Raw genomic sequence first — 288,358 nt, forward strand, 5'->3', positions numbered from 1 at the left:
ACCTGACTTTTATAATTCGTCTGTGTTCTTTTTTGAACTGTTTATGTCAATCTATTTATTTATTTATTTATTTATTTATTATTTATTTATTTTTTTGTTCTTTTTTTTGGAGCTGGGGACCGAACCCAGAGCCTTGTGCTTCCTAGGCAAGCGCTCTACCACTGAGCTAAATCCCCAACCCCTATTTATTTATTTATTTATTTATTTATTTATTGTATTTTGAGACAAGGTTTCTCTGTGTAGCCCTGGCTGTCCTGGAACTCCCTCTGTAGACCAGGCTAGCCTAGAACTCGGAGATCTGCCTGCCTCTGCCTTTTTAGTGTGGGGATTAAAGGCATGTGCCACCACCACCTGGCAGAAATACATATTTTTTAAACCAGTTTAAAATAATGTCTTTCAGACTTTAAAATACTTTAAACCTGTATTTTTATCTTATTTTGTTTATTATGTAATTGATTTTATCATACAACCTTTTTTTAAAATTTGAGACAGTAGTAATGACAACAAAAACTAAGCCTAAGCAAAATAATTTCATCAGAAGAAAGGGGTTTTTTGGGGGGGTGGGATGGGGATTCCTCTGTAAGCTGTTTTCTAAATGCCAAGATAACTAAAATTTTAGACTTGCTAAATTTTTCTTTTAAAATGTTAATCATTGCTCTAAAATGCAACGTAAAATCTTTACTGGAAAATAGAACTCCTGTCATAATTTGGAGCATGTTATTTTGGGCAACTTTATATCAGTGTCTTTACCTGGTGTTCCACTGACCCAGACTTTATGGCTTTGGTTGATTGACAGTTCTGTGCAATGACTGAGAGAGACTACACACGGTTGGTTTACAATCGCCCAGGAGGACTAGGCTATCAAGAGTTGTTACTGAAAATTGTATAGCAAAATTCTTCCTTTGGTGTGGCTGCTTTTGGGTCTGGATGTTTGAGACTCTAAAGTTCTGAGGAATTGCGAGAAATGTGTTCTGTTATTTACTTATCTAGTAATGTAGCTTTCCACCATCCTCAAGCAAAACTGCCGTGACCCAGTTTCTGAGCCATGGGCTTTTTTCTTTTAATCCAGGGCTAGCCATTCTCTTTTGCAGAGTATACCTGATACAGTGTTTTATGCCTCTTGGGCTTTCTGTGGTACAAACCTTCTGTGTCTCTCTGTGAACTCATGTTTCAACATTCCTGGGCACTTCATTGTTTAAATATATGAACACTGTGTCTCTCAAGCTTCTGCACCATGTACTTATCTCTTTGAAATATATTGAACTTAAATATTAAATATGGCCAGGGAGGCAGCTGATGGGCAGAGCGCATGCCTAGCCTTAGTGAAGACACACCTGGGCTTGATCCTCAGCATATAAAAGGAAAGCCACGAAGCCAATGAGGCACTCTACTGAAGGAGGGACAGAGGTTTGTTCAGAAAGAGAATTAGTGCGCTTACCTAGGAAGCGCAAGGCCCTGGGTTCGGTCCCCAGCTCCGAAAAAAAGAACCAAAAAAAAAAAAAAAAAAAAAAAAAAAAGAAAGAAAGAGAATTAGTGGAGAAGATGTAGTTTATTTGTCAAATTTAGTTTCTTAGTAAGTATAAAAACCTTATAATATGACAGTATCATTTGACCAAAATTTTGGAATGGCATGAACTGTGATTGAAGTTTCTTGTTGGAGCTCCAAACAGCATGGATCCTTTAAAGATATTATTGATGATACATGCATGTGAATTACTCCTTGATAAAGTATGTCTACGAATATAAATGTGCGGAGGATGTTCTCTTGTGTACTTGCTGACTTTTCAGATTACCTCGATAGCAGGCTGACCTCATTGAGAAACCTTCATTGGGGTGGAGCCAGGGAGAGGGTGGAGTCAGAGAGAGGGTGGAGCCAGGGAGAGGGCAGAGTCAGTGAAAGGGTGGAGTCACGGAGAGGGTGGAGCCAGGGAGAGGGTGAAGTCAGGGAGAGGACATGGCCAGGAGTGGAGCCAGGGAGAGGGTGGAGCCAGGGAGAGGGTGGAGCCAGGGAGAGGGTGGAGTCAGGGAGAGGGCGGAGCCAGGGAGAGGCATCTTCATTGGATGTGTTTTCCTTTTGTCTCTTTACACAGTTTTCTTTCACTCTTTACCAGGTTTGAATCACCCCCTACTCTCTTGTTTTCTTTGGATGGATTCAGAGCTGAATATTTGCACACTTGGGGTGGACTTCTTCCTGTCATTAGCAAGCTGAGTGAGTAACTTCAGAGTTGAGTACTGAAGGGTCACGACTTCGGAGATGGATGAGGGAGGGGGAATGTTTTTGGAAAAGTACTGCTAAGCCTCTGACTGTTTTACCAAGCTTCTCCATTGCAAAGCAGTGGATTTGTGAGACCACTAGTGTTGATACTGTAGATCTTGGAAACTGCCCCCAAAATACTTCTAGTTCAACCGGTTGTCCTTGTATCCGAACTCTGGACTGTGACCACTAATATTTATTCTTCTTGACAATTTTGGAAAAATATTTACTTACTTCCTGAGTTTTCATGTTAAAATGGAATTGCAAAGGTCGACCATTTTGGAAACTAATATACAACTCTTGTAGACTATTAGCTTCTGTCATCATTTGGGTCAAACTGAATAGCCATTCAATTTTGTGTTTTATTTCTTGAGACAATATCTTATGTAACCTCGGCTAGCCTTAGACTTGCTGTGTAGGTAAAGATAGCCTTGAATTCCTGATCTTCCTGGCAGAACTTCCCAAGCACCAAGGTTATAGGCGTGTCCAGCCATGCTCACCTTCAACTTTATCTTAATTAAAGCTCTCATTGAATGGCTATTCTCCAAAAATGAGATAGGATACTCTCTTCTTCATATCACAGCTGAAGCTTTAAGTCTTAATTTTAGTAAGTCAGTTTAAGTTTAGTAATTACCGGAAGTGGGAAGAGCATGAATGGACTTCGTTAGTTGTTAGTGCTTGGCAGTCGCTGTCCTGTTCTATGTTCCTGAAATAGAAGTAGATACGCAGTCATGTTAGCATTCTTCTGGAATTCTAAAATATCTCCTAGACAAATACACTATGTTGTTTAAAACCTTAAAATTACTCCCAGTAAGTGCATATATGTATCATTACGCTGTGGTGGTTTAAAATTTTCCACTTTTAATGTCTGCTTGGAAGGTAACGTTTTCACTAGTCACTTGGCATCAATCAGGCCTGTGGACTTGGAGAGGTATTAGTCAGCCCTCTGTCCCTTCCTGAGGCATGGTCCCTGAACTCAAAGTTAAGGCGCTGTCCGCACCCATGTGTAACATGTAAACCCAATCAAGGCTTAGCCAAACTACAGAATTGGGTGACTGGGAGTGTGAGAGCTTTGTGTCTGATGACTCAGAGCCCTTAGAAAACTCATCTATAGGCAGACACGTACCAATCTGGGAACCATTTTTAGATAACGCATTTCAAGTGCTGGGGTCATCAAGTGTATGTTCCTCCCCCAAGAGTAGACAGTGGGGAGGAGTGAGACACAGGGCTAGACCAGAAGGAGGTCAACAGCATCTGACTCCTCTGTTCCCCTCCACATATCTTTTGTTTTTAAAGTAACTAAGAAGTTCATCTGTGGGTGGTTTGTTTGTGCTTTATAGCCAGGGACAATGCCACTTTAACTACTGTGTCTTCTTCGTCTTCATTTTCGGATTTAGCTGGGAGCGTAGCCACTTTTCCTTATGGTTACTGGTCTTTAGTTATTTGAACACTAAGTACCAAGCATCGTGTTACCACATCTGTCCATCTATTCAGGCTGCTGGTGATTGGAGGAAAACTGCTTACGTGGATTAGTCACTTAACTTATTGTTTTTCTAACAAAGAATCTAAGGTCTGTAGTTGAGGCTCAGTGGTAAAGTGCTTGCCCGGCATGCATGAAGCCCCAGGTTCAGTCCCCAGGACTGTATAAACCTGGCATAATGGTGGATGACTGTAATCATAGCACTGGGGAGGTGGAGGCAGGAGGCTCCAAGGTTAGCTTCTTTGCTGTGTACCAAACTCGATGCCAGATTGGGTTGCACAGAAGCGAGGGAAGGAAAGAGAAACAAATAACACTTTATTTCCTTGTTAATACTAAATTCCTAGCAGTCGTGTTACTTTTGACTCATGCTGAATTTCAATCTGGTTGTTTGCTCTGTGTTCTGGGATAATTACTTAATGGGATACGCCTAATAACAATTTCTGCTGTTTTGTTCTCTGTCTAGAAAACTGTGGAACGTACACTAAAAACATGAGGCCTGTGTACCCTACCAAGACGTTTCCCAATCATTACAGCATCGTCACAGTGAGTAGGCATTCCGAGCATTCTGTGATTGTACCGGGAAGACGTAGCTGGAGCACTGTGCAAGGGAGTAATTCGACTTCAGAAGAGGATGAGATGATTTGTTTTGGAGTGTAAGCTATAACCTGCACTTGATCTTTCCTTAGGGACTTTATCCAGAATCACATGGCATAATTGACAACAAGATGTATGATCCTAAAATGAACGCTTCTTTCTCACTTAAAAGTAAAGAGAAATTCAACCCTCTGTGGTACAAAGGACAGCCGGTAAGCTGTTTATTATGGCTACTAAAATAGTTTTTATTCATACTTATTTTAATCAGAGAAAAGTGAAATGATTCTGTAGGAATCTGGCTAGCTGTATTATCTTCCTTGTGGAGTGCAGGTAGCTGTTGACAGTCTCATATGTATGTATGTATGTATGTATGTTTGTATGTATGTATGTATGTATGTATGTATGTGCGATTGCACAGTTTACTTTAGAGATAGACTTGGGTTGTACCAAAGTTCTCTTTCTCCCAACCTGAGCCTTCTCTCCTGAAGTTCTAGTTGTTCGGCATGAGAGTTTTTATTACTTATTATTTACCTTACATGTTTATAGTGCACAGTGTAATAATTTGATGTGGGTACATACTACAGAGCGATCAAATTAGTGTTCTTCATATTTTCAGCTTCCTAAACAATTAATTTTTAACAATAATGTCAAGTATGCTAAGGGGATATAAATGTTAACTACCATGGTTTGATAGCATACCTCATATACATGATTAAGGTAGCTTAACTGCTGGACTTTGAAAACACTGTCACTGAAGAAGAACGTGTTCATATCGTTCCGTCTCCTTAGAGCTTAATATCTTTACCATCTAACGTCCTTCCATTCTCTTTGCCAGATCTGGGTGACCGCTAATCATCAGGAGGTCAGGTCTGGCACATACTTCTGGCCAGGATCAGACGTGGAAATTGATGGGATTCTGCCAGATATCTACAAAGTGTATAATGGGTACGTGTAGGTGAACTTCCCCTAGATTTTGAAACATAGTACAACTTCTAGTTTTCTTTACCCTTCCTTTCACTCAGTCCCGAGTTCCAACACTCGAAAGACACTCTAAACTAAAGATCTTCTGAATAAGAACTTCTTTAGAGAGTTTTAGATGGTGCTGAGTAGAAAGTAAAATCAGCCAGCTTATAGATCACAGAAAGTGTTCTGATCTCTGAGTAGTGGTTTTGTTTCTAATAAGGTAATCTTGGGCGTGTTGGTGTAGACTGTAATTTATGGAGCAAGGCACTGAGGCAGGACGGACGGTCGTGAGTTTTGGGCAAGCTTAGACGGCAGAGTGGGATCAAGGCCAGTTAATGTGAATGCAAGGCCATCCGGAGTTTCATAATCAGACTCTGTATCCAATAAGGCAAATGAAAAATAGTACCGAAGGAAGGAAGGAGAGAGGGAAAGAGCAAGAAAGGGGGGGAGAGAGAAAGACAGAAAGAGAGACACAGAGAGGTCACAGTGGGGACAGTTCTGAGCACAGGGGAGCTGTGTATTTTAACTCTAGAAAGTAAGAGAACAAGAGAAGAAAAAGAGGGGTGCACTCAAGAATCCATCAGCAGGAGCATGGGGGACACAACATGAAGAGTGCATAGCTAGGAGCTACGTCATGGTGGAGTCTGGAACATTGTTTAAAAGAAGATTGCTGTGTTCCGTATTTCCATTTCTAAGTTCCTTCAATATATTTACTCTCTAACATAAGGGCCTATGAAGATGGCCTCTCTGGTTGATTTTCAAAGTCATATGGACATTTTAGGGAGGATTTTCTTTCGTTGACTTTAGCAAAACTACCAAAGTAGTTTCTGTGATACTTTTGAAATTTATGATCGAAGGGCTATATGATATATAGAATGTCAAAAATGGTCACAAATGCCAGACGAGTTAAGGACAGTCCTTTCTTGGTCAATTCATGGTACTGTGTGTTCTGTGGGGCTCACGGGAGGAGAGCATGTGGTCTGTTCCTGTCTCAGCTGCTCACCATGGTTTTATTTCATGGATGGAGTGCTCTGTGAGATCCAAGGTGCATCCCTCTAGCCTAGGGGAGCCCACAGATCCGTGAGGGGCAGCCTAGATGTAGTAAAGGGCACAGCTGATATATATGGGGTGAGCAGGCTTTGGAAGGACTATGTTAACAAAACCCAGTGGCCAGAGGAGGCAGAATTAATTTCATCAAAGGAAAGTTGCCTGGAGGACTATAGAGTGTTGTCACTGTGTCTGTTTTCCAGTCACCAGTGACCAAGTCCCTCTGAAACACCAGTTCTTCATGTGACAGTGGCTGTTCTTAACTGAATGTATAATATCTCAAAAGAAGACAAGAAACAATTTTTAAGCCCAATCACCTTTATTTGTATAAAGTTAAGCCTTGGTCTTCATTAGAAAAGCAAATTTAAGTTTGAAAATAACACCTTCTTTGTGTGTGTCATAGGGTGGGGAGTCTAGGGCAGGACCTTTCTTTATAGACCTCAAAGTACAGTTCTGCATCAGTTTCCTGATATTGGAATTATAGAATGGCAAATAAATCTCAAAAATTTCAAATGCAGCAGGTGCCTCTGCTTGCTCAAAGATCCCTACTATTTCCAATAAGAAAAATATTTATATTTGACATAGAGTTATTGCAGATTTGGCTTAATTTGCTTCTCCTCAATTTTAGGTCAGTACCATTTGAAGAAAGGATTTTAGCTGTTCTCGAGTGGCTACAGCTTCCTAGCTATGAAAGGTATGTGGACGGTTTCCGGCACAAAGGCTGCTTTGTTTTATAGACACCACGTGCTTCTATACAGACCATAACAAAACTCTTGTTCGCCCCAATGACTTACATCCAAAGAAACTGGTGAACAGTCACAGCTGCGTTCTGAAGAGCCCCAAGCTTGTAAACAGCTCCTTGGAGTTTTAGGGACGCCACCCCAGGGCTGTAGCATTTTAGGGACATCATCACCCCAGTGCTGTAGGATTTTAAAACAGGATCAACTGTTGAATTATTCTTTCCACTCTGTTTTTCAATGTGTTCGTAAAATATTACATTTTGATACTGTTTGATTTAGACCACACTTTTACACTCTGTATTTAGAAGAACCAGATTCTTCAGGGCATTCACACGGACCAGTAAGCAGTGAGGTAAGTTCACTCTTAATAATAATCACTTCGTTAAACTTAGTGTTCTTGCAGTGGACTTCAAGAACATTCTGTAAGGTACTGTGACTTCTGGAAAGTAAGATGTTATGGTTTTTGGAAAGGACGTCACATAAAATTCTATGTCACCAGAGAGAACAGTTTAAACAAAACAAGAGCTGAGAGAACTGGTTTTTGCTTACATTTCTTACAGTGCTCTATTAAACTGTTGTATTAAATCGTGTCTTCAACTCTGAGTCTTACATCCTCTTTCTCTAACCTTCATATCCTCTCTTTGCCTTCAAACCTGAGAGCTCTGTGAGAAGTCTTTCAGTACCCAAGACTCCAAGTTTCTGTGGAACCATCCTCTTCTTATTCTTGTTAGGAGACACTCTCCTGCCTCTGAACCATGATTCTGACAGGGCTGAGACTTGAAAGCATGAAAGACGCTATCAAAAGTGAAAAACCAGGCAGTCAATAATTATTTGTGTTAGTTACGGTGACACTAGAGATGGGAACCAGTCACCTACGGAGTCAAGATCATAATGTGTCTTGTTCAACCTGCCATCTTTTAGAATCATAGCCAGTTCCTGGCCACAGTCACCATAGCTTAAAGCGACACTTCCCACTTTCCGAGTTCACATCACCATGCCATGGTGTATAGAGCATCAGATCCCAAGGCGACTTGAACTTCTTCCTCCTTGTATCCCTGTTCTATTTTCTTCTGATACGTGAATTCTTCCCAATGGCCTGAGATGTGACTAGAAATAGAAACTAAGGGATTGGGAATCCCGTTGGACATAAGGTGAAGAAGTGTTGTCAGGTCTATTATCTCTCTCCTCCTATGAGTCCAGGACAGAGTACAAACCCATTGCCTTCCTTAGTTAAATCTTTACCCCACATCCCTACTAATTCCCTGCCCAGGTGATGGAGGCTGGATAGTTTATGAGTCTTTAGGATTCTTTACCACTTGTCCAGATGGAAGCTTGGTTTGCTATGTCTACTGTGAGCTCTGTTTTGGGTAGCCATGTCTGTGCTCCTTGGTGTAAATGCAAGATGATTGCTAAATGTAACTAAAGGGACTAGGCACCCCCTCCCAACACGCACACACACATACACACACTTGAATTAAACATCTGAGGAGACCATCTTTTCTTGTTTTTCTGCCCTGTGCCTGGCATGGACTTGAACCCTTTGAAAGAGCAGATACTATTCTGTGTTGCTTTCCTGTCAGACAAAAGAGGGACACGTTAGTCCTCAGCCAGGTCTGTTTCTGTCCCTTGTAGTTTTTCCATCCAGATGTGTCCAGTAGCTCCATGGCAGATCGCAGCTCCCCTGTACACAACTCTGACTCTGTCATCAACAAAGCAGACATGCTCCTTGCTAGAGGCAGGGTTTTGATGAAGCGTGACCAGACTGGCTATCTCACAGTAGGACTAGAGAAACTCTTCTCATGATTATTGCTATGGTTTAAACAATCCACTGGGCAGCTGGTGCGATTTTCATTATTTTACTTATTAATTTGTGTTAGTTCACTGGTGTGTAAGACCCATGCCGAGGTCATATAATTAAGATCCAGGCAACCCCGTCTGATTTGCTCATTTTCCTGCTTCTTTTCTAATGTGTTCTTGTTCTGGATGAAGCCCACGACTTTCCAAGTCGTATTCATCACCTAAATTCAACTCTTTTAGTATTACTGGCACCTGAAACCCACTTTAATACTTAAAACTTAGATCCATGTCTCTTGGCTGTCTTCCTGTGAGCAGAGGGTCGTATTGAAGGATCCTACCTTGTATTAATGTGAGGTAACGTGAAGCTGTAAGTGATGATATAGTACAGAGAATATAGACAAGACTTTCTTTGTATGGCTTTATAATGTACGAGGAAAAGAAAATGCCAGAAAGCGGCTTACCCAAACTCTTAACCCTTCCATAGCCTTGGACTATCAATGTATAAGACAGATGGATTTCATGAGGAAATAAGGGGTTCCACTCCTGAGAGTTGTAAGGTTTTCTTTAAGTAAAGAGAACTACACAAAGCATTTGTGGATTAATTCTAACCCCTGTGAAGATCAGGAAACATTGTGCTCACACAGCGACCATCTAAATGATTAAGTGGAAGTTGACAGTGAGAAATGAAATGCTAATTAGGAAGGCATTGTCATCTGCCCAGGCACTGCAGACTTGAGTGAGTGTTATTTTGGTTTAACCGAGTCTAGTCTGAGTTTGATACTCGAATCTCAGGGAGGGACTAGGTAATGGTACCCCCAGAGTGTAGAGTTGAGTGTAGAGTAGATACAATCTGGATCATTTGACTCCTAATTATTGGTAGATGTTTTATGATCCTGACCTGTATTAGTCTAATGTGTACGTATCATAATTTATCAATGCCTCAATAGCCCCTTCCCTCCCCCTCGCCCCTCCCTCCCTCCTCCCCCTCCCTCCCCCTCCCTCCTCCCTCCTTTCCCCTCCCTAACTCCCTCCTCCCTCCTTCTCCCTCCCTCCCCCTCCCTCCCTTTCAGTAGACCATGGTTATGTAGAAATAACTTTATCATAGAGTGCATCATACACAGTTGCTTGCTTGCCATTCCTAGGTCATCAAGGCCCTGCAGAAGGTTGACCACATAGTTGGCATGCTGATGGATGGCCTGAAGGACCTGGGCTTGGATAAATGCCTGAACCTCATTCTCATTTCAGATCACGGTAATCTGAGTTCATGCGTTCATTCTGTGATTAAACAGTGTGTCTTTTTTTTTAAATGGCTTGATTAAATCCCATTTCAATATTTTTACTGAATGTTGTAGATAAAACTTTTTGCTTTTAAATGTGGTTTTTTTATGGGTAGTTTTTAGGAAAAATACATTAAATACAAAATGCAAGTATAGCATAAAATTAAAGAAACATGTGACCGTCACCAACCATAACCTATCTGACCTTTTCTCTGATTTGAGAAAATCCTACACCAGAATTGAAAGTGCTGAAAATAATCTCCAGCATTAAATTTGGGTACCTACAGTTTAGCTTTCACTGGGACACGTTCTTAAATATCTCTTCAATTCATTTTAGCATGATAAATCTGACTTCGAAGGTGGTACACACTGCTTTTATTTTAGTTTCTCACAATACAGTTCACTCTCTAAGAGCTTTACGATATTTCTTGTGCACACACTTGTGCACAGCGCCATCCATACACGAAAGTAGTAATTGGCGCTTTCTTGCTCCGTTTGTTAATATTGCTTGTTTTTGCTTCAGAAACAGTTGTGGGATGCTGACTTAGGAGACAGTCCTAACACTGTATGCTCAGGGGTCTCCTACGTCAGGTGTATACTCCAGTTTAACATGAGGCATTTTGAGATAAATCTCCCTCTTCACTTGTGGAAAGACAAGTGGTGTCCAGCTATGCCCACGTGGTGATTGCGTAAGGCCCCAGGGAGAAGGAACTTTTAGTTAATGCCAAATTTGGGGATGAAGAAATAGGAAAAGTGTGGAAAGGCTGGAGAATTGGCCCAATGATTGAAGCGCTAACTTCTCTTACAGAGGACCTGGTTCAGTTTACAGCACCCACATCGGGAGGCTCATAACACATGTAACTCCAGTTCCAGGGATCTGTATCCTCTGGTTGTCTGTGGGTACCTGCACACATGTCATATGTATATATGACACACACACACACATTCATACACACACATATATGTGTGTGCATATATGTATGTAGAAATGCACACTCATGTAGGCACATGCACATTTGCATACATAAAATAATAAACATTTTAAAAAGAAATATAGAGAAAATGTACACCTAGCTGAAAGTTTGTGTCTTATCAGAAGATCAACTAATATGAGTACCAAATTCTGTGTGTCTAGATAATTGGTTAAATCCTGGAGGCGTCAGGTGGCCGAGGTGGGCAGATCTCTGTGAGCTCAAGGGCAGCCTGGTGTATGTGATGGGTTTCTCAATAAGAAAAAAGAGACAACAACTGATACTGGAAGTGAAAGAAATTATGCTTTACGTGTTATTTTCTTCAGTCACATTACAACATGGCTTGTGATTTAATTCTTCCAGGCATGGAACAAGGCAGTTGTAAGAAGTACGTGTACCTGAATAAGTACCTGGGGGATGTGAACAATGTCAAGGTTGTGTATGGACCTGCTGCTCGATTGAGACCCACCGAGGTTCCGGAGACATACTATTCGTGTGAGTGAAGCTATGTGCTAACTCGAGATATCACTAGAGAGAATGTATCCATATATCCATACACGTCAGCCATAGGAAAGCATGATGAAGTCTCCACACATGTTCTGTATGGACCATCATTGGAGTGAAGATAGGGTAACCATTCACCAACTATATATTTTCGGACCAGACACTATTTGATGATCTTAATATAATTTCATATTATAGTATATAGTGTGCTTATTAAATTTTATACACTGTTCATGAGAACATTTCAACTATATTTTTAAACATTAAATAATGGCATTCCATTACAATAACCACCATTTTAGAATATTATTGTTACGAAGAGGGATGCAGCAGAAATTATTCACGCCGTAGGCAAACAATTTCTTTACTAAGAAACAATTTCCCAAAGCAATAGCACCTTTTACACAGAGAGGGAGACTAGCAATTTCATCTTCTTTTTCAACCACATTGGAGCACAAACCACCAACACATTTTTAAGTTGATTTCTTTGCACACCAAGCTCACATCATGATTGTCTCTGATCTCCATGGCCCTTTTCTGATTTCCATCTTTGCTTATCTTTTTGTTACAATCAGTTTTGATATCGTTGTGCGATGGGAATATAAATGTGTCTGAATTTTCAAAACTGGGTTAAGTTTGGGTTCTGCAATGAAATTAATTTCTATAAAGATGGTTGAATATTTTGCCGCCGTTATCCTCTAAATAATAGAGTTCTATAGTCATCTGCAGCTCACTTCCTTTTCGTTGGGCATTATAGTAATTCAGGGATGAGTTAAAACACACAGGAGATCATGTGAGTTACATACAAAGACTGCGTGACTTTGTAGGGATGTGGCCATCTGAGAATGGCAGTATCCAAGGAAGGTCCTGGAAACATTTTTCACAGATTCTGAGGCACACGGTGCCTGGCTAATAACCTGTTGGAGTGTGTCGAGTGACATTCCTGGGTGACATTTCGCACAGGGTGGTCGAGGTTGACTACAGACTGAGTGGTGTTTGGCATGTGGTTCGGCCTTAGCCACATTGTTCCAGTCAGGACTCCAGATCTCCCAAATTAAAGCAAAAGCTGTGTCTCAATCTATCTGTATACAGACATGTGGATTTTTTGGTATAGGTAATTTTCTCAAATGTATGTAACTAAACACAGAACAAAAGGGACTTTTAGAAAGCTAGAGAGCTGCGGCTATGTAGCACAAACCACACCAGACAGTCTAATGAACTTCCCGCTAGATCCAGCGTCTACACTAATCTATCTGCCTTCCCCTTTGTGTCTGTTTCATTTGAAAATCCCATCTCCTTCTCTACACCACAGCTCATTTCTTCTCTTCAGAGACAGCTTGCTAAGTTTGGAACACGTCTTCCTAAGTACTTTCTGTAATGTATCAGAAACACATATTTTTATTATTATGCAGAGAAGTTATGCTAGATCTGCATGGCTGGACCAGCCGCTGAAAAGTCAGGCGGATGAGCGGGCAAGCATACGGTTACACAGATGGATGGATGGTTGATAGACAATATTAGTTTCCCTTTTATACAGCAGTGTTACACTGTGTCTTGGCCATGGGACAGAGCGGTACCTAAGGACTTGTCTGCTCTTTTTAGTGGCCATGCACTGACGTAACAGTTAGGAATCAGCTTTGGGGCTGCGGGTGTAGCTCCTTCCACAGAGAACTTGCTTAGCTTGCAGGAAACCCTGCGTTTGACCCCCAGTACCACAGAAATTGGGTGTAATGGCACATGCCTGCAGTCCCAGAGTTGCGGGTAGGAGGATTAGAAGTTCCAAGACATCCTCACTACACAACGAGTTTGAGGCCAGTCTTTGAGAGCCTGTTTCAAAAAAAATGAGAGAAAACTGCACTGTGATATTGCATTGGTAAGTTTGATTGTAACAGTACAATGCTGGGCATCTTGTGTTGTCTGTACTTTTAATATAGCGTGTCATTAGCTTTAATTCTTTTGTTTGTCCCTTCAGTTAACTATGAAGCCCTTGCAAAAAATCTTTCTGTGAGTATCTTAACTTTTCATTATTTAGTTATTGCTATTCTTAGTCATATATATATATATATAATTATATATGTATAATGTAGGTCATGGTATCCTACTGTGCTGCATCTTGGTTTTGATTTGGTTTATACTAAATATCTATTTTAAAATATCTACTTTAAAAATATATCTTTGTCCTAGTTTGCCTATATATGCAAGGAAATGCATGTTTATATGGATTTGCGACATATTGTATATGACATATTTTGAGTACGGACAGGCAGACATAATGTCATAATCTTGCGGGCATTTTGTAGCGGGCATATTTTATATATATATAAATATATATGTTTAATATTTTATACCATTTAAGTATTGAAGAATTTTGCATAGCTGCATTTAACAGGCATGTGAAATAAGGACGTTAGTTGTAACCCCACTGTAACCCAGTGATACTCTAAGAATCCTAGGTCTTTTGCTCAGTAGTCATTATAATTCCCAGTAAAGGTTCCAGTGACCACTCAAATTCCACAACAATAAGAACTATTAGTTTCCTAGCTGTACCTGTGTCTTCCAGTCAGGCTGGTAAAATATTTGTGCGTCAAGTCTACCTGAAGTTAAGGGGTTTTCGAGACATTTATGCCCCAGATGATGTAAGAATAATGGTTCCATTTTGTTTGCCTTTTGCTCTGTCAGTGCCGGGAAACAAACCAGCACTTCCGGCCTTATCTGAAACACTTCTTACCCAAGCGCTTACACTTTGCTAAAAATGACAGGATTGAGCCACTGACCTTCTATCTGGACCCTCAATGGCAACTTGCCTTGTAAGTTATGACGACATTCTGGGCGTATGCATCCTTATGTAGTAGCCACTGCGGGGAGGACTTACCCCTTCCTAACTGTACATGTAGGGTGTTCTTCACTCCAACTCTAAACTCTGAACGTGTCGAATTGGGTAATTCTTGTCACCGTGAGCTGCTCAGTTCATTGTAGGACCCTGCACGTGGTTTTAGCATTCGGTCTCGGTTTACGCAAGTCTGGAAGGTTTACAGGTGTTACCTAACATCTCCTGGGGGTGCACAATCAACTCTGACTGAGGTCCTTGCTCTGGCTGCTCACGGTGGCTTCTAACGATGACATTAATGCATTGGTCACACCACCACCACTCTTCCATACAGTAGTTATTTCTCACAGTTGAGAGAGCACTCTTTAACAAGCTCGCATCTTGGTTACACATATTCATATCTCAGAACTTGACCATTACATTATTTTGGTAATCACCCACAAAACCATTAATTGTGGCAGCTGTCGCTGCCGAATAATGCTCGAAGCAGCAAAACAATTCAGTCAACAGTTACCCTCTTCCCCCTATCGTAGAGTGAGGTATTTAGTCCAGAAGATGCATAATGGGCCAGTCGTTCCTCTCAGGAGGTTTAGCATATGCTGACTAAATGCTATATATGAGGGGCTGAGCATACAACTCAGTGATAAAGTGCTTGTCTAGCACTTATAAGGCTCCGGGTTCAATCCCCAGTGCCTCCAACAAAGACAAAATACTACATCTGAGTATTAATATAAACCCATCATTATTGAGGTTTTACAAATGACCTAGACGAGAAGTTGAAGCCAAGTGGAGTGAAGATTAATGCCTTCTTAAAAATCATAGTCAGCGTTCCAAGACCCTTCTATCTCTGTGCTAAGGCTTGGTCACCTCGGTCTGTTGTTTTATGAATGGATCGGCTCCATGCAGAACAGTGTAAAGAATTGTACCCAGGAGTTTCGAAGCAAGGTGACTTTAGTTTATGCTGATTTAACAATAGCCACTTGTTCTTTATGAATGAAGATAGCAGTGCAGCTGAAGTTTTGTCCAATGATTGGAATCATATTACTAATTTATATATTTCGAAATTCAGGAATCCGTCAGAAAGGAAATATTGTGGAAGTGGATTTCATGGCTCTGACAACCTGTTTTCAAACATGCAAGTGAGTAAACCTTTTATACTCCACCGATGGCTTTTCTGAAGAAAGCCAGATTAAAAAAATCCAAGTCTTACAAGAAGAAACCGAATGTGTAGGGGAAGAGTTACTGAGCTTTGGTCATTTGTGAGGAATTAGAGTCTGCTGGGACTTTGTATTCATGCTTCTCTGGGTGTATAATTTATTGGCCACCTTCCTAAGTGTCTAATGATAATTTTGAATATATCTGTGCTCTATGAACTATTTTGACTCATGGTAAACATCAGTGATTTCAGGTGATCACATTCATGATCTGAAAAGAGGAGGTACCGCCTGGCATTTGCCTAGCATTTTAAACTTTCTTCTGAATATAGTTGTAATCATAATCAAAAGGTTTCCCCATAGCACTCTGTGAGGTAAGCAGTGTGAGTTTAAACTCCAGCTGTGGGGGATGGGATGCCCTCTCTGGCCTCTGTGAATGTCCCGACACACATGTGTCATATAGTCACATAGACGCATACACAGAAGCACAAATAAAAAATAAACAACGAATCTCCTTTTATGAAAAGAAAAGAACATCCAAAATGCAGAATTCCATCATAAATATGGATTCAGAAGCCGTGGATGATAAAATGACTTCATCATTCACTCTGTTCTGATTATCAAGCCAACGATTATAGTAAAAGTAAAAGAAATATTCTAGGTATCTTTATACACAATGAAAATTAAACAATGCCCAAGGAAGCCCACTAGGCATGGTGGTTCCCTTCTTATCTTACATAGGTAACTATATGTGTGTGTGTGTATGTGTGTGTGTGTGTGTGTGTGTGTGTGTGCAATGCAGACCATATAAAAATTTGACCAGCTGCATGCATAACTGAATTAAGCTGATAATCTTTTTTTTATATCTGGTGAATTCAGGCTCTCTTCATTGGCTATGGACCTGCCTTCAAGCACGGTGCTGAGGTTGACTCCTTTGAAAATATCGAGGTCTATAACTTAATGTGTGGTAAGTGTGAATAGCCATTCTGATGGGAGTGAGATGGATGTTCTTACGGAAGACCTGAGCTTGGTTGCCAGCATCAATGTTAGGTGACTTAGAACCAGCTATAACACTAGCTCTTGTGGGACAAGTGGACATTGGCCTCTGTTGTCACCAGCACTCACATGGACATACTTACATAGACCCACATATACATATGATTAAAAATAAATATGATCTTTTTGTGCTTTTTTAGCCCTGGTTGTCCTAGAACTCACTGTATAGATCAAGCTAGTCTTGAATTCAGAGATCTGCCTGTCTCTGCCTCCACGTGCTGGGATTAACGGCATGGGGCATGCCAACCATCTGGTTAAAACCAATGTTGAATAAATGAAAGGTTCAGGAATTTTGGTGGCATAGCACTTGTGCGGGTATCAGAACACTGTGGGTGGAGAGATGGCTCTCTAGTTCTTCCAGAGACTCAGGTTCCATTCCTAGTACCACCATAAAGATGGCTGACAGAGAAACAGCCTCTAACATGAGCTGCAGGGGATCCAACACACTCTTCTGGCCTCCACAGACACCTACACTCAAATGCATGCACGTGCATGCACACACATGTATAGTTTTTATAGAATAATTACAATAAAATAAATATATATGGGTGAAGAATCACAGGTTCCTATAGTTTGAAGCCAAGCACAGCCTATCTTCATTCTAGTTAAAAATAAAGAGAATTAAATACATTTAAAACAATAAAATGAAACTCGCTGTACACATCAATTTATTTGGTCTTGAAATGTCTGGTTAACTCTTTACCTTTCTTGGGACTATGCAGATTTATTGGGTTTGATCCCAGCTCCTAATAATGGAAGTCACGGCAGTCTCAACCATCTTCTAAAGAAACCCATTTATACCCCAAGTCATCCCAAAGAAGAGAGCTTCCTGTCCCAGTGTCCAATCAAATCAGTGTCCAGTGACCTCGGCTGCACATGTGACCCCTCGGTGAGTATAGCTGCGAAGCTTAATGTACATGTGTGTGTGCGTGTTCATGTGTGTGTGTGTGTGAGAGAGAGAGAGAGTGTGCATCTCTCTCCTCCCCCTCCCCTTTCCCTCTCCCTCTTTTTCCTCATCTTCCTCCTCCTCCTCTTCCTTTTCCTCCTTCTTCCTCTCTCTCTCTCTCTCTCTCTCTCTCTCTCTCTCTCTCTCTGTAGAATGTATTATAGAAAAAGCTAAGATGAAATTAAAATGTAGAAGTTGGATAGAAGTTAATGTAACACATTTATTAAGCATGTGTACGCTTACTTTTACATCTAAGGAACACATGTAGACCATTTCTTAGACATCACCTCCCCCCCATTTACCTTCCGAATTTTTAATCTCTGGTTATTATGACTCCTTGAGTACAGGTGGGCTGAACTGTAGAGGATCCTTTGAGCAGAGTAAACCTATGTAACTGAATGTTCCTTCTCTAAAATAAGGCCCAACCCCCAACCTAGTGCAACTTTAGGAGAAACACGTGTGTGTGTGTGTGTATATGTGTGTGTGTGTGTGTGTGTGTGTGTGTGTGTGGTTTTTTGTTGTCCTTGTTGTTCAAATGAATATAACGCACGGTTCCATTTTCATTAGGGGTAACTGTCCTACTCTTAGTGATAATACCTTGGCCGTCATAAGAATGTAAAAGTACCCAGTGATCTATGAGCCCAGTGACAGGACCCATGCAGTTAGTAGTTAGAGCTTATTTTGTGCGTCCTCTTCTGTTTCCCTTTGGTTCAGACTTGGAATAGAGATCAGATAGTAAAGCACCCGGATTTACAGTTTCAGTTGCCACGGGTAATTTTATCTCACGGCCACTGTTGCTTCTCCTCTTTCACCCCCCTGTCAAAGGAGGAAAGCGTCTCACACGATATTTTGTACATTTCTTTCTGTTTCCTCGTGGATGAGTTAAGCTACAGAAATGATGCAGTACAGAACCAAACCATGTGCTAGCTCGCACTCCTTAAAAATCTTTTCATACACCTCTTTTAGATTGTGCCGATCATGGACTTCGAGAAGCAGTTCAATCTGACCACGGATGCTGGTAAGGCATGTTACACTCAGACCTGAACCGTGGAGGCAGGTCCTTCTCTGTGCAAGCTTCAGAGAGTTGTTGGGTGGGTGTGGGGCGTTCTTTACAAAGACTCAAAAAACACGGAGCCGTCTGATGAATTAAAGTTTTCTCTGCCAAATAGTCCAGCATTTTATCCATAAGGCAAGAAATGTTGTCTTACACTGAGGAGGTTGAACACGCTGTTCTGTGAAAGCCATGTCTTTTCTGCACATGCTGAAAGTGTTTTGAAATTTTAAAGATTTTCATAGGTTTATGAGAAAGCTTAGATTTCCATTTAAAATACCTGGGAAATTCCTGTCCCCTTGTTTTAAAATTAATTCTAACAAATTACAGATTGATTTATCTATCTAAAGTTACTTCCTCATACATTTTTTTAAAATCAACTTATTTTTTATTTATCCTTTTCTCATAGCTTTCCAATGAAAGCTATGACTTTGTAGACAGCAGATGCAGTATTTTCTAATTGTGACTTGGATGCTCAGAGATGCTTTGGTCCAATCTCTGGTCTTTAGATGATTTGACTGATGCTTTCTCCTTGCTAGAACAGAGAGATGAATTCTACATTAAGCTGCCTCGAGCTGGTCTTGTAACTGTTGGGATTGGGGTAGTCTTTTATCCGCAAGGTGGCACAGTATATGATAAAGACTGATGCCTTAAGACCATGGCAGGACTGAGTTTGCGGGCTCAGGAGCAACGTGGTGGGGGAACTGTTTATTCCTCTCAAGCCTCTGTCACCTCCTCTGTGAAATACTTCTTAAGGAGATGTAGGAAATAAGTTGGAAACCGTTCTGCAAAGCACCTGACCCTTAGAGAAAGGGCATTAAGCCATTGTCTACAGTGACGTCATTATCTGCCAGTTGTCCCTAGCCTTTGCCTTCTAACCAGCCCCGGTGCCTTCTTCCCTCACCAGTCACTCAGTGAAGGGTGATTAAAATGGTATTAAGGAATTTCAGGGACTCGTGATGCAGTTAAATGAGTCGACCATGAACGCATAAAGTCCTGGGTTCAGTCCTCCAGTGCCACAGAGAATTAGGCATGCTGCCACACACCTGTAATGCCAGCCCTCAGGAGGCAGAAGCAGAAGCCCTGGCTACACCCTCACTTCGGTACCAACCTGGGCGAACCTGAGACTTTGTCTCAAAACATAATATTTATTTGTTTGTTTTTATTTATTTATTTAAGTCCTGGTTAACAAGACTATATGGTAATTCAAGGTAGTATTCTCTTGTGATACTTTTTCTCTTAAAACATAACATCGATATCTCAGTAGAAAAGGCGAAGTTTCATGGGCTCGCACTTATGTGTGGTTCTGTACCCTGAAGCATTGGCGATGGGTTTATGGTTAAAAGAGGATTTCTCTGTGTGCCTCAACAGAGGAGAGTGTTACAACATAAAGTGTGGTCTCATTTTCCCTTTATGATCCAAGTAGAGGATGTTTACTCTATGACTGTGCCCAACGGGAGGCCCCGGAATCTGCAGAAGCAGCACCGCGTCTGTCTGCTCCATCAGCAACAGTTTTTGACTGGGTACAGCCTGGACCTCCTCATGCCCCTGTGGACGTCTTACACCTTTCTCAGTAATGCAAGTATCTGTCCTGTCTTGCGCTGCGTTGAAAGCGGTTTACCGCTGTTAATCTGCTACCCATTCCTGATGGAGGAGAGGAAGTCAGAAGTTAGGGCGCAGTTTTAGTTCGGCCACCATCTGTCTGTGTGGCTGTGAGGCTCCGACTAAACTTCTCAGTAGCTGATTTCCTTTACCCCCCTCCTCGTTATTTGATTTTTCAAGACAGGACTTCTCTGGCTGTCCCGCAACTCACTGTGTAGACCAGGCTGGTCTCGAGCTTAGAGATCTGCCTACCTCTGCCTCCTGGGTGCTGGGATTAAAGGCTTGTGCCACCCCACACGGCTACCCTCCCCCCCCATTTTTAATATTGTGTGACTCTGATTTATAATCCTAGGAATCAGATTGGCATTAAGTCACAATTGCTCTTTTTGAAAGGAAGGGATGGCTATCTGAGCACATGGGTGGTCTCCAAGTGACCAAGTTTACGGAGAGCCCTGAGAGCTCAATCCAGTCACTGCCCCTCACCTGAGGACCTCAGCACAGAAGGACCAGCAGGCATTTCCCACCCTGCTTCTGCTCCTGCCAACAACAGAGAAGTGGGATCTTGAAAGATCATGGACAGCTATACCAGAATAAGTCAGCCTCCTCCCTCACTCCATCCCCATGGTGCTTAAATGGAAGGAGAATGGTAAAGGAAGCATGGGCGGTTGGCGAGCCATAGAGATGCCCTTAGGGATTGCAAGGGGATTGATGAGAGCTCCACCGAAGGAAGCAGTTAGACTTAATAAATAAACTTAATGCTGGTCCTCTCTGCGAGTCCCAGAGAAAAAGATAGGGGTGGGCACGTATATATATAGTTCCTATTAAAATGCTCATTTTTATGACATTCACATTTGTGCAAAATTTCTTGAGTGTTTTAAAAAAAATGTTTAAAGATTCCCTTCAGTCAGTTTCTTCCCTCTGCAGTATGTGGTGTTCCCCATGTTTCCTGTGCACAGGCATTTATTTATTGATGGCTATTGATTGTGTTTGATTCTGGTTTTCTTATCCAAGCAAAGCTATGTGAAGTTACTTTCACTACAACCCCTGAGAGCTTTGCCTTGGGGTTGAGCTCCCCCTCTTCCCTTCCCTTCCCCCTCTCTCCCCCCCTCTTTCTCTTTCTCAGATATTTTTGGCTGTATTTTTAGATTTGGAAGATGGAGAAGGTTTCCTAGAAATTGACTTTTCTTTATCTCATGCAGTGTTTAAAACTGTTGAAACAAACCATAACCGTCCCTGCAGAAGACACTTGCATAGAGGGATAAGTTGTCTTCCCATTATAGAATGTGTCTGTGCTTTAGATAGAAAAGACCCACAGACCGATGGGAAATGGGAGAGTGTTGTGACTCTGGCCCCGGGCAATGCAGCTTGCTTCTAATTCATTAGCTTCAGTCTCCGCTCCATGCCCGATACCAGCTGACTCTTCACCATTTGTTCCTCAGGACCAGTTCTCCACAGATGACTTTTCCAACTGTTTGTACCAGGACCTTCGGATTCCCCTTAGTCCCATGCATAAATGTTCCTATTATAAAAGCACTTCTAAGCTCAGTTATGGGTTCCTTACACCGCCAAGTAAGTACCTCAGCCCCACGTCTTTTCCCTCACCCCAGCTTTTCTCTTTGCCTCCTTATGACTCTCTCGTGGGACTGCGGGTGTGGCTTACTGCTAGAGAACTCTCCTGCATGTAGGAGTCCCTGGGCCAAGTGTCAGCACCAAATTAATGATAGCAATAATGAAAGTAATAAAGTATATTAGCGAGAAACATCTTCCGTGTAGTTGGTGGCCTCGTGTAGAGCCGTTTTTGTATCGATTAGTGAAAATGATACATTAGGAACATAACTAGGGAAACATTACATTTTTCTGAGGCCTGAATGTCTGATTTATTGTATGCTGTGTGTTTGGGGAGTTATTGGCTTTATTATGCAAATGCTTCAGGTAGAAGACTGTCTTTTCCCTGCATTTGCATGAAAACTAGGAAGTAAAAGACTGTATCCAGGTCTTAGGAAGGAGGTAACTCAACCCCCTCCTCTCCTTCCGGTCCCACCTTCACAAAACCCTCCCCCTGACTCCCTCCTCTTCTCCTCAGAGAAGGGAAGTCCCCCCTTGGGTACCAGCCTGCCCTGCGTCATCAGTTCACAGCAGGACTGAGCACATCCTCTCCCACTGAGGCCCACCCAGATCCTTAACAAGAAGGCTTTTTAAGGCCAGCCTTAAAGGCAAAAATCAAAAGGCCCCAGGTGCCCAAGCCCTCAGCTTCTAGTCCAGCCCAAAATAAGTGCCTACAGACAACACTTGGGCATTGGACTGCAAGAGAGCAAGTCCTAGCTCAGTTTACACAAAGAAGCCTTGTGAGGCATGCTGGGACAGACTCCTGGCTTGTTTTCTCTAGGTGGTAGGTGTTGTGCTGAAGCCAGAACTTCTGAACTTTATTCCTTTGGCTGTAAAAAAAAGGTTTGAAGAGTTTGTAAACACAATACTCTGTCAGCTAAAATAAAAGAAATAAGGTAAAAGTCTGAAAGGGTATGGTTCTCATTAACATTTCTGTTTCTTTGACAAATGATCAACACAAAGAAATGAGGTTATATTTTTATTTTTCTAAGGAACTTGGGCAAGTGTATTGCATTTACTGTCTGCTAGGACCTGGGCAGGTTTTACAGGCTTCGGCTGACTCTCAGCTAACTCTCCACCCCAAGAAATTGCAAAAACATTCTTCATGCCGCATGAAAAGAGTCATTTTCTTTTTTTCCTTACAGGACTAAACAGAGTCTCACGTCAAATATATTCTGAAGCCTTGCTTACTTCTAACATAGTGCCAATGTACCAGAGTTTTCAAGGTAAAAACTTTTAACGATGGCTTGAGTATATGCAGATTTAGTCAATATAATATAGTTTATAGTTTTGATTAAATGTGTAATTATCAAATGTACTCTTCAGGTACTTGAACACACACACACAAATCTATAAATACTAAGAGATCTATTCTAGTATATGTTTTGCTTTGTATTTATATGTTAGAAGCATTTTTGGCAAAAAGTATATGGTATATTCTCTATAGCTACATAGTGAATCCAGTAATCTAAGATATCAGCTTTCGGTAGGGTTCTTTATTTAAATAAGTTTGGGTAATTGTTTTCATTTTAAAAATTAATAGATTTCATAGCCCTCTTGGCCATTTCAGTATCTGATTCCTAAAAAGGTAAACAGGCACTCCTATGTAAACTTAAGATACAGAATATAAAATATGCCACTTATAAGGACACTTTATTTGAATTTTTGTCTATGACACATGTATATTTTCAGAGGACAAATTCAATTATGAGGAGTGAGTCTGATTCATTGTGCCTCTTCAGTGCTTAATGTTGACACGCCGCCATTATCCCTACAGCTTACGGTGCATATTTCCCAATACAGAGATGGTGTTGAATCCATGCTTACCTTTTAGTCTTTCTGAAAGCCCAAGTGAATCATACATCCTGGGCTTGGCACCAAACTGAAGCCAATCTCGACCTAGTCTTCAGCTGTCACAAAGACTAGCACTGCTCTGCCCTGCTTGGCAGTTCCGCACAGCAGAGGGGTGTGTCGATCTTTTGAAATTGCAGCATCTTCTCTCGTCTTTCAGTTATATGGCAATACCTTCATGACACCGTACTGCGAAGGTATGCCCAAGAAAGGAATGGCGTCAATGTTGTCAGCGGCCCCGTGTTCGACTTTGATTATGATGGACGGTATGATTCCTCAGAGATCCTGAAACAGTAAGAACATATTTTATCCTCTTCAACGTAGCTGTAGAGGGAGATTTCCATCTAGTCAGCAGACCCTTTTCTATACAGAGCAACTCCTTGGTACATAGGAGACACATCACCCAGAGGCTGAGATCTCTATAATAGATATGATGCTCAGTTTCAATTGGATGTTTTTATCAATGAGAGAAGTCACGTATCCCCGTTCATGGGTCCTGTGTACATGCTGACCCCAATCTCTGATCTCTGTGTGGCTCAGTGCTGGGATGCTTAGTTATTAGTTGGTCACTTAGAGCAGACACTGAGAGCAGTGCTGGTACGGTGACAGACATGCTGAGTGGAGGGGTAAGTAGGGGTTGGGGATTTAGCTCAGTGGTAGAGCACTTGCCTAGCAAGCGCAAGGCCCTGGGTTCGGTCCCCAGCTCCTAAAAAAAGAAAAGAAAAAAAAAAAAAGAAGAAGGGACATGTAAATGCAGAGCCATAAGTCTGATGGCCTTGAGTTAACGTCACAGTACCAAATCAGAAATGAAGAAACTGTCGATGGAACTGGTAAATGAAACAGGGGGCTATTCTGAAACTGGTTGATGCTTTTGACTCTTTTGTGGGAAAGAGGCACGGGGCAGGATTCAAACTCAGGATCTCCCACAGGAAGACAGGCACCCACCACTGAGCTATGTGCCTTAATCTGGTTGATCTCTATTAAAGCAGTAACTTAGCAGCATTTTCTAAAGAAAAACTGCTCCTGCCCACAAGACAGACACCGAACACTCTACAGAGATTTTTTTGACCCTCACAGAGAACTCTCTCATTGCTTTACATCTTAGGAGCATGTCAGTTTGTAAAACATGTACTTTTAAACCGCGTCTACTATTTTAGGTTTTTGTGTGTTCACTTGTTAGCAGCGGGGCTTCTCTATGTAGTCCTAGCTATCTTGGAACTTGACATGTAGACCAGTCTGGCCTTGAAGTCACAGAGATCCACCCGAGTGCTAGGATTAAAGGTGGTTGGCAACACACCCAGACGGCTTAGCTGTGTCAATTGAAGCAGACTTTTTTTTTTTTAAACATAGCTGGCCTGTAAGACACGTTGTGGAGGTTGTGAGAGAAACATTATGTTCTCCCCCCCTCACGGCCTTAGCCAGAGCTCTTGTTTTCAATGGATGTTACAAGTTATGACTCTACACGGGGTCACATTTGGAAAATAGTGATGCCTTACATTTTCCCCAGCAAATGAGCACAGGTGGAAAGGCAGAGGTCCCAGCCTTAACAAGGAGTGGTGCTTAGTCTGTGATTCTTTTTCTCAGTTACAATTGGGAATAAAAATAGAAATTCAGTCAAAGGGATGGAGAATTCACGACATGTCCTCTCTGAAGGGAAGGAGGGGCCTTGGTCGATTCTCTATTATTGTGTGGCTGAGAGAAGACCATTGATGTTGATCTAGAGTTAGAATATTGGTTGTACGTTTGTAAGTGTTCAAAGATTTCATATAATATATGTATATATATGTGTATATATATAATCTGAATATTCTTTAGATAGAAATGGAGAAAGTCGAATTTTAATAGAAAAGTTACTTGAACATTCTACTTATTAGCATCAATGATTGAAGTATCGAGGCATCACAATTATTTAACTCTTTATAACATGCTTATTTAATTAGATGTAAACTTTAGCTGTGTCTTAGTAAAAGCAGGCTGTACTGAAGTATTATTAAAAGAAAGATAAATGTTTCTTAATGAAAGTAAATATCGCATATTTTACAGAAACACCAGAGTCATCCGCAGTCAAGAAAATCTGATTCCCACTCACTTCTTCATTGTGCTTACCAGCTGCAAGCAGCTGTCTGAGAGCCCCTTAAAGTGTACAGCCTTAGAGTCTTCAGCCTTCCTCTTGCCTCACAGGCCTGATAACATCGAGAGCTGTACAGTAAGTAACCTTCCCTGCCTCCCTCCCTCGCACACTGACCTGTGTGAGCCTTGCGTTGCTCAGTCTGGAACAAACAGAACTCCTCAGTGTACGTGGGCTTTACCTGAAGGTGTTACATGTGGGCCTTGTTTTTCATTATATTGTTTACTTAGAGAGAGCATGGGGCGTGTGTGTGTGTGTGTGTGTGTGTGTGTGTGTGTGTGTATCTGTGTGTCTGTCTGTGTATGTGTGTGTCTGTGTGTGTATGTGTGTGAGTCTGTGTGTGTGTGTCTGTGTGTGTGAGTGGTGTGTGAGTGTGTATGTAAGTGTGTGTCTGTGTGAGTGTGTGTGTGTCTGTGTGTATGTGTGTATGTGTGTGTGTCTGTGTGTGTATCTGTGTGTGTGAGTGTGTCTGTGTCTGTGTGTAAGAGTGTGTGTGTGTGCGCGTATGTGTGTGTCTGTGTGTGTTAGTGTGTCTGTGTCTCTGTGTGTAAGAGTGTGTGTGTGCACGTATGTGTGTGTGTCTGTGTATGTAAGTGTGTCTGTCTCTGTGTGTAAGAGAGTGTGTGTGTGTGTGCGCGTATGCGTGTGTGTGTCTGTGTGTGTAAAAGTGTGTAAGAGTGTGTGTGTCTGTGTGTGAGTGTGTGCGTGTGCGCGTATGCGTGTGTGTGTCTGTGTGTGTAAGTGTGTCTGTCTGTGTGTGTAAGAGTGTGTGTGTGTGTGTGTGTGTGTGTGTGTGTCTGTGTGTCTGTGGACATGCTTGCCTTTGTGCATTAGGCATGTTGGAGGCCCATGGATGTGTGTGAGGAGTAGATTCTCTTCTTCCAACATGTGGGATTTAGGGATTGAACTCAGGTTGTCAGGCTTGGTGACAAGCGCCTTTACCGACTCAGAGCCCTTCTCAATGGCCCTTACATTGATCTTTGAAAGTGACACATTTTTGTAGGAGACCACCTTGTCCTTGGGCCGGAAACTTCCAATGTGGATTAGTTGCTAAGGTCTAGATTAATTCGTGATAGGAATTTTCTTGGATCCCAAAGCTGGACTTGTAATCTCACTATTATAAATTAGTGTTAAATCTATAGCCAGAAAGCATTTAAATATGGTTCTTTTATGTCTAACTTTATTATGATCTTTCTTATAGTATTTGCCATTCCATCAGGGTTTTTTTTTTTGAACCATTGTTGATTTTTTCATCAATTCTTTTCCTTGAGATATTAAATTGCTAATAAATATACATCAGTTGTCCAGAATGATGCAATAAGTATTAAACAGGAAATCTGTTCTGGAGCAATAGCTGAAACATCAGTACAGAGAAGCGAGGAAGGAGCCGGCTATGACAGGGTCAGCTGCGTAATGCCTTGGCATGGTACTGTGATCAGTGGAGCTGTGAGGGACCCAGGCCGTTCGCCTCTTCTGTTCCACTCTGCTTAGTCCATGGCTTTGTCCCACATGAGCTAAAAATGACTCCTGCTTTTCAGATTTCACATCTGAATTCTGCACCAACATGCCAGTGGGGTGAGGCAGCCCCACATTTATCCTTTCATCAAAATGTTGTTAGGGGCTTGAGTCAGACATCCCAAAGCTGTTCTACTCTGCCATTCCAAATAGGAGTGCCCTCCAGTTGTTAATGGGAACGTTGTATTCAGTTCTTTAATGGCAGCATAAAAGACACTAAATCTTGCATGGGAGCCAGAAAGAGGGTTATTTTAAAGCTTGTTACACAGTTACGGATCCTTCTGCTTCCCCTCTGAAGGAATGACTAAGTCTTAGTTGCGCTAGCCTGAAGAAACACCCTGGTTGTATGTCCTCTTCCCCGATTCCTAAGAATGTTGAAACAAGTGGACACTGTCTGCTGATAAGGAGTTCAGGAGTCATGTGTCTGCTGCTCCTCCCAAAGCCAGAATAAGGGTTGTGGTGGGGAGGGAACTGGGCAGCAGGAAATTTAAGCTTGATAGCAAATGGGAGGTTGCTGGTCTGCTTTTATGGGAAAACTCTGTTTATTATTTTCTGGTCCCAAGAGTGCATGGAGATTTTAAAACAATTACATTTATTAATAAAGTGTGTGTGTGTGTGTGTGTGTGTGTGTGTGTGTGTGTGTGTGTATGTATGTGTGTGTGCGCGCACATGTGTGTGGGCAAATGCCATGGGGATCTCAGAGAACATCTTTCAAGAGTTGGCTCCCTCCTTCCCTGTCCTTTGCCCTGAGAATTAAATTCATGCAGCCAAGTTTGGCAGCAAGGGCCATTCGCTGCCAAGCCATCCTTCTGGCCCCTGAGGCCTTTTTGATACATGTCTTTGCCCTTTTCCCATGGCCGTTTTCAGAAATGCTTATAGCAGATGGCTGTATCATTTCTATACACGTTATCTGATTTAACTATGATCTCTACTTCCATTGACTAGAAAGTCTACCTTTTGTTCTTTTCTGATCACACATTATCTAGGTCTTTACCCTCTTCAGAAATGAAAATTGATTTTATGTGTTTTCAACTCCATTTTCATGGACCATAAAGATGACAGATGCCTAGGGTAGCCAGAATTGGTGTGATATAGTTACTCACATCTTTGTACTTGATCTTTAAAACCACCCTGGCACAAGGCCAGGAGAGATGACTCAGCGGCCCTCGGTTGGAGTCTTAGCACCTACATGGTAGCTAGCAGCCATCTATAACTCTAGTTTCAGGAGATCTGATCACCTGTTTTTCATTATGGACAGATAATGCATTCAGGAAAAAAATAACCCACCATATATATAAAAATTAAAAGTAAATAAATCTCAATAATAAAATTAATAACTAAATAGATAAATATACCCTCCTGGAAGATGTGATAAAGGAGTACACATTTACTTGTTAAGTTAAATTTCTAATAGGACATTCACATGACCAGAACTTGAATCTATTTTCCCCACGTTTTTTTCTCTACCGTGTTATATAGTTCCCATTTCTGGTATTTTTTTTAATACCAGAAACCTCTAGGAATGAGTATTCTTTTAGCCATGCAGTGTGTACCCATCTGTTCTCAGTTTGCTTCCTTTCCTGTAATTCTGGTCTATCTAATTCAACAGTCATGTCTATTGTATACACTTGAAAATATGCTACTCAAAAGAGTGGATTATGCCTAAAATGGGTCCTGTGTCTTCTGTCATTTCCCAGCCTAAAATGTCCTAAGTAAATAAACTGAGAAGAGGGGACCTTATTGGGAATGCGGACTGAGTGTTCTCTGCTGACCGTTCTTCCTCCTCTGTCCTTCCAGCATGGAAAGCAGGAGTCTGCATGGGTTGAAGAGTTGCTGGCATTGCACAGAGCTCGGGTCACAGACGTTGAGCTCATCACGGGTCTCAGCTTCTACCAGGACCGACAGGAGTCAGTTTCAGAACTGCTGAGGTTGAAAACACACTTACCAATCTTCAGCCAAGAAGACTGATTGTTTTTTATTAAAAAAAAAAAAACAAAACACCATAGATCTTTTTGAAAGAGTCTTATATTTTATACAGTCCTCTACACTTTTGCAATGTTTGGAAGCTGTAAAGTGGAGTTAAAACTGGGAGTCCCATGTGGTGCTGGTGTCTCCAGGCTGTGCGACAACCCCACACGTCTGTAGAGTGTTCCTGTCCTGTGCCGTGCAGATTTCCTGTCTAAGAATTAGATGTGTTCCTAATGCGCTAGGAGTAAAGACACTTCACCTCACACCCAGAAGTGCTCTTGGGTCTCCCTTATGGGACAAGGGGCAGTGAACATGGTCTGGGGACCTGATGTTGGAATCGTGCTATTGTTAATAAAACTAGGTAAAGGACTGGGGTAGCTCATGACCCATTAAGAAAAAGGGAAAACTGTCTTGGATTAATTTTTATCTAGAGACTGAGTTTTAATTCAGTGAGGTCCTATTTCTATCTTTTCTTTCTCCTCCGCCAATAACCAAATAGTTGGCCTTGTGCTTTTAAAACAAATTGTGATCGGATCTCTTCAGGTGTAGTGACTTTCAAAAATTGGACTTTGATGGAAAATTTGTGAGTTGAGTGTATCTAGCTTTTATAAAAAATCAGACTCTACATTTGTATACACCTGAACAAGTGCACATGTACATGCTCTTGCACATGCACACACACACACACACACACACACTCACACTCACACACGTGTACATGTGCACGCTCTCCCAATACGCGTCCCAGTTCTCTTCACTAGAAATAAATGAAGACCAAAAAAGAGCCCTGAGCATGGCTTTCTCAGGCCATTAAAATTAGGCTTCGTTTGGGTGAAACCCCAGAGAACTATTGGCATTTACAAAGTGACATTTTTTCATCGAGAAGAGTGTTTCCTCGCACAAGAGACCGGCCAGTGGAAGAAGGACTTTACCTGGCCTAGCTCTTCAATTTGAAGCTGTGTCGATAAGAAGAGAATGTGTCACCCCTCACTTAACATCTTCACTATGCACACAACGAATGACACGCTGATGTAATTTCCCCTCTGCATTGATTCTGCCCTTGTTCCAACCGGTGATCCTCCAGAGGCTGTGTTACATTTTAGGTTTCCTGGGTCCATTTTGATATAATATTACCCTACCAAAGATTTTCATATGTCCTTCCTAGGATAATCATTCCTTTTGTCATCTGTAAAGATGTTTAGGTAATAAAACTTGCAATCAACATTGCCATGATAACTCAGAAGGTGGTGTTTTGTTTTACCCATAGGCTCTGGTGCGTGTATCTCTCAGTTTGTTCTTTCCACGTTTGGTTTCTGCCAGTCTGTCTAGGGTTTTGTTTGGCTTTATGTTACCTTTCATTGTATCCATTCTGCTGCTGTTCTCTGTGGGTTTATACTTAAGCTATTGTTTTATTTGTAAAATGTTACTTGTGTCCTGCCTCTTTATGTCTTCTATCTGCTGAGAAGTGTTATTCCATTGACTATCAAATTCTTCGCTCGCTTCATGTGTGCTTGCGGTTGCCGGTTGGAGCATTTTTATGATGAAGTTGGACAGTTCTCCTTGGTTCGTCCACATTTCCTGTATCAGTCTTTGTTTCTATCAATAGTGGGTTTTTCTTGTCCTCAACTTATTTTTCTGCTTCCGATGACTGTTTTAAATTAAAACCTGGATATTTTAGGCATTCTGTCTTAACACCCTGCATCCTGGGTAAGTCTCCTCTGACGTTATTCCTGCAGGAATACTGGGGGCTCGGCTCCCTTCCTACAGTCTGGGAGCTGAAGTATTCCACCTCCTCCATTGATACTGGGATGAGAGAAGGTACGCAAGGTGGGGATTCAACTCTCTGCTCGTTCATTGCTGATGCCTCCCAGGCTGAGATGTGAACCGGACCACTTACTGCTTCTGGCTGGTCTCCGGTGGTGCTGACATCCTGGAGAAAACTTCATCCCCACTGAATGGGATGACACTCTCAGACTGCTCAGACCTCACTGGCCCCGCCCTGGCAGTGGAGCTGTAAAGCTGAGCCCCGATTCATAGCTTGCCGAAGGTAGAAGTGTAGGTGCCACACCCTTCCCTGGTGTGTGTGTGTGTGTGTGTGTGTGTGTGTGTGTGTGTGTGTGTGTGTGTGTGTAGGTCTTCTGTGTGTTTCATTGGTGCAGAGTAGATTTTGCTGAGTCCTGCTTTGTCCTTTGGATGGTGAGAGCGGGCCATGTTTTCCACTCCCTGCCCTCCCCATCCCTTTCTGGCATTTTCATGTTGCTTCTTCATGAAGCCTGAGGTATATGAGCTAAAAGGAAACCTTGGAACATAGTACGTTATTCTTGAGTCCCCAGGTACTCAGTCTGCCTATGTATTACTCAGTCTTCCTGGGTTTGTTTTATGTGTAATAGAACAGCTTTGTCACCAGTTAGCAGGATATTTGCTTCACTTTTGCAGAAATTTCTCACAGACTATGTCTATGTCTATGTCTATGTCTGTATATAATAACACTATTAGTTACATGTCCCACTCGGCTTGAAGCATCCTAGTGGGGCTTCATTAAATGGATAGGTTCCCATTCTCTGAGCTAGACACCAAAGTTGTAAAGAGGAACTGACTACAGTTCCTATAATCTTGAGGAAACAGGCCACAGCGGCAGATGTGTGAGTGGGTTCCTAAGGAGTAGAAACTGTTGGTGAAATATGAAAGATATTAATTAATTAATTTGGAGTCTAAAGCTCTTAGAGGCTACAGCTCTTAGAGGCTACCTGTAGGTGACGGTGGCTTTATCCTACTTTTTCTGACAAGGACTATTATGCAGAATGATACGCATCCCCTTTAAATCCTAAATTTGACTTCTATACCTTGGGAGTCCATATTTCTTTTTTTAAATTGATATATTTCTATATTTACATTTCAAATGTTATTCTCTCTCCCAGTTTCCTGTCCATAAGCCCCCATCCCCTTCCCCTCCTCCATACAGATGTTCTCCCTCTATCCATCCTTACTCCCCACCCCCCCATATTCCCCTGCTCTGGGGGGGTCCAACCTTGACAGGACCAAGGGCTTCCCCTTCCACTGGTGCCCCAATAAGGCTATTCTCTGCTACCTATGCAGTTGGAGCCCTGGGTCAGTCCATGTATAATCTTTGGGTAGTAGTTTAGTCCCTGGAAGCTCTAGATGGTTGGCATTGTTTGTTCTTATGGGGTTGCAAGCTCCTTCAACTCTTTCAATCCTTCCTCTAATTCCCCAAAGGGGGTCCTGTTCTCAGTTCAGTGGTCTGCCGCTAGTGGGCACCCATACTTCTTAAGGATCGTAAGTAAATTCCAAAGAAAATGGCCTGTGTAGTCAGTACCTTCATTGCTGAGAAAGAACCAGGCAGAAATTTTTTAAAAGTGTTTTCAAGAACCAGAGCTGCAGACAGGATGACAGTGGGAAGAAGGTAAAGGCTCAGAGTCTGTGGGGAAAGTGCATCTGAAGTGTTCTGGGACTGTTAAAACGGAGGCTGCGGAGAGACATGAGCTCAGGAGATGAGGGGAGATGTGTTCAGGAGATGAGGGGAGACGGCGTGTTCAGGAGATGTGATGCGATGAGGCAGATGACTCCCCTGAGAAGTTTGGTCCTCCATGACTTTTTCTGTGTTATTAGCCAGGGTAACTTCTGTCCTGTGGGTACATGCTTATCTGCCAGATGAACTAGCACTTGAACTTTGAAACAATTAAGCTGATTACCCTTCGTGTAGAAGCTTGTAACAGGAAGAGGGTGATGGTAAATGCATTCCTAAGCTATAATTCTAGCATGACTACAGAGCAGGGACGTTTGCGGGCTGCTTTTGGTCATTCTAAATATTGTAAAAGACAAGAAGTTCTTCTACAGGATGTGGGTGTGTCTATACTGAGAAATGTCAGTGTCTTAATAAAACTTTAATATACTGAGTCTTGGCAGCTTTCCTATGTAGCTATATGTGAGGGGTGGGGTGGGGGAGGGGTGGAGCTCCCCACAGGGAAAAGAAAACGATCTGGAGTCCAAGCATTGTTGACATTAAACCACAGCTGCATTGTTGTGGGGAGAAAAGGAAGTAAAGTTCACCTCAGGTTCACAGAGCAAAGGCTGCCAGCCTGCAACCTCTGTTCTCTTTGGGGGCAAAGGCATGTGACTGTCATTCTAGTGTCTAGAATAGTCTGTAACTAGAGGAAAGGTGCTAACTTGTGACAACTATAGACATCTTCAGTATGAAATGTTTGCAAGTATCCCTTCCACTAAACGTAAGGATTCAAGAAAAAAGGTAGTTTACTAGAAATTGTATCTATTATTGGAGATTATAAACACATGAAATATGTTTGGTACCAATGGAAGAATCTGTCTGGATGCCACAGAAATTGACATAAAGCTAAGGCTCAGTTTTTTTCTCTGGTAGCTTTGTATATTCTCAGCTTCTTCCTGTTTTGTGGGAAGATTTCTTATCAGTCTCCAATGCAACCGACCTGCGCTTTACTGTTTTCCCAATGCTGTTCCAATTGAACTCTATGCTGAAGTGTAAACTATCAGGTCAGGGGACAGTTTCAAGGTTTTGATAAGAATAACTAATGCTTTCACTTTAAATTCTAATCTTGTTACCTATCAAAAATTCAGAATTCAGTGTCTGGGGAGATGGCTCGGCAGTTAAGAGCATTAACTGCTCATCCGGAGGTCCTGGGTTCACTTCCCAACAACCACATCGAGGCACACAGATGTCTGACTCCGATTGCTGGGCAATCCCGAAATCTCTTCTGGCCTCTGCAGGCACTACGTGGACGTGACGCACGCAAGCAAGAACCCTCAAACCTATAAAGTAAGAAGAGTAAGAATTCACAAGTAGAATCCGTTTCAGTCTTCACTCACACAGTAAAAGTACAGAACACGCTTATATAGGAATGGAAGACTGTCGATGATATCTCAAGAATTTTATCTTAGAATGACCAGATGTTTTTCACTATCGAAAATATTTATGGCACTAGGCACGGAGGCACACTCCTATGTTCTCAGCACTGGGAGACTGAGGCGGAAGGATCACGTGTTCAAGACTGGCTTGGGCTATACAAAAAAAGTGCTGTCTGAAGTTTTTTTTTTTTTTTTTAAAGCAGAACTGTTTACAGCTCTACAAGTACCAGTGTAGTAACTGGGTGCTGCCCATGGCAAAAAGCCTCAGAACTGGACATGCAATATGGAGAACTTGAAAGTGTTTTAAATGAGGTAAAATTTCTTAGTCTAATGAGTGTGTCGTATTGCTCAAATTTGCAGTTTTTAAATACTCTGCGCGACCCCTCTAACTCTGGCTTCTTATCTTTCGCTCTGTACCTGGACAAGGTTGCTACTTTGCTCATGCCTCTTGAGTTACAAACGGATACAAGTTTGCCAATCCTGAGAGCTCCCGGCACTTGTATCTGACATGGCCACTTTGTTTCCAATGGCTCATTTTAATCCAGGAATCTGATAACATTCAACCAGAGCAGGACTAGCAGTGGCTTCCCAAGTTGTGCTGATTATTCCGTGTCAGGGTGTGAGGCATTCAGGGTAAGTTGGAGCTGAGGGAAGGGCAAATGGAATTCCTGTCCCTCCGTGCTCACTTGTGAACATTAACCTTGAACACGGGTTCTCAAACCACCTTTTGGGGGTCAGATTTCAGATATCCTACATATCAGATATTTACATTATAATTCCTAACAGTAGCAAAATTATAGTTATGAAGTAGTAAAGAAAATAATTTTGTGGTCACATACCATGAGGAACTGTATTAAAGGGTTACAACATTAGGAAGGTTGAGAACCACTGCTGTAGTACAAGGTCTGTCAGACCCTTCTAGATATAAAATAGCAGACAATCCATGCCCCAAGGCTCCTGGTACTTCTTGTGTGACTGTAACATAGGTGGGTGGATGGATGATCATATCAAGAAGTTGTATCAGACCCTAGCCACAACAGCAAATACATGCTTGCTAATGGAAGAATCTACAGTCACCACAGGGAAAACAGTAGTTTCAAGAGTGTTCAGTTGCAACCAGTTATCACAGGGACAACTTCTTCATCTTGCCGGCGGGAGCAAACTGAGTTCATGGTCCCAGGTCCACAACCAACTCCTTGTTCTCTTATCAGCTTGAGTTACGTGTCAAATATCCAGGATGAGGTCTGACCACCAAGGCTCTGAGTCAAAGGCCTTGAAACCAGGTGGCCAGGGAATGTTTACTTGTTTCCTGTCACTTGCTGGCCCTGAGTCAGGGGAAAAAAACCACAATGAAGACTCCCTTGTCCAATCCCTTGTGACAAAATATGATTGGACAATGCTACAGCCCAGGCCGTTTCTCCTCGATTTGTGGCTTCATCCTTAAATATGTTGTGTAACTTCTCCTCACGGATGCAGTTCAGCTCTAGAGTCTGCTCTCTGGCCCCGATGGGTCAATAACGGCATGATAATAACAAGTCTTTGTCATCTGAATTGACCTGGTGTTTGATTTTGTTGGATTTAAGTGGACACCATAACACATTCCAGTAATAAAATGCCTAATTAAGGCAACTGAAGGAAGAATGCATTGATCCTGGCTTTCGGTTACAAGGGAATCCAGGTCATTACCACAAGGAAAGCTTGGGGCGGGGGTAGGGGTTGGGGGCAGATGGCTATCGCTGCCAGTAAGGAAACAGAGAGAAAACAGGAAGTGGGGATCAGGCTACAAAACCTCAAGCCTGCCCCCATGTTTCCTCCTGTTAAAGTGCCATCTCCAGCAGGTTCCATGGTAGTGTTTCCCAAACACTACCAGGTGGAGGCGCATTCAAGTACAAACCTGTGGGGAAGGCTTCACACTCAAACCATGGGCTGTCTGGTTATAAGCGTACAGAATCCTTAGCGTCTACAGAGGTCCCAGGGACCTGCCATGATCTCTTCTTAAAGAAAAAGCTATCACCACAAATGTCATGAGACAACAGATGCTGACTAAGAAATTATGCCACAGAGACTATCTCTGCCCAGGCTCCCTGCTGGGCCTGTTGTGATTGTAGCCTTTGAACTGGTTCCCAGAGCTGTAGCTGATAAGGTCTGTTTCACAGGGACTATAATTCGGTAACACAACATACACTTCCCCAGTGGTTATAAGCATGTCTTCATATTCATCTATGATTTTTTTCAGATATTTATTATCATGTTGTTAAAGTCACACATTAGTAAAAGCAGAAATAAACATTATTTCCATTTCTAGTACACACATATATCTGGGGGCCTTAAAAAAACATGCTCGGGTGAGCAAAAAGTGTTGGGTCATTCCTACCAAAACGTCTACTTGAGTGCAAACACATTGCAGGAGGGCTGGGGGACAATTGCACAGAAAATATGGTTGGTATTTTTCAATTTGTATATTCATTAAACTCTGACTATTTTTTTTGAGTCAAGGTCTCATGTAGCCAGGCTGCCCCCATTTCCTCGTTCTTCCTCCTAAGTGCTGGGATTACAAGAGGGCTTCACTGTGCCAGCTTTAATGGAATACTTTAAAAGAAGTTTATTTAGAGATACCAGTGCACAAGTCAGATTCTTTTTTTTTTAAGTCAATAAAAGTAAAATTGCCTTTCAAGGGCCTCAGGGACCCCACCCTGGGGAAAGTCTGCTGCTCTCTGAAGGGAGGAGGAAAGAAAGCCTTTTCTGGCTTTTGCCTTCCACATAAAGCACCCCAAGGAGCTGCAGCACACAGACGGCAGACACACTCGCTTGGCAAAAGTGGCCATGTGTGCCCCACAGACTCACATCAGAACTTCTGGAAAGAGACAAAGAGCTGGGAGCAACCAGACAGCAGATCACCCAGACAGCAGCTGAGACGAGCCAGCTTTCTGACGTCTTCTCAGGGAGGAGAAACCTTTCCCCACTACTTCCTGTCGGTGAAATCCAGGGTAATGGGATGAACCTAGGCTCAGGTTCCGAGAACTAACAGGGCCACTTGTCTCCACAATCGTCCTATCCTTCGGTGTCCGTGGAAGGCTGACAGAACCAAAGGCTTCTCCGAGACATATCACGTGATACTGCCGCTGACGTTTCTGTCACACCTGCTGCCACTGCTTCTTTTGTTCAAACTTTTGGGCTGAATGAATTCCATGCTCTCCCAGTAAGTCTGTAACACAGTAACACTCTAATCCTACCCTGGTGAGGAACTTCAGCCTGTAAACAAGATGTCATAGTGTCTGTTTAAAACTGCACTTATCATGTTCATGGTCACTCATCGAAGTTTCTGTCCAAACCAGAATAATGACTTTTAAGTAAATTTATTTTTGATTTTATTTTAGTGTATGTGCACGTGTGTGTGTGTGTGTGTGTATGTGTGTGTGTGTGATATGTATGTATATACAGTGTGGCTGGAAGCATACATGGAGGCTAGAGAAGGAGGGTGTTGCACTCAGTTCTTTAAGAAAGAGTCTCTTACTTTATTTAGAGCTAGGGTAACAGCCAGTGATCCCCAGTAACCTCCGATCCCTGTCTATCAATGGGGGATTAAATAACGTACCTGGAGTTTTACATAGGGGTTAAGGGTTTGAACTAAGCCCCTTTGTTTGCACAGCAAGTGCGTTTACCCACTGAGCCATCTCCTCAGATCCCCCAGAATAGATCTTGGAATGAATGTGCTCTTGGAGCACCAGGCACAGGAAATCACTACTAAAGAGAAGGCAGAACGAATCAAGAAAGGCTTCACTTCTTGACTGAGGAGTGATCATGTGGGTTATGGCATTCGTAGGAAACAGATACAAAATTCAACAAACATAGGAAAACATTTTCACTCATTTATAAGTCGAAACTATTTTTCTGTGCTGGGCCCTCAAGAATAGATGCGGTGTTTCAGCCATCACAGGGAAGGTGGGGCCCCCAGAGAGTCGTATCTTGGAGATACGACTCCAAGCACACAAACTGTTGTATGCCATCTGAGGGGGAGCTGGCGATTTGCTTCAAAAAACAAATAAGAGTTCATAAACTATAACATGAATTTCGGAACTTTGTTTTGAGGAAAGCATGGTGCAATTTTAGGATAGTGCAGTGATGTCAAATCTGAACATTGGCTCATTAGAGAAATTATAGAGAACTCATACAACAGGCCAGGTTCCTGCAACCTGGCACTTGCCTTCCTTATCAGAGCGGAAAGCTGTACAGTATATAAATTGGAAATGGTAGCTTTCTCAGTAGCAGCGGAGACTGGGAAAAGAGAACACCCCACCCCCTTCTTTTTGCCTCTGGGCTCTTCTGTTCCCCTCCTTTCTTCTCCCTCCTCAATTTCTCTTCCCACTCTTCCAGTGGCTCTCAACTTTCTTAAGGCTAGACCCTTTAATACAGTTCCTCATGCCCTGGTGAACCCCCTATCATAAAATTATTTTGTTGCTACTTCACAACTGTGATTTCGATACTGTTATAAATCATATTCACAAAGTATCTGATATGCAGGGTATCTGGGAGGCCACCCCAGGGTCCTTTGGCCTTCAGGTTGAAAACCATGGTGCTAGAAGCCATGCCGTGGAAGTAGGGCACGGTGCTGCAAGCAGGTCCCTAGGACTTAACTGTGCTGCGTAACTAATGTGTGTAAGGAACCTTTCGAGATCCTCCATCTTCACCGCAGTCGCTCAAAGGAAGCACAGTCTAGGTTTCAGGTAAAGAGAGATGGTGTGAAGACAGAGAGCCACCTGGCAGGGCACAGATCGTCCTTGGGATTCTGAAATGTGGACGTTGTCATGTGAACCCAAGGCATCGATATTCGTTGTGGAGCCTAAGTGAAATCAGACAATTTGTGTCACAAACCTGTCCGAAGAGGGGATGGGTGACAACCCACAGCCTGTTTCCTTTTCTTTTTACCTTACATCTTGTTTTTTGAAATTAAAATATGATTATATTGTTTTCTCCCTTTTCATTCCTCCCTCCTACTTTTCCTCCCTCCTGCCTTTCCCATGTAGGGCACCCACCAGCCCTCATGCTCTCTGAATACTTTTCTTCTTCTGTAAGAAGATTGGTAAGGTAAGTTGGGCTTCCGAGGGACGTGGACAGGAGCTGTGTCTGTATTTCAGCTTTTGATGTGGTTTCTCCAGATCGTTGGTGGTGGTGGTTTATATCACTCTCGTGTCCCCCTTTTCTTTGTAAGACAATCTGCCTCTTTGGACGTATTCTGCCCACTATCCTTTGAATTGTGTGAATGAAACTAATTATGGTCTCCTATAGTCAGGGGTGGCTGCCACAGTTTTACGACATCGTGACCTTAAAACCCAGTAACCAGCATTGGTAGGTGCTGCCCATCGGGGCCAGAGTCTGTGCAATTCCTCGGCTAGTTAGCATATGGAGAAGCACTTGACCCAGATAAAAAAAAGAATAGGTCTGGTTCTGCTTCTTTATGTGTAGATGTTTGTTCCTTAAAAGGGCACACACCATTTCCAAGTGTGTGCTGGTTTCATATTCCTCTGTAGACAGCAGCAGGACTCGCCACAGCCAAAGGGAGCAAAGAACGTGGGTGTTCACCGTCAGTGAACAAAAGGTGGTGTACGGATGCACACAGTGAGATGCTGTTGCAGTATAATTTAAAAAGTGGCTTGACTGGTCCCCAAGCATCACCACTCCTCGATGGGCCCCTGGTACTCTCGGACCAGGGCAGTTCCTTCCTGGTGTTAGTTCTGGCACCGTAGGGCCAAAAGAACTAACATTAATGTATCTCAGTGGCAGCTGGCTTCAATGAGACATCATACCACGTTAGCCCAGCTATCTTCTGGTCCCAGCGGCCTCTCCACTCCCATTGCTAGTTACCCTGGCTAGCCCTGGCCAGCCCGGAACTCTGGTCCCAGCTACCTAGTAAAACCAAGACTCAACAAACTGTAACCCAACATTGAGTATTTATATGTTAAATACTCAATGTGCAATACATCCACACAATAAACTTACAACCAATTGGTAAGGATATAAACTGCCCACCTAGATAAATTTGCCTACAGAAATCCATCCCAGCTACCTTGGTAATTCACGACCCCCTACCAGCCCCTGGATCTGGGTCACCCTTCCCTGTTTCCATCTTGATCCATCCCCCTTCTCCTTCTCTCCCTCCCTACAAAAACCTTTGTCCCCATCTTATTCTTTTTACTGTCCATTCATGGCCTTGATCTAACTTGTGCCAGCCCCCATCTGCATATAGACATCAACCTATAAGATGCTATTCTATTACATGCTCCAGCTTGGATAGGCTCGGAGACCCAAATGCCCAGATGAGAATATCTAAATAAATCATATATATATATATATATATGTATATATATATATATATATATATATATATATATATATATTAGCGTGGAGATTATCGGGAGTTAGGGGACAGCAGGGGATAAACAGTCGGTCAGTGCTGTATAGGATGAAAGCTTTGTTTTGTTTTTGAGACAGGGTTTCTGTGTAGGCCTGGATGTCCCAGAACTCACTCTGTAGACAACGCTGTCCTCAAACTCTTGGCCCTTGAGTGCTTCGATCAAAGCTATGCGCCACCATGCCCAGCCTAGGATGAAAGGTTTTTGATATCTTTTCCCAAACAATGATAATGTATTTAATGCTACTGAAATGTACTTTCCTTCAAATTAGTTAAAAGTAGAATTTTATGTTTTGATTTACAAACTATCACTTAAAAAAAAATAAGTGAACGTTGAAGGTTGCATTGACATGATAGATGCTAAGTCCTGGGTACAGATGGAAAACACGCTTGATTCTTACTAATATGAAACAAACAAACAAGCAAATCAAAGAACAATAAAAACCACCCCCATGTTATATCACAGGGCCGCATGAATGTGAGGAGCAGAAAAAAAAAAAAAAAACGAACAGGGTCTCTCTGCGCTAAGGAATTGTTCGCCCCCTGCTGGCCAGTCTTGGAATTGTTCTGCTTGAAGAAAAAGCATGGTAGGAATAAGAAAACATTCAGTTAAGTTGTTCCTGTTACTAAAAGGTAAATATTTTCACCCACCAAAAATGTTCCGTGTATAAATATCAGATTCCTCACCCGTCCCTGAAATCACTCACTCATTCATTCCTTTGTTTATTAAAATGGACCCACCAGTCTTTACTTAACTCTATGTATTATGACACTGCTGATGGACTTACTGCCTCAGAGGAGTGCAGACACACACGTCATGAAATCAATGTTGCGGAATTATGAGTGTGATAGAAGACAACTCGATTCCAGAGCATAGGAATTGGGAAGATGGAATATTCCATATTTCAAGGACATCCATTAAGCTCAGAAAGTAAAAACTGAAAGGCTTCAGGAAGTCCCCGAAACTGAGCAGATACATCAGTCCCCTTCTTCCTTAAACATACATAAGCAATAAGGGCTGCTGAGAGACACGGAGACAGACCAGCTGAGCCTCCTGGAAGACCAGAGGCCAGCCAAGCTGCCAATACAAGACAGAGACAGTAACCTGTTGTGAATGAAGGAGTGACAAGTCCCATAGGTCTGTAATTAGCAAATCTATCCCTACCCTTAGAATTTAAAATTCTTTAAAAGCATGTGTGTTTCTATGTAATTTTATCCTATGCATAGATCTGATAAATACCAATACAGCCAGGGTGGAGAATTATCCTATTCCCACAAGTTTTCAGGCTCCCCCTATTCAAACCCACCTCCTTCTTCCACCAGTCCTAAATCCTGGAAACCAGCAGTATTGTCTGGTGCGTTCTTGGGGAGACACTACCTAATGTCTACTCACTCCAGATAGGGAACCAATAGCAGACTAAGTACAGGAACCCCTGAAGTTCAATTAGACGAACCAATGAGTTTTACAATGAGTTTTATAGTTGCAGAAATGACTCAAAGACCACCATATCACCAAAGCCCACCTCAGTATTGATGACAACTCACAAAAGCTGGGAACCTGGAGCAGACGCACAGCAGCTGATCTGTCTCGGTCTCTCAGCAGTCCTTACTGGTTACGTCTGTTTAAGAAAGAAGGGGCCTGGTGAATCTGGTCAGTTTCAGGAACTTCCTGAAGACTGAGTTTTTGCCACCTGAGCTTAATGAACATCCTTGAACGACGGACTATTTCATTCTCTCTTACCACATCTTATTGCCTCAGCTTTCTACCATGCTGCATGTAAACTGTTAGACAACAGTTAGTCATCCAGACAACAGTTAGACATCTCTGGATGACCTGTGATGCAGAAACATGTAAAAACCAGCCTTCGTGCCAGTGCAGGAAATTCAGTTATCATTTGCTTGCAGCCTCTGTCAGGATTAGTTGGATGTGTTTCTGTGGGCTCACGTTAGACTATCTATTCTGTCCCCTCAGTCTATCCTACCTTGGATACTGTCCCTTTGTGTTTAGTCTTAAGATCAGGGAGAGTAAATTCTCCCTGTTTCTTTATTTTTATGTTTGTTTTGGGTGCCTTAGTTTTGTTGATCTCTTCAAATTCCAAGACACTCATGACTTTCTCAAGGCACACATCCTGCTGAGTTTTGACAGTAAAGGGGACAGAGAAGGGCCACTCTAAGCTCTATACTGTAAGAGCACGCTTGTACTTCATACGTTGAAAAGGATAGGGGCCCTTGATTCTCTGAGTCATGAGAGCCTATTTGTATTTTCTACCGTGTGAAGGAACCTGGACGTGCATACTGTAAGCTGCCCAGCAAGTCCATGTTGTTAACTGACTGGAGTTAATCTTTAACCTAAAGGTAACTCGGATGATTGGGAAGAATCATTGCTCAGAGGCTAGCCTGGGTGTGTAACACTCCCTGCAGAAGGAAGGATGATAGTGTGAGGGGAACATGCAAGAGGAAATAAGGAGAAACACACCAGCACAACATTTCTTAAAGACAAGGTGGACCGAGTGACCAGAGAGGCAGGACTAAATGTTGTTCTGGTTTCTTATAAAACATGCTACAGGAGGAAGTCATGCTTCTCTGCCAGGTTGAAGTCCTCCGAGGGAAGCACTGATCTTGTCCACTCATTGCCGTCGGACTGATGAACAGCAGGGGTTTCTGCTCTGGTTATAACCGGAACAAGGCAAGATGTCTATGTCCTGTCAACTCTCTGCCGCTTCAAACAGAGTGCTATATGTCCCAGCCGGTGGAATAAAGGAAAAAGGAAGTAAAATAATACAGGTTCAGGAAGGAGAAATGAGACTTTAAGTTTATAGATGTCACAACTGCTTATATACACAAACGCCAGTGAACCTACAAACAAAGTCACTAGAGAAGTGGTTCTCTGCTTGTGGGCCACAGTCCCTGGGGGGAGGGGTCACATATCAAATATTTGCATTAAACTTATAACAGTAGCAAATTGTTACGGGTTGTTATGGTTGGAGGTCACCACTGCCTGGGATGTATATGTCCTATATGGGATATCATTATTAGAAGCGAAGGAGTCGATAGTGTCTCTGTATTAAGTGACTGCAGCATTAGGAAGGTTGAGGACCACTGCTTCAGTGCTACAGAAAGCTTTCAGCAAGGCTTCGGGCTGTGACATTGCACTGATGAAGTGACCTCTCGTGTCCGTTTAGGGAGACGAAGTTGTTACTCAGTTGGTCAGTCTGTGATTACATCTGATCCAGTCTTTCTTTTGTGAGTGTCTGTAGTTTTCAAGGCCCATTTCTCTTTATTATATACCTAAGTTCTCAATTTCTTTTAGCAGTTGTAAGAAGCACTGTGTTTGAAATATTGGTTTCAAAGTGGCCATTACTGGCATACAGAATTAATATTATGTTCTGTAAAATTGTCTGATATCCCACAACTTTGCTAAACTCATATTGGCTCTAGTCTTAGGGTGATTTTTAAATCCCTCTGGTGTTTTCACATAGACATCTCCTGTGCCATTTGCAAGAAAGAGAACGTTCTTCCTCGTTCTCTGATGTCTGTGGCCTTGTTTCTTGACTTGATGCACTGAACTGACCATGACACATGGTGCTATGCAGCTGAGATTGTACACCAACCCCTGATTTTGCTCCCAGCAAGGACACATGACATTTCATCAGAAACTGTGTTTTCTTAAGTGGTAAGGACGACAATATTCTCTCAATTGCTGGATTGACCATATAGCTCCATGGTAGAGCCTTCTCCTTGATATATAGACCTAGGATCACACACACACACAGACACACACAGACACACAGACACACAGACACACAGACACACACACACAGACACACACACAGACACACACAGAAAGACACACACAGACACACACAGACACACACACAGACACACACATACAGACACACACACAGACATACACATACACACACACAGACACACACACGCACACACCCCCACACACCCCTAAGTGCATTTAACATCACCTAGAAAAATAATACTAAGAAAAATTTGTACTCTGGGGAAATTTTAATATAACTACATTATTTGTAATTAAATTTTACATTGTAATTATATGAAAGTCAGTGATAATTTAATAATTGCTTCTGTGATGACCGCTGTGTCTTCTTTGGGGTTTGATTTATTTATTATTTATTTATTTTGCCTCTATACTCTGAAGTTCTCATCCTAAGGAAGGTAGTAAATTCTATTTGACCCTTACAATTATATTTGACGTAGAATTGAAAACCTGCAATCATTTTGCCAAAAATTCATCTCTCACATGACTGTTAAAATACAATGGATATGATGGGACCTCTGGAATATCCTAATATCTGTGAAGCGTCAGCCTTCAATATGGTTGGCTTAGGCGATCTTAGGGTCACTTGAAGCTAGCGTGTTCGTGAACACAGGCACCCCATAAGTTGCTTGGGAAACAAGTATTGGTTATTCCAAAACCCTAGAGCTTCATATCTGAGCGTCTTCTGAGGGATCTCAGCAACGAGGAGGACTCACAGGGAGGCCTGGCTTTCTGGAGGCTCAGTGACGTCTGGGCTTATCGATGGACTTCTCAACATGAACGTGAAGTGTTTGGAAGGACCGTCAGTGGATTCAGCGGCCACCAGGGACATTCGTCAACAGGTCAGACCTTGTGTTCCTAGTGAAACAGAAGGCGGAGGACAAAGAACTGAAAGCCATAGGATGGATTCTGTTGCTTTTCCAGATACTTTGTCCTTCTGAATTACAACGTTCACCCAGCAGGTGGCGGTATTGGACTATGAGAACTACAGCAACAGGCATGGATGTTAAAAGAGTGGGGTTTCCTGAAGCTCGCTCCGGGAACATGTTGAATATTCTGCGCATCTGGTTAGAATTTTTTGATCTGGATATCTAGCTATCTGTTTGCTTAGTTGGCACTCACATACTATTTGAGCATAAACACACTTATTCTAGAGATGAATCTGGGCTTGCTGGAGTCCACCTCTCTCGGCACCATCACATTGGAGCATGTTGAATACAATCTCTGTTTTGGGTTATCGTCTTATTGGAAGAACGAGTTTACAGCTGTGGCTGTCTACCTCCGCTTAGACGCTCAGATTCTTCACGCTCACTTCAGGTTAACACATCCAACCCAAATCGAGTCGCGGTCGTCAGTCCGTTCTGGTAAACTGGGCCAACTGATAAAGCATCCGGTAGGTGTGGCAAGCTTTGATTGACTTCAGGTGGCCAGTCTGAAACTGGCTGCGGTGAGAACCCTGGCACCAGATAACATTTTACTGCTACAGCCATTATTTCCCCCTTCTTTAACCAGCTATGAAATACTTACCAATACTCGGCTGATTCAGACATGCTTCCGCTCTCCCTTAGCCACGCCCCTTCCCTGAGGAAGCATGCTACAAATGTGCAAACCTCCCATTAACTCCCCGCACAAAGTCCAGTCCAAACCCATTTGCCCCTCAAATACACTGAATATAACCGGTCTGTCAGTCACTTCTCCCCTTACCTCTGGGTCCCATAATCCTTTCCTTACGTCACAAGGTCAAATATTCGTTTCGTGTGTGTCTTTCTCAAAGGCTTAGTGACTATACACAGTGCTTTGCCTTCCTGGCGGGCTTTGAGTCCTATGGCTGGGACAGTGCAGGGACCTTAGTGGCTCTGGTAGGTCTTGGCACGTATGAGATGCTCACTAAGTGCCTGTGGCTTTGGTTTACTGCTGCAGAATAATTTCCCAGTTCGGTATATCCTACTATTTGATTCCAGCCAAGTTATTAACATTATTTTTCATTTTCAACCATCTTGCTATATTTGGTGCACTTCACTGCACTCTGTGACCCTTATAGTGCCCTTTGTCTTCTTCAGGACTCCTCCTCTGTCCCCTCACCCCCTGAAGGGATTACCTTCCCGGTAGCCTTCAAAGCGTTTCCATCTGAGAAATCTGATCTTGCCTTTAACTTTGTCAGTCTGCTTCCTGAGTTCCACTAAAAGGGGAAACTGAAATAGGCCACTGTGGTTGACAAGACCGCAAAGTGGAATGCTAGGGTTCATGAGGAATATTCTGAGTCTTTCGAAAGGTCCTTCCTTGTTCAGACCAGACAGGATCGAGATTGATGGATGAAGATTTCGGATGTGGGACTTGCTGAAGTCGGGCAGGCCAGTCTGCGGAGGCCCTGTTCTGCCTGTTTAAAGTGGTCGCCTCTTTGCCAGCACTCCCTAGAGGCTAGTGGGCTGTTTGAGCTCTGGTGCCCATCAAAGGTGCCCTTGACATCCTGTAGCCCAGGTCTGTGAGCTTCCCTCATAAACTCATGTTTGGAAAGATATCTCTTGGTGGGGGGGGGGTGGGGGTGGCGAGAGGATTTGGTTTGAAACTGGAAGAAAGGAAGCTTGAAACTTAGTAGGAAGTGAGGTGTGTCAAGGCAGGGGGAAAGTGAATCTGGAGGGGACAGTATTCTGTGAATAAAAATAGCGGGTCTTGAGGTGGCATCTGAGGTACTTGGCTGTTAACCCTCCCGTTAGCCGCCTTCCTCCTCCTCCTGACTTGGCCCTCCGAGGGTGGGGTGGGGTCTCTGATGCTTCTCTCCAGCTGCTGTTACTCTTCCGCTAACGATTCCAGAACAAGTGAGGGCATTTGTTTGGGAAAGCTGAACAAACCATCACTTATTAAGAATCTGTTGCACCCATCTTTGTAGACCGGGAACAGTGGCAGATTCACAGCAGAGAAGGGTAGATGTAGACACAAATACACACACCATGTCTCGATGTTGTTGTTGTTGTACATGGTGCGTCTTGTTACTTTGGACTACGTGGATAATTTTCATTTGCGGGGGTAGTCAGACAGACTTAAGGTGGATGAGCAGGAAAGAAACACTAGAGCCCTCGGCAAGCTTTGCCATTGAACCATTGCGAGCCCCTGAATCTCCGTTTGCTTCAGAACGCCCCCAGCAAAATGCTAAGGGGAGGCGTAACCAATTGCTTGGCATTTCTGTGGAACACTGACATATTTCTCACCTACTCTCATCTCTCACTGATGTCCTACACTTCCTTTTGTTAACTTGCTATCACCAAGAATTATTTAATATGTATTTTTAAAAAGATATATTGTTTTTATTTTACATGTGAATGTGATGTATGCGCATGTAGTATCCAAAGAGCCCAGAAGAGGGCGCTGGATTCCACAGAACTGGAGGAACAGAAGATTGTGAGCTACCGTGTGGGTACAGGGAAAATCTCGCTGGGTTCCTCTGAAAAAGCAGCGAATGCTTTTAAGTGCTAAGTCACCTCTCCAAAGTCGAAATACATCTTTTGTAATCTCAAGTTGTGAACTCATCCTGGGCCTTATGCACAGAAATTCTCGGCAGCCTGACTTTGCAAATATACTTCTCCGAAAGCCCCGCCACACTGCTTTAAGCCAAGAGGCATGGAGAGTATAGCATTTTGGGAACCAGTCCCATATCAATCCCTCGGCTTGGGTGTCTCACTACATAGGTAGTGCTGTTTCCAACCTCAAGCTGCTTTGTGGGAAGACCCATGGTTATAGCCTCCCCCCATCGCACCCAGACTGAATACACTTCCTTCTTGGACATGTGGAATAGATATCGTAGCTCCTTTCCATGACGATGTGGTAAAGGAGGAGTCCTGGCTTTCCCGGAAGGATGACCGTGGTGTTGGGGTCAGAGTCTCAGCTTCGTCTCGTATGCTTACAGTTTCCTATTCCCAACTCACAAGAGCGCTAAGACCCCAGGCCCCTGTACTGACAGCAGAAGCCTCCCCTCCAGGGAAGCCCTTGGTGCTCACGCCTGAAAGCGTTCATTTTTCATTATTTCAGGTTGCCGCAGACATCCCCATCATTCCTGAGGCCTCAACAGTAGACTTCTAAAGAATATTTATGGGGGTTGGGGATTTAGCTCAGTGGTAGACCGCTTGCCTAGCAAGCGCAAGGCCCTGGGTTCGGTCCCCAGCTCCGAAAAAAAGAAAAAGAAAAAAAAAAAAAAAAGAAGAAGATTTCTACTTCGTCTAGCATATCTAGGTTTCAAAGTATGAACCTGTTCAACACATCTAAATCTCTGAGGATAGAGTCCACCCAGAAGACTTAGAATGCTAATGCTAGGGCTGGGGATTTAGCTCAGTGGTAGAGCGCTTACCTAGGAAGCGCAAGGCCCTGGGTTCGGTCCCCAGCTCCGAAAAAAAAAAGAACCAAAAAAAAAAAAAAAAAGAATGCTAATGCTAATGCTAATGCTAATGCTAATGCTAATGCTAATGCTAATGCTAATGCTAATGCTAATGTTAATGAATGCTAATGCTTAAATCTATCCACCCAACAATGGAGTGCTGACCTCTGCTCTTTTCTACTTGTTGGATCTTTCTGCATTTCAGACACGCGGTGTAGCTATTTGCCAGAGTTTCCTTGTGGCGGAAGCAAATAATCTATTTTCGGCCTGACCCATTTTACTGTTCGAGAATGGTCACTTTCCTTGATTTCTCGGTATAGTTACTCTAGTCTGTTTGCATACGTTAAGCGATTCAGCAACTCCTTTGGGAGGCCTTGACCTCGCCTGCAAATCATTCAAAAATTTGGCCAAATTGTTCCTTATAGAGGGAGTCAATCCCTTTCTCAGCTCCCCAGAAAAAGCCTGAAATTCCTTCAGGGTAGCTATGCTTGTTTCTGCCACTTGGTGGCAGTGTTGAACACGGGTCCTCCTGGTTTCAGGGTACAGAACTTGGCCTTCGCCTCATTCTGACAGCAAGGTTCTACTTAGTTCAGTCAGATTTCCAGCCATTGTATTCCAAGGCGACATCACCATACCTGGTTCCAAAGGCCTTTTGGCTCCAGCCAACCAAGAGTTTAGATTTCAAATATTTTGGTGAACATGAAACTTCCCCCATCCCTCTTGTTTCTTTGGTAATAATGTCTAATTAAAAACATTCATGGATGCAGTGCCTTACCATTTTACAACCGCTCCATACACAGGCATCAAAGGAACCCAGGAGGAAAATTACTTTTTTCAAGGAATTCTACAAGTTGATAAAAGATAATACTACCATCGTGCCTTTGAACCCCAGGTCTTGGCACACGGTAGGTAGTCAGGTGTAAAAATCCAAATCTCTTCTACGTATCTGTCCACATGTTGTACATTCAAGTGTGGCTCCTCCAGAGGTGTTCTGTAGGTGTCCACAGTATCAAACACACCCCTGGTGTGCTCCCCAGAACCCCAAAAGTATTACCATATCAGCAGGGAATACCAAGTCTCAGACCCTACCCCAGACCTGAGGACCTCTGTGGTGAGGTGGTGAACACTCACCCTTTTATAAGCCATGCAAGGGTCCAGGCAATCACTTAAATCTGCAAACCCTTCCAATCCGAACAGCCTCTTCTCTAAGATGCTCTCTGGATACAGTACCCACGGACATGAGCTTTTTTTCAAAGTCTGCAGAGTTTTCTGAAAGTTGAGAGAGATGGCTAATTCTTTAAGAAATGAAAATAGTAAGTTAGATTTCTTTCCATGGGGAGTACAAAAACAGTATGTTAATTGTTCAATTCATCCGAGTCCTTGAAATCATCTCTAGCATGTGGGACAAGGCTTTGCAGGTGGGTACCCTCTCGTTACTGAGTTCTTCACGCCCCTTCTCTGAAGGTAACTCTGCAGATGCAGGTCTGAAAGGTGGGGACAGCATCACAGGTGTTCCAGAGCCCTCTTCAGATGACTTTAACTTGCTGTCCAGGTCTAAGGGGAAGAGAAAAGGACATTTAGTGAGACACCTTTAAAACTAAGACATTACAGAGAGAGAGAGAGAGAGAGAGAGAGAGAGAGAGAGAGAGAGAGAGAGAGAGAACCATCTCCCAAGTGAAATGTGATTCTTTGATTCTGTCTTTTGTGACAGTGTTTTATTTGTTTCTTTTCTTTATTATTTTTTACCTGTATTCATGTTTTGCCTGCATGTATGTCTGTGTACCACATGCAGACCTGGCGTCTACAGAAGTTGGAGGAGGGTGTCAGATCTGGAACTGGGGTAACAGATAGTTGTGAGCCACCATGCGGGTATGGGGAATCGAACCTGAGTCCTCTTCAAGAGAAACCAAATACTCGCAGCCGTCTCTCCGGCCCCCAGTTCTATTTTCTCCCATACATGTTCACTAATCCGGCCGGTTTAACTATTTCAGTCACATACGGCGGAAAGAAGCAACAGCACTGAGAACGCATGGACTGTGGCAGCTCCTGTGCTTGTGCCCCATGCGCAACCAAATGCTTAAAGTAACCCATTACACGTAATGCGGAATCTACTACGCTGATTCTTAAGACACTTAATGTTGTTTTCTTCTCTAGACGGGAAAGCTGGAATTTAGGAAGCATCGTTCCTGTTCTCTCATACTGGCTACCGAGGGTCCAAAGTTTAAACATGCCATTGCCAAAGTAGAACTGTCGACAGGACCCTGGCGCTCCACTGCCTCTCTGAGGTGACTATTGCCTCTGCACAGCTTTTACAGCGTATTGGTGCCCTTGGCTCTACAGTTTTGGAAAGGTGTGAAACGAGTTAACCCTCTTGCCAGTCTGTGCAGGCACACACTTAATATTATTCCTGAGGTATGAGGAGTCCAGATTTGCTATGCTTCAGCTGATCTTCCTAAGCTAACGTTTATAGGGAAAGTTTCATATAAGAAAGTCTGTTTGGGGAATTTATTAATCCCTGTTCTCTTGTAAGACTTACAGTGCTGTGAACCTCATCAATGTGTTTGGCCTCTCTCCCTCGGAAGCAATCTATGGATAGTTGAAGACTTGTCAATGACAGAGCCACCTCCTGAAAATAGGATTTATTGCTTGATCCTATTGCTTGATTGATTCAGGTGACAGACTAACCCACAGATACCATTGACATTCAACCCCCATTACCTCAATTTTAGAGTGAGCACAGCAGGAACCGGGAGCTTGTTCCTAAGCATTTCTTCCATCTGATCTTTAATCGACACCCTTTGTGCACCTCCTATTCAGGATCTGAGCGTGAAAGCGAGTGAAAATGATCCAAAGCACACTCTTTGATGAGGAATCAGGTTTTTCTAACAAATAGAGACTCTGATTTTTCAGTATTGATGAGGACATTGATAGATATCTTCAGCCGCAGCAAGGTGTCCTTGAGGTAGTGAGAAGGGAAAAATAGTTATCAAGTACTTTACATATCATCTAGCCATTAAAGACAACATGTGCTGAACACAGATATAGGACATGAAACAGAGTAGTATTACTCAACTGAAATAAGAGATGTGTGCAATGTAAAGCTTTTAGGAGTGTTATTTAAAATGAGAGGGGAAATAGGAAGAAATTAATAACAGTGACTTATGATACAGTATATAGAAAACTACATATATTTATAGTTTTTTCATATTTAGATGTAGTCTACCACTAATAATGTTTTATTTTAATGTTAATGCTATACACCACGTTAGTGATAAATTTTATTGAATTCAATCCGGTATTATTTCAACATATAAACAGCATGAACTTCTTGATATTTTTAGTATTTCAAAATAATTAATACTGGAGATTTGGTCAGATGTCTGAGGGAGGAAGCCTTGGGGCCACTCAGTGAATGGAGACTTGAGTGAGGAGCTGAGACGGGAGCTAGAGACCCTTTGGAGAATCTGAGAGAGGGGGGGAGAGAAAGAGAGAGAGAGAGAGGAGAGAGAGAGAGAGAGAGAGAGAGAGAGAGAGAGAGAGAGAGAGAGAGAGAGAGAGTTGAGATGGCAGAGAATGAGTTGGCTCCCACAGCTCCTCTTACGGTCTTTTACCACACCCATCTCATTAACTTAGCCTCTCACACAGGATTCTTGTTACTCCTCAGCTAACTCTTGGGTTCTGTCTTAGTTCAGGTTTGTACTGCAACAAAACACCATGACTGAGAAGCAAATTGGGGAGGAAAGGGTTTATTTAGCTTATTAATTCCACACTGCTCTTCATCACTGAAAGAAGTCAGGACAGAACTCAAACAGGGCAGGAACCTGGAGGCAGGAGCTGATGGGGAGAACGCGGAGGGGTGCTTCTTACTGGCTTGCTCCGCATGGCATTGTTCAGCCTGCTTTCTTTTAGAACCCAGGACTACCAGCCCCGGGATGGCCCCGCCCACAATGAGGTAATACTGGTTTCCATGAGGAAAACTCTCCTTGCTGAGAACATTCTCATAGTTTCTTCTTGATGTAATGTGAAGAAGTTTCCTATGGGGTGGCAGTAGAGACAACCACATGACGCTTCTCTTCTCAGAATAATGTTCTGTGCACTGTACACTATAAAGCTTGACTTTGAAATTCTTTAAAAAGGTAGTTCTTGTGTGTCACTGTGCTATGGGTCCAACGTCAGGAGGCTGTGAGTGAGATCATGACCAACATATTTGAGAGGCCAATAAATATTGGTCGCTAATGACACCTTCTGGAGTTTACTGATGTGGGCATTTTTCATTTTCAATTACAAATGTGACATTTTCCTTTTTGCCAGTTTTGCTAGAATTAAGGGTTCTTTGCAAGGTACTATCTGCACTTCATAGAAAAATTGGTGTTAAGTAAATCAGCTCATTTCCCAATGGCCCAATTTAGCATAGCATTTACTCCTACATGGTGCTATCCCGTTCTTTCTTCTCTGAGCTCTCAATAAAGTAAGTACCTTGGCTCAGAAATATATAATCATTCGGAACATTTATGTATTATTATCTCATCTTTATTCTTCACTGCACTCAGCAAAAATGCTTTGCTTGTCTATTACATGTCAAGTACCGTTTTATACCCCTCACACACAAGGAGAACAAGAGAAATCACATCCTGTTCTCCTGAACTTAAAACCTCACACATTCTCAGGAAAATATGTGTCTGGGTGGAGGGGCAAGGAAGCCCTAAGGCCAGGAGGCAGGGCTGAGCTCAGAACACAGTAGAGTCCAAAGCAGAGTGTTGGGACCTGAGACTCAGGAGCTGGAGTCCAGGCCAGAGTGCCTATGAGTCACACCATCTTAGCCAGTGTGTTTCTGTGAAGAGACACCATGACCAAAGCAACTCTTACAAACAAAAGCATTTGGCTGGGAGCCGGCTTACAGTTTCAGAGGTTCAGTCCATTATCATCATGGCAGGAAGCATGGCATTGGAACAGTACCTGTGAGCTACATCCTGATCCACAAGCAGAAAGAGAGGGAGGGAGGGAGGGAGGGAGGGAGGGAAGGAGAGAGAGAGAGAGAGGGAGAGAGAGAGAGAGGGAGAGAGAGAGAGAGAGAGAGAGAGAGAGAGAGAGAGAGAGAGAGAGAGAGAGAATAGGCCTGACAAGGGCTTTTGAAACCTAAAAGTCCACTCCCAGTGACAAACTTCCTCCAACAAGGCCACGCCTTCTCCCATAAGGCCACACCTCCTAATCTTTTCCTAAGTTCCACTCCCCAGTAACTAAGCTTTCAAATTTATAAGCCTATGCGGTTATTCTTTTTTGTTTGTTGGTTAGTTGTTGCTTATTTGCTTTTTAACTTTCTATTGATTCTCTGTGAGTTTCACATCATTTAGCTTAGTTTTGCTCATCTCCCTATCCCTTAGCTCTTGCAACAGCCCTCCTGTACCCCCCCCACCCAAATAACTAACACACACACACACACACACACACACACACACACACACACACACACGCACACAGTGCAAAATAGCTCATTGTGGAAGTTGCAGTATGTCACAGTGTGTCCCACAGTATATCCTGCTGTTTGCACATCTTCACTTGCAAATGTTCTTTGCAATGAGTCATTGGTGTGGTCTGAGGTCTCTGGCTTCTGTGACACCATCCATATTGAATTCTCCCTGGGACTCCTGTTGGTTGTCCTGTTGTTGCCCTGGGTCATGCAGATCCTGCAGCTTTGGATCAGCAGCACTGCCCCTCCCACTTGTCCGTTCTAAGATGATGTAGATGGTGGGGTGGACCAATTCAGAGCCTGGAGTCTGGGCCTGGGTGGTAGCTGGGCTGGTCAGTGCACTGGCCTTCCCTTATCCACCAGCACTGCTCTGGCTGGGTTACCCAATGCACGGAGCAATTCTTATCCAACCATTACTCACACAAAGAATTTAGATTTTACTCAGAACATAATATGAAACTTAGAAAGGGTTTACGATATAGGAAGGTAATTCCAGTTGCTGGATAAGAGAGAGGAGAGGAGCAAGGGGGAGAAGGGAGCTTTGGGGTGGAGGGTACTGGAAAGGCCCAGGATGACTTGGGCTGCCATGCGGGAAGGAGAAATAGTCACATCCAGGGTGCATCTAGGACGTAGAACTTGCTGACAGGTTTGTTGTTGGGTGTGAGCCCCAAGAAGTGTGTCACCTCAGCATTTGGCTTGAATGGCTGGAAAAACTGTGGCATGCTATTGGCTGGCCTGGTGAAGAAGTAGATTATTTGGCGCTTGAAGAGGGAGATTACTTGCCTTAGCATGTGGAAGTGTTTGAGAGGCAAATATTTGTAACTGGGGCTGCCACTGGACCTGGGCTCGATACAGTGAAAGCTGTATATTATGATTCCTCTCGAGTTATATACATCTGCCAGAGCCACCTGAACTGTGCAGGTCACTTAAACTTGACCCAAATAAGTTTAAGAAAGAAGACTTCTGAGTTTAACTTCCTTGATGCAAATGTTCTTCCCATGTGCTATCCTATCCTGGGGTCACGAGTTGCATGCTGTGACAAATTAAATATTGATAGTGTGACAGAGAAACTCAATTTTCTACTAAATTTCTTTGAAATACATTGACCTTTTACTATACATATTTGTTTATTAGCCAGTGTAGTGGTTAGAATAGGTTTTGCCCCCATAGACTTACGTGTTTCAATGCTTGGCCCAAAGGGAATGACATTACTAGGAGGCATGTCCTTGTTGGAATAGGTGTGGCTTTGTTGGAGGAAGGGTGTCCTTGTGAGAGTGGGCTTTAAGGACTCCTAGTGCTCAAGTTCTGCTTATGACAGAAGAGAGCTCCTCCTCTGTAGGATAGACTTCTCCTGGCTGTCTTTGGAACAAAATGTAGAATCTCAGTTCCTCTAGCACCATGCCTGCCTGGATACTGCCATGCTTCCTGCCATGACGATCATGGACTGAACCTCTGAACCTGTAACCCAGACCCCACTTAATGTTGTCTTTGGTCATGGTGTTTCTTCACGGCACGGAAAACCTAACTAAGACAGCTGGTATGGCTCCAAAACCAGGAGCATGTGAGTAAAGCTGGGCAGCTAGAAGGAGAGAAGAAGAGAAAGTTTGTCAGAGCATTCTGAAAGGAAGCGAGCTGCTGGTGTGTGATGGAGGGCTCAGGAGAGACATTTCTAGGAAAAGTGCAAAAGATGGATTAGGATGGTATGTATGTGCCTACACACACACAAACACATACACACCCATGCACACATGCACACACTCACATACACATTCGTACATATATATGCATATACTTGTGCATACAGTCATGCATGCCCACACACATAAACATGAATTCACAGGCTCATATGCACACATGCAGGCATTTTTACAAACATATACGTACAACATATTCATACATACAACATATACATATACATACATGTGCATATACATATACATGCAACATAACCATATACATACAACATATACATACATACAACACATTCACACACCACCCTAAAGTTGTATATAGTGGAAGCAACAGAGAGAGAATGTTCCCAGACCGAGGTCTACACTAAGTAAAAGCAAAATATGGAATCTTTGCAGGGAATATGATTAAGTTTAGTCTGATCTGAGCACAAAACCCAGGGGGGTATCACACAGTGTAGAGCCTTTGAGGCCATCTTGTCTACCCTACTGAGAAGGAGGGTACAGCTAACAGCCAGGGAACCTTAGCACTTCGTGGAGTGGAATAGGAAAATTAATTAGTAGACTTCTACAGATATTGCAGTAAAACACGATGAATTGGAGAAGAGTTATGGGAACACAAAGCTGCTTGAGAAAAGATTTTGATTTAAAGTGAGTGAGTGAACATGGGTTGGGACTCGCTTCTTCTCTGGAAATCTCTGCTGATGGGTTAGTTTGCTACAGCATCTTCCACTACTAGAACGTGAAACGACTCGGGTACCTTAGAGTAATATGAGGGAACCCCCAAACTCAAGCTCAGCCTTCTGAAGCCCTCTAAGTAAGTGGAAGGAGGACCACTGTGCTTTTAGGGCTCTGTAAGACAAGTGATAAGGTGTAGGTGCACAGATAGAGAGATCCAACTGCCTAGAGTTCTGGGACATCACTCTTGAGACGTGACGATGGCAGATGGGGGGAAAAGGCACGCTGTGACACTATAGTGTGTCTTGACGATAGAAGAGGATGGAGTAATGCCAAACTCCAACCAGTGACACCAAGGCCACCTTAGCAATAGCCACCAGTAGCAGCCTGTTAGCCAGAGAGAGAGCAAAATGATCGCCCTTCCCCCTGACATAATGTGTAATGTGACTGCTTCTGCTGTCTCCCCAGAGTTTCCTTCAGCCCCAGTGACTAACTGTAGAAGGAGGGACTGTGCTCACTTGACTGAGCTGAGGGGTTAAGAACATAGACATCCAGAGAGTTTGCTTTTTCTCTTTCACCTGCTTTATTGACACCACAGCTGGGGACCATGCTTTTGAGTTGAGTAAATTGTTTTAGACTATGTATTAAACTATGTATTCGTGCAGATGTGTGTTTATATGCGACTGAAATAGAGACAAGGCAACAGACGTACATGAGGAAAGACTTGCCCTGTAGACCTGGGTTAGTTATAAACATGCCTTCTGAAGACTAGAGCAAGCCCTAAAATCAGCTTAAGGATATAATTGGTTATTGCAGTAAAACTCGAAAAGGATCATTTGCTATCAGTTCCCGTGAGCCATAGCTGCTTGTCTGGCTGCTACTCTAACACGTGGTCCACAAGTCGCCCTCTCTAGACTGTTTCCCTTTTAGCCACCCTATCAGTATGGTCCCCTAGGCACCCCTAGTTGCCATGCCTGGCGCACACACACACACACACACACACACACACACACACACACACACACACACACACACACACACATCTTGTTCTGTGGCCCTGTGCATTCTCACTCTGCGCAGACAACAGAACTAGATCTGCACACTCCAACTACCTTTCAGCCATCTCTTTCACACACTGTCCTCTTTAGCCCAGTAAAATCAAAGTTCCAGAAACTTACATTTGAGCAATTAGATTTACATGTTAAATTCTCAATCCACAATCCATCCACACAATAAATTTATTGCCAATCGATAAAGATATAAACCGCCCATGTAGACAAGATAAAATCGACCTAGTTGACCTAAATCTGAACCATCTTTCTCCATAGACTCCATTTTGATCCCCTTTCCTTTCTCCTCTCTCCAGCCTTACAAAAACTTTGTCCCTTCCCCTCACTCTCTACTGTACAATCACGTATCACCTTGACATCAACCTACAATTGGTGTTCTAAGAAAAGAGAGAAAACTGAACCATATACAGTACTTAATGGATACCATGGCAGACAAGATATGTAGAAGAAAGGGGAAAGAATGCCGGTGAAAACCTAGCTCAGTAACAAACATTATGGATAGTAGTTCAGTTGTGCCAAAAATCCCTTTAAAAATCAATTATCTCAACACACTACTGAGAAGAGTGCCAGAAGTAGATTAAACAACAAGACATAATCATCTATTGTCTACAAGAAGCCCTCTTTAAATGGGTTAGGTTCTGACAGAGCCAATAGCAGTTGTTGCTCTGGTACATACAGATGCTTCTCCTGGTCACAGCTTTGTTATGAGAAATACAACAGTGCGTTCTATTTATTTCAGTGTGTCCACTTTCCCCTGCTCCCTCTCTGGTCCTAGGGTTCATTTTTTTTTCTCCAGTGTTCACTGTGAAGACACCATAGAGCTCCTGGGGCTGAAACTGTCTGAAGTGTTTTGGTAAGGTCAGGTGATTCCTGGCTCTAGGGCCACTGTTTATATAGGATGACTTTCCAAAGCAGAGTTAAAAATATCCGCATGTGGGTGAGGAGAGAAGAAGCAGCAAGAATAATGGAGAGTTTCCACTGGGGAGCAAGCAGATTAATACTGCTATTAATAGGCACGCAGGATCACAAGTGCACCCTGGGTTTGAAGGAAATTATGATGGTTAGTGTCAATACTAATAAGAGTAACAGTTTTTCTCCTTTTCTCTAAAATCAAGGGTGAGTCACCTAATCATGCTTCAACAAAATAATGACTAAAAGAAAAACAGCCTCCGTTCAAAAAAACAAAACACTCTTCCCATAGCTGGTCCACAGACCTCGTTTCTTGCTAGATACACCCAATGACGCTTCCAGTCAATGGGCTCCCATAGGAGCCTTTTGGCTGTAGCGTCTGGCAAGTACAGCTTCTATGGGTTTCCTTCCAACAGTGGTAACCATGGGTTGCAATAACAGTAGCTTCCAGGGCCATACCCACCGGCCTACATTTTTACCAGTGGTATCTCCCAGCAGCTCTCTGCTGTGGATAGTAGTCAAAAGGTCCACATGAGCTTATGACCCCTATACCCCTGGAACATGAATAGATTCTCAAAGGCTTGACTTTATAGACCTTCTCCATAATTTGGGCAGAAAACTTGGTTACACACAGATCCTGGGTTTTCAGTTTAAAACATGTTTTACCATCATGGATTTCTCTATGTTAGTTGTTCCCCACTTGTGGGTCATGACCCCTTTGGGGATCAAATGATCCTTTCACAGAGGTCACCTGAGACTATTGAAAACACAGATATTTACACTGTGATTCTTAGCAATAGCAAAATGACAGCTTTGAAGTGGCAACCAAAATAAAAATTTTATGGTTGGAGGTCAACACGAGGAGCTGTATTAAATGGTCAAATCATTAGGGACATTGAGAGTCACTGTTCTGTATATTTAAATATTTATTACAACAAATAGAAAGCAGACAGCCTTGACAAAGGGTTTGGAAGTCACCAAGAACTGTGTACACAAGTCACGAATGGACAGATGTGATATTATTCAGGGATACATTTCTGGTTTCTCGATAAGTCACCGAGGTCAAACCCAATGCCACACACTGAGCTTCTAAGGTCGTACGAGAAAGCTGGCCATTCTATTCCCCAAATATCTTAATTTAGGGAACTGTGGTGTTGGTCCATTCCCCTTCATGGTTCTCTTTCTCTCACCACATCCTGCCATTGTGGCATCCACGTCAATAGTGTTCTGGGAAATGCCCCAGACCTCCCAAAGCCCCTTGACATAAACATGTAAACTTGCCCAATAACCCTAGCTTAAACATTATAAATGACGTGAAATAATTTCTGCGTTGAGATTCATCAGCCCAAATGATAGGTTAAGTTTAAAAACACAAACAAGGGGGCTGGTGAGAAAGCTCACACGGTAAAAGCACCCAGTGACCTGAGTTCAATCCCAGGAATCCACAGTGTAAAGAGAGAAAAGACTTTCAAAATGTATTTTTTGACCTCCACACATGCCATGCCATGCCATTCACAGTCCTGCACACACACACACAGACTCCCCCCTCTCCCTCCCTACCTCCCTCTCCCTCCCTACCTCCCCCGTCCCCCCTCTTTCACATAATCTATCACAATGATGATGATGGCGATGGCCAAATAAAGTTAGCACATTAAAGACGTAAACTAAGAAGCAGTCCATGTTGTTGAGAGGTTCCTAAGGTCTTAGATGGAGCACCATTTACTCAGTGTGTATAACAAGCACTGAGCAAAGCTGACACATACTGGAAAGAATTTGGCTAAGGAATTCAGATTGTGACTTAAAAAAAGAAAAAGAAAGTTTTGTTCACATAAAAAATCCTCTGGAATGACATAAAAGAATATATTTTTTTAAAAAATAAAAAAACAATGGAAGTTTATCTTTAATTTTTTTCATGGTGGATGTCTCAGTCTTAGAGGAGTTTAGTCTCAAGCATAGAGTAGCTTGGATAGAAGCGTTAGGTTTTAAAAATGAACCCAAGTCAGCATGTCTGAAGGAGACTAAAAATTTATAGGGTTGAAATGTGGATCAAAATTTCCCAATACAAATGGCTTTTTAGATTCTTGGGTTACACATGGTTTGCATTAGATCTGTCTTTGTTTCCCAAGTTCAGATTGCATTGCGTGGCACCCAGAATAGTGACAGTTAGATGGGAGTGCTCTGTGGGTTACTGGTGTAGGGGTGGTGCAGTTCTGAAGACACGAGAAGATACAGGATAAGGACTAAAGATACTAATTTTCCTCAGAAACCCTATTTCCTAACTTTGCATTTTTCACATCTTGGATGGAAACTGGAAGCATTTTGCTGTTTCTTTACTCCCCGGCCTTTGTAGAGGAAGGAAGGACTTAGATGCTCTGTGAGTCACTCAGGCCTGTTTTCTTGTGTAAAAGTATGTTTACACAGAATACTTTTTAATAATTTTGTTTATACACATGTGAGAACAGATGATTGAAAACATCACTTTGCTTGGCTCCTGCTCCAGGATGCTCCTAGCTTTTCTTTAGTCAGATTCTGAGTATTTTTTAATTAGATCAAGGCAAAGTAGATGAGAGTCATTTTTGTTTTCCATAAAAGTGGCATGTTCTATCAATTCTCCTACCAGGATTCTGAGGGAACACATTCACAAATCCATACCATGTTGACAATTCCTACTTCTAAAGTGGACTGAGCACAGCAAGAAACCATTTTCCACAGGGGTCTCAGGAAGCCTTAGAACCTGTGGTATTCTGTAACCAAACGAAGTCCTTGCAGCCCTGTGAGTATCAGCCACATGTACAATGGTATAGCTGCCGTCCATCACGCCATCTTTGAACTCATGCTTTCAGGAGCATGGTTGATCAGCAGATATGAAAAAAAGATGCTGAGGAGGTCGACACATTCTGTGAGATTTAAGTAAAAGTCAGCATGAGCCCACCAGGTATTTAAACAGATTTAACTTGTCTGCAAGCACATTGCATCTTGGGAAGTTTCTCAAAGGTGTTTTTGGGAAGAGAGGTTCACCCTTGTCAAATAACGTGTTTGATTTTGCATTCCTATCATGCTGTAGTTAATTATGCCCTATAAAGCTTGTTATGTGTACTTTGCATTATCTTTCAAGAAAGCAGAGAGAATATTAAAAACAGGTTTTTTTTTTTTCTGGGTGAAGAGTAATAGTTTTTTTTTGTAGATAACTCAGAAAATACAAAATATAAGGATGAAAATTATCCTCCAGACAATTCTTTTGAGGGTTATGGAAAAATCACTAAAAGTTCTTGACCTCATTTATCAATGTTAATAAATAATATCAATTTATCAATGTTAAGCTTTTAAATAGACTGGATACGTTTAACAACTTGGATCAAGTTCTGTCTCCTAAGTCGCTACAATTCTGATTTCAATTTCTGATACAAGTCTTAATAAAATTTGCACTTATTAGTTTAAATACCATTTGCTGCAGGATTGGCGAGTTCGAAAGACTTATTTCTATTATTTTACATGTACCTGTATGTGCCTGGTATCTCTGGAGTCCAGAAGAGGTCATCAGACCCCTGGGACTGGAGTCCCAAATGATTGTGAGTCGACATGTAGCTGTTGGGAACTGCATCTGGGTCTTCTGTAAACGCAGAGTTCTTTTAACCACGGAGCTATCTCTCCGGCCCTCAAGTTTGCATTCTTGAGATGTAACCCTCAATGAATCTCTGATTTTGCTTATTTTTAAAACGTCTAATACAGAAGACAGCTCTTCGTGCCTTTTATCTCGGGTCCTGTGTTTAGATTTGGAAGTCGGTATTTTAAGAACGTTTTGGTTTGCTTACTTTGTTCTTGGCCTTAGTAGCAGCCTCTCTATACTCAGCCTGGGTCACGGAGTAAGGAGTAGCTGTACGCGTGTGGAGGGAAGCACACAGAGACATGGGGTAAGCAGATACACTGGATATGCGACGAACGTGTGCATTTCTTAAGGTCTGTGTGTGTGTGTCAGCCATACTTCTTAGCACATGAGCTCATTAAAATGCACTAGCTCGAGCGGCCAAGCCATTCGTTTCTATTTTTCTGAACTGTTCATCAAAATCCAAAACTATGCAAATCTCCAACAATGTTGTTATATTCTTATTTTAAAATTTTTTGTTTCCTATTATAAAATAATGGCTGTTCACTTCATAAATTTGTAAAGCTACAGTATAGACGATAAAAAGGAGTAAATGTACTTTAAACAGAACATCATGAAATGAATAGTATTGATTAAAAGATTTATTTTTTTCAAAGCTATTCTTGGGTTGAGTCTGGGCTTGGTCCATCAGGGATTAATGTTCTCTGAGGTACTAAATGAGACACATAGTATACTCCAAAAATGACATCACAGAAATATTTTATTATGTGTGTTCTGATGCTGTTCCTTATGAGTTTCAGAAGGTGACTATCACATTTTTCTGTTGTGACAAAAGACCTAAGGCTGGTGATTTTTTTAATTAATTGGATTTATTTTAATTTATGCATATGAGTGTTTTGTATATCTGTATATATTGTTTCATGTACATCCCTTGGACCCTTGGAGTTTAGAGAAGGGCATTGGCTTTGTGGGTACTGAGAGTCAAGCCCAAGCAGTCTGGAGAGCAGTCAGTTCTCTATGCACTGAGTCACCTCCCCAGTCTTGGTGCTTTCTTCTTTGAAAAGGGTCGGTTGGCACAGTTTTGAGGCCGAATGTCCAAGACTGACCATTCTCACCAACCCTCTGATGCATGCCTTGTCTTCCGGCCACGCTGCCGAATGGAAGATGGCATCTTGACTGGAATGGACAATGAACAGGAAGGGGGAAGAAGACTGATGGACTGAGCCTGGGAGCAAGAGGGGTTCACGGCTCGCTGGGTTCTTTTCTAGCGTTCCTTCTTGTGGGAAATTATCTGCTCCATGAGAAGTCCATTGACCCTTTTTGAAATCAGTATCCTCAATGACCCTTTATCTTTCTTTTGGCTTCACCCTTCAAAAGTTCTACTTAGAATCAATTACTACCAGAAAGTCCTTCGTGTTTTAGTATCCGCGTTTTGCCCGTGGGCCAGCCCCGGCGGCTCTTTTTTCTTGTTCTGGTTCTTCTTGAGGCAATGGAGGGGGGGGAGAGCATCGGTGGGGGTAAAATTTAGTCTTATGAGATATTTAGTGTTTCTGTATACTACTAGAACGTTTACCTGCCTTCTGCCCTAAGTCTAACTCACTTTGTTTCAGTAGCTGACCTGCCTTCTGAATTGCTCTGAGGTGAGAAACTGTTTAGCACCTCGTCATAAAAACAGCAGAAGATCAAGTAAAGTAGCCTTTCTTTTACCTCTTCAGGAACTGCTTGGCTCTAACTCTCAGCCTGCTAGTTGCAGGAAGAAAAGAGGACACTTTGAAAAGTGATTTTTTTTTACATTTATTTCTAAGTTCTAAAACGTTTCCTGGGGGCTGGAGAGATGGCTCAGCGGTTAAGAGCACTGACTGCTCTTCCTGAGGTCCTGAGTTCAAATCCCAGCAACCACATGGTGACTCACAATCACCTGTAATGAGATCTGATGCCCTCTTCTGGTGTGTCTGAAGACAGTTATAGTGTACTTACACATAAAATAAATAAATAAATAATTTTAAAACGTTTCCTATGGAAGCTCTCTAAGAAAAAGGGAAACGGGCTTTGAAGGAAAAGTAGGATAAGGGTTATCTGAAAAAATGGAATAAGCAGAATGTTTTCCTCTCGTCTTCAGCACTCATGTCTTTCAGAATACACAGTGACATGGTAAAAAGTTTATTACAGTTTACACGTAGGTTCAAATCATAAATCAAATAAGTAGTTTACAACAGAGAATGTTTGCATGCATATAAATCCATTGGGCTAAACATACACCATAGGTCACCAGCTCGGCAGGTTCATGGAGAGTTAAAAACCGTAACTTTTGTTACCAAGGTATTAGTGAAGTTTTGTACAGATAAACTCAGTCAATATTTTATCTTCTGTCCTAGCACCTATCGTAAATCATTAGTTCCCTTTTAATGAACGACCTTTGGTTATTTTTTTTTTACAGCCTCTTGGAATGTGTTCTGAGTAGCAGAAGCAATTCACCCAGGACTCAGAAGACTGGCGGCTGAGTTCTCAGTGCAGTTCTGATTATCAGAGAGAACCTAATAGCAGCCCCACTGTAAAAGAGCTTAGTAATTACTAATATAATTTTAGGAATTCTAACCATTTCACCTGGCCTATTTATTTATTTATTATTCATTTATTTTATGTATATGAGTACACTGTCCCTGTCTTCAGACACACAGAAGAGGGCACCGGATCCCATTACAGATGGTTGTGAACCACCATGTGGTTGCTGGGAATTGAACTCAGGACCTCTGGAAGAGCAGCCAGTGCTCTTAACCGCTGAGCCATCTCTCCAGCTATCGATTTTTAGGAATTCTAATAGGATCATCATTAAGGATTAAGAAATCATCTATTTGTCTATGGACCGTCACTACAAGGCAGTACATCTTCATTGCTCTGCAGAGATCTGCTCAAGAGGGTGTGCCAATGCCCAGTGATTGTTATAAATATTTAATAATAACAGAAAAAGCATATTAGTAGCAGGAATCATTCCTAAAACTGGATTTCTCCTGGGCTTTGCCTACTGAAGCAAATCCATCGTAGATTTTAATCTAAGGAGGACCCAGGAAGATCATCTGTTAATTATTAGCTTCTACTTCTTAGCTCCTGACATTTCAAAGTGAAATCTGGATCTAGATGTTCTTCATTGCTAAGCTCTTATTCTGTGGAATCTTTCCCAAAGGGCAATGTAGAGAGAAAGGAGCATGTGTGAGTGTGTGTGTGTGTGTGTGTGTGTGTGTGTGTGTTTATGTGTGTGTGCACGCATTTTTAAATGAAAAGAATTTTATGTGGATGAGTGTTTGTTTGCATGAATGCATTTCAGCTCATGTGTGCCTGGTCCTTGAGGAGGCCAAGGATTCATGCAGGCCTGTGCTGCCCTGAATCTGGCTTTTCAGCTGGTTATGAGCAGCCATCTGGGTGAGCCACATGGTTCTCTGCAAGAGCAGTAAGCTCTCCTGGTAGCTGAGTCATCTTTGCAGCGCCCCTGTGAACTCACAGGTACGTGCTATTCCCAAGCCCTGTTCAGGGGTGCAGTTGTAGTTTACCTGTGGCTGGTTTTCTGTGGCTCCCTTCCTCTGTGTTCACCTTTGTGTGGCGCATGCGCGTGTGCGCGCGCGCACACACACACACACACACACACACACACACACACACACACACACACACAGGAGGGAGGAATATTTGGGAAGACATAAAAGGCAAGTACAAGATAAAGGAGAAGGAAAATGTGGTGGTGGTTGAATGTGAGCAAAGTCCATGGTACAAATGAAGACAACAGAATTGTTATTTTGTTCAATGATTACACATCAAGAGTCCTGATGTAAGCATCTCAAGTGTGTTTGAAGCTCCCTCACTAGATCATTTCGTTAAAAGGCTTCATAGGATCAGTATGCCCTGAGTTCTCCTATGTTTTTAATGGTTTGACTGTGTCCTTCATATATTGCCTTTTCTTTTCTCTTCTCTTCTCTTCTCTTCTCTTCTCTTCTCTTCTCTTCTCTTCTCTTCTCTTCTCTTTTCTTTCTTCCTTCCTTTCTTCCTTCCTTTCTTTCTTTCTTTCTTTCTTTCTTTCTTTCTTTCTTTCTTTCTTTCTTTCTTTCTTTCTTTCTTTCTTTTTTTGATAGAAGTCTTTCAGTGTGCTCCAGCCTACACCAACTTGTTGTGTAATCCATGGTCTTTCTCTGTAGCTGGATCTATTCCTCTCTCAGAGCTTATTCATGTGTCTGCCCCATCATTCCCCTTTCAGAAACATTCTGAAGTCTTCGTTTTTTTTTCTGCTCTTGATGGATTGCTGAATCAAAGCAACTAAACTCGAGACAACACTTATATTGTTTCCTTGATAGATCAACCATATTTCTGGACTCTCTGTTCAGTGTGATGGAAACATCAACTGAGGAATGCTCTCCTGTAAGCATACTGTTAGGGGAATTTCTTGATAACTAGTTGATATAAGAGGGTCCAGATGCTGTGGTTGGCACCATCTCTGGGCAGTAGGCCTGGGCTGTGTAGGAAAGATAGATGGACAAACCCAGGAACGCAAGTAAAGTTGATTATCAATATCAGCCACCACAAGTCCATCGTTTGTCAACTTGATTCCTGTACCTCAGCTTCCCTTGATGGTAGGGCCATATTCTGTAAGCTGAAATAAACTTTGTCTATTCAACTTGCTCGTGGTCAACATTTCATTAGAACAACAGCCAGGAAAGTGGAACAGCGGACCTCTGGGTATGTTTGAGAGAGGTTTTCTAGATTGGGTTAAACGAGATGAGACTATCCACCTCGGTTGTGGGCAGTACCGTTGCATGGGACATGCATGGTCTGGTCCCAGAATGAATAAACAAAAATGTTCGAGCTGACCACTCTAGAGTTCATCTCTCGATCAGTTACTCTAAGCTCCTACCACCTTGACTACCCATCCCCCACCCCATGACAAACTGTGTCCTTCAACTGAGCCACAACCAACCCGTCCTTCCTACCTTCCTTAAGATGCTTTTGTCAAACAGTTTGGTCCAGCAGCGAGACAAGAAAGCACCCAAGATTCTCAGTCTCCTAAGTCCCTGGGAGTACAGGCCCATGTCACTAGGTTCAATTATTTTTATCTCAGTCTTCTTCCTCAATGTCTCTTGCCCTGACTGGGTCAATTTTGATTCCATTTTTGTTTGTTTGTTCGTATCTTGTCTCAGCCAGCAGCCCTGAATGTAAGTTGTATGGAAGTGGTATAAACTCCTACCCGAATCCTCAACTGTTCTCAAATCGGCTGCAGTTCCCTGGGACCTCTCTCGTTTCTCAAAACATCACTTGGTCCCTTCTTTTCCCTTTTCCCACGCCTGCTGACACAACTCGGGCCTTGGGGTGGCAATTTGTCTTCATTACTATCTCGGGGTCAAGGGTGTCTTGTCTCCTAATTTTGCTACATACTGCTCAAGGGAGTTTAGTTATGCAACTTACTTACTGTTTCACTATGCAGATTTGGAAACATCTCAAATCCCCTCCTCCCTACAGCTTCCTTTCCACCCTCAATTCTTTGAGTCCTTTCAGGAGTTCTGCTTTCTCTGTGGCTCTTTATCGCTGTGGCTGGGCATCCCCTGACAGAAAAGAAATGGGAATCAGTGTGTATTGTTTGTGCATACTTGGGTGTGTTTGTTTATTTGGGGTAGTGACTGCTGCCGCCACTGTTGCCATGTACCTGTGAGGTTGCCTCCTAAAACCCAGTGTTGTGACTAGAAATACTTTTCTCATGGGAAGTTTTTCATTCGGTTTGTGGTATGGATGCTGTTTGTAGACTGTCTCCGCTTTCAGGTGTATTTTTGTCTCTCTGAGTGGCTACAAGGTTGCTAATCATCCCAGGACCGGCTTGTCTGTCTGCGGTGAGGTTGTTTTTTTTTTTTTTTTTTTTTTTTTTCCTGGACTCCACAGCTGTTTTCATCTAGGAAAAGAAAATACCTCTGGAGTGCTTGCGATTCCTTTTGTTTCACAGGCCAGGAACAGCCAGGTACGTCTTATATCATTTTTATAGCAGAGTGCTTGAAGAATTTAACATTGTCACCCATAAGCTGTTTTGGTAATGTGGGACAATAGTGTGGAATAGTATTCAAATAGAAACTATTTTCTTTCTTTTTTTTTTTTTTTTTGGTTCTTTTTTTTCGGAGCTGGGGACCGAACCCAGGGCCTTGCGCTTCCTAGGTAAGCGCTCTACCACTGAGCTAAATCCCCAGTCTGAAGAAACTATTTTCAATTAACCTTAAACTGACTTATCCTATCTTTTACACTTGCCATGAATTGTCATAGCAATAGAAAAATGAAATTTGTGCAAGAAAACTTATTATCTGATTTCATTTTAACGTATATGCTAGCCTACGCTTCCCATTTAACAGTGAGGTCTTCACGTTTAGAACCAGAGCTATAGTCGGTCAAACACACAGGCTAATATTTTAACATGCTCTCCATGTAAGGCACTGATTAATCGGTGATGTGAAAGACTTTAAATTAGTTTTAATGTCCAGATGTTCCAATGCAAAAGGGACAGAGTGAAGTGTGCTGGGGGTGGGGTGGGGGTGGGGTTGGTGGAAACTGGAGTCGGCTACACAGAGCTGAAATTCCAGCATTCCTTAAGCACCATGTAGATAATTGATGCTCATGTCTACTTGGTCCGGTGTAAGGGATGCTTATGCAAAATTCTATTGATTTCATGTGACTCATGCACATCAAAGTTGTTTGTAAACATCTTAGTGAATTACCTTAAGATAAATATAAACTTCCTGCTTACACCCAGGGAAACCCAAGGAAAGTTTACAAGAATGAGCAGCCAAGCCTTTCATATAAAAAATATATATACTTTATTTTCAACTAGAAAGGTGCAAACATGTAACTTTTGGTCACACTCTCAACAAATAAACTGCCTCCCAAACCAGTCATAGTCAAAGAAGCAGCAAACACTTCCTCGTGGAAATCTGACCAGTTACCCTGAGCAAGCCATTTCTTAATAAAGGCCATTTGTTCGCCAACAGTGATTTTACATTTCCTACTAGAAATCTGACTTCTGATCCATTGCTTTACCGTCTACGTACCATATGTTCTGACAGACAGTCACTCAGGTTACAGTTTCCACTGCAGTATCTCCTTTGTTTTGAATCACAGACAAGCTTTATGTCCTATCGATGGTGTTTGGAGTTTGAGGCTATCAGTTTAAAAATTCCAAAAGCACTTAAAACAAGAACAATAGGCACAAACGTCTTTAAATTAACTTAGATAACTGTACAAATATATATATTTATCCACAATATTTACAAGATCCATAAAAATCTGGCTTGTTACCGGCAAATTCACTTGCCACAAGCTGTCCAGTCTAATAGACAAGGTTCTGACTCCCGACCAGTGTCACTGGAATCAGAATGTCAGCGCTGAAACTGCTGTTCTTACTGAAAGAATAGCTGGCTTCAGCCTCACCGAGTGGAGGACACACACCCAGCTCTTGCTAGAGCAGGTCTGTCTGCAAGCAAGCTATAATGTCCCTCCCCTGTCACACTCCAAAAAGTAGGCATATCGCTGCTTTTAAAATGACCTCAGCTAGTACCTGTCTTTCTCCTGGCATCTCCACTCTTCCAGGAGGCTCACCTTAGTGTGCGTTCTGTCACTGTGCGCTAGTGAACAACTGTCAAGTCTAAACTGTCTCGAAACCAGTGTCTGAGATTGACAGGCTATTTGCATGACAATGACACACGGTTCTCACTTCGGTGGGGTGTTTTCTCCCACAGCAGTTAGGAACCCAGATTTAAATTAATGTGCTACTGTAATCCTTTTTGTTTTTTTACAGAAGAAAATGAGATGTAACTCAGTTCAAGTTATAGTCTAAATGAGTTCGTGTCCCTTACTCCCTGGCTTTACGCCATGTCTCCATACATCTTCCTGTAGTACAAGGACTCAAAGATGTCATTGTCCCCGGGACAGTTGTAATGGCAGGCACAGGTCTTGATGAACATCATGTTCTTTTTCATGATCTCGCCATCGGGGCACTTGAACTCCACCGGCAGTGTGGTGGTTCTGTGCGGTGTGCAGCAGCGGCCGTCCGTGCACACCCCACAGAACTTAGCCCGGTAGGTCTTCACACTGGTGCAGCCAGAAAGCTCAAACTTGACAGGCTTGGCAATTTTAGGCGTCCGGATGCACTTTTTGCCCTTCTAAGGGAAGACGAGAAGAGACACCGCAATTACTACAACGGGAGTGGCCTTCCTCAACCCTCTGTAGACTAGCCCTATGTCATCTGACTTGTGTTTATATTCTGAGGGGAGAGAGACTGGGAGTTTCATTCGCCAGTTTTCCAAAAATAGCCATGGCTTCGTTTGGAGTGTCTCGTATTAACTAACACCCCGGGGAATTTTGTAGTGGAAAACTGGCAGCTGCTGTTACAGCATCTCTCATTCTAGCCAGACAGCTCCATGGTTAGATATTTCTGGAGACAACAGGCCTATAATAAGAAGGGCGGCGAGACAGCCAGCTCTGGTTCTCTTTCCTGTCATTCTGTGAAAATGAGTGTCTGGGGGCAGAGTATTTATTTACCTTAATGTTTTCCTCTAGGTCAGCTTCACAGGGCCTGACCATGCAGAGACGACTCTGCTTCTCCAGCCTGCAGAAGGTATTGTCATTGGTAACCCGGGTGGAGATGCCCATCCCACAGGTCTTAGAACAGGCGCTCCACTCTGTGGTCTGGACCAGGCAGTTGGCTCGCATCATAGTTGGGTCAGGGCCAAATGTGTCTTCCAGTCGGTAGGCTGTGAGAGAACACACAAACACAAGGTAAAACATCCGGATAGGACAATTTCCCCTTAACATGGTGTACTTGGGCATTGGCCCTGAAGTTGGGAAGAAGGAATAACAGTAACACAGATGAAGACGACTCACCAGCTAGGGCAGGGCCAACCACTGTGCGGTCCTTGGGCTCATCACACACCCACTCCTCACAGCATTTCCCGGGCAGCTTGACCCTTCTCGGGAAGGGGCAGTCAGGGCTGGGCAGGCGCACGTCCATGCTGCACAGGGGCACACAGCCCACGGCCCCATCCAGGCAAGTGCACTGGTATTTGCAACTGCTTTGGAAGGACTCGCCGCTGCGGTACACGGACCCACCGAAGACACAGGGTGCACCATCTTTGGCTGCAGGAAAGGAAGACAAAGATGTAGAGGTCAGACAGGGGTCCCAGGGATCAGAATAGCTGTATCACTGTACATGTCAAGGTGGTGAGCTAGGGTCAGGACTGCAGGGGGCCGGTTGGAAGCTGCTGCAGACAAGGGCTTTTTTTTTTTTCCTAGAGGGCTGGAATAGAGGCTGCGGGTCTTACCAGTGCACACGCCAATCTTGCGGTTGGCGGGGGAGCCGAAGTCGCAGAAGAGACCCTTGTGTGGGTCGCAGGGATCACGCTCCGTGCACAGTTCTCCCAGCTGCTTGGCGCAGACGCGGCAGCAGCCGCAGCCGTCCAGCACCAGGCTCACGCCGGCGGGGCAGCGCGGCGCCGCTTCAGCTGCGCACTGACACTGCGCGCTGCAGTCCTGGCCGGTGGCAGGCTGCGGAGAGGAAGGGGAGGGCGGTCAGTCTGAGATCGCAGCTCACTTTGCCCTCCCTCCGTCCTGTCCGTCAGTCCTGGAGCTTACCCGGGTGCAGAGGAGGAGCACCAAGGCGAGGCTAACGGGACCCGCGACGGAGGCGAGCATGGTCGGGGCGCGGCAGGAGGACGCACAGCGGGGTGCAGAGGCGACGAGGGGCGCGGCCGGAGCCTGGACTCGGTCTCGGGGCGGAGGTTGGTGTCCGGACGCTCCAGGTGGTGGCTCCTGGGGTTGTCCACTGGGCTGGGGCTGCTGCCGTCTGGAGGAGGTCGGTCTCCTAGGGTCGGAGCTGGAGTGGGTCTGGCTGAGTCTTCTTGGAGAGAAGAGCTGTGTGAGACTGGGCGGGTGGCGCTGGCTTTTATACGCTCCGGGCGGCCGGCTCGCCAAAGAACTGAATGGAGTCCTACACAAACAGGGACATTCCTCGCATTCCTCCCCACCTTCCTGCCTCATCAACTCACACCGGATTGATCCTGACCCCTTGACACTCCACATTCCTCCGTCTGAAAAAGCTGGCACACTTTAGCTGGCCAGGAAGAAAAAAAAAGGCGTTGTGTTTCCAGCACAACACCAAGAAGTAAAACTTTCTCTGTATCCTCTTCGCACCCTTCCTGATGAAATATAACTTAGAAATACATGAACAAGGATTATTTCTCGAATCTTCCCTTCTTAAAAATCGCTTTACCAGTTCTGGCTACTGATATAAAAATTTCTCAAGACTCAAGTAGCTGAAGAGGCAGATACCACGGGCCCCTAGAAATTCAAAAATACTTCTTTTTCACTGTTTTAGATTTTTTTTCCTTCATGGGACTGTAGTCTCTTGGATGTTCTACTGAGAGGAGAAAGGTGCTTATAGTCATTTGAAATACCCCCTCCCCGCCCAAAATGCCTATGTGCAAATTCTGTATCTGAAATACAGGCGTTTGATTTTTGGTCACTGGAGATAACCGTTTTTTGGTGGCTAAAAGATATGAAAGCCAGGACTATAAAGATGCATGTTCCTAGGGAGATTTTTCAGCCCTCTTTATGTAAGGACTTGTCTTCAAGGTCCAGAGAGGGAAGGACAATGACTGGGCATGGAGTTTTTAGGAAAATAAGTTTATGGGTTCAGACCAAATAGCTGTGTTCGGTAGGTAAGTGTCAGGGAACATAGGGTGGGAGAAGAAAGAAGCAGAAGGAAGGAGGCCAGTGGGGGTTCAGTTGAGATATTTTAAACATGGCTGTACAGAGGTTCAGGCTTTTTTTTTTACTTATCCTAAAACCCATAATCTAACGATGCTGTTGGAGTTTGTTCTGTTTTGAAGTAAAGCACTTGTTTACATGACAGCAAAGCGGTAAACGGTTGTGTCTAGCTGTAACCCAGCTATAAGCTAAGCATTTTTACTGACTTCTCCAAGTGTCTACAAGTGATGAAGCCCTCTTGCTACTCAAATGGCTTGCAGGCTAGTGGAGGGTGGTTAAGTCAAGGAAAGAACAGGCTTAGTCGGTGCCTTTGATGTTAAATGTAAACAGTGTACCTAATCTTGTCTCTCTTTCTTAACATTGCTACTTAGTTTCTGTAAGGACTCGTTTCATGTACTATGCATTCATTTAGAACCTGTACTATTTATTCTCTCTCTCTCTCTCTCTCTCTCTCTCTCTCTCTCTCTCTCTCTCCCTCCCCCCCCCCGTGTGTGTGTGTGTGTGTGTGTGTGTGTGTGTGTGTGTGTGTGTCCAATTCCCATTGTAGGTAGAGAGATTCTAGGCCATCCCATGCTTCCCCTAATACTACATCATTTACTTCTGGTTACACCCAAGAGTGGCTTCCTCTCATAGTTGGTGCTTCTGAGTATAAGTTAAAGGTGAGTATATCTGCGAAGACTAGTTTGGGGGAACAGCATACTGCAGACTTATAACATGAAAAGGGTCCATTTAAATTGGCCAGTTTTACAACTTTTTCAGTCCATCCATGGACAATTAACGGAGGGGCGGTGGGGGAAGGGAGCTAACCACTTCAAGTAGCTGACCGCATCATCTGCACACAATTACCTTGTTAAGCCAGCCACAGGCTGTACAGTGCAGTCACATGTCAACAGTGAACGGTGCGAGTGGCTGGAAGTGTGAGCAGTCTCTGGAGTGCAGGAAGGATTTCCAACATTGTTATTCAATGTTCTTTCCAAACATTTCCTCAAAGAGAAGAGGTCTGAGAGTTCCTATTTAAAGAAAGAACATTCCAAGTTATGTGAATAGCTACATGTGTATTATAGGCAACTTGGCCTCACGCTTTTGCTGTCCTCTTTGATGATTTTTTTTTTTTAAAGTCCAAACTATGTGGGAAGCCACAGGGAAATCTTTCAAGTCCTAAACTCCCAATTATATCTACCAGCAATGGTCAGAAAGGTGGGATGGGTGAGGAAGGGAAGGGATGGGTTAGGGTGAGCCTCATCTGAGGTGGGATGTGGGCTCTGAGGTGAGCTCTCTAGCTCGAGATGCAATGAGGGGAGTCAGGAGAGTTGGAGCAGTCTTTGAAACCACAAGAACACCTGAGAGCCACCAATGGCTTTCTGCATGCAGGGTGCAGGCTCAGTCACAGGGGTAAGTGGCTGGGCTTTTTTAATAATTGAATAACTTGGGCAGTGTTTTTAGAACGGCCATTCACAAAGTTGAGGGAAGTTACCAAGAGGAGCTGGACTCCAAGCTCCGATTTATAAAACAAAGATAAGAAGTTGCCATTTTGTTGATCTCGGTGAGGATTAACTGTCTTAAACGTCTCAGGAAGCAGATGCTTTACGTTTTGACTTTAATTTTCACCTCTCTTTCTCCTTCCATCGCCTCTGCCTTTCTTCCTTTGCTTTCCCCCTTCTCACCTTCCATTTAAAATATATTATCATCCTACACTGCTGTTAAAAACATGTCAGCATTATAATATTAGGTTTGACTACAAAATTCACACCTCGAGTTTCTCAGTAACCCCACAATTAGTTCCAAATGCATGGCTTTGATATTAACTAAGGGGAACTAGCGTATTGGAATGTACAGCCCATATGAAAATCTCAGATTATGCTGTACATGTGAACTGGGGTTGGGAGCTTTATGACGAAAACAGTCAGGGGGGTGAAGACAGAAGGCGACCTCTGAACACATCACACAGACAAGAGGGGGCAGAAGGAGAAGGGGGAGGAGTTAGGAGGGGCGGTGTGTGACAGAGGACATCCAAGACATTCACAGACTGGAACGTATGATTTTTATTATGATGCAGACGATTCCAGGAAATCCAGAAGGAGAGACTGACACACCAGCCTCGGTTCATGCCATGACACCTGAATTCTTACACCCTTATAAGTGACTCAGCAAATGTTTGCATGCACCTGGGCTGTGAAACGAAGGTAGCAGCTACTTACAATGTCACCCAACTCTGCCCTATCCCAACCTTTTTGATTGACAGCAGGCCAGAAATGGGAGAGACATATCCTTGAAATTATATGCAGAAGAAAGGTGTTGTTTTGACTTCTAAGCAGAGGCTTAGTTAGTAAGTGACTTCAAGAGAACATTTTTACCCCAACCAACCTGCCCAGTAGACGAGGAATTCATTAAGGTGGCCACTTGAGGTATGCGTGGGCGAGATGGGACACCCTGCATGCAGGTCTTTTGCTTGAGTCTTGTACAATGTTTTCTGCCACCTCTAAAAAGGTTACTTGACCAGCTATAAGACAGAGGGAGAATCCAGCAGAACTATAGCCAAGAGGCCAGACTTAGAGAGTGTTTGTGTACTTAAGGAAGGAATCTTGCAAATTTTCAATTTTCAGTTGTAGCCGTTTTCTTATAAGAGCAAGCAGGAAGTCAGTGCCAGCCCTCAAAGAGGAAGTCAAAAGTCCCAGGGAAACAAACTGGTGGACTGTGACTCAAAGCCAAAACCCATACGCAATGCATACACTGGGCTGTCAGCCTTATAGGATGTCTGTCCCTAGCCGTATAAGGGCAACTAGAAACTGGCTGATTTGTCCTAGGATCCTTAGGGAATGGGCTTCCCAGTGACTCTGGCATTTCCTAGGGTCAGTCATGTAAATGAATAACCCCCTAAAAACCGGGACAGGGGGAGTATGCCAGAAGCCAGAGTCTTTTTGAAAAATAGTAATAAATATTTTTCTAAAACCCTCCGAGACCCTGGCTTGGTTTCTTGGACCTATTTGCTTCAGATGGAGTTTAAGGAGAGTGCCCTCTCACAGGGAATTAGAAGTGGGGAGGAAGCATGGATGTTTGCTATGGAAATTACATTCAGTGCTTTCCTGCTTTTTCTTCTTTTATAATGAATTCTCTAATTTTCTTAGGATATTTTCAGATGCAAAGGTGTTGGGCAGAGGGCAATGGCTCTGTATGGTTTGTTTTACATTTGCCTGCTCATTTCCTTGCTTGAACTTGTAGTCTGGGGGTCGAAGAGGAAAGGGAGGGTACTTTGTGTCTTAAATGAGGTACTCCCCACGCCTTCTCTCTCTGCGTTTATCTGGACTTGTTCTCTCAGCTGACTGACAAGCCTGTTGTGACTCTAGGCCTGTGCTAACAGCAGGTGGCGCCAGAGAGCAGAAGCGTTGCTAGGACCCAGCTTTCTCTAACAGGTGGCGGAAAAAAAATCAAACGTGTTGAGAACGAGGGAGAATTTGACCCTCTTTTCCAATTGAACTAAGTGCAATATGAAAAGTGATGTTATACAAGTCTAGAAGGGGGATACTTAATTATTAAAATGTGTGCTTTGGAAGGACTAATCAATAGATTTAGGAAGAGCAAATTGCAAAGTATTTATTCCAAGAAGACCGCAGATAAGTATTGCATGAACATACCCCAGAATTTTGGTGGGGTGTGGGATAAATTTAGACAGAGCCCCATCAGTTCACCCCTGGAAATGTGCCTGCAGTCTGAGCCCTGGACTTGCAATGCCAGGGGTCCTTCGTTTAAGTATGTGTTTTATACCTGATGTTTACCATTTACCAGCCCAGGAGACCATTCATTCCCTTTGTGTGAATGTCTGTGGGGAGTCACATGCTAAAAGCTGAGCACACTAAATCAGGCTTTTAGAGAAGGTATCTTATCACCCAGATCAAAGCTATTACCATATGTAAAGAAAATAGCACTCTGCTTAAACAGGTATATCAGATGCTAAGAAAGTGAAGGGGTGCCTTGTACCTTGTTCCACTCGTTACTCAAACACATCATTCAGATGTTATTTGAACAATTCAGAATACCCCTTAAAGCTCTAGGTGCATGGAACAGAGATCACAAACTTACAAAGCCCTTTACCTACACTGTTAGTTTAGTTTAGTTTCGTAGCCCAAGCTGGCTACATAGCTCAGGCTGGCCTTGAACTATTCCTCCTCTGGCTCTTGGCTCCAGAAGTGCTAGGGTTTAGGGACGTCCAACACCTGCTCTCTACATATAGTAGCTTCATTATACATACTTCTACATGCTTTACATACATTATACATAATTCTATATATGCTGCATGCATTATACATACTTCTACGTACTTCAGCTTCATTATAACCCTAGGAGGTATATTATTCTCTTCAGTTTTATAGGGATGGGAATCGAGGTGCAAGGATGTTCACAGGACACGATTGTAGCTAGAGGCGGCACGGCAATGTGTGAAGTTGAATTTGACTTTTCTAAAAACAGTACCCTGTCTTTGCTTCCAGAATTGCTTCTCGTCTCCTTCTGTATACAGCGTCTGTCCTTTAGATAGTTACCTCAGATTCTCTTAAACTTTTGACACACACATCCAGAGAGGCCTGTGAAACACCTCAGGCATGCTGGCCTGATACTGTTACATCGGTGTGCCCGATACACGTGAAGTAGAAAGATAACGATTACTGGCCTACATCAGAAGAGAAATCTGGACTTAAAGATGTATTTATTTCCATCGTGACCGGCTAAGTTGCGTGATTTTGCTTTGTAGACAGATCTGTTGCTTCTTACCTACAGATGAACCAGGGCAGCTCAACCAGGAAAAATGAATTAAGAGGGTGGTTGGGATCCCAGACACTCACATCAGGGAGTGCTCTGCTGTGACATCAGCTTTATCCCACGTTGGAAAAGTCCAGGTCCAAGACTGTGCTCTGTTGTTGAGGCTGAGAATGGGACCAACCATAGACATCTTCAAAGGCTCTTAAATAACCATTCACTGATAAGCTGCCTTTATGAATAAATATGGAAGAGGGTGGCAGGCTATCCACGCCAAGGTGATGTCCACGGTAAACCTGGCCTTCTCATCAGTGGCCCTCAGTAGACCTGCCCCTGGATGTGATGGTTACTACCAGGTGTACTTTATGAACTCATCTCCATTGAAAATGCACTTTCCTTGAACTAGGTACCTTGAATGCATAGTTGACTCGAAGCTTCTGCCCTCTCCCCTCTGGGTGTGGAGTGATTGGCCTGAACCATGTCTCGGTTCATGTTGTTAATGGAATCATCTCTGTGGTAACTGTGTGTGGCAAGGTTGAGAGTGTCGTCTAGGAATGACAGGCTCATAACAAGGGAATTTGCTCAGTGACTCATGCCCGTGTGAGAAAGTTAACAACTGCAGCATTAAGTTTCGTCTAATGGTGGACGTACTAATGTCTGAACATATTCTACCACGAAGATGTTTCTTCCATGTATACGATAACTGCTAATTTTGCCCAAATGGATCTCTGGAACAGATTTCATCACCTTTTAACATGTCTGTGTTGGTTTTTCTGGATGCCATTTTGCCCTGCTCTTACCATATGTAGCCGATCCCTCAGTCTCCGTTGGTTTGTTTCCAACCCACTAGGTGGACAAGCAAGCTTCTGTCCAGCTTCAGATAGACTTTGAAGAACTCTTACTCTGCAGTAGGGCTGGGTACTGCCACTGCCAAACGATCCCATTCTGGCTTTGACCACTTTCCAGGCATGCCACTCCCATACCAGCAAGTAGATTTTTCCTGGCCGGTTTCTAAAGTAGCTGTCAGAAGGGGGACCACAGGATGGTGGTACAAGCATCTGTCTCTCATATGTTCTCATTTTACTCGCTGAAACCTGGTCTTAATCTCAAGTGGACTCCAGAGCTCCAAACCCTTATTTTTCTCATGCATTACAGCCAACTTTCCAAGAAAGGAAAAAGGTCTTAAGTTGAGCAGAAATGGTATCTGGAAGCCATTTTCTTTCTTTCTTTATTTCTTTTTTTTTTTTTTTTTTTTTGGTCCACAGTAAGTAGTAAGGGTGAAGGGAAATCTTAGGTTCTCTCCCTCCCTCCCTCTCCTTCTCTTTATCTCTCCCTCTCCCTCCCTTTCTGTGTGTGTGTGTGTGTGTGTGTGTGAGAGAGAGAGAGAGAGAGAGAGAGAGAGAGAGAGAATGAGAAAGAGAGAGAGCAAGAGTGAGAGAGAATGAGAGCGAAAGAGAGAGAGCAAGAAAGTGAGAGAGAGAATGAGAGAGAGAAAGAGAGAGAACAAGAAAGTGAGAGAGAGAATGAGAAAGAGAGAGAGCAAGAAAGAGTGAGAGAGAGAATGAGAGAGAGAGAGAGAGAATTGGCGCATCCCCTAGCAGCCTTCCCTGGCACTGGGGACCCTTCTGCTTGGGTTTCCTCAGTGTTAGCAGCAGTGTTGGTACAGGAACATATGATGGCTTCGCTCTTCCACACTGTTCCTGTTCAACCATAATTGGCCTAGAGAAATAAAAGAGGTGAGGTAAAACATCATTAAAAGAAATAAGCGTTGGTGTTTACCTTTAAAAAGGAGATGTTTAGAATAAAGTCAGGCAAAACAAAGTTGACTTTATATTTATATATTTACTTAAGCAAGAGTCTAAAAACAATTCTAGTTTCAAAGTCTAGCAAGAAATTTTTAACTTAAAAAAAAAACTTCACTCTGTAGCTTGAATCAGTTTGTAGAGTTAGCTGCCAATATAAATTAGCAAGGCCAACGTTCTCTTACTATTTCAAGTATTCTGTCAGTTGAGACAATAAAAGAATTGATCTAAAATGAGAACTTAATTTGTATTTCTCTTTCCCATTGCTTCAGGAGAAACTGAGTTTTGTGTGTCTATGTGTATGTGTGAACATTGGTGTTTGCGTGTATGTAGGTGTGATTGTATGTGTATGGCTAAGCCAGCTTACATGTATGATGTGAAGCAAGCCCCTGAGTCTCCTTAGGTCTTTTCTGCTTTGCCTAACTCCTCCTACTCCTCCCCTTCTTCCTCCCCTTCTCCACCTCTTCTTCTTCCCCCTCTTCTCTTTCTCCCACTCTGTCTCCTCTACATCTTTCTTGTCCTCCTCCTCCTCCTTCTCTCTTTTCTGGCATCAATTTGCCACAGGGGGAACATAAGTTCTCGAAAGAAGCAAAGGATACGGTTTTATATATAAAATACTTAAACAGTTTTTGTTAGTTCTACAAAGAAGGATATTTATGGTAAAATATAACAAGTAAGGTCATTGTTCCTTCTTAAATCTAGTAATTTTGTGACAGTAATAGATACAGTATATAGAGGATATCTGTGTGCAACATGTATGCGTTCATATGTGGGTGCATGTGTGTGTATGCGTGTATAATGTGAATGCATGTGTGCTATATGTGTTTATGTGAATGTGTGTTTTTGAAAAAGAAAATACATTTCTAAGTTTTGCACTACAATCATGAGTTCCAAAGGAGAAGAAGGGAAAGTGTTCATCTGTATAACTCAAGGGTGAGCGAGGTTAGAATGCAATGGTGATGTAGTCACACCTTCACAATGGATGACATCCTGTACCTACAGTCATTTAACCTGAGGAAACCCAGAAGCCATAGAGGGCAATTCCCAAACTGAAAGGACTGCGCAAATGAAGCCTGCAACAGCCTTTGCATATTGCGATTGCCTTAGTTACAAAAGCCATGGTCTAATTCCCGCCACCGGTCTAAATTAATATTTAATTCAACATAATTTTATGCTAATTGTTGCAAAACTATCTGTGATCACTTCCTTTGCTTTTTTGAAGGAAGTGAAGCATAAACTTGTTAGGGACAGAAGATCTTAAAGGGTAGCCAGTTTGATTACAGCACCTGGAGCCCCTCCGTGTGGGAAATGACCATCACCCAGCCATCTTCCAGCCTCTCTGCTTCTCTCCAAAGTCCTACAGGAACCCAGGTCACTGTTGCTCTGTTCCCCGCTGCCTCGTTCTTTGGGGTCTGAAGAAGCCATATTCTAAAGCCCCCTTTCCTCACGTGATTTCCCCTGTGCGTCTTCTGTTTGCAGGACACTTGTAGTATTATGGTTTTCCTGACTTGCTGAAGGTTCACCCTTAGCAGCACCTGCCAGTGAATTGTGGGCATGGGCTGACCAAGCATCTGATAACAAATTATTTTGGGCATGTCTGTGAGAGAATCTCCATAAAAGATTAGCATGTGGGCTACAGGATTGAATAAAACAGTAGGCTCACCCCAACATTGTTGGGAATCCTATAAGTGGCTGGGGATTAGAAGGCTGGCTGGGAAGCTGAGTTTAGCCTTCCTCTGCCAGAGCTGGAGGGAGAATTTGGATCTCTTTTGCCTCGGACTCCAGACTTGCAAGCCTTCATGTGCAATCTGGGAGTTGCACCGTGGCTTTCTGGATTTCAGGCCTTCAAGCTGTCACCATGTCTCCAGCAAGAAGCTAGAGTATCTGGAGATTTCCCAGCGTCTGTAAGCACAGCAGTATCAGATCAATCTCTCTTGCTGGTTCAATTTCTCACATCCAGACTTCAGCCACCCACTGTCTTCCCTTGCCAGGTAACCACAAGAACAGCCAGCCATTTAAATTCACTTCTAGGTTCCTGTTGCCAGCTCCCGCTAATCCAGTCAGAACTGCTCGATTCCCCTTAGTGTACGTTGCCCATGCTCTCCCACTGGCCCTGCTCATTTACCCTTTCGGTCTGTTCTTGCACTCAATTGAGACTTTGATCTCTCCCTTCTTCCTTTTCTCTTGAGCGCACGGTTTTTGTACCTTCTCTAAGCCTCAATAGTTTTCATTAGCAATCTATTATTATCCACTTTGGCATTTAGCCTCCCAAGATTTTGTTTTTCAAGCCATCCTCATGTTTTAGTGTTCCCTCCTGTATGAGACCAGGAGGTGGGAACAGTTCACTCAGCTGGCCATAGTGGCATACCTGTTTAAACATAGCACTGTAGGGGCAGGGGTAGGTGTTGGGGCAGGTGGAGAGGCAGTGGGAGGGGCAGGGGTATGGGGGGGCAGTGGGAGGAACAGAGGCAGTGGGAGGGGCAGAGGAGGGATAGGGGAGAGGCAGGGGAGGGGCAGAGGCAGTGGGAGAAGCAGGGGTGGGGGAAGGGGCAAGGGCAGGCAGATCTACATCCCAATTCTTCCAGGGCAGGACTTCTCCCGGAAGCCTCTTGCTGAATAAATAAATACACATTAAGGAGTCAAAATGAAAAGTTCCCTCTCTCCGTTACTCTATGAACGTCCAGTGGCCACATATATATCTAGTAATTACCATACTGAATGCTTTGGAGAATTTTCTGTTGATGCGGACAGAGTTCAAGCAGACGTCTTGTACTTTGGATCTGACAGCCTCCCGTCTCCTGTGAAATGATTCTTGTTCCCTCTTTCTTCTGCTTCTTAAATCATCTCTCTCAGTTAGACACGGTTTCTTGACCCATGGACATAGGAATACCCTCTCACGTAAAAGAGAACGCCTCCAACAAAACTGTCTTCTCTTTCGTCTTCACATTCCTTAGACAAGTGGGTTTCAACCTTCCCAATGCTGCGACCCTTCAATACAGTTCCTCACATTGTGGTGACACTCAACCATAAAATTATTCTTGTGGCTCCTTCATAACTGTAATTTTGCTAATGTTATGAATAGTAATGTAAATATCTGACATGAGACCCTCCCCCCCCCCAAAAAAAAACTCACAGGTTAAGAAACACTGATTTAGATACTGTTAAAATCTGTACACCACAATGGCGCGTGCATGCGCATGCACACACACACACACACGTACTCAGAGAGACCTTATATTTACTATCCTTGAATAATTGTGTTTACATTGTCATACTGCAAATTGCCACCAAACCACCTCTCCATGGCCAACCCCTTCATAGTCCTTTCAGATCTGTGATGACTTGATCTTATTGTGATGGTATTTGAATCCAGCTTTCACCATCTCTGACCTTTCCTTTGGTTCCTTTGCTTACTCATTTCCTTCTGCTGATCTTTGATATCGGTAGCTCATAATCTTTCATCCTTAGCTGTATTCTTCAACTGCTGTATTGTTGATGGTTCTCTGCTCTCTGGATTGAACAGAAACTCTACTCTTTAGTTCATCTGCGTTCTTAGCAGTGCAGAAAGAATGTCTTGCATAGATCTGCCTATTTATCTATCTACACACATAACACACACATATACTTTTAGTTATTTTTACTAATCCTTGCTCATTTTACAGACTTATGGGCTTCATTATGATGGTGTGACTGTATGTGTAATAGACTTTTACCTTATCATTTTTAATGCTTCTCCATTGGCTGGGGATGGATGAGAATACTATATGGTAGTTTGGATGAGAATGACCCCCATAGGCTAATAGACTTAAATGCTTGGTTCCCAGTTTGGTGGAACTGTTTGAGAAGGATTATGGGATGTGGTCTTGCTGGAACAGACGCGTTAAAGCCCTATACCATTCCCAGTTTTTCTCTCATCTCTCTGTCTTATTATTGTTGTATCAGGATGTAAGGGGTCAGCTATTGCCCCAGCACCATTCCTACTTGCCTGGTGCCTTGCTCCCTGTGGTAATGGTCATGGATTCACTCTCTGAAGCCACAAGGTCCCTACAAACTCTTTTGTAGGTTACCTTACTCATGGTATCTTATCACAACAATAAAGTAACTAAGACATCTAGCATGCATAAAAATCCCAGGATCAAGCCCCAGCACCAAAAACCAAAAAATATTACTGCTTCTTTCTTTCTTAGTAGTCCCTTCCTCTTTCTAAGCAGTCACCATGAGTCGTCTAGATTTTACATGTGAGAGAAATATCACATTATTTGTATGAGTCTGGTTTATTTAGCTTAATATGATCATCTTTATTGTCCATTTTCTTCCAAATGACAGAATCTAGTTGCTCTTAGTAGCTAGACAGTTCTCCACTGTGTGTGTGTGTGTGTGTGTGTGTGTGTGTGCCTGTGTCCATGTCTGTGTGTGCATGCGTCAGTGTGTGTTTCTGTGTATGTTTGTTTTCCCATATTCTTTCATTTGTAAAAACTGTTGTCTAATTTTGCATTACAAACCATTCTGTCAGATCCAGAATTTACCAATGTGTACTATTTACATGCACATCGATATTTTATGATATTCTGATATAATACTTGTAGCATTTAAAAAATTCCTATACAGCATTAGGATAAAACATGACCTCACAGCCTTTTATTTTTTTTTAAACAGAGTGGGATATATAGAAGATGGGTTATAAGTCAAAACCTTTTGGAAAATTCTGAAGATTTGGAGGGGATCACAGGTAGAGAAATTTCTTCAGTTTCAAAATATGAAAGACCACAGGGGAGCTTCCTGGGAAATCATTGCCCTTTGAAAAAGTTTTTAAAAATAATTTAAGGTATTTCTTGGAAGCTGATTTCTGAGAAGTTATGAATAACTTCTCACCTAGCATTGGGTATAAACAAATCTACCACTCATTGCATTCCTTATATAAAGTTTGGGAACCACCTTGAACCTTACATTATTCTACAAATATTCTATATTTAGCTAAGAACACATACTTAAATATCTTAGGAACTATAGTGCCTTACCATACTGCATATCAGTCTGGAGGTAAGTATTTCGTGTTTATTGGTTGCATTAAATAAATCACCTGGGGGACTTCGTGTTCATACCTGGTATGTTTGTGCTTCCCCGAACACTAGAGAATACAGCGCTTACATAACTCAAGCCACCACTTACTAAAGTGAGTAGGTCTAAAGTGGATAATATCACTAGTGCATGTTTAAGGAAAGCTGCCGACTGCCTGACAGGGCTGATGGGACTTTTAAAAATTAGTCGTCAAACTTTAGGTGTAAGAATGTTTCAGTGGGAAATTCTCCTCAGATTGCTAATCCCATTCCAAAGCACCAAATGGAAAGCTAAAAACTTATTCTTGTGTACCTCTGAATAATAAAGATAATTCACAATGTTCCGTGCAGTTTATTTCTAAGGTCGTGTAAAGAAATGGTGGAATCTGATCAGGTAACCTGGTCCTCACTTCCAAGAGGACTCTGATGTGTTTGCAGATGACAGGAATGTGTTCTGAGAATAAACCAGTGACATTCACAGTTGTACGAGTTGGGAGACATAGAATGCTGAAAGCTATGAAGCACCAGGGTGGTAGAATGGGTCATGAGCCTGAACATGGTCATGAGTGTTCCCATGCGTGGATTATGATGCGGCTATGTGCCCAGGGCCTACGAGCCCCCTGCTAAATGGTCTGTGAGTGTGGGGGTTGTAAGCGTGTGGTACCTGGTGAGAGAGGAAGGGGAAGTGACCAACATACAATTGGCTGGCCTGGGTTCCCTCATGGATGCTACCAGAAGAGAAAGAGGGAAGCACAGAAAGCATTCCAGACCTTAAGAATGGAAAGCAGAGCAGGCCTTCCAGACCTTAAGAATGGAAAGCAGAGCAGGCCTTCCAGACCTTAAGAATGGAAAGTAGAGCAGGCCTTCCAGACCTTAGCGATGGAAAGCAGAGCAGGCCTTCCAGACCTTAGGGATGGAAAGCAGAGCAGGCCTTCCAGACCTTAGGGATGGAAAGCAGAGCAGGCCTTCCAGACCTTAGCGATGGAAAGCAGAGCAGGCCTTCCAGACCTTAGCGATGGAAAGCAGAGCAGGCCTTCCAGACCTTAGCGATGGAAACTCTTGGGAAGGATGAAGAAGGACTTGGGATAGCTGGGGCTAGAAATCAAATCCTGCTTTTATTGTACCTTCTATTCATATGTCCAATCTATTGCTTTCATTTCTAATTCATTTAGGTAGGATATTTTGTGTTCTACAACCGTCTTATGTATGCATATCTGTGTGTGTGTGTGTGTGTGTGTGTGTGTGTGTGTGTGTGTGTGTGTACTCTCTGGTACCTTTTCTAACGTGATGAGAATGTACTGAGGTGACTGTATTTGCCAGATGATATGTCTAGAATGATATGATGGTCTGTCTAGAAGAGCAAAGCATAATTCATCAAGTCCTCAGTGTCCCACAGATTCCTCTGTTCATTCTTTCTCTCAAAAAAAAGTGCATCCACTAGTGCCCTAATGTGAAGACCATCCACCTCATGGCGATTTCTACTGAAACCTCCCTCCCATCTATGCTGCTGGTTTTGCTGGTCACCCTCATCCATTCTTCAGCTCCCAGGCACTTCTTTCTGTGGCTTTCAGACTGATCTTCTCACAGCTTTTCTATAGCCAAATGGCATTGGCCTTTACACCTCACTACTGGGAACCCAACAAGGGCAGAACTGAGCTGCTCCCCGCTAGCCCTAGAAGAACCTCTGTGAGTATTGATGTCACTTGATGAGCGTGTTCTGGGCATCGCTAGAGCCAATGCACTGTCAATAATGATGCTGTCAGGCAGTTGGCTTTGAATAGGACAATAGGCAGTGTGCTCAGAAAATTAAGTGGGGGGAAAAAATCACCAGAAATTCTAACAGCTTGGAGACAAGAGGTGATGCTAAAGAAAGTAAAAACTGAAAATGTAAAAACACCCTGAAAAATCTCAGTCAGAGTGCACGTTAGCATTTTAAGCTGCTTCTACTGCATGAGTACTTATTTTCAATGGCAGATCTTTGCTTCCTATTGAGTGTTTTGTTTTGCAGGACCCGTTGCAATGTGCACTGTGTCTGAAGACAGCGGACCGCAGGGACCTTGGAGATCACTCAGCGCAAACGTGAAACCACTCGCTTCACAGTATACAAGGTGGGTGAGTCTCAGTGCATAGCCTCCTGAGAGCCTTCTGACCACCAGTCTTTCCAGACATCCCACAACTTTTCCAGCAGCCCTGGTGGCTGGCGTCCCCGTGTAGGATAGACACTCATGTTTCCCTTTGACCACTGCTTCTGGAGGAAGATGGGTATGTCCAAAACATTGGCCTCCCTGCAACCTACAGGAGTTTTCTTTTGTCTGAAGATGCAGGCTGAGCATCTCTGATCTGAAAAATTACAAGTTCAGCGTACTGTCAAACCTGAAATCTTGAAACACTGGCATGGTAGGAACAAGTGCAAAATTCCATACCACAAGAGCAGTTCATGCACAAGGTTATTAATGATGCTCTCCAAGATTGCTGGGAGGCAACATGTCTGCTGTGCACATAAAAAGAGAAAGGGAAATATTCTAAATTCAGAAGTTCCCCAATTGGAAACCTTTCTTAACTCAGAACTTTAGAGCTATTCTGCTTGCAGTGGCCGACACTCTTAGGTGACCCACGCAGGAGTGGCTGCAAAGGTTCAGTGTGAGCCTTTCACCCAACTTCACAAGGCTCTACTTCCCTTTCACAGACACAGGGTCGGGGGTGTGGAGCAAACATCCCACAACAGGTGAGCATGGACACTGGGGATCTTTCTAGACCTCTACATACACCCAATCCATCAGTTTCCCAGACACCATGACACTTTGTATAAAGTGGTGACAACATGGTGATCTCTTTGCATTTGTCAGGGCATATGTATGTCAAGATGAACAAAGCACAATTTTTTTTTCTGAAAATTTAAATACCTACTTAGTGTTTCTGATAAACCAGTGTGTGAAGGAGCACACAGTTCGTCAAGCAAACAACAAGATATAGCACCTTGTCACAAGAGATTTATTGTCATTTATAGTAAATTACAGTGTCAGAAGAGTATAAAACAGAAAGCCTAAGCTCGGGAACAATTGTTGTCATAGTAGATTGTGTGTTTTTTTTTTTGATTATATACCAAAATCACGTTTTTGGATGTTTTAGTTTACTTGGAAGAAATTACCAGTTAATAATGTACACGTCCCTTTCTTCAAACCCATAGAAGTTCTTACCTTATTATTTATACAGTAGAGACCTAAGCTTAAAAATCAAATTAAAACCTTCATGTTAATGAGGGCACAGTGCTCATTGAGAGTTTAAAATAATAGCAAGCTGATGATTTACTCAGCTGACAAAGCATTTTCTGATTTCTCAGAACAAATTAAGTAATACATCCCAATGTTTGAAATTGAGATAAATACGAATTTGTTAAAAAAAATAAGTTGTTTTGAAAACACAGGTCTAAAGGACTGGTTCAGTGAGTAAGAGACTTGCTCTGTGAGAAGAAGGATCTGAGATCAGGTCCCCTACACCCAGGCATGACTGCATGACCTGATCTGTCCAAAGGATAGGCTTTCAGTATAGTGAGAGACTGTGTCTTACAGTTTAAAGCAGGCTACAGAAGACATGGGGTGTTTGTTTTGTTCTGGTCTTTGCATGTACACAGGCAGCATGCATCCACACATTAACATGCATGTATTACACACATACAACACACACAGAGGCAGGCAATACATATACATGCACATACATACATACACAGAAACATACAGACACACACATGCACACAGAGAAATGTATGCACAGAAACAGACACACCACACACACACACACACACACACACACACACACACACACACACACACAGAGGCCTCCGTGTGTTGTTCATAACAAGTAGAGTGGAAGATATAGCAATGTCTTACTTATTTGGTTATGAATTTTCAGTCTCCTCCAAAACTTTTCAGAATACACCAAACACACATATAAGGTTACATAGCATAGTAATTGTGAAACAAGGGGAGGCAACTGACACGTCCTAGTGGGACAGCAGCAGTGATGTCATCTCAGCCCAGCAGCAATGTCGTCAGCTCAGCCCTGGAATGCTGTTTGAAAGAGGGTTGAATGTAAAGCTGAGATAGGAGACAGACTAGTGACTCAGAGCAGTGGGGCTTGGTTTAGGAGATATCATGCGGTATTTTTAGTTCCCGGAACCCCTTAGGCACAGCTGGGGGCTGTCTGGAATTTCTCCACATCCCCACCATGTGCTCTGAATGGTAGTATGAATTGGCATACACTGAATTTATCTTGGATATAAAACCTCTTTCCTCTAACACATGGAACTGTGACTTACTTTAGATTAAAGCCACCTACATCAGATCTAGTTTCTCTCACCCCAGATAACGATAATACAAGTTATATGTAAGTAAAGACAGCCACACTGCTCTTAGTGCTAGTAGAATTATTTAGGTAAGTAGCTTGCTTTTATAATTAAAAAAAAAAAAGAATGTGTCATCATCATCATCACCACCACCATCACCATCATCACTATCATTACCATCATCATCATCACTATCATCACCATCATCGTCACCATCATGTTGTTGTCGTCGTCGTCGTCATCGTCATCGTTGTCGTCGTCGTCGTCGTCATCATCATCATCATCATCATCATCATCATCATCACCAGCAGCAGCAGTTGGGGCTGTGCATGAAAACCAAGGTGTCCATATGGCTGTCAGAGGACAATTTTCTAGGGCTGGCTCTCCTTCTCCACCTTGTTTTCAAGACACTGTCTCCCTTCCTGTTTGTAATGCACCACACAGTCCAGGCTTCAGTAGCTTGTCTTTTTTTCTGATGTGTTTACACAGACACAAAATCAGAGGAATTCCTTCGTTGAGCGTATTATAAGAGCGAACCTTGTAACTATGCAGTGTTGGAAGGTCCTTTGGTTGCTGTCACCAAAGAAGTGAGAGAACCAAGAATCGAACCAGAAGACAAAAGGGTTAAACAAAACAGAGTCCCTGTTCAGTGGACACAAAACAAACACCCAAGGACATGGGGGACACCAAACTGAGAGCAAAGCAAACTGGAAATTCACTGGTGTTGATGTCTCTTTTCCCTTTTGCTGTGCACTCATTTGATTTGTACGCTGATGTTTAGATCTTATTTTAAAATAATAATTAAGAAAACACAAAGTTGAACTTGCACGTCTCACAAAAGAACTTAAAAGTATTTAACAGCATGTCGTCAAGAGCTTTCTCTCTGATTTTGAAAGTAACACTGTGAACTTGGGTTTCGGGTGGTAGAAGGAAGACGAGTGGATGGGGTGTGGAGCAAGGTGTGAAAGAAAGGAACAGGGCTGGGCTCAAGGGTAAAGTGCTGGCTGCCCGAGCATGAGGACCCGGGTTCGGATCCCTAGTGGGATGTTTAAAAGCCAGGCTTGAGAGTGCTGGTTTGTAACCCAGTGATTGTTGCTTCCTGATATTTTTGTTGTTAGAGGTGGAATTATGTTCGTGTGGGTATATTCTCGTACTCGCCACCCCAGAGTTGTAGCTAGGGCTCTGAAGTGGGGATTCTGCTCTTCTTGCCTGTGTGAGGAAACTGGCTTCCTAGGAAGGACGTGCCTTGTGCAAAGACAGAGATCCAGACGGAAAGTGGATGAAGCAGTTGCTGAGCAATGCGTGTTGCAGTTCTCGTCTTCCGATTGCATCCTGTGTCTGTCCTAATAAGGCACTGCACTCTAGCCTTTGACACTCTAGCTTTCACCCACACCTCCTCACTTTTATTAGCATGAGGCTATGCACGTAGGCAGATTTCTTAGGTCAAGAAACCTCAAGAAATCCAGCACAGACACAGAATGTTATCTGGATCGTCGAAAGGCTGATCTGAGGTTTTTGCAGCCGTGTGGTGTTGGGGAAGGGCATAGGACTTTCAGTACTGTGGAGGGGGAGAGCACTGGTCCGTAACCTCGGGCTGGCAGTGCAGACCATGTTTGCAAGTTCTAGGTATAGGGACCACGTCCTAGGGAAGTGGCAATTGAAGTTGTCACAAGTACTTATTTTCTGACTGTCAGAAGAAAACAACCCCCATTTCTTTGAAGAAGATATTATTCATTGCCTCATAACTTTCTATCCATATTATTTAGTGTTAAATTTACAACTTTCTTATGATATAAAACAGGAAGAAATGACTAGAATCCTGGATTGAAAGAGACAATAAACCCACAGATGACCTAGATATTACGGTTTTTAGATAAAGGCTCAATCATGTCTATGACTAGCATAAAAAGACAGAGTGAATAAGGGACAGAGCATGGAAACGATCAAATAAATATTCTAGAATTGAGCTAGATTAACATTAAAGATCTCGGACATCTTGAACATGTAGTTGTGTTCACCAGAATACAGAGGTTTTGATCTATAAGACAGGTCAAAAAAATGCAGAAGCAGAATGAAAAAGAAAAGTATCACGCACCATAGGCACATGGTATACCAAATGACCTAGAAATCCACAGTTCTCTGGAAAGAAGGCCCCTACTTCTCATGGTGAGTCACATCTTTCTAGATACTTGATACCCCGACAAACAGGCACAGACCATTTAAATTCCTGCATTGGTTCGAAACATTTGTGTTTTCAAGGGAATCTGCATGGTGTCGAGCTTGTTTGTTTGTTTGTTTAACTTTAAATGCAATGGGAAATATGTTTTTCTTAAAATCTATCTTTGCCTAAACTTGGTGATTTCTGAAGAGAGAACCGAGAACAGGATTCTGGAGAAAAGAACAGCCTGGATCAAGTTCTCTTCCTGAAGGAAACAGTGCAGACGTTTAAAGCACTGATGGTCCATGTTTTAGTTCCTTGTCTGCTCTAGTTCTGGTTTTCATTTCAAAGCTGTTTGGCTCAGGGGCAGATCTCTGCTCACTGCACTTTTCTTTTTCTCCTTTCTGCTTTTCGATTGGCTGACGCTCGCTTTCCTGCCCTCCTGCTGTCTTAAAAGTCCACGAGCTTTTCCAATGCTGGAAAATTAAGCAGAAATCAGATTTTAAAAGTCCAGTATGTTTGTAATTTGAAGCATGGTGACTTTTTTGCCAGCCATCACAAATCTTTGTATAGATTTAAATTGAAATTGAAATTTCGTGGAATTCTTATACATTAACTGGAGGCCCACCCTGATGTTTAGGGATGAAAGAACACGCCATGGTTATAGCCTCGTGGGGGTCTGAAGGAAAAGTTAGAAATATGGCAGACCTACTTACAAATGTGGAATGGTTAGTTTTAAATATTAAACTGAAACGGTCTAGAATCACTAGGGAAGAAAGTCTAAGTGAAGACTTGTCTAGAGCAGGTTTGTGCCTGCTATGGATGTGCCTGTCGGGGATTATCTATTATTTGATTGGGCAGGAAGACATAGCCCACCATGGGCGGCACCATTCTCTGTGTCTGGGTCTTAGGTATAGAAAGTAAGCTCTGGGGTAAACTCGAGATGTTAGGAAGGTTGAGAACCATGGCCATAGGTAACATCTCTACAACATCTTGAGCTTTTTTGTTATTTGAGACAGGGTTTCACTGCGCAGCCCTTGCTGAAGTAGAACTCTCTATGGAGATTAGGTTGACCTTGAACTCAAAAGAGGTCTGTTGCTCCCCCCAACCCCCCAAGTCCTGGAATTAAAGGCATAGTTCACATTTTTGGCAGAATGATTCTGACATCACAAGGAACCACTGTCTGTGGAAACCAGGTAAGATAATTAGCCAAAGCAGTCAGGAAGTGATATGTAGACAATTCATAGGAGACTCTTGGATAACTTGGTTGAACCTGGCTCCCAGGTTGCTCAGCGCTGCTCATAAAGGGACTGAAGGCTTTCAGAAGGAGGCACTAACTGCTTCAGTCCAGTGGTTGCTTGGCTGTGTGTATCTGCATCTGTATTAGTCAGGTGCTGGCAGAGCCTCTCAGGGACAGCCATACCAGGCTCCTGGCAGCAAGTGCTTCTTGACATCAGCAATAGTGTGGGGGTTTGGTGTCTGCAGATGGGATGGATTCCTAGGTGGGGCGGTCTCTAGATGGCCTTTTCTTCAGTCTCTGCTCCATTCTTTTGTCCCTTCATTTCTTTAAACAGGAACAATTCTGGGTTAAAAATTTTGAGATAGGTTGGTGGACCGGACCATCCAGAATTCTCAGGTTCTAAACCATCAGCCAAAGAGTATACATGGAGGATCCATGGCTCCATATACATATGTAGATTAGCATGGCCTTAGTAATCATTAATGGTAGGGAAGGTCATTGGTCCCATGGAGGCTTGATGCCCTAGCATAGGGGGATGCTAGAGTGGTGAGTATGTAAGTGGGTAGAGGACCACCTCATAGAGGCAAAGGGGAGAGAGGATGGGATGGGGGTTTGTGGAGAGGAAACCAGGAAGGGGAATATCATTTGAAATGTGAATGAATAAAATGAGTAATAAATAAAGAAGAAAGAAAGAAAAAAGAAGGAAAGCGAGCTCTCCTCTTCATATCAGTGGAGTGGTTATTAATTTGTTCTTATTTATTGATACCTAACTTGGCAGAGAGCATAGTCCCCAAGGATCCTGGTTACGAAGGGTAGTGATTCTCTTTGGGGCAAAGTGAGTGGTCTCTATTGCCCTCCCCATGGCTGGTGTTTCCATTATAGGCTGAGAGGGGTGAAGGGCTGGACTGGGGATCCCTGTTTGTGTACTGTTGACAGCAGGGGCTGTGCCTGGCTCTCTTGCATTGTTTTGTGCTGTGTCTGCTCCATAACAAGGTGGTTACTTCATAAACAAGGCCCAGGGAATGGGAGCAATCACCGTCTTGGATCTCCCTGCTGGTCTTAATCATTCTCCTGGAATTCTACTTATTAAGTTGTTGACTGGAATAACTGGATACTGTATTCTGGCTTGCTATAAATGTTCCTGTATTAGATTAAATGTGACCACTCTCAGTTTCTGGTCTTTCTCTGTAACCAGAAGAGAGCCTCATTATACACCATGTTCCTTACTCCTCAGCACTGCAGCTCAGATCAGAACAGGGGTCTTTCTTCCCTCCTTCTGAAACTTCAGGGAGCAGAAAGGAGAGGCACTGTCTACATATGACTGAATGATTGGGCGAAGGATAAGAAAGTTGATGGTATTTGCATTTTTTAATCTATGTAAAAAGAAAAAGCAACAACAAAAAACAATTCCTTCAGGTTAAACTTGACGGGCTGTCTGTTCTTTTTAAAGAAAATGTTTGAATGCCTACAAATGAGTGCAGGTCTCCACAGGCATTCCCATTCCTGCTGTGCTCTCCAGGACAAGGAGTAACTTCTGTCTACAATGAGTGTGTGTGTGTGTGTGTGTGTGTGTGTGTATGTGTGTGTGTATGTGTGTGTATTGTGTGTGTGAGTGTGTGTGTGAGTGTGTGTCTGTTTGTGTGGTGTGTGTATGTGTGTGGTAGATTTATGTGTTTGTATGTGTGAATGTGTGTGTGTGTATGTCTGTAGTATGTGTGTATATGGTATGTGTGTCTGAGTGTGTGTCCAAGTGTATTTGTTTGTGTCTGAGTATGTCTGTATGTCTGATTGTGTCTGTGTGTGTGTTTGTGTGTTTATGTGTTTGTATGTGAGTATGTGTATGTGTGTATGTGTTTCTGTATATGCTTATGTATGTGTTTGTGAGTGTGTGTCTGTTTATATGTATGGTGCATGTGTGTGCCTGTGTGTGTGTGTTTCCTGGCTGCATGGTTTGCCTTATAAAACATTTTTGCTTTTCTAGTTCCCATTATTATGTGAGTATTTGAAGGATAATTTATTTCATATTATTTAAAGCCTTCTGAATATTATTAGCATGAGAGGAAACCATGAAAATTATGGGTTCCTGCCTCAGTATTTTAACAAATATTTACTGAAAGCCAACAAAAATAATATTTACGGCATGACTGGAAAACAAAAGGCCACAGTCCTTTCCTCTCTGGACTTTATTGTCTATGGTCTGTATTGTTTATATCAGTGAGCAAGTGTTAACTACAGCTAGTGTGGGGCAGAGAAGGTGAGTGTGCAATAGAACAAGAATTAGGGGAGTGGATCAGGTCAGTGGTCGGGGTGGGGGTGGGGATTGGAGATGCTCTTTCCGTGTAACCAAGCAGCCAAGGTTAAGTGCGGCTGTTGACCTGGTGAAAGGGACCACTGCAGGGGACATGAAGCAGTGCGTTTCAGCCCAGTTCAATGAGTGTTTATAGAACGCCTACCATGCACCAGGCACTGTGCCTGGACTCTGGAAATAAAGATGAAAAAAAAAAAACCACATGGTTTGTCTGTGGGAAATAACTCCTTCTAAGGGGCTCATTGTTGTGTAATTGATGAATTTGGAGAACCCTCTGTGTACTTATTTGGATCTTTGTGCACTTATTTCTCTTCTGAGTAATTTGAATCCTGTCCAAGGATTACCTCAGTAGGCAAATTTTCACCAAAAAGTCCAACAGTTTTTGTCGCCATATGTTCAAGGCCTGACAAACATGTAGCCATAGATTGTGAGCTTCAAGTTCAGAAGTGCTACCCCAGGCCTTCCCACCCACTGAATGTTCACCACAGCATGCCACATGCCTCTTTCAGTCTGCCAGCAGCCTAGCTCCAGGAAGAAAGCTTGGTTATCATCAAACAACAGCCATAGTTGTTGTTGTTGTTGTTGTTGTTGTTGTTGTTGTTGTTGTTGTTGTTGTTGTTGTTGTTGTTGTTCTTCTTCTTCTTCTTCTTCTTCTTCTTCTTCTTCTTCTTCTTCTTCTTCTTCTTCTTCCTCTTCTTGGTTCTTCTTGTTCTTCTTCTTCGTTCTTCTTGTTCTTGTTCTTGTTCTTCTTCTTGTTCTTGTTCTTCTTGTTCTCCTTCTTGTTCTTGTTCTTGTTCTTCTTCTTGTTCTTGTTCTTCTTGTTCTCCTTCTTGTTCTTGTTCTTGTTCTTCTTCTTCTTCTTGTTCTTGTTCTTCTTGTTCTTGTTCTCCTTGTTCTCCTTCTTGTTCTCCTTCTTGTTCTCCTTCTTGTTCTTGTTCTCCTTCTTGTTCTTGTTCTTGTTCTTCTTGTTCTTTTTTTTTTTTTTTTTTTTTTTTGGTTCTTTTTTTTTTTTTTTTTTTTTCGGAGCTGGGGACCGAACCCAGGGCCTTGCGCTTCCTAGGCAAGTGCTCTACCACTGAGCTAAATCCCCAACCCCGTTCTTCTTGTTCTTGTTCTTCTTGTTCTTGTTCTTCTTGTTCTTGTTCTTCTTGTTCTTGTTCTTGTTCTTCTTCTTCTTGTTCTTCTTCTTCTTGTTCTTGTTCTTTTTCTTCTTCTTCTCCTTCTCCTTCTCTTCTCCTTCTCCTTCTCCTTCTCCTTCTCCTTCTCCTTCTCCTTCCTCTTCCTCTTCCTCTTCCTCTTCCTCTTCCTCTTCTTCTTCTTCTTCTTCTTCTTCTTCTTCTTCTTCTTCTTCTTCTTCTTCTTCTTCTTCTCCTCCTCCTCCTCCTCCTCCTCCTCCTCCTCCTCCTCCTCCTCCTCCTCCTTCTTCTTGGTCTTCTTGGTCTTCTTCTTCTTCTTCTTCTTCTTCTTCTTCTTCTTCTTCTTCTTCTTCTTCCTCTTCCTCTTCCTCTTCCTCTTCCTCTTCCTCCTCCTTCAGATCCTTTAACTAAAAATTGAAGCTACTCATAAAAACAAATTGTAAGAAATGTATTTGTGCTTGATTCACGTTTTCATATGAAGCACTCCTCAGTTCCCTGAGTACAATGCACAAGTAACATTCATACAGAGTATTAATGTGTAAGCCCAGAGTAAGAGCTGTGGCAAAAAGGAGGTTGCTGGGGAAGAACACACCAGAACAACTTACCCTACCCTGGAAGGCAGGTCCTTATTTACTCTGCCCATCCGAACACATTCTAGCATTACTCCCTATGAAGGTCAAGGTTCTTTCACAATTGTTCTGTTTGGGATCCTGATGATTCTCTATTGTCCTAGAAATACAAATATCACAATCCTGATGGAACCTAGGTTGTGAGCCAATTCTGAGTGACACACACTCCTAATCTTTTTGCTAACTGTACCAACCAACAGGCTTCTTGGCTTCCAGGAAGACCATCAGTGGATTTTGCTGGCTCCTTGGCTTGCATACATCCACAAAGGGATGGGCCAGGGGATGAGTGACACAAAGATCATGCCGTAGTCCTGTCTTACACCAGCATTCTGTTCCTTTCCACTCTTCATCTCACCAAGTAACACAGCTGGCCTTCTGTCTCCATGGGTGCTGCAGCCCAACTCAACCAATAGTGGTAGAAAACACTGAAGGGAAAATCTGTCTGCACTTAGGGTGCCGTTACTTTTCTCTAGTGAGGGTTTCAACTTCATATTTTACCTATATTATCCACCTGCTGTACCCAATGGTGACAGACTGAACTGTGGGTGACAGTGACTTCTGTCTTAGGGTTTTACTCCTGGGAACAGACACCATGACCAAGGCAACTCTTATATAGGACAACATTTAATTGGCCTGGCTTACAGGTTCAGAGGGTCAGTTTATTCGTCAAGGCAGGAACATGGCAGCATCCAGGCAGGCAAGGTGCAGGAGGAACTGAGATTTCTACATCTTCATCTGAACACTGCTAGTAGTAGACTGGTTCCTACATGGTTTGGAGGAGGATCTTATCGACCACCCCCACAGGGACACTTCCTCCAACAAGGCCACACTTCTAATAGTGCCACTCCCTGGACCAAGCATATTCAAACCACCACAGCTTCTAAGATGGTCTCAGCCGATTCCAGGAAGAAGATGACCCCAGGCTGACCCTTCAGTAGGTAAGGGGAAGCAAAATGTTAGACTAGGACTTCTATGACTAATAATAATAATTTTTTATCATGTCTGATAAAAAAGACCCTAAACCGCCTGACAACAAACAAACAAACAAACAAACAAACAAACAGTGTCTTTACTGAATATGTTCAGACTTGAAAAAAGCAATCATTATTCCCTGCATAGTACTAAAACTGTTTGTCACAACCTTCACTTCTTATTAGGTATTGTGAGTAATGCAGTGGTGATTTAAAGTATGTCTGTGGTGACAACTTATTTAAGAGACTTGACCATTCAAGGACTCTTGTTGTCACTGGGAGAGCTAGAACCAGTCGCAGACTGGACTGAGCGTAGTTCTATGTATTAAACTATTAAGGCTTGCTTGATACAAACCCCAACCATTCGCTTCCTTTGCCTACCCTGCTTTCTAGTTTTTAGATATCAGCATGTGCATTATCTTTGCTATTTTTGTATAAAGGGACAGTTGTGTGCAGTCTGGTGTGGGGGGAGGGGGTGTCTCTGTAGGCTTATGCTAAGGCATCCCTTCCCCTTGAGTGCCAGCTACAGGACAGTTTAGTATAGAATACAGTTTGTCAGGGCATGGGAACATGGGGAGAGGAATTGAGAGAGAGAGAGAGAGAGAGAGAGAGAGAGAGAGAGAGAGAGAGAGAGAGAAGAGGAGTAGATGTGGGGCCATGAGCATATGGAAAGAGAGGGGAGGGGAATGGGGAGAGAGGAGGAACAGGAGCAAAGGGATAGAACAGAAGGAAGAAAGCAAGAGAGAGAGAGAGAGAGAGAGAGAGAGAGAGAGAGAGAGAGAGAGAGAGAGGGAGGAGGGGGCAAGCAGCCCCTTTTATAGTGAGTCAAGCATACCTGGCTGTTGCCAGGTAACTGTGGTGCGGAACTTAGACAAAATGCTAACGGGGCAAGTGATACATCTAGGTTATAGAAGAGGACATTCTTATATGTGTCATTAGTGACTTGTAGGATTTTGTAATCTGTTATCCATTCATAATGCAGTCAAATAGAAAATGAGCACCAGTTCCCGAGTTTTCTTTCTGAATTTAATGTGCAGAAATCAATCCTGTAGAGATCTCACAAAACTATTAGCAGTGTCCTAGAATATTAGTGGTTTGAACTCAACAGTTAAGAAGTTTTTCCCATACTCCATGGTGTGTTCCTATAACTGCTACTTTTCAATTGCTATAATAAAATGCCATGACCAAGGAAACTTCTAGAAAAAGTGTGTTTGGCAACCCAGTTCCAGAGTATTAGAGTCCATGATGATGGAGTGGAGACTGCAGGCATAGCTACTGGAACAACAAGCTGAGAGCTCACATCTTGAACTATGTGCAGGAAGCAGAGAGAACAAAGTAGGAATGGGGTATGGCTTTTGAAATCTCAAAGCCCACCTCTAGTGATAAATTTCCTCCAGTGAAGCCATACCTCCTAAATGTCCCCAAGCTGCCAGCTGGGGACCAAGAATACAGACATCTAAGCCTGTGCTGAAACATTCACATTTAGAGCACCACACCACACTCCCCAGCCTTGCAGGCTAGTGGCCACATCGTAGTTCAATTTCCATGTGTTCCAACTCTAGAAGGTCCCCACAGTCTTTTGCTCTCGACACTGTTTAAAAGCAGGAAGTCCAAAGCCTCTTTGGAGACTCAAGGCAATCTCTTAACTATCGCCATCTGTAAAATCAAAAGTGAAGTTACATACTTCCGATATATAGTGGTTCAGAACAGACATTATCAATCCAAAAGGGAGTGAGAAAATACTGGACTAAAACGGGAGTGAGCCGAGCAGTGCAAACATCAAGTCCTGCTGTCCCATGTCCAGTGTCAAAAGGACTTAGCTGGCTTTCCCCTCCCAGAGTTGTTGCCTGTAGCATACATCTCTTTCCTGGGTTGGTTCCACGTCCTGTATACAGCATTCCTTGGCAGATATCCCACAGCTCTGGATTCTCCAAATATGGGGTTTCCAACACAAGGCAGGATTTATTTCCACAACGCCATTCAATAGCCTCTCAAGGCCTCCAAGAAGGAGCCTGATGCACACCTGGTCGTGGCACATCTCAGAAACCGCAGGAGAAGTTTCCACAACTCCTTTAGTCCCTCCTGCACCTTTGCTAAAGTTGGAGGACACTGCCAAACTCTGACGCTACGTTGGCATGAACCCTTGTCCCCTCAAGCCACATTCGAAGCGTGGATGATTTTTTGTGGGAACAGAACACTCCTTAGGCCTTTTCCTTTCAGACATTGGAAGTTCAGTTGGTTGAGCTGTGGCACTGAAGACACCTTTCACTTTATTACAGTGCAGGTCCTCTCTCTCCTCTCTCTCTCTCTCTCTCTCTCTCTCTCTCTCTCTCTCTCTCTCTCTCTCTGGCAGTGTGAGAGGTTTTGAATCCACAATGGTGGAACAGAGGCCACGGGCATGGCTGTTGGAACAGCAAGCTGAGAGTTCACATCAAGACCTATGTGCAGGAAGCAAAGAGAACAAACATGGAATAGTGTGTGGCTTTTGAAACCCAAAACGCATACCCCGTGACATTCTTCCTCCAGCAAGGTCATGTCTCTTAAGCATTCCCAAGCGTTGTTGCCAACTGGGGACCAAGCAGTCAAAGAGCCGATCCTATGGGGGACACTCTCATTCAACCCACCACAGTGCCTGTAGTTTCAGTTCCTTGAGTGCCTATGGCAGGAGGATCACAAGTCTGGGCTATTTAGGGCAATATAGGGAGACCTTTAGATTAAAGCAAAACAAAACAGAAATTAAAAAGACGAGCAAATATCAGAGCCAGAGTCTTTGATTAGTATGTATGAGGACTAGGGTTCCACTATTGGTTGAAAACAATATTTTTAAGGACTTTCTTTTAAGAAATTAAGTTGGAGGCACCATTAAATAGCCTTCCACAAAGTTTGAAGCACTCTTCCTGTTCACGATTTATAAAAGCTTTGGAAAACTCAGTGTGTTTCCTTCCCTTAACGATTCCAAATTGCTGTCAAGAGTTATCAACTATGTAGAGGCTAGCTCTGACTTTTGTCCTCAGTTTCTAAATGAAGATGGCGAAAAAACGCTGTAGTCGATCTGGACAGCAAACGCGCACTCTACTCAACTATGGATTCTCCTGTATCCATAATTTACATGAGTGTCACTTTATACACCAAGGATGTCTGCTTATTTTTTTCTGGAAATATTATTAATAATATACTCAGAAGTGATCTTCTAGTCCAAAATGTTCTTGTGTTATTTTGGAACGAGGAGTTAATGACTCAGAGGCCACTGGGCATCCAAGCTATGGTTAACCGGTGGTCAGGTTAGGAAATTCTGTTCCCATCAACTCCCTTCCTTGGCTCAGAATGCCTCTGGACTCCAATTTTTTTCTTTTGATTTGTCATATTCATGGTCACCGGTTGGTGTTTTCCAACCAAAAGTAGAAGTTGTGACATGCCACAAGAGTATTGTGCTTATTTCATTGCCATCTTAGGTAAAAGCAGGAAGAAAACATGTCATATCTTGGAAAAAAACACCTCATTTTGTTATATTTTCAACCTGAGAGGTTTGGACCAACTTTGGTTGAGTGTCTGAACTCCTGGTTTCTTACAGTAAACCTAAGTTCAGGATTTTAGCACAATTCCTGCTTAGAAGAAGAAGTCAGCCATATTTAGATTATGCTAACACATGAACGCCTTAGCTTCTGAATCATTTTTTTTTTCTGGTTCTTTTTTTCGGAGCTGGGGACCGAACCCAGGGCCTTGTGCTTCCTAGGCAAGCGCTCTACCACTGAGCTAAATCCCCAACCCCCTGAATCATTTTTATGTAATGTTGTGTTGTACTAATTGTGTAATTGTGTAGACTCTTACAGTGGGAGGAACTATCAGTATTAGAGTCTTACACATTGACTTGCTTATTGAATACTTTATATGCTTATGAAACACTACTCATTAAGTGAATGCTTGATCAAAATTTAAAATAAATCTAAAGCAAACTTGCGGCGAACTCTTGGAAGGGAATGGCACATGCTCCTAGAAAGTAAACCCAGATTGCTTTGTGTCCTCATAAGCATCCAGGAAGTCTGTAGATCATAAGAGATGAGTGGGAATTTATGCTCAGACCTTCATGCATATTATACCTTTTAATTTTAGATGCACCAAGGTGAAAAATCTAACTGGGCACGTTAGGATGAGAAGCCAGGAAAGATTACATGTATGCAATTCTCAGCAGGAAGGTAGTCATGAACAATTTATTCTATCATTATTTCCCTTCACATTGTTCACATTATATTGTTGTGTAGATTTGTTATAGTAAGTTGTTTCTTTTTATATTTTTAAATTTATTTCTTCCCCTATCCCTCCTGCCCCCGAGGTTTGCAATGTAGCGCAGGTTGACCTCAATCATGACATCTTCCTGGTTTAGCATCTCAATTCTGATTTAGTCATTTAATATCACGCATGCTGTTTATCCTTCTCATGACAGCAATGTGAGCCTTATAGGACCTACTATTAATTGTGTTAAATAAACACAGGTCACTTTCCTTTGTAGGATACATGAATTTTTCATCTTTGTTTTTGCACTTAAAATCAAGTCATCTCTTGTTGTTGTAAAAAGATAAAAAAATAAAAAAAAGGTATCACTGTCTTTTATCCCCACTAGGTCCAGCACCACGGTGCCCCAAGATATCTCCTAGATATCTTAATTCTCAGTCAGCAAAGCCTCTCACTCGCTCAGCTGCATCCCATATCACACTGTCAAAGGCTTCTCTCTGAGCCTGGCAGCAATCTCTCTACCTATCTAGTTCCCAGGGCAGGTTTCCATGCCAGAAACACACATCCCAACTCTGTGGCGGCCCAGACCAGCCACCAAACACTTTCTTACACTTAAATCGCTACATGAAAGAACACACAGCACAATAACCTTTGGCCCAATTGATAAGATATAATTGCCCACCTAAACATACAAAGCCCTGCACACATCCATCCCTTAAGAACATTCATAACAACCTGTAAAGGTACAGTGTGGAATCTTAACGTCAGCTTCCATATTGTCCTGCCACGGCTTCTCTCCCTCTCCCTCCTGTCTCTTCCTCCTTTCCGTTCCGGTCTCCTCCTTTTCCTTCAAACTTTTCTCCCGCCCATCCTTCCTTTTCGTCCAATGACAGGCCTCCTTCTATCTTGTACCTGCCTCACCTGTGATATCATCCCACAATCTCTAAGGAGTAAGATGGGGAGTAGACAACTTTAGGGGTGCAGACTGTAAGGATAAGAGAAGCAAATTCAAGAGTCTCAATCCTCAGGGTTAGCCCTGAAGAAGGAATTGAGTTTATTATTTGGTGAGTTCTGAGAGGGTCTCATGCTCTCTTTCTTCTGTCTCTACTCGCTTCCGTGCAGCAGGAATGTACTGGATAGGGTTAGACGTGGCTGTTCCTCTGGGTTTTTATGGTTTAGACTAAATACAAAGTGCCAGAGTTCTTTAAAATAATCTCCTCAGGAGTTTCCAGGCCTTTGAGCAGACGCAGAAAGTGGGGAGATTTCTCGTAGTTTGTCCAACTCTATATTCTATAGTGACTTTTAATGGTTCTGCTTTTAGTTAAGCGATGAAACAACCTATTCCTTCAGGTCAACCCCAACCCCTCCCTAGACCTTCGTCCAAAGCAAGAAAGAAAAAAAAAAAGAGTCAAAAGCAGCTACTTTCTGTTCAAACGTTGCTTAAAGCAAACACTCTGCCATTTCACGGAGTCACCTGATACCCGCTTTCTTCCTTAGTTCTTGGACTAGTACCAGTCACACTTTAAGATCTGACATTTCAGACGGCTTAGCCGAATAACACAGGATGAGTAAGCAAGCCCTAGCAGGGAATTTATAAAGAAAACGTTGACAGAGCTTGGATTCTCACGGTGCTGGTGAGGACCTCGAGGGCCCATAATGATGGTTTCCTTGAACTCTTCCGGAAAGGCTTCCAAACAGAGGAATTTGTAGTTTTTCCTTTGGTTCAAGATCAAACACACGAACAATTTTAAGGCTGGAGAGTATCTGGTCCACAATTTCGGTGGGAAAGCAGCCCACCCTTTCCCAGACTTACTAAAAACCACGGTCTTGGCTTCAGTCTGCACCACTGCAGGTACTTGTAGTGACTGCCCCTCATCTTCAGTGAGGAACTCGGAGACGGTTGCTTTCTCTTTCCTTTTCTTTTAAAAAGTTTGATTTGCTAGCTAATGCTTAGCTCATGAATACAATGTATATTAAAGTCTTATTTTTTTTTTACTTTTATATGTATGCATGTTTTACCTGCATGTATGTCTGTGCAGCTCAGGCATGCAGTACCCATGGAAGTCAGGATAGAATCCCCTGGCGCTGGAGTTACAGGTAGTTGTGAGCTGCTGTAGGGTCCTCTGGAAGGGCAGCCAATGATTACTGAACCATCTCTGCAGCTACTGAATACCTCGTTCTTAGGTCATGCCCACCCCTGGACGCCTCTTACGCTTCCTACACATCTTCTCAACTTCGCGTCTCTTCATTCTCTTAATCCTTTTTGGCTTCGAGATCCTGGCTCTAACTAGCACTGCGTATATGCACATGGGTGCAGGGAGCCACCTGCCTTGCCTGTGTGCACATGGGTGTAAGGTGCCATCAATCAGAGCATGGGAAGTCTACCATGGCCCAGAAGACCCTTTCCTTAGACAAATAGGCCATTTCCTGTGTAGTTGTCTACCCATTGGGCTTGATGGGAACACCCTATTGCTAAAGACAACATACACTTTGGTCACAGACAGGGTACTACTGATCAGGATGCTTACCCTTGCTGCTGACTAGCTGCTGACTAGCTGCTAGCTGCTGACTAGCTGCTAGCTGCTGACTAGCTGCCGCAGTGCTGGAAGACCCTTTACAGGCTATCGGTTGAGAAAAACCACTAACTGTTTTAGCCAGCTGTGAACTACACAAGCACCAACAATGACTGTCCTGAAGATGTGCCCTCTGGTACAATCATAGCATAAAGGCTTTGTCTCGTTTGAAAAGATTGTTATTAAACTGTTTTTCAGTGGCTACAGACAATAAATGCAAAAAAAAACCTCGAGCTAGAATAATGCAGCATTTGAACTAAATTGAGTTCAAATCTTCTCTCTGACACTCAGTGGCTGGGTAGTTTGGGCAAGTGACATGATCTCATGGCTCTGTTCTCACACGTGAACATGTGCGTACTAATAATACCTCCTTGATGGGCTATTATAAGCTGAAGTGTCTGGACCATGGTAAATTCCAAATAATGACTATTATTATTTTAAATCTGAGTGATTTTTTGAGGATAATTTGGAAATACTTGCTAGTAGCAATTGTTACCAAAGATGAGTTCATTTTCATACAAGCATGTGTTGATGTTTGTTTTAAGAATAAAAGTAACTAGCTAGGTGTGATGGCGAGCACCTATAGTCCCAGGTCCAGAATGTAGAAGCAGGAAGGTCAGAAGTTCAAGGCCAGCCTGGGTGACGTGTGACCCTGTCTTAGAAACTCAAAATAAATAAATCAAGTAAAAATAATTAGAGATGAATCATTCACTGGGTGATTCCTTTTCATTTACTTATGTACTCGTGTGTGTGTGTGTGTGTGTGTGTGTGTGTGTGTGTGCTTATATGTGTGTGTGTGTCTGTGTGTGTTTATGTGAGTGTGTATGTGTGTGTGTTTGTGTGTGTGTTTGTGTGTGTGTTTGTGTGTGTTTATGTGTGTGTATGTGTGTGTATGTGTGTGTTTATGTGTGTGTTTATGTGTGTGTGTATGTGTGTGTGTGATCTGATCTGACAATGCAGACATCAATAACTTCTATTCCTGTAAACTCTTGAGGATGATTTACATAGCCCAGATCCTTCCTAGAGATCTTATCCTGGGTTGATTAAATCACTCCATATTGTTTCAGAAGGTTATTTTTCCCCAAATGATGCCTATCTTTCTCATTATGTCTGTCAAAGTACAGTTTATAAAGAATTATTGTGTGTAATTTAAGTATGTATGCATTAAGAGAGCTTTCTAAATTTCTTTGCCAAAAGGAAGATTTTGTTTGTTTTTGTTTTCCCCCATTATTATGGTGAAACCCAGAGTCTCGTGCCTGAATTCTTTACCAATCCGCTGCGTCTTCAGCCCCAAATAATATTTTTAAATAGAAAAAGCAACGCTTTTTTCAGTTTTCTTACTACTGAACAGCTAAGGCCACAAGAGTTATCTTGTTATCTTATCTTAAGCACTCAAAGTTCCTCCCTCTTTCCTTCTTTCCTTCCTTCTTTCCCAGCCTCTCTCCGGTGGGGAAAGAGAGAGAGTGAGTGAGAGAGAGAAGGGGGGGCATGGTGGCCCACACTTCTAATTCAGTCCTTAGGAGGCTAAGGCAAGTTAAGGCATGCCTGTGCCACATCACAAGACGGTCTCCATAAAAGGAAGGAAGGTAAGAAAAGAAGGAGAAAAGAGGCATGGAAAGGAAAGAGGGGGACAAGTAAAGGAAAGAAGACATTGTTTAAGGATCGTAGATGGCAGAATTTTGCTATAGCCGTCTGAACGGACTAGGACAAAGGTTATTACGGATTATACCATATCCTATTAGGAAAGCATCAGACTGAGTGGCTAGGCTACGAGGAGGGGAATGTTTTTTAGGAAAGGTGAAAGGATATGAATGAGCCAGATTCACAAAACCAGAGCCATGTACTGAGCAGGAAGAATGGGACCAAGAGCAGGGAAGAGCTAAGGATGAGAGTTGAGGGCTGGGAGGCAGGGTCTGTTCACGCAGAGCCAACTCAGCCTTTGCAGGGAGCAAAGGAAGACCATGCGTCGGTGCGAGTGGTAGTTAGATTTAGCATAACGCATGTCCCCAGACTATCGCCAGAGAAGGGTGGGACAGAGACAAGAAGACAGCTGGGTTATTCCACTGAGAAGGGCTTCAGAGGAAGTGGAGGCGAACTGTAGTCCCGTTCAGCTGGACCTGACAGGCTTACTGAGGAACTTATCAAGGGCGTATCCGGGAGACTGGTCTCCAAGCACTCCAGACACGCATGGCTTTGTGTTGCCTGTAAGCACACCGCAGCACATAGTCACGTCCAGCGTCTCCTAGCTCATCCTTTGTCATCCAAATAAGTGATGTTTTCACTTCTATTATCCAAGTTCGGAAACTCCTGGTTTTCTCCCTTTATGAATACGTGTCTGAAAACAGGGAATATAATGCTAAAATATCATTTCTGTATTTAGAATGACAATGGAAAGGAAATCTAAATCCATCTCTTTGGCCTTTCCTCATCATTTATATGAAGGTCTGGGATTTTATGGCTCGAAGGACAGCAACGGATTTTGCACTTTATTTAAATAAACCTCCATGCAGCGCTTCGCTCAGTCTGACGTGTATATATAGACTAGCCAGGGTCTTACACAAATGAAGATTCTGACTATGTAAGTCTAAGGGTTGGGATTTTTGCACTCTGCTTGGCGGTCAGCTGGTGTGCCAACTATATGAACAGATGTGAAGGCGTCTTCCCTGTCAGTCACTAATGGTTTCGTTCTTCAATGTGAAATCATCACCCAGTCAGAGAAACTCATGCACTAGATGGCAAAGTTCACGGCCAGCAGGTACAAGAGACCACTGCGGAATCACCTTACTTTGGGAATGCTAGGAAATGTTCACCCCACTCTCTTTCCTTCCTCTGCAGGTGGCTAGATCATTGGTTGTTATCCCATAATACTCCCTTTCGCTTCGAGGTTAACAGATCCATTACAAACGCCAGGGCACTTCACATAAAACTGAAGTAAAACTTACTTCATCAGAGACGCTTTCTGTATATAACTTAACACATATCTGACCTTATGCCAGCTTGACTGGCATAAGAATATGGTAATTCTGTGGGGCTGGAGAGTTAGCCGAGCAGATAAGAGCTTATGCTGGTCCTCCAGAGGACCTGAGTTCGATCCCCAGGAACAGCTTGTAACTCCAGCTGCAGCAGATTCAATGTTTCCTGTGTCGAAGGGCACCTAGATTTACCTGCATGCACATACGTACACTCCCATGCACGCACGTCCACAAACACACATTTACAAATAAATAATAAAATGTAATAAATCTGATGATTTGGAAAGATCCCTGTTACATAACTACTTAACCATTATTCTAGTTGGGGTTTCAAACATATTTTAGCCACGTAAGTATACCTCAGCTAGAAACAAGGCCAGAAGATACCCTTCCCACTACGAAGCTGTTATTTTATGTGTTGGATTTCCTGCAAATGGAGTTAGAGACAGCTGTGAGCTACCATGTGGGTGCTGGGAATTGATCCCAGGTCCTCTGGAAGAGCAATCAGCGTTCTTTACCCCTGAGCCATCTTTCCAACCCTCTACAGAAAATTTAAAAGCATTATTAAGAAAACTTTCAGAAAGAAAAAAATGTTTGATAAACATCTACACACCTATTAATCTTTGGCTCTTAATTACAGGATGTGGTGTTATGAGACACAGCATGTACTAGCAAAGAACCAAAAAGCAGGTGATGATAACGCTATGTGGTGTAATTAACTTATTATATATTAAACTCACATCTCAAAGTAACCTTGTAGCAATCTGTTTTTGAAATTAATAAAGTACAGTTAGAACAGACAATGAAACGGCACCATCAACTCACAAACGCTATTCTGAAGTACAGTAGATTCGTTTGCAATTTGTTGTATTGGACTTTTATCAATCTGGGGTTTTATGTAACTTCATGCAAATAGATATTTTCTTCCCCAACCAGGAATGCTGGCTTTGGGTTGAAGAGGTGAGTAAGTTTTCAGCCACCGATGTATCAAGTCAGTTGGGTTTGGCACCTTGATCTCGAGTGGGCTATAAGCGAGTCAGCTGGATACTCGCTCAGCTTCAGGGCTAAGAAGGTCCCAGCCCAGCAATCGTGTGGGGGCTGACTGTGTGACTCAGACTCCTTCAGTCACGACGGTATCCATACCTGAACAGTGACTCACAGGACCTTCCCTCTTTCTTCTTTCATGATTTCTTTGGCACAAAAGCCTTCCTAGTATTTATCTAGCCTCCACTCTACAATGAGTATTTGACTAGGAAAACAGGTAAATCAGACTGAAGCCCTAGACTTCAGTAAGATTTGAAAGACATCTGCAAGTTACTCAACAAAGAAGTTATTATCATTTACTTAAGAGAAAACAAAGGATAAGTCACAAATGTGATAAGTTCCATCAGCTGGTACCGCTTGTCCTGGATCAGTGTCAACACACACGCTAAAAACAGAGCCGAGCTCTGTGCATGTGATCCTCTTCCCCTTATATTTAACATGCTGGGGTTCTGATTCTGAACTAACGAGCCAGGACTCAGCAAAATTTGGGTGCTTACATTTTTGTATAGAAGAACACACAAAGTTGTCTTCCCACTTTTAAATATTTGGTGTTAAACAAAATAGAAGTATTTTGTACAGATCAGGGATAGGCCCAGAACTGCCTTCTAGTGAGTTTCTTCTCACTACTTCAGGATGAATAGCTTCAGGATGCCCATCCCCTACGCTTTGCAGATGAGCATCAACTCCACCCAGCCCTCACCTATGCCTTCCTGCATAGGCTTTTGGACTTCTTTTGTATCGTCTTGTAGAGGATCTCCTGAGGGTTGAGTTGATCAGGAGCATGATGGCTGGTCCTAAGGATTTCTAGCACCTTGGTTGGATCATTACTTCTGTGCATGCCTTTTTCTCTTATTCATACCGAATCAGGAGAGTTTGGAGTAAAGGGAGAGAGAACAACAAAGAAGCTGGAAGACAGGATTCCATGGACTGCTGGGACTTTGGGCTGCCATGTTCCTCTTCCCTCTCATGGCTTTGTATATGCTTAGCTATTTGAGTAGGGGCAAATTGTGTTGGACAGGAGATAGACCATTAAACAGTGGAGGGCACAGTTAGTTTAGGTTCAAGGACATGCAAGCAAAGTAGTATTCTCCACCAAGATGTGTTCAAGGGCTAGGCTCCAGAGCTTGCTAACATGACCTTATTTGGAGATGGTGAGTCTTGGCTGATGTAATCAATTTAAGATGAAGTCATACTGGGTTCGTATGGACCATGACCTAGATGACTGACATTCTTGTGATAGAGAAGGCTCTGTGAAAATGGAGGCTTTACAAACCAAAAAAATGTCAGGCCTTTAGGGAAAAATTCCCCCCATTCCTGAGCTGAGAGAGAGAGAGAGAGAGAGAGAGAGAGAGAGAGAGAGAGAGAGATTGTTAGTGTCTTGATTTTGGACAGCTTTGCAGTTCTCTGTATACTTCTGAAGTTCAAACCCGCCCAATTTGAAAAGGAAGTTCTAGGAAACCACTGCATCAACTGAAAAACAAGAACATGTCAACATGTCATCCCCCCATAGAACATATATAAGAAAACTTTCTCCTATACAGTTTTCATTAGGTCTCAGAAGGGACTGGGCTCTGGGCTGGGTATTATTTCGTTCTTCCTGGGTCATCTATCCAAATCTTGCATTGCCAGTGGGTCACAATCAGGCATCCCCACTCTGACTCAAGAATGTCCGTGAGTCTCACAAGGTAGAGTCATTCCCCTACTACAGCACCCAGCCATCAGCCACCACAGTCAGAGCCTGACGCCTACACCTCACCTTTTCTCGATACCCAGTGCAGCCAGATAGCATCTCGTTAGAGTTCTTCCATTGCCGCTTAGTATTCAAAAGGACTCACAATTGCATATCCAATGAAAGGGTAGAGCTATTGACTGCCGAGAAAGAAGGTATTGTGGAAGCAGTCTCTTATGTAAGTATACACGCAGCTTGTATTTGACTCACTTGTTCAAATATCTGCAGTGGCTTTCCCTGGAGGGTGAAGTGTAATGCAAGGTCTTAGTGTAGCTCAAACTGGCTGCTAGCTCCTTCTGTGTTCTGTAATCCTGCTGAGCTCTTTCTTGAGCCTCTTCCCATCCATGGAAACCCAGTTCAAGTGCCCACTCCCAGGGGAAGGCAGCCTTTCCTCAGAGTTCCTTAGAGCAACTTGATACCTTATGTCCATCTGTCTCCTTGCAATACCTTCTCTTTGTAGACTTCTGTGTGTTTGACCACCTTTTCTAGGAACTACACCATAAGTGGCAGAGAGAAAGCTTGTTATTTTTAAAAAATGGATTAGTAGCACAATGTATTCACGAAACCAGATGGACTGGATTTTCTGAATGGTTCATATTTAGAGGGATCTTAACCTGGCATCGCCACTGTGGACCGCTGTCACTCCTGTCACCCCGTGGCATGGGTTATTTCTCTACTTTATTTCTACATTTCCTGCAACTGGAGTTATGGATGGTTGTGAGTGACTATGTCAGTGTTGGGAATCAAACTCATGACCTCTATAAGAGCAACGCGTGCTGTAAACCACTGAGCATCTGTCTACAGCATGTTCTTCTTTTTAAACATGTAGTTTAGTAAAAAATACAGTTGTATCATTCCCCACTTCCATTGCCTTCCTCTAACCTCCCCTATCCCCTACCCTTCAAATTGATGGCATTTTTTTTGTTTTTGTCATGCACGTGTGTGTACACACACACCCTACAATTTATTTTTCTTTCATTTTTATTGTTTATGTGTGTATGATTTCAGGGTTACCATTTTGTATTACATAAACAATTAGGGTGCTTATACTTGGGAGAGTGAATTATTTCTTTTTTCGGTGGTTAATACTTGTCTATATTTTGTTTTGTTTTTGTTTTTGTCTAGGTCAGTGATTCTCAACCTTCCTAATGCTGTGACCTTTTAATACAGTTCCTTATGTTATGGTGACCCCCCCCATAAAATTATTTCTTTGCTGTTTCATAACTGTAATTTTGCTGCTGTCATGAATCATAATGTAAATATCTGATATACAGTATATCTGATATGGGACCATCAAAGGGAACCACTGGCCTAAAGGTTGGATCCCTGAAATTTTCCCATCTCCATGTTAGCATGTTCATTGACATTGTCATTCTTCAGACTCATGGCTGTCATCTGTAGGTGACACAGGTCTCACAGCAGACTAGTCTTCTGGCTCTTGTGATCAATGGAGTTGTGTTGTAGATATATTTATTTGGGACTGGGCTCCCCAAGATCCATCGATACTTTCATTGTACCCAGTTGTGATTTTCTGTAATGGTCTCCATTTGCTGCGATAAGAAGCTTCTTAGATGAGGGATGAGAGCTATCCTTGGGTCTAAAGGTAAGTTTTATAATTCGGTTAGGAAATATGCTGGTCTAGTAAACTTGGAATAGTAGATTGTCTTCTAAAATCCAAGACCTCACGATTTCTGGGTCATTGACTAGGTTTCTAGTGCCAGCCATGATTTCTCTCCTATTGAGTGGACCTCACAGAGCCTTTGATCACTAACAGCATCTGAGTATCACTAATGCACCTTTATGGATAATGTTTTGCCCATGTTCTGATTGATCTTCTTGTCCAGGATGGGGCATGGTGTAGACGTTCACCAAGTGTTTGTTTGCTAACAGATGAATCTGCAAGGGAATGCACAGGGAATGCTGGACTTTTCATTCTTTTGTAGATCTTTGGAGTCGTATCATCTTTAAGAAATTTGTGACTTATCCATGTGTGGTGATTCACTTGTAATCCCAGTGCTGGGGAGTTAGAGAGAACTGGAACCCAGGAGATTTAAAGATAGTGGACAGCATAGCCTCCTTGGCAAGTTCCAACCAAATGAGAAGCTCTGTCTTAAAGTTAAAGATGTAAAGATGAGCTTGAGAAACAACACTCAAGTTGTCCTAAGTTTTACAAAGACATACAGAGAGACAGAGAGAGAGAGAGAGAGAGAGAGAGAGAGAGAGAGAGAGACACCCACACACATTCACACATTAGCACACATGCATGCAAGCACCTGTGTCCACATGCACTTGTACAACCACACTTGCAAGCACATGTTCACCCATTCACACATGAACATACACACATATATACATATGTATACACACAGACAAGAAAATTATGAATGAATTATTTTTTTTTCGGAGCTGGGGACCGAACCCAGGGCCTTGCGTTTGCTAGGCAAGCGCTCTACCACTGAGCTAAATCCCCAACCCCATGAATGAATTATTTTATTAGGAAATTTCATCCAAATAAAATCTTATAAGATGGTGTTAGAGCAGTGGTTCTCGACCTTCTTGATGCTGTTTGTGACCCTTCGATACAGTTCCTCATGTTGTGGTAGGCCCCCAATTATAAAATAATTTTTATTGCTACTTTATAATTTTGCTACTGTTATGACCTTTAATGTAAATATCTGTGTTCTCTGTCTTAGGCGACCCCTGTGAAAGGGTCAGGGATTGTGACCCACAGGTTGAGGTCTAAAGACAATATTTATGAATGATGAAGTAGAAATGAGAAAAATTTTGCATTCTAACCTAAAAACATTTTCAGTTTGTGTCTATGCAGATGGCATACAATGCATCACTGACATATGTAGAGAAGCCAGTGACCACATCTGAATGAGGAACTCAAGCTATCTCAGCTCTTTCTACCACCTTCTGTGTGAGCATGCGGACAAAACATATAGAGCTTGACGGTGTCACTAGGACAATTTTCTGTAGGAACTGAATTCCCAAGTTACGTAGCAGCACAGCGAACTGAGCCTGTCTGGCCCACAGGAACTGGTTTTCCTCTCACATCCCAGGTTGGTGTGCCGAGTTGCTGGTGACTAAGCAAAGCTTGACAAGAGGTCCCCAAGTTCTGACCGCCATAGAGACTTGGCAATCCATTCAGACTACTTTGAGAAGCAGTTCAAATCTAATTTGTATTTTATGATTCTCTTTCTTACCTTGTGTTTTTTTCTGTGAAAGATTAGAGGCCGATCTACTTTTAGGATTTGGTCATCTGAATTGAACTTGATGGTTTAGGTTTCACTGTTGCTTTTCTTCTTTAGGTTAAGGGAGAAAGGGGGAGGGAAAGGGGAGAGGGGGAAGGGAAGGGGAGGGGGAGGAGGAGGAAAGGGGGAAGGAGAGGGAAAGTAGTCCTGGCTCCCATGACTAGAAAAGCAAAAAGTATCAAAGCTTTCTCCTTTAATTAGATATTTAAAGACAGGCTATGGTAGGTGCCTGCTTTAGATTTCCTGGTAATTGTGGGGGGGTTGGTTCCCCTCAGCCTTCTAACCTTGGTGACTTCTCACAGCCCATAAGTGAATGACACCATCCAAACACCTGAAAATTAACCTGCTTGAATATTATTTTCCATCCTGTGTGTGGGGCTTTTCCACTGTAAGAATTTATTTTTCCTGGCAAAAGTCTCCATCCTGTCCTTTGTACATCTTAGAAAGCCCTGCTTTCCTCAGCTGAGGAAAGTTGACAGCAACTCCTTCACTCTTTTTTTTTTTTTTGGTTCTTTTTTTTGGAGCTGGGGACCGAACCCAGGGCCTTGTGCTTCCTAGGCAAGCACTCTACCACTGAGCTAAATCCCCAACCCCCGACTCCTTCACTCTTAAGGAGTTAATACAAAATGGAGGAAAAACGTTTGACCTTGAGATCATTTTGTCAGAATAAACTGATCCTTAGCGCTCCTGTCACACTCTCTTAACTTCTTGCGAATCCTACTACAGTAGGTTGTATTTATTAGTGCTCTCTCTCTCTCTCTCTCTCTCTCTCTCTCTCTCTCTCTGTGTGTGTGTGTGTGTGTGTGTGTATGTGTGTTTGTACCTATGTGTGTATGTACCCATGTGTATCTGTGTATGTGCCTGTGTTTGTGTGTATGTATTGTCTGTCTGTGTATCTGTGTTTGTTGTGTTTATCTGTGTATATACATCTGTCTGTGTTTGTAAGTATGTTATCTGTGTGTTGTGTCTGTGTTTGTAGCAATGTGCATACATCTGTGTGTGTCTCTGTGCATGTATATCTGTGTGTCTGTATGTGTGTATACACATGCGTGTGTGTGTGTGTGTGTGTGTGTGTGTGTGTTTGTGTGTACATGGTGAGTTCAAAGCACACCTCTCAGGAGTCAGTCTGTCTGACTACTTCGTGGGCTTTGGAGACTGAACTTAGAGGTCAGGCCTAGACATAAGAGCCTTTAGTTACAGAATACCCTTTTCAGCCTGGCATTTTAGGTTTGAAAACTAGGATTAGGAACAAAAGGGAGACATGATGAGCTATTAGAATATTCGTTGAAGTTCTAGAAGTTTAGTTTATGTCAGCAGGTAAGCAGGCTACTAAAAAGTAATCACTTCAACTGACTTTTGTTCAAAGTTTGCTCTGGAAGTTCAGGAGCAGGCATTGAACTTTTCCCCTGACTATCTTAACACATCTTTTTTTGTATTTGCGCGTCTGGCCAGGATTGGAAGCAGAGGTGTGAAAGGATTATGAGAGTGATGTTTTTGCAATACTTTGAGCCAGGAGTAAGCAAGCAAGAAATTCTAAAATGTCTTGAGAAACTTTGTCCTCAAAAAAAAAAAAAAACAAAAAAAAAAACAAAAAACCATCCTAGCTTGTGTTGAAGTGTAAGAGTTAGACAGGTTAATATTCATACAATAAATGGAGACCTAGATGACCAGAAAGAACTGTAGGTACTCCTCCATGCTCATCTTTGCGGGGCTATAATACCCTGTGCTTCTTTTCCCCTCTGATGCTTACAGTCACTTTATCAGGAAGGAAAGTTTGGGGCGGTTGCTTTTATTTTACAAGCGAGAAAACTGAAGCATGATGTTCAACAATGAGGTTTGTTCTGTTGTTTTTTCCTGATAGGCACCCATACACACTTTCAAGTTTCTTGATCTAATTATAAACACTGGAGCTTAACCTTAGTTCCCAGTATCATCCAGGCCTTCAGGTGCAGGTCTTTCCTTTAAAGACAAAGAAAAGATGTTAAATTTCTAGCTATGCATGCTGTCGTACTCACTCTATACACTTTCTTGGAAGTACTCAGTAACCAACCCTCTGCTTCGCATTAATTAGAAAAGAGAAGAAACCAAAATACTCCAAAATCCTAGAAAATGGTAAGCTTATTATTGAAACAAAGGGGAATTTGGATCCCAGTATTTCTAGAGTGTTCTGAATGGCTCTAGTTAAGGGAATTGAAAGTCAACAGAGATGAAGAGAGTTTAGCTAGTGGGAACTTGTTAACATGATGCCTGGTTTGTAAGAGCTCTCACGCTTTCAAGGTATTGACATTTCAGAGATGTTGTTAAGAAGTTCCAGGTGGTAATATTATGTTCATCTATCTGATGGTCTTTTATGAGTATTGGAGTCCTTATATGTGTTGGAGGATGGCCAAACGAATGACCCATGATGAGCAAATACTTTGAAGAATTGTGGGGAGAAGCACCAGGAGAAAAGGCAGTTGGCCTTTTACCTCATGTGCATTTTATTCCATGAATTGTTATTGGACACGATTTTGTGCCTCCTGTGACAAACATTTATGTTCAATTTATAACACGTTTATTCTTGTTGCATCCCAGATGATATCTGTAGGACCTAATTTGGTCAGTGTACCCTAAATCTGGAGATGGTCTTCTGCCTTGCTTTCATGCTTTTCCAGATATAATTATGATACGTGCCAGACAAGTGGGTTTCAATTGCTCTGTCCCGAGAACGTTCTGAGAAAGGGCTGCTTCCTGGCATTTCTTTACGTGTTTCTCTGAGCTAAAACAACCTTTCTTGGATCACTACTTTGTTATATTTCTGTAGAAAGGTACACTGAACCTGAAATAAGGTTGTCTACAGTGCCAGACAGTAGTCTGCCCCACTCTTTCAGGTCCTCAGATCTCAGGTCCAGCCAGCAAGGTCTACACAGGCTGGCCGAAAAGTGGACACTATGCATATGCCATGAAACTTCTACTTAAGTATTTGGGAGGGAAGGATGTAGCTCAGCAGTGAAATGTCTGCTTAGCCTGCTTGGGTTTTGTTTCAGTGCCATAGCTTAACACAAAATGCAACATATATCCAGAAAAACCACATGAAGGACAGTGTGATAGATATGAATATTACTTAGAGCGTATAGATGATTGTTACTATACATGCCAAAATGAAGCTCGATATACAACATGTTATAAAGTTAGAGAGTATTTAGTCCCTTGTATCTCAAGTTGGAGTTAAATATAAAAGTTATATTCTTTATATTTTTTATAACCCAATACCTGATACAAATTGTTAAATTCAATACTTAAGTTCTACCAAAGAGGAGTGCATTGCATAGGACATTCCTTCTCATGATCTATATGCAAAAGTTTCAGTGAGGGAGAATGTGGTGGTTTGATTAGGAATGGCCCCGTAGACTCAGGTGTATGCAAGCTTGGGCCACAGGAAGTGGCACTATTAGGAGGTGTGGTCTTGTTGGAGGAAGTGTGTCACTGCGGGGTGGACTTTGAGGTCTCTATGCTCTGCCCAGTGTGGAATTCCAGACCTTTCTCTTGGCTGCCTTCGAAGAGAGTCCCTTTCTACTTGGCAATCAAGATGTAGAACTTTTGGCTCCTTCCACACCATAACTACCAGGATGCTGCCATGTTCCCACCATGATGATAAAGAACTGAACCTCTGAGACTGTAAGTCAGCCACAATGAAATGTTTTCCTTTCTGAGTTGCCTTGGTCATGATGTCTCTTCCCAGCAATGAAACTGAATCTAAGACATGAAATTTATCAGCTAATGTGCTCACTTGACTGGGTTATAAAATGGCTCTCAATTTGGGGTATCCGTGAGGGATTTTTATTTGTTTCCAGTAGGCTTAGTAAAGTTAGACTGGAGAAGGCATCATCTACTCTCTTCAGGGTCTGAATAGAAAAAAAATGAAGGATGTGAAAATTTTTCCTCTGGCTTCCTGTCTTTGGTTTGTTGTATATCACACCATCTCCAGTCCTTGGACTGCAACCTATACCTTTTATTCTGCTGAGTCTTTACCTGGTAAATACTAGACTGGGGTTTTTCATCTTTGGTGATCACATGAGCCAAACACACATGTGCACAAACATGAAAGCACACATGGACAAGCACACAAGGACACACAATTTCAATGAAGACTTTCATTCATTGCTGGATTACAGCTCAGGGCAAGGAAAGACCCACTCCTGGAAAGAGCTGTGGAAGCTGTGTTGGGTTATCAGGAGAAGTAAGTCAGGTCCCCAGTTCCTGTCAATAAAGATGGCGTACCAGTCGTTGTATGGGGCTCCCAGCACAGGAACCAGTTTGACTGGATTTTCTTGAGAGCTCTTAGGAATCACAACTGAATGATACCACCTTAAGAAAGAGTCTCAGCATACATCTGGAATGAACTTCAAAAATTGCTTGCTTTTATGCCTTTACTTATTAGAAGAAGAACATCAGCCTCCAGAGAATGAAAATAGTTCAAATAATATTTTTCCTCTTGGCACTTGAGTGACAGTAGACTACCATTTTGTTTTCATTCAGAATTTTTTGTTTCATGTTTACTAACATTTATTTGACATACGTGATTCACAAAGCTGTTTATGTTGTTACACTAGCAATTGGATTGAACATAAGCCTATGTTGCTTTCTCTCCTATTCGTGTGCATGTACAATAATGGGAGGGTAGTGGCCTTTGTACTCGGTAACTTCTAATAACTTGAAATGTGAAGTTCAATATTGGGTTGAAAGATAAGAAATACTAAGAATTCAATGGGGCTGGATATATGGCTCAGCAGTTAAGAGTGCTTGCTGCTCTTCCAGAGAACAGGGGTCTGTTTAGTCCTTGCAACCACATTGAGTGGGTCACAACAGCCTCTAACTCTAGAGACAGGGCACCCAGTCCTCGTCTGTCCCATGGGCATTCTCCCCATCCACATGGCCATTTTTACATATTGTTGTTGTTGTTGTTGTTGTTATTATTATTATTATTATTATTGTGCATGTGTGTGTGTGCGATAAACAGAGAAAGAGAGAGAGAGAGAGAGAGAGAGAGAGAGAGAGAGAGAGAGAGAGAGAGAGAGAGAGAAAGAGAAAGAGAGAGCTTGCAAGGTTAGGTTCTTTCCTTCCACTATGTGCTGGCTGTGATATGACTCAGGTCATTAGGTTCATGGGTAGCATCTTTACCTCCTGAGCCATATTGCCAGACCTCGTTTAATGAAATCTGTATAAAGTCCCTTTATTGAGTCCTTGAAACAACTCCCAAAAAGTATTTTCAGAACATTACTCAAATACATTTATAGTGGCGTCATTCATGTATCAGGAGAACTGTATTTATTTTTACTTCCTGGTTAATTTTAAGTTTTGGGTGATGGGAAAAGCTACTTGAATATGGTAGTGTATATGTATTGTTCCATACACTCAGGAGTTGAGTGTTTAAACCAATGAGTTTAATGTACGGAGCTGTATTGGATTTGGGCCTAGCCGCTTTTTGACTCCATGGCTCAAAGTGACTAGGTGACTCTGGGCTGTTTGGCCACAGATATTCACCCCTAAGATGACTGCCATAAGTCTTAACATTGTTGGACAAAGCCTCTCCCATGAATTTACGGCACAGGAAGGTAACATTCAAGGGATGCCTCAGCTCGAGCAGATACCAGTTATCTCCTGAGTCAACACCCGGTGTCTCCATTGCCTGACCTCATCATTGTCTGCTGCCTGACCTCTTTGCCTCCAGCTATCACTGTCTATATCCTCATCTCCCCCTCCTTCATGTTTCACAAAGGACACTCCCCCTACCTGGAAGCCTTAAAAGTTGTAACGTTTACTCCAATAAACGAGACCTTGACAACAGAACTTTTGCTTGGTCTCCTTCTTCTCTTCACCCCCATTTTGGCCCACAGGTAGAAAGCCTCTTTGGGACCCTGAATAACTGGGTCCCCGCTGGTGGGGACAGTTTAAGACCAGTCTGGTCAACAGTGAGACTTCATCTTATCAATCACTCCACAAGGATTTCCTCTTTGAACCTTGGATATTATGAAGAGAAGCTTTGAGAAAATAAAACACTACCACATGCTCACAGTGCTCCCAACCCTGTGCTGAGTCCTCCACATTTAGTACCCAGTTCAATTCTTATAGAAATCCCATGAAATATGTCATTGTTATTCCCATTTTACAGCTGAGGACAGAGGCCTGAAGCTATGACACGACATGTAAAGGGTCTACTCACTGTAGTGTAGGACAGACACAAGTCTCTGCTTCATGGTGCCATCGTAGCTGTAAAGGAATTAGAAGCTGGACTTCAACTCAATATTCTGAGAGTACCTGGGTCAGAGTCCTTCATCAGTCATAGCCCAGTATAGGCCATGAGTCTATGCCATGGGTCTAGGCCATGAGTCTAGGACAATCTAGGCTATAAGTCTAAGCCATCAGTCTAGGCCATCAGTCTAGGCTGTCAGTCTAGGCTATCAGCCTAGGCTATAAGTCACCAGGCCCTAACACAGTGGAATTCCTACCATATGGACTATAAGCTCAGTCTTGGTCCAAGAAACTCTCAGATTGGAGTGCAATTCAACAACTGTAGACATGTCTAGAAATGTGTTCCAATGTTTGGAACTACAGAACCAAGTAATACTTGCATGGTTGTAAAAACTTCTACAGCTCAGAGCCAGGGGGAAGTCTCACAAGATCATCTCATCTCACCTTCTTAAGCTCATCCCTTTGGTGTTCAGTCTCTGTCATTCATTTTCCATCACATCTACGTGGCCTTCTTTACCAAATCCTCTTTTCATTTCCTTTGTGGATGTCGTTTTGGGGACAGGGTCCAGGCTGGCCCCAAGCTGGCCTCTATAGAAGAGGGTAACTGTGAACTCCTGACCCCTTGCCGTAGCCTTTCTGGTTTCTGGAATTCTAGCCATGCACCAACACATTCAGCCAAACCATCTTTCTTGATTGAAATAGAGACATATATCTAAATAGGAAAAACACTGTTTGAATTATGAGTTAATTTCAGGGATAGCAGTATGTGCCTAATGTTTTCCCTTTCTTCTACCCACAGGATTTTAATATCTGCTTTGGATATATTGGACATTCCAAAATATGTATAAATGGTTTTATTTTTATAGTTTTCAGAGGGAATATATCCTGATGACAGTGATATTCAGAGAACTCTGGAAGATCATTTTAATTGGAGTAAAGCTCTGAAATATTTACTAGATTTATTACCATTTGAAGTAAAAATGGAAAAAACAGCTTAGTTTTGCTTTGAAGAGGAAAAATTATTTTTCAATAAACAACTGCATTCCAGGTCATTTCGATTCTATTTGTGAGTTCATTCCTTAAGGCTGGGAAGACTTCATTACCTCTTATGATGCTGGGGTAGCCACTGGGTGAAATAGACAAAGGACAGCTCTTCTTGTTGTGTTTGTTTTGTATATATTTATGTCAGGTAATTGGGGACTACATCTCTGATAGGATTACCTATCAGTTACCCCTGGGGACACAGTTTCTGGTTGTATTTCATATAAGAGGCATAGGAGTGATTATTGCAAAAAGAAAAAAAATTCCAGTGGACTCAAATAATAGAGCTGTCTTTCTAGTTTATGTCAGATCACAAAAAAGGTGTTCTGGTATGTTGGCAATCTGGTTTGTGGTCCATCAGGAACCACAGCTTTTTACATCTTCTCCATATCCAGCCAGGAAGTAAAGGGAAAGAGAGATTCTTACAAAAGTTCAAACCATAGAATAAGAAGTCCAGGAAAAGTCCTGTCACAGAGCCAGATCCAAGTACAAGGGGGGCGGTAGTGGCCTCTAGCTGTTTGCTTTGCTCAGCACCAGTAGGCGGGCATTCTAGTAAGGACAGAGCAGTGACACCAGGAGAGCATCTGAAGAATATGATTTCACCAGCAATATTTTCTAGAAAGAATATACCTTTCAGTGCTATCCGAATGGGAGGTCATGACCTCAGAGAAACAAACACTAAGCTAGGGCAGTGAAATGTTATTGATTATAGCAACCAGCACCTGCTGTCCACTGACCTATTTATTAAGCATAAACTATTTCAGTCACTATTTCAAGTAGTCTGAATCTGGGCCCATTTTAAGCAGGAGCCATAAGGGCTTTTTGGCTAACTCAAAATGGAGTGCGGGTATGTGAAGAGGAGTGAGGGCCAAAGGAAAATTCCAGGAAGAGTTGTCCTGGGCCAGGGAATGGACAGAACCCACATTTGTTCCAGTGGAAAAGACTACAGAGCAACCATTTGGGGTAGTTCATGTAGTTAAATCTGTGACACTTTGGGTATCCCACTTAGAAGGGTCAAATATACAGCCAGAAATTAAGCCTGAGAGCATCTAGGAAACAAGTCAGACTAGAGACAGAAATCTGGGAGAACTAATGAAAGAGGAAGCATTGAAAAAATCTAAGCCTTAATGAGATAATCAGATGGGGAGTCAACTCAAAGAGAGATCATGGACTGAGTCACAGGGAACTGCTACTTGAGGAATGTTATGGAACCAGAAAGGGAAACTTAGAAGAAACTGAAAATAAGGAAAGAAAAAGGCAGAAGGAGCTCTATGTTATAGGCATTTGAGTAAGAAAATGTCTTGCAAGGATGATCCATTGTGCTGGCAGCTAACCGATGAAGTGGGGGATTATGGCATGGCACTGGGTTTGGCTATGCAGAGGATCACGATGCTCTTCCCTGGAGTTTCTTTGGCATAGTAGGAGGAACCTCTGGAGTGAGATGGAGAGAGAGCAGGGAGAGTGAGCTAGAAGCAGTGAAACTCTTCTAAAAGATGGACGGTAGGTTAGTTTCTGAAGTATAATGAGCAGAATGGGGGTGAAATGAGAGTGCAAGAAAGACAGAACTAGCTATAAGAAGGATAGGCGTGGACTGGGTCAGAGATCTCTTTTAATGAGATCAGTGTCAGTGCATACAGCCGGAAATGGCATTTAGGAAGTACCAGGAGGAGAGGAACAGAATGTACATATGGGGAAGTGGGATGGATGGATGGATTCCAGCATGGTCGTAGACTCCTGGAAACGGACATCTTGGAGTGAGCAGAAAATGAAGGGTGACTCAGCAAATGAAAATTCATTTGTTTCCAGGTGAATTTTGAGGAGGAAAGGTGTTAAGCATTTTCTAAGTATATTCTAAGATATAAAAATTGACAATTATGACACTTGTGGGGACCAGAGGCTTACTGATGTAGTGGGAGCAGGGCACTTATTTGGGAAAACCAGATTAACAATGACACAGACTTCCATATGGTACAAGGCAAAGCTAAATGAATGGTCTTTCCGGTGCATTTTGGACTTAAAATATGAGCCAGCACAGGGGTGGGACTCGAATAAGACACAGCCTCTAGGGAGAGCTGGAACTAGAGACTTGCACATTCTGTCTTCCAGACTGAAACAGGAAGCCTGATTTTAATAGCTTTGACTTACAAAATTAATATCCCTCCAAAGACAATTCACCTGTTGCCAAAGCTGGTGCCAGGCTTTGGATGTTCAGTGAAGTCCTTTGGTTGTGTTTTGTTTCCATATTTCTTCTTTCCTTCTCTTTCTTGCTAGAGGCTTCTGACCTTTTAGGCTTGACTTCTAAAGGGAAGTCTGTCTCCTGCATAAGACATTTACCAAAGGCAAAACTGAAAGAGAGTGAGAAGAGGAGAGACATTAAACATTTTGGGTTGAAATGCATTTCTCTTGGCCACGGAATTCCCCCAAATCCCTTTGTGTACACATAAATACTCTGTTTACATCTTGTAGTTTAGACCACATAATTTTGAAATCAAGCTCATCAAAGCATTCCCTTCTGGTTAGGCACGGTTGAAAATCAGTTCTGTCAGAAGTCCATATATGGCCATTAAAAAAAAAATTAGGTGCCCAAAGCTGAGGAGCTTACCCTATTACATGCTTGGATGTCAGTATTCAGAGAGGGCTATTGCCATGAACAGTTTCCTTACTTGTTTTATAAAGGTTTTGTTTTCAGATTCTACAGATCGAAGTTTCCATTCAATATTACCAAGAGGCAAGAAGCAGAGAAACCATTTGCTCATAAAGAGAACACTAAAATATTCAGTACAGCACACTGTGTATATACATGGTGTTGGCTGATAATAGGAGAAAATGATTTGAAGAACACCTTTTTGGCCTCAGGAGTTGGCTAAAAAACGTAAGTGGATTTAGGCTGAGAATTATTTAGACGTAAGTGCGTCCCAGGGATTCAAGCTTCATTCTTCACACTATCCCTGTAAACACGTTATCTTCTTGGCTAGCTCCCCAGCCTGATACTTCTCTCTTTTAGTTATTTTCTACTTTTCTAATTTAAAAAAAATGAGCACGCTGTCATCGTGGATCTCATGGTAGCCATCAACCTGGTTCAGTGTGACTCCAGGCTCTAAGCATGTTTAATGGGTCAGTGTGAATTCCTGATCAGAGTTGTGCCAATGTCAGGAGTTCAGGGTTTTAAATTAGAGGAAATCGTAGGTATGGAGTATCTGCAGTTCGGGTGTGATTTAATGCTCATGCTCTTCACACAGGGAAAAACATAGTGAAGGTGATCTGCACATATTCTGGACATGTTGAGTGGTTGGCAAATACAGTCTCTCCTATCATGTAGGGCGTCTCTTCACCCTTTCTCCTTTTCCTTCACTGTGCAATAGCTTTCTGATTTGATATAATAGCATTTGTCACTTTTTGCTTTGGCTTCCTGTGGATTGTTTTGGGTGTGACACAGAAAATCAATGCCAATAGTCTTGAAGTTCTTTTTCCTGTATTCTTCTAGTGGTTCTGGATCTTAAATTCTGTCTTTCACCCATCTTGGCTTTGTATATTTGATGAGGAAGAAGAGTGACTTTATAAACTTCGTAAAACAAGAATGAAGAAACGTTCATGGCAGCAGCACTCGATGGACACTGGTATCTGAGAGTGTGATAGAGTGAGCTGGATGTCATTGGGTACCTAATTTGTTTTCTAGTCTTTTGCATGTGGAAGTTCATATTTCCCCAACATTTGATGTAGAGACTGTCTTTTCTCCAATGTAAAATTGTGATAGCTTTCCTGAGACTCATTTGTCATTGTCCCAGCTTGTTTTCTATTGCTGTGATAATCATAATGGTCAAAGGCGACGTGGGGGAAAAGGATTTTATCAGGCTTACCCATGCAAATCACAGGTTCTCATAGAGGGAAGCCAGGGCAGAAACTCCAGTAGGACAAGATCAGTAGCTGAGACCATGGAGGAATGCTGCTTACTAACTTGCTCTCCATGGCTTGCTCAGTTTGCTTTCTTACACAGTCTAAGGACACGCTGTCCAATCATGGAACCACTCGCAGCGAGCTGGACCCTCTCACATCACTAATCAAGAAAATGCCTCCAACTTTTTTACAGGTAATCTGATAGATTCTCCGTAGAAGTTCCCTCTTCTCAACTCACCATGACTCTAGCATGCACCAAAATGACAAAATATTAAACAGCATTGTTACCAAAGTGTAGATTTATTCTTGGGATCTCAAATCTGTCCCACCAGTCAGTGTGTCTGCTCTTAGGCTAATACCATTCTATTTGACTTGCTGTGGCTCTACAATATGTCTTGAAGTCAGGGTAATGATGCCTCTGACTTTGTTCTTCTCAAGATTGCTTTGGCTGTTTGGAGCCTTATCTGCTTCTGTACCTGAGTATCATAGGGATGTTGTTTGGATGAGAATAATATTGCTTTCATCAATTCTCTTTCAGCAAATACACTATTCGTACATAGACAATTACTGAAATTTCCATGTTCATTTTGTGTATTGTCTCATTTTTTTCACTTTTTATTGGATATTTTTTATTTACATTTCAAATGTTATCCCTTTTCCCAGTTTCCCCATCCATAAAATCCTTATCCAATCCCCCTTCCCCTTCTATGAAGATGTTCCTCCTCCCCAACCACCCCCCTTCCCACCTCCCCACCCTGGCATTCCCCTCCCTACACTGGGGGGGGGTCCAGCCTTGGCAGGAACAGGGCTTCTCCTCCCATTGGTGCCCAACAAGGCCTCTGCTACATATGCAACTGGAGCCATGGGTCTGTCCGTGTATAGTCTTTGGGTAGTGATTTAGTTTCTGGGAGCTCTGGTTGGTTGGTATTGTTGTTCTTATTGGGTTGGAAGCCCGTTTAACTCCCTTAATCCTTTCTCTAACTCCTCCAGTGGGAACTCTCTTCTCAGTTCAATGTTTTGCTGCTATCATTCTCCTCTGTATTTGTCATGCTCTGGCTGTGCCTCTCAGGAGACAGCTATATCAGGCTCCTGTCAGCATGCACTTCTTGGCATCAGAAATATTGTCTGAGTTTGGTGGCTGTATGTATATGGGCTGGATCCCCAGGTGGGGCAGGCTCTGGATGGCCTTTCCTTCAGCCTCTGCTTCAAACTGTCTCCATATTTTCTCCTACAAATACTTTTGTTCCCCCTTTTAAGAAGGACTGAAACATCTGCACTTTGGTTGTCCTTCTTCTTGAGCTTCATGTGGTTTATGGATTGTATCTTGGCTAATCCTAGCCTTTGGGCTAATATTTACTTATCAGTGAATGCATACCATATGTATTTTTTTGTGATTGGGTTACCTCACTCAGGATGATATTTTCTATCTCAATCCATTTGCCTATGAATTTCATAAAGTCATTGTTTTTGATAGCAGAGTAGTACTCCATTGTGTAGATGTACCAGATTTTCTGTATCCATTCCTCTGTTGAAGGACATCTGGATCCTTTCCAGCATCTGGCAATTATAAATAAGGCTGCTATGAACATAGTGGAGCACGTGTCCTTGTTGCATGTTAGAGTACCATTTGGGTATATGCCCAGGAGAGATACAGCTGGGTCCTCAGGTAGTACTATGTCCAATTTACTGAGTTTGTTAATATAGTGGATTATGTTGATGGATTTCTGTATATTGAACCATCCCCGCATCCCTGGGATGAAGCCTACTTGATCATGATGGATGATCGTTTTGATGTGTTTAGGTTTTGATTTGCGAGAATTTTATTGACTATTTTTGCATCAATATTCATAAGGGAAATTGGTCTGAAGTTCTCTTTGTTGGGTCTTTGTGTGGTTTAGGTATAAGCGTGATTGGGTCTTCATAGAAGGAATTGGGTAGTGCTCCTTCTGTTTCTATTTTGTGGAATGGTTTGGATAGTATTGGTATTAGGTCTTCTATGAAGGTCTGATAGAATTCTGCACTAAACCCATCTGGTCCTGAGTGTTTTTTCTTTCTTTCTTTCTTTCTTTCTTTCTTTCTTTCTTTCTTTCTTTCTTTCGGTTGGGAGACTTTTAATAACTCTATGAGTTTTAAAGCCACTATAGAATTATCATCCACAAAGGCAGTATACATTTATTCTAAAAGAAAATAAACATTTGCCTGTCTTATTAAAAGCTGAAGATGATTATTCTTAATAAATTTGCTCCTGGTGGTAATCGTTATTAGTTATAGTATGGATGAATAGCTTTTATGTATTCATTTAGTCATGTGTGTTTCCACATCTTTGAAAATTGAGCTGACAATCTTTACTTATCTACTTTTGTCTTTATGTCAAATTATTTTCTGACTGATTTGGTACAGAGGATATATTCATGATATTTTGAATTCTAATATTTTATATGCAAAGCAAAGGACTGAGATCCCTTCCTTAAGTCTCTTTTGTCACAGTATAATTTTTTTACACTATAGAAATTTTATTGTCAATATAGTTAGAATGACTAGCTTCCTTTATTGCTTTTTAACATAAACCTTGTGTATGGTTTATTTACCCCAAGGTTATGTGTAGATTTTCCCTTTGTGATTTTATTCTGTTTAAGTTTCCATAAAATTTCTGACTTGTAAATTTATTTGTATGAAAATGTTAAGGCTTCTCTAATAATTTATTTTGTTCCCCTTTATATCTATCTATCTATCTATCTATCTATCTATCTATCTATCTATCTATCTATCTATAAAACATAATCAGAATTCCCCATTTTATATTAAATAAACATAGACTATAGTCTTCCCTACATGTTTCTCCCATTTTCATCCATCCTGTGATTTTATGACCATATAGGGCTCTGCCTATGTTCTATTTTCCACAGTACTTCGGTAGTGATTTACTGTTTTCATTTCTGGGGATGCAAAGTTCACTTTATTTTAAGATTATTGTATAATTTTAAAATGTATTTTCAGCAATATTTAAATTTTAAATGTATTTTTATCTTTGATAGATTTTAGGATAAGCTTGTAGACACCGTCTATATTCCTGTTGGCAACACACTGAATTTGTTGAGTAACAGGAGGCAATTCATGATGCTTCATTCCAAAAAAAACGATTATCTCCATTTATTCAGTTCTTTTTGTGTGAATCATTAATACTTTATTCTTTCATAAGGCTTTTGTTCTGTTCATTATAAGCTCCTTTATAGTTAATTTATTTGGGGAGTGTAAAATTTCAATTTTATGGCATGAAGCTGATATTAAAAGAAATAAATCACATTCAAACGTATTGATCTTAAGCATAAATAGCTTTTGAAAATCAATGATTGAGTCTCACATACTTGACGTGAACAGGTAATATGAAAATAACTGCCCCTTCTTTCCCTACGTCGACCTGTTTTTCTTTTGTTACTGCCTTTCGTCCGAATCTCCTGACTAATGTTGAGTAATACGGCTGATAATGTCCGTCTGTCTTTTTCCCGTCTTAGTGGGAAAGTCTCTACTATTTCATCCTCTGACATAATAATGTTTTTGTTGCTGTTGGCCTCTGAGATCGGGGTTTGGAATGTCTCTTAAAGGTCCATGTGTTAAAAGCTTGTTCCCAAGTCCACATCACTGCTGGGAGGTAGCAGAACCTCCAAGTAGCAGAGCCTATTAAGAGATTTTATTATTTGTGCATGCCCTCAAAGAAGGCTGTGGGACCCTGGTCTCTGCCTTCCCTTTCATATCTAGCCGTAAGTTTAGCCACATGCTGCTGCCAAGATGACCTTTCCTCCCACAAGCTTGAAAGTGGTCGGATCAACCAACTCTGGGCTAGAATCTACAGAAATGGGAGCCCAAACAAGCCTTACCCTTGTGTGGGTTTTTATCTTGTGTATTTTGTTATGAAAACAAAATACTGTGTGCCTAGAACAATGTTGGATAAAGGAAATATACGTATATTGCATGTATACATATATATATGTTTTAATATAGGTATTGTACACTGGGGTTATACAGGTTTGGGGAAAGAATTGAAACGTGTGTGTGTATGTGAATACATACCCACACCCACACCTACATGTATATATATATTGTTATTATATTATAAAGATACTAGATCTAAGAGCAGCGAACTGAGAATCCTGGCGTCATCATTTAACTAGCAATATGACTTCGGAATGAACTCTCTCTATGAGTATGGAATCTTTGCATCTGAAATAGAAAATGAACACATACAAAAATAAAGTTGATTAGATGACCAGTAAACGAGGTAACGTGTCAGTGCCCTTATAGACTTGGTGCGGTCTCAATAAGCCTACCTCACTCCCAGTATCCCAGAGAAGTTGAACAACAGCAGGGTAAAAGCAGCAAGAAACTACTGCATGTACCCTGTCCTGTTGCTCTTAACTGGAAACACATCCATGATTATGTACTATATAGTTTCTCAGTGCAGTCACCTGTATCGGGGCTGAGAGCACAGTATCTACTGTATAATATACAAACTCATAATGTCTTTAATTTCACTAAGAGGCTACATGTGGCCTCTAGGAGGTTTGATCCACAGGATAACTGAATCATGAGTATATCAAGTCTGTGGCTCCAATAGACCTGATATTTTCTTAAAAATAAGGAAAAAAAAACTCAAGGGTTTTATAAAATTGATTAGTTCTGGTGCTGTGGGGAGGAATCTCTTCACATTAACCCTTCTGTTTTAAAAAGCAAATGACTTCATCTAAATTTAAGCCATTCAAAATTATAAAGGTCACTTTCTCAGAAACATGGTGCATTAGTGATATGCACAGGACAAGTTACTGGTAATGCAAGAGACTTTACACAGATGCCCTTGGATCTGTTATAAAGTGTCTTATTTGCCTGTGGATTCTCATGACAGAAAACCTAAAGCATCTATGACTTGAGAAAGATTATTTCTTCTTCCGAGTTACCAACAGAGTTAATGGTCAGGCTGGATTTGGGTAGCCCAACATGAATTTTCCAGTCAGGTCAGGTCTCAGCTGGTCCTTTGTGATCTGCCTATAGAGTGTATGTATACATAGGGTATTGGGTATCTTTAACATCCTATGGCATTGTGAACTTCTGTCTCTTTTGAGACCATGTTCATTCAGATATTTCTTAGTTCAAACGTAAAGACTCTTTAGTCAACCCCTAGTAGAACCTTCATACCAGGGACCATACTTTTTGGATATTGTGCTCCCATACATTCTGGGTAGGTTTCCGAACATAATGTGCTCCATCATAAGTATTTTAGTATAGTTAATGAAAATAATATTGAGTTGTTTAGGGAACCTACCACTATATAAACTTCTAAATCCAAAGTCCATTTCTCTAAGTAGGAGTTGTACTTTCTGACGGTGGGGACATACTTGCGTCTGCAATGTCATCATGATACATTTTAATGGCGCCCATGAGGTGACAGTTGAGGGAGTAGTGAAGAGAAAGAATTCAGTGAGTTTACTAAATGAATTCAGCTAAGGAAAAAGTTGAGCAGAAATATAAAGACTGCTTTTATAGTAAGATACATTAGCTAACACACTCTAAGGGGGGAAGAGTCTGTGTGCCGTGCCTCTGAGGATTGATCACCTTTACAACTCCATAGGCAGAGGAAATGCCAGGAAATTCAGTATCTGTAAGTGTGGTAAGCTCAGCTTTCTTCTCTCTCAGTGGCTGGGACAGTCTTTTGTTCCCCTGCTGTTGCTATGCAGTCACATGAACTGGAGCCACTGACATCAGTATCTGTGTCCCTGTTGACTGTAGAGGTCAGCAATAGATGCTCATACATCAGAAGGCAAGTGTATGTTTAAAAGACTGTAGCACACACTTAGGGAACTATGAACGTTAAGACCACTCACAGAAAATGGCCAGATGTCTACAGGAGAAATGCATGACTTTCTTTTTTCACACACTCAAAATAAGGCCAAATGTGGTGCTTATTGATGATACACCACTGACAAGGGGTGAGTGGTGTGTGTGTGTGTGTGTGTGTGTGTGTGTGTGTGTGTGTCCTAGCATACCCATACACACTGCCACACATCAGTAAGATGGACACCCACCAGGAAGGCCTTTCTCCCTTTTAAGGGAGATGTCCTTTTAAGGATATTTCTATATTCATTTTCTTTGAGCCTGAGTTTGCAGTCCAACTGAGGAGTTTCTTTTTTTTCCATGTGGAGAGGACTGCGGGAGAGTGACGCAGGCAAAAGTCGGCTGGCTGGCTGGCTGGCTGGCTGGCTGGCTGCCTCCTTGCTGCCTGCCTTCTGGGCCTGGCCTGCTGTTTATACCTGCAGAAGTGCTTTCTGTGTTTGAGTTGGCACTGCCCACTTACATGCTAGAGCCCTAGGCTGTTCATGATGTGTGTCCCAGGACTTTGAAACCCATGAGCTGGCGGCTGGGACCAGAGAATGTCTCTTTCAGTTTTTGGGTGCACTCCATGTTTTTTCCAAGAGGTTAGATCACTGTCCACAGTCCAGGCTTGCTAGACAGAATGTAACAGTTACTGTTTGAGACATCCTGAACTTTTACAGGCAAAAAGCAAAGTTGGAGAGAAAGCCAAGGGTCAACTGAACAGCTTGAAAATGAGCATTCTATAACTGGTAAACAAAACCTTGTACTGAATGGAAAGATTTCTCACTGAAGTAGAAGAGAGGGGGAATTAGTTCTCGTTATGTAAAGAGGACTCAATGTTTAAAACTTCTCAGTTCCTGCCCAGGTTACATCCGGAAACCAGATTTGATCAAGTGACTGCAGGAAGGATTTAGCCAGGATAGGATTTTATTCAACTTTACTTGGCTACCACCTTAGTCCTTTCATCCTCCAGCTGGAGTTTTAGAAGCCTTGTCTTGTTTTAAGTGTTAGAATCAGGAAACTTTTGACACCTGCACACCCAGCACCCCTTTGTTCTTTCACACCGCCCCCGCCTGTGTGTGTCACACTTAGACAACACAATGTCTGTCAACATGATCACCTGTCTTTCCATCGGAGACTTCTCTCCCCTCTTCTCTTCCTGGGAGAAATCTTGACTCATAGGAGCTTTGCTTTTGCTTGATTTATGTAATCTTAAATGCTGCTAAATTTCTTCATTTTATCTCTGTCTTTCTGTTTAAGAACAGCATGATATAGATACATAAAAGATATTACACCTGAGAAACCGACACATATTTAAGATATTTCATAATAAAGTACGATGCTATCTCTGTAAAAGATTAATAAGTATATTGTGAGAGTGAGTTTAAAGCCAGAGATGACTGATTTCCAAGTTCATAGCAGCCCTTGTTTAGAGGGAAACACAGTAAAGCCCTTGTCATATCCTCCCCTCTGCACCACCCGTCAAGTACAAAGTCTGTGTTCTTGTAAATATGTTAAGAATTTCGTCTGTAATGTTTGTCTATGAAGAACATAAAAATACCTTTGAGTGGGGTGAGTGCCAGTTTTCAAACCGAGGGGAAAGAATCTGTACCTGGGGTTTCAGTGAGGAAAGGCTGCCCAGGAATAAACAGGTTCCCCTTCATTCTCCAGGCCTGCAGTTTATTCCTGGACCTGTCTCAGTGGTCTCCCATCCAATGATGTCTTCTGCGGATCGGATCCTCTAACTCCCCACCCCTAACTCCTGCACCTCTGGCCCACCAGCCTCATTCATGCATCTGTCTGAGAAAGCTAAAAGATATATCAATCGAGTCTTTCAGAGACAGATGTGTGTTAGGTCAGCTCTAATGGACTGTAGTTGTCCTAGCATCTGGGACAGTTTTGTATGTCATTCAAGAGGTTTATTGATGCAATATATATTCCTTGGTTCTCCTCAAGAAAAAAAATGTTTATACCTGTGGGCACATCCAGATGGCAGTGAAAGGCTTGCGTTCATGAAAGCAACATTGAGAGACTCATGGTTGCCAAGGTATGCGGCAAAGGCATGCCCTCTACCACCCATTACCTTATAAAGAAACAGTATCTGAGGGTTAGCACCTTTGAGGCCCGAGTTCCCAAGCATTTGAGACCTGAAGGAAGGGGAGAGGGAACATGAAATAATACCATGGAAGGCAAAGTTGTTGTTCCTGTTCTCATAGCTTAAAGAAGAGATTGGTGAGTTGAACAGGGTGAGGACTTAGGGCTTTAGACATGGGGGCCTCAGTAGAAATTTAATTGAGGGCTTCCTGTGCTTTGTAAGCAAAATGCCCCTTTTATGGGTTCATTCCTGAGATATATATGACTAAAGTCCTCAATGTGTCCAAAGGACTGATCTGGGCTGAAGAGGCAGTTGCAATGGAATGAGTTTCTTGGAATTTGTAGTGCTTTGGAGACGGCCATTTTTTTCTTTTCCTTTTTTGCATTGTATCCCCTTAACTCCATCGCTGGCATGGTACTGCGGTTCCAAGGAGGCGTTGCTGATGCTGGCAAAGGTTTCCTTATTGGCTCCTCTCCAAGTACGGAAAAAGCTCAGGTGACAGCTTCTGGCTCCTGCAGCTAGCTCCAGCTGGATGGTGAGCTCAGTAGTGAATATAGAAGGGTATTATGCCTCTCAGAGAAACTGGCATGTTCTTGACTCTTATTACCTGACCTAGTGGAGGAAGGCTTTTCCACGGTTGCAGAATACAGCTTTGAAATTTAGAAATGTTCTCAGATTAAAAGAAGAACATGGTTTCCGATAACTGAATTGTTCTTTGTGCGGTGCTAAGGGAGAAACTGGGCGCCTCCCCATCACAAGAGGATTTTGGCTGTGAGAGGCTCCAAAGTTTACTCTTCCTAGCTGTTTTGTGGATTTTTTCCCCAGGTTTTATTGAAACACCATAAAGTTGTTTTCTGAACCTAAATGAACTCATTTGATTAGACTGAAATGGCCAAGACAGTTTTGACACAGAATGCCAAGGGCAATGGGGAGGGTCCCAGCTAGAGCGCTCACTTCTCAAGTTCATTCTCTGTAATTTGACCTCAGGGTAAGTGATCTGTAGGCTGAATAACAAGAATGCAAAGATGGTCCCATGATGGTCTCTGATGCAGCTCAGGACAGGTCAACTAAGGGATCGTTGCAGCTGCCAGAAACCAATGGGGCCCTGTTTCATTACTCCTTTGAATGGGGTGAACAGATTTCTTTCTTTTGGACAAAACAGCTGGAAGAAGGAGCCATTCGTGCTTACAGAGCCTACTGCTATGTAAGCGATATTCGCCTGCACCTCAGTTAGCATCATACATAGTCTCTGTCTCTCTGCAATCTAGTGAGAGTCTCTGGCCCAGGCCATATAGGCTAGAATGTTAGCCTCAAGCAGCCTTGGGAACTATCATTTCTTGGATTGAAATGCTGCCTATTCCTCTTTTCCCTGTTAAGCAGATGGTGGTGTGAGCTAAAGTCAGGACTTCATTCCTGAAGTCTCAAACTACAATGACTTCACACTAAGAAGCCAATTAAGTGTAACACCGATACAATGACCATATCCCAACGGGATAATAAGGCTCAGAGAAGCCCTCAAGAGTCACTCCATCGCGTGGTTAGTCTGCTTTTAAGACATCCAGGAAAATAATTTGTTGTTCTTTCCTTAAGATATCTGCAAGGAATTAACATTCATATTCCTGGAAATGAACCCATCCTATTGTCCTCATATGTATTTTGAGCTAAAAACTCTAGATTTTTTTTTTACTACTTTCTAACTGCGAATAGAACACAACCCATTCTATTCAATACACATTCCAAAATTTTCTAGTTTTATAGGTGTTCCCATCTTTGTGTACAGGTTGTGGTTTATAAGGATGTTTGGAAATGTGGAAGTTGTGTCGAAATTCAGTGGTAATATTTCTTGTATGTATCATGGTTGAGATGCACACTTCCAAGTGCTTCCTGTGTTCACTTGCTTGTTCCTTTTCAACCAAGTAAGTACCATTTCCCACAGATCATTTATTAATAGAGGCACAAGATTAATGAACGTGTCCAAGGTCACTTGGATTAATATTAGGCAAGTCAAGCATGGGAGGGAACCTGACTTGAGACCGCATGAAGGTAACACTAACAGAGCTTGTAACTTGTGCCTCGCCCCTGGCGCTAAGGGCCACCTACTACACTGGTGCTCTCCACTACTAGCTGTGCAAACTTTCTCAGTACATTGCAGAAGGTGGTTGGTGCCTTTTTAACGACAGTCTCAGCACATTTTGCCATCTCACTTCCCAGCTTGTGTCTACTTTCGTATTGTTTGTTTTTCAACCTAGATCTGGGAAGATTCTGAAGGCTTAAACAAAACAAAAACAAAAACCAACCAAAACCCCAAACCAAACAGACCAAACAAACCCAACAACAATTTGAAAAGTTTAACTTGATCATACAATTTAGTATACTTCAAAAAATGTAATTTTAGTAATCACTGTCAGATACAGAACTTGGAGGGCTCTGGGGAAGAGCACCGTCTCTGCTAACTCATTGTATGAATTTCTCTTTGCACACTCATTACTCACTGAGGCAATAAATAATAAGAAACCAGAAAAATGTTTTTATATTCATTGGCTCTCTCTGTGTTTGTTTGTTTGTTTTGTTGTTGTTGATGATGTTTTCGATGGTGATGGTGGTGGTGGTGCTGATGTTGCTGTTGGTGGTGCTGGTAGAGGTCATGGTGCCCTTGGCTTGACACGTTTCCTTTGGGGAGAGGGCAGGAATGAGTTAAAACTTGACTCCTCACAGGAATTTTATAGACGCCTGTGCCATGCTCCCACCTACAGGTGAGTACTTAGATGAGAACTTGTGAACAGAATGGACCGAGAACCAAGGTAAGTAGAACTGTCTTCTTGTGGAGGCAGTATGTAGACTCAGTAGGAGGTGTTATCCCTGCTGCAGACATCTGTTATGGGGGCTAACCTTGGCAAATGAGAACCAAACCCAATGGAAAACAACAAGATACCCTCTAACCTCTGAAAGGTTCATAATATCAGTCCACATAGAGCAATAGCAGACAACTTCTACTTTAAACAGTTAACTTCAACTTCTACTCTAAACACAATAGATACGTTAAAACAGGCACTTTCATAGTAAATTAATTAATGAAATAATTAATTAATAATAAATAATTAATGCAGATTAGCCCAGTTGTTTCAGGTGCTCCTTAAGAAATTGCCATTTGTTTTAACTAACTCTATGGTTGGTGTCTATTCATCCTACAGTATTGTTTGATAGACTTTTTTTTTCAAGTATATCATGTAGTTTGCCTATATTTTTCCCCAAAACCCTATTTTCTGCCCCCTCCTTCCCCTCTCCCCTCCTCCTCCCCTCCCTCCTCCTCTTTCTCCCTCTCCCCCCTCCTCCCTCCTCCCCTCCTCTCACTAGTTTCCTCTTTGCTTTCATACCTTTTGCATAAATGGTCTTATGCCCATGGCCTATGTGTAACCCAGTGTCCACGGATGAGAAACCTGGCAGTATTAGTCCTCTGGAGTCTGCCTCATTTCACTTACTATAATGAACCCCATTTGCATTTATTCCCAACAATCTAACCCATTATTTTCGTGGATATATGAATCTTTGCTGTTTATATATGTCATGTTTCTTTTATGCAAGTTCCTCCAGTAAATGTTTTTCTAAAATATATTTTTAAAATAATAATCAAAGCTGTGCAGGTCTATTGGTAAGAAGAAGAAGAAGAAGAAGAAGAAGAAGAAGAAGAAGAAGAAGAAGAAGAAGAAGAAGAAGAAGAAGAAGAGGGAGGAGGAGAAGGAGAAGAAGGAGGAGGGGGAGAAGAAGAAGGAGGAGGGGGAGAAGAAGAAGGAGGAGGAGGAGGAAGGGAGGGGGAGGAGAAGGAGAAGAAGAGAGGAGGAAGGGGAGGGGGAGGAGAAGGAGAAGAAGGAGGAGGTAGGGAGAAGAAGAAGAAGAGGAGCAGGAGGAGGAGGAGGAAGAGGAGGAGGAGGAGACCACATTTAAGAAGCAGAATGATGGTTCAACAGTTAAGAGAACTTTCTGCCCTTCCAGAGGACCCAACAACCACATCAGAAAGTTCACAACTTCCTGTAACTCCAGCTTCAAGGGTGCTGACACCTTTGCCCTCCACAGGCACATTCACAGTTATGCACAGACTCATATCAACATACACACATATACCATGTTGTGTGTGTGTATGTTGAATAAAAATAATAAAAACAATATTTTAAAAGGCAACATTTAAGATGGGTTAAACTCAATGTACTTGTCAACTTATTAGATTTTATTTTCTTCGCAGGGTTCCATTAACTTCTTTAGGGTCAGGTCTAGGAAACCAACTTAGGTCAGCTGGGCTGTTCTCAAGAATTCTGCACAGATGCTGTCCTATGTCTAGAGGGTTGATGGCCCAAAGGTTACCCTGCAGAACACTTTGTTCCAATTTCTATGACTTGGGAGGTCAGGTCAGCATTTTATTTGAATATTGATTTTATCTCCCCCTACCTGATCTTAATTGTCTATTCCAAAAGAATATTTTTGCCTTTTCAAGACATTTCAAGACATAGTATAACAGTAACCACTAACAATTATGAAATGAATATGACCGAGGACCAAACAAAAAAAAAGATACCCCAAATTAATGTAAAGTGGATGTTGGAGAAAATAGTCATTTTCAACTTCCGTTGTTGCTGTCATTTTTGTTTTTTCAATGACAAGAATGGTAGTAATAAGAAGAGAACAGAAATGTTTTTAGCCTCTCATAAGGCCACATGGTAAGCACTTGGAACACCTGGTGCTGGGAGTGACTGTCCTGGCTCAGTTGGTTGTTCCTAATGATTCTTCAGAGCGGAGGGAAGGCCCATTCAGAGCCATGATCAAAGGCTAGCAGAATGCATTCTGGGAATTGTGTTAGTAGTAGCTTAATTTGTCCAGGCTGTGGACAGGACTTTATACTCCACCAAATAGAAGCATCATGGAGATCAGAGTACGACTCTACCCCTGCCCTCTGTGTTCCCAGTAAAATGAGAATTATGTTATGTTTTCCCTCTTTGACCTGCCTACCTGCTTTTTTAAGAGTAAATCTTTTTTGTTATATTCAAAATCCAGTGTGAAATTAAAATTAATATTCTTATATTGGTCTTGGTTTGAGGAGATAGGTAAAGTCACCTGAAGTGTCCAAAGACTGTCCCCACAACCTCCCTTATCTGGTTGATGGATTTTAAAGCTCTTCTCCTGGGTTTTGGAGGCAGAAGGTGGTTCTTTGCTTGGGTCTTCATTATTCTGTTTTCTTGAGATGAGGTCTCATGCTATACAATGGGCCTGGTATTTGTGCTGTGGTACAGGTAAATCCTCCTGTCACAGTCTATCAAATCTGGCACGACAAGGACGAGCCACCACACCTGGCTACCGTGTTGTTTTCAGCGGGTGTGACGTTTGACAAGGACAGAGATATAGAGACACTGGGAAAAGACAGAACGGTTTGGACTCAGAATGCATGAGCTCTCCCCCAGCAGGCTGAGAGGAGCATTGGCCATTGCCAGGGCCTTGAGGACTGCTCCCAAAGAACAATTGAATAGCCCCTAACCCTGATGCATGCCCTACACTCATACACTCTGCACTGCCTTTGTTCCCTGGGGTCAGTTTGTAGCCTTTGAAACTCTGTGGTATGTGAACTGCTTTAATACTGCAGGCTCTTTTTGTTTAAAGGTAAGTCACCAACAATAACCCTGTTTTGAAGCTCTCTCCATGTCCTAAGGACTTGAATCTTTCGTAGTGTCAAGGGACGTTTCTAGGATGGAGTAGCATAGTGTATGTAAAAATGCATCCAGTTTTATGTAAAGAGAGGGTGGCTTTTATACCCAAGTACAGACGTTTCATCTGTCGCTAATGGTTTCAGACTTCAAAGAAACACACATCTACACAACAGCACTCTCCAACTGGTTGCAAGGCTCGAACCATATCTAAATTCCATGGAAGAAACTGAAGGGCCGGTTGCTTCCTTAGCACAATAATAGGTTCTGGTTCAAAGAAATGGCAATGGATAGAAAGGAATGTTTTAGTACCTTTGCCAAGAATAAAGCTTAAAAGGAAGAAAAGACTAATTTTCTCCTCGTAAATCTTTCTTTCAATAGACGGGGATGGTAAGGCTTTAGTTGCAGTGTTACAGCATGGGGCCCCTGAAGGCTGTCTTCAGCTGGGCTCTGCACATCATGCTGGAGGCAACACTTTGGGTACCTGAACAAGGAAGGTCTTCTATAACCACACCAAGTATCTAAGTCCTCAACCTCCACACTGCTGTCAGCGTGGGGCCTATCAGCCAGAAGCACCAAGGAAGGCAATTAGAAAGCCAGGGTGTAGCAAAGTGTATCAAAGCAAGGGTGTAGATGACTCTAGTCATTGAAATACATCTGGAGTTTTTTGCCTAGATTATACTTTGCTACGTATAGCAACAAAGTATTTTATCAATATTTTAACTGTCTTTTAAAAAAAACGAGGATACATCATTCTCTTCTGATTTTAAAGGTGACATATCTCCATTAGAACTTTGTAAAGTCCATAAAAATATGGAAAAGAAAGCGTAGCTTCCAAATAGACCAGGATAGCCCTGCTCATTATTTCCTTCTGATTTTACTTTCTATTCATCTGTATTTTGCTTGTTAGAATAACGTCACAAGTGCATTTTCATATTGCTAATATTTCCCTAGCTACAGCACAAGCCTGTTATCACATCATTAGTGTTTAAGATTATTATTCTACTGCTGGTGGCATTCCATTGTATGGTCAGGTGCGAGAGACCTTCAAAGAAAGGACACGAATTCAGACTGCCAGAGTTTAAATTGGGCTCTATGGCTCTCCAGTTAAGTTCTTTTGTTGGGCTTTTTGTTTTTTTGTTTGTTTTTTATTTTTTTGGTTTTCTTTTTCTTAATCTCTGTACTTCATTGCTAAAATGAGGTTGAAATTAGGGTTGATAGGATTGTCATAAAGATGAAAATGTCCTGGTGTCTATTCATCAAATCCTTTAGCACTCTGCCTGTTGCAAAGTAACCATTTAGCCTTAAGAATGCCTCATATAGTTGTAGGCCGTTTGTCATTTTGGTCAATAAAACTCAAGTTGTTCATACCCATCTGCTATTAGAAATAGACCTCAGGGTTTTGCACATCCTACTTAGTAAGCTAATTAGTTACACCCTCAGCCCTGTGACTCTTTTATCTGGCAGACTGTGCCCTTAGGATAAAGCCCTTAGACATGGTACCACAGAGTCAAAGGAATTTAGTATGTGACTAGAGGACAAAGTGGAAAGGGGGTGAGGTTTCCCCTTTCTGTTTCAGTCTGCAGGCTCACCCACTTCACAGTACTGCTCATAGCACTTGGAATAATAATAAGATTACAAGAAATCTTAACTTCAGTTTGCATTTTTTTGGAATACTACTTTAAAAATTTTTTTAAATATATATTTTATTCATTTTTCCCCTTGGTAAATTGTCCACTGATTTCTTTTGCTTTGTAAAAATTCTTGGCACATTGGGGTGTCAACTTGTGATTTGGTATATATTTGGGCAGCTAAGGAAACGTTAATCAAGAAGAAGAAAAAAGAAGGTGCTTTCTGTGGTCTATATATTTATTTTTTAAAGCTATGTTTGATAGTCTCTTTCTCTGCACTATTTTCTGTAGCTTTTATGTGACGGAAATCAGATGATATCACCTCTTCACCCCGTTTCCTTCTAAGTTTTCATTAAACTCTAGTCTATTTAACTATGTAGCGACAATGATTCGAGACAAAGACTAATACTCTCTTTTCCCCTAGGTATTTTGAGGATAGGGTCTAACTTATATAATCCAAACTGTCTTCAAACTCACAATTCTTTTTTCTCTGCCTCCCAAGTTCTGGGATCACAGTCATGTGCCACCCCACCAAAGTGGGTAACATTCATAGAAACTTTTATTAGTTAAAACTATATGCTTTTTTGCCAACATGGTACAACCTAGAGTCATCTGAAAAAAGGGTGGCACAGCTAAGAAAGTTAAGTGAGGCTGGCATGGAGGTAAGCCTGTGGGACATTTCTTTGATTGATGATCAATGTGGAAGGTTTCCAACCCACCATGAGCAGGGCCAACCCTGGGAAGGTGGTCCTTAGGTATATAAAAAGCTCAGAGAGCAGGCTGTAGGCACCGGCAACATATCTTAAATCCCAGCATTTGGGAGGCAGAGAAAGGTGAAGGTAGATGATTTGAGGTCAGCCTGCTACATAGCAAATTCCAAACCAGTCAAGGCTACATAGTGAGACCCTGTCTCAAACAAACAAACAAACAAACAACAAATAACCCCTGCCTCAAATACACACACACACACACACACACACACACACACACACACACACACACACATACACAGAGAGGAAAACAAGCAACAGAACAAAATTAAGTAAACTGAGCAAGGCCGGAAGAGCAAGGCCGGAAGAGCAAGGCCGGAAGAGCAAGCCCGGAAGAGCAAGCCCGGAAGAGCAAACTAGGAAGCAGTGTCCCCGCACAGCCTCTGCTCCGGTGCCTGACTCCAGGCTCTGTAGGCATGTTACTGTGCATGTGTACAGATTATCTTTGTATTACCCAAATGCTGGTTTCTATGCACCCATATCTTGCAATCCTTATTCTAAGAATCTCTTGTCTCAATGTTATGTAAACATTGGTCCCAAATTATTCCCTGATTGGTCAATAAAGTAGCTGATCAGCCAATGACTGTGCAGGAGAGAGAATAGGGCTGAACTTCCTCCTGGCCAGGGAAGGGGGGAAGAGAAAAAGTGGGGATTCAGTTCATGGAGAGACATCGTGAGGAAACACCTGAAGCCCAGAGAGCCAGATCAGTACTAAAATTCAAGTATCACTGGGATTTTTGACTGGGAAGTAGTCAGATTAGTTTAGAGGATTAAAATAGAGTAATACTGCTCAATTGTTGTGCCCTTACAGCTTGTTAAACAAATATATTAGTGCACCGTCAATAATTTGTTAGGTAGTTGGGTTAACACATGTTAAGAAGCCACTAACAAGGCTCCTCTAGCTCCTGCCATGGCTTCCCCCAGTCATGAGCTGTGATGTGGAAGAATAAGAAACTGCTTGATCCCCAGTTAATTTTAAAGCACACAAAGGCACCTTCCTTTTTTTATAAACGTAGGGACTCTTCTCAACTATTGGCTAAGTGTATAAAAATAGCCTTTTATTTCGAAAGCATGTAATGCACTGTTTCTGAAACACTTAGTTCCCTTCCAGACCTGCCACTTTAGTATTGTAACTGTACACTTTTGTGTTTCTTCACAGGACTCAGACTACTTTGTTTTGTGTCAGAAATTAAGGCTGAGACATTCTCAGATCTTTTCTAACCTGTTTCTGCTCCTGTTTCTGCTAGATTCTCCTGCACTTTTGGGAAATCAAATGTTCACCTTCGGCATCCTTTTGTGTGTGGCCTTGTGAAGCTATCAAGATGTGACTAGAAATAAAAGTTATTCTGGAAAGGCTTGGAGAGATGTCACAGTTTGTTTTTTGCAATAGACTGTAGCCTCTTATAGGGAGACTTACAACCCACTGTCATTCTTTTCTCCTAACAGATCACAAGCAGGAGATTTCAATGTTCTGTTTCCTGTGGCAATGCTAGTCATATGATATCCTTTAAACCCTCAGAGGCACAGAGAGGAGACCCTGGGCATGTCAAAGTGGCGTCCTGTAGAATATGACTGTCAACTTCAACATTGTGTAAGCCAGCACACTCAACACTGAAATGAGCACATGAGGATGCTCCTCCCTCCTTTTCTCTATCTAGTGCCTCACAGAGGGCTTGGCTGTGTAAGAAAATCTACTTTTTAGTATTGTGATCTATTTTATTTCACTGCATAAATGGCTCAAAATGTAGAGTGCATCGTGTTGGACTCAAATGATCCCCTTTAATACTTCTAAAAGATGTACTTTTTACTTTCGTCTTTGAGAATGGAGTACCTGGTTAAGAGTTGAACATGTGTGGGATGGACTGTGTTCAGTCCTTTGCCATTAGAATCCCATGCTGTGACAAAATATTTGACAAAAAAAATAAATATTTAGCCTTAATTTTTCATTTAGACATAAGGTTTCAGTAGAAGAGATATTCATAACTAAGTCAATGTTAGGTTCTGCCTACTGTGGTCTCAGTCAGTCCAGTCTCAACTACAAGGTGAACTGATATATTTGAATCTGTGACAGACACAAGTTTCTTCTCTTTTGGACTCCGGGGTATTACTTGGCTTCATTGTTTTAGAGCTGAGGTGAACATCACAACATCACAACAGCACAACATCATGGCAGGAACATGTGATAGAACAAAGCTGGTCACCTCTTGTCAGCTGAGGACTAGGTGAGAGAAAGAGAAGGAGGTGTGGCATCTAGACCAGTCACAGGCTTGGCCAGAGTAGCCCCACTATACCCTGACCCCACCTCCGAAAAGTTTATACCACTTCTCTGACACTTCAGTTCCACACATAGTTTCACACATATTGAGACTACAAACAAGAAGTGCAACCATGGGCTGGCAAGGTGGTTCAGTGGGTAGAGGCACCTGCTACCAGGCCTGATGGCTTGGGTTTGATCCACAGGACTCACATGGTGAAGAGAATCAGCCAACTCCTACGACTTGCCCCAGTGACTTACGCAGGTACACTGGCATGCATGCCAGACTTCTTCTCCCCTTACTAAGATAAAAAAACGTGCAAGAAGAAAAGTCTGACTAACTCTACAGTTGGTTTCATATTTTGGGGAAATGCACAGTCAATGAAACAGCACCTGAGGGCTGCCTCTCGATGCTATCTTTTCACTTGTGTCTTTTCTCTTCTTCTCATCTCCGCTAAGTTTCTCTCTTGCCAGCCCACATGGATTAACCATGACTGCCAAATTCTCAGTCTCTATTGTCCCTTTTTGGCAGTCATTCGATGTCTGTAGTAGTTAAACTTCAGTTGGATAATTCACATTTATTATGAAAAAATTTATATTTTTTTCTCATTTTTTTCTTTTTGCTAATTATACAATGAGCGTTGGAGAGGAACAACTTGACTTCTGCACAAAGTAGCTTTGGCAAAAGCAATTTGATAGATAGAATGACTATACATTCTTCTATATGTGTGTGCATTGGCGTCTGTGTGTATATGGGTGCTAGATGTATTCGTGTGGGTGTGTGCACATGTACGCCAGCATCTCATTAGGCTGAGGTGCAGGGTCCGAACAACAGATTCATCACACAGTGACAGAGAACCAGGTAAGACAACAGCCTTAGTCATGATTGCAAGTGGCCAGGGTGGAATTGGACTACTCTGCAGAATGGACGATTTGCTCGGTTTGACCTTAAAACCGATCAGCCATCTACTTTCCCAAGGCCTCTCCTGAAAGACTCCCCAGCGATAATGTGTTGCGAGGATAAAAATTAATAATGTGCACTCCTGCAAGATTGTCCAGGGTCAACATGCTATCTATCCATCTGTGTCTGTGTGGCGCTTGAAGACTTCCCAAACAGAAATGTAAAAATCGGCCTGAGGGAGAGCTAGTTTAACAGAAGACACTGGGGCCACATTTAAAGCATGTTGGTGACTGCACATCACGGTCCCAGTGGTATGTTGTCTTGCTTTAAGTTTAGTGCAAACTGGGTCCCCAGACATTAAAGCCCCTGTTGGCAGAAGTAATGCTAAGGACAGTAATCTACTCAGAGCATTGTGTTGTTCTGATGTGTGAGGAAAGCTTGAACACAGCTTTGCAGCTGTAGGCCCAATGTTGAAACATTCACTGGAGTTGAGGTATTTACCGATTTTCTCCTTAAGTTTTAAAAACAAACCACTCAGTTGCAAAGCCTTTCCTGAGGTGGATTTCCATAGGGTGTGGTCAACTTTCTGGCAAAATTAGATTGGATTTAAGAGTTTTTGAAATCTGAACTTCAAATTTGCTGGATTTCCGTTTGGCTTCAAGTGGTCTTTCAAATTTTTTATTATTGATCGCCGACTCCATTTTCTCAAGAAATCAAAACATGACAACAAGGAGGCAGGTATACTATGGAAAGCACACCCACCTGGAACTCATTTCATATGGAGGCTATATCTTCCATGTTAAGCCAAGTTATGAAGCACTCTAACATAGTTAAGGTTTGGGGGGGGGGAACTTTTGCTTGGATTAGAATCTTAATTATTTAAATCGTTTCCTCCCCCCTCGTCTTCAAAATACTTTAAAATTCCACTTGAGCGGACAAACACTGTTCTTTGGAAATTTTATAGGATTCAGGTGTTTTCAGCCACTCATCTGATACCGAGAGAATTCTTTCTTGCTCTTTCTACCCCTCTCTGTACCTGTTTTGAATGCTTGCTACTGAATGCACACATTTTGAAGGCTAAGGCAAGCCCTCCTCCACACCCTCATGCCCTTGATATGTACACCACAGCCAGCTTTTCCTCCACCCAGATTTTTTTCTTTTTTTTCCACAGCAACCACGAGTGTTCGACATCCATCTTTACCTTTTCCTCCCCCTTTGGTCGTCAAGCCAGGTGAGCTATAAATTGTGGTAAAAGGTACAGCTGGGTCAGCAAAGGGGGAGGAGGATGAACCCATTTCCTATCATTTTTCACAAGGTTTGAAAAAACAGATCTCTGTCTCTCTGTCTCTGTCTGTCTCTGTCTGTCTGTCTGTCTCTGTCTCTGTCTCTGTCTCTGTCTCTCTCTCTCTCTCTGTGTGTGTGTGTGTGTGTGTGTGTGTGTGTGTGTGTGTGTGTGTGTGTTGTGGGGGGCAGATAAGACAGGAAGCAAGACTGCACATATAAATTAAATATTTTCACCCCAACTCTTTCCCAATAGCTCAGGGGTATTAAGAATGTGTGTTTTGGAAGGGCTCAGCAAACCCTCCAACAGTAAACGCCTTCCTGTTCAGTGTGTTCGAAGTCAGGCTGTCTTCTGGGATTGCTTTAAAAATATGTGTGAAATATGTACTTTTATTTCGAGCCAAGTCAAATGTTTTCAATCATCCCTCCCCCCTTGCTTGCTTCTCTTCTTTTCCTGTCATTTCTTGCCCCCCCAGACAGTAAAATATACCCTGAAATGTGTTTTCATTTTCCAAAAGGAAGTTTAGCGATTAATTATGAGTTACATGTAAACATATATTATTACCCTCAAAGGTATTCACCGCAAATCTGGCCAGTGTCACTCCCAGCTGGCATTCCTGAGCGTCCAAGCTTGGGCGGTGGAAGTCAGAGAAACATGCAAAGAAACCAAGTATTTGGCTTAAGCACAACTGGGAACCAGTAGATAAGTGAGGGTGAGAAACGGTCTATAACTCTCTACGGCAGTGGCGATGAACCTATAATTCCCAAATTGTTTGTGTAATTTTCTATTTCTACCACATCAGAGACAAATATTATTTTGTACTGCATGTTCCCTTGTGGACCCTTTTTTTTTCTTCTTCTTCATCAGCAAGGTCCAATTAAGATGCCTGAAAGGAAAATAGCATACCTGGGGCCATGAGACCTGGCAAGAGAGACCACAGATGTGCCCAGGAGGAAAATATAGACCTCTGGGGGTAGCCGCAGAGCCCCACTGCAAAATGTTGCTCTGATGTCGATAGACTTTAAAATATATGAACATGAACTTTCATGTTCAGCCTTGGCTGCTGAGGCTGCAGATCTGTACAGAAGGTCTTGAGCGGGGGCTTTGTATTCTCAGCCTTCCCTTTGATGAAGCCTGCTGAAGTTCAGGAATGATCTTAGACAACGATATTTACTAGCAGTCCCAGGTGTCAGAGTCGGTCTCTTCCAGATTTAAATTTTATTTAATGTAACTGATTATTTATTTTATGAATTATATGGCTTGTGTAGCGGCAGGAAGGGGAAGCCAACCTTTCCTAATAAATATTTATAGGTAATTTATTCAAAGAATGTCCCTTGACATGTGATTCTAGGTTTTCAGTGTTTGTTGTTTTCAGGTAAGTTTAACTCAGCAAACACATATTAAACTATTGACTGTGCAGAGCTCAATGCTCGTTGCTGTTAACCGCTGGTAACAACCTGGAAGTAATTCAGCTTGACCTGGTCCAACACTTTTTTATTATGAAATCTCTCAGAAAAATATGGCTATAAGAGAACTTTTTTTTTACAAGCAGCTAGCAAGATAGCATCTTGAAAAGATGATCATTTTGCAGCCTTTTGGCAAATCTATGTGCCTGAAACTCAATAGTGAAAGACTTGAAACTTGGCTCATTAAAAATCTCAGAGAGGGTAGAAGTGTCATTTCTAACGTGGACTAGATTTTGAGAATCTTACAGAGAGCTGTGAGATAGGCGAAGGGAGGAATATATGCAAGTTGGAAGGCTGAAGTCAAACTGTTAATATAGAGAGTTGACATCATCCTATAAAAAATCTTCAAGGATCAATAATAAAACTATTGGAACTAATTAAGGACCTCAGTCCCTCACTGTGCTCAGCTAGAGCTTATCCTTGGCAGTGTGGCGAGATGTGTATATGGAAGGTATCCTACAGCCCTGTCAAAAATGACTTCATTTACTGCCTTCATAGACACTTAAATATATTAAAATTCTAGAGAAACATTAATAACAACAAAATTTGGGGAAATTCCTAATACCTATAAGCAAGTACAAGTTGAACATTCCTAACCTAAAAATTACAAAATTTGGGGCTGGAGAGATGGCACAGTTCATAAGTTCTTGTACAGCAAGGCAAGGAACTTACTTCAATCCTAGAACCCATGTAGACAGCCTAGGGTAGCTGTCTGCATACCTTTATCCCCAGTGCTATAGTGGGCAGAGTCAGGAATGTGACTGGGAATTTCTGGCTACCAGTTCACCTCCAGGCTCCAGTCTCAAAGAAATAAGGCAGTTACAGACCAGGACACTTGATGTCCTCCTCTGGATTATGTGTGACACATGTACACATATGTATAACATTACACACGCATGCATGCAGACACATGTATATATGCATGCATGCACAAATATCTGAAATGCTTCAAAACCTAAAATATTTAAGGACTAATATGATGCCACAATTGTAAAACGTCACATTTTCCCTTGCATGAATACGGCGGGTCACTGTGGAAACATAGCTACAGTAGAAATCAACCTGAAATTAGCCTTAAGCTATGTGAATAAGGTGAATATGAAATAAAGGAATTTCATGTTTTGTATTAAGTCTTAAATCTAAGATATCTTCATTATGTAAATTAAATATTCCAAAATCTTAGAAATGCCTAAAATCACGAACATTTCTGACACCAAGGATTCTGGATAAGAAGTATTCAGCCAGTGTCACCTTGTGTCTCAGTCACTCTTTAGGTCGGCTGTATCTCAGTCAGCCAGTGTCCCCCTGCATCTCAGTCACTCTTTAGGTTGGCCCTATCCTGAGAGAGGATCGGAATAGGTAAAAAATAAGAAGAGGAGAAGGAGAATTAGTATCCTGTGTGACTTGTGAGTTCTGCGGGATGACTCAGACATAGGGAGGTTTGAAAGAAGGGGCAGAGAAATAATAAGAGATACTGTAGACTTTCATTGCTCTTCATGAACATTATGAGTCATATAACACATGATTATTGAAACTACAGTTGAATGTGGAATTGAGGTCCTCACAAATGTGCTTCCTCAGGAAGAGGTAATACTCAATAGACTAGGCTTCTCGTCCCATCTGACTAAAGTCCTTTTCAGAAGATGGCCGCTGTAGATGCAGAAGTGGGAGGAGAAGACCACTTAACGTGCACAGCAGGCACACTGGGTTTTATGCCACCACATGTTTCTAGTAGCTGGGGACAAGTGAGGAAAGTCTCCCTGGAAGACTTTAGAGAGAGTGTAGATCTGCTCAAGCCGTCAGGATGAACCTCCAAGTCTGCAGAGCCATGACCATCCATTTCTGTTGTTTCAAGGTCTCTGGGACTTGGTTGTAGCAGTCCGCAGGGACATGTATAGCAAGTAATCTCCACATTGAATGTCTGACCAGGTCCCCAGGTAGCCCGGGAGCCCACCCCGCATACTCAGTCATGGCTGTTTCCAGATGCAAAGATGGCATCCAGCTCCGTGGGCTGAAGGCCAAAGACAATGTTGTCAATTGCTTCTGTATTTGAAATATCAAGTAATATCCCTACCAAGTTATCGTTTATCAAATTCGCTAACATCGTATCCAGTTTCTGGGAAGCTAATAATTGTATATTTTTGGGAAGGCAATGATTCATTTAGTGTGAGCTATTCTTGTTTCACGTAACTGTGTTTATATTTGTCCACCATGATAGGAAAAACTCTCAGCCCTTACAACATCAGTCAATTACCCACGAATTTTTCCCCCTTTATACCGATTCTCATCTTTGTATTTAGTTTTGATTGCAGTTTGTCCAACTTTAGGAGATTACTATGCTGCCTGACTTTAAAACAAAACATAATACAGAACTTAGTCCAAAATCTGTTTTTCACACAAGAATCTCAGAAAGGAAGTAACTATACACGTTCTTGACTGGACACTGGAAATAGGATTTTTAATTCTCTTTTATCATGTTAAAAAAGAAGATTCTAGAGGTATCAGAAATCTCTTGGGAAGTGTTGCTGTCTGCCTCACTTCCCCTCAATCTCTTTCCTCATTCATTCTCACTGGAGGGAGGCTCTTCTTCAGTGAGTGATGGCATTTTGGAAATCTAAAAAGAATCTGTTCTTAAATATGGAGCACTACTTTCCCCGGGTAGTCATGACTTTAAAAGAAAAAGAATTTTAGTCTTTAAAGCTAACGCTTTAAATGATGTCTTTCCCGAACTGAGCATTGCACAGAGCCTTAACGCGTCACTGTATTTGAACTTGGTAAGCTCTCAGTGCTGAGTCGAGATGGATAATGAAGAGCAATCTGAAGTTTGCATGGACCAAATTACAAGCTCTAGTCAGTGCCGCCATGAGTATTCCAATGCAGGGCTGTCTGACTGGAATGGATTTCCATATTGGCCTTGAAGGGGAAAGCAAGGTAGGAGGTTTCCTCAACAGAGCAGAGCTAGAGAAGGGACTTTGTAGACAGGATTCTATCAGCTTACAATTGTACCAGGGCTTTTCTTGAGACTTTTTTTGATATAACCTAACCACTACGCACTCTGAATATTCCACGTTTGTAAAAGATCCTGAGGAGACCGACATGCTCCAAGCTTGGAATGAACAGCACGATGCACATGTCCTAGAGGATAACTTGCAGCATGAATTCCCTCCTTCCACCACAGGGGCCTTGGAGATTGAACTCGATTCATAAAGTAGGGTGAGAAGTACTTTTACTTGCTGAGCTCTCTGGCTTGTTCCCATTGTTAAAACCTGTAAACTTAGTTATTAAAACTTATGAAAGCAAAACGCACAGGTCTTATGTTTTGTTGTAGTAGACTACTGTTACGTCATGCAACAGACTACAGCAAATTTATAACTTAACTCAATACCACTCTAGCCTCAAAAGTCCAATACAGACCTCATGGACTAAAGTTAGTGTTCACTTTGGGAGGGGAATCCTTTCTGAACCTTCGCTAGCTTCTACAGTCTGTCTGCATCCCCATCTTCTCTTTTAAACCACAGCAGGAGGGGGAATCTATGGACCTTTGAAATCACATTGGGCCACTCCAGTAATTCTTAGTAGTTCTATTTTTAAAAGAAGGCAATGTACGACCATAACGTCAGCACAATCTCTTCCCTCTTTGTGGGGAGGAGGGCTGTGAAAGGTAACCTGATTCCTGGTTGAGATAGGTTGAATCCCCAGGGACACTAAAAGGAATGGCAGGTGCATTCCCAGTCTCCCAGGAGATCAAGGCCTCACTCGCTGCAGCCCCCACAGACCCCTGTAGAGAGGTTTGAGACAGACTGGTCACATATGGCAATGCCCCAGCCTCTCCTCCACAGGTCATGTAGGCTCGACAGATGAGTCATAGAAGCAGGAGCCCGCCTCCAAATATGCAGATGAGGTCTTCCCAAGCTCTCAGGCCAAACCAATAGGAAGTACCTGCTATCAGACACTGGTCGATCGAAAAACTGTATTTAAGAATCATGTTCACGATTAAAGGTATGCAAGGATCACTCCTTTGTCTGAGAGCTTCTGTCAAATTAGCTGTAACACCACCATTTGGGGAAGAGATCTGCTTTTCTGAAATCACCACCAGAACCCCTTCTGCACCCCTTGCTAACTAGTCAGTCCCCTGCTGGCTAAGCACGACTTGAAACAGAGCAGAACAACACCTGCCCAGTTCTCTTCCCTTCTGCTGAACCACACACCTAGCTGGATCTCCATGGAAACCTCCAGCATGGAGACCCACACCTCTTTGTCCTGTAAGGTAGCATGCTTGCTGGTTCCAGAGCTTAGGCTGTAGACATCTCTTGGAGGGATTGCCATTCATCCCGTCTGGCCACCTCAGGCACTGACAGCAAGCACCTGAGTGATTCTGTCTCTGGCAGAACTATCTATGGAGCTGAGTTCAGCTCCCATTGCTACATGTAAGTTGGTGAACTAAGTGAAGCGGGTTAAGTACTTTGCAAACAGGTTGCGTGTTTCCTAGTGAAGCAGACAGCTGTGTCAGCCTTTAAGAAGACCAACATATAAGATCCTCCCTCCTGTGTAGAGTTCATGAAGATAGAATTTCTAAAGCAACTCTAGTACTTGGAGGCATTCATTTGTTATTTAATGGTTCATTTATAGTTTTTTTTTTTTTTTTGGTTCTTTTTTCCGGAGCTGGGGACCGAACCCAGGGCCTTGTGCTTCCTAGGCAAGCGCTCTACCACTGAGCTAAGTGCCCAGCCCCATTCATTTGTTATTTAATGGTTCATTTATAGTTATTTTTAAGAGGGAATATGATAGTCAGACAAATTGTCTTTCTTTTCAATTGTTTCAGCATAGGAAATCACAGATCTATGCTCTCTCCTTTCCAACATCCCAACTTTGCTCTTGGATGACTCTTGTCACATCTCGGGGAGACTTAACTTTTGGGGCTTGTTCTTTGGAATAATGACTTGTGACCTGGACCAAATTTCTGTTGGTAAAAATGGTGCTTTGTTTAACCACCTCTGAGCTGCTAAGTATATTTTAACTCTCTTTTAAGGAGACCTAATATGTATTAATTCACTTAGGATTCGCACCGTGCTGCAGAGTTGAAGGCCAGCCTCTAGACAGTCAGCATCTTTTAAATTCCTTTGATACACCTCCTGATATAAATTCTCTGTTTCAACTGTGAAAGCAGAGGAATTAAAAAGTAAAGCAGTTTTCTATGAGACTTAACTTTTTAGTTAACTTTTTAGCATCTAGAGTAAAACCTTAGAGAGCCAGAGGCTTTTAAAATGTTACAAATGGAAACTAGGAACCAAGGGGAATAATTTCCTCATTGAGGCACATGTAACTTTTACCTTGTAGTGTTTTCACTTGTAAATGTTTCACCCATGATCTCCAGATTTCCATTTCAGGTCTTCACTAGCATCATCTGGAAGAGCAAGGACCTGGCATCATCAACTTGGTGGTACAGTCTCATAAAACAGGGCCCATCTACCTGTTATAGTGTTCTATTGTAGAAATCCCACTAGGTATGGTGTGTGTGTGTGTGTGTGTGTGTGTGTGTGTGTGTGTGTGTAGGAGTTCTTCCTAAGAGTTAGAAGTGGATGAAAACCATAAGTAAATAAAGACATTTAGTTGACAACCCAAGAAGGTTCACATATTCGCAACTATTGGGACCTTAAGCCCTACTGCAATTCCCCCATAGTAGATTAATGAACTGTGTTTAAGGGTGAATGATGTTGAATTATTTACATTTTTTACTTTTATTTTAGTTTATATCTTTCCTTGGATTATCCTGAAACCTATCAAAGGATAGAAAAGCATTTTCTTTTTTTCTATGGAGAATCTTGTACATTGGGCTACACTGAGGTACTTCTTTTCCTTGATCTCATCATTATCAACTTCCTACTGAGTGTCTTTGACAGACATTGGCCTCAGGAGGATGTCAGTGTGTTTGGGTCCCCACACTGGGTCAGGGCTTCTGATTATCATTGGCCTATTCTGCTAATCATATGCTCACTGGAAAACTGAAAGACTGAACATAACTTTGTTGCTTCTTCACTTGTGATTTAAGCATAAAACATGGTGTTGGGAAGATCTAGACCAGTGATCTGTGGGTTGTGACCCCGTTGTTGTTGTTGTTGTTGTGTTATGTGTGTGTAATGGCCCTTCCACAGGAGCCATGTATCCTGCATATTGAATATTTACATTAGATTCATAACAGTAGCAAAAATACATGTATGAAGTAGCAACATAAACAACTTTATGGTTGGATGTCCCTACAACACAAGGAGCTATATGAAAGGGTCACAGATTTGGGAAGCTTGAGAGCTGCTGCTCCAGACAAAGCTGTGTTTGGAATGACAGTGCTTACTGACTCTGCTTGCTGTCTCTGCCTAGAGTCAGAGTGAGTGACTCACGAGAGCATGTGTGGGTAATTCTGTGCTCCCATGTGCTTACAGGGTCCTGCAAAGCGTTCCTCATCTATGAAGACAATACCCCTGGATTTAATTAATCCAACAAGAGGCAAATATTAGTTAATATTAGATGAATGGTGAGATGGGACAAGGAGTTGTATTTTTAGCAGGCCTACTGTATGTATATAGCATTGACAATGGGGGACATTGAATTTACAGTTATCGATATGGAAACAATTCAGGAAGGTCAAACTACATTGTATGTCAGAGCTTGAACTCAAAGTCAAGGGTGGTTCCAAAGCTCCTGTCATGACCTCTCTACCACGATGTCACTCTTCTCAATGGGACGTCATCCCCTAGACCTGTGTATCAGGCACAGTATTATCGACACACATGATCTCAGTGTAAGGAGCTTTACAGACATCATACGCAGTTGAGAAAGGAAGACCAAACAGGAGCAAAGCCATCTAGCTTGGAGCTCCTGAGGACTGGACTAGGTTTAGATTCTTGTCCTTGCTCTTCTGCATCTGACCAGCCATTGTGTCACTGGCATAGACCCAGTCCTCCCAAGGTTTCCATTTGCAGAACAACAAAAAGACCCTTGAGGCCAACAACTAATTATTCATTCTCAAATATTCTAAGTTAAAAGTAAGTGTGAGGCTTTTTTTTTCTTGAACTCTTTCTAAAGTGACCCTTGACAGAAACTGGAAACAGTTCTTGTCAATGCAGCCATTATCTTTGTGAGCAAACGGGATGTGGGAGGGAGGGTGGAATTTCTGAGTTCTTTGTACATGGGAACGAAATGTCTGTCATTCAGTTAAAATAAATTATTGATTTTTAAATCAAATCAAAATATTGAGTTAAACAAGTAGGTCCTGTCTGGATTTTCACTCATTTGTGAGAGCTGTGTTTTCACTGGTTTATGAATAGTGAGGGAAAATAGGTTATAAATAACAAAAAACATGTTTCAGAATTCATGAAAACTGAGAGGTAATTACAGAACAGTCTGAAAAAAAAAGTTTAAATTACCATCAGTTCCCAGAAACATAAGTGATCCTTTCTTGCCTTATCAGGTAAGTAAGCTGACAGTATGTGTAAAGTCGGTTTTGGAATCCTCAGTTCCTTTTTCCACTGGCGTGTGGTGGACAAAGCTCAAATTATTCTTGCACAACCCCAGAGTTTTCCCCTCTTCCCGGGAACAAGGCTTTAAGTGTCTTTGGTATCAGTCAGGGTTCAGGATTCAGGCTCTCAGGAGGGTTGCAAGTGACTGACTTTCCTGAAATAGAGCAAAGCAATTAGGTAAAAATTAGCCAGAACGATGAGCAGTAGCTCTGGGAGATCCAACATTGATCCTTTCCCCATGAATTAAGAGATGATGTAATTGAGAACTTACTCACATTTTTGCTTAAGGATCTACAAAGTGTGTGTGTGTGTGTGTGTGTGTGTGTGTGTATTTGTGTATGTGTGTCTGTGTGTGAGTGTACATGTGTGAATATCTGTGTGTGTGTTTGTGTATGTGTGTATTTGTGTATGTGTGTCTGTGTGTGAGTGTACATGTGTGAATATCTGTGTGTGTGTTTGTGTGTGCTTGTGTGTCTGTGTGTAAGTGTATATGTGAATATCTGTGTGTGTATGTTTGTATGTGTTTGTGTATGTGTGTTTGTGTGTGTACATGTGTGAATATCTGTGTGTGTATCTGTGTGTGTGTCTCTGAGTGTGTGTGAATATCTGTGTGTGCAAATGTGTGTGTGTGTGTGTGTGTGTGTGTGTTTGTGTGTGATCTGAGTAGAAGCAAAAGAAAAAGAATGAGTTTTCCATGTACAGCCCAGAGACCAGCATGGGGACTATAAATGTAAATTCAAGTCACTGGGGGGCAAGAGACTTAGATCAAAATGCCAAAGGGAGGACCAGCTGTAGACAAAGAAAGCCCCCATGTTCATTGCTGGAAAGCTCTCTTTTTTTTTCCCTGAGCTTCAAGAGACTAGTCCCCTGTGGACTGTGGTAATTGTCCCATCGTGCATGCACCTCATGGTTAATTTTCTCTTCTCTTTCTACTCTCTCATTATTTTGTAACACATGTGGCCTCTTCCTTCTCTTTGCTCTTCCTTAGGAAGTAAACTTAGCAGTCAAACAAACAAAAGATAACATAATGGTTAAGGGCACACTTGGAGTCTGTGTAGACTTCTAACAGCACTCTAATGGGATAAAGGCCGGCTGCTCAGCCTGAGTGGTGTGTTTCTTCTCTGTGGCCCTTACCCACTTACTTATCCAGTCTTCCTAGATACTTTCTTTTCCTTGAGCCTCAAGCAAGCCATGCTGCGTAGGAACCATCACTGACCGGCTTCAGAAATGGGTCTCTCTACCTCTGAGCTCCATACTCCTTTCACTATCATGGAAAACACACTAGCTAGCCCTGTCTTGGTTGTATGTGCTTTGTGTGTCCTCTGACCCATGATCCATGCTAAAGCTTCCCTGGCAGTCCTGACTCACAGAATGAGGATTAGACCAGCAGCCCCATGAAAGATGGCTGACTTGCTTGCTTTGTATTCCCTCAATGTCTATGCTTAGTGCCAGAGGCACCGCAAGTGCTTGACTAATGTCAACTACTACTATTCATTCAATGACAGGATATATTAAATTCTATAGCATTATGGGCATTAGTAAATTACTGTCTGCCTTCAATAATCGTAGTTGGATAGGAGCGAAGAAGGTTGGAGGAACATATTGTAGATCATGGTGTCCTTTTCTGCATCACTGGCGAACATGTTTCCAGTGGTTGTAAAGATGACCCTCTACAGCAACTCTCGTCCATCCTGTGGAATGCGCGGGACGCGCATGTGTTCCACACCATACCACAGAGGCTCACTGGGTTGATGGAAGCTTTGAGGAAATTCTGCTCAAGGTCTTTGAAAACCTGCCAGAGTCTTCTGAGGTCATTGCAGGACACTTGTCTTCCTCTGCTATGTACCGAGGCAGGAAATGTCTTCTCCTTCGGAACCCAGCACTGTGAGGGGCCGTGAGGAATGCACGCACAATGACCTGCTATCAGCTCTCTGCCGTGATCCTTTGCATTTTTCATGGGGACATCAAGTTCTTTTGGTTGCTAGCTCCGATTTTACACAGAAGACAAAACAAACACTTCCCGCTGGCCTTCAGAGGGCAACTTCACTGAAGGCTTAGCTTTTATTGTCCTTCAGAAGAGGAAGAAACAAGATTCAAAGGAGTACTTTCACTTACCAGACTGATAAGGCTATAAAAACAAAAACAAAGGCAACAATTCCAAAAAAAAAATGTTATTTTTAAATACTGAAAACAGCGAAGTCTATCAGACATAACTTTCCCATCTTACATTATTTTTTTTTCCTTTTTCTAATCAACATGAGTGGTCTCAGCCCCCAACCAAGGTCATCTGAGAACAATAGTACCTTAGTCATTTTCTTGAGGTCCTGTTTAGAAGGGTTTGTTTTGATCTGATCTGAGTCACTGCACTGCCCGCCAGGGAGGCTAAAGACCTGGCCAGTTTCCAGAGGGGCTGTTATTGTAGTCTCCAGGTTAAACAAGCAGCTAGTGCTGGGCACGCATGGGCTTTGTCTGGGATTTACTGCCTGAACAGAGACAGGCTTTGACCTTTAAATAATGATGGGCTTAGATTAAATTTGGGCAGAATTTGCCAGAGACCACCCTGGAGAAAGGAATGAAGATTTAAAGGGAAGACTGTGGGATTGCAGGATGATGCAGGCTCAGGTTGAAGTCTCCTTTTCTCCAAACATTGTGTGAATCATCGAAGATGTTTGAGTCCTTTGGGGCTTAGGTTTCTTGTGTATCGAATGCAATGACTAGTGTTGTTATGGGGATGAAAAGAACTGAGATATATTATGTGGATGGCTCTACATGACACATTTCCCTCTCACCTCCTTTGCTTGAAAACTTATCAGTAAATCCTCCAGCTAATCACAGACAAATTTCCCCCCATCTGAAAGAAATGCAATGTCATTGACATTTCTGATACACACACACACACACACACACACACACACACCAGCATAACTTTCCCATTTTGCACTGCCTTTTCTTTTTAATGAACATGAGTGGTCTAGGCCTCCAACCAAGGTCATTTGAGAACAATAATACCTTAGTCGCTAACATTCTTAAGGTCCTGTTGAGAAGGGTTTGTTTTGTGCTGTATGCCAGGGAGGCTAAAGACCTTTATATCTATTAGAAACAGCAGCTGGAAGTGTACTATACACTGATCAGAAAACAGTTAGTACTTTTCTGCTGTCCCTGGGTTACAGGGAACACTCCTGTAGAGGAACAAGCAGAAACACATTTGAGGAAGGTAGAGCCAAGAGTTTCTAATTTTGCCGTAAGCCAAGCAGGGTGACAGTAGGTGTAGTTACCTCAGGCTAATTGAGAGCAGTTTTTTTATGTTCTTGAATCACAGTTAGAAGCAACGGTAATTTCTTACCGCTGGGTGCTTGATCTGGTGGAGGCAGAGTCTGTTTTCTTAACTCGTGAGTGGTGTGGTTTGTGAAAAGGACCACGCTGAGTAAAGCTGTGGATGTCAAGACCAAGGGCCAAAAGCGAATGGAGGTTTGTGGGGAAAGCAAGAACAGTATTATGTTGGTGATGTAAACATGGCAGTTCATGGAAGATCTCAAGGTGTCTACTCAAAAACAAGCTTAAATAATGGTTATAAAAATACCTGTTCTAATAGGTAATCAGTTATTCTCCTGACCGTCCCTAATTATCCTTCAATCTGTTTGAGATGAATTCCCCATGAGTTGTGCATTTTACAAACAGATCTTAAAGCTTTGGAACTTACCAATTTGGGATGTAACTGTTTTCTGTACCCACTCGGCTGTTTCTTTAAGTGTTAAGACATCTTTTGGAGCCATTCTGTCTGTTTTCAGATTTCCTCTCACACCCCCCCCCCCCCAAGAATGCAGAGTTTGGACAGGTCTTCCTGTCCAGGATACGCTATGACACAGCTATGACATTTCTTCCCTTTCCTTTAAAGTGGCTAAATTACACAAACTCTAGGTTGTAATTGCCACACATGCAGAAACCATGTCTGTTTCTAACTGTAACTTAACGCCCATACAAGGCAAGTTAAGTCTTGGAAGTAGCCATGCTCTTCTACCACGAGGGAATGGAACACAGCCTTATGGTGAGGGATATTCAGGAGAAGTTACCTCGCTGAATAAGCAATCATATTATCGGGAATGGAATGGTTCAGAGAAGCGCAGGACCAGGAAGAGGAAACTGTAGTTTCTACGGAAACTGTAGAGACTACAAAGGTACCCAATAAAATCTCTCGCAGTAGAGAGGATGGTGAAGCACTTAATTAAAAAAGGAGACACATTAAAAACAATGGTGGAAAACACTATCGTTGCTATTTCTGGTTGTATTTTTTTTAAATAGAATTGATCTTATTCAGAAAAAAAGCAATCTAATCTTAATGCCGCAGTGATTTTAGGGGGAAAATTCAAGACAGAACCTTGTGAACTATTGTGACAGGAGGTGTAGGATTTCTTAGAAATTCCATCAACATGAATCTTCACATAATGAAAGAGAAGGGTAGCCCAGTGTGCAGTGCAAGTATGTATTACTATGTGAGAGTTGTATCTATGGCTGATATTCTTGTGTATTCTTTGCAAACTGCTGTATTTTTGGACGAACTCTATTCTTTATTAATTGGAAAGCAAAGCAGAAGTGAGAACAAAGGGCCCTGGGAGCTTGGAGACACCGCAGTCACCCCAGGCTTGGTGTTGGAGAGCTGGGAGCAGAGATAAAGGAAAAATTTCTTGAGGTGTCAAATCTCAACTAGGCCTTGAGGGCAGGGTCTGGTTTATGAGAGGACTAATTTATACATGGGAAACAGAATGGGCAGAGGCACCAAGTTATCCCGCATTCTCAAGTTCTACAAAGGGCCCTGGCAGGGGTCAGAGCACAGGATGGAGGCATTTGAGGAAGGTACAGCTTCTGTCAAAGCTTACATCCTCTTCTGAATCTAGAAGGGTCATTGGGCTGGGCCACATTTTTATGGGAAGGTCTTCTAAAATAGGCCTGCGAGGTATGAGAGATCATGAAAAGAATGTTGTAAAAATTAATAAAAAATGCCAATATGTTGGCTTAGACAGTAAGTTGAAAACTCTGGCTTTGTAAACCATTGCTTCTCATGTCTTCTAGTTCTATTTTAGAAGTAATTCATTGAATGTTTTCTAATTTATTAAGACATTACCAATATTATTTAATGTATACATATATTAAATTATTTTTATTGATTTATGTTAAACCAAAGTCAAGTCAGAGGAACATCAGATATGAGTCAGTATGTGCAGAGTTTTGAGTTTTTTTTTTCCTAGTTCCACATTCACAATAGGGAAAGAAATGAAAGCAAGTTATAGGAAGAGGAAAGCATACACACTTTTGCCTCCATGGTTCAGTGTTTATCGCCCCTGCCTTAATTAGGGTTTCTACTGCTGTGACTAAATATTATAACCAATAAGCAAGTTGTGGAGGAAAGGCTTACACTTCCATATCACTGTTCATCACAGAAGGAACTTAGGACAGGAACTCAAAGAGGGCAGGAACCTGGAGGCAGGACCTGATGCAGAGGTCATGGAGGGGTGCTGCTTACTGTCTTGGCTCCTATAGATTACTCAGCCTGCTTTCTTATTTAACCCAGGACCACCATCCCAAGGGTGGCACCACACACAGTGGCTGGGCCTTCCTGGGTCAGTCACAAATTACCTTACAGCCGGATGTTACGTTCCCAATTGAGGTTCTCTTCTTTCAGATAATTTGAGTTTGTGCCAAGTTGACATAAGACTAGCCAGCACAACACTAGACTAGAGACATGTTAGTTCGTGGTTACCATAGTAGCTGACTGAGTTTAAAGCCCACATAGTTTAAAGCCCACATGGACCTGTCCATTTCATATTCACATTTCTTGTTACTTTCATGTATAGCTCTCCTTATTCACAAAGGCTTTTTTTTTATACACTAAAACACATAAAGTCAGGAGGGGACATTTTTTAGTTATTTTCCATGGAATCTATGTTTGGTGAAACATTAGATTGATGGAGTTGTTTTATTACCCACGAAGCTTTGCTGCAGACTTGGGAAAGAAACTTAATGCCAGTCATTCTTTATTTGCCCTTGACTATCTTTGATAGGAGTCTTTATTGAGATAGTTGGAAAAGATACATCTTCAGGGAGATTATTAGATCTAAGCTGAACATTACATTGTCTACTTTGTGGGTCATCTAAATATGTCTCTGCCCTCTAGTTGTTTCTTGACACTTAAAGAATAGTCTATGACATATCCTGCCATAATTATTTTCATCTTCTCTCTTAGGGTTATTTTTTAAAAACTAAATATTTAAAAATATATTTATTTTATGTTATATGAGAGTTTTCACCTGCCTATGTGCTTTTGCACCCTATATGTGCCTGGTGCCTTTGAAGGCCAGAGAAGAGCATCTTATTCTTTGGAAGTGGAGTTATGAATCGCCATAAGACACCCTGTGGGTGCTTGAAACTGAACAAGGGCCCTCTTTGAGAGTAATAAATGATTGTAACTAGGGAGCCATCTCTCCAGCACCCCCAAAGGAAATAACTATTTTTTCCATTATGCTTTGTGCAAGGATGGTCGGAATCATATAACTTGAAAGATAAATCAGTAGAAACCTCATCATGATAAATCTGATCATTAGCAACAAGTGAATGTGCTTGCTGATTGGTTTATCTCATGACTTCTAAGATAGATGACTTTATTTCTTAATGCCATTTAAGATTATTTGTGTCTGACAACTTATCAGACAGTAACAGGTCTAAGTGAAACAAGAAGGAAGATAATACATATATATTATACATGAAGGCATATATATTTGAAGAAACAGCTATATCTTCTTTTAAGAATTCTAAAAAATACTATAGCGATGATTAGAAATATGCATTTTATTATATATTTTAAAAGAGAATTCAGTGCTGTTAATTCAACCATTGGCAGGAACAGAGGTGGGGGAAGTAGCCAGGGGATGATGTCATGTTTCTTAATATGGTTTTGAGCAAACATAGTGATTTCTTTAAATTATATTGATAGCAATTCTTGATATTTAGACCAAATGTTTGCATGTTCCCAAATATTAATCCTACTAAAACTGAGTTTTCTAGGCCTTTAAGAACATGAATTATATTTAAGGACTTATTGTGCTCTAGGCACTGAACATAGAATCATGAACAGATAAATGCATGTAGGATGATTGACATTCAATTGGGATCAATATCACATGAACAACGGCATGAACTGAATGACTAGACTGCTGATGAGCTGTAGATGGTGTGAAAACGAAACAGAAAATAAAGGAATTGTGATTAAATTGGTCAAAGAGAGAGGGAGGGGACACAGAACAGCAATAGAATGAACGTCTGCCACACACTGAAATAAAAGCAGTCACCATGAAAAGCTCTATGCAGGAAATATGAAAATGAAATGTAATGAACAAAGTCCTGGAGAAAACAAACAGCAAACATTTAAGGTTGACCCAAGAGGATACATAACACCCCCAAAACTTCTGGGCTTATTAAATAAAACTAGCCATTCACAGAGCGGCTTGAAGTGTTCTCTCTAAGTTGCTAAAACAACTGTTAACCAAAGAAAGCACGTGAAAGACGGCCTTTGAGCACTGAAGCCCAGGCACAGCAAGTTTGAATTCTGGAGGTAAAGAAATAGCGTTAGGCCTGCTGTCTCTGCAGTGTATTTGCCTGAGACAGAACTCTGGGGTCTTGGTGCGGTCAGTCCTGGGAACATAAATCATTACGACTTTTCATTTTCAAAACAGTGGATATAAAACCGGCAGAGGTCACCTGATCTGAAAGGCTGTAATCTCAATGTAGTGCTGCATCAAAGCGACAGTGCTGGATTCATAGATGACTAATAATATTTGAAAACTGATCTGGGTTTTAGAGTTTCCAAACCGATTTTTCAATGACCTTTCAGCTTGAGTTTTTAATAATTTGAGATTTTAGGAGGATTTCAGTCATCCTACCAACTTTTCGTTGCATTAAATACCAATTAAAAATTTTGCTTAGTTTTCATATGTAAAGTATTTTGGAATAAATGTAAAGATACTAAAACCTTTTTAAAACAATCGAGAACATGAGGAAGACTAGAATGTTCTAGGGTAATTCTGACTTAAGATAGAAATGTTGAAAAACTTGAAAGCCTTATCACCAAACCTTTTCATCCATGGAAAACAAAAGATGATTTCTTATTTCAAGTGATTTTTTTCCATAGCTACATTATGTATGTAATTATGATCATGAACGTTATCAACACAGGTCAGGCAAAGCTCAAATCATTAGCAACAGAACAAAACCATGAAGCCCTCCCGGGTTCGCAGAGCCCTGACCCAGCAGCTGAGTTCTTCGCAGCTGTTTGTCCTTTTAATAAGTCTTGCTATCTTTGTGGTGCTTGTTTTTAGCCTCTTGTGTTGCCTCGTGCGTATCTATGGTTATTCGTGCTGAAAAGGGAACAGTTTACGAATGTTTATTCCCAGCATCTAAGCAACTTCGCTGGAACTATATTTTCCCCCACTTTCTGTCTGGTCAGATGTCAGCAAGGTCACTTGTATTGGACGTAGGGTGCAAGCAGACAGAGTAGGCGTCTGTGTTGATGACAGACATTGCATACCCATTCCCAGCTTTTTGGTAGGTTTGCTTGGAGAAGTTATGTGCTCTGCCAAGATAGAGAAACTAAGGCTGTATGATTTTAGGTTTTATGGGATGGTTCCTATTATAAATGAACTCGACTTTTGTTTTAGCCATTTGTCTTGCCAGACCTTGACATAATAATATCAAGAAGTCTCCCCAAATTCTATGATCTTATTAGAAAGGATAGATATGATTGAAAACTTTCAGTTATGAGTTCTGACTCTATATTTGATTCATATTTCTAGTGCTGAAAATAAACCTGTTTCCAAAGTATCACACAATGGTGTTTTGAGGAAATGCTAAGTACAGCAAGTTCCATATCATCTCAGGCATTTGAACACCTTGTTGGTGGCACCATTTAGAGAGGTCTAGGAGATGTGGCCTTGATGGAGGAACTGTGCATACCTGGGGCCAGGCTTTGAGTTTCAAAGCCTTGTACTACCATTCCAGGTACAGCTCTCTCTCTCTCTCTCTCTCTCTCTCTCTCTCTCTCTCTCTCTGGCAAACATTGCTGCAGTGCTCTGATGGTCCTCTTGGTATCTAAACCTCTAGAACTGTAAGCACCAGAAACTCTTTCTTCCCTGAGTGCCTTGGTCATAGTGTTTCTGTCACATCACAGGAAGGCAACTAATACACACGTTAAAATGGTACAGAGAAGTTGCCATCCACCTCAGCTAAAGATTTATTAATCAGAATTAGAATTTACCTGCCAAGGGTAGACATTTTTCTTTTCACTTCATGTTTATCCAAATGGAAGGGTGGTACAGTGTGAGATCCTGTGCGTGTGGGTGTAACTGTTGTATTTTGAGCTCACCCTCAGAACTCAGCCTATGATGATGATGAGTCCTAAACTAGGAGTGCATTTCTCTACATAGACGTGTGTTTGCTTTAATGGCAATCTGGGATGCTTCTTGTGGCCCTTTTCTTCCTCATTTTGGCCTTTCTTATATCCCACACACAGCTTTAAGTGTGAACCAAAACTTGTACTTTGACTATCTGTTCCCTAAGTTAAAATGAAGACAAATTAACCTCCTTATGCTTCTCTTTCCAAAATGGTGGGAGTGGCTATTCTCTAGCCACTATCCCCCAAAGCTTGCTGGGTAGGGTCTATCATTAAGTCCAGAATCTTCCCTATACATAGCAGCTATTGAAGTGAGAACTTAGCTATTCCCCATCACTGGAATCAGCCAACATCCTCAGGGCGGCTTTGATTTTGGCCTCATTTTTTCCCCTACTTGATTCAGACATTGGGGACTTCCCCATTTTCTTTCTTGGCCAGCAATGCCTTTTCATTTGGAAAATACTTATTTAATACAATATATGCATGGAAAGAATGATTTGTTATAGGTGTACTGCTTAACAAGTCCCCACAAATTAAGCATGTGCATGTTACTTCTATTTGAATTAACATCAAGAGCATTGTCAGAGCCCTGTGACTTCATGTTCCCTAAAAGATATTTCCTAGCCCCACCTCACAATCTCTTACCTGATTGACACACACACACACACACACACACACACACACACATATATATATATATATATATATATATATAGAGAGAGAGAGAGAGAGAGAGAGCGCTTGATCAAAGTGATAGAAAAGTAGAAAAGAAGTAACGTGTTAGTAAGAGAAAGGTGTATATGGGATGAGTATATAGGATACACTTCAATGTGTTGGAAGGGCTTTAATGACAGAAACGAAATGATAGCACTTGTGTTGGATACATTTGGGGATAAGGTAGAAAGAGTTAATGTAGCTAGATCCTGGAAGTTGACCAAGACTCATACAGGGTTTCAGTCAGTGGCCTAAGGAGAGTAGCAAGGATGCAGGGGGCAAGATAAGACCAGGATGGGAAGTGGGTCCAGAAAAGTTGGTGAAGATGAGGCTTCTCTGGGTGAGGCAGGAGACCAGTGGAGTACTTGGACTTGACTAAGGTTTGAGAATAGAGAGCGTAGAGAGCGCAGAGAGAGTTAAAAGAGTTGATGCATTCTCTGTGCTTAGGCTGAGTGAGACCACAAAGGAGATTATGAGGTCCCTGAGGTAGGAGATGTTGGTGGCTGTGACTGCAGACAGCTTTGGAAGGTTGATCAATGGTTATGTTCTGTAAATGCACACGTATGTGCACAAATACATGTATTTACCTACGGACATAAATACAAATTAGTGTGTGTGCATATGAGTGACAGAGATAACAGGATTTCCTGACGAGGTATGCATATGTAGTGCAGTCATGCACAGTGCTAAGACTTTTTCTGAAAAAGAATGCAAATTACTGCAGTCTACATTTTTCATTCTTTTAACCTTATCACCTCTTTACAAAAACCTCATTTTTTTACTATTATATTCCCTCAACGATAGAATGATGGGGATTGTTGAAGAATGAAGAGTTGAAACTCTGTGTTCATCTCAACACATTTGTCCAGAAGGCCCTGTCGTTTTCTGATAAAACATTTTTAGTTATAAAAATACCATTTTTACTTACAATAATGAAATTTACATTTTTAATAATTCCATTCACTTAATTTGAAGGCAAACATCTTTAGAGTGTCTGCTATAGAATGCCTTACTCACACCAAGCGATGGGAAGTAAATGCCCACTTTAGATACTGTGGGGCACAGCCCATTCGCCACACGCGATCGAATTAGAATTTCCTTGTTGTATTTGGTTTCCATAGAGGGAGATTATTTTGTTTTTAGACTTGTGCTAATGCCAATATGATGGGCATGGATTCACTTCTCTGTAATTAAACTAGTCCATTTTTGTATCTTGGCATGACTGATGATAAGTGTCCAGAAATGCTTATGCACCCAAAGAAATACACTGCACACCCCGCACAAGTCCACCAGGAATTGGGCAATATGTAACGAATTGCAGCAGACATTCAAAGTTTCTCACTGGGAGGCACGAGGAGGATTATTTGAAAGGACTAGCAAACCCTTAAGCTTGTCAACAACATTTGTTTTTCTTTTTGGAGTATGATGTCACCATTTTTGTATAATACATCTGAATTGGATTCATTTCTTTTGGGTATTCCTCATGTCTTCCAGTGTAAGATATAAGATATAAGAGAAATAAACATTTTAAAAACTTCATTCTGGGAAACCATACTTATACACATGGGTAAGTTTAGCAAGAACCTTGTGGACATTCTGAGACATTAATTAGAGATCAACATAATGGTATCATGTTGAGAAGCCATTTTACACCTTGAGGATAAAATTTAAAAACAAGAGTTCTGTAAATGGAAACTACAATTCCTTTCAAACTACTGATGCACATGAAGAATGCCAGAGAACCAGAGTTTATCCATCCTGCCCCTGGTTAACGTCACAAAATAGCTGTATGACTATTTCAGTGACCAGAGAAATAGGCTTCTGGCTCATGCTAGAATTTTTAATTAATTAATTAATTAATTAATTAATTAATTTGCAGAGACTGTCGGAGACTGTGGGAAACTGAAGCATGCGCGGAAGAGACACAAGGACGCCATCTATGGCACCCATTCAGTACCACTGCCTTTACCATTCAGGCATTGTGATGTAAATGTTTAAAAGACTAAATTAATCCTGAAATTCACAAAAGATCAATTCCACAATTTTGAGCCAAATTAGAAGCAAGTTTTAATTAAACACTGGCCAGTAAAACACCTAGGTTCTCAGGGAGTGGCCATGAGTTACATTTTGTAGGGCTTTAAGAACACTAAACCCACAATTCCTTTCACTTCCCATTAGGTCCAATCAGGGGCAAGCATATGTCCTGACGTATTTCCTGCCTACGTACTCCCACCTACATGTGGTCAAGCACATCTGGCATAGTTGGTTCAAACTTGTTTAGGGGCATGAAAACACGTGATTTGTTATTGCCCAAGAACTACAGCTCCCCACCTTCCAGGAAGTTGCCATGTCCTTGGGCAAGGGTTAACTTTAACTCTTACATGCCCTCTAAATATTACCAAGAAATGTACACGCGACACGATTGACCACACCCGGTAGGCTCCCTCTGTCTGTCCACAGTGAACTGCTTACTAAAGAGATCCTCTCCATGCTCACCGAGTTCTTCCTTGCTTGCTAGTATTTGTATTCCTCTTCACAGCCCTCGACTTTCCACGTTCTTGACCTTGCTTTCTAATCGTACCCTTTTCTGCACAGAGAGGATGTGGTCTGATTTACTATGTTAGTTCCACTCTAAGTCAGCGAGAATGACTCTTAGTCTGACTCAGTTGTCTGAGCAATGGCTTCATCCCGGCCTTTTATTGTATCTCTAATGAAAGGATTCGAGCTCATTAAAATGTCATCATTCAGTAATTATGCTGTAAGGCAGAAGGAAGGTGGGAGGTCCTTGAAATAGTTCTATGTCTTCTTAAATTACTTCATCTAATGAATGGGGAGTGGAAGGGAGAGGAGGGAGAAAGAGAAAGAGAGGCAGAAAGAGACAGACACATACACAAACACAGAAAGACAGACAGATGCATGTGGGCATGCACGGACACGCACACATACGCGCACACACACACACACACACACACACACACACACACAGAGAGAGAGAGAGAGAGAGAGAGAGAGAGAGAGAGAGAGAGAGAGAGAGATATGAAACCTAGGCTTCCAGCAATCCATTAGTTGTTGCAGTACATGTTTTTCAGTTGTAGGAACTTCTGAAAAAGCTTTTTTCTTCTTATTAGCATATAGTTCCGAGCCTCTTAACAGTCAGACCACAGGTGCTGCCACACCCCATAAAATCTGTGTAAACAAGCCTTGGGGATGCTATTAATAGAGATTAGGCAAAACCTGTACCATTTAACAAAATAATTTTTAGAATTAAGGCTTGAATTTCAGCAATACTTTAAAGAATCCCACAAAAAAATTTCAAATAGGCCCTTTTATTCCTGTTTTAATTAAATAGAAGAGAGCATGTGGCCTTCATCATGTAGACTATGAACTTGTCATCCATTAGACTGTTTGAACTGTGTATAACTCAACCCTAGCCTAATTATCCTCACCCTTCCTAACACATGGCCTTTCTGCAGACACACAGCTTCTGTCATCTTCTCACACTGGCCTTTTCTCATTACGATCCTCTCTGTCGGATCCCTCCCCATCCTTCTCAGTGCTGCACAGCGAGCATCTCAACAGGGATGGAAATAGCAGCTCAGGTCTGGACAAACCACTACAGGCCAACACGGTCTCATATGGAGGAGGTTTATTGGAATAGCAGAGACAAGGAGTGCGTAAGAGAGGGAGGAGAGAGAGGAGAGAGACCGGGGGGGGGGGGGGGGGGGGAGAGGAAGGAAGGAAGGAAGGAGGGAGGGAGAGGGAGGGAGAGAGGGGGAGAGAGGAAGAAAGGAAGGAGGGAGGAAGGAGGGGAGAGAGAGAGGAGGAGGAGGAAGAGGAGGAGGAATAGAGCAGAAAATGTCTACCTTTTATTTGAAATGTGATGTAACTGCTCCCAGGTGAAGGTGTGAGCTGAACCAAAGTATGCTGGGAATGTAAGGTGGTTGCCACGGCAACAAATGGGTTGACCAGGTGACATCATTGCTGGAGGTGAAAGCAGTTCCTGATACCAACAATCCCACTCTGTCCCTCCCAACCCCTGCACACTTCAGGCATCTATCGCCTTCCCTCCATCACAGATTATTTTCCGACAACCCTCAATTCCCTGCTTTTTCTTTGTCTCAGGTTTTCCTCTGGAGGTAGCAGGGGTGCCGATACAAACTAGTTCATTTATTTCTCTGTCCCCACGAATTTCTCCCTAAATACAAACCCTTCCAGGAAAATAGTCTTGTCAACAATGCTTTGGAATCACGTGAAACACCAATAAGACGCCAAGGATATGAACAGACGCTCAGCAGTATGACTCGCGCACTCGGGCACTTGCAGATAGAGATGCACGCTTTATGTATACCTACTTCGTCATTTCCCTTTATGATCTCAAAACTTAAATTCTTATATTGAGATTCTTTTATGACACATAAGCATCTTTTCCTTTTTTCCGAGCTGAGGACCAAACCCAGGGCCTTGCGCTTGCTAGGCAAGAGCTCTACCACTGAACTAAATCCCCCACCCTGACCCATTAGCATCTTAAAACTGTCGTCATCCATGGTCCTCCAGACTTGTCCAGACTCCACCTTCCTCTCCCAGTGGGGACCTTATCCCGGACTCTGCCCAGGACATGGGTGGGTTTTTTTGTTGTTTTTTCTTTTTGTTTTTGTTTTTGTTTTTATTTTTGTTTTTGTTTTTGAAATCTTCTCTTGTAGCTTTCCCTTCTCAGCACATGAAGGTCAGTCTTTAGTTTGTGACCTTAGCAATTCTAACAGCTGGGGCAACTTAAGCCTCATGAAATAGGTAAACAAGGGCAGTTCCGAAGACAATCTTCATCACAAAGACTATTGCCTGTAACATTCGAAGAGAACTGAGAGCCTAGGTGAGCCAAGAGCTCCGGGTGACTTGTGAGTCTGAAGCAGCAATTTGCCAGGTGCAAAAGGAGGATGTAAAATTGCTGACATGGATTTTTTTAAGGCTTAAATTATAGAAGAAAAGGAAATAGTACCCGGGAGGGTGGTTTTCAATTGAAGCTAAGATCAAAGTTCATCATTTTCAACTGTGAAGTAAGTTGAGCTGCCGGAATTACTCTAATTATAAGACAATTTTCTCTCATTTGACCACTTTTTATTGGCACATGCCCCTGTTTGCGGTAATGTGATTTGAAAAGTCTGTATCTGTGGATGAGAGCATAATTTCACTTCTTCTTAACTTGGTGACATGCGTATTAGCACTGAGACCAATATATTTATCTGTAATACTGTTCAGTACCGACTGGAAATGTCAGTGTAGTCTTGACACCCTGTGTGCCCTCATACTTCATCTTCTGACCAGTCATCTGCCCTGAAAGTATCATTGGGAGGGTATTTAGTTCTCTGATTTAGAGTTTTAGTAGAGTCATTATTTAGGTTTTAAATGATCCCTGCCTACCTTTGACAAGAAAACCTATGTTAAAAACATTTCTAGGGCTGGAGAGATGGCTCAGTGGTTAAGAGCACTGACTGCTCTTCCAGAGGTCCTGAGTTCAATTCTCAGCAAACACATGGTGGCTCACAACCATCTGTAATGGGATCTGATGCCCTCTTCTGGTGTGTCTGAAGACAGTTACAGTGTATACATATATAATAAATAAATAAATCTTTAAAAACATTTCTATATTTTTTTCAAAAGCATGACAAAGGCAGAGAAAATCCCAAGAGTGTTTCTGGGTCACATCAAGCTGTAATATCAGGGTTCTGTTTTCAACACTCTGCAATCTGATTAGTCTTGTTCTTTTCCAAAGGAAAATGGGTCAAGAACATTTAATTTTAAGTTCTCATGCATTTAGACATGATAGGTAGATGGATTAGCCATGGATGTCGTATTTGCATAACTGTCAGAATCTGTCTACAGAAGAGGTATAGGGCAGCAGACCAGCATTTGCCCAGTGTATACAAGCCCCTCTGGCATCACAAAACATATTTCTTCTTTAGCTATGTTTTGGTGGTAGATGACATATCCTGGAAGAATGTTCCACTTACCAGGAGAAAGGTGACCAAGACTGGGTCAAGAAGCATCAGGGAAAATGCTAAGAGGTGAAATAAATCAGCCCTGAATTCTTTGAAGAATACATTGAGATTAAAGATACATAGCTAGTCATGCACATATTCTTCTTACGGAAGCAAGGTCAACTAAAAAGGCATTTAACCTCTGCTTTGGACAGCTACTGAACTCTAGTAGAGTTAAGGAAAAATATGGACGTTATCATGAAAAGAAAAGAGTTGCTAGAAGATTGAGTTTACAACAAATATGTTTAGACACTCTATGAGCCTTAAATAAATGTATGCAAGTCTCTATGGTTTGATTGACACAGTCAAGGAATAAGCTGTGAGAACACTTGGAATGTTTTATGACTCCAGAGCTTTAGTCTCTTCCAATCATTTCTTATCTGTGAGTTCAGAAAAATGTCATTAGGCTATTAGAACTCTTGTTCTAACTACTAACTACAGATATTGGCCAGACTACAATTCAATACTCCCAAATCAGACAGACAGCACCTAACAACAGTTTTGTATTAGACAAGTTTTGTAGATTGCTCTCTCTCTCTCTCTCTCTCTCTCTCTCTCTCTCTCTCTCTCTCTCTCTCCCCACCCTCCGTGTGTGTGTGTGTGTGTGTGTGTGTGTGTGTGTGCGTGCCTATGCATCTGGGTATGGAAGACAGACATCGATGTCAGATGTCTTCCTCAACCAATCACTCCACTTCATTTTTTTTTGAGACAAGGCCCCTCCCTGAAGGTGGAGCTTGCAGTTTTGGCTACATTGACTTCCCAGTGAACATCATCTTCTCCACTCCACCCCCTCCTCAGCAGCTAGTGCTACCACTCCTGGATTTTTAGATGGATGATGGTGATCTGAACTGGGGTCCCCGTACTTGCATTACACACATTTTATCTAATAAGACACTTTCCTTGCCCGTAGATTGTCATCTCTCAACACAGTTCTTTACCACTCAAAGGATTTGGAGTCACTAAGTCTATTAATTCAAAATGCACACAGCCCAGCTTTCCAACTCTGGCTCTAGAAATTCAGTCGAATAAACAAACTGTAGCCACTCAAAAGCTGGAGGTCACAGTCACAAGCCATTGGATTTGAGATATGATGGCCTTAATGGAAGGCATGGTGTCTTCACTTTGAAGCTTCTGGAACCCTGGATAACCATACTTTGATACCACAATCAAGACACTTAATGTCTGATCCAGTACCTTCTGAACTGGTAGCAGGAGAGATAAATATTTCTGGGTTCTGAAATCCCAATCTCAAAATCCCCTCTGTATGTATTGACAGCTGATAGGAAGCTGAAAGTTTTCCAGTGGCAGCCATCTTTGTATTTTATGTGCAATGTTGTCTTGTTGAAACTCAAAGTAATGAATGTCTGCCTAGTCATATAAACCTTTTCTCGTTCCCTCACTCCCTTGCATAGGAGAAGAGGAACAAGAGAGTCTTTTGATTCTTTGGACTCAGTGCTGTGTTTCCAGCAAAGTTTTGGTTTGTGCTCTTGAGGTTCTGGATATCCTTTCCATGATAGATATTTATGTGAATAATACCTTTACGTGAAAATATTTATGTGAATGACATATGTTGCTGGAGAATGTAGCAAGAAGGCAAATTTGGTTAAAATAGTGAATGCTCCTTTAGAGACCAACTGAGGAAGAAACATTGTTCAGCACATTTTTTTACTCTTCCTTTCCCGCCCTGCCCTCTACCTCCCCCCACCCCCACCCCCCGTCCATGTAGAAGGTCATTACTAAGGGTGAGAAACTCACAGGCTAAAAATGTACGGTTTTCACCGTATCTGGAAGATGATGTTGTCATGTGAAGTAAAATAGCTCTTTACCAAGCAGAGCGGCCTTCATGAGAATTCATTCCTGGGACTGTTTGCATTCTTTCCCAGTGAGCTGCAGGGGCAGACATCAGAACCTATTTATAACAGCAAGTGGAGATATTCAACCGTTCAGAGCTGTATTCAGAATTGAGGCTGCTAGAGAGCGATTGGGTAGAATTTCTACGTGCCTCTTCCCAAGGAATGTGTGTTCCCTTTCAGGGTAGAGGTGACCCTGCGGCCAGCTTGGGAGAACCTATCAGGAATAGCACGTGACATAGAAATGGAAGGAGTGGGATGGAAACCATACATGGTGAAGTGGAAAAGATGCTCTTTCTTAACACCTGCCCCAAGAGTAAACAGAGCTAGAAGAGTGTTGTGGCTTAATGGAAAAATGCTGAGGGGCTGGCTCTGAATGCTCTCCTGTGCTATCTCTCAACCCATGAGTATGCTGACTTCAGCAAACATCACTGGGGCACAGTAGTGTCTGAGCCTTACGAGTGCGGTTCGGCAGCCCTGCTTGTTCAAAGATTGAAGAGAGAGTTCAATGCTTAACAGGGAGCTTCTTCAGATGGCTGAGATCAGAACAGAGAGGCGAGTAATTGCAGCACTCGGAAGGCTAAAGCATGGGGTTGGCTTGAGTTGAAGGCTATCTGTGGCCTCAGAGCAACACTCAGCCTCAACGAAACAACCACAAGACAGCAACGTCCACAACTTAAACTCTTCTTTAGGAGGAGAGTAGAGTGAAGCACAGATTGCAATTACCTTGTCTAATATCTTAGACAGAATGCAATTACTTTGATTAATACCATAGACACACTAGCACCAGAATAGCCTCTTCTGGCTTCCTGTCCCCTGGTCCAGAAGTAACTTTCATTGAGAAATGTCAATGAAAAGCAAAGCTGACAAGGGAAGTGTTTGGAATGGTGTTGGTGCAGTGGTACCAATCCCCCCTGTTCTTCTATCTACTGAATCTAGGTTCCCTGCAGCAGCTAGGGAGAGCTGGGTGGTTTAGTGGCCCCTTAGTAGAATGAAGAAAAGGCTCACTCAGTTTAAAAAGACGATGATGCCTGTACAAAATAGGCAAAAGGACTGACTTAGGCATGATGGTAAACTAGTCTTTCCTTCACAAAGTTGGCTCAGATTATTTTTACTATTATTGAAAGGTTTTCCTTGAATTTTGTAAACATTTGATACTATGAGGCCTGGCCTGATTAGAGTAGCCTGTTCTTACAAATCTGGAACTTGGCTTATTAGCTGAAATTGAATATATGGAATATACTTTTTTCTTTCTGTATAAGTCTTTATTCCTGTTGACATGTTGAGTTCTTGTTTAGAGGAACATGTCTCAGCAGCTCTCAGTGTGACTGCATACTCGGTGGTGCTCATCACTGTCTACACGAGGCACAAGAGAAAGGGACCTTTCTTTCACTTAGACCCGTGGAAGCATCAGCTCTTCACTAGAAAGCTGTTAGTCCGTGAGTTAATGTTACCTGTTATAGAGTTGAGGCCTCAGAGGCTTCTCTTTGCTCTCATTTGTCAGGTCTTGGGCACAGCAAGGAAAGGAAAGGGAGGGGAAGGGAAGAAATGGAAAGGGGGAGGGACAAGAGAGGAGAGGAGGGAGGAGAAGGGACAGGGAACAGGAAAGAAGGGAAAGGAGGGGAGGGGAGGTACAAGAGGGGAGAGGAAGGAGGGAAGGGGAAGGGAAAGGAGGGGAGAGGAACAGAAAGAAAGGAGAAATCTCCATTAAACGCAGGGTTCTTCAGAGTGCTAGACTAGATCAAACAAAATAGTGTATATGGGTGTGTTTTGATGTACTTCCAAACGCCATAGGATTAGATATTACTTTAGAGATTTAATATGAACTTGAGCCAAGCCATGATGATACACACGTGTAATTCCAGCAAAAGAGGAAAGGCACTGAGTTTTAAATCTAGACTGTGTAGTGAATGCCAAGCTAGCTGGGGTTCTGTAAAGGCCTTGTTAAAATCATGCAAGAAAGTCGATCGCTAAGTTGAGGATGCTCAGTAGGGCAGCCCATTGAGTTAAAAGTGAGGATGTTCAGATGTATAAGGGGGTAAATGAACTCTCCTAATGATGCTTCCCCTTATGGATTGCATAAGTCAGCTGGAAACTGACTCCACAATAGGCATAGATTAGCTTGAGGATCCTCTCTACCCTATAAGAGGTGTTAATACAACTACTTCTATTTTAAAAGTGAAAAATAAGCCTTTTAAAAGACCCATACAAATCTAAAATACATATTTTTGACCATTGGCTTCTATTACCTGAAATAACACTGATTTTTGTCATTGTGCCATCAAAACACTTGCCATGCCTAGGGTACCTTCTGCCCTTGGTTTGAAGCAGTGTTTCTCACTTGTCTGAACTTTGCCTGATAGACTAAACTGGCTGGCTAGTGAACTCCAGGACTTGCCTATCTCTGCCTCCTTTGACAACACCAGTCCTGGGGTTATAAGCACCACTCTGCCTTTTTACATAGGTCCAGAGTGTCTGAAACTCAGGTCTTCATTCCTGTGAGTCAGGGGTTATGCTGACTGAGGCACTGTCCCAGCATCTGCTTTTCATAATGAAGTCTTCGAAGACTTAGATGGTTCTATGTTCCTTTTGAAGGGAGCCAGCACAAATAAGCTTTCAGCGAGTCATACGGAAGACTGTAATCTTTGGTATTAGTCTCAGGGCTTAGAATTATGAGTCTGCTATAGCTTGGCTGTAGGATTTATGTAAATTGTATTTCTAGACAGTATAGTTGACAGTTTGCTTCTGGCCCTGAAATTCTGTTATTCTTTGAAAGAGGCTTCTTTAACGATTTAGCATTATTTGTTTAAAAGTCAAATATAGATAAAATCACAGGGAAATTATACTGTGCTCTGATTGGTTACAGTTGATGATTGCACAACTTTGACAATACTGAAAGGAATTTGGTGGAATTCTTTAAATGGGTGAGTTCAACACTGTACGAATCAAATTAAAACTAAATTAAGCTTACATATGTTCAAAAGCTCTGAAACATTGGGAAAATGTGCATTAGTTACTTTCGTGTCCCTATGTCTATTGTTGACATCAAGTACTGGCTTTACAGTCAGTAACCAGCTTTATGGTTTCAGAAAGCCTCTGAAAACAGCGATGATGGTGACATCATCCATAGATAACAGGGACCTGTGAATCTGTTGCCATGGCAATCGCCATACATTCCCAAAGTCCCAGAGTCAACCTGGCCCATTTCCCACCTCTACCTGCGAGTGGTTATGTCACAGCCTAAATAAAAGGCAGACCCTCCCTGACCTTTGCCCCTTTTCTCTCTTTTCTTTTTCCTTTCATCTCCATCGGCCCCTTTCCCCTTTCCCCCCACAATAAACCTCTCTTACATGGAACTGTACTGGCTTAGTGTGGTCTGTCCAGACATGAGCCGTGATTTTAACACAACCATAATGCCTGACAATTTAAGTGGGGTCAGTTTCATTCTGGATCATGGCTGATGAGGGTTTCAGTCCATTGTGGCAGGAAACACAGCAGAACAGCTCTTTCTGAGGCAGAAGTCTGTGGAAAAGGCTGTTCACAACAGGAAAGGCAGAATGCATGGAGCTATATAAGCATTAGAGGCTGGTGTGAGTGTCCCGGGTCCTACTTTAGTGACCTGTCTCCTCAAGGTTCCAGAGTATGGTGTTTGGATAAGATGTTCCTCATAGTCTCAGCATTTGGATGCTTAGCTCCTGGCTGGTGGTACTATTTGGGAAGGCTTGTGTGGTGTGGCCTTGTTGGAGAAACTGTGCCACTAGAGGTGGGCTTTTAAGTTTTAAAAGCCATACATCATTCTTCATTCACTCTCCCTGCTTTCTGCTTGAGGTTTGAGGCAAGAGCTCTCAGCCTGTGACTCAAGTTCCTATTGTTCCCTGTACCACCCTTCCCCCCTCCAGTAGTAATGGAATCATCTCTAGAACCACAGCCCAAATAAACCCATCCTCCTGTAAGTTGCCTCAGTTATGGTTTCACCACAGCATAAAAAATGATTAAAACCTGGGCTTCTAAAATATTCCCACAGAATGAAAAAGAAATGTTCAAAACATAAGCCTGCGGGGACCCTTAACAATTCATATAAACATGGTCATGCATACACAACTGAAGGTTCACTTTTAAGAAAACCATATTCCACTGAAACATTCGGCAGAGAAGTAGAAGAGGCAATTGCACAGCAATATGACTAAAAGAAAATATTAAGATCCTGGTTCTATTTAACATGAAGTACTCCGACCACTGTGAGGATGGTGTACCAAGACGTGTGTATACCAGCCAGTCAAGGTCACATGCAGAAGTCAGACACAGGGGACGAGGATATCAAGGCCATCTCTGGTTACTTGATTAGACCCCATCTCCAGAAAACAAAACCAAAAGTTCTGAATTAATCAGGAGAGGAAGCTGCTGGGGTGTGGGTTTGCAGAAGAATGTCTATGCATCTTTCTACCATGTTCCTTCAAACATGAGACTGAGAGCATGGGATGTGTTCAAGGTATACAATGGGACTCACACTGAAGAAACCCTGACTGTTCTGACTCCACTTTCTTCACCTTTCCTTCTTTTCATCTTCCTCCCATTTCTACAGGCACCATGTCTACAGGGATAAATCATCTCTCTCTTTCTTCCTTAGAACTGATGTGGACTCTAGGTGCATACATAGCCACTAAGTACCACCATGGTAAAAACATATGCTTTATCATCTAAGACAGTACAATAAATCTGAATCATGAAAATTATTTCTTACAGATAACCCTCTACTTTGCTATATCTTACTTTTATACAGTAGTGACTTACGTTTTTATACCATAGTTTGCGAGAGTAAAAGCCAAATGAGTTAAGGAAACCTACCTACTTTTGCAAAATAAATATTCATTTCTGAGGCAGGATGCTGTTTGCCTAGGATTAATGCCACATGCAATTTTGCTGTCAGGAGTCATATCGCCTTCAGAGAGGTCTTCCTATTCACCCAGAAGCAGCCCTACTTTGATGAGAGAGTAGCATTTCTACAAGGAAAACAGCTTAAATTTGCAAGTCATGACAATATTGATAAATGTCAAATGAATATCACACACCAAGAATTCTTCGTACATTTCTCTTTTAGGACAGGAAATTTCTATTTAGTCTATGGCTTAGTGTCTAAATGTGATCCAATTTAGATGTGATTCAGAAGTAGACAGCATCATGTATTTTTTTTCCACACTGATTATTTTCTTGGGACATCTAGCCAGCTTCTGCCGGCTCCTGTTGCAAGTAGATAGGTCTTATCAGCGCCCAAATGATACAGAAACAGAGACTCTGTAAATGCCCAGGAGCTTGGAGTAATTTCTCCTTTATCAATCCCTGCAAGCCACAAGGTTGTCAAAGTTTTTACACCACCTTTATAGATGTCTCTGTGAGGTGTTTTCTTCCCAAGACTTTGCTGCTCTATCTCTCAAAAGCCTTTTACAAGATCTATCTCATTTCAAATTAAAGGCTAATTTTTGTCTCTTGCTAGATGGGTGAAATTAGTAGGTCTGACTCACAAAATTAGCAGGTGAGTGTTATCTGATGAGTCGTTCTCTTTGAGTGTGAACGGAGAATAGCTGGGAAAAGCAGGAATGCACCTTACCCTCAGGGAGAGCTCCAGATGTGCACTGTCAGCCTTACCCCATGTATCATGCAAGAAAGCTTTCATGATGTGCAAGCATGTAGATGTGCTACTATGGACAGAATTGTACACACCCCAAAATCCTGCATGTTGGGAATGGATCCCTGAATGTGAATGTGGTGGTTTGTAGAAAACAGACTCTATGAACCAATGGAACTTGTTTGGCCTCACCTACTCAGTCTAGATCTTGAGACACAGTTCCTGGGACTCTACCCTCATTCTGGTGTTCCTGACTTCTTTTTAAATCAGTGGGAAACTGTAACCTGAAGGCATGAAAACATCCCCAGACTCCGGATGAAAAGACCATTCCTTGTTTTGAGACCAGGCTCCATCTCTGGCCTAATATCCTCAAAGCTTTCATTGGTCACTTTACATCTCAGCTGTTCTGCTTAAGCTAACTATTGTACATACCAACCATCATAGTGGTCCTAAAGCACAGACATGGGGTAACAATGATGCCGAAGTTCTCATTTGTCTTCTCTCTGTTTAATCTTTGATGGTTTTCCCACAAAACATAAGACAGTTGTCTTCTTTGGTAAAGGGAGACTCTTTACAAGTATTTGGAGCCAACTTTCCATCTTTGTTGTTGTTGACACTCATCTTAGGCTAGACAGCCTTGTCTAGACACCCCACATCTCAAACAGAATGTCCCAAACCATTTTCCAGACTGACTTTGTGTTCGTCTGTGATTCTTTCTGCTTCATTTTCCAGAAATGCTTTCTTACGTTTTTCAGGGTGAATGCTGGTCATGTTCTAGACCCACTGAATCATTTCCCACCCCAAAGCACCTTCCACAGCCCACTCGCAAAATAAAAGCTGTTTATATCTCTCACTACTATGTATCGGGTGATACTGTTCCCACAGCATTGTTTTTCAAAGCATTGTTACTTGAGAGAAAATGAACAACCCCAAGAGGCAGACAGAGCAGGTAAGGACAAACAGAAGCTCGTGGGATTCTGAATTCCGCTCCTGGGAGGCCAGTGTCTCTAACACTCAGGGTGCGTTTTCTCGTCAGGGCAGGTATGGAATGTTGTGCTGAAAAAACATATTTAAACAGTGTTCTCCCTCCAGCTGGGTTATATTGGGAGCCTTGCTACTACACCTTGGAGAAAGACACCAGTGACATTTACTCAGGAGTTTGGGGTGACTGGAAGGAGGAGAGTGAAGTGAAGAGCCACAGGAGATAAAGGTTCTGGGGAGCTGCAACTAGGATTACTGTACTGTGAGGTTTGGGAAGGTGACCCCATGAAGACTGAAAAAGCAAGATGCTTATGTAGGCAGCAAGATTCAAGAGGGAGGGAATTTAGTCTCTTCGAAGTTAGAATTATGATAAAGATGTACAACAAAGAGGAGAGGACAAAGTAAGAGTCATTTTCCTACTCTTAAGGATTAGAACTTTTAGAAACCGATGCAAACATTCTATACATGCGTTCAATGCACTGGGGCATTATAACTCAAGACAAAACAAAAAAAATGTTTAGCTTGAAGCTGGAGAGGTAGCCTCAGTAAACAAGAATTCTGGCTGCATCAGCATGAACACATTACTTCAAATCCTTAGCAGTCCTGTAAAAATGAAGGCTGGGCATACCTCATGAATCTAAACCCTGTCCTATACGGGGTAGAAACAGAAGGATGCTGCCTCTTGCTAGCTGCAGCCCTTTCTCCATTCTAGGTGAGACCATGTTTTAAAGCAGTAAGATGGAGAGAGATAGGGTAGAATATCAAACACACTTCTCCGGCCTCTGTTACAAGCACTCATGTACATAGTACATGAGTCACATGCATCACAGACACAGAGAGAGAGGGAGAGGGAGAGGGAGAGGGAGAGGGAGAGGGAGAGGGAGAGGGAGAGGGAGGAGGGGAGAGAGGAGAAGAGAGAAAGGGAATAGAGGAGGGAGAGAGGGAATAGAGGAGGGAGAGAGGGGAGACAGGGGAAGACAGGGGAGAGAGGGGGAGGGGGAGAGGGAAAGAGGAGAGAGAGAGGGAGAGAGAGAGAAAACATGAGAACATTTAGTTTTTAGTATTTTCATAGCAATATCGACTGCATACAAGAAGCTTTGGAAAAGAAAGAGGTTGTTTTCCAATATACCATGTCAGTGCTATGATACTGACCAAAATGTATAGACAAATAAACAATAAAAGTCAAATGCTTATTCCATTTTTCCAAAAGTGCAGAATTGACTTAGGGGGTAATCTAATTTAACTACCTACCCCCTTTTAAAGTACCTGCCTCCAGTTTAAAGTATGTTTAACAGTTAACATCCAGTGTAAAAATACTTGAGCTAGAAAAATAAGATCCTGGGGATGTCAAAGGCATTTAACATGTTAGTGAGGTCATTTAATGATTAGAAAGAATAGGGTGATAAGCCCAGAACACTCCATAGAATTTGTTTGTCTTATATAAACTTAACGAATGTTTATCAAGGTATTGATCAGAGTTTTGTTGCTGGGTTGAAAGCTAACTCACCAAATCACTTTGGGTGCACTGGAATTTTGCTTCATCTTTTAGAGCAGCAGGGCATAGTTCATCCTTGGGCTTGTGAAAATGTCTGGGTCACAGCAAGGGGAATTAAGAGGAGGCAGAGACAGAAAGGAGCTGCTCTATTTTCTTGCAAATCTTCAGTCTCAACGAGTCCTTGTGAACCTTTACCAGGTCACACCCAGAACTTCTCATAATCCAAATTGCTGTGTGTTTTTAAGTGCTGTGGCGTAAGCTTGGGTGTCAGTGTCTTTTCAACGAGTATGCAATCAGCACCCTTTAATTTTGGTGTCTGAGACTGTGAGATAGAGTGAAGTGTAAGAGAATAAAGAGAAAATTCGGATAAGGGTATATATTCCTCCTTGGTAGATGTAGGTGTAAAAATTAATTATTAATTATTTTCCAACCTGGGTAGATTTGGAATGGTTTTTCCATTCAGAATTATGGCGAGATAACAAGAGTAGGAAGCATCTCAGTTTAGACTAAAGATAAGATTTCCAAATTTAATACAGTATAGTTCTTTACTTTCTAAATATCATCTGTAGCTACATATAACAAAAGTGTAGCTACACCCTGCAGAATGTACACTCCCTGGCCTTGTATGCTTATGAAAATACCGATGGTCCACAGACCCAATACCTGTCGCCTTATCAGAAAGAAAAATTCATGATTTCAATGAAACAAGTGACCCTATGTAAGTGTGAAAAGAATCCCAGGATCACATACACATACACACACACACACACACACACACACACACACACACACACACACAGAGAGAGAGAGAGAGAGAGAGAGAGAGAGAGAGAGATTTCTATACTTCGAGGTGGGGTTAGTTACAGGGGACAGTGACCTGTAAGAAACCCAGTACCTTATGTGCCATGGCATTCTAACCTGTGTACAAATAAGCAATTAGGCCACAAGTCACTAGCCATGAAGGGACAAAGAAATAGTTCATGGTGAAGCTAACTCATGTCTAGTTTGACCCCTTTCCTATTTGTTTGGCGACTTAAGCTTTGAGCGATTCAGTTGTTCCAGAGCAGGCTCTTTGCGTGGGAACTGATGTCAAGCACCCAGCATCAATGCTGAGAGTAAGACTCAGTTTGGGGCACTGGTGGTGAGACCAGGGTCATCTCCTGTTCTATTAAACTCATCTTTGAGCCCTAAAGGGTCTGCTTCTCGGGCTACTTTTTTATTGTTGTTGCCAATCTGGCCAACATTCTTCCACCTCAGAGATGGCTTTCTAAATACAGTCATTGAAGGGCAGAGACGGGCAGGTCCTGAGGCCTTGATGTCCAGCCAGCTTAGCCACCTGCTTTCATGTACATGCATGTGCATGTAACATTTATAAGTGAGTAAATAATTTTTAAAAATGTAAATGAATTCTAGAAGATAAAAGCCATCTTTGGGTTTATCAGAAATGCAACCTTTATCTATGTGCCTATTGAAGTTTCTGTACTAATGTTAAAACATTGAAGTCATTCTCTGGAATTTATTTTATGGTATATTTGCACTTATATTGCATATGTATGCAAATGCATAAAGAGTTTAAAAGTAACAATGATGAAATAAACCTACTTGTGTATACATATGCTATATATATATTAAGTAATAATTATATTAACTAGGCATTTATGAGATCATATTTTCCTTGTTTCTGTTATTACACACAATATATTTCCATGTCTACATATGTAAATCAACTGTATTCTTTCAGTGATTCCTTAGTGTGGCTGTACCTTGTCGCTGTCTGTGCACAGGATATTCAAGGTTGCATCTCAAATCAGGGTTTCAGACAATGATGCCTTGTCTCACACAAGTCTTTCACAGATGAAGAATCTTTCTGGGAAAGAATCCCAGTTGTGAAGTCAACAAGAGAGTTACACTACCTAGAGACAAACACTGCTTATTATAGGATGTGCTTCAGTATCCTGAGAAAAAGACTCTTTTCCTCAGCTCAGAGGAAAAGAGTCAAATCAGGAGTGAATACTCCTGTGCCCTCGGGCTGTGACTCTGTTACCCTTTGTTACAGTGGAGAACAAAAACAAATTCAGAACAAAGAAGCCATTGTGTTCATCTGTGCAGTGGTTCTCAACCTTCCTAACACGGTGACTGCTTAATACAGTTCCTCACGTGCTGATCCACAACCATCACATTATTCTGTTGCTACTTCGTAACTGTAATTTTGCTACTCTAATGAATCATAATGCAAATATCTGATACACAGGTTATTTGATATGTGACCCTTGTGAGGGTTATAACCCACATGTTGAGAACCACTGCTCTAGAAGGTAATATTGAAAAGGGATGAGAAAGTTAGACAGGACAATAACTTCCCTGGGGTACCATTTAAACATCTTCAGTAGATAGATGTGCATCTACTTTAAATTAGATTAAAAAAAATACACGGGGGAAGTAATGGTTTGTTAGTATTTTCTTAGTAAAAAGCATAAGACTTTATTCATTCAGAAAGAATGCTGGTGCATTTAAACTAAAATTTCAGTCAGGTGAAGTGGCTTACACCTATACACCCTGGATTCTGGAAGCTGAGGCGAGAGAATTGTTGTAAAGCTCACAGCTACCATGGGCTACAGAGTGCAAACGAACCTATCTGAAAAAAGTTGTCTAACCTGAGCTATAGAAAGCTTATCTTAGAGAGCTGTCTAACCTGGGCTGCAGAGTGAAAGCCTAACTGGGGAAGCTGAAGGCAGGAATCAAAATGGCAGCCAACAAGTCAGCTGTCTCTGAAAACTGTAGGGCATGGGAAAGACCCAACCAAGAAACCAAACAAGCAAAAATAAAAAGGAAATTGCCTTTCAACTTCAGTCTTGACTCTTCTCCAAATCAACAGAGTTATTACAAGTTAGGGTAGTTCCATAAAAAGCTGAACAAGAAGTTATTGAGAGTCAATCTTTGTTTTGGTAAATTAGTTTAGTAACTTCCTTCTCTGTTTTTCGTTTTCCCTTACTTCTGCTTTGTATGTGCGGCTCCCTTCCCTCCTAATTTACCTCCTAGCCTGATGTTATTTTTACCTTTCTGGGTAAGAGGTTCAGAAGCAGTTTCATGAATAATAAATAAAAACCTAAAAATTATCTGTTCCCTGACAATTTGTATAGTGTTACGTGCCACCGATCACACAGGTCTTATTTATGAGCTGCAATGATGCCTGTTTATCTCCTTATCATAAATTAACATAATTAGGGAATATCAAGTATTGGTGTAAGACAGAGGGGGAGGGAGAGAGAAAGGGACAAAAAAGACAGGGAGACAGAGAGAAAGAGAGAGAGGAAGAAAGACAGAGGGGGGAGAGGAGGAAAGGGCAAACACAGAAAATAGTCAAATGGTCTTCAGAAAACCATTTAAGGTTTTCTCCAGCCATCATACCCATAGAATGGTGATTATACTGTGATCAGGGCACCATCTTTTCAACTGTTTTATTTGTTGACTGAAAATGGATAGCTTCTTTTATATAGAGGAGATTAGACAACTATATGTAAATCCAAGTCCAGTCCTCAATTCAACTTCTCCACCTAATACATGCAAGTGCGAGGCCTTCCCAATACCAGGCTTGCTCTGAACCAGGTCTTCCTGTACCTTTAAAATTCACCCCATTGCCTTGACACCCAATACCCTGACCAATGATGCCAATCCTCAAGGGAGAGTGCCTGGGGCATAACCAGATCCAGAGTGAGATGCTATTAGCATGTGTACCTATGTTAAAATAAACTTGACTGTTAACTAGTAAAATCATTGTTTTAAAGAAAAAACCCAAAGACATTGTTGTATGGTGGGTCCTAATCCAGAAGAATGGGGTTCGTTGCAGCCAGCAATGCTTGTCCCTGAGAGACTTGGCTATTATTTCCCCCAAGGCTGCTGCTTTGCTCTTTGTTACTGCACTCTCTGATTCTTACCTTCCCATTGTTTAATTTCCAATGGCTCTAGGAAAGCACACACTTCTGTATTGAGTCTATTGATCTTATTAAGGGCAGTTCTCGGGACCCTCTACTTTTAAGTTTTGGCCACACATGTATCATCTATAAATTAAAATTCACCCTTAACCCAATCAAATCTGACATGTGTCAAAACTGTGAGAATAGAGATGCTGTTGATTAATTGATCTAATGTTACTTTCCTAACATTTTTCAGTGAAGCAGGTACTGATTTCCATTTTGAACCTTTATTCTATAGTTTGGAGGCACTATTTCTTCCCCCACCCCCACATCTTAATAATTTTAATAGACCTTAAATAATCTCAGAGCTCATAGGCACTGTTCTTTAATGACTAAAGAGGGCATTTTAATACTCCTTCACATCGGAGACATTTAAAATGAATTGCCTTTCTAATAAATACAAGACTTTTGTGTGTGTCCCCAACCGCTTTCCTAAGTTTTCTATCTCTATTGTAACTCCTTGATTTTTTTTAAAAAAAGTTCCATGATGTTTCATATTTCATATTTCCTTTACTTTCACATTTGCTATTTTGAGGTTAAAGCTAAGACCTCCATCTTCTGAGGTGGTTTCTAAAGTTTATTGTTCATTGGTCACTTTCCCTCAGACCACTCCTGTCAAATGCCAAGGCCCAGCCTTTAGTTTCCAAAGCATTTTGCTGCACACTGATGCTCCAACCAACACAGTACAGTAAGTCGCATGGTCCGTGATGGCGAGCTCTGGGAAATGACACATCGAGTAATTGCAGTCTACTTTGAAAAGAAATAATACTACAAATAAAACGAAACCCAAACAAATCCATCCTAAAACAGGGCACCTTCAGTTCATGGAGTTGGGAATTGGTCATATCCTTCATGGTTGGCAAGCCTTTTGGTAAAGTCTAAAACTGTTCTCTGGTTAGGTGGAAAATGTCTTCCGTGTGCATTCTTGGTAAACCTCCATTTCTAAGCTGCAAGGGACAAAAATAATGGTTTTCCTTCACGAGCCTGTCCCACGAGTTGACTTCTCAACTGGATGCAAATCTCCTCGGTGTTTTCCTAGGCATCGGAAAGAAAATGCAGCCAGTAGACACTCTGCAAGCAAAGACATGTTCTGTGGACACTGGACCAGAGTGGTAAATTAGAAAGAGTCCTATGTCCAGATACGGGAAACAGATACTTACGTCATTTAGCCAAGAGGCAGCTGTCTCATACAGTGCTTTCGGTCTGGGTCATTATGATAATTACTTCCAGAATGGATCAAAAAGGCATGAAGACGATATTAAAGGAAGGTTTATCTACCATTTTTGTCTCATAACATACTGAAGGCAGACACAAATGGTGGTCCTTCCCATTTACATTGAGATTCCTGCGTCACACCTTGATGGTCCTTCATCTGGGGTTGCCTACAAAGTCAGGTCTCTCTTATTATGAAAATGAGAATATATTATTACAGTACAAAGCTCTGGTCACAGTGTCTCCTTTCAGAGAATGGCACTAAATTCCCAGCAGTAGGAATGTTCTGCAATGCTGGCAGAGGAGCACAAAACAGTGTCCTCCCCACACATTTAGAAAAATAAAGGTTCGGAGAACATGGCGTACTACTTATTAAAGGTTTTGCAAAAACACCACACCTCAGTAAACATTCCTGAGAAGCTAAGGAAACACTGGCTCATGCTGTACCTCCATGTCTCGAGTTCTGGTTTTAGTGAAAGGGACAATGGCTTGCAACCACTGCCAGCGCAGAAGGAGAGAGCCCAGGCCACACTGGCGACTCCAAACAAGCCCAGAGTCTGGTTTCAAGTCCTTGGTGTGGGTCTGTCATCCTAAGTGATGCTTGGGGTTTGGTGGTGACTCTGGTGGGTAAGCAAGCCTTTTCCTGAAGTTGACACTTAGCAACTTCCTTTTCCTTCACCCCCCACTGCTTCCGATAGGGCTTTCTTGATTCACTCTGCAATGAACCAACCTAAATCCAGCTGTTCCTTAGGCCCGTTCATCTCCTGTCTCCCTTAGAAGGTTTGAAGAAGCTGATGTTGCAAAACCCAGTGACAAAGGAAATTTTATGCTAAACAGCCCTGGCTTTTGAAGACCTGTGGAAGTCCAGGTGGACTCCTACATTTCCTTTGGAAGCGATTTCCTCTTTTTAAGTCTTCTCATGGGATTTTGGTCGTAGTTCCACAAAACCCAATCTAAGTCAGGTTCCCTTCCAAGGCAGCATGGGCTGTTGGTACAAGCAGAAGCTTTTCTTCGAAGGACACCGGGGCTCTGTTGCTTTGAATACTTTTGTATGCAGGGGGAGATTCTTTAAAAGGTTCTCTAAGTTTTAATATTTATGCATGTGTATCTCTGTGGGTGTATGGACAGGAGTACAGGTGCCTGTGGAGGTCAGAACAGGGATTTCCCAGGAGCTAGAGTTACAGGGGATTGTGGGCTGCCCAGTCAGGGTGCTGAGCATTGAATTGGGTCCTCTGGAATAAGAGCAAGTGTCCTTGACCATGGAACCCATCTCTCTGGTTCCAGCTCTCTCATCTCATCAGATAAGGTGCTGTTTGTTTGTTTGATAGAGTGTTGCTAAAGAGTTGCCAGGTTGGCACTTACCCTCTCCTCCCAGCCTCAGATTCTAAGTGATTGGATCACAGGCCTCTGCCTCTGTACTTGGTATACTTTTTGAATGGAAATGAACTGACCACCTTAGCTTCCTACTCATCCCACATCTAAATGGCATTCAGAAAGCTTTACGTACCACTCGGAATTATGTAGCCTAGAAATATAGTATTTTATCAGTGCTGATGGGATGGGCTGATTGAAATCCTACATAGAGGGAAGAGAAGAATACTTTTGATTACTCTACATCAAAGAAAATGTAATTTAATTCTTTCTGTGTGGTTACATCTATTTGCATATGGGCATCCACATATCCTGTATCAGTCTGTGCATAGACACAGAGGAAGCAACAAACCAAGACCATGTAAAAAGCGATTGTTTCTTGTTGTCTGACTGGATGCCTCTCACCCCCAAAGGGTTTCATTGGCATGTTTGTTTCAGAATGGCTGCCTGTTCTGCTTAAATGAGGAGAGACTTTTCTAGAGAAGGCTGCCAAAGTTAAAAACATTTAATTAGTTCCCAATTTAGACAGCCAGACTGATCAGTCGGGCAGTGTTCTGGAACCTGAGTTTGTACATTCCTTGGGACTGGTAAGTGAGGTTTGGCCAGCGGATGTGGTCAACTGGGAATAGTTTGTATGCAGTGCACAGCCGGAGAGCAGACTTTTCTCCAGTCCCATGGAGCGAGAGAGGGATTAGTAAAATATGAGCAATATAAAGTAATGCTTTTCTGTCTCTCCTCACCCAAAGCATCGTGGGATGCTTTGGTCTTAGAGTCTGAATCTAAGGAAGATACATGGAACTGAAGGGAGCAGGAAGTCAGATTTAAGTTCATAAATTATTGTCATTTTTAAGTTAATCATGGTGGAGGACATAACCTCAGTCAGACACACTGGATATCCAAGACACATAGTTAACAGTGGGCGAATTTGCTATGCTAAAATATGCATCTGTGTTGTATCTCTGAAAAAACAAAAGCCAGTCTTCGGTCAAGCTAAACTTCTCTGTTTTGCTTCCATATCATAAGTCAAGCCTCTTTTATTTTCCTGCCCAAGATAGAAATCTCTTGCCCAAACTCTATACTAGTTAAAAATTAGCCTTTATGGCACCTTTCTAGAGAACGATGAGACCTCACAAGACCTGGTACTCACTGATTCTTTCCATGAAACTTTCTCCTTCACTGAACTCTGGCTTGACCGCCAGTTCTCCAGTGTTGGCCTCATAGACACTGAGAGTGGCACATAGCGTGTGGGCACTGATGTTTCCATGTTGTTTCATACAACTCCGTCCTTTCAGCTTTTCAGTATGCTCTTCTCTTACCCCAGATGCTCTCTCTCCATGCTCATCACTATAACAACATGTGTTATTTCTCCCAAGAGGCACCTGCGACACTCCGGTTTGGCTAAGGGCCCTCCCTCTAAGTTTCCGAGGCATCATGATCAACCCAGTGCCTGGGATAGCAGATTCTATGCACATATACTATCCCAACCCAGGCGACTATCTTAGCCATGTCTCGACTTGTGAGATAGACATACATGAGACGAGGGACTCTCTCATTCATGACTCATATCTATATCCTCAGACTCCAACCAGAACTCTTCATAGAATAAAAAGTAAATGATTAATGACAACACGGTGACAGACCCAATGGGAAACTTTTTTTTTTCTTATCTTGAAAACAGCTGTCACTGGGCTTCATCCAACAAGCAAGACGATTGCTTTGAAATATTTCCCCGTGTCAGAATTCCCCAGGATGCCGAAGCCAAGAGTTGACAGATGACGCTACATTGCTGTGTGATTCTAGTGTGTATCGCTTCCGTCCTCCTGCCTCAGGTGATTCAGGTGGGGAGAGAGAGGAGTTGGGCAACTTACTGAGGGCTTCCCGATGGTGATGGATAAAAGTGCTTCTTTGAGCTTCAGGAAACGAGTAGATAGGATCTGATAAAACATGAGAGTGTGGCAAGGTTTCATTGGTTTTGATAATACCAAAGGCTATATGGGGAACAATCAGAACATAAATAAAAGGCCTAAGGGAAATACCTCATCGAGAGGTATTTCCTTTGCAGAGGTCTTGCAGTATAATCTTTAAGTGCATATAATCTTTAAGCAAAGATGCTTTTAAAAAGACACATAGGCTAAGTGGTAAATTAACGCATGTTTTAACGAATGGATTATATTTGGGCAGAATAAACCGAAGTTTTAAATTATTAATCAGTTAAAATATAATTATACCATTTTGTCCTTTATTCTGTTTCTTCCATGACCCCTCCTTCCAAATTCATACATGATCTCTTTTTCAGCCATTGTTTTATATTATATGTATATATATGTATATATGTATATATGTTATATATGTATATGTATATATATATATATATACATATAAACAAATAAATATAGAGATGTAACCTACTGAGTGTGTTCCTTGTCACCTGCATGAGTGTTTCCAGGGGTGAGTGCTTGATATCGGAAGCCTCATCCCTGGGGGAGTCTAATTCTCCCTCTCTCGGTGGCTGGTAATTGCTCACAAGAACACATAGCTGTTCATTTAGGGGTGGTACCCTGTGAGATTTCTCCCATTGGCCTTTCGAAGTCAACCTACGTGAGCATCATTCAGACCTTGTTTAGGCAGCCATGTTGGGATTTCATCAGGGTAGCTCCGTGTCATCTCCCAGCAGGCTCCCTATTCTTCGGGCTCCCTCTTCCACAGTGCCTGAGATTTAGTGCTGCCATGCATTGTGCATGTGTCGACTGGAGCTGCGCACTTCACGGTCAGGTGGTCTCTGAATTTTGACTAGTCATTACTTTCTCTAATTGTCTTCTACTTCACAAAGTAAGAAAGCTTCTTCAGTGGTGAGCGAAAGCTACAATTAATCTGTGGGGGGTGATATTTGGACTGCAATATTAGATTATATTGGAGTTCGGTTAGACTACAGTTGGGTGATATTATATTGGTTTAGGAAAATGGCAGTAGTAGCGCCTCCTGTAAGATCGATGACGTTACTAGCTACATGTAGTAGGCTCTGTTTATAGCGCGAGGCATGATTTGCCACCTGATGAGCGGGCCTTGACTCCAGTTAGACAACTGTTGGCTATGGCCAAGGTGTAGGTGGCACTATTGTACTTCAGGGAGGTCTTGCTGTTCAGGTTGTCATCGCCCTTCCTAGGCATCAGAGCTGAGTAGAATTGCTGACTCCTTCCCTTCCTTGGCAGCTTGCATAGCACTTCTGTATTATGAGAGCTAGTTCCTGAAGGAGAGTCCAAAGTGTGTGGTGTCTTCAGCAAAAGACACTTAACTTCAACCTCAGACTTCAACAACAGGGTGTATATTGTTTTGGGAACTCTCAGACGCCCTTGAACAGCAACTCCAAGGGAGGTTTTAATTGGGAATGAATACTCCAGCTGAGAGGAAAAGATAATGTTTTTGGGAAGCTTTCTGAGATATTTTAGCGGCTGTTTCAGAAATTAATATGAGTGAAAACGAGAAGGCTTTATCTAAGGGAACTTCATACCTCTGAAAACATATACATATATTTTTAAATACTTTGGAAGTGTGTTTCTTTGTACTTGTTCTGTTAGACAAAAAGAATTTTGTTTCTTGGGATCTTATTAACATTCTTCTCAGGTATCCAAAGAGCCCCAGAATCTTAGTCCCCACAAATGAGAAATATGGTGGGGGAAGGGAACTGTGAAATCCAAACTCGAAATCTTCTGTAACAATGCAAAAGCACTTCTGAAGAGTAATTTACTCTGAAGAGTGAGTTAGCCTAGGAGAGCCCAGGGCCTGAGAAAGAGAAGCCATTAAGGTGTATAAGAGAGAGGAGCAGACTGTTTGTCCCATTGTAGCCATCTTAGTTTTCTGGTTGTTCGTGATGTGTAGTTACGAACTCCATCTCTAAAGTAGGCAGTGTCATTTTTCTTCCCTCCTTGGGACACACGATTGATCATGAAGTAGGAATATCCTTGCAGAATCTGGAAGATAGGTACATAATTACCTAGGTTTATTCAAAACGAGTAGAAAAAGACTTTCTGGTTTCAACCATTGCAAGCTTCAATGAATCTGTTAAGCTATAGGATTATACAATGAATCCCAGACCATGACTCAAGCCTCAGTAATGTGCACACACATTACACTTTTAACGTACTCAAGGTCAAAAATAAGACATCCAAATAGAATACTAACTGGCCTCTAAATATACTTGGATTATTTTCTTAGGTTAATATTATGATAAATTTAATAACACAGTTTTTTGTTCATACAGCATTGACGTAGTGATTGCATATTGCCTATTGCAAATTGCTTCAAATTTTTATGTAAAATATGCAAGATATATATATATATATATATTAAAAGTAAACACATGACCTTCACTCATCTAGGTAACTATTATAAATGTTATATTTAAATGATAACATTTTTAAGAACACATGAAAAATGTTTTCCAATGTTCACCAACTCTGTTATGGTGGCACAAGTCTGTAATCCAACCATAAGGAAGGCAGAGGCAGGAGAATTATTAGTTTGAGGCTAGCCTAGGCTACTGAGAAATGCCTATTTAAAATAAATAAGTAGAAATTAGGCTGAGGGATGACATGGTAGGTTAAGGTGCTTGCTGACAAATCTAACACCTGAGTTCAATTTTCAGTATCCACACGTCGGAAGGAGAGAACGGACTCCTGAACATTGTATTCTGTCTGCTACATAGACATCATGCAATGCATGGTTCTGATGAGCCTCTGTAAGCACCAGGCATATGTGTGGTGTGTGTACATACACAAGCATGAAGTACATAAAAGCACAAAGACACTCAAATACATAAAAATGAATAAATCTATTTTAAAAGAAACTCTTGGTAGAATATTTATAGAAAACAATGCCCTTATCTATCTGGAAAGGTCACCAAACTGCTTCCCCCTGCCCTTGCTGGAGCTACAGACAATTGTGGCCCACTTTGTGAGTGCTGGGAAGAACTGAGAGTACTCTCAAACAATAAGCCATCTTTCCTGCCCCAAGTAATAGATTCTTAAAGGTTGGTTACAGTGTGGGATTGTAAAACATAAAAAAAAAAAGTTGTATTATGTCAGTTTAAATTTTGTGGCCTTGTGATTTTTTTTTTTTTTGGTTTGGTAGAATTTGTGTTGATCATTTGTTTGGTAGAATTATGTATTGATCTTTGGAACTAAAGATATTAAAAACAGATTAGTGAATTGACTTCGTTCATAAAGGTGCTTGCCAAGAAGCCTACCACCTGAGTTTGATTCCCAAGAACCACAAAGAGTACTCTAACATGAATATCCTGTTATTTGACCCCCATAACAGTATAGAACATACATGCCTTCCTCCTCCAAAGAAGAAAAAATGTAAGTATAAGTCTGCATATTTGTTACTTACATGTAAACACACACATACAAACACATGCATACACATACACATACATACACACTCAGACACACACACATCTCACATAAAGTCACCCACAATTTCATACTGGGTGTAGTGGTTCACACACCTACAATGCCAGTACCCACGGAGCAAGGACAAGAGGACCACTGTCTATTTGAACCCAGTCCTGGACTACATAGTAAACTCAAGGCCAGGCCAGGTGCATAGGGCAACTCTGTCTCAGGAAAATAGTAAAATGAAAATGTAAAAGAGAAAAAAATCACTGCCAGCCTCATCAAAAGTTTACTGAGTTGCAAGGCTGTCAGACTCGGTGGCAGGTTTGTTTACCTCCACCCTGATTTCAGTTTCTCTCTAATTTTATCTCTGGTACTGAGAGCTTCAGTTGTTCTTGAAACAATTGAATCACTTCCTTGTGTTTGAGATGCTGTCTAGCGAACAAACAGCAACAACAAATCCCAAAATATTTTCTCCCCTTGACCGAACTGCACTTCATGTAAAGATGGAAGGTTTAATAAAGTCCTTTCAACTGCTCCATCAGAAACATTTCTGAAGTGGTGAGTAGCACATACCTGTAATCCTGTCTATCCTTCAGGAGCTCAGGCAGGAGGGTCACCATTTTTAGGCCAGTCCGGGCTACATAGTGAGATCACAAATCTTTGCACTGTAAGCATATCTTGTACAGCATTTTCTCCAATACTTAAACCTTCTGTCTTTGAGTAAAGCTACTTAAGACACAGGATGTTCTAAGGGGAGTCGCAAATTTCCCACACTTCAGGGAAACTCCATAAGCTCAGGAAGTTCCTGAAACGGAACATTTATGCTAGACTTCCCTCACCAGTTAAAACTAAATTGTAAAACTCTGCCTAGAAGAAGCAGCCATCAGTTGAGATGCCTGGAAAAGGCTCAAACTTACTAATTTCCCTGGAAAGGACATTCACCAGCCCATTGAGCTGCCTACAAGTTGACAGTATGCTCCAGGTTTCTAACTTTCTTGAGTTGTCTGCCACCAATACTGAATGGGCTTCTATTGATTTCCTGTCTTTGAGTCATTTTCGCTCCTGTAATGAACCCCTCACTAATACTGTATGTACACTAATCCTGTATATAACCTAATAACTCATTACTTTACCAAGGATTTAGTGGTATCTGTACTTGGTCTTTTGTTCCCTATCTAGGATGAGTAGATATTTGTTCATGTCTCCCCAGAAATAGTGTCACACAATACTGCTAGAAATCTAGATGAAACCTTACAGCAATGACAACAGTCACGTCTGTGTTGTACAAACAGAGGGCATTCATTTATGTGAGCCTAATGAATGTCCTTGCTTGCTACATAAAGGCACTTATGACAATTCTTTTTTTTCGGAGCTGGGGACCAAACCCAGGGCCTTGCGCTTGCTAGGCAAGCGCTCTACCACTGAGCTAAATCCCCAACCCCATAAAGGCACTTAAATACCATGCATGGAGCAAGAACACCAATAGGCTAACAGCCTTATAGAGTAGACTGGAGTTCAGGCAATCAGAGACATCTGGGGATAAAAGATAGTGTTCTGAGGGAAGGACCCCAGTCTTTTTGCATTGACTCCGTTGTGCTTTCTTCTGAATATTAACTCATAAGGTAAAACTCTATGCTAAGGGTGGTCAGAGAACAATCAGATGCCAGGGCAGCCAGGAGCTTGGTGACTCTCAGAGTTGACGAGCAATTCATTATGGTTCATCCTTATGTCTCCAAAGCAAGCAGGGCAAGATGATGTAACCCCATCTTCAGCAGTCTTGTGTTAAATAGCCAGAAAGAGTCACTTCTCCAGGATGAAGACTGCGTTCTGAGCTCTTGAAATGACTTCAAGCTTCTTTGTATCGGTGCCCTCTGAGCTCACCAGCCTCTCTCACTTGTACCTAAGTGAGACGGGATAAAGATGGCTTGCTGAGCCGAGCTTCCCAGTCAACTCTAAACTTGCTTAAAGGAGGTTTAGCTGCAAACTCCTGGGGATTTGTTTATATGCGATCTAAGGGACTGCTCTAGCACCTCCCCAAAGCTTGTCTCCCTTGCTGAGGGCCCTGTGCATGGTTGTCCACCTGCAGACAATAAACAACCGCTCAAGGCCCCTGGCTTTCTGTGTGTGAGTCACGGAGGGGTGCCTGTTGGAGTGTTAAGAAAGATAAACACATGGCAGCTCCCTAAAGCCTGTTTCTGGAAGCTTCACAGGAGAGAACAGACCCCCATTGTTCAGTGCCCATTAAGTGTTCTGTGTCTGGAGGGAGCCGTACATGCTTCTTGATGGATCAGAAAAACGAAAATGTTTGTAATTAAACTGAAGTAAACCAGCGGCGGCAGGATGTTTTTTTGGAGTGAAGGGACAGAGATGACTGGAGCAAGAGAACAGGGGTCAAAATCAAGGAGGTGCCACATTCAATTGGATCAGAAATTCTCACAAGAAAATGAAACGAAGTCCTGCAGGAAAGTTTCCCCTGCCGCAGCCTTGAGCATACCGAACGGAAAGGGAAAGCATCGGTGGAAAACTTTGCTGTTGTCAATGAGTTACTCTTAATATAAATGGAGACAGTGAGTTAATCTGGTGGCTGTAAGCAAACCTATGGCTGTATTCTCATGTGTCTGGGCCAACTTTGACAGAACACCACAGTATACAGAGGTGTGTACGACTTCTGTCTACTGAATATTCTAAGAACATTTTTCTTTTCTATAGAAGCTTGCTTATGCCCTAAGGCTTTTGGAGTTTGGACATTTGTCACAGCACTTGAGGAACAGCGTAGACGTAGCACTGACTTTACATGGAAAGACGAAGAGTAGCAGCTATTGCCTGGGTGTATAAAACACTACAGGACAAATAATCAAACAGAAGCAGGCATGGGTTCCCTCCCTATGGGTTCAGGATTCACTGTGAACACAGCCTGTAACCCTAAACTTTACACTTAGGACTAACATTGTCCATGCTTCAGGGCAGTGCTTGTCCTATGTCCTGTGTCCTAGAAAACAAAACAAATCAAAACAATTGTGTCTATGTGATTGTTGGTGTTGAAGAGACAAAGTCCTTTGGAGGAGACAGGGCTTGAATAGCAGAGGCCTTAGGGAAGAGGAAAAAATGTATCAAGTAGCTTCAGATTTTGGTGTCATATAGTATAAATACTATTCATTCTTCCCTAAGAAAATGGCGTTTCTTCTCAGCATTCAGCAGACTTCTTGCTTAAGAGAGAAGTTTTCTTGTGTCTCCTTCAAGCTTGGGATTTCGGAATTGTCACCTAACACTAGTGAAGTGTCACAACGGGTGTGATGGTGGTTATGGAGCGTTCTACATGTTTAAAAAAGTCATATTACTCTTAATTCAAGCTGCCTCTTTTAGGGTTAGTCACCCGAATAGTATGTGCTTTCACCAGAACATCCAGATACTATAAAAACAATTGAACCTGTCTGTGTAGTTTGGTGGTATTCAGTCCTGTAGAAAGCGAATGCTGTCCTTCATCCCTGACAGTACTTTGCTTCCTCACCCATAAAACAGTGCCTCGTGCTCTGGCAGTATGTAGTTTCCTATCTAAAAGAGATGTTTGCTGGAAAACGCCATCAGTTCTGTCTTCTGCCTCTTACAATTTATCTATCTATCTATCTATCTATCTATCTATCTATCTATCTATCTATCTATCTATCTGTAGCAAAGGGTTAAAGAGAAGTGTAAAGGCGTTAAAGGCCACTCTTTACCACATGACACATTCAGTACTCGCTCAGCCATGGTAAAGTCTCAGGGAATATTATTTTATTGTTTTATGAATTGCATCTGAGTATAAGAAAATGTGGGGTAAGTCTGTACTCAGGCATGTACATATGGCATATAAATGCATACATTGAATATACACACTTATAAGGAATTTACATTCATAAAGAAACTAAGTGTAAGAGGAAAAATACATTATGCCTATATCGAGTGCTGATATTTTTTCCTGGAAGGTTTCTTCCCTGTAATATTGAATTAAAGCCATTTACTATGCTTGGCCACTCTGGAGTGGGGAAGCTATGGCGGATTGGCTCTCAAAGCCAATGACAAAGATGGTACCTCCCATTGAGGAGGGCCCAAGAGCCAGGGTTGTGAGTCTCTGCCTCTTTGTACTTATTTTTACACACGAAATCATTGTGTCTGGGAAAGAGTGGTCCAGGGGATAAACTGGCCTCTCCACTAAGGTTTTCTGACTCGGGTTCCTTGAGGTAGCTTTGAAGCTACCCTGTTTCTCATCCTCCCCCTTAGTTATCTCTCAGCTAGTCTTGAGAAAGAAGCTTATGTCCTTCCTTCTAAGAAAAAGACAGGGATTCAGACAGTGCTTTCTGCATAAACCTAATCAGCCTGACCCTTAAACCATCACTTGGTTGCTTCTACGCACTCTTTGTTCATTCCTAATACCCTTAGGGGATTTAGAATAAATCATTTGGATAACAATATCTAAATGTTGAGGAAGAATGTAACATTTGACTTTTAAACCATGCCTAGTTTTCATAAACACGTTGTGTAGACCCAGTGTCAATAAAATGATGGAGCAGAACCTTCGATGGACTTTAACATTCTGGTTACTCATAATATCCATTACTTATGAGAATGGTTTAGAATTAGTTATATTCTAAGAAAACATAGGCAGAAGTTAACATCATCAAGAGATAAGAGTGCATAACTCTTCCTTGGGTGTTTAGAACCCAGACTAGACTAAGACATCATCCTTTGTGTAACTGAGGCTGCCTCTGTCAGCCTCGTTATCATTTTCGTTCTTTTTATTTCTTAAAACTCTTTGGCTTAAGAATCCCATTCTAGAGCCGGGGAAGTGGGTCTGTGGTTAAAACACTTGCTGCTCTTGCAGAGGACCCAGGTTCCGTTCCCAGCACCCATATGGTAGCTCACAAACGTCTGTAACTCCAGTTTCAGGGGATCAGATACCTTCTTGTAGCCGGTGGTGGGCACTGTACACATATGGTACGTTTTCATATATTCAAGCAAAACATTTATACGTGTACAATAAAAATCAACAAAATCTCTGAAAAGTACAAAAATGAAAACTCCACTCTGCATGTTTAAATGATCTTTAACAAAGGTACTCGTTGCTCTTTCACAGGAAGGTGCAGTCATGGGCTGGAGATGCTACGTCCCAGAGACAAGCCTGAAACCCCTGCACTCAGGAGGAAGGAGCAGGGGGATCAGACGTTTCAGGTCATTTGGGGCTATGTTGCAACCCTGTCTACCATAAAATCTGGGCTTATTGTAATGTTGGTCTCTACTCATTTGGGCCACTATAGCAGGGTGACTGATAAATGATGAAGGCCGATTTTGTAGTTCAGAGGCTGGGAAGGTCAAGAGCAAGTGTCCTGCTTCCTCTTTGTCTTGAGTTGTCTTATGCAGTCCTTGGTTTTCTGAATCTCAAACACATACATCTTTCTGTATTCTGATTGTCTTGGTCCATTTGTTGAATGGAGACCCAGCTTAGCTTGGTTTGCATTTCTGAGCTTTTCTCCCAGAGAACTCATTTCTCATTTCTTTAGCCAATGGTAATCCGCATGATTGCTTTCATATCCTTGATTTTTGGGTTCTTCCACCAAGTCCACATCAAATTTCTTTTATTTTCATGCTTTCTGCCAAGTAGTAGTCAATATATCCTACCCAGAACTTGATTATTGTTTTTCAGTTAATGAATCTGTTGCCAATCCGATCATCTTAGCTATTTTAATCATTATCCACTACAAACCACGTTAGACTTGGAAAACCAACCAGAGGAAGCTGTTTGCTTAGATTCCATTATCTTAAAATTATTACTATTAAAGAGTGTGATGAGATATATGTGGGACAGAAAAACATGAAATCATGTTATTAAGAATGTTGTGAACAAGAATTCTACCATTTTTTCCTCACTAAGTTTATACAAGGGACTACTTCTTGAGTCCTTTGAAGGCTCCCTATCAGACTGATGAAATAGATGTTGAGTCATAAAAGTAACAAAACATTGCACACATAATCAGCCTGCTAGAGCTTGAATGTCTGAGGCAAAGGGCCAGTGTTGTTTCTAATGACCCTCGCTAACTCAGCAGGGGTCAAGTCAAGGACCATCCAGGGGCTGCCCACAGGCTGAGCATGGCCAGCAGTACCATCTGCTTGGCCTCAGCACCTGACATGAATATTTGTATGTCAAAAAATTGCAAAATTAGCTTAATTTTATATTAAAATAGTGTCCCTATTGTCTTGAGAAATCACATTTGCATTTCTCCAATGTGCTCTGTTCTGCAGTTGCAGCAATCAGCAAAGAGCAACTCTTGCCCTCCTGTGGGCCAAGGAGCTCCAGGTTACCTCAGTCTTTACTAAGCAACAGTGATTCCTCACTCAAGATGAAGTTTCAGTCGCAGTCTTTAAGGGTAACAGTTACTTAGTCTAGTTTTTTTTCCCGGAACTGAGGAGGTGGCTTACTTGTCAGTTTTCCCTATGCAGGCCAGAGGACAACCTGACTTCCGATGCCCAGAGTACTCCTGGGCAGAGGTGTTGAGGACAGAGATAAGAGGATCTTGGAGCTTACTGGTCTTCTGCTCTGGCCAATCCGTGAGCTCTTATTTCAGTAGGGACCCTGTCATAAGAAAGAAAATGTAGACTAATGAAGGAAGACAGCAGACACTGATCTCTGGCTTCTGCACTAACACACACACAAGCATACACGAGCACATATATACACGCACACAAATATAAACAGTGTTTTTCTGTAACCATTCTCTTTTAAAATTTATACAGAAAATGACTAGCTTGGGATATCTTTAAAACTGAGCTTTCTCACACGTTTGATTGTGAGTGCAAGGTGTACATTATGCAGCGTCTTTTCTTGTGCATTCCTTCCGAGTAGCTGCAGATGTGCTAGTTTGAGATGAATGTCTTATACCCACAGAGAAAAGCAGAGGTGGACTCAGTAGCACAGCACTTGCTTGGTGTATGTGAGGCTCTCACATGGTGAGAAAAAAACAAGGCAGAGCTGAAGTGACTTTCAATGAGAGAACTTGTAGAGGGATTTTAATCCGGCATGGTTACTCTGGCTAGAATTACAGACGTGCCCTTAGTACATACATTTAATCCCAAACGAGGAAGGTAAAGTTAGTTTGTAGAAGGAAGCACCATGTTTGAAAGCGATGCCTAATTGAGAAGGAGAAAAAGTGGTGAGAATGAGGATCTAGACATTTAGAACATGCTGCCAAAGTTAGTATGAGGCCAAGCAGAGCAATTCGGCGAGAAGCTGAGAGAAGCCAGTTTGAATCAGTCAGTGTGGAAAATTTTAAACCAGAATGCCTGAGTTGACTAGCTAGTGAGAGTTCAGAAAGAACTAGAAAGGGTAAGCTTATTCAGAACCGAATCTCTGAGGCTGAAAACATCCTAGGCCTACATGGGATTGTGTGGAAGCTGGAAGCTTCCAGGACAAGGCCTAAGTTAGCAGACGGAGACAGTAAGCCCCAGGACTACAATTGTGTCAGGTAAATAAAATATTCCTTTATAAGAACTGACTTCCAAACAGGGGTGAGTTACCACAGGTTGTGCTTAAAGATAAGATATTAAATTGTGGCGGGTGGCACATGCAATACCAGTAATGGAGAAGATGAGACAGAAAGATGGAGGGTTAGAGATGAGCCTGAATTTCACAGTGAGGTCTGGGCCAGTCTGGCAATAGAATAACGCCATATATCAACAACAATGCTGATATAAACTACCGATATTTAAAAAGAAAAGCCCTAAAAGTTAGACATCTCATATAACCCAAGCAGGCCTCAAACTCTCTGGTAAATCCAGAATGATCTTGAAATTCTAATCCCTTTGCCTCCTGTTAGAATTGCAAGTGTGCACCCCTGTGTCTCTCTCAGGCAGTGTCTCAGATGTAGCAAAGTAAGCAAGTGTTCTACCCACTGAACTATATCCCTGGTTTAGCATCTTCCCTTTCATTTCTTACAAATCATCTATATTAAATGTTCACTTTGTGTGCATATGTGTATGGGCGTGTTCCGTCACAGCACACGTGTATATGTCAGTAGACAACTTGTGGGAATCTGTTCTCTTCACCCTGTGGGGTTTAGAGGGTTGAACTCAGGTCCCTGAGGCCAGAAGCAGGCTTCTTTACCTGTTGAGCCTTCTTACTGCACTAATTTTTAGTTTATATATTTTGTAGAAGAGAGTCAAGATGTAGTAATTCTGTTTCATGCATACATAAACTTTTGGAAGGGTGCTAAAATGTGAGGGCTTGAAACACATTATTAAATAAGGGTAGAGCTAATGCCAATCAACCAGAGTTTCCAGGGACTAAGCCACTCCCCAAAGACTATACATGGACTGACCCTGGGCTCCAACCTCATAGGTAGCAATGAATAGCCTAGTAAGAGCACCAGTGGAAGGGGAAACCCTTGGTCCTGCCAAGACTGAACCCCCAGTGAACGTGATTGTTGTGGGGAGGGCGGTAATGGGGGGAGGATGGGGAGGGGAACACTCATAGAGAAGGGGAGGGGGAGGGGCTAGGGGGATGTTGACCCGGAAACCGGTAAAGGGAATAACAATCGAAATGTAAATAAGAAATACTCAAGTTAATAAAGAAAAAAATTAAAGTAAAAAAAAATAAGGGTAGAGCTGTCAATCTTGGGATTTTAAAGGGACTTGGGTAACCTGCACCTTCATTTTATAGATGAAGCTTCTGAAGTCCCATTGTACCCTGACCCTCACAGTTGGAGCATGCAAAGGCTTAGTTAAAGGAATACATGCTGATTTTAAATCCCACTCAAGTACTTTTAAGAACAGGAGACCAACACAAGGACAGGGAATTCTTCTGCAACAGATGAATAACATGGAAAAAAATTGTCAGACTTCATCTTGAAGCAAAGCAGGTTTCTACTGGTGGGTACCGACAGTTTCCTTTCTGGAGAACCATGGCAACTGATCAATGCTTCCCCCCATTTGCCAGAAACTGCCTGCTGTGGCCCCATTCCTATTGGCCAGCTCTCTTTGGCCTGCATCTGCCTTCTTTTCCTGTGGAAATAAAATATACAAGCAGGAGAAAGGACATATTTGGTAATGTTACGCTCTTCAGCTTCCTCTTTGGGGCCGCCTCAGCTGCAAAATGTCAAGGGAAAAAATATCCCTCCAACTTGGAATTAATTCCAGACAGACCCTGATGCCTGCAAAGTTGTCAGAGGGAGCCAAGTGCAGGAGAGCCAAACATGAAGAAGGTTCACTATTCGACTTCAAGAGACGTTCAAATAATCAGACACTCTGGTATTTATGATCCCCCCCCCCGCCCCTTTCAGATGGTCCGCAGCTCGCAAGGTTCCCCTCCCTTTCCCACCGACTCTGAGCTTCCTTTTACACGAAACCACGATGGTTATAAAAAGATTCTTCCATTACTTGGAAGCCGCAAGCACTCCAGGAGACTCTGTTCATACAGGCTCTTTAGGGCTGCAGGGCGGCCCCTCCTGGTTCTTAGTCTGGGGATGGCAGGCCAGGAAGTCAGACACACTTCACCTTGACGATGCCACTGGGGTCCTCATCTAGTCCGTGTGTCCGTGCCAAAGCTTGCTGCCACTCACGGCATTAACGGTGGAGACCTTAACTGAAGAGCCCTTACTCCTTTCCACAGGCCTTCCGTTTCAGAAGGAGCTGTGGGCTCACCATTGTACGGACCATCCCAGTTGGAAAGTAGACCTCCGGGACTGCTCCCGAGGTTGAGTTTGGGGAGAACTTCTTTCTCCTGGCACTTGGTGCCCTTGCTCCTTTCATCCATTGCCACGCTGCTGGCAGGAAAGAAAGGAAGCTGAATTTGTGATCCAGACTTTATTACATTGCTGCATACACATTTCCTCCCATTTTCTTGGTCTTCGTTTCTAAACGCCACAGTGTTTGTTTGTCCTTGGTCACCCTGCGTCCTTATTTGGATTCTTCAAGAAGCTTTGAAAGCTTCCAAGGATCCGTTTTAGCAACCGGTGGAAGTGTCCACATGAGGGATGGGATGTTCTGTCTTCACCTGTGGTCTTCATGAATGAGGGTCTTTTTTTCTCGTTTCCTGCAGCGCCCAGTGTCTAACTGCGGGTTTTGTTCCTCAACAGTCTCCGGTTTGTGCTAGTTCCATGGTGATCAAGCGTTAGGTCATAAACATTAGATGTGGCATCACTGAGTGAGTCAGGGAGGAAGAAGCCGGCTGGAAAAGCAGCTGAGAGCTTCTGTTGACAGATGGATGCCTTCCTAATCACAGGCTGCAGGAGAGGGGAGCCTCGCCCTGCTCAATTCTGACACTGATTCACAGACCTGGACAGACCGTTCTGCAGGAGGCTGGGGAAGCCCATCTCAGGGCTCATTGCTTTTTCCCTTCCACACCTCTCACTGGACAGCCATGGCTCTAAGAAGAGGTCAAAGTGAACAGAGAGGTCTTTCTCACGAGTTTCTGAGTGTTTTTACTTTTTAAAAAATCTTGTCTGTTCTTTATGAGACAAATATAAACCAAGTTTAGGTGGCTAACCCTTGCTTATGGCATAATTATATAAGACAAATTTGCTCGTAGCATAATTGTTCTAAAGTGCTGTTTGGTCTCTCTGTTTTCTTATCAAGAAAATAGGTCTAAAAGGAGCTTATCTTTTGGAAGGAAGAGGGTCCTAGTAGATAATTTTATTATAGCCTTTCAGCCCATCTTCAGGATTGATTCTCTGTGAATCAGAAAATGCCTGGTATACTGGTTCCTCTTAGAATATTTGCATATAACCTGTGTACACATATTTTTAATAACCTGTAGACCTCTCACAGTATCCAATACAATGTAAATGCTATGTAAATAGGTATTATCTGGTACATTCTAGGGAATCAGGACAAGAAAAAAGTGTCATACTTGTTCAGTATGAACAGGTTCCTTTCAATACCTTCACTTCAGAGTTGGCAAACCCACAGACATGGAGTTGGTGGCTATGGAAGGCCACCCTGTATCAGTTAGTGCTCCTTGTCGCTATTAAGACGAGGAATATCATGTGTTATAGGCACAATCCCTCAGGCCCAGGTTTCATTTTAGAAGAATTTGCTTAGGATTTCTAAACTCAGAGAGCACACGTCATTGAGTTGAGATAGGATGTGAGGGGACTGGTCTCTAAGAGAAACAATGGCCTCTCCTGTGGTCACTATCACGAAGCACTCAGTTTTTCTGCCAACAGGTCAGCCTTTATCTTACAGGCGTGCTAGACCTGAAAGAGAACATTCCACCCAGGGATCAGGTTCTATCACCTCACTGGAATGCAACGTAAAACCACAGAAACTTTAGTCCAAACACATTTACCACGGTTCAGTTTGATAGAAGATAGCATTTGGATGATCTACCCAGGTTACACTCCCTCTAGGCTGAAGGTGGGATACAGGAAAATAAATTTAAAATCCAAAAGGGAGCTTCAGGCAAGCTGTCCAGAAGAGCTTTTGACATCAGGGATGAAAAGAAATTGTGAAAAGAACCTATTGGAAAAAGCCGTTGAGCTGATTCCAGAAATGCTCACCTGAGTGGTCCATATGTAGTCCTGAGACAGGGGCAAAGCTCTATTTTCTTCAAGACTTGAGATTCTCTAACTTATCAAAAGAGTAAGTGTACATTACTTGCTGCTCTTAACAGTAGTGTCCATTGGCTGGTGGGATAGCTACTGGCAAATTGCTTGTCTCGAAAGCAGGAGAACTTGGATCTGATTGGCAGAACTCACGAGAAACAAAAGGAAACAAACGAAACAGAATGCCCTGCATGCTGGCATATGCCAAAGCTCGGGAGATGGAGACACAAGTAGATCCCTGAGGTTGACTGGCAAGCCAGCTAAGTTTAGTATACCTGAGGAATTTCAGGCCAGTGAAAGACTATTTCTCCAAACAAACAAACAAACAAACAAAAAACAAACAAACCAGAGGAACAACTGAGGTTGTCCCCTGGTCTCCATATATGTACACACTCACAACACTACACAGTCACGACCCACATAAATCCTCATGAACACACATGAACACACATGAAAACACACACACACACACACACACACACACACACAGGCACGCACACCCAAATTGGCCTTTATCAGGCAAATACTACTTCCACATAATAATGTCAGCTTCTCCTCATTGGTGGCTAACTGGGAAGACCTTTATTCCATTTTTCTGCTTTACCCAGAAACACATACAGGCACAGAGAGGTTATTGATGGCAGCAAGAGAGCAGAGCCCAGGACACTCACAACCATGGCTTCCCATTCTCTGTGCTTGCTCCACCAGGAGTCGCATGAAAACCTGTACATGACAGAGCCCCACTTCTATTTTTGTGTGTGTGTGTGTCACTACAGACTGAATTCTAGAAATGCCTTTGTAAGAATTTTGTTTACTGAGTGGGGCAGTCCCGAGACAGAAATGTGATGAGCTCAGGGGCTGGTGTGGCCAAATATCAGTCTGAAAGAATGGTTTAGACAAAGGGTAAGAGGAAATGCTAGGGACATGAGCTCATTTTCTACTCACAAAAGAAGTTAGAAGGTTACATTTGAGATTCAGCCTCTGTGCCTTTTACTCAAACCGGTGCTGGAGGCCCTCGTGCAACCACAGCTCCACACAGATCACCACAGAGACTTTTCTGAGCAAAAACCTTGTTAACTTCTCTTAGAGAAAGTTCTATTTCATGTTTCAAATCTACAAAGAAAAATGTGCACCTAATTGGACCGTCACTGTGTCTTACAATACATGGGTAACTCATTTCAGATGAAAACGTTCGTTACAACTCTCTGGTCAGTCTGCCCCTTTCTCTCTTTTTTCTTGTTTGTTTGTTTGTTTGTCTTTGAGACAGTCTCACACTGTGACCCACAGAGATCTGGACTTGGCAACCCCCCAACCCCAGCCTCACAAATGCTTTGGTGACAGACAACCACACCTTTTTCTTTTTCCAGTCTTGCAGGGTGATCTGTCCCTTTTGCACAGGAAGCAGTTGAGTGGTTCTACTTTTTCCATGGACGTTGTAGTTAAAGGGCTTTTTCTTCCCAACGTTATGACTTGAGGGAGCACGCATTCATAGCTGAGAGAAAATTAACGACACTGAATGGTGAAATCCTCACCCGAAACTGATATTAATATCATTAACAGTAATGCTATTAGCAACACTTTTATTCATTACCATGTTTTTAAAGATATAATATATACACCCATATGTGAGAATTCTCTATATAGTCCTAATAAGCAAATCTCATATAGCATGAATAGTTATTTTCATAATGAATTTTGCCTGGCAGGGGGCTCCAAAAGTTATTTCTTCTAATCAGAGAGGAACTGGAATTCTCATTAATTATCCTATTGTTCAGGCTAAGTTGTTTCTTTTTTCTGTAGAAAAATTGGCCAATGGGTGACTATATACCTCAGTGTTAACCTGTCAGCACCGGTGAACACAGCAGCTTACATCCGGGACCTCAGCATGGGACAAAGGAGAACAAGGGTGCGACAGTGAACTCAAAATGTCCAGGTAGATCAGACGACTGCGGAACAAAAAAAGATTGACAATGAGGTGGGATTTGAACAGTAAGGGACAGAGAGAAAATGAAGACCATTGCTAGAGTATGGCCACTCCTGCCCTCTTCTGGGCCCTGTGTCTGTTCCTTCCTTCTCGAGCATTCTTATTTACTTTGTTCTCAGAGGTCTGCACTGCCATGGATTGGCTTGCGTCAACACATGGAGCCAGAGTCTAAGCTGTAGTCATCAGCTGATGTTATGCTAAAGTCAGAAGGCCCTTCTCTAGTAAACGAGCATTACAATAGGTAAACGAAGTTAAAGGCAAAATCCCTGTGCACTGGCACTCAACGTTTATAATGGAATGCATGCATAAGGGGTGTGAGCAAGATGCGTAAGAGAAATGTGAGGGGACCTAGACACACAGAGACGGGACATCCCATTGTTTGTATATCTGAAGATGTAATTTCTGAGAAACAGGAGAGAGAGGGTGGAGAAAGTGGGGAGAGGAGGGGGAAGGAAGGAGCTTTAGGAAATTAGTTCCAATAGTTATAGAAACTTGGCCTGTCCCAAAAGCTGCATACCAGTTGGGGTCCCACTCCCTCCCTCAGCAGACCAAGGATTTCCACCTTACTGGGATCCATGGCTTCGATGAGGAAAATAATTTCAGGAGTGGCCAGTGTGTGAAACACATCTATGGTGTACTACAGGAATCCTAACACAGGCTTAAGCACAGAGTCAAGAGAGGAAAAGATCAGAAGAGACTTAAACATACCCTAGAGCTCAGGTGCAGACTTCTCAGGAGTCAAGACACTGTTTTGACAATAGCCATATGTAGGATTTTGGTAGGATGTCACTGAGTGGTGTTGGAGAGACATCTAAGAGAATTACAAATACAGAGACAAAAGTCTAGCTCATGAGACACTGGGAAGGTGGATGTCCTTTAGTTAACAAATGCTAACAGCTTGTCTGAAATTCTCTAGAAATGTCTAGGGGAAGGAATGAGGTCCTAGCCAAACCATCTCTCTATGAATAGAATATTAACTTTATTTCCATAGCCTTTAAAGCTACTGCTGATATGTTGGCATTGATGAGACTGGGATGGCAGTCCCCTCCCCCTCTCATGCTCCCTTTGTTTCACTCCTCCCTTAGTCTGAAGTTCAGAAAAGAATTAGAATTTGAATCCCGTTATAAGCTGCCAACCTGCTGGTCTGCAGGCAAAGTACCTTTTTCCTTGGGAAGCCAGTCTGGTCTCTGAGATCCTCAGTCGTCTGAATGACCACTGGATATGCGGTGAAGTGTCATCTACTTATTCAGCGTTCACTGATCGAAACACTAATCCTTGTTTTGAAATTCCTCCGTAGAAACATTGAGAGCAAGGGCTGGCTAAATGCATGACTGCTGTGGCCCGGAACATCTGAATGGCCTATCCTAAATGAGTTACACACACAGCTACTACCCTTTCTTCATGAGATTTTACAACAAGCTCTCCAAGGCTGGCTTCTCTAAACAGGATTTACTTTAACTGAGGCCACGAGAAAACTGGAAACAGGAGAAAGCCTGGTATGTATGTCTCTCTTTTATGTTTGTCTCCTGTATTATGGATCCCTTATTTACCCATGCATGGGCATGGTAGTCTCCCAACCACGATCTTAGCATACCTCATTCGCTTTGAAAGCCAAAAGCATAGAGTTATGTCCTAAGCCTGGTGTCAACCATGGATTCTAGGAGAGTAAGACTTCACAGGAAGGACAGATCATTTCCAGATGAGGACAGTTGTCTCCAACGTAGATGCTACACCCTGGGGAAGATGACCTTGTGAGAACCAGATTTGTTCCCTCATGTGTGCCATTAAATTAAAAGATTAAACATTTCTCAGACTACCTACAGACCCAAAGCTAGAAAATGGCCATTGCAACCATGACTGCTGAGATTACAAAGTTCCTTGAACTCACAGATGCACACTAAGAAAAGCAGCAATGTGGAATCATCTCTTCAACAAGAACGATGTATAACCTGTTTTTCCACCCAGAAGGCTGGGAATGGAGGTGGTTAATAACCTGGTGATTCACATTATCTGTAGGGCCAGGTCAGACCACAGTCCCACAAACACGACCAGAGGTAGCTGATAATCCCAGGGACCTTTGCATTGTCTGTATGGCCAGGGGCTCCCCCAAGATCCTACAACTAGGACTGGAGATACCCGGTAGTCTAGGTGACCTTTGCATTATCTCTTCCTCAAGACCCCACAACCAGGACTGAATGTGACTCATATCTCAAATGACCTCCTCACTATCTATATAAGACCACGACAGATCCTCCACCAGGCCCTTACGATAACACATGTAGCCTGTCTCTAGAACCCACCCTCATGGAAGAACTGACACATACTTTGAGAAGAGGTTCAATGTCATTATGCCTCCTTGTGCACAGGGCATTGCATTAACCTAGGAAACCTTTTTTTTTCCAAATTTTACTGTACTTAAATATGTTTATAATAAATTGTCCAGTGTCAGAAGTCTGAGCTGGGTGCACTTGACTTCTGTTGAACTAGATTTCCTTCTTGCCTCATATGGATTGGTAATCTCTTGGATCTGGTGGTCACGGAGAACTCCTCCCCCACCAGATCTGACCAGAACTGCTTATTTATGCATATTTTTGCTCCTACCCGAATCCTTCCTCTGTGTAATTATTAATTTATTTTTATTCTCACTTTACTGCCCTGGCTAGCCTGGAGCTCACTATATAGTCTAGGCTTAAACTCATGACACTCTTCCTACCTCAGCCTCCCAAGTACTGGAATTACAGGAGCCATAATCTGGAGCTCATATGGACACCATGAAGATGAGTATAGAATTCCAGACTACTCTATTTGTTCATTTTCCCAGTGTGGTAAATGAAACCTCCTTTTTCAACTTTTCACCCATACTTGTCTCAATAACTGGAGTCCTGGGGCCAGTTGCAGAGAGAGCTCAGCCTGCTGAGGCTGCTTAACCAAGGACTCTTCACTGAAACTTGGGTCAGGCTTACATGTTAGAGATAATGGTGATGGTGGTGCTGATGATGACTTAGTAGTTTCTGAAGTCATCTATGGTGAGAAAATTTGGGTAGTGTTCTAGCAGTCGTTCTCAAGGGAGAGGGAAAAAAAACCCACCCTTTCCTTTAATGGGAGAATGAGAAGAAGTTATAGCTGTCTAACATCTGTCCTGATTCTGTGAGAAAAATCATTCAAGGTTCACAATCATCTCACAGAGCAGATTCTAATGCTCAACCCTGATGAAAAAGATGACTGACTATCACGTCAAGGAACCAGGGCTGAAGAGGTGGCTCAGCAGTTTAGAGCACTAGAGCACTGACTGCTCTTCCAGAGGTCCTGAGTTCAATTCCTAGCACCCACATGGTGGCTCGCAACCATCTGTAATGGGGTCTGATGTCTTCTTCTGGTGTGTCTAAACATTGCTACAGTGTACTTATATACATAAAATAAATAAATAAATCCTTTTTTTTTAAATTAAGGAACCAAAGAAGGTCTTGTGACTTACTGTTTACCTGGAAGCCTGAAGTGTGTGTTATAGTTTCACCGCACTGAGAGGCCAAGCCTGCATCTTTCATCATACAAAGAGCCTGCTGTGTCCTCCTGGGATCTATCAGTGAAGCACAGAGATTCCCACTTATTTTTTCCCTTTAGTTTTATTCTGCCTGTTTGTTGACGTTGCCCAGAGCTTGTGTTCTAACTTTATTACACCTGGTTGGTGAAGCCACCCTTCATCTCTAGGAGAAAATGACAGAAAGATGTGGAATCCGCCTCTGGATGAGAACACAAAGTAGCTCTCAGAAGAAAAAGAAGTGGCCACACACAGGTAACATTTTCATGAGGTGACTCGGTGAGGTCATGAGATAGGCCCTACTCCACCCGTCTGGGATGAGCTTGATTGAGGCTGCTCTTTGGGTGCCTTTAATTACAGGATAAGGATGGACTTGCATCTCTGAAAGCAAACTTTGTCCAGGTCTCAAAGACTCACTTTGCTTTTCCAAATTACCTCACCTGGGAGAGCCTATTAACAGTCATGGGATGTCTCTGGAAAGATACATAGAAGACCTGGTGGTGACATTGTTTCATCTGGGGTGAGGGCATTGGTACCATGCCAGGGCACCTAAAAGGCTTGTTTCTCCTGGCATATGTTTGTATGCCTTTGAACCATGTAGAATGTGAAAGTTCATATGGTATGCACATATTACTTTCTTAAAACTATCCACCTACTATCTACCCGTATCCAGCTAATTATTAGTAAGAAAAAGCCATAAAGACAGAAGAGCCAAGGAGACCATCCATCTTCCTGGTTGATATTCCTGGTTAACTTTATTTTTAATTTTTTCTTTTCACAGATACAGAGACCCTAAGCAAACATTTTCCTGTTCTTGCTCAGAATAGGCCAGGCACACTTTTAATGAAAGTTCTCTGCAAAAGTTATTAATATCTGATGCTTGGCTACATCTTGTTACATTGTCTGTGCACATATCTTGCTACATTATCTGTGCCCATTTTAAGCCTGCATTCACACACCACTTTCTTCACAGGACCTGCCATGACCCAGCTTTTTAAATTGCAAACTTACACTTCAGAATTAGATGTCTATTTTATGCTCATGAAATCTCATCTTTGAAGGTTGTTCTGTGTGTGTGCAGAGCATCCTTGCTGTCTGGAGCTGAGCCCACAAGAACAAGGACACACTTGTTTGCACGTTTTTTCCTCTTCTTTTCCCCCACACCTCAGCACAGCCTGGAATAATTGCTGACAAAAAGCGAGAGAGGGAATTTTTGTTTCCCTTTTTAAGTTCGCTATGCTCAATTAGTATTTTTAATAGGCAAGTATTTTTTTTTAACAAACACATCTCACTCATTAGCCTGTCAATAGTGACTCTTCGTTTTATCTCAAAAACACAATACAGATTTTAAGAATAAAATTCAAGAATCTATTTTCTACAGATAACCAAGGAGTATATGAAAAGAATGCTCAAGTTAACTAGTGACTAGAGAAATGTAAATAAAAAGCTACAGTGAGAATAGCTGCTATTAAAATCAGAATTGGTATTGATGTGTAGAAAGGGAAGTCTTTGGGTCCTTTCAGTGGAGATGTAAATCATTTAAGTGCTGTAGAAAGTAGTCTGGAGGTCCTGCTACATGACCTGGCAATCTGGCTCTTGTGCACATATCTAGTGTAGTTTGTATGTGAAATGTGCTCTGGTGTTCCTATGTTGGAACATTTGGCCCCCAGATGGTGGCACTGTTTGGGAAAGTTGTGGACTCCTCAGGAGGTAAGGCCTCACTGCAAGAGCTGAGTCAATGGGAGGCTTGATCTATCACCCCCTGTGGTGGTCTGGATAGGAATGGCCTCTAGGGAGTAGCACTATTAGGAAGTATGGCCTTATTGGAAGAAGTGTGTCACTGTGGGGTTGGGCTTAGAGGACTCAGAAGCTCAAGTCAGTTCTCCCCTTGCTCCCTGCTGGTCAAGATGAAGAACTCTCAGCTCCTACTCCAGCACCTGCATGCTGCCATGTTTCCCACCATGATGATAAACCCCTGAATTGTAAGCCAGCCTCAGTTAAATATTTATCTTTGTAAGAGTTGTTATGGTTGTGATGTCTCTTCACAGCAATTGAACCCCTATTTAAGACACCATTCATTCATTTTCCTGAGTGCAGATATATTTTAACAGGCCAGCCTCCTGCACCTACCACCCAACCTTCTCTATTTATTACCATACCTTGAGTTCCACGATGGACTGTAATCTCCGGAACTGTGTTGTGTAACAGTTTCCTCCTAGATTGAAACATTCCATACTGCAAGAAATCTCCTTAAGCAGGAAGACAAGCAGTTTAAAACTGCTTCAGGAAGTCCCCAAAACTGTTCAGATTCCACTATGTCTCCATATGAAGAATGTGGTTCTTTCTTGCTGGAATCCAGAGTTGCAATTTGTCTTGGACAACAACATACAAGGAAGAGTGAATCCTAAAAAAAACTTAGGTTGTGTCCATTTCCACTTGGACTCCTCTGCCTCTGCTATGACACAAGCCCATCTGAGGTATCCCAGGCTCCTTTACCTTAGCTGTCAAATGGATGTCCCCAAGCTAGAGCTGCTGTGATCAACTTGAAAAATTTCAATGAGAAGCATGGTCTCCCTACTGAGCCCAAATCCACCCACCCCACGTATATGAGGACTAAAGGGCTGCAGTTCAAAATCTCAAGTTGACAGCAGCAACTACTTAGACTGTAGCAATGTATGAATATGGCCTGTGTCTGTTGGACCTGTTGTACTGCTTCCTTCTCTTATTGGTACAACAAGATATCTGAGGAGGGCAGTTTAAGGAAAGGAGTTTGTCTTGGCTCATGGTTTAAGAAAGGGTAAAAGACTGGGGAGATGGCATAGAAATGAGACTGTGGTAACTACTCATATTGTGTCCATTCAGGGTACACAAAGAGATGACAGCTAATGCTCAACTCATCTTTTCCTTTTTATTTACTCCAGTACCAAAGCCTCTGAGGTGGTTCTGCCCACATTCAGGATAGGTCTTCTCTTCTCTATTCAAGCCCTAGGAAAATATCCTCACAGACACACTCAGCTGTGTCCCCCAAGGTATTTTAAACCCCTTCAAGCTGACAATGAAGACTAACCACCACACTCTGCCTAAGACGTAATGTCCCAGTGACATGCCACGGGATGGAACCTTCTCTGCAGCCGACTGTGCTCCATGAACTTCGCCCAAATTCTGGGTATGACTCTTGGTGAACATGACCTGGAGAAGTGCTTTCCAGAACTTGTGTGGGTGTGGGGGAGGATAAGGAATGCTGCCAGTTTCTGTTTCCTGCATCTCTGCTCTCTTCAACAGTCAGCCAGCTGGTGCAGCTGCACCCTTTGAGCAAATGATATTATATCCTGGGCATTAGCCTAAGTAGTGCCACACACGCATGAAGCCTCAGCTGTTATTTGTTGTGCTTCGTGTTATTCTTGGCTCTGTTGGACTGCCTGAGGGTGGCATAGGCTTCTGCACACCAAACACTTTTTTCCAAGATACGGAGATAGAAGCTTGATCAACATAGCCATTAATGATGATGGTTGTGTATTAGGAAAGTATGACTGGATCACATTTTTAGTATATTGAGATTTTCTTTTCCACAGTAAGAATTGTGCAAGTAAATTAACTATACAAAATTATATGACATAAAACTATATATAGTAAGTATGCTCTTCCAGGGAGAAGTTTAAACCTTGCCCAGACTACTGCATAGTTGTGCATTATTTATAAGCACAGATATCTACTCACTGCCTTGCATAGTACCATTCATATCAATATGGTGGAGATAAGTCACATGAATTAATAAATACATTGAATCAGGTTTGTAATGAGTATTGTGGTTTGAATGAGATATGTCCTCCACAGGCTCATGTACTTGAATGTTTGGTCCCCAGTTGATGTCACTGGGGAGGTTTTGGAAACTTTGGGAAGTAGAGCCTTGCTGGAAGGAGTGGGTCAATGAAGGGAGGCCTTGAGGGTTTGTAGCCTCACCCCATTTCCTGTTCCCATTCTCTTCCTGTGTATATACACACGTGATCACTCTACTTCCTACTCCTGTGACCATGATTTCACTACTTCTCCAAACCTGATCCCTACAGAGCCATAAGCCAAAATGAACTCCTTTCTCTTCCTAGCTGCTTTTGAGCATGCTGGGTTTTTTTCTTTATCACAGTAACTAGAAGGTAACTAAAACATTACCATCCATGCTAAGCGATGAGTGAGTGATTGCTAATGAGGGGTAATTGATTCTGCACGCATTTTCTGGAACAATTGAATACCGCTATTCTTTAGCACATGCTACTCGCGATTTTGATACGACTTAGGTATTTCTGACCTGGGTTTAAAACCTGAAGGTAAAAAATTGGAAAATATGTATCCTATTTATAGCCTCTGGTGAAAGCATCCTATTTCTAGTCCACTTAAAATAATGGAAGAAAATGTCCATTTATTGACTTTGTTGGCCAAAACTCTGGGTATGGTAAAGAAACAAAGGAAGAAAATATCTTATGTATGGCCCTGCCACACGGTTTGCAATTTAACGGGATGCAAGCATTACCACCCTTGAAAGTTATTTCAATGAAACTACCAAAAATAATACATACAAAATTTTGTTCTTGACCTGGTTACAAATCAAACACTCGAGGAGATTTTCACAATCATCAACGTAAGACTATTGCAGTTTCTCCTTTACTCCGTCCAGGATGATAGAAGTTAGCCCTTAAGTATCTGAAAGCTCGCAGTGCATGGTGTTAGATTTGTGAATATATAATAGTTTAAATTGTCTCAATTCTAAAGGGGGGCTGAAATGCACAGAGTGAGTAATTTTGGATTCTTTAAGATGATGTTCGTGGAGAAGTGGAGCTTTAAAATAAGGTACTGAAGGAAAGACGCATAGGTTGACGTGGAAGAATATTTTTATTTTAAAACTTATTTTATGATTGGGATTTTTCTCAAGCTTAGATGAATTAATTTCTGAGAAGCTCATCTTTGCATAGGTGGTATGAGTAGTGTTTTTACTTGATATCCATCAAGACACACACCTTCTCTGTCTCTGTCTCTGTCTCTCTCTGTCTCTCTGTGTCTCTCTGTTTCTCTCTGTCTCTGTCTTTCTCTGTCTCTTTGTCTCTCTATCTCTCTCTCCCTTTTCCTTCTGCAAAACTGCGACTTGACTTATTCATGCACTAAACTAGCCCACAAAGATTTGAAAACTGAATTCGTATCCATCAACAAAGCCAGAGGTGGATTGAAGTTAGCCACAATGGAAATGTTTGCACCAACGAAGCTGGCAGGAGCTGAGCCCTGGCCTCTCTCTCACCACACAAGTAATTCTTAAACATTTATCTACTATCACACAATTTGTTCCTGTAGAAAAGTGTATTCGTGATGCACACATTGCCCCTTTCATAAATTTATGTTAGGTATTTTGAAATTATGTCTCAACTTTCAAGTACCCATTATTCCAATGGAAATTAAATAATTTACAAGAATATGAGCCGGAATGATGGGTCAGTGGGATAAGTGCTAGCTGCAGAATCTCGAGGAACAGACTTTGTATCTCTCGAACTCATGAAAAGTCATACAGTCCCCGTAGCTGTCTGCCGTTGTGGTGTGTGAAAGGCAGATACTGGGACTCCTCAGAGCCCACTGACTACCTAGACAACAGAACAGATAAACTCTAAATTCTGCGAGACCCTGCTCAGCAAAGTAAGTGGACAGAGATAGAAGACACCCAAAGGTAACTTTAGGCCTTTACATGCATGTGGACGAATGCACCCTCAGCACACATAATCGAGCATGCAAACACGTATGTGCATATGCATATAAAGACATGCATACACAGGCAGAGGTAAGACTGTGTCTTCTGTGTTTTTTGCTTCTTTATTTTTACACCCCCTTTTTTATTTTGTCCCCATCCACTTGGCCCAATGTGCTCGCACGCATCCTGTGGCCTCATACCAGGCAGTCTTGTGTTGGCTTGGAAATCGTTATATCTTTCTCCTGCCTGTCTTCATAACACTTCATACCACAGACTTCAGTTAATTTAAGCAGCAGTTAAGTTAATCCACATCAGTTTCTTCTCTGTTGGATGAGAAAAGATAAGCAACAAAATAAATTAGGAGTCTTGTGACTGACCCTAGATTTCTGTTACTCAAGGGAACCCAAATGAAGCAAGCTAACATCACTCTGCCAAGGAAAACATTTTCAACCATTTCAATTACTGTTTTAATTGGCTGGGTCTGGCTGCCAGATTATCCTCTGATCTTCATAAGAATGTTATTTGGGAAAAGCTGAAATATGCCCGCATGGAAGCCACCTCCATCCCTTCAGCCCATTCTGGTTGGAACGCTTTCTCTCAACATACTGGGATCAATTGGCAGTTCCTGGAAGATCTTAACTTGGAGCTTATCAAAGCCTAAGCCACTTTCAGTGTGCTATTGAAAAGTCTAAAAACTAAACTTGAATGTGACATAAAATGTATTGATGTTGGAATCCTTATATAACAAATACCTCATGTCTCTCTCTCTCTCTCTCTCTCTCTCTCTCTCTCTCTCTCTCTGTATGTGTGAGTGTGTGTGAGTGCATGACTATGCATATGAACATGACTCTGTGTGTGCATGCATGAGTGTCAGTTAACACAGCAATTAAGTATAGAGAATGACTGAAATGATTTGGATAGACTCAAAACTCCCTGTGAATGTAGATTATATTTTATTACAATTACAATGAGAAATGACACCAGCTGCTTATCAGACTTTGGATTAAAAGAAAGAAAAATTCCATTTGTTTTAACTAAACATATATTGAAAACATTGATACTAAAAATAAATTTCTAAATAAATAAAATACTAGATAAAATAGTTTTTCAGATTTCTAGTTTTTGGTGTGCTCTCACCTACTTGGGATAAAGAGGTATTTTCTAGATCAGTAAAAAAATGTAGTCTGGGGGTTGGGGATTTAGCTCAGCAGTAGAGCGCTTGCCTAGCGAGCGCAAGGCCCTGGGTTCGGTCCCCAGCTCCGGAGGAAAAAAAAAAAAAAAAAGAAAAAAAATGTAGTCTGATTATACTTCAATACTTCAGAAAGTACATTAAGAAATGTGTGTGTATGATTTAAAAATTGCTTATTACCACCATAGACATGCTTCTTCCTTAAATGCAGATTGCTTGGCACGATAAAGAAAATTATGAAATTTAACCTATCATCAAAGTCCCCTAACATCTGTTTCAGAGGTTGCGATGAAGCCACTGGGAAGAAACACCTTTAAAAATCCACACGAATGCTCCGAGGATGACCTCTATGTTATATGTCCGCTATCCGTGAGAATCTTGCTTCTCAATGATATTTCAGGAGGTTGCAGAAGCTACCCTAGGGTAAGCCTAGATATAAAACCTCAGGACCTATTCAAATATACTGAATTGAAATTTGCATCATAAGAAGGTCATATTCAATAACACAGACAGTGCCATCTGAGAAGTTTGCATGTAACAGTCTTGAATCTCTGCCTAGGAATGAAAGTTGGGGGATGGATTGATTCAGGGTCTATGCCAAGAACTCTATGGAAATGACAACATTTGCTGAAGTATTTTATCAACAGCTCGAAGTCAAAGACAGAACTGAACTCCCCTTGTGTTAGTTCAGCGATTGGTAAAAACAACCTTCCATTTATTTATTTACTTTTGAGTCCCTTTGCACGATCACTCTTCTAAGCACTTCAGGATCCTAGTGATTATGCAGCTGCAGTTGCAGTTTCTGATGTCCCTGCTCAAGAGGTTGTTTCTGTGCTAATCTTCTCAGTGACGTCATAATGTTTAAGGTCGTACACAATGAAGTGACTGAGAATGGGGTCCCATGCTTATTCTTATCGTTTATTTCTAGAGGGATCTGCATCAGAGAAAGTGTGCCTTCAAAGGCACCTTCTGCATTAGTTATTTCTAGAATCATAGCCACAAACAAGGCATAAATGTAAAGTCAGACATGGTAGTGCACATCTGTGACCCTCACAGTGAAGACGCAGGGCCAGATAGATTGTGAGTTTCAGGTCAGCCTGTGCTATAAGATCTTTTCTAAAGAACTGTGCACACTTAGACCAATAAAGCCCACAAATGTAATGAATCTTTAGAAGATGGGAGGCTATATAAATGGTGTGTGTGTGTGTGCATGTGTGTGTACCGAAGAAAAGATACAGAAGTATAATTCTCTACCTAAGAAGGATCTTCAAACAGTGCCTAAATTGGACCTTTAAGTAGTAGTAATGGGGGTTGGGGATTTAGCTCAGTGGTAGAGCGCTTGCCTAGCAAACACAAGGCCCTGGGTTCGGTCCCCAGCTCCGGGAAAAAAAAGAAAAGAAAAAAAAAAAGAGTGCAACTCTCAAGTAGTAGTAATGAATTTGGGGTTCATTAACAGATAATAATAATCTGACTACAAATAAAGTTATCTAAGCTTACCAAATCATTCTAAGTGCCAGAGGACTGAGACTGATTTGTTGAATAAAGAATTCTCAATGTTGGAGAGCTCTGCACCACTCTGTTTCCACATAAAAACACTGCCATTCCTGAGAGGCCATTGCTAATCTCTACTCTTCGCAGAGCTATTCTGAATCCAATTTTCTTCCCCTTCATAATTAACTGTCAGGACAACTTGGAAAGCAATGGAAGCCACCATGGAAAACTGCCTCAAGTCAGTTCTCTGCTTTCCTGCTCCTCAGCTCTCCAGAGCCAAAGGCGCTTGCTTTAGCAGAGCTCTCCATTACCCTCCAACATTCTAGTCCATCCTCAAAGAAAGAAAGGGCCACTCTTAAGCCCCAGGAACCTGAGGACTTAGTAATGTAGCTATTAAGAACTCAGATCTCTGGCAACAGGGAGACCAGACTTTGTGTTCCAGCTTACAGATCCATGGCTTTGGCAAGTGGTTCTGGTAAATTCCTTCATCTGTCCAAGTGTGTAGTTTGGGAAATGCCGTGGACTTGTAATTCAAGTGTGGGCAACACTTTTAATAAGTGCTGATTCTTCCTTCCACCCCACCTCCATGCTGCTTCTTCTCCAGTCTTTGATCCTGCTCCCTGCTCTCCTTTCCTCAGACCCATGACCTTGCCCTGTTCTCAACATCACAGCCCTGTCCCTGTTTCTGTGTTGACATTCTTGGCCTGGCTTATCATTCAAGGTCAGAGCACTAGCCTAGCATGTCTAAGGTGCTGTGCTCTATCCCCGACACTTGTCCTTACAAAAGGAAACCGGAAGTTGAAATTCAGTCAGTCGACATGGGTTTAGGATGTAGGAACGTTGAGGGATGAAGCCCCGTTGAATGGGACTCATGCCTGTATAAAAGAGAATCTAGGGAAAGTCCTGCTTGACTACCATAGAAGGGTACCTGAGCAAGAAGGAGGCCATTTGTGAGGTAGAGAGCTGGCCCTCACCAGTTGCTTAAAATCTGACTCTTTTTATCTTGACTTCCCAGCCTTTTGAATTGCAAGAAATGAGTCCATTTTGTTGTAATCTCCCCCAGTCTTGATTCTCTGCCGTAGCAGCTTCATATGCACCAATGTACTAAGATAGAACATTCTCTTGCTGTCTGATTACTGCGTAGAAGAAAGGAGGGCAGATCTTCAGAGCACGACGGGAAGAATGTGGGGGTGGATGCCACAGTTTATTGCTGTTAGGAATGAACTTTTTTTTCCACCCTTCATCTATTTATGAAATCATGTCAGATGCGATTAGTCATGTGGCTTTTAGCTACATTAGATTGTTCATGAGAACAACTTCTCTGGATTATAAGGGAGAAACTAAATACTGTTTTGTAAACACTGAAACTTCTGGCCCTTTCCAGATAAACAATAGCATGCACACACACACACACACACACACACACACACACACAGGGTAGGGAGGGAGAGAGACAGAGAGGGGGGGAGAATCTAGATCATATCGATTTTGTGCTTTAGCGAACATAAAATAACATGATAACTAGTATAGGAAATCCAAAGAGAATTTCTCACTCTGTGAAAACAGCGTCCTCATGGCAGGAAATGAGTATGATCAGCTAAGTGGGAGAAGAGTCATCTCAGAATTAGCTGACTTCAGTGGATTAATTTCTCATCAGGCTAATAGAGATTATTATCCAAAAATGATCTTGGTAGTACACAGAAGTGTTTGACAAGTCTATGGTTTTTTTTTTTTAATGAGCAATGTCTGTCTGGCAGCATTTCATCAGTGCCTGCAGAATAACACGTTACAGATTAAGAATCTGTAGAAAAAGAGGAGCCGAGACTCCCTGGCATGATGGGAAATGCCACAAGCATCCATGCCCTGAAATGGTCAGAGAGGAAAATGGCTTTCTGAGAAATTCTTAGGGAGTAAGAAATTGTTGACTCAGGAGCCATGTTGACACCCTTAAGTCGGAGCTGCTTGTAAGAGGAGCAGGACACATAAACAAATCCCATACTGACTCCACGTGTCCCTAATACATGAGGAGCAGATCAGAGTGGGGTGACAGGGGTGTCTTCTCAACTGAACCCTCTATGTGCTGTTGTGAGGAGTCTGAAGGGGAGAGTGTAGTGCCTGGTTCATTAACAACAGTTGGTGCCATGCGTGAGGGTTGAGGACAACCTTACTGTGTAATAGGGGAACGCATTAAGTCAGGCCGGCATTCATAAGGCCGCATGATTATACTACTTCAAGCATTGAATGACAAGGTACAGCTTCAGCTACTGCCCCATCATAAACACAACGCCCACTTACTCTCTCTCTATTACTTCTTACAATTCTGCAAACATGAGGGCTGAAGTTTGGACCCCCAGCACCCATGTGGAGTAGCACACATCCATCACCTCAGAGCTGAGGGCTGAGGTGAGAGCACATAGGAGGCTTGTGGGCAGGAAATCTGTCTGAAGTATGACAGCCTGTCTTACAAAAACTAAGGTGTAAAGTGATGGAATTTACAGGAAATTGTCTTTTGACCTCTGTGTGTACACACTCACATAAAACAAAAGTAGAATTTTGCATGCTATCTAAATCTTCCTTCCATTTACCTTGATTCTGTATTTCTACCACAGCCATAGCCCAGAACCACCACATCTCCATTTGTACTTCTTCATGACAACTGGAAAGGTTGCTTGAAATACCCAGATGGACAGCAACTCTGGTATCTAGCTTCTAGCCCTCCATTTTCACAGCTCACTTCACATCCCCATTCGTCTATGTCATTATCATTCGTGTGCAAACAAAGGCATGCGGTGTGCTCTAAGTATGGGTGGAAACGTATTTGTCACCTCGTCATCCAGCAGATTTGTCTGTGAAAGAGGCCTTTGCAGGTCTGTGATTTCATCGCTTAGCTTGGTGTCTGTTGTGTGCAAAGAAAACCCACAACTGGTCAAACTATGATATGCACATTCCAGAGGCTGCTGACAGAAATGCCGGACAAAGAAACTGCTGTGTTTGTAAATTGAACCCTGTACCACAACCCTTTCCTTATGCAACAGTGTCCCTGGAACTCACACTGAGAAAGGTGAGTTAGCAGATGGGCCACAAGGATGGTACTATTTGGTCTACTGAAATTATTCTAATTAAATCATCATGGAGGTCTGCATTATATCAAGTCAGATATTTGAGGAAGGTAATCAAATTCATTGTATTAACCTGACATGTTGACTGTTAGTTTTCAGGAGACCATTTCAGCATCAACGTGTTTAATTTATAACCAGAAGTAGAGCATGAAGTTCTTTTGCAGATATTGACTTGCGTGATGGTTACTTCCAGTGACGTCTACTATGATTTTATCCAACAGGAATGATCTGAAGTGCTTCCTAATACAAAATGAGGAACTTTAAAACGCTGTCATTTTCTTCCAAGTGCTGTCTATTCTCATGTAATGAAGTGTAGTTAAAACCATGGAGATATTATGCAAAAGATACTCATTTTAAGAAAAGAACCAGGAAATGCAAGTTTTAGTAAGGTGTACGTTTTTGTATTCAACTCAAAATGTCCATGAAAAATTAGAGCTTGGTTCAATGTCTGTTTTGGGAAGACACAAATATAAAACAATCAAACAGATAAACAAAAAACCCACTGTACCCAAGCAAGGATGATTTAAATGACAGATGAAGCCAGATTGATATCTCATGTAACATGACTTCAGCCAACATTCAAATAGCAAGGAAAATGAGACTAAATTCAGTAAACACTGTTGTTTCCTGTCGAGCCCATTCTATGCTATTATAAAGTGTCAGACTTACAATTTACTGCAAAGAGTGTACCCATGCCACTGGCATTCAGTACAATCTCTTGTAAGAGCGTGGACTCTGCCATTAGACAGACTAAAATGACAGTTTTGTTATTTAATAGCTGAGTGCCACTCACTGGGTGACAATATACTTTTTAAGTTTTTACTCTCCTTAGAGAATTTCATACATGTATACAGTGCGTGTTGGACATATCCATCCCTCTCTTTCCCTCTCAGCTCCTCCACAGCGCCCCCATCATCCATTCCAACTTTATGCCCTCCTTTACAATGTTCTAGTTATTCTTACATAACATTTTATTAGTTCTTTGAATATTTTATAAGAGGTATTTGGATCATATTCACCTCACCTCAACTCCTCTAATTCCTCCTAGGTCCACTCTCATCTCCCTATCCCAATTATATGTCCTCTTTTTTTTTTTTAAACAGTCACCCACAAAGTCCAATTTCTGATACATATGGGCTCCTGAGTGTTTATGATAACTTGACACAATCTAGAGTCATCTAAGAGGAAAAAACTCCAACTGAGAAAATGAGGTCATAAGCTCAGGCTCTAGGCAAGCTGGAAGGGCATTTTCTCAGTGATTGACAGCGGAAGGCCTAGCTCATTGCGAGTGGTACCATCCCTGAGCTGGTGGTCCTGGGTGCTATGAGAGGGCAGACTGAGAAAGTCATGATGAGCCACCAAGTAAGCATCATTCCTCCATTGTTTCTGCATCAGCTTCTGTCTATAGAACGGCCATGATGCTTTTGATGATGAACTGATGTAGAAAAACTACACGAAATAACCCTTTCCACCCTGTTACTCATAGTGTTTCATCCACAGCAATAGAAAACATAATGAAGATAGAAATGGTTTACTGAAGTGTGGTCAGCCTACTAGGGATCATGTCTTTAAAAAGAAAAAGAAAGAAGAGAAAAGAAGAGAAGAGAAGAGAAAAGAGAGAAGAGAAAAGAGAGAAGAGAAAAAGAGAGAAGAGAGAAGAGACTGTCCTTTTCTCAAAAGCCACCAACTGTCCATTAGTAGCTTCCCAGTTAGGACTGGGGGGGTCCTCTTTCCCTATAGCAAGAAGTCGAATGGCTTGCTCCAGTATGGGCAACCACAGCCACTGTGAGCTCATGAATTTATCAATCCTGTACTATCCAGGTGACACTTTCTCTCTGGCCCTGCTTGATCCTCTGGCTTGTAAAGATTTCTGCAATGGCCCCTGAGCTGTGAGGAGATATGATACATGTTCGTTTGTTCCTGAACACCACTGTCACTCGTTTTCTATACTTTGTCCATAGTGTATGACAATATTAAGCCAGACCTTGTATGACTTTATAGAGCTATGCTAGTAGGTTTCATAAAACACTAACCTCCCTAGACAGACTGGAAAACCACCTCTGTGCCAAATCCCGGTTGTACTCAATAGCTATTGCATTTACACACACACACACACACACACACACACACACACACACACACACACACAGAGAGAGAGAGAGAGAGAGAGAGAGAGAGAGAGAGAGAGAGAGAGAGAGGCAGAAAACCTGTCTGCAAATGCCATGGCTTGCTACAACAAGCACATAGTGTAATTAGCACCCAAATCCGGAGGTCAGTCAATGGACCTACCCGGATAAGCAGAGCCGGACTGCGCTGCATTGGTGGGGCTTGGCTACAAAGTGAAATCTGGATTCAACTTAGCACCTCGTATGCTGCAAGGACAGCGGCTATCTAAGAGTAGTCGAGGCATTAAAGGCAAGCTAATTAGAATGAGCAAAACCGATGTCTCTGCAGAATCTGCCACGTTCTGTTAGCCAAGTAAGTTCTACGGCCAAGTTCAACATCAACGAACTGAGAAAGTCTTTCCCAGTTAGGGGGTGATAACAAGCATTTACTACATAATAGCATAGGCTGCCAGTTATTTCGATGGCAAGTGAGTTAATTGCTAACCATCATTAATATAATGAGCTATTCATCTACTACAGCATAATATGAAAAAGTACCGATTAGTCTCTGTTTTCAAGGACAAACAATGTACAGAGACATTGTTTTACTACAATAGATTTGGCATTGCTGATTTTTTGGAAGTGCTTCTATGAACAACCCCTCCTTCTCTCCCGCATTTTTAGAAATAAAATTGTTGAATCACCTTTTAAACTCTGTGCTGACCTGTCAAAAATAGCAGTTGGGTTTGTGCCCATCCGTTCATCCACATACTGCTGACACGTAGTTAGACACAGAAGGCATAAGATGTGCTAGGAAGAAATGAATGGTGCTGATCTCACAGTATGCTTGTGTGAAGTCACTGGAAGCTAGGAAATATGTTACTATTTCCTTAAAGAATGAGCCACTTTGCTTTGCTTATTTCCAATGGAGGTTGTGTAGCCCAGTGAAATTTTCAGTCATCTAAAAAGTTGTAAAAAGTAAATGTATTGCGAACACTCTACAATGTATACATAGCTGGAGTTTTTTTTTTTTTAAATCATGGCCATTTCTGAGGTACAATTTATATTGGAGCACTGTACTGTCATTCTTTGCATTTAATTTAATTATTTGCATTCAAGAAAAAGATAGTCTCCTGACATCTTTATCTCTTACCTTTTTTACACAGTAAAAAACAACTCGCCCTCTGTGTAAACAAGCATATAAGGAAGGATAGGAAAAAGCAATTAACAACAGAAACACCTACGTTTTCTTACTCTGGGTCCCAGAGAAAGAGCTGATGAATGGTTCATTTGTCTTCAATGTCGAGCTGTTATTTCTGGCTCGTTTATTTTATCAGAACCGCTATACTTTTGTTATTTTAACAGAATATTCCTGATATTTATAGCACCAAAAATTTCAGCAGGAATGTATAGGAATATAACATTCCGTGTGCTTTTTCTGGACTATGAATAGACCTCTTTTTGAGCCACACTGATGAATATTCCTGAGAACAGAACAGGGCTATGTGCACGCTTGAGTGTGTGCATATGCATGTGAGTGTGTGTGTCACATGCATGTGTGCATGTTCATGGGTTTGTTGTATCTACTTGTGCAGACACCACAAATTTGTTTGTGGTTGACATGTTTTATGCTTGAATTATCTGAAGTGCTCTCCGTTTCTTGGGAACTTGTATTCCCAGCTCCTTTGCCCTGTGTGGTACTCTGGTGTGGTTTGCTTTTTTCTGCACTTAAGTAATAATTCCGGAGAAACAGAAACATAGAATTTGATTTGGCCTCAGCTTTGTCTTCCTTTCTTCTGAAAATTTCACTAGGGCAGCAACTTCCACATAAGGAGAAAGAATCAGGGCAAAGCAGTTCACGAAAAGAATGAACCTAAAGATTTTCTCAAATCTGATATTTGAACAACTCCTAAGTACCCAAGACTTATTACTGGGCTCTGAGATTTTTTTCAATGTCATCAGCCTATCTTCTGGCCACCATTAGCAATTCCATTTTGCCATGGAAACTTTTTTTAAAAAGATTGACCCTTGAGAAGTATTGAGTTTAGCTAGAGTGAACTCTATACTCCGAAATTCCCAGAGGTACAAGTCAAAGTTTCACTTTCAGGTACCAGTACAGAATAGAGACATGGGAAACTCTGCATCACAATTAGACTAAAATTAGTATGTAAGGCCTGGGAAATGTCATTCAATGTTTGCAGGACAAATTTACTGGGACATAGGCTCCGTTCAGATGTTTATGGTTTAAAAATACCATTTGTTTCATTTTTCAGAGATAATTTTAATTGGTTTAATATGTTTCCCCTATTAATTTATATGTTTACTTTACATCCCAATAGCAGCTTCTCCTTCCTCCTCTCTTTCCAGGCTCACACACTTCCCTCCCTTCCTCCACGCCCCTTCCCTTTCTCTTCAGTAGGACTAGGTGCATCTCTCTTACTGAGTCTAGACAAGGAAGACAAGTTAGAGGAAAGGGATCCAAAGTTTGGGAGCAGAATCAGAAACCTCCCCTGCTCCTGCTGTTAGGGGACCCACATGAAGACCATGCTGCAGGTCTGTTGGGTAGGGGGCCTAGGTCCATCCCATGCGTGCTCTCTGGTTGGTGGTTCCAACTCTGTGAGCCCTATGGGCCCAGGTTAGTTGATTCTGTGGTTTTTCTTGTGATGTCCTTGACCCATCTGGCTCCCTCAATCCTTCCTCCCCCTCTTCCACAGGATTCCCAGAGCTCTGCATATAGGTCTCTGCATCTGTGTCTATCAGCTGCTGGGTGAAGCCTCTCAGATGACATTTATGCTATGTACTTGTTTACAAGTAGAGCAGAATAATGGCAGGGGGTGGCGCTCTCTCAGGGCATGTGTCTTAGTTTGGCCGGTCATTGATTGGCCATTCCCTCAATTTCTGTTCCATCGTTATCCCTGCACTTCTTGTAAGCAGACTCTGTAGCCCCAGTTGCTAGGACTCTTAGCTGAGGTCATCCTCATAGATTCCTGGGAATTTCCATTGTCCTGGGTTTGTAGCTTGTTCCAGAGAGGCTCCCACCTCTGATTCCATTTCTCTCTCCATTCTTCTTTCCTAGACTTTAACCCTTTCATTCCCCTCCCAATCTCATCTCCTACCCAGCTCCTTGCCTGCATCCACCCCCAATGTCCCCTTCTAAGCGAGATTTCAGTGTTCTCCCTTGGGCCCTCATTGTTACTTAGCTTCTCTGGGTCTGTGGATAGTAGCATGGTTATCTTGTACTTTATGGCTAGTGTCCATTTATAAGTGAGTACATGTCATGTTTGTATTTCTGGGTTTGGGTTCCTTCATTCAGGATGATCTTTTCTGGTTCCATCCAGTTGCTTGCAAATATTATGATGTCATTGTCTTTAAGAGCTGAGTAATATTCCATTGTGTAAGTCTTAAGGTTATATCTCATTTTTATGACTTATTTGGTTACTCACAGAAAAATTCACTTTTTAAATACCCTTTGGATGCTGTTGGAATGAGACAACTGCTTAGATATTTGTCTGTGTTGGATATCATAGTCTCCATGCTACATATTTAAGTGACATTTCAGGTTAGATAGTAAAACCTGCCTTGGTGATCCATGAGACAAATCTAGCAGGAGGTGGCATGGTACTTTGTTGAATGTAGAGAATGACTAAGTGCCGGTATGAGACAGTGAGCAAACACGGAAAGCAAAGGCAGCTTGGAGAGCATCCTTTTCGGCTTCCTCCATAAAGGCTTTCTCATGCTGTCTCTGTTCTCTAACTATTGTTCATTATTTTAAAGCCCAACTTGTAGTAAGTAGCACAGTGGGAAATGCCTTATTTACCAAAGCTATTTTCCTTCGCCCAACTTTTTATATGATCATATTCAATTTTAGCACTAATATTCAAAAGAGAAATTTTCCAGAATATTCATGCTGGACACCCCTGCAGGCATGTCAACTGCTACTTCTAGTTCAGCACACATTGTGAAGGACCTCATCTAAGAGAAGCTGTAAAATCTTTCCATTTCTTTTTATAACTTGTCACATATAAAGATGACTAATAATTTTAAAAACATCATTGGAGAAAGGCAACTATCTTCTATGAATAGTACTAAAAACTGGGTATTCACATGCAAAAATATTAAATTAGACCTCCATATTTCACAATATGAAAATAAAACTTGAGATGTATTAAGGACTTAATGCAAGACTCAAAACAATGAAACCACTAAAAGAAAATGCAGGAAAAGTCCCATAACTTTAACCTTGTTAATGACTTTTGTGAAAAGTATCTGAAAAATCTAGGCAACAAAATAAAAATTAGACAAACATGATTGCAGTGAATTACACACATTTTGTACAGGAAATGAAATAATCGAGTGAAGAGGTCACTTTCAGAAGGAGAAAAGAAATGCAAGTCTTTGTTGTCAACAATACAGGGAGAATCCAAATGAGTAGATGACAAGCACGGAGAGTTTTAACCCATGTCTGGTTAAAAATGGGTTAAAGATCTGAACAGACATCTTTCTTTTTTTCTAGCTATACCTTTTAGTGTTTTTTCAGTAGATATATCTATGCAGACATAGATACAGATAAGTGTACAAAAGCTTTTTAGCCACTTACAGTATGATCTACTGTCCCACGCGCGATCTCACCACCAAGAAAACACGCGGGGACATACGAATCCTTGCGGCAGCCACAGCTTTTATTAAATCTTAAGGAGAGCCCCGCGCGCCCGCATGGCGTGGCTTATATACACCCTAGCGCAGCGCATCCACACCTGATTGGTCGCTTACCCATGATCTCATTAGGCACGCCCCGGAGTGGGCAAAGACCTGGCACGAAGGCACTCTTGCACACGCGCACACAGTTAACTTCCTGAAAGGAAGTCGGCTGGCGCGGCAGAGGCCAGCGCCATCTTGTAATGGCAGAGGCTATCCTGGCCTTCCACGTGGGGCGCAGTGGAAGCCAGCGCCATCTTGTGGTGGCGAATGTTAAAGCGGCCCTCTACATCTCCCCCTATTTATTTATTTTATAACAGTCCTGAATTATTTCATATTATTTTATAACAGTCCTGATCATCCTATCGCGTGCAATGAGGAAACCTCAGTGATGTGGAAGGGCTGATCAAAGGATCATTGAGTCTCTCTCATCCCAGTGCAATGGATCCACAGATTCATGGGGTGCAAGAGCAGAGAACTCAGATACCGACTAATATTTTGAAGATAGATAGCCAAATTCCAGGGGAGGCCCCTTGTACAATGGCCACAAGTGCTTGAATGATAACGGCCTTGTCACGTTTCTGTTGAGATCTGAGTTTGCAAACCAACCATAGCATGAACACTAATCCACAGCATAGGGCTGCACCAAACAGAGCCACTCCCGATAAGTAGCGGGCACCTCATCTGGTTCACCTCAGCTGTTACCACCAAGGGCCATCTATAGTCAAGCCGCTCCTATAATAGAATTTAGAATTCCCAATTGTTAGTAACTACTCCAGAAAGTTTACCCACTGTGCTTGTCTAACAATAGATTGGGGGAGGATAACTCCAGACACTGCAGACACAATGTCTGCAGCAGTAATGGCTGCTACAATAGCAGTGAAAGTGTCAAGGTCTTTTCCAGGACAATTCAGGATCAGTCATTTTTCTCTGGAACAACCAGCAGACAATGGAACCATTTCTGAGATCTATACAACCAGGGCAGAGTTCCCCAGTCCACAGCAGCTCTATGCAGGTGGCATTCCTGTGAAGCTACAGTCTGTAAAATGACCAGTTAAGGCAGTAAGAGTCACCAGGGAATGAGGGGGGCAGCAACGGCTGGAGTCCAGTCTTCTCCAGCAAGCAGCAGTGCACAGAGGGTCAGAGAGCGGGCCACAGTGGGACGGGACACACGTAGCGGTAACACTGACTGCAGCAACGGCAAAATCTCTGTGATGACAAAAGGTGAAGGGGAATCTTCTATCTTCCTCTCAGGGCAGAGGAATGACTCCAGGAACCCGAACCAGGAGAGCTGAATCTAGATGTAACCAGGATCAGCAAGTCTCAGCAACCACTCAGGCAGCTGGCACACTCTTGTAGCATCCTGTAGAAAAAACACAAACATTCCCTCTTCCCCATATAAAATATCTGGACAGGATCATGTCAATATGTGGATCTTTCTATTTCACCTAGGCAGAAGTATGCCTAGTTGTAGGGTGCCATAAACTTTGGCATCCAAATTTTAAAATTGAAATAAAAAGAGCATTATTTAGCATACAGGGATAACTCCCCCTATTTATTTATTAAGGTATAGTAAGAATATTATTTATTAAGGTAAGTCCTCGAGGATTAAATTGAGGACACTGAGCACTTGTATTTATAAATTGACTTGTATACCAAATTATTGTCTCCAGCATTATTGTTTTGGATATATAAAGAATGAGATTTTTTTGACTAATTGTTCCTATGTAAGGCCTATAATCTGTCTGGTATCAATGTCCTCCCTTGCTAAAGAGCCCAGGCAATCCAGTTTGAGTTCTTAAATGTCCTATAAAGGAACAGTACTTAGTGCTCTTAACCACTAAGCCATTTCTCTAGCACCTCACAAACTTTATTTACCTAAACATAAGCATTAATTAGAAATGTCAAATCTTGTAAATATTGTCCAATTTCAGTCTTTCTAGAAATCCCTGAGCTGGCAGGATGAGGCTGGGAGTTGAAAGTAAGCAAATGGAGTCTTCCTCTTTTCATGAGGGTGTGTTATCAACTCCATTACCATTTTTAAAGAGCTGGGTCTATGGTTTTGTTTAGTTGTCTGAGCCAGAGCACTGAAAGGACAGTGAGTTGTCAGACAATTTATACTGAAATCACTCACTGATTTTAAGTAGAAAACCTGTCTCTAATAAAGCATTAAGTAACTGAAATCAATTGTAAACCACAAGCCACACATTGGCTATCAGTATGTGAGTTGAAAGCTTGATTTAAAAACAGTGGCTAAACTACGGAATTTAATAATCTGTGTTGAAGCAATAGAAACTCAAGAGAATAAACAAGTGATCCAATCATATATGTACCCTTTTCATTAGATGAACCACCTATAAATACAGTAAGCACATTTCCTATGGGTTGTATGCACAAATATACAGGAAGTACAAAAGCATGTAAAGAGTAAAATTATCAATTTTGCCTGAAAAATTTGTATATGTAATAGGCCAAATATCAGTATTTTGTAATAACCAATTAACTGTTGTTTGGAATAAGATATGTTTCACCAGGTTTCTTTTTAAAATACTTCCATGACTCTAGTCCACAACTCTGTATTAACACAGCTGAAGCTTTATCTCCAATGTGTATAACAAAGACCTAAGTCCTCTGGTAAGGTGAGGTACTTAGCCAATTAACATATCCTTAGAAGCTTGAAATTAGTTTCAAATATCCTTTTCTGGAGTAGTGCAACAGCTACTCCCCAAATATTAAAGCTCATTTTGAGAGCAAAGTTTTGTAGTAAAAATTTCCATATACACTGAAAGATTTAAAGTTATAACTTCTTATATTGAAGAAGCAACAAAATTACATAATATAAGGCTATTAGCCATTCTTAATGATATCACTCTATGGGCTCTCTAAAATTATAAGAAGGCTCACGAAATGAAAACTCAAAATCGCCAGAATGTAACAAATTGCATAAAAACAATCCTCTAAATCTATCTTGAAATGGCAGTTGGAGTAAACAAACTGGCTGTAATGTTCTCACAAGTTTCAAAACCTCATCAATCCTTTGTGAATCCTGTAACAATCTCTACCTGTTTGATTTTACCTGTTTGATTTTTTCTCATTTACAAATAAGTTTGAGTTAGTCAATGTAACACTGGCAATCCTTAATCACAATCTTTAAGTTCTCTTTGTAACACCAGAGCACAACCACAAGGTCACCTGAGTTCTGAGTACCTGACTAGGTAGCTGTCCTTGGGGCAGTGGAACTAGCATTAAAATACAGATAGCCTCAGGGCAAACCACAACTAGGAAAGGAAAACTCAACCTCCGACAAACTAGTACAAAGTTTGACTGTCAATTCCTATATATGAACGCACGGTGGCGTAGTCTCTAGTACCTCAACAAAGAGACATTGTCCTAAATTCTTTTAGAAGCCTGGTTTCTAGGATAAGAATTCCATAAAAATATTATCTCAATTTAGACCTGTTTCCCTGGGTTGGCTCATGCCACATGTTGTCTAGAAATGACTCCATCCAAATTACCAGCTTTATGTCAACTTTCTGTTACCAATATTATACCTTTTTAACCATATCTAATAACTTGAAAGCCAATAGTCCATAACCAAGGCAAGCAGAGCATATTTACACATTTAAAACCAATCAGAAACAAATTGAAGTGGCTACACATATCTTTAATATTTAGACCAAACACCATTTTTACCTTTTTAGCTATGATTTTAAGAGAAGCACCTTGTCACCTGTTGAGTCAAATAATAAGTCAGGGATTTCTCTAAGAGAAACAGCTGTCAGCTCTTGTATCAAAGAAGCTGAGAAGCTGCTGGCGCCTTTAAGATCAGCTCGTGCAGACACTTAGCCTCTGGGCAGCTTCTCCAGCTAACCTAGACTCCTGGCTGCAGGTGCAGGGCTCTAAAGGCCTGATTGAAACTGTTTTTTATTCATTTGTTCCTTTTTGAAACGAGTTAAAACCAAATCAAGGTGTGAACGACCACCAAAAGCAGATAAAGCTTTTACCATTTTTTTCTTTTGAACATGAAACATAAAACATTTAAACAACGAGAAGCAAGAACCACAGACATAAACTGACAGACATGGGGACATCCTGGTGCACCAGGGACAAACAATAGACAAAGAGGGAAAAAACCAGATGGTGTTCACGGTGACTATCCACTCGAGTGGAGTCGATATGGACGATGGATTGTCTCAATTCCTGGACTAGTCCATCAACGTGTTGAAACCCAATTCCTGTAAGATACTGAGATATATTATCTGAGCAGCACGACTGACATTCGCCAATGGTATGGAAGTGAAACACAGTCCTGAGTATTTTCACTCACAACCCAATTACATTAACTCCATCAAGCTGTGCATGGGCATTGAGATGTCCTTTTGTTTGATTCTCCTGAATAAATTTTCAGGCGATCTGCCTCTATTAAGCCTAATCAGTATGACTCTGCAAATCTTATAGAGCCTGATCACACCTTTTACCAGCACAAAGACAAAATTTTTCTCCCAAAATACTGTGTTCCTTTTATCTCCTTTTCTTTTTGTTTTTTCTTTAGAGACCTTTTCTCCCTCCGACATACTTTCTTGTTGTTCTGTAAGGACCCTCTGACCTGTCCTAACGTCTGTAACGGCTTCCCACACAAAGAAAAAATAAACAAAATTACCAGCCTTGTCCATGAAGGATCCATAACTTTCAGTTTCTTCACAGGTTTTACAGGGGTCCCTCCCTCAGTAGCCGAGGTGGCCACTGTCCCCGGGGCGTCCCTTCCCCGTACTATCACCACTGACGGTGGTAAGACCGCAGAGGGGCCTGGTGCTTGAGATCGATCAGTATCATTTTTTCGTTGCAACCTTTCACTATGCTCCGTTTCTGACATGCTTTCCTATCATGTCTCTCAGAGTTTACCTCAATTCCTGCCGCTTCTGGATTCTCTCCGCGGACGGAGGACTCCCTCTCGGAGCCTGGCGATGGTGTGGCGTTTTTTATCCCGGGTTCTTGGCACCAAATGTCTCACACGTGACCTCGCCAGCAAGAAAACACGCGGGGACATACGAATCCTTGCGGCAGCCACAGCTTTTATTAAATCTTAAGGAGAGCCCCGCGCGCCCGCATGGCGCGGCTTATATACACCCTAGCGCGGCGGATCCACACCTGATTGGTCGCTTACCCATGATCTCATTAGGCACGCCCTGGAGTGGGCAAAGACCTGGCACGAAGGCACTCTTGCACATGCGCACACAGTTAACTTCCTGAAAGGAAGTCGGCTGGCGCGGCAGAGGCCAGTGCCATCTTGTAATGGCGGAGGCTATCCTGGCCTTCCACGTGGGGCGCAGTGGAAGCCAGCGCCATCTTGTGGTGGCGAATGTTAAAGCAGCCCTCTACAATCTACATGTATAAATATATAAACATGGTCTAGGTTTGGTGGCTGACTATATATGGGCTGGATCCCCAGGTGGGGCAGGCTCTGATTGGCCATTCCTTCAGTCACTGTTCCAAACCTTGACTCCATATCTCCTCCTATGAATATTTTTATTCCCCTTTTAAGAAGGACAGAAGCATCTGCACTTTGGTCTTCCTTCTTCTTGAGCTTCATGTGGTCTGTTGATTGTATCTTGGGTAGTTCAACTTTTGGGGCTATTATCCATTTACCAGTGAGTGCAAACCATATGTGGAGTCCAACTTCTTGAGTTCTTTGTATATTCTGAATATTAGCCCTCTATTCGATGTGGGATTGGTAAAGATCTTTTCCCAATCTGTTGGTTTCTGTTTCATCCTAATGACAATATTCTTTGCCTTACAGAAGCTTTGCAGTTTTATGAGGTCTCAGTTGTCAATTCTTGATCAGAGCACAAGCCATTGGTGTTCTGTTCAGGAAATTTTCCCCAGTGTCCGTATGATCAAGACTCTTCCCCAATTTTTCTTCTATTAGTTTGAGTGTATCTGGTTTTATGTGGAGGTCCTTGATCCACTTGGACTTGAGCTTTGTACAGGGAGATAAAAATGGATCAATTTGCATTCTTCTACATGCTGAACTCCAGGTAAACCAGCACCATTTGTTAAAAATGCTATTTTTCCCCCACTGAATAGTCTTAGCTCTTTTGTCAAAGATCAGGTGACCATAGATGTGTGGGTTCATTTCTGGGTCTTCAATTCTATTCCATTGATCTACCTGCCTGCCTCTGTACCAATACCATGCAGGGTTTTTTTAAAAATCACTATTGCTCTGTAATACAGCTTGAGGTCACGGATGGTGATTCCCCCAGAATTTCTATTATTGTTGAGGATAGTTTTCACTATCCTGGGTTTTTTGTTATTCCAGATGAATTTGAGAATTGCTCTTTCTAACTCTGTGAAGAATTGAGCTGGAATTTTGATGGGGATTGCACTGAGTCTGGAGATTGCTTTTGGCAAAATGGCCATTTTTGCTATATTAATCCTGCCAATCCATGAGCATGGGAAATCTTTCCATCTTCTGAGATTTTCTTCAGTTTCTTTCTTCAGAGGCTTGAAGTTCTTGTCATACAGATCTTTCACTTGTTTGGTTAGAGTCACACCGAGATATTTTATATTATTTGGAGCTATTGTGAAGGGTGTTGTTTCCCTAATTTCTTGCTCAGCCTGTTTATCCTTTGAGTAGAGGAAGGCTACTGATTTGTTTGAGTTAATTTTATACCCAGTCACTTTGCTGAAGTTGTTTATCAGGCTTAGTAGTTCTCTGGTGGAACTTTGGGGGTCACTTAATTATACTATCATATCATCTACAAATAGTGATATTTTGACTTCTTTTCCAATATGTATCCCTTTGACCTCCATTTCCTGTCTGATTGCTCTGGCTAGCACTTTGAGTACTCTATTGAATAAGTAGGGAGAGAGTGGACAGACTTGTCTAGTCCCTGATTTTAGTGGGGTTGCTTCAAGTTTCTCTCCATTTAGTTTGATGTTGTCTACTGGTTTGCTGTATATTGCCTTTACTATGTTTAGATATGGGCCTTGAATTCCTGATCTTTCCAAGACTTTTAACATGAAAGGATATTGAATTTTCTTAAATGCTTTCTTGGCATCTAATGAGATGATCATGTGGGATTTTTTTGTTTTTTTTGTTTTTGAGTTTGTTTACATAGTGGATTAGACTGAGAGAACCATCCATCCCTGCATCCACGAAGCCTACTGGATCATGATGGATGATTGTTTTGATGTGTTCTTGGATTCGGTTTGTAAGAATTTTATTGAGTATATTTGCATCGATATTCATAAGGGAAATTGGTCTGAAGTTCTCTTTCTTTGTTGGGTCTTTGTGTGGTTTAGGTATAAGAGTAATTGTGGCTTCATAGAAGGAATTCGGTAGCTCTCCTTCCGTTTCTATTTTGTGGAATAGTTTGGATAGTATTGGTATGAGGACTTCTATGGAGGTCTGATAGAATTCTGCACTAAACCCAACTGGTTCTGGCCTTTCTTTTTTGTTGGGAGACCTTTAATAACTCCTTCTATTTCTTTAGGAGTTTCAGAAGTGTTGGGACAGTTTCAGTGGTTTATCTGATCCTGATTTAACTTTGGTACTTGGTATCTGTCTAGAAAATTGTCTGTTTCATCCAGATTTTCCAGTTTTGTTGAATATAGGCTTTTGTAGTAGGATCTGATGATTTTTGAATTTCCTCAGTTTCTGTTGTTATGTCTCCCATTTCATTTCTGATTTTGTTAGTTTGGATACTGTCTCTGTGCCCTCTCTTTAGTCTGGTTAAGGGTTTATCTGTCTCGTTGATTTTCTCAAAGAACCAGCTCCTGGTTTTGTTGATTTTTTTTTCCTACTTAGTTGACTTTAGCCGCGAGGTTGTTATTCCTGCCCTCTACTCCTCTTGGGTGTATTTGCTTCTTTTTCTTCTAGAGCTTTTAGGTGTGCTGTCAAGCTGGTGACATATGCTCTATTCTGTTTCTTTCTTCAGGCACTCAGAGCTATGAGTTTTCCTCTTAGCACAGCTTTCATTGTGTCCCATAAGTTTGGGTATGTTGTACCTTCATTTTCATTAAATTCTTAAAAGTCTTTTCCTTCTTTCTTTCTTTCTTTCTTTCTTTCTTTCTTTCTTTCTTTCTCTCTTTCTTTCTTCTTTGACCAATTCATCATTGAGTAGAGCATTGTTCAACTTCCATGTGTATGTGGACTTTCTGTTGTTTTGTTATTATTAAAGACCAGCCTTAGTCTGTGGTGATCTGATAAGATACATGACATTATTTCAGTCTTCTTGTATCTGTTGAGGCCTGTGTTTTGTGACCAATTATATGGTCAGTTTTGAAGAAGGTACCATGAGGTGCTAAGAAGAAGGTATATTCTTTTGTTTTAGGATGAAATGTTCTACAAATACATGCTAAATCCCTTTGGTTCATAACTTCTGTTAGTTTCTCTGTGTCTCTGTTTAGTTTCTGTTTGCATGACCTGTGGATTGATGAGAGTGGGGTGTTGACATCTCCTACTATAATTGTGTGAGGTGCAATATGTGCTTTTAACTTTTGTAAGGTTTCTTTTATGGATGCAAATGTCCTTAGATTTGGAGCATAGATATTCAGGGTTGAGAGTTCATCTTGGTGGATTTTTCCTTTGATAAGTATGATGTGACCTTCCTTATCTTTTTTGATAACTTTTGATTGAAAGTCAATTTTATTTGTTATTAGAATGGCTACTCCAGCTTGTTTCTCAGGGCCATTTGCTTGGAAAATTGTTTTCTAGCATTTAACTCTGAGTTTGTGTCTGTCTTTGTCACTGAGGTATGTTTCCTGTACGCAGCAAAATGCTGGGTCCTCTTTATGCATCCAGTCTGTTAGTCTATCTTTTTATTGGGGAATTGAGTCCATTGATGATAAGAGATATTAAGGAATAGGGATTATTGTTTCCCGTTATTTTTGTTGTTAGAGGTTGAATAATGTTTGTGTGTTTCTCTTTTTTTGGATTTGTTGCAAGGATATTACTTTCTTGCTTTTCCAAGGGTGTAGTTTCCCTCCTTGTGTTGGAGTTTTCCATCTATTATCCATTGTAGGACTGGATTTGTGGGAAGATATTGTGTAAATTTGGTTTTGTCATGGAATGTCTTGGTTTCTCCATTTATGTTTATTGAGAGTTTTGCTGGATATTGTAACCCTGGCTTGCATTTGTGTTCTCTTAGGGTCTGTATGACATCTGCCCAGGATCTTCTGGCTTTCATAGTCTCTGTTGAGAAGTTTGGTTTAATTCTGATAGGTCTGCCTTTATATGTTTCTTGACCTTTACCCCTTACTGCTTTTAATATTCTTTCTTTGTTTTTTGTGTTTGGTGTTTTGACTATAATTTGACAGGAGGACATTCTTTTCTGGTCCAATCTATTTGGAGTTCCATTTGCTTCTTGTGTTTATGGACATCTCTTCCTTTAGGTTAGGAAAAGTTTTTCTTCTATAATTTTGTTTAAGATAGTTACTGGCCCTTTAAGTTGGGAGTCTTCACTCTCTTCTATACATATTTTCCTTAGGGTTGACCTTCTCATTGTGCCCTGGGATTTCCTGGATCTTTTGGGTTAGGAGCTTTTCATGTTTTATATTATCTTTAATGTTTATGTCAATGTTTTCTACGGTATCTTCTGCCCATGAGATTCTCTCTTCTATCTCTTGTATTCTGTTGGTGATGCTCGCATCTGTGACTCCTGATCTCTTTCCTAAGTTTTCTATCTCTAGGTTTGTCTCCCTTTGTGATTTCTTTATTGTTTCTATTTCCATTTTATTTATTTATTTATTTATTTATTTATTTATTTATTTATTTATTTATTTACTATATATGAGTACACTGTAGCTGTCTTCAGACACACCAGAAGAGTGCATCAGATCTCATTACAGATGGTTGTGAGCCACCATGTGGTTGCTGGGATTTGAACTCAGGAACTCAGGAAGAGCAGTCGGTGCTCTTAACCACTGAGCCGTCTCTCCAGCCCGCATCTGTGACTCCTGATCTCTTTCCTAAGTTTTCTATCTAGGGTTGTCTCCCTTTGTGATTTCTTTATTGTTTCTATTTCCATTTTTAAATTCTGGATTTTTTTCTCAACTTTTTTCACCTGTTTGGTTGTGTTTTCCTGTAATTCTTTAAGGGATTTTTGTGTTTTCTCTTTAAGGGCTTCTACTTGTTTACCTGTGTTGTCCTGTACTTCTTTAAGGGAGTTGTTTATGTCCTTCTTAAAGTCCTCTATCATCATCATGAGATGTGATTTTAAGTCCAAATCTTGCTTCTCCAGTGTGTTTGGATATCCAAGTTGGCTCTGAAGGTGCCAAGTGGTCTTGGTTTCTGTTGCTTAGGTTCCTGTGCTTGCCTCTTGTTATCAGGTTATCTCTGGTGTTGGCTTGTCTTACTGTCTCGTACAGTGGCTTGACCCTCCTGTAAGCCTGTGTGTCAGCACTCCTTTAGACCTGTTTTCTTTCAGTCGGATCTGGGTACAGAGATCTGTGGGACTGGTTCAGCTGCAGGAACAGGCAGAATCCTGAAGGGTCCTGTCCCAGACCATTCCCAGGTTTGTGTGTCCTGAGGCCACCAGGCCAGTCGCTTGGAGCAGAAGAGTTGGTCTTACCTCAGCTCTCAGGTGTGTCAGCACTCCTTGGCGTTTGGCTTTCAGATCTGGGCCCAATCAGAAACCTGAAGTGTAAGGAGACTTCTTAAGAGAAACAAAACATTTACTGAATGAAATTAAATTAAAGCTATACTATATAAAATGTGTAAAGGAGCTCTGAATCAGGAAATATAATACTAAGTGTTTATACTCTGATGTGGAACTCAAACCTTAATAGCTAGAAAAAGAAGAAAATTATAAACTGAAAGCAGCTAGAACAATAATGGTAAGTACAGAAATCAGCAAATTTTAAAAGAGAAAAGCAACAAGGTAGAAGATTCTTGGATTCTGATTCTTGGAAATGCCCAATAAAGTGAATAGCAATTTGGTTGACAGATTCTTACGCAAGACCGAGAAACTGCACACATTCCTGATACTCGAAATGAAACAGACTTACATAAAGTGGAATGTGACAGACACATCTGCACTCAATAGTGTGGTAACTTAGAACTAATAGGCTAATCTGTACCACAAGCATCTATACAGGATGGAATAGATGACTCATTCTTAAAGCATTAACAACTGAATCCATGATTTAAAGATCATTAGGCAAATATGTAATAAATTACCATTGTGTATGTGTACTCTTTTCCAGTTAATTTTATGAAGCTAACACTATTAAGATACTGTGGGGTGGCTGTGGAAGGGACAGGGAATTAGAGAAAATGCAGACAAATATCTCTCATGAATACAGATGTAAATCTCCTTTAGAAAGTACTAACAAATAGAATTCAGAAGGTATAAAATGAATTATGCACCATGACTGGGCAGGGTCTATTTCAGGGATGCAATCCTAATTCACTATTAGAAAAGCCATCAGATAATGTGCTATATAAACAGCCTGCAAAAGAGTAGTCACATGACCACTTGAAGCATGAATGGCAGCCATACAAAATCAAATCTCTCTTACATCCAGGACTGGAGGGGACCATCCTCACTCTAAACAGCATCCCAGCGAACACTGCACATAGCGTGTGCCAGAAAGTTGAATTCTATCCATTAACATCAGACACATGTTAGGTATGTGTGCTCTCACAGGTCTTACTCTAGTAATGCTGAAAGTCCTTGTCAGTACAATATGAAAAGAAATGGAAATAAAAGACATATAGTTCATATATATATACATGTATATATATATATATATATATATATATATATTTGTATATGCCAGGATTGCCAATATGTAATATCACAGTGAATCTATAAAAACGTACTAAGTTAAGGCAGGTGTGGTGGCACATGCTTGTAATTATAGCACTCAAGAGTCTCAGGAAGGGAGGGTATGAGTTCCAGGATAGCCTGGGCTATGTACAAAGAGAATTTAAATATAGTCTGAATTCTGTAATGAATCCCTGTCTTTAAGAAATGTAATAATTGCTGAGCTGCAGTCAAATGATATTGAATGTTCAGTTGAAACCATTTTATAAGTTCTGGACACGTTGAGATGGGTGGCATTTCCTTTCAGTATCAAAGGATGCTGTAGACAGTGTAAACATTGACCCTTATTAGAAAAGATTATTTGGGAGGAAATTTGACACCAAACCAAAAAATGTAAAAGTTCTTGTCCTGGGAAGATGAGCCACTTAATAAACAGCTAACATGCAGAAAATATTCGACTTGAGAGCAGAGCTCCAAAATTCATACAAAAAACTAGGAACTATGGAATGTACCTACAAACCAGAAAGGATCAGAATTAACAGGCAGACCTGTGCATTCAGACTAGACAGATCTGTGAGGTTCAGTTAGAGACTCTGCCCCTCAAAATAAAGTCAGAGAGTAAGCAATTGAGAAAGACATGTGACAACTATCTGGAACCTCCACAAACACAGACATCCACATACGTATGTCTATACTAAGAGCATGCACCACAGGCACAGGATACAAAACACACATAACATTTCTCATATCTGTGGCTTCCATATCTTTTGAAAAAAATTTTCCCATTATAGAAATTGAAGCAACAGAAATTTGTGCACAAAAATAAGCAAGTGTGTTCACATCATTCATATTAATGCCTAACTAGAAATGGGAATGGGATTACTGATAGCCTTAAGTCACTTAAGAAATATTTCATGGGCTGGAGAGATGACTCAGAGGTTAAGAGCACTGACTGCTCTTCCAGAGGTCCTGAGTTCAAATCCCAGCAACCACATGGTGGCTCACAGCCATCTGTAATGGGGATCCGATGCCTTCTTCTGGTGTGTCTGAAGACAGCAGCAGTGTACTCATATACATTAAATAAATAAATCTTTAAAAAAAGAAATAATTCATGTTCAAATAAACAAACCTGATGGATATTCACAAGCTTTCATTGAATAAGAAAAACAGTTTATAAAGTCTTATGTATGGTGTTGTGTACTATGTCCCAATTTCAGCATTATATTGGGAAATACAACAGGTATCAATTCTTTACAGGCTGTGATGTAAGTTAGATGACAGAAGAAACAGCTCAGTGTGGATTCCTGAGTCTTGACATGAGGAAGGTTTGCCTTTCCTGCTTATTATGCACACCTCCCCATTATACTAGAGTGAAGTTTCAACAACCACATCCATGTTTGCAATTTTCTAATGAAAATTAAAAAGCACTGGGGTAGATGAATAGCATTTATCATAAAGAACACAGAAAAGTGTTTTGTCAAAGATTCAGCTTATTAAAATATTTTTCATTAATTTTCCTTTTATGGATATCCATTAGACCCATAGCTATGAAGACACCTGTAGAGATAGACATAATAATACCTCCTGGTCAAACATTTCCAATACCTCAAGTTGCTTTTATAGCATGCACAAATATATTTTGACATAAATCTTTTCTTCCTTGGTTAATCGGATGTCAAAAACAGAAAAGTTGACACCAGAGTCTTGCTTTAGGAAAACCCAGCCATGATTTTCCTTTCATGTATATCTAACCATACCAGAGCACACTAGGCCCTAGGGGTTCCAAGTGTGGCCAATGTAAGTGGTATGGATGTGCTTGGCTTTCTCTTCGTCAGTGTGGCCATTTGGTGGATCATTTAGAAGAAAGCTGTAGTGGAAATCCTCTATCCTATACTTTACAGCTATCCACTAGAAATTTGATTTGTACTTTATGATACCCATTGGTACAAGAGACTGAAGACAGAATACCTTGAAAGTTGCTATTGTGACTACAGAGGGGTTGTTATGGCTTTGAAGATGCTGGCATAATGTTGCCTCAGTTGTTCACTGTAGTAAGAAAAAATCTCTTGGGCTGTTCATGGATTAGACTATTGGTAAATCTCTTGACCTTAGAATCAGGATTCAGTAGCAGCCAAATTACAAAATTATGTTTACATTCAAAGAATGGCAGTGTCGTGCCCAACCTCGACCAGCAAGGAAGACACGACTAACAGAGACCTTGTTCATGCATTTTATTCAGGATCTTTGATATAAGCTTATTCTCTCTCTCCTCCGGGAACGCCCTGCATCAGCTTAAATACCTAACGCTGACCAACCTCAGCGTGCCACGTGGGTCATGTAGACAGGCTGTCACTATGCGGAAGCTAGTAGGCAAGGCAGGCATAGCCAAGTAAGGACTTGTTTATTACAAGGAGCGCTCACCGTCGGGAGGGTGGAAGGCGGAAGCCAGCGCCATCTTTGGGGCGCGGCACGTCGCAGCTCCCTACATGGCAGAAATAGAAGAGATTTTTTTTCAATTCTCATTTTAGGGGTGGTAAAAGTAAGAATAAATTTAGATTCAAGTTGTGTGTATGCACAGAGCTCAGCAAAAGTCATGCCAGGGATTAAGTGAGCAGCACATCCTGGTGGCCCACACTGCCATCCTAGCCATCGTGACTGTGCAGTAACCTCTTCAACAATATTCGGAGAGTGCCATATCAGCTTCTGCTACGTCTGCTGCCTGAAGAGAGAAAAGAACGAAGCATGGACTGCAAGCTGTCCTTTCAGTGTGTAGTTCAGAACTCACTATGAACTCTCTGTGACAAGGAGTCTCTCTTTGGGCACCACAACTAATTTCTCTTTGTTTAGAAGAAGAATAATCCACGTCACAAATCCATGAAGTGACAAACAGTTAGGCAAGAGATAGATGGAAACTTGAAGGGCAAGAAGTTCTGAGATCATGGAATGTGGATGGAAAAAAAATGGGATGAAGATGTTTGTATTTCATGTTAATGTCTAAAGGAGAGTATCAACTCTGGGACAGCCACTAAACAAGAAGTCATTTAGAGTGGACAAGTTGAGCAGTCAGTGTCCGCCATCCTCTGACATCAGAGACTCCAGTGTTTGAATGGGCACATGAACAGAGTGACCATGTGTGAGGATGGAGGGTTTGCAGGGGCCCAACCACACAAGCTTCCATTTACTGAGGCTGGTATAATTTCTATTACTGTCACACATCCAGGACAGCAACAGACACTCACACTAATCCCCATTCCTTCAAGACACCAACCAGCCACCTGGTAGCAAATTGAGTGCATTGGTCTCCCTCCACCCTGGAAGAGGCGCTGATTGATTTTTAATTAAATTTGAATTGGCAAATATCCCAGACATGAACTTGCTTTTCCTGACCTAAGAGCCTCAGACTGTACCATCATCCATGGGATTAAAAATAGTCCATGCCACCAGCATAGGAGTTATAGAATTGGATCAGAATAAGTCAAAGGTTCAGGGGCATTCCAGAAGCCTAGATACCAACCCCCCAAACCCCCCAGACATTGTGCATGTCATTACACCATGAGAGGATGCTACTGACACCTAGTGGCTAGACGCCAGGATTGTGACTAAGCATCTTTCAACACTGAACCTTTCCTAGTAAGAATAGCCCCAAAGAGCAATATCTCACTGTTCTAAAACTTCAACTATAAGGAATCTCTTCCCTGCTTTCTACAAGTTCACAGTAATCCTCATCCCCACAAACAATTTCCAAGGTTTCCTGCTCTCCAAAACCTTGTCAACATTTGTCTCTTGACTTTTGGATGTCTGTCTTAACAGGTGTCAGATAAGATGCTATCATGGTTTCAATTGGCAATTCCCCAATGATTAGTAATCATGAACAGTTTCTCACTCTCTCTTGGCCATTCGTACATATCTCTTCAGAAGCGTTCACTCTGCTCCTTTGCTTACTTAAAACGTTATTTGTTTTGAGTTGTTTGTGTATTAGTTATAGAAATCATAAACCTTTTCTTTCACGTGATAGGTTAGTTCTTCACTCAGTCGACTATTTCCTTTGCTGTTTTAAACTTGATATAAAAACTTTATAGAAACAGTGTCATTGGCCCTGTGGCATCCTACAATAAACTCAAATAGTCAACAGCTAATGAAGGCACAGGGGAAACATAAACTTGAGAGTGCTGCTAGGTGTGGCTTGTGGCTGTCACTAAATGCCTGACAAGAAGCAAGTAGAGGGAGGATTTGGTTTTGGCTCAGTTTTATGACGGGGAAGGTATGGTACCTGGGGCTCCATCCATGGTGGTGAGAAGGTGCCGGTGGATCAAAGAGCAAGCCCTTAGTTTGGTTTGAAGATACTGTTCCACTGTCTTCTCATTTTCTTCATGTCTGTTAAGAGGTCTACCTATTTCTTGTTGCTGGTAATAATTAATATGCCTTCTTACTCTTGGTTCACTTGTGTCCTCTCCAGCTTTCCTTTCCAGCAGCTGAATATAGCGGGCCGAGTTTTCCCTTTTCAAATTCTTGTATTTGGTTCGAGCCTTTTAATGATGAGCAGACAAAGCTCTGACACGTTCAAGTCATATTTCTTTTTTTAAAAAAAGATTTTATTTATTTTATATAAGTCACTCTTTTCTGACACACCAGAAGAGGGCATCGGATCCCATTACAGATGGTTGTGAGCCACCATGTGGTTGCTGGGAATTGAACTCAGGTCCTCTGAAAGAGCAGTCAGTGCTCTTAACCACTGGGCCATCTCTCCAGCCCCTCAAGTTTTATTTCTTTAAGTATTTTTTCTACTTACTCCCTCTTCTTTTTTCTCGCACCTCTGTTGCACGCAAATGCTAACTCATTTGTTATTTATTATTCAATGATGCACTGTCATAGAATTTTAATTTTCTTTTTTTATTAGCGATATCATGATACAAACGAGTGGATTTCTTTGTGACATTGTAACACATTTATATGTTGTTTTCAACCTGCTTTTTAAATTTGATGACCAATTTACGCACAAACGAATAGATGAATGAATGAATAATTAATAATTAATAAATACATGCAATAATAAGAAAAGTGAAATATTTTCTGGAAGAATTCATATGAAAGGCTTTCGTGGAAACAGGAATATTTAAACTAGGCTTGAACTTTGGAAAGAATAATAAAACATTCTAGGCAGGGTCTTTGTCTAGATACAGTGTGAAGTAGTGGTAAGCATAGTAAAATGAAAACTTATACACTGTGGATTTCCTGGAAGAGCAGAGCCAATGTGTAGAAGTTCTCTAGGCTCACAGAGTTTTGAAGACAGAAGAAACATTGTATGCTTTTTGCAAGATGGTTCCAGCTTCCGTTGGACCTTGGAGAATTGTAGGGCTGGGTGCTGCTCATGCTGACAGGATGGGAAAGGTAAGAGTTTTATTGGTGGAGTGCCCACTAGAAAATCTAGCATCCTAGTACTTTGGGTACCATATAAATGTGGTCTTTAACTAGAATACTTTATACCCAAAACATGCTATTTTATATTGCGGAACACTGACTCGCTATGAGGATGTTTGTCACCAAAGCCAAAAGAGAAATGTTGGTAGTGTAAACTTCTTGGAATAGGGTTTTCTTCTCTCTCTCTCTCTCTCTCTCTCTCTCTCTCTCTCTCTCTCTCTCTCTCTCTCTCTCTCTCTCGTTCCTGCTGTACAATAGGCAATTGTAATCCAGATGTATTTGTTTATTCTGGCAGAAAATTCCATAGAAACAAAAGCACCATTATAAAGAGCTAGACAAAATCAACCCCACCCTACTCTGCCATGTCTTGCATGACTATAAGAGGTCACACACAGAGACTGCCCATCAGTACTTCTTTGTCTCCTTTCAGAAAGGAATCTTGCAGATTGTAATACTTCTCCATGTTCTAAAGCACCATTTTTCCAGGCAAGAAGTGTTGGGTTTCAAGGAAGGAATGGTGGAGCATAGATGGTTTTTGTGTGGCCACTCAGAAAATCGTTTCCTAGAGCACTCAGCGTGTCTTTCTCCCGTTTGTTTCTGGTTTCATTACCTGTCTCCCTGCTTTTGTTTTACAACATAGTGGGAGAGAGTGAGTTATCTCCCTGATTTTCAAAATAACTATATATTTGGGTAAAATTTATAACGTTGGATTCTACTTTTAGCTAGGAAATGCAAACAAAGCTCGGAGACGGTTTGTTCCTTGACCCCAAATTCATTCCATGTTGCTATAGCATCACCGCTGAGAAAATGGGCAGCCCATTTTCCTCCCCATGGACACACTCAATGGGCTTTTGTCAGCTCTTGAATTATAGCATTAAAATTTAAACACTAGAGATTTAATGGGGGATTATTATGATACCCTAATGCATTCCTTCTGTTGCCATTGGCAACCACAGCAAGAATGACAAACATGGTTTTAAACCTGCTGTTTAAAATATATATAAAGAGGAAAGAACATGGAAAGAAAGAAGAGAGAGAGAGACAGAGAGGGGGGAGGGAGAGAGGGGGGAGAGAGAGAGAGGGAGGGAGGGAGGGGGAGAGAGAGAGAGAGAGAGAGAGAGAGAGAGAGAGAGAGAGGGAGGGAGGGAGGGAGGGAGGGAGAGAGATACACATGTTAATAGGAAATAACACCAGGCCAGCCTCCTAATTCATCATGTAATTGAATCATCCTACAAAAGTAAATATTTTCATAGACTCCCAAATGATTTACTTCAATCTGCTGCCCCAAACACATTCTCCACTGTCTGGAAGATGTACAATGACAGCGCCACTGAATTCCCATCTCAGATTCTTCAAAGTGCTATTACAGTAAGAGTCCACCGATACAATTGGCAAGATCTGTCTGTCTGTCTGTATGGTAATGCTGAAGCCTGTGCCAGAAAGGGATCTGAGAGACTCAGTTCCTAAGTCTCCGTGAATGGAAGGGAGATCTGCTGGTTAGAACATTGTCTCTTTATTGGTTGCATCATTGCATTTCAGAAGACATGAACAATAAATAATAAAAACTAGACCCTTCTTGGCTTCTGTTTGATTATATAATCTGAGAAGCTTCTACTTATATTTTGCAACTACATTTATTCTTTTTTCAACGAGGGCTTTAATTGTCTGGGCAGTCTTAATCTCCATTGCTCTTCTAAAGCCAGCCCTGGCTTTGCCTGCAGGATCCCATTTCCCTGTTTACTATCAGAAACCACTGTTGCTGTTCTAGCTGCCAAAGAAAATGTAGGCTATTTTCTGTATTTTGTTTTTCTGGATAGCGCTTTTCCAAAACGTTTGTTTGTTTACTTGTTTCAATTTTTTTTAATTGCCCTTTGGTGTGATGCAGTTTCACTGTGGGAACAAAACAAGCAGCAGACTAAATCAGTAAATAATTCTATGAATTTTCACCACGGAGAGATAATATCTGTTAACCTAAGTAGGAAGCTTTACATATCCCAGTGAAAGTAAGTCTTCTTTCACTGAAGATGCCCAGATGCCCTGTCCTTTCTGGGGGGCCAATCCCATTGCCGGACTCTCATGTTTTTCTTCAGTGAACTCCGCACACATCTTTACCCAGGCTGAATTTTATGACATTTCGGCAGGCTGCTTTCCATATAACTACAAATATTGAAATCAGTGTAAGCTGCAGCATCTCGGCGTCTCTCTGTATTGCAGAAACTAGAGCTTCTGGCCTTGTGAGAGGATAGATCTGAAGACCTGGGGAAGAGGAAGAGGGCATTTGCCTCAAAGTCATCTTAAGAGAGGGCTCTGCTATTCTGATTTGGACAGAAAGTGTTCGTTGAGAAATGGCAAAGAGGAGACCTTCTTTATTGTTTAAATTACATAATAATGAGAAAACTCCAATTGGCACAAAAACGAGGATTAACAATATTTCTGTTTGCCATAGTTTGCATGGAGCTGCAAGTGATTCGACAAATTCACAAATGAAGTATTTTAGGAAACTCCTTGTTCTTTTCTTCCAAGCAATTTTATAAGACAACTCTTTGTGAATAAGTCTTCACGCACGTAGGTGAGTAAGCTTAGAGTCCCCAATACTAGAGGTGCACTGATTAGCTCAAAACTTCATTCATGCAAATGTCAGCCCCCAATGTAAAAAGTACCACATAGACATTCCCACAGAACAATCGGATGAAAACAGTATCGCAGTTAAGGCTCCTTCTTCCCAGGTTTGACAGGTTGAGAGCTACGGATTAGCCATCATGCACGCTAATGAGCTACTCTGCAGTTTTGTTGATATAAAGTATGACCCAACTAAAGAAAAGCTGAGACTATGAAGCTCAGTGAGGGCTACAGACACCAGCCTCCTTCTGAGACTGTCCTTTGTCCCCAAACCTTGAGGAAATGACAAAGATGGGTACAGATGGAGCAGGTATACAAGGCGGTTTTCCTTCTAGATCTCTCCCCATGTGGAATATGGATTTAAATAGAAAATAACACTATCTCTCCTTTTATTCCCTTTTCCTGGAGGGAAACGTTAACTTTATTTCAACAGGCAACAAGCATACCAGACTTTTTGTTCTAGTGAGAAACCTCTCTCTCTCTCTCTCTCTCTCTCTCTCTCTCTCTCTCTCTCACTCACTTTTTTTCAAACAGGGACCCTGAATGAGGTATTCCAGATAAGACAGTCAATGTCTTTTCTCCCAAGGTAGGACAAAATGTGAGTGACCTGTGGTGAGCTTTTCTTCAGTATACACAGATACATTTACGTGTACTGGGCCATACTCTGTCTCTTCCTTAGAGGTGAGAGAGTTTTATTAAAAACTAGTGATCCTTGAATTTTTAAAAATGTTAGATATTAAACCTATGTCAAATGTAGGGTTGATGAAGATCCTTTCCCAATGTGTAGGTGGCCTATTGACAATGTCCTTTGCATTACAGAAGCTTTTCAGTTTCATGAGGTCCCATCCATCAATTGTTGATCTTAGAGCCTGAGCTATGAGTGTTCTGTTCAGGAAGCTGCCTCTTGTACCAATGAGTTCAGGGTTATTACCTGATTTCTGTTCTATTAGACTAAGTGTGTACGGTTTTACATTGAAGTCTTTGATCCACTTGGACATGAGTTTTGTGCAGGGTGATAAATATGGATCTACTTGCATTCTTCTACATGCAGACACTTTCTTTTTTCCACTAGATCCCTCAGAGAGGGGTGGTACACAAGGGGGGAATACACTTCTCTGGGGAGAAGGGCAGGGACAATGAGCATAGGGATTTGTAAGACTGGGACTGGGAGGAGAGGAGGGAGGAGAGCTATGATTAAGATGTGAAGTGGAAAACAAAAACAAAAACCAAAAAAACTGTGATCCTGGTGAACTGATCTCCCTGTGACTCTTTTTTTTTTATCGTGAAGGTAATTTTTTATTTAGAGACCTGTAACAAGCTCCTAAGCTGAATTGTATTAAATATTTTTATGACATTCTTCTAGTTGATTTTTTCCATCTTTATTAACTTGAGTATTTCTTATTTACATTTCGATTGTTATTCCCCTTCCCTGTGACTCTAATTTCCTCTGGATAATTTCCTTTCTCTAGAAGTAAATGTGGGTTTGCTTAATTTAAACATTTTTTCAAGTTTGTTCTAACAGTGAACGTCAAAATGAGTATGCCAAACAGGTGAGTCGGCAATGCCTTACCTTCTGTTGTGAAAGAAAATACATCATGGGCCTGTCAAGCCTGCTTCCTTTTCCTTTTGTGCTCTTTCAGGTTGGGATGGTTTGTTTTGAAACAGGTTGTCCCTTTGTAGCCAGAACTACTGCAGAGCTCCCTACACAGACTAGATTGACCTCAAAGTTGAAGTCATTCTCTTGCATCTGCCTCCCAAGTGCTGGAATTCCAAGACTGTCACCATGCTCCCACCACAGTGTTGACGTAATCGTTCCTGGGGAAGTTAGCAGAAGGCAAAGCCTATTGGACAAAACAGGTGTTTAATAAGATGCCTTACATGTAATGGCACAGAGCTGACACAGCTGTTCTAAGTGACAGAAGTCTCTGAGAGATCAGGAAAGGACTAAGATTGGGACAGAATTGTGTACTTGCCACTTTAGAAAGAGCAAAAGGATTTTCTGTGAAATTAACAGATTTCAGTCTTCTCATTTGTGATCTTAAACATGTGACTTTTTCTTAGAAATTGGTTTTGTGACTGTACCTTATAGACCTATATCCATGTGTTTGTGATTGTATTTCATGTGTGGGATTGTGGATGACCAGCAATCATAGAATGATTAACCTTTTCTAAGACTCCACTGATTATTATAACTTCACAGAAAATAGCTTGACCTTATAGCATCTTAACCATCACAAACCTTTGGTAAATCTTCTATAGAATTCACTTTACATTAAGCAATGTCATTGATACTATAGGAACACAACATATCTAATTCCAAAACACAACATGTTTAACAAAATTCTGAGCCATTACTTCATGGCATTATCTGTAAGTTTCTAGTCATTTCTTCTTGACAAGAATGTATCTCATATTTGTATTAATCTCTGGAGGATTATCAGGATCTTAGAAGTTTGATATATTTTCTCAGTCAAATATGGTCTGATTGAATATCAAACCAAAAGAAACCTACTTTACTTGATGAAAATTAACCAAATCAACAAATGTTAGTCATAGATTTAAAGGACTAGACATCAAAAATATGTGATATTGAATATTAGTATAAAATGTTTTAATAACAAAAGATAAAAAAATTTAATTACCAGGCACATTTCAATGGGCTATAGTATTCGATGGTGAAATCATAAAATTAAAAACTTAGTGGATAATCAGAGAAACACAGATTAAAGTATCAGTAAGCAAACTGAAATCTTCATTATAAAAACAACAGCAAATGCAAAAGATGACCACAAAATGGATCTCCAGGTAAACTTGGTTTCTGCCCAGACTGAAAAATCTAAGTTCCATCCCTGTGACCCACGTGATGGAAGGAAAAAAACTGACCCTTCAAGTTGTCTGTTATCTCCATACCCTTGGGCCCTGGCACACATGAACGCACATACACTAAATACAAAAGAAATAATATTTTAATTAAAAACTCAACTGAAAGAGAAAATTAAAATTACTAAACTTAAAAAAACTTTTAAGTGTATGGATGTTTTGCCTGCAGGCAAGCCTATGAATCACGTCTGTGCCTGGTGTGAATCACATGTGTGTCCAGTTCAGAATAGGCTTCAAGTTTCCTTGAACTGGGATTCCAGTTCCATATAGAGCTACCATATAGATGCTTGGAATAAAACTGAGTCTTCCAGAGGAACAGCCAGATTCCTTAATTCTGAATCACCTCCCCATTTCCTACTGAGCAGTTTTAAAGAGATTTGGAAGAGAAGTTTTACCCAAACAGAACCTTTGGTTTATTGATTTACAAAGAACAGAAAGTATCGAGCAGACCTAATTTTTGAAAAGCTAATGGCAAAACCTTTCCAGGACTCACAACTAAATCATGATAAATCAGCAACATTTTATTTATTGATAAAATAACAATAAGTCCATAATTATGTACCTCCTGCTACCTACTAAAGCTTTAGAACTCCAGAGAGAGAGAATGCTCTTACCATAAGGTTAAGAAAATAAATCTGCTGGAAATAGCAAACTGAGATGATAGCAGGACAGGAGGATGATAAAAATACCAATTTATGAATGTGAAACTTGCTGCATTCTTCTTCGATGGCAATTGTCAATAAAGAGAATGTCCACAAGAACTGAGCATTCACACTACCAGCTGACCCGACACTTCTAAGGTATGGCCTTCACCATAAGAGAAAATAATTCCAAAAAGTTGAGCAAGGATGCATGAAAGCAGAGGAATTGGGAAGATTACACACAAATAAGCAGAACGCTGGTAAGTTATTACAGAAATATAAAATGGAGAAACGGCCAAATACTGTAGGATGATGTCATTATGCAGCAATTCAGGCCCAGGGTATCGTATCATTGGATGAGAAGGAAAGGTAGGCAGAGAAAGTTTAGGAAGGAGGAGGGGAAGATGGAGACAGAGGAAGAGGGATGATTTCAATCTAGATGGTCTAGGTCAATTTTTTTCTTGTCTAGGTGGGCAGTTTCTATCTTTATTGATTGGCAGTGAATTTATTCTGTGGATATATATTGTGGGTTGAGTATTTAACATGTAAATCTGATTGTTGGGTTAGAGTTTGTTGAGTTTGATTACCAGGTAGCTGGGATTAGAGTTCCTGGATGGTGACTAGTAATGGGAGCAGAGAGATCACTGGGGCTAGAAGACAGCTGGGCTAATGTGTCGTGGTGCCACACCGAAACCAGCCACCACTGAGATAAATTACTGTTAGTTCTATATGGCCCTATGGTGCCAGAACTAATGCCAGGGAGTGGCCACCGAGGCCCTTGAGGTCATGGAGCGGTGATGTTTGGGAACCGGTCACATCTATTTCTTATTTGTCCTGCGACAAAACACTACCAGCGATGGGAAAGAAATACAACTAAAGAAAGGGATTTTTAAAAATTAAAATCCAAGAATTTATATTTAGATATAGAGAAACTTGAAGCTTTTAGGAAAAATACTACAAGGAAGAAATGGTGAGATCAATAGTACTCTCATAAAAAAGCAATATTAAAACTTAGGACAATAAACACAGAGGGGGAAACCTTACAGCTATTTGGGACAGTGGCTCAGTTGGTGCAGTGTTTGCTTAGCTTGCTGAAGACCCTGTGTTGGATCATTAGCACGTCATAAACCAGGCATGAAGGTACGTGCCCAGGAAGTGTACACGGAAGGATCAGCAGTTTAAGGTTATTCTCAGCTTCAAAGCAAGGTAGAAGGTCTAGTGTAAAACAGGCATTTTATAAAGCTAATGGCACATGTGTTAACAACATTACAGTTCCAGAGTTCAGAAGTCGGACACATTCTCACCAGGGTCAGATCAAACACCTTCTTCTTTGTTACAGGGCTGCTCTCCTTCCTTGGATCAGGTCTTCTTACCTCCATCTTCAAACCCCACTGCAGTCAACTGAGTCCCACTCTGGTTCTCCATATCTGGGATATAGTCTCTGCTTTTACAGTGGTTATGATTAGATCGTGACAACCTGCTTCGTCCAGGTCATCTACCAACCCCACCATCCCTATTTAACATTAACAACACCAGCATAGGCCCTTTATCCACGTCACATCTTCAGGAAATGGTGGTCCTCCTAAATAAGTCAACAACGTCAAGCTTCCTAACAGAAAAGTTAGTCTGAATTCAGTAGGATTTTTCTAAATGAAGCTTGAGAGTCTCATTCTAAAATGTATGAAGGAAATAAAGACCCAAGATCAGTGAAGACAAATGAGATTGTGTGAAGGGATTTCCCTTAAGAGGGAAACTAAAGAGCTTGGCGGTAGTAGTGTTGGCCATGAACAGACAGGACACTGACAAGAGAAAGGAGAAGCTGCACACACATCACTAGATGGATGAAAGTACTTAGTAAACAAGCATTGGACTGAGGTCAGGGACCCCTATGGCAGAGTTAGGGGAAGAACTGAAGGAACTAAGGGGACGGCAACCCCATAGGAATACCAACAGTGTCAACTAACCTGGACCCCTGGGAGTTCCCAGAGACTAAGCCACCAACAAAAAAATCATACATGGGCTAGTCTGGGCCCCCAGCACATCTGTAGCAGAGGACTGCCTTGTGTGGCCTCAGTCAGAGAGGATGGGCTTAACCCTGTAGAGACTTGATGCCTCAGGGAGGGGGGACATCTGGGGAGGGCACTCTCTCAGAGGTGAAGGGGAGAGGGATTGAGGGAAGAACTCTGTGTGTGGGGACGAGGAGGGAGGGACAACATTTGAAGTGGAAATAAATAAAATAATTAATTAAATTTTAAAAAGTCAAAACAGAAAAGGAAAGGAAAGGAAACACTTGGTAACTAGACGACAGCCAATGAGAAGCATGTATCAGTGCAGAATAGAATGCTGATGTGATGGGTTGCTCATTTTGAAAAAATATGTAAGTGGGCCAATACCTCACCTGATTCCCACACACAAACTCCAGGCATTAAATATTTAATATTTGAAAAGGAAGACTATTATAGTTTAGGGAAAATGAGCTTTCTTTGTAATCTTAGGGCTAGGGAAGGTTTTCTTTAACAAGATGTAATACAAGCTAAGAGTATACATTTGACAACTCTTACGAATCGAGATTAAGAGTTACTGCTCCGCATAAGACACCACGATGCTTAGGAATAAATGGCCCCAAATCAGAAGATACCAGCCTTCCACGAAACTGAGAAGTCATATCCTTTCAAACTTCAAGCAACCAGGCAGAGGGAATAGACATGGACATGCATGCAAGACTGATGTCCTGATAGGGAAAATGCCAATGCGTATACAAATGCTTTTTACAAAGTAAAAACAAAATCATATGACCAAACCCATTTGGAGTGTGCTTAAACCATTGGCAATGAAGGGGATACAAGTTAATGGTATGACAGAGGACTAATTTATGGCCTTCAGATGGGCAGACTTAACTATGAAAATAACTCATTGGGAAAGTTGTGAGTTATGGGAACGCCACATAAACTAACGTATGGACAGTTAAGTGGAGAGGGGCTCGGCGTTGCTGCACCTGTTACAAGTGGCTTGCACAGGTTCTTGTCAGGTTGGCATCCATGGAAACCTCACGTGTTCTCTGGATCATGAAGTAGGCTCAGTAGTTTTGTGACAGCTTTACCTGTCTGATGAAAAAATGTTTGAACTGAAATGACTGAACAGAAAATACAGTAAAAAAGCACGCACATAGTAGCCCTGCAATGGGATACTGCACAGCAGTGAGAATGACAAAGCCTTGGAATGCATGCGTGTGAGGGCGTGAGGCAGTTACAAAAAATATCATGTGGCGTATGTCAGTTTTCCGACACAAAGCAAGAGAACCACAAACTGTACCTGTTACGCGATTTATCTGGGAAATTTAAAACAAAAACAAAGAAACCATAATTCCAATATTCAGAATACTGGCTCCTTTTGGCTATAGGAAGATGAAATAGAAATATCATAATGATGGCAGGCAGCTCGAAATTCTGCTTATTGTAGCTCGTACATCTGGGGATATGAGCTGGAGAGATGGCTTGCTGCTCTGGCAGTGGGCAGAGTTCATTTCTTGTCACATGTGTTTATCCCTCACCTGTAATTCCAGATCTAGGGGATCTGACACCCTTCTCTGGATTCTCCAATCGCCACACTCATGTGCACATATCAACACCACATACATGTATATGAATCATAAGAATATTGCAATAAGTAAACTAAAAGTAAATAAATTGGGAAATATTCATCATTTATTTTATGTTGATTCCTTAAAATTCATGCGTGTATTGTATATGTTACACTTACATTAAACTAAAAGTAGAAACAGTTTTGTTGTTTTTTCTTACCTCTCCATGCCAAATACATATACATCTCTATGATTTTTTTCTAAATAGGTTCATACATTGTAGTTTATTATGGAATTTCTCTTTTTGCTGATGAGATCATGTAAGCATTTTATTCATGAATAGAACATTCTAGTCTCGGGATAGAGAGAAGGCTCAATGGTTAAGAGCGCTTGATACTCTTGCAGAGGACCTGGTTTCGGTCCCCGGTGCCGACATGGCCATTCAAGACTATCTAGAACTCTAGTTTCAGAAGACCTGGCACCTTCTTCTGGCTTACACTGGCACCCGATGTGTATGCAGTGCATATACATATGTGTAGACAAGACACTCATACACATAATCTAAAATAAGTATGTCTTTTAAAAAAGTTTAAAATAAGAGAACTTCTTAAAGACTTCAACACCCACCCTTTCTTTTAATCCTTCACACCAATTCCAATATTATTATCATATTATTATCATTTTTCTTGCTTTGTTATGAGCAGGGTGAATGTTCTTTGTTGAAATCCCAATACATAAACTTAATTATCTCATTAATATAAATTCCAGAAGCAGAGCTGAGTTGAAGTTGGTGCGTCTAACAGGTCACAACTGACTGTCAGTTTGATGGCTCCTCCCCAATTTCTGTGCCAGGACTCTTCCTCTTGCCTGCACTTTGCTGTAGGAATAATCTCTTGTGCGCTGTGTGGAAGCATCGTGTGTCAATAAAAAGCTGATAGCCTATTAGCAAAAGGCAAGACGAAGAAGGTGGGAGTTTCGGTAGAGAAATCGGAACTCTGGGACATAGTCAGAGGCAAGAGATTTGCTCCGTGGACTCTGAGGATGTTGGATGCATGAAACTGAGGAGAGGAACTAGACTTGAGTAGACCTAGTAGCTGATCTGAAACAGAAAGTCATGTAAGTCTTTTGCCAGGCTGGAGAGATGGTTTGGGGCATAAAGTGATTGCTGTGTGGGCACAAGGCCCTGAATACAGATACCTTTCATCCATAGAGAAGCTACGTATGGCTACACATTTTCAACCTCAGCGCTGAGGACTGAAGATGCAACATCTCTGTTTTTTTCTGGCCCACCAATATATCCGAAACATCATGCTTCAAGTTCGGTAAGAAACCACTTCTCGAAAATCAAGGTGTGAAAGTGATTGACATCAACTCTGGGTCCCCACCCACCCACACGCACAAGGGTGAGCACACACCCCACAGCCCTCACCCCAAGTCTCAGATCAAGAAGGAAAAATGCAGAGAGGTGAATTTTAGACGACGCCAGTGGCAGCAATTTGGATATTCAACTATGTATTATGCTGTCCACAGCACACTACAGTTTGAGCTATATAATGCGTGTCTGTGAAATGATAGAACAGTGAGATGCAGTGGGCAGGCAAATGATTCTAAACATATGAACAGAGAACCCAAGCAAACGTACTTCCCTTACACAGATCAGTATGTGAATATTGTCGTGAACGCGTCTAAACTTGCCGTGTAATGTAAAATTTATTCTCTTTCATAGGACCTATGTAGATATCATGTAGATATGAGAAATCGCAAGGTGCGATTTTTAAACAGGCTTTTGGAAATGTGGTGAACAAAGGGTTTCTCGTGTATTTTGACCTCCATGATTACAGAGAGGCAATAAATTGGGAGCACATGGAGACAAGGGACAGATGATGGCCATTTGGGGCGCATGACCAGTTTTTCCAGTATCTTAACAGTTGAGAATTACAAATATTCTGCCTAGTTTTCATTTCATCTCAACCCAATGTCCCTTTCCTGTGGTTTTTGAAACTGAATGGTTTACTTCTCCTTTGCGTGTCAAACTCCCTGGAATGCTTCTGGATTTTCAATGTTATGCAACTTGGGTGCCTGCACATTGTTTTTCCTTAAAGACACATACTTCTCAGAAGTGGAAATGCTCAATTGGTGGTCCAAAGACTCTTAAAATATTGCCCCCAAACACCACTGAAACATCTCAGAAATGTCAAGACCAGTTTAGCCACAAAGACTGTGAGAAGAGTCGTTTTAGTGAAAGTTCCACTGGTAGTGACCAGAAGTCAAGTTGGAGTCACACACCATTCCTGATGAAATCAGGATATTTTGACTCCCAAAGTGGGGATTGAGTTATGGAGAAAATAAAAATGTGAGAGGAAGTGACCCTGATAAATATTGACTTTTTAGCAAGTTTGGGTCTCTCCATGCTAAATAAAAATATGAGGCTCCTTAGTGACACTTGACCTATGAAGTCATCTCCAATAATATTATAATACGCTGGACAAGAACTTCAAAACAAATGAATGTCCGAATGAAGCCAAGTTATGACGACAGCATTTGACTAATTTTCTCCATATTATGTTTTCTTTTGCCAATTACCCCCCAGCATAGCATGGAGTTTCTGGTTTATAGGAATTTCAATATGTCCATGTCATGAACTTATAGGATAATACTTACCACAAAGAGTAAGCATAAAAAAGATGCAATATTAGAGCAACAGTTGAGTTCAGAGAGGAAGAGGAAGAGGAAGAGGAAGAGGAAGAACAGTATGGAAGGTTTGAGATTGTGTGAAAAGCAAAGCGTTAAGTATTTTTGTTTGCATTTCTCTTAAAGAATCCTAATTCTTTAAGAGAAAGAATTGCCCAAGAATTCTAATTTTTATTCTTCCACTCATTTCTGGATTCTTGTAAACAAAAGTCAAAGTCTCAGACTTCCCTACATTTTCTTCTCTCTAATCTTAAACTGGCCTAGATTTGTTGCATCCCTATGTTCTGTAGGAGAAGAAAACTAGGAAACGCTGCGCTTAGCACAGGAACAGACCCAGTAAACAACACTGCCATTGCATACACAGTTAGCAAATGTGAGGCCTAAGAACAACATCACTTCTCAGTACCCAGTGTGATCCACAGACGAGTGGGTATCCAAGAGGCAGGGCGTGCTCCTGTACTCTGAGGGGTTTACGACTCAGTCAAGGAAAAAGACCGGATTGTAAGGAATGAACTTAGGGAGGGGTTGGGGATTTAGCTCAGTGGTAGAGCGCTTGCCTAGCAAGCGCAAGGCCCTGGGTCCGGTCCCCAGCTCCGAAAAAAAGAAAAAAGAAAAAGAAAAAGAAAAAGAAAGAAAGAAATGAACTTAGGAATGCCCAAATGGAGATGGAAGGAGGAAGTGCTATCTGAAGGCCTAAAACTAAATCTCAAACTTTAAAGTGGAATGAATCATTTACAAAATCTTGTTCTCTATCCGGGATGGAATATTCTTTCAGGTCCAGGAGAACAGGCCACTTTGAGGCAAATGAGCCATGATCTTATTGATGCTTTGCTTTGTTGAGTTTCAGGAAAACTTGGCGGAAGTGGAGTGCTCGATACAATTCAGAGTTCCTGCCAACTGGATACAATATTTCCTTCAGGAAATGCCATCAACTCCGTCTATATAAAACCTCTCGCTTTACCAAATATCAACCAAATAACCTTTATTTTTTTAATCATTACACTACAATACTTTTATTCAGATATTAAGGTGATAAAATGGTGGTTTGGTTGACTGACTGAACTCACTTTTCAAACAGTTGTGGTTTTATAGAGACATGATGTTGGCTTCGGAAGCCTTCCCTCTTTTCCAGTTCGGTTTATGACTCATTGGAGAGCCATGCAAAGGCAGTAGGTTCAGGCCTCACATGTTAATGTTTGAGTGATAATTCCCATTGGGCTCATGAATGAACACATTGAATGAACAAGTGATAGACAAGAGAGGAAAAGAATTTTAAAGCCCCAAATAGCCACACAAGGAAGCCTGGGGGCTTAGTGCCTTCAATGCCACCTAATATCCCACAATTCTCTGGGTAAGTCACTTCTGTGTTGAGGGGTCTGTGGTGATGAGTCCAGATTTCTTAACGGTCTTGTTGCTCCTCTGTACATTAAAACCAAGTTCAATGAGCCCACAGAAACAATCCCTCCCTCTTCTTCCTCTTCCTCCTCTCCCTCCTCCTTCCTTTCCTTTCCCCCTCCTTTTTTTCCTCTTCTTCCTCCTTAAATCTGGTTCTTCTTCTATATAACTATTTGGTATCTTATATGTTACATTTATTGTGTATACCTGAATCTTGGTTTAAAAACCCAAGTGGGATTTGACATCTCTAGTCCTTTCTAGATAAATGTGTTCTGTTGTTGAAAGAAAAAAAAAAAGTGCCTCTAGCCTCCTGATTTGAATACCACATTGCAGCCTGATGGGAATTAAACTGTCTGGGTTATAAAGCGGCTACAGACTAAGTTTCTAATGGAAGCAGCCAGTGACCCTTGGCAGCAGCCACACTTGCAGCTCTCGCTATAGTATTCAGTTACGGCGCCCCTCCCCGGCCAGCATCTGCCTGTTACATAACTGTGACTGTTGCTGGATTACTCAATCCCTTTGCCTAACCCTAATTGCACAGTTCGCTTGCGGCTTCTGTAATACCTGGTTCTCTCCAGCGACACACTCCAAGGGTAGATGTGGCCGCCACAGCCAAACCCTGCTCTCGCTGAGTTAAAATAACACTGTCATGTGGAACTTGCAAATGCCACCCATTGTAGAAGACATTATTTCTGCTTTTCCTTCTGTCTCTCTCTAGCTGGCAAGGGACTCCTGCCCAAAATGACCTAGCACTAGGAAAAATTCTAACAAATAATCAAGTTGTCCCGCCCAGGTACAGTACATACTGTCCTCTGCGGTAGTACAGAGAAAGTGAGGGGCATCTGGAGACACCCAGGGGAGTCAGAGAGATGATTCACCTTCAATACAAGGCTTACAACAAATGGGAGCCATGAGTCTTACCAATGTGCACAGCCTGGGAGCCCTTTCATCCAAGGAAACGCCTTAACTCAATTTATCAGGAGGGCAGATCTAGGAGATTAGAAACAATCTACCTATATGTGCCACAGATTGTAACGTATTAACCAGTACTTCACATTTTTGTTTGGTTCTACTAGTAAAAATGTTGAATTCCTAATTTAGAAACATGGGTAAGTAGAAAACAAAAACAAACAAACAAACCACACCAAAAAAAAGAACCTCAAAGAATCAAAATAATTAAAAACCTTCCAATAAATCTTTTTTCAATGTCTGTTAATATGAACACAATAAATCGTATTGACTGTAAGTGTATGAAATTTTTATCATTCTCATAAATACCTATATTTTATTCATGAATATTTTGTTATATATTCAATTAATCGTGATATATTTATTTATTCTCTACCTATCTGAAATTTAGATTATTATGTCTAAATTATTTAAGTATGAAGAATGTCATGAAAAAAATTTTTATTTTTGAGATAGTGTCTGACTATGTAGCTTCCGATGGCCTGGAACTCACTCCGTAGACTGTGTTGGCCTTGGGTTCAGAGAGATCCGCTTGCCTCAGCCTCTTGGGTGATAGGATGAAGGGTGTATTCCATCACACTAGGAACGATAAGTATCTTCTGCAAACACATTTTTGAGCTTCTGATATTTTGTTCCTTAATCTATAATACTAAAGAGGCTGCATATATACAGCATAGAAACCAACTCCAAAAACTATAGCTTGAACTTTAAATCATAGAAGAAAATCTTAGTGCAGAAGCGATGACCCATTATAAAGGTAAAAACCATACAAGTAGAACTGGAAACACCATCATGTAAAACAAGGTATTTTTAGGTTGGGTTCCTTTAAACGTCATTTTCCTCCCTTTTTATTTTTTTCAAGACTAAAGTCTCTTGTTGCCAAGGCTAGCCTCGAACTCCCCTTTGGCTAATGATGATGTAGACCTGATCCCGCGGCCTCTGCCATCTACAGCCCAAGTGCTGGCGTGGTGGGCGTGTGCCACCACAGTTTGCTGTGGAGATAGAGATCAATCCCAAGACTTAAGGCGAGCAAGATTAGAAGCCACCACCTGAGCTCCATCCCCAGGCCTTCTTTTTGTTTAGTTAGTGTTGAAAAATCACTAATTTTACATATTCTAAAAATCCAAACACTTTACTCAAAAAGCAAAGGTGTAACAGCTATACTTATCAAACTATGAGTGTAAAACAAGATTTGTAAATGACAATTTATGTAGAAACTTGACCACATGATTTAAGCATGTGAAAACAAACGCATTAGAAAACGTTCCAGCCTCAAAAATTAACTATGTAGCTCTCTCACAGAGCACTGGAGTCCTCTCGTTCTACCCTCTAGTCCCGCTCTTCCTTAGCCTCTTCCTTTCCTTTTGCTCCTCCCCCTTCTCTTTCTCCTTCTCTTCCCGCTTGACTAGCCTGTCCCTACTTCCAGAGATTTTTTTTCTGGTGCTTTCTAAGAACCTCAATTTTAACTAGTCTGGTTTTATATGGAAGTGTTTGTGTGTGAACTTTGACTTCTAAGTTCAGACGAAGAGCTAGTCTATATAACCCAAAAGGCTTCCTGTTTCCCCACTAAAACACTGTTAGGCTTACTAGTCTGCAGTTTGACAAGACTGTAGTCTTGTAACCTCCATCTATGACAGTGATTCTCAGATGACACTCAAATGGCTCCTGGCAAAATAATTATGCTATACACTTGATTGGTTATTTTTAGCCTGTGTGGTAAGTGACTATTGTATAAGCCTTAAGCACATTGAAATAGAGTGGTTATACATAATAAATATATAAAATATCATCTACTTTTACTGCATCAGACAGGTTACACTCCAAACAAGTCTACATTGTCCCGAAGAGCCTAAGAACTTTAGCGTCTATAACGGCAATGGATTTTATTACAACAGTCCACTGGGCTTTTGACCCACACGACAGTGTCTCTCTGAATAGAATCTAACACAATGTCTATTGATATAATTTTTCCAGAGGTGAAGGAGGAATCTGAGTAGCATGATCTATCTATGAAAATGCCCTGTCATAGGTAAATGTTTACATGGAGGAGGGTGAGCAGTCAAAATGTCTGCATTAAGATTGCCTGGGGACCGGAACATTCTTAGTGTGTCTGGGAGCATGGGGACTAAGTCTAGCCCATGATGCTGCTGAGATGACACCTTGAGTCTTTTTGTCTTGGGTGTCAGTATGATGGGTCAGAGCTTAACTAAGTAGTTTAAGAAACACCAGTCTTGCAATGAATAACCTAGTAAGAGCACCAGTGGAAGGGGAAGCCCTTGGTCCTACCAAGACTGAACCCCCAGTAAATGTGATTGTTGGGGGGAGGATGGGGAGGGGAACACCCATATAGAAGGGGAAAGCAGGGTTAGGGGGATGTTGGCCTGGAAACCGGGAAGGGAAATAACAATCAAAATGTAAATAAGAAATACCCAAGTTAATAAAGATGGAAAATAGAAAAAGAAGTGGAGTGGGAGGGGTTAGGGGGATGTTGGCCTGGAAACCGGGAAAGGGAATAACAATTGTAATGTAAATAAGAAATACCTAATTTAATAAAGATGGAGAAAAAAAGTGAAAAAAAAAAAGAAACACCAGTCTTTATTTTATGCCAGGTTATTACTTATAAATCTTAGAATGTGGACTATTGCAAAGTTGATTAAATAGCAATTGCTTTTTGAATCTGTCTTAGGAAACTTTTCCATTATTATTATATATTCTGTTTTTCACGTTGTCATATTCCCTCATGAACTGTAGTTCTCATGTCTGGCTAAGCCTGCCCATGGAGACTAGAATATTATAATCTCAGTCTGTTTTCAAAAATCTTAACATTTCATAAATAAAAGAGCATGCTTAGAACGTGGGATTAAATATAAATTATGCCTTTATATTTGCTAGGGAAAAATTGATCCTTGAAAGAGAGTACACAGAAACTATACAGGATCACGATTCATTTCCAGTATAAAAAGAAAGTTGACCTCAATAGGCCTAGATGCCTGACCATTTTGATTAATCACGTGTGCCTGCTGCAAGCATTGGTACCGTGGCAGATGCCTTTCTTTTATCCCTGATACTTGCTTCACTCAGATGTTAGCACTTGCTGTCTGTATACTGGCACAGGAAAAGACTCATTGGAAAGAAGCTTCCAGAAATTTTTAAAACAATTGGATTATAGAGAAATTTAGGTAATTGGTTATAAGAAGGTTTCCTCCATTCCACACATGTCTGTGTTGAAGACTCTTTGGTCATGTATGTCCAAGACCTATGGGTTGCCTGTTCTTTACTATGATCTTTCACTTCTTAATTCTTCTGGAAAGATGAAAATGGATATATGGTGATGTTGCCTAGTTTCTAGTAATGACTACGATCAACAGAATTCGGCCATTTGCTTCTGCATCAAATTTCATATTAATGTGGCTTTAAAAAGAGACTTTGTTCTGTGCAGGTGTGTTCAGAACTCTCAGGTTGGACGAAGTGCCAGGGACTGAGGAAGAAATTGTCTCTGGAGGCAAATTAAGAGTGTGTGTGTGTGTGTGTGTGTGTGTGTGTGTGTGTGTGTGTGTGCGTGCGCACACGCGCTCACCATTAGGTACATGTGCAGAGACCAATGGTTGTTGACACTAGGTAACTTCCTTTATTTATATCTATCTGTCTATCTATCTATCTATCTATCTATCTATCTATCTATCTATCTATCTATCTATCTATCTATCTATCTTCCAGACTGGGTCTGTGGCTGAACCTGGAACTGGCTGTTTTATTTTCTGGCCAGTGTACTCCACCCCCACCCCCTAGTATCTGCCTGTCTCTGTTCACCTTGTACTAGACTTACAGGCACATACCACCATGTCCAGCATTTCCATAGAAGCCGGAATCTGAAATCAGGCCCTCATGTGTGTAGCAGGCACTGTACCCACTGACCTCCTTACTGGGCATGGTTCTGAACATCTAGACACCCATTGTACTATTGTGTATATTTCTAATATATTAACTTTGTGGTATCATTTTAAAGTCTTATTAAGGCGCCACTGTCAAAACTATCCCACATATGTGTAAAAGCAAAGTAGGACCAAGTACAGTAAAATAGTCGGCTGGACAGCAGAGTGAAAAGTAGACGTGGGGCAGGAATAATGAGCAGAAGAGGAAGTCCAAGTACCACGTGTGCTGGGTAGAATGGACAGCTGCTAGACTTGACTTCTGCCCTTTTTTTGGTCTGGGTCACATGTTTCTAGAAGCCATGCAACCACCCAGTAGGAATCAGACATAGAACAGCCTTAGTCATTGGGTGATTTTTAATTACTTATCCAAGTTTTAAAAGTACATTTTTGGGGCATGACAGCATGAACTGCAAGAGGATACAGTACAAACTGTACACCCATAAAAGTTTGTCTTGTGTGTGGGTTGGAGTCATGAATACTCATGGCTAGAACAACTCATAATCACATTCTTGGGTTTTGGATTTTTTCCCCTTTTTTAATATTTCAAGGATAATTGCTATGTTGTAAGTTTAATTTTTTTCAAAGTTGGATTCTAGAGAAATGTTGGTAGTAATAACACAACAAAACTCAGACTAAATCTTTAACAAAATGAAGGGCATTTTCCAAATTATTTGTCAGAAGTGGGTCCTGATTTAGTATCTGCCTAACACAGCAGAGGAAAACACCACATGCAAATCAAGATCAAAGCCATTAAGAAAGGTTCTAAAGTGGTAATGGGTACCTAGTACCTGGAACTACATATATTTGTCAAGAATGAGACTGTCAATCAGCAAAACTGAGTACTAAGTGAAGATGTGGGCTGGATCCAGGATGATGCCTTTTATAAAACCCTCATACATACCAGATAATCTGCCTTGTGTTGAGACAGTATCTTTCTCCAAGACCTGAAGCTGGTTGGGTAGGCTAGGCTGTCTGGCCCGGAGCTCTTCCAGGTACTCCTGTGACTGCCTGCCCAGCACTGCGGTTACAGACACACACCACCCTGCCTGGCTTCTTACACGAGTGCAGAGTACAGAGTGTCATGTGGCAGGCATTGGACTGACTGTTCTTTGTCCCTAACTCATAGAGCTTTCCTGAACACCAAAGATTTGCTATAATCTCAACAGAGTCCCTCACACTGAATCTTTAACAAAATTTATTCAGGTAAGTTGCTGAGAGTTTTGGATATGAAATAAAATTTCCAAAGTGTGTTTATATATAACTCTTAAGTGCTTTACATAACTCTGGGATTTTGAGAAGTCATTAAGAATGGAGGATAAGGGCCGGAAAGATGGCTCAGTGGTTAAGAGCACTGGTCACTCTTCCAGATGACCTGGGTTCAATTCCCAGCACCCACAACTGTTTGTAACTCTAGTTCCAGGTGGATCTGATGCCCTCTGATAGACATATATGCAGGCAAAGCATCAATGCATATGAAATAAAAATCATAAATCATTTTTAGAAAGGGCGCAATATAAGTCACACACTGAGATCAAATGAATCATTTAAAGCAAGGTGTAGCTGAAACAGAAATAAACTTAGCACAGTTAGGATGCGAAGTTTATTGCCTCTCTCTGTGTGTATATGTGTAAAATCGTATATGTTTGTTCATATTTGTGTGTTGTGTATGTACATGTGTGCACGTGATGTTTCATTGTACACATGGAAACCATAAATTACTTTCTAGTATTTTTATTACCATTTCCATTAACTGTTGAGGTAGGCTGTCTCACTGAAGCAAGCTTCACAGATGGGTAGACTGATGTGCATTCTGGGGCGCCATCTGTCTCTGATGACTTTTCTCCTGCTAGAACAACAGCCATGGTCCACTACATCTGGCTGGTTTTTGGATGCTTGGTTTCGGAACGCAGATCCTCATTCCTAATGGCAGAGGTTGCAGTGTCAGGGCCATCACCTTAGTTCTGAGACTGAGTTTATCTTCAAAGCCCTTTTGTTAAGAAATGAGGAGCTCCATGCTTCAAATTAAGCGTTACTTTCCTACAAGTGCAACCTTTCCATTTCACAGGACAAATTTAGAATGTACAAGCAAATTCTTCAAAACATTTCTTGAGGCACCACCTTATATCACCCACTATTTCTTGTGGGGATGTGGATATAAGGAAGACACACATGCTCCCGGGAGGGGCCCTGTTTACTTTTCAATGAGTTTCTATTGCAGATGTTTTCAAACATACATAAGTGTTAAGAAAACAGTTTAAGAGATTGAATAAGCACATTAACACAGCCACCATGGTGTGGATTTTGTATGCTGGTATTCACTCTTTACACTGTGACTGTCCACATTTCTCAGCTTCGCACACACACACACACACACACACACACACACACACACACACACACGTACACATGCACTCGCATGTACACATGCACTTACACACAAGGTTAATGTTAAGACATTATGTCTATTAGGTCAAAATTCTTTACCCAATAAAGTTTCTAATTGTGTGAGTTTCTCTGGCTGCATCCCTATACCAACTGATATGAACTTCATTCTCGTAATTTCTTGTAAATTGTGAATAGGCTCCAGAGTCTTAATCACATTCAAGTTTGAATTCCTTCTCTTCTTTCTGTCAAATAACCATAATGATGTCATAAACACAAACACACACACACACACATTACATATGCACACAAATGTGTGAAGTGTTTATATATGAATATTTTCAGACATATTTTCTAAACATCAACTACCTTTGAAACTAAAGGCAAGGTTAAGTTTTAAAATTAGGTTATACAATCATGATGTGTAGGCTGCCCACTAACCTGTTTATTAACCTTCCTGGCCCATCGTTTCTGAACTACGTTATGATTAAAAACCCTAACCCTGAAAGCCCCAGATTATGAGATCAAGGTCTCAGCATGATAGGACTATATCCCCAAACCATTTATTATCCCAAATATCATCCTTCTATTGTTCAAAATCACTTAAAAGGAGACCCCGAGTCACACATAATCACTTTCCTCCCTACAAAGCTAGAAATACCTCGGAAAGATTAATTCTTCTATATTATAACCCCCTGGTTTCTGGAGAAAACCATTTAAGAGTATTATACTTTCATGAACATCTGTTCCAGCCTCACTTCTGTATTCTCCAAACGAGTCTCATAATTAAATTCTTTTCTTACAAACAGAGAGTGCCTATCAAGGGAAATTTAATTATTTGAAGTCAAACTTGTTTGCATTTTGGTTATTTTATTACATTATAAACAAAGTCTGTATCATCATTATTGCATCATTAAAATTAAGCCGTTTTAGTAAAATTCCCATTCTGTGAATGAGTCTTTGGTCAAACAAGCCCAATTAAGCAATTTAGTAACTTTAAACTTTATGATAGACTTCTTTCCTTACTGGGAATATTAGTGTTCCAGATAGTATTAGTAAAGAGAATTCCACTTTATTTGATTTGATTCTTTTTCAGACAGGGTCTTACAGATAGACCCTGGCTCGCCTTAAACTCTCTGTAGTAGAATACGACCTTAAATTTCTCAGCTTCCCAATCCCACCTTCCCAGCGTTGGAATGACAGCATAAGGCACTATACCTGATGCATGTCATACTCGAGATGAGGCCCAAAGCCTCCCGCATGGCAGGCAAGCACTCTGTCAACGAACCACGTGACCAGCCTTCATTCCTTTACAGTGGTAGAAGTGAACAAGTATGTACAGGCTTACACCACGGTCTCTGACCAATCTAACCTCCTTTCCTTTCTATAGTTTGCTCTCTTGACCTCAAAGGGGCCTTATAAGGAAGAAAACTCAGTTGGTATGCAGTGTGTTAAGGGCAGCATTACTTCATTGCTTCAGAGGTTAGAGATGTGCTATCAGGTCATCCAAGCTGGTCAGCCCAAGGGACAGCAGCTGTGAAGGAATGCTGTGGCCATCTGCTCAGGGAGGGAGTAGGTGGCAGGCTTGGTGACTCTAAATGCTTTCACTGGGGGACAGCAGAACTAATTCCCTTAGACCTTTCCCACAATAGTCCCTAAGGCAATGATGCTAAGCTTTGGAAAGGAAACAGGCTCTTTAATTTCTTAACCATGCCCAGAAAAGAAGAAAACAAAATGCTCAAATGAGATGATGGAGAGGTCTTTAAAAAGTCTTCTCTAGATTTAGCTTTAAAAGAAAAATGCAACCCATGACCAGGCAATGTGGCTTGGTGGGGAAAGCCACTTACCACTGAGCTCACTGTCCATGAGATAGGTGAAGAGGTCCCAACAGCTAGTTTCTGACCTCCATTCAGGCCCTCCCCTGCCACACAGAATAAATAAGTAAAATGTCCAGTTTTTAAAAAGCAATACCAACATTTTTCACACACACACACACACACACACACACACACACACACACAGACAGACAGAGACAAAGACAGAGAGACATAGAGACAGAGAGACAGAGTTTCCTGGATCCTTAACAAACAAGAATGTAGAATAAATGTTTTCTTAGATTGGAATCCCATGAAATTTCTTATACCAACTTTGAGTTTTGCCTTGTCTTGAGGATTTGATAACATATGACTATTGAATGCTTGTTGCTGAAACACTGCTGCTGTGACCAGGCTGTGCTCTGCTCTGTGTTACTCTGTATTGTATAAGACAGGATTTTTTCAGGTTGGGTCTTGCCCTTAGAGACTCCATTTTATAAGCAGCCTTTTGACCTTGTGCCTTACTGGGCACATAAGCACCATCTATCTAACATCAGCTATAAAGCACAGACTGATCAACGACTTCTTCCTAAAAGTAAAAAAGAGGCCACTTAATCAAAGTAAACTGGGACATATATGAGCACACAGGGCCATTAAAATCCTACCAAGAAAACTAGGCCCTCACAACTTACTGAACACATTAGATCTGGGAAAGGCTGCGACACCCTTACGTGGGCAGGTCAACACAGAGCAGTGATCTCCATGGGCCTGTCAGCTAACCACCTGCTGTGTAGGCTTCAGTTCAGCTGGGTGTCCCATGTCGATATGCCCTACTGGATTGCTATCTGTCCATTTGTCCATTCATCCATAGAGATTTGGTCCTGTGTCCACAGACCTATACCTCACTTCTGCACCTTGACACCATACTTCAGCCGTGTGATCAACCCTGTGGCCCTGCAGCCTGACTCAGAAGAGACTCCAGCAGACCTCCAGCCAGGTTTATCTTCTTATCCCCATCCTACTGTCCCACACAGACTCCCTTGTCTCTCAGTCAGGCCTGTTTGGAGCTCCTTGAACTCTGTTGCACACTCCTTGATCTTTTGTCACCAGTCTATAATTTCCTGTAATTAGTCAGGTGTGCTGGTTTGGATGAGGATGTCCCACACAGGCTCATATACTTGAATACTTGGTCCCTTGTCAGTGGAAGTGTTTGGAAAGGATTAGGAGGTGTGGCTTTATGGGAGGAGGATATGAGGTTTCAAAATCCCAACCCATACCCAATTAGCTCTTTCTTTCCACTGCCATGCCTGCCTATCTGCCTGCTGCCATGCTCCCTACCATAATTGTCATGGACTTGTCCTCTGAAGCTACAAGACTCCAGTAACTCTTTCTTCTATAAGTTGCCATATGGTACTTTATAAGAGCAGTACAAAGGTAGCTAAGAAATCAGAGTTCTCCAGAGAAATGGAAAGGACAGATATTTTAAGAAGAATGTATTGGAATGACTTACGTGGGCTGGAGAGACAGCTCAGAGGTTAAGAGCCTGACTGGTCTTCCAGAGGTCCTGAGTTCAATTCCCAGCAACCACATCTAGCTCACAACCATCTATAATGGGAATATATATATATAATGATTCAGGCTAGGTAGTCCAACAGTGACTATGTGCACGCTTAGAGGCTCAGAATACAGTTCAGTCCACAAGACTGGGTGATCCACTCATCAGTCCCTATATGGTTATGGTGCTGAGGTCATAAAGAATTCCTGAAGAACCACTAGTCTTCAGTTCATGCTGAAAAGCTGAATAAACAGGGTTCTGATATCAGAGAAAGACGGCAGTAACAGCAGAGGCGGAGGCGGGGGCGGGGGCGGGGGCGGGGGCGGGGGCGGGGGCGGGGGCGGGGGCGGGGGCGGGGGCGGGGGCGGGGGCGGGGGCAGCAGTGGTGGAATAGATGTGCTCATCAGCAGAGCGAAGCCATGCAGACAAAACCAACCCTGCTTTCCCATTACATCTCTTTACACATGGCTGCCAGAAAAAGGTCTTCCCCTCGTGTAGGGAATACAGACTTTCTCAGACATATGTTTCTTAGTTGAAGCCAAAGCTAATCAATCGGCAAACAAAACTAGCCATCACACTTACCTGTGAGTAGATGATAGATGATTGATAGATAGACAGACGGACTGTGCTGTGTGTAGTATGTTATCTGAGAGGAAGTATTAGTGTTTAAGAGTGGAACAAAAGGGCCCATGTTTACCTTGGCCTGCTATCACGTGACTTAGAGTGACTTGGAAATTACTGCCCACCAAACCACTTTGTAGATTTACTGTTGCTCAATAAATTCAGATGGCACAGATATTGGTGCCATCTCCATCATACCATGCTTGTGGCCCCGATAGATCTCATTTGTAATGATTCCTATGGCCAGCGAGGGCTGAGTTGGATAGAAGAGCATCGTGTTCTCCACTGCGCCATAAGCCTTTACTCAACACCAGTTTGTAAAAGCACTGTTCGAGACTTGGTCAAGTTGATCTCCTTGTCCACTGCTGTACCGTACCTGTCCCAGATGCTCTTTCCTCTACTTTCTTCTTTCTAGCTTCCTACTCTATGTTAAATCTCCTTGAACACACAACGGTGTCTAGGTCTCCAACTGTACTCCATAAAGCTAGATCTCTGAGAATATGCAACAGCCCACAGGGCAGGGTGGGGTAGGTTTCAGAGCTGTTGGTGAACCTCGCTCTCCTTGATGGCCACACTGCGAGTCCTGGGCATCCAAGGCCTCAGTCTCAAGATGCTCAGAAACCCAGTCTATTATTTCTGTGCCCATTGTGGTCTGTCGTGTCTGCACCTCCAGATGAGTTCTAACCTTTTGTCACAGAAAATTTCTAAATATTTTAAAATAGAGGGAAAATTATAACGATCCCAAATAACTATAATCAAATTATCTTCAGCAATTACTAATACATACAGGTTTGCTTCATTTACAAGCAACTACTTGATTGGATTTTCATTTCCGTCATCTGTTGGGTTATTTTTAACAGTATGGGTGTTCGTCTCTTGTTCTTATGAGTTTCTCATTTCTAACTTAAATATATAAGCTCCCTTTTACTGTAATCTGGAATGTTTGATGAGGCTGTCTCCTCAGACTTTTCAAAATTTGGTTTGATTTGGTTAGATTACATGGTTACATAACCCGGGCCAGGTTTAAGGTCTGTGATCATTTACTGAAATGGGTGCAGGAAAGTATTCGCATAGGTACCCTGGATGAGGCAGAAGCCAGCACTGAAGAGGTCCCCCCTACAACCCCCCACTTCCGGTTCTTGCCAGTCACTCAAACGTTTTAGTCTCTGACCCAAACTCTCACATCCTGGGGCCTCCAGGATGCAGACGCCCTGACTGGCCAAGAAGTGATGTAGCAAGAGTTGGCTTCTTAGTTTCTCTGGCTACTGTAGCCTGTCAATTACCCTAAGGGTTTCCATGGCTCCTGCCCCCTCCCCGCCCACCTCATCTCTGTCTCCTGCTCTCATTGTTTACCAAGTGCTTCTCTGTTTCTATTTGTTTTCCAACTTTCAACATTTTCCCACAGTTCTAGTTAGTGAAAGTTCCCTTCTCTGTTGTTCTAATATGGTTTAGGGTTTAAATTTTTCTTTTAAACACACATGGCAATGATTAAGAATGTGAACTCTGGTCTCAGGCTGTCTGGGTTGAGTCTTAACTGTATTTCCTAACTGTGTGCCCTTTGATTGCTGTATCAACTTCTCTGTGCTTCAACTTCCTTGATTTCATGATGAGTATCAGTGGTTCACTGCGTCGTCATGACGACCGAGCGTTCTGTCCTTTGAATGCTCAGAACTTCTGCTCGCCATCTCAAAGGAGAACCACACGGAATGTTTCTCGAGTCGAAGACAAGGTCAGAATTCAAAGCATTCTTTCAACTGAAAGCTCTGGTTTTTGTGCCATCATAAAGGTTCTCCCTGAGTCTAACCGTTGTGAGCTGGGCATCATCCATGATATATTTATTATTGTCTGTTCAAGTTGTTATAATAAAATACTACAAACCAGACAACTTACAAACAACACACATGTGTTTCCCAGCGTCGGAGCTCATCTTTCAAGTCATTCCACAGCTGAACAAACCGGTAACTGAGATGAACCAACGTTCGAGCATGAGAAAGGGAGTGTAACAACATTTGAAGCAGAGAATGAGGGGAAAATCAAACATATGAGTTCAAAATAACAAAAGTAAACTGGAAAGCTCATCTGTATGTTCATAACGTGGGTGATGATGGTAAAATTTGCCCTCCTATAATTTCAGATTCATTGGAATACTGGAGCATGGATGTAACTGTTATAGACAGTATTTCAGCATTTTTCATTGCGTGCCGAAAATTTTATTCTTCAAAAAGTGACGAGAACATGGGCCTGGGAAATGGCTCCACTGGCCGCTCTTGCAGAGGAACTTGGATTCAATTCCTAGCACCCATCTGGCAGCTCACAATCATCCTGAACTCTAGTCCCAGGGGATCTGACACCATCTCCTGACTTCCTTAGGTACCAGGCATCCATATGTTGCTCAGGTATGCATTTCCAATAGAATTTAAAAGCAAATGTATAAGGAAGAAGAAAGAGTCTCAAACAAAGAGGAAAGGACTTTCTTGAGATTTCAGTGCCTGATGTCCTCTCAGGAATATAATACGGCTGCAGGCATGGCTTGGTAGGTGACACAATTGCAAGCATTAGAACCTGAGTTCAGGCCCCAAAAACACACACAAAGGGCCATGCATGGTGGCACACAGGGCTGGAGAAGAAGAGATAGGCTTGCAGCACATGGGGCTTGGGGGGTCACTGGGTCTAACCAGTGGGCTCAGATCAGTGAGAGACCTTGTCTCAAAAACTAAGCTGAGTGCGATCTGAGGAAAGATATTCAAAGTTATCCTATAGCCTCTCCAAACACATATGCTTTGTGGTGCATAAGCAAGTGTAGACACATATATTCCCACACAGAAACGAAACAAGTATGTGTGTTTGCAAGTTCTCTCTCTCTCTCTCTCTCTCTCTCTCTCTCTCTCTCGATTTATTTATTTATTTCTCTCTCTATTTATTTGTTTATTTATTTATTTATTATATGTAAATGAGTACACTGTAGCTGTCTTCAGACACACCAGAAGAGGACATCAGATCCCATTACAGATGGTTGTGAGCCACCATGTGGTTGCTGGGATTTGAACTCAGGACCTCTGGAAGAGCATTCAGTGCTCTTAACCACTGAGCCATCTCTCCAGTGCCAAATGTGTAGCACAGGCTGGCCTCCAACTTGCCTCTGCCTGCCTCTGCCTCCTTCAGCAAATCCTACTGGTGTGCACCACCACAACCGGCTCTCTCTTTCAAGAATATGTCAGAGAAACTCCTGGACATCTGTAAAAATTGGCTTTTAGAGGTGTTAATGAAACAAACAAACAAAATCTGCTAGTTGCGAAAAGTTACTTAGGGGAACAAAACCCTGCTTTCTCCATTATCGTTACTACATATTGTGTTTGGAAATTACCTAGGATGATTGTTGACAATTCTTTGCGTGAATACAAGCTCATTCCTCAGATTCAATTGCTCCTTAGACTTCTGGGGCTTAAGATCAAGGAAGCTGAACTCTGAAATCCCAGCTCTTCCTTAAAGTAAGAAGGGTTGCAGGGTTCCTGAGAAAGTCCTGGCAAAAGATAGGGGGCCAGGTGGCCACCTAGTGGTCAGTGTGGAGTACTGTTGCTCTGATGGTGAAATCAAAGCTGTGTGCTTCATTTTCCTAAGTATATTGAAAATGCCACTGTCTATCAGGATTTGACAAAAAAATAATCATATATACATATATATGCATATATATTGAAATAGATTCATTGGTTTGAATGTAATTCCAAAATTCCATGAATCTTTCTCTTCTACAGGATGACCAGTTGCCTTTACATGCAATTTAGTAGTTGTCCAGGTATCTTATTCATGGTTTTCATTTGTTTGCTTGGTTTTTTTGTTAGTGTTGAGACAGGGTTTCTCTATGTAGCTCTGGCTGTTCTGAAAGTTGGTTTGTAGATCAGGCTGACCTCAAGCTCACAGAGATCCACCTGCATTTGCCTTCTGAGTGCTGGATTAAAGGTGTGTGCCACCACCACGCCCCCACTTTGTTCATGGTTTTTAAGGAGAGCTGCGGTAAGAATGTTGACCTTGTTATTGTAGTAAGTACTTCATTTTGACAATTCCAAGTAAAAGAATATTGAGCGTTAAAGGCTTATGTTAGAGGGGACCTAGCAAAGGAGACCATATGTGCTTAAATTAAAATATCATTTACCAATTGGATTAACTAATTAGTTACTAAATTATCTACTGGATTAATTAAACTACAAAATCACTTACTAAGTGAATTACTTATCTGTGGAATTAATCGTAGTGGATATTTTTATGATATTGTTGTGGGGTATTTGCCAGAGAGAACTGCTCAGACATGGGTTTAAGCCAATGAAAGTCTTTATTAACCAGTAAGCAACTAACTACACCGGGTGTTCAGGATCCCAGTGTCGCCATGAGCCTTTCTCAGGGTGAGCTTTTAAGCATAAAAGCCATGTTCGAGTTGGCATACCTCAGTTAACAAGAACGGCTGGCCAGAGCAGAGCTACAGAAGCCAGGAAGCAAGGCTAGGCCATGCTGAGGCTTTCCCAGAACTGTGGACTTTGATGAATTAGGCCTTTGTTTTAGTTTTGGCAGGTGGTACTGCCTACGTGCTGAGTTTTACAGCCTGAATGGTGCTTCCATTCCGGCGTCAGTATGGTCTCAGGGCCAGTGAGGTCTGGCTCTGTTAGTATACCACATACTTTCTGTGGAAAACGGGCTAGTTTTGATCAGGACTTCTTTCTTCCTTTCTCCACCCACACCCCTTTTTTTCTTGTGGGTTATCTTCGAGATAAAACTACAAAGCATGTGCTTGTCAGCACTGTGTTGTAAGAACAGCATCACCTCTCCTTCTGGAAGCGGTCAGAATCTGTAAGTTTCCTGGCATGGTCGCATTTCTTTTCATTTTCAAAACTGACTGGATGATTCCCTCCCCAGCTGTGTCTTAGAAAGATGAATCTGTACATTGGCTCATGACTATAAAAGTACAAAGTTCCTCCCCTGCTTTCTGTATTATTCTCCTGAACTTACACATTCTCAAAACTGTTTGTGCCTGAGTATCTGCACTCCTGGGATATGCCTATGATATGTCTGTGCTCTGATAGGGCAGCACGGGCATAAAACTCAGCCTGTCGTCAACTCCCATTAAACAGTGCTCATTCTGATGCAGGGGGGAATATAAGTTTCAGTGAACAGACAAAACACTAAAATTAACCAAGAAAGGACTTCTTTAACCCTAGAATTTGTGAATGAAGTAGATGTCACTGCAGATTGAAAGGACTGGGAGAAAGAAGGAGAAATGTAGGTTAGAGCCACTCAGACTATAAACACCAGGCAGCTGGGCTCTTCTGCCTGTCCACTGCTGGAGAACCCACACCAACCTTTCCTGCACACCAAAGGCTTCTGGTAAATAGCAGCCATCTTTAGAAAGGAACTATAAACGTGTTTCCCATTTTTGGTTGAGAAAAGGACATTTTTGTTCAGTTCAGATGTTCACTGTCACAGGAAACTCAAAACACAGGGGACAAAACTGCTATGCAGACCTCAGGAGCTTACAACCTCATGTTTCAGCTTTTCAAGAATCATTAAGCTGGGGAAAAGTTGTTTCTTACATAAACCATGTGTGTGTGTGTGTGTGTGTGTGTGAGTTTGTGTGTATATGTGTGTCTATATGTGTCTGTGTGTGTCTATATGTGTCTGTGTGTGTATATGTTTGTGTTTATGTGTATGTGTCTCTATGTGTATGTGTGTATGTATGTGTATGTTTGTGTGTGTGTCTATATGTGTCTGTGTGTGTATATATTTGTGTCTATGTGTGTGTTTATGTATATGTCTTTGTGTATGTGTGTGTATGTGTGTGTATGTTTGTGTGTGTGTGTCTATGTGTCTGTGTGTGTATATGTTTGTGTCTATGTGTGTGTTTATGTATATGTCTGTGTATATGTCTTTGTGTATGTGTGTGTATGTGTGTCTATATGTGTCTGTGTGTATATGTTTGTCTATATGTGTTTATGTGTATGTCTGTGTATATGTCTCTATGTGTATGTGTGTGTATGTATGTATATATTTGTGTGTGTCTATATGTGTCTGTGTGTATATGTTTGTGTCTATGTGTGTGTTTATGTGTATGTCTGTGCATGTGTCTCTATGTGTATGTGTGGGTATGTATGTGTATGTTTGTGTATACGTTTGTGCCTATGTGTGTGTTTATGTATATGTCTATGTATATGTCTCCATGTGTATGTGTGTGTTTACACATTTATGCTTAATGTGTAAGCAACTCACAGTAGAAGTCTACCTAGGTTATAAAGACAGACAAAAATTATTTGTTGTCTGACTATGAGGCTGTTTATGGCACAATAACAATTTTAATTGTAGCCTATAAATTGCTTGGCTTGAACACTTAAAATCTGTGGCAAAAGGCCATTCTATATTCAGACAAAAGTTTCAGAATATTAAAAAATATGAAAGCAGTACAGAGCCTTGACTTTCATTGTCAATAAAAGTAAGTGAGCTCATAAATTATTCCAGATTAAATTTGATTTAAAATTTTTTATGTTGTAATGTTTGGGGTATCTCTCCTCCCAGCACCTTGAGCCTACCGAGATTGTTGGCCAAATTTCTCTTGGCCCTGATTGCTAGGGCAAATAAACAGGAGATTAAGCAGCAGAATGAATGGCTGAGATTGGAGGCTTGCCAGAAGCTCAGAACAAGACTTTACAAAGGTAACGTGGTGTGCAATGATAACAAACACTGGTTGGTATGAGCTTCTTACATTGGCAAGGGTGTCACATGGCGACCATGTGGAGCTGTATGTGCCACAGGGTCAAGTGCTTACTCTATAGGCTAAAGCTGGCTTTCAACACTGAGTGTGAAAACACAAAGGTGCCGTAAACCACCGGGAGATTATGACCATTGACTTCAAGAGGGCATCTGATCATGGTCTATGACTTCCACAGTTTCTCCCTTTGGCTGGAAAATTCTTAAGCTGTGCATGGGTTCTTAAGAGAAAAGCGGCTGGGAGTATCCAGAAAAATTCTCAGCAGCCATATTGGAACAATATTAGCAACTTGGCTGGAGATCACATTTGTGATATTTTGGCAAAGAATGTGGCTGGATCTTGTTCTAAGAATTTGCCTGAGGAAAAACTGAAAGGTTTTGGACTAATTTCATTGACTAATCCTAACACTGTTGTGCTATTTTTCATAGTCACTCTTATTCGGGTCTACAAAAGGAGCAAGCAGGACAAAAAGAAACACCAAGTGTACAGTTGGAGGAGAAAAAGAGCACCAGGAATTTTAACGCTGGGGACAAAGCTTGTGCTGAAAAAGTTAGGAAAGGTCTAGTGTGAAATGGAATAAAGTGTCCCCAATGCAAGGCCACATCCAGCCAGGCTTCCAACTTATAAAAGGAAAAAGTCCTAAGGCATTATCTGTTCAGAAAAGCTAAAGCTTATGCAAATATAATTCAAAGAGGGGCTCCAGGCTCCGCCTAAAGTGAGCAGGCTAATTTGGCAGAATCAACCACATGGGTTTGCTTTAGAGTCTTGAAGGATACATGAGTAAAGGAGTTGTGGGATCTTCCTCTGGGGTTGAGAGCCACTAGGGCCAGGAGCGTGTCATGGGAGTCCCTGCATAGAGGTTCCGGGACACCATGCTGGGAAAAGGAATCTTGGATTGTGTTGGAGACCTCAAGATGTTGGAGAAGCCCTGAGATGAATGGCAGGGAGATCTGCAAACAGGGATGGAAGGACCTGAGACATTGACCTGAGACACGGAGTCAAGAGCCAGGATTTAGAGTTTACTTTGTAGAGTTTTTCAGTCTCGCACTGGCCCAGTTTCTGCTCCCTTCCTCCCTTTTGGGATGGTCATGTGTGTTCAGTGCTATTGTACTTTGAAAGCATGCAATTGGCCTTTTTTTTAAAATAGGACATTAGAATTAAGAAACTGCCTTGAATCTCAGAAGAGACTTTGAATTTTTATACTGGGTTCAGACTGAAGATCTATGGGGACTGTTGAAGTTGAATAACAGAAAATACATTTTCTATTATGTTATGGTCACAAGCCTATGGGGAGGCAGGGAATGAAATGTGGTGGTTTAAATCAGAATGACTCCTCATAAGTTCATAGGTTTGAGTACTTGGTCCCCAGTTAGTGGAACTATTTGGGAAGGACTAGAAGACCCTGCTTAGAGAATTGTATCACTTGGCATGGGTTCTGAGGTTTCAAAAGTCCAAGCCGTTTACCAGTTATCTCTCTCTATCTCGTTATCAAATGTGAGTTCTCAGCTACTATCCATCACCACGCCTGCCTGCCTGCTGCCATGCTCCCTGGCACGATGCTCATGGACTCCAACCCTCTGGAAGTGTGAGCCCAACATTAAATGTTTGCTTTTATAAGTTGGCTTTGTCACAGTGTCTTGTCACAGCCATTGGGAAGTTACTAAGACAGTGAGGGGCTTACTGATAGAAGCAGCATCCCCAGAGACAGCCAGAGCCCTAGAGCTTCATGACTTCACTCAGAAGTAAGAAATATAGAGTGGTCAGGAAACTAGTGGCTTCATCTGAGTCAAGGTGATTCCATTTTATCTCAAGTTAATATCAAGGTCATCGGAAACATTCATCAGAGTCTGAGTTGTAAAGCTGCGCATCTCACTCTAACTGTTTTATTAATTTACATGATGTGAGGAGACTATGCATGGAAATCTAATCCAGGATATTTAAAAGCAGCCACAACCATTACAACTCATGAGTTTCTTGTCAAGCGGAATCTGCAGTGTGGCATACCATCAGTTGTGTACAAGTCAAATGAAGAAGAAAGCCATCCCAGCCAATTCCTGCCCTAATTCCTAAGTCAGATAGAACTTTAAGGTGCAATACAATGGTGACTTTAGATCACTGTGCTTGAGAATCATCTGTTGGGGAGGAATGGCTAAGTAGAGCCCCAATTTTCTTCTCCTTGCTTTGAAGTCTCTGATGTATTATCGTCTTTATGTTTTTCTTTCCTGATACCACAACCTAGGTCAGCTCTTCCCTGAATAAAGTATCTTATCCTAGAGGTTCATTTATTATATTAGGATTTCATATGTGCTTATCCTTGTCTGTGGCAGGCTTAATGATGGCAAAGATTATATCTGAATTATTTCTCACTCTGCTTTCTCAACCAGTATCATCTTGTAGATTGTGTATAATCAATAAACCACTGAATTTCTAGATCTGTCTCTTATGTGACTAAACTTTAATCTCTGATGGTCCTACCCAGAAACCCCTTGCCTGTTAAACGGTCATCTTGTGATAAAATCAGTTAGCTAGGATGTATTTCAGGAAAATGAAAGGGCAGCATGTGTTGTATAATCCACCTAAGTCACCTAAGATACAAAGCGTCTGGAGGGTTAAGAAATAAATATGTTCCAAGAAGTGTAGACTAGTGAGTGTATCCTAAGCATGCGTTAGGCCCTGAGCTCAACAGTCAGCAGAGGGTAGGGAGAAAAAAGAAGAAAGGAGGGGGTGGGAGAGGAGAGGAGAGGAGAAAGAAGAAAGGAGGAGAAAAATGAAAAGAAAAGAAAAGAAAAAGGAAGAGAAAACCAATATGGAATTAAGAACTTATTTTCAAATATTCAATTAACTCCATTTTTTGGCTTTTTTTTTTTTTTGGACTTTCATTAATCAAAGTTGAGTGGTCTCAGATCAGTGCTAAACCATAAAAGTTATAGATAAGAAGAATATTAAGACTGTGAACATCTATGATCTGCTTTATAAATGGAAAAATGCTTTCCTGTGGGCTATAAATAAGACATCTGTGAATTGGCAAATGTTCCCACATACAAGTTTATTTCATAACAGTAAAACTGTCAAGAACACGTTTATACTGAAAATATACAACTAGGAAAGTTTTACAGGAGTCAGATGCCATGGAAGGCAATGAATGGAGCCAAGTGACCCAAAAGATGGATTTTTTTTTTTTACAAAACAAATAGAAGATCTGAACAAGCATGCATGCACATGGTGATATGAACACATACACACACACATGATCTTGCACACGCACATGTACATGGGGGTATGAACACACACACATGCATGTACACATGGGGATATGAACATACATACACATGTATGTGCACATGGGGGTATGTACACACAGGCACACACGCATAACTCATGTCTCTTCATAAGTTCCCACAAAGGAATACATTCTAGAGGTTTCTAACCTACACTGAGGAGTCACCAAGGGAAAGGCTGAGAGCATTCTCAGGCCCAAGCTTTAGCTGTCACAGGTAGTAACTTCAATTCTGCTCCTCTTACCTGTTATTTATATCTTCTGCTCTTCTGTTGCCCAAGCGTAGGTGCGGAGCCCTTAGATTCCCCCCTCACACAGCGGCAGTCCCACAATGTGTTTTCCCTGCAGTATTCTGGAGGGAATGAAATACCAACTCACTGTCCTCCTCTTTAAAGGTCAGAGTTTCCTACAACACACCCATGACCAAGCATTTCCTGTCAAAGTAGGGCGTAGAATGGACATTATGCTAACATGACTAATTGCATTTTTCTAACATATGATAAAGCATGTTATCTCTGTGTCATAATTGACTTTCCTATTTGTGTTTATAGCTTTGGAGTTACCGTCTCATGTTGTATCATTTAAAGCTTATCCACCATCACCTAGGAAAGAAATCCCTCTTGAAGTCATGTGATATTATTTGATTTTGTTTAAGGATGAGAGGATTGGACTCAAATGAGAAAAGAATGCAAGACAGAAGTACTATTCAGTAAATCAGTGATTTTTCATACAGTTAGTTGTCTTGTCTTCTCCTACTCATTTTGGGTTGTCTTTTGAGACTGTCTCATTAAGTAGCTCAGACTCCTGAATGCTGGACTTACAGACACAACCTACCATACTCGGCAGTCTCATTTTTCTCTATTTCAAGTTTTATAATCAATGTGAGATTAGGTACCATATAGTCAGAACTCTTTATTTTAAAGGCAAAGTGTAGAGCTTTCTGCTAAGTTTGCTAAGGTGGTGCCAATGTGGGGAGTATCTGCTTACATTTCTTAAAAGTTCAACTGTGGTATTAGCTATTTCTCATTGGGGCTCAGCTAAACACCCAAATCGCACTAAACGTAAACTTACCATTAAGAGGAAACAAACAAAATTGTTTATAAATGCTCTGTTCCAGATAAATACATTCAAAGATACCTCTCAAAAGATTGGATTTTCTCTCTAAGTGACAAAGAAATAAATTTTTCTTGTAGTGGAAATAATTTTTTCATATATCACGATTATAATTTCCCTTAGCCCCACTCCTCCTTGCTGCTCCCTTTCTATCTCTCATTAGAAAGAAACAGGGATCTAGGGGATAATAATAAAGATAAAACAAAAATGAATGCATTAGAATTAGACAAAAAAAAAACAAAGGAAAAGAATCTGAGGAAAGGTACAAGAGACAGATAACAGCTACAGAGACCCATTCATTCATGCATTCAGGACCCTCATAACAATTCAAAACCAAAAGCCATAATATCTATGTAAAGGAGCTGTAGGATTCAAAAACACAAAGAGAGAAATAAAAATATAAAATTTAAATGAAGAAGAGGAGGAAGGAGAGAAGGAGGGGGAAGAAGGAGGAGGAGAAAATGAGGAGGAGGAGGAGGAAGAAAAGAACATGAAGGGGAAGAGGAAAAAGAAGCGGCATTGATACAGTTATGAGACTAAGAACCTTCAAAGGCAATGCTGACTTGGTTTTCTGTTGACCATCTCTTGGATGTCATGTGGTCTACCCTTAAGAGTAGTTTCTTTCCTTGGAGAAAATTAAGTTGTCATTTGCAAGTGGTTATCAGTTAGATAACCAGTTCTAGGTTAGGTGAGGCCAGGTGTTCACTTTGTTTTTCCGGCTCTAGGAGACCATGTGGTGCAGAGCAGTCTCTGTGAGTTCATATGTTTGTCTGTTGTATCTGGAAGACATGGTTTCATTGATGTCACCATCCACTCCGGCTCTTTTGCACTTTTTCTGCCGCCTTTTCTCCTGGTTAACTGAGCTGTGAGGGCTCATCCTGTTTAGGGTTGAGTGTTTCAAGATCTCTCACTCTCCATACATTTTCTGGCTGTGAGTCTTTGTATTTATTCCCATCTACTGCAGGAGGAAGCTTCTCTGATGATGGCTGAACAGGTCATTGATCTATGAGTATAGAAGAATCTCATCAGGGATCATTTTATTGCTGTCACGTTAGTAGAGATGTAGCATTTTGTTTTACCCTAGACCCCTGAGCTAGCTAATCTCAGGCTCTTATTCACCCAAGCAGCATCAGCTATGGCTTCCATTTTATGGAGTGGCCCTTAAATCAAATCATTCATTTGCTGGTTAGTCCCACAAGCATCGAGCCACCATTGCATTAGCACATCTTATGGGCAGGATTATAGATCTAAGAGTTTGTTACTGGGCTGGTGTTCTCCTTTCTTCTTTGATAGTGTTCAGGGTACCTTCCTGTCTGGACCAAAGAAGGGGTGAAGACTTTGTAAAGGATGGACTTCTCCATGTTCAATGTGTTGTGTCTTTAGCAATAGAGCTTCTTACTAGTTTTTTGGGGAAAAGTCATAGGCCTGGCAAGAGCCTGGGTTGTTTAGGGATTCTCATGGAACCCCTTTGGCTAACAACTCAATTAGGTGTTACCCATTTCTGGTACCGGAAGTTTCATTTGGCAACAAGAGTTGTCCAGTTGGGGATTTTTCTCCCCCGCTATTCAGTGATTTTATTTATATGACTTGCACATTTGCATATATTTTAGGAAGCTTCTACTATATTAGGTTTCCATGCTACCCCTCAAATGGTCCTTAATTTTATGTCTCTCCCTATATTCCCTCCCTCGTTCAAGAGGGAGAGAATCTCTTTTCCCCGACTTGATCCTCTCATCTCCTCCCCCATTTGTCCATCTGTAGTTATTTATTCCACTTTCCTTTCCTAGGGTAATCTATCTGTTACCCCCACCCCCACTCCATTCCTCTACATCCAACCTATATGGTTCTATTTACTGTATCTTGGTTTTCACTGACTTAAAAGCTGATACGCATATTGATTGATGTTGGTCGTAGGTACTGCAATAGAGAGAGACGCTCACTGTCATAGTTAGGGTTTCATGGCTGTGAAGAGACATCATGATCACGGTAACTCTTATAAAGAACAGCATTTAGTTGGGCTGGCTTACAGGTTCAGAGGTTCAGCCCATTATCATCAGTGAGAGCCTGGCAGCGTCCAGGCAGGCATGGAGCTGGAGGAGCTGAGAGTTCTAACTCTTGTTTAGAAGGTGGCTAGGATGAAGGTATGAAAGCCCATGCCCACAGTGACACACCTACTCCAACAAGGCCACATCTCCTAATGGTGCCACCACCCGGGCCAATCATATACAAACCATCACAGTCACCAAGATGCTAAGCTTTCATTTCCCAAAGGAGCAGAGGGGTACAGCTTCGTGGGGAAGATTGACACTCAACTTGCTCGTACCAGTTACTTTATTCAAACATCACACAAGGCTAATCGGGGCTGGGGAAGGTTCCAGCTACCAAAGTTTTCTTGTCCTTTGGTGCTCGTGAGAGCAGACATACAAATCTCAGTTCCTTTTGACCGTGGCTAGCCAAAATCAAAATAGGAACTCCAGGTTTGTCAGGAGTGCCTTAGGACCAAGATTAGTGCACAAGTTCTCACATAGCACCAAGAGCAGAACGTCCAGAGAGAACATTTCTTCAAGGTTCAAAGAGTTTCATAATAATTTCTCAGCCTCTACTGATTGACCAAAACATAGCAAAGGCTTTACTGAAACATTGCAGTCAAAGCCAGGCACAAAGATTTTATTATACATTTCATTTAAACCCAGATATAAAGGCTTTACTATATGTATCACTACATATGCATATATGAGTTATATAAGTGAATATATTAATATATTACTTTCATGATGTATAAGTGATATGTATATGTATATGTATATGTATATGTATATGTATATGTATATGTATATGTATATGTATATGTATATGTATATGTATATGTATATGTATATGTATATGTATATGTATATGTATATGTATATGTATATGTATATGTATATGTATATGTATATGTATATGTATATGTATATGTATATGTATATGTATATGTATATGTATTCTGTCTTTCTAGATCTGGAATCCTCACTCTCTTAGTTAAGGTTTCCATTGCTGCAGCAAAACACTATACCCAAAAGCAAGCTGGGGAGGAAAGGGCTTCATGGCCTTATGCTTCCACATTGCTGGCCATCATTCAAGGAAGCCAGGGCAGGAACTCAAAAATGGCAGGAACCTGGAATTGGGAGCTGATGCAGAGGCCATGGAGGGGTGCTGCTTACTGGCTTGCTCCCCCTAGCTTTCTCAGCTGCTTTCTTATAGAACCCAGGACCACCAGCCCAGAGATTACCCCACCCATCATGGGCTGGGCCCTCCCCCATTGGTTGCTACTTGAGAAAATGTCTTACAGCTGGATCTCATGAAGGCATTTTTTTCACGAGGCTCCTTTTTCTCTGATGAGTCTAGTTCATGTCAAGTTGACACACAAAGCCAGTCAGTATTTCACTAAGGATAACTTTTTTCTAGTTCCATCCATCTACCTGAAATTTTCATGATTCCATTTTTTAGTGGATGCGTAAATCCTTCACTGTCTAACTGGATGACATTGTCTTTATTTTCTGTATCCATTCGTCTATTGGCAGACAGGCAGTTTGTTTGCATCGCTGGCTATTCTAAGCAGCAATGAACGTGGTTGAGTAAGTGTCTCTGTAGAGCATGTAGAAGCCTTTGGCTACGCGTGCCCAAGAGTAGTATAGTTGGCTCTTGAAGTACGTCAATTCCTAATCTCCTGATGACCCACCACACTGATACCTCTAGTGGCTATACAAGTTTGCACTCTGTCCAGCAATAAAGGAGTGATCCCCTTACTCCACATTCCCACCAGTACCAGCTATCACTTGTGTTATTGATCTTAGCCATTCTGACAGGCGTAAGATGGGCTCTCAAAGTAGTTTTGATCTGCATTTCCCTGATGCCTAAGGATGTTTCACATTTCTCTAAGTGCTTCTCATTCATTTGAGTTTTTCCTTTTTTGAATTCTTTGTTTAGGCCTGTACCCCGTTTTTAAATTGGGTTATTTACTTTCTAGATACCCTTAATTTTTGAAATGTTTCAAATAACAGCAGCCAAGAACAGCCACATTTTCCTCAATATGTATCTCTCCCAGATAAGTGTAACATTCTGTTTCCATCCGGGGTGAGAAGAGGGGAAAAATTTAACCAAGAATAGAATGATTGATGAGAGCTAAGTTACAAGGAAGTTTGTTCTCTCACTTTGGTGAAAAAAGGAACACTTACATGATATTCAGATAGCAACAGAAATAGGAAGGGAAATGGCTGGAGTGGGAAGTGGTGAGAAGAGGGACAGAAAGGATAGGGGGCTTTGCCTGGAACTGAGCAAGCAGTTCGGCTGGGATGCAGAAGCTGAAGTAGACGTTGGTGCGCTAATATGTCTAATGTCTTTTCTGCCATTACATCTCCCTGTTCACTCCATTTTTGTCCAGAAAATTTATTAAATTTCCTTGCAGTCAATAAATGCTACATGAGGTGCCTGCCTCCCTGCCTGTAACTGCAGCCCTAGCATTCAGGAAGCAGAGGCAGGGCATTCTTGTAAGATGGCTACCTAGAGAGCTCGATTCGTCAGCTCTGGCTTCAAGCGAGAGACCCCATGTCAGTGTATACAGTGGATAGCAACTAAGAAAGATACTCAGTGTCAATCTCTGGTCAACACGTGCATGTGAACACACACACACTCACACACTCACACTCACACACGTACCACAGACACAGATAAGATGCACACACACAGACACACACACTTACACCCACTCACACACACACTCAAACTTTCACACACTCACACACACATCATTCCTATGTATTGTTATGAATCATGTATTATGCATCATGTATCATGTATTCATTATGTATTATGTATCATATACCATATCATATAATATGTTGTGTGTGATATGTAATATGTGCGATACTATATATCACACACCACATATTGCATATCATATTATATTATATTACACATTATGTATTATTATCTATTATATTTGCTATATTGTTACAGCAAATGTTATACATTATACTATGTACTGTATATTATATATTATGCATTATATATTAATTATATATTGTATAATAATGTAGTATGTTATGCTTATGCAGTATGTAGCATATAGTATATATATTTTATACTATAATATACTAATAAATATACCCTAGTGTATATAGTACATATACTATATATAATATAATATGTTAATATACTCGATGTATATATATTATATAATATGCATAGTTTTGTATATAATATATAATATACTACATATACAATATATTTATAATGTTATACATATTAGTGTACTGGATGATTTTTATTATCTACTTGACACCATCTGGGGTCACCTGCGAAGAGGAAAGCTCACTTGAGTAATTGCCTCTCTCAGATGCCTGTAGGGAACTCTTTTGATTGATGACTGATGCAGGAGTGCCCAGCCAGCCCACTGTAGGCAGCAGTGCTCTGCGGTTCCGGCTTCTGATTTCGAGTGTGTGCCCATCCTCACATCCCTCCATTATGACCTCTGACCTGAAAGTATAAGATGAAATAAATCCTTTCCTCCTCGCGCTGCTCTTGGTCATGGTTTTGTGCAGCAACAGAAAGTGAAATTAGGAAGTCTGACAGTAGTGCTTTTTGCTCTTTGGGATTTTAAGACATATTTCCTCACAGCTTTTTCTTTTGGATTATGCTTTCTTGGGTCGTTTTGGCATGCCTCACAAGGTTTTGTTGTTTTAGTGTCTACACCCTAACAGAGCTTTTCTCGTCTCTGTCTTTCCCTCGTTGGGATGTCTTTGCTGCGTCCCATCGCATATCAAGTATAGTGACATTATTTGAAAGCCCCTTCAGAACTAGGTAATAGTTAATTAATACCCAAAGTCCTGCAAGTACCCGAAGAAGTACTTGAAATCTAGTCTCAAGAGAAGCAATGCTTCTCTGTTAGAGGACTCTAGCTCAAAAGGAGGCTGGAGATGAGGGAGGGTTTGCTTATCCAGGCAAAGGTCACAGAGGATGAAGACCTTAAAGGACAACTAGGTGACTAACAGAAAAAGGGGGTGGGGCAAAGGCAAAACAAGCCAGTGAAAACCCAGCAGAGATAAAGGTAAACAAACGTGACATTTGCTTCTCAGCAAGAAGAGCTGGTGAGAGCTCAGTTCCTATAAAGACACATCTACAAAGCTGTAGGGGGGATTGATTCCAAAGCTGTGTCCCTTTCTTCCTCCCCTCAGGAGGAAACGAAAGGAATGACATAGACTCTTGAGCATTAGTCTTGTGGTTCCACGAGAAGAGCCACCAATGACATTTCATGCCTGAGCCGTGAGCATGTGTGTACCTGCACTAGAACGACAAGCAGAACGTTTTCCATTTCCATCTGACATTTTCTCACCACCACAGACTAAATCTTATCACTAATATGTCGAAGACAATGGCACACGGCAAAATAAAAGACACCCAAATGGTGGTTACATGCCCACAAGATGAGGTCACTGGTGAGAGCTATCTCACTGGCTTGATTCACTTTTTAAAACCAAATCTAACCCAAGATTTGAAGCCATGAAAGTAGCTGTGGAAAGAGCAGAGACCCAAACTCATAATTATAAGCTCTCGTTTTACCACGTGCCAAGAGAGAAACAGTTCTCTCTTCCATCAGGGTGACCTTTAAATTCCCAGCTCTGTTGGATATCTAACACTTCAAAAAAAACCCAGCAGTCCTCTACAAAGAACAAATAATAATCACAAAAAGGTGTCTGTTCTGTGGTAAAGCAAATTCCTGACAGGTTCCTCCCTAAATAAAAATAAATGGAACGGCTCGCGTAAAATTTATGTGGTCCACACAGAAATAGTTGGACTACATCAGGACCTCAAAAATGTCTGCTGAAAAACACAAGAACCACATAAGGATGAACTTCCTATTGATGAGATCTTCTGGATTAAGGAATCCCCTTCAAGAGAAGCAAAGGGGACTGTCACTGCTGGAACCTTTGAAAAACACACCAAGTACTAAACACTGAAAGCATCAATTACCTAGAGCATTGAGATAGGACAGAAGTCCATCTCATCCCCAAATGTTCAGGCTCTAAGAGACCAACACAACACTATATTTTTGTTTCGTATCTAAAGCTGTTTTCCTTCACTTCTGCAATTGTTTATCAGACCCATCAAGCTTGTAAAAATAGTCATTGAAATGTAAAGAAAAGGTTTCTTCAATAACCTATTCTCTCCAAACTCAAAAATCCCAGGGGGTACGCTCGGCATACCCCCTGGGTATGTCTAATGGGTGTCTAATCTACTGTGGGCAGCAGGCTTAGACAGGCTGCTTCATTGGACCCGGGTGGAGGGAAGGTTAAATAGATCCCAGAGATTGAACTAGTAGCCAGTGCATCAAGTTAACTATGCGTGCCACGGTCTGTCAAACCAAGTTGACATTTAAGAAACTAGTATGTGTAGAGGGTAATACTAAAAACATCTGAGGTGTACTTAAATTTGAGTGATTGAAAGAACTGAGCCTAGTCACAAGATGGTTGAGATCAAAGTAGATAGTGGAAGTGAAAACACACTTTGAAGACGTCGGCAAGAGCGACAAAGTGCTGTATGGTGGCAATGCATAGAGACCTCATGCTTAAACGCTGGGAGCAGTGTCATCTGTGCTCTGAGCGGTAC

General features: G+C 41.7%; 2 protein-coding genes and 3 long non-coding RNA genes across 9 annotated transcripts in view; 2 read left to right on the forward strand and 3 right to left on the reverse strand.

The window, feature by feature from the left end:
- Positions 1 to 30,566, forward strand: part of Enpp1 (ectonucleotide pyrophosphatase/phosphodiesterase 1) — a 64,994-nt gene extending 34,428 nt beyond the window's left edge. Inside the window, exons 6-25 of one of the 3 annotated variants that reach the window (XM_006227692.4) lie at positions 2,112 to 2,209; positions 4,198 to 4,277; positions 4,421 to 4,540; positions 5,164 to 5,273; positions 6,967 to 7,032; positions 7,358 to 7,430; positions 10,018 to 10,126; positions 11,487 to 11,618; positions 13,600 to 13,631; positions 14,307 to 14,434; positions 15,524 to 15,593; positions 16,488 to 16,575; positions 17,387 to 17,553; positions 18,577 to 18,628; positions 20,088 to 20,239; positions 21,703 to 21,832; positions 23,014 to 23,094; positions 23,880 to 24,012; positions 25,763 to 25,925; positions 29,160 to 30,566. In XM_006227692.4, coding sequence (XP_006227754.1) covers positions 2,112 to 2,209; positions 4,198 to 4,277; positions 4,421 to 4,540; positions 5,164 to 5,273; positions 6,967 to 7,032; positions 7,358 to 7,430; positions 10,018 to 10,126; positions 11,487 to 11,618; positions 13,600 to 13,631; positions 14,307 to 14,434; positions 15,524 to 15,593; positions 16,488 to 16,575; positions 17,387 to 17,553; positions 18,577 to 18,628; positions 20,088 to 20,239; positions 21,703 to 21,832; positions 23,014 to 23,094; positions 23,880 to 24,012; positions 25,763 to 25,925; positions 29,160 to 29,330 — 2,155 coding nt within the window. In that variant the 3' untranslated portion in view covers positions 29,331 to 30,566. Of the gene's footprint in view, positions 1 to 2,111; positions 2,210 to 4,197; positions 4,278 to 4,420; positions 4,541 to 5,163; positions 5,274 to 6,966; positions 7,033 to 7,357; positions 7,431 to 10,017; positions 10,127 to 11,486; positions 11,619 to 13,599; positions 13,632 to 14,306; positions 14,435 to 15,523; positions 15,594 to 16,487; positions 16,576 to 17,386; positions 17,554 to 18,576; positions 18,629 to 20,084; positions 20,240 to 21,702; positions 21,833 to 23,013; positions 23,095 to 23,879; positions 24,013 to 25,762; positions 25,926 to 29,159 lie in introns of those variants that run through there. The other 2 variants (NM_053535.2, XM_039092963.2) reach the window with 2 other exon arrangements.
- A 38,453-nt stretch (positions 30,567 to 69,019) lies between these two features.
- Positions 69,020 to 72,136, reverse strand: Ccn2 (cellular communication network factor 2). Its single transcript, NM_022266.2, has 5 exons — positions 71,853 to 72,136; positions 71,543 to 71,765; positions 71,106 to 71,357; positions 70,764 to 70,975; positions 69,020 to 70,384 (listed from the first exon to the last, which is right to left on the reverse strand). Exons 1-5 carry the CDS (start codon positions 71,910 to 71,912, stop codon positions 70,088 to 70,090), a joined length of 1,044 nt encoding a protein of 347 aa, NP_071602.1. The 5' UTR covers positions 71,913 to 72,136; the 3' UTR covers positions 69,020 to 70,087.
- Positions 72,137 to 82,082: 9,946 nt separating this feature from the next.
- On the forward strand, positions 82,083 to 209,371 carry LOC102553457 (uncharacterized). Of its 3 annotated transcripts, XR_010062810.1 has the most exons (5): positions 82,083 to 86,702; positions 144,721 to 144,780; positions 205,263 to 205,395; positions 206,744 to 206,942; positions 208,896 to 209,371. It is a non-coding gene; the product is annotated as an uncharacterized LOC102553457 (long non-coding RNA). The 3 variants fall into 3 exon arrangements; XR_001835559.3 differs by lacking the exons at positions 82,083 to 86,702; positions 144,721 to 144,780 and adding an exon at positions 200,436 to 202,313; XR_010062811.1 differs by lacking the exons at positions 205,263 to 205,395; positions 206,744 to 206,942; positions 208,896 to 209,371 and adding an exon at positions 149,377 to 149,599.
- LOC134484969 (uncharacterized) lies at positions 155,306 to 167,918 on the reverse strand. Its single transcript, XR_010062812.1, has 2 exons — positions 167,825 to 167,918; positions 155,306 to 155,880 (listed from the first exon to the last, which is right to left on the reverse strand). It is a non-coding gene; the product is annotated as an uncharacterized LOC134484969 (long non-coding RNA).
- On the reverse strand, positions 196,958 to 201,974 carry LOC102553526 (uncharacterized). The gene is made up of 2 exons (XR_349892.3): positions 201,415 to 201,974; positions 196,958 to 198,499 (listed from the first exon to the last, which is right to left on the reverse strand). It is a non-coding gene; the product is annotated as an uncharacterized LOC102553526 (long non-coding RNA).
- Positions 209,372 to 288,358: the final 78,987 nt, after the last annotated feature.

Source organism: Rattus norvegicus, chromosome 1 (assembly GCF_036323735.1).
Source record: "Rattus norvegicus strain BN/NHsdMcwi chromosome 1, GRCr8, whole genome shotgun sequence".
In the NCBI taxonomy this organism is placed as follows: domain Eukaryota; kingdom Metazoa; phylum Chordata; class Mammalia; order Rodentia; family Muridae; genus Rattus; species Rattus norvegicus.

Coding starts and splice junctions, on each gene's coding strand:
- Ccn2 (NM_022266.2), bottom strand. CDS start 71,912: ATGCTCGCCTCCGTCGCGGGTCCCGTTAGCCTCGCCTTGGTGCTCCTC. Junction 71,766..71,852: donor TGCTCCTCCTCTGCACCCGG/GTAAGCTCCAGG, acceptor TCCTCTCCGCAG/CCTGCCACCGGCCAGGACTG. Junction 70,385..70,763: donor ACCTAGAGGAAAACATTAAG/GTAAATAAATAC, acceptor GTCTTCCCTTAG/AAGGGCAAAAAGTGCATCCG.